The sequence below is a fragment of the Pholcus phalangioides genome, unplaced genomic scaffold (assembly GCF_987345545.1).
Source record: "Pholcus phalangioides strain wild (caught in Gottingen) unplaced genomic scaffold, Ppha-v1.0 ptg000016l_1, whole genome shotgun sequence".
Taxonomy (NCBI): Eukaryota; Metazoa; Arthropoda; class Arachnida; order Araneae; family Pholcidae; genus Pholcus; species Pholcus phalangioides.
Genome location: NW_028301609.1, coordinates 12644553 through 12907911, shown reverse-complemented (window position 1 = coordinate 12907911; position 263359 = coordinate 12644553). Strand labels below are relative to the sequence as shown.

Below are 263359 nucleotides of genomic sequence, written 5' to 3'. Positions count from 1 at the left end.
GAAAGTGGTAACTCCAGAATTAATGAAAGATAATTCAAAAATTAATGAAAGTGATAGTTCAAAAATTAATGAAAGTGATAATTCTAAAATTAATGAAAGTGATAATTCCATAATTAATGCAAGTGATATTTCCAGAATTAATGAAAGTGATGATTCCATAATTAATCAAAGATAATTCCAAAATTAGTGAAAGTGATAATTTCAGTTCCAAAATTAATGAAAGATAATTCCAAAATTAATGAAAGATAATTCCAAAATTAATGAAAGAGGTAATTTCAGTTCCATAATAAATGAAAGTGATAATTCCGTAATTAATGCAAGCGATAATTCCGTAATTAATGCAAGTAATAATTCCGTAATTAATGCAAGTGATAATTCCAGAATTAATGAAAGTGATGGTTCCAAAAATTAATGAAAGCGATAATTCCAGCATTAATGAAAGTGATAATTCCATAATTAATGAAAGTGATAATTCCATAATTAATGAAAGTGATAATTCCATAATTAATGAAAGTGATAATTCCATAATTAATGAAAGATGATTCCAAAATTAGTGAAAGTGATAATTTCAGTTCCAAAATTAATGAAAGAGGTAATTTCAGCTCCAAATTAAATGAAAGTGATAATTCCAGCATTAATGAAAGATAATTCCAAAATTAATGAACGGTAATTCAAAAATTAATGAAAGTGATAATTCCAAAATTAATGAAAGTGATAATTCCAGAATTAATGAAAGATAATTCCAAAATTAGTGAAAGTGATTATTCCAGAATTAATGAAAGATAATTCCAAAATTAGTGAAAGTGATAGTTCCAGAATTAATGAAAGATAATTCAAAAATTAATAAAAGGGATAATTCCAAAATTAATGAAAGAAAAAATTATAGAATTAATGGAAGAGATAATTCCAAAATCGATGAAAGAAGTAATTTCAGTATTAATGAAGTGATGATTCCAAAATTAATGAAAGCGGTAATTCCAGAATTAAAGTGAAAGAATTCCAAAATTAATAAAAGAAAAATTCTAAAATTAATGAAAGAAAGAAATAACTCCAGCATTAATGAAAATGTGATAATTCCAAAATTAATGAAATATAATTCCAAAATTAATGAAAGAGATAATGCCAGAATTAATGAGATTTTATTTCAGAATCAATGAAAGAAATAATTTCAGCATCAATGAAAGAAACAAATCCAGAATTGATTATAGCAATTACTCCAGAAGTAATGAAAAAAATAATAATTAATGAAGAAATAATTCCAGAATTAATTTCAAAGCATCCTAAACTATATGGATTGATGCAATTGGATAATATAAGACAATACGGAGACATTCTCATTTTCGTGCTTAAGATGTAAATAAAAAGCTGAAATTAATGTTATTGCATGGATATCAGTAAAGTTCCCCTCTTCTTCTTATTGGTCGTAGGTCCTCGGCTGTACCTCCACTACGATTCCAGGGCGAAATAACTGGATTCTAGACTCCCAAAAGGAAGAAAACAACACTTTATTTAATTTATTATCCAACACCTCCAACGAAACCGTCCAGTCTCTTCGGTACAAACTTTCACACTATCCCTCTTGTTCAAATGTCTCAAATCGTTCCCGTTTCTCTCTCTCGCGACTCCTGTTTCTCCTCGGCCTTTTTCCAACCTCTTTTCTCCTGAACCTTACACGTCCCATCATCGAAAAGCACATCCATCATTTTTAAATGATGATGATGCTTCAAGAGCGTAACTCGGTTTCTCACTGCTACTGTGACAGGGCGTCGGCATTATCTTGCGTATCACCCTTTCGGGTCCCTCAGGCCAACGCATGACGCTATCTGGTAGGCGAGTGTTGTACCGTGCAGTAGCAGCTACTTTGGCGGCGGCCATACCACCCTTGAATGGCAAATAACGGTTGTTCATCTCCTTGAGCTGCGAGGCCTTGCCCTCGGATGCGGACGCGTCCCGATTGGTCTTGCACTTGACGAGGGCAAGCGTCTTCTTCACCATGTTCCCGTTGACGTAGGGACAGCGCCTCGTACAGACATATGGTATCTTGGATCCTCGATTGACGACTGCCACGTCGACGACTTCTCCGTGTTCTGATATAAACTGCGACACTGACTCGGGTGTCATTCCCTCGGACGGCATGTTGCAGACCGGGGTCATTTTAGCGCATCTGGTCTCGCAAGCCGGTACGGGCACAATACAGCGCACTTTAGTGCCTCCTCCGTTGACTTGGAATTTGTTCGAGTTCCTGAGACAGTACCGGACGACCCTCCAGTCCTTGGTCAGGGTCTTGACCAGGGTCTTGAAGATGAGACCAACCTCAGGCTGATGTAGCCCTCCTTGTTTCTCTGGATTTGTTTCAGCAGAAAGTTGTTCTTCATGATGTTGAAGTTGGTGAAGTAGCTCTCGACTTGGGATATGATCCTCTCTTCAAGTTCTTCGTTAGGTATGCAAAAATCGTTGTTATTGCCGTTGTTGGCCTTCTGTTTGCCATCGGCAGATGAAGTACACACACCGTCCCTACGGCTCGGCTCATTGATCGGACTTGGAACTGGTACATTTTCCAAGAGTGCGTCGTATGCCGTCGGACATATTAGCATTTCATTTATCAAGCGACTCGACACTGCGCAAGTAATTGGCACGTATCCGTGTTTGCCGTCGCTGATCTTCATCATACATATTTTGAGAGGGGCTATCTCACTTTCGCCAAATGCGGACTTGATCCTTATTCTCCCCTCGCCTTCACTGTCGTCGATCTCAACCAAATCAGATCTAACGACTGAGATCTGGGTTCCAGAATCAACTACGCCTCTTATTGTCTTCTGACCACATTTCAAACTCACGGTCTGCGGTGTGTCAATGTCCGCACCAACACCAGCTGCCGGCACCGTGATATGTGCTGTTAGAACTGTGGTTTCTTCAATCGTGTCCCCCTCTTCTGTCTGGACAGAGTTCACCTGGGCCCGACTCAATGGCTCCTGCTGGCCTCTTGCAGGACAAAACCTTGCTATATGGCCTTCTGCTCCACACGCGTAACAAGTGACTGCAGCTCTCTCTCTGGAATTCGAACCCATCGTCGCCTTAGGTGGGCAGGACTCACCCTGAAGCCTCTGGTTTCCGTTGGCTTTCCATCTCGGATTTTGATGAACCGGTCTTGGGGTTCTCGTCCTGTCACTAGGAAAGGGTGTCTTCAGAGTCCTCTTCACATCATCGAATCTATCTAGTTTCTCCGATAGCTTACTTGGTGACACCATATCACTCCATTCGTCCAGATAGTGTTCCTTAAAATCTGCTGGAACGCGTTTTTTCATTTGATCGCTGATGATTAAATCTCTTAGTTGCTCAAACGTCGTGACCCCCAAAGCCTCCGTCCATCCATCAAAATAGGTACACAGTTCGTGGTAGAAATCTCTCCAGGTGTCCTCTTGATTCTTGTGGCGCGAAGAAAACATCTGTCGGAACTTCTCTGGGGTGAGTTTGAATCTCCGCAATAACAATTCCTTAACTTGATTATAGTCCTGTACTTGCTCTTCCGGCTCGCGGGCAATTAACTGGTTCATCTCGTAGGGAAGAAGTCCCAAGAGCTCAGCTAACCATTCTTCCCGTGCCAAGGCCGCGCGACGAGCTTGCCGCTCGAACAGCACCAGGTACAGACTTATGTCTTCTTCCATTCTGAACTTTTGCATCATGTTCTGGAAATCCCGGCTGGGGGTTCTGCCGCGCCCAGCTTGATTATTCTCCTCTCTTCTGACTCCTGTCTCGATCCTCAGTCTTTCGAGTTCATGTTCCATCTCCTTTTCTCCACGCCGCTCCTCCATCTCCATCTCTTTCTCTCTACGCCTCTCCTCCATCTCCATCTCTTTCTCTCTACGCCTCTTCTCCATCTCCATCTCTTCTCTTTCTTTCCTATTGCCTATGATCGTTTTCAGCATCTCTCTGCATGTCGCTTCGTTGTACAGTTCACTTTCCTGTATGGTACTCACTAGTTGCATTAAGTTGAACTCCAATCGGACTTCTACCCCCAAGTTGGCGGCCATGGTCTCCAGATCCTCCTTGTTCCCCTTTGCCAAATACGCCATCTTTATTTATCGTCTCGATACCGCCGTACAACACTTGCTCCTTTTTGCCTGGGCAGGATTGCCCCTCTCAGCACCGGTTGTCGGGTTGACTTCACGAAAAAAAAAAAACAGCGTGGGTGCTCGACGCTGCTACTATCCTTCTATACGAACCGGGTGGTTCCACCGTCGCTAGGACACTCTTCTTCGAATTCAGCTCGCAATCTTGAGTCGTTGAAGCTACGACCTCATCCTGTCGACTGCGCCAGTAAAGTTCCCCTCTTCTTCTTATTGGTCGTAGGTCCTCGGCTGTACCTCCACTACGATTCCAGGGCGAAATAACTGGATTCTAGACTCCCAAAAGGAAGAAAACAACACTTTATTTAATTTATTATCCAACACCTCCACGAAACCGTCCTGTCTCTTCGGTCCAAACTTTTACACTCCTCTCTTTTTCGAATGTCTCCACTCGTTCTCGTTTCTCTCTCTCGCGACTCCTGTTTCTCCTCGGCCTTTTTCCAACCTCTTTTCTCCTGAACCTTACAATATCCAACTCAAAAAAGTGGGGGGTCTGGCTCATTATTTTATATTCAATTTTCTGGGCTTCGTATCTCTAAGCGAACTCAATATTTCGAAAATCAAAAATTCAATTCAATTTTTAAAATTATTGATGTGGCGGAAAACCCCACTAAATTTCCGCATTTCTATGCTAAAATCGGCAATTTTAACATTGATCTACCTATGGGGGATCGTGTATGTTTTCACCGAGTCACGTGATCTTCCGACGGAGATGTTGTGGGACACCCTTCTTAGCACTGCCAAGGCGGAGACCGTTGACGTCATACTCCCTCCAGTAATATATGTATAAGCTCCATGATTCTTTTCCATCAGCATCACGTTCTCGGTTGCGATTGGCTCCGAAATTTTTTCTTTTTTTCTGTCAGGAGGTGACGCGACCAGCGCGTCCGTTGAGAAAGCATGGTGAATCAAGGTTGCCAGATGAAGCCAGTGATCGCTGTATTAAAGGGACCAAGTAAGCTCAAACATACCGTGGCTTCCCATGCTTTCCTAGGAGAAACCCCCGTTTTTAAAAATCATTTAAAAATTTACAATTCACTTTAGGAACTCGATTTTTTTCCCTGAAATTCTGTGGATATATTTATACAATTGAACGAGAGCTTTTACAATTTTAGTCGTTATTTGTTTTCGAATATTAACTTCAACAACATGGAACCTTTTGCAAAAATAACCAAAATTTACCCATATCTTGTGCACCAAAATTCCTTCTCGACATTTCAATTTAAAAAAAATTATGCCAAAGCATGTAACACCTCAGTGCTGAGAGAAAGACAATGTTTAAAGACACTTGAACAAGTGGTGTTTGAAAAAATCTGACTTTTTGCGAAAAACATCATATATGCAAAACAACAGGCGGCATATATAATGCCTTTCAGCTGTTTATATTAAAATATTGTAGAAATACTTCCAGTCCAGGAAGAACAACAAAAACTCGAGCACAGACAATTTTAGATTTCAAATTCAATTCGAAACTGTTTTTTTTTTTCAAATTTTCGTACACATACCACTTTAAAAGCAAAGTAATTGGTACAAAATGAAGAGGGGAAAAAAACAGCCCAAGTGAAAATTTTCCTAAATACTATAGGCCAGAGAGATGACTTATCACGGCTCCTAAAAAAAGTTTTTTATTTTTAATATTTTTTTTTCTCAATACTACATCTACATAGCGGGAGGTTCGGATGGGCGGCATATATTTCAGTAATACGTATTCAGGAATATGAGAGTGGAACGGAAGAAGGGTGGCGAAATTTGTACAGCCTACAGGCAGCAAAACCATAAATACACAGTGGTGGAAGACGCTCGAGCACTTCCATTACTTTGAGGCACGGGGCCGGCAAAATGCTGTTTGCCCCGGGTGGCAAAAATCCTAGCTAGGGCCCTGTCAGAAGGTGCTGGAGCACCTCAGGATTGATTCAGAAATCAAAATTCTTCATGTAAAGCTTAAGACGAGCGCCCACGGGCCTCAAACACTTCCGAAATGTCCCGGATCTGTGATAATGATGAACAAAATAAACAGTTAAAAGAAAAAATTATGAAAATTGCATTTTATTGGAGCTTCATATTTTTTTAATTAATCATATTTCCATAGACATTAATGTGATGCATCCAATTTTTAAAATAAATTGAAGGCACTGAACTAAAAACCTATGACGAGTTGAGAGTTAAAAATGATCTTCCCCTTTCAAAAATAAATTTAAAATATAAAAACCCCTTATACAAGGATAAACTTTTACCTTTCTCCATTATTAGATCATGTAGATTACCTGAAGACGCATTAAACAGTCATGGTGCTTAAATTTATTTAGATATTAATATTTTAAGAGAATTCGACCCGGCAAAACACATGTTAAGTATAGGGAAAAGAGCGGTTTGTTGTCAGCCCATAGGGTTGCCACAACGGCTTCAATTTTCGTGCCTGATGTCACCTCCTGTTATTCTTTCGTCCTTGTATTCCTATACTCCATAGTTTCCCAACCTTTTTTGTCCCAACGCCCCCTTCTTCAAAAATTTTTTTTTTCCCATCGCCCCCCAACGCAAACTAACCCATAGGATCCTATGTTATATCCGTAGCTTCTGCCGTCCCCTAGAACATTCCATCGCCCCCCAGGGGGCCTTAACGCCCACGTTGGGAATCACTGCTCTACTCTTTTGTTGCCGGTTCATTTTTGAATTCGACTCTCGTCTACAAAGCGAGTAACTCCCACTGTAAGGAATTTTTCTTCTTTGTTTCTGCTACTGATGAAGGAACTTCATATAGTTCCGAAACGCGTATAGCCGTGTTCGTTTTGGAGTTATGGGTAAATCTCAGGGGCATAGCCAGAAATTTCGTTCGGGGGGGGGAAACCAAAGTGACAGAACAATGGATTTGGCCACCTTTTTCCCTTTTTTCGGTCATTTTCTTACATTTCGGGGGGGGGGACCAGACCCTCAAGTCTCCCCCCCCCCTCGCTACGCCTTTGATAAATCTAACGCGCGTTGATTATTCAATTGTGTTGTCAAACACAAAAGGTAATTCATTTCTAAAGAGTTTGACGTTCACATTTCCACCAATAGATGGCGATACGTGTCAGGAAAAACAATCGTATTGTTAATTTTATCTTGTGTTCACGTTTGGTTTCAGTTGGACTTTCACGCGTGCGTTTGTTTACTATTATCTAATCTTGAAATGTCATTTTGGCGATTTCCACTTCACGGATCACACACATCAATTGGCCTCGAATAACAATCATCACGAGTCGGATCACTAGGATACAAAACAGTGAGTGTTATTTTTATTATAATAAAATTTTTCATATATTTACAAGTTTGAAGAAAACTAAGCCGATGTTACAATTTACGTGTTTGCAAAAAGAAAAAGTTTAAATTTTATTTTTTCTCGGAAATTTTTGAATCTTATATTTCCAGGAATAATTTGTTTCTCTCCCAACAGCTCTAGCATGATTTTTCCCGTTTGTGGGGAATTTTCCCCTTGGCGACTTTTTTTTTTTTTTTTTTTTTTTGGGCGCTTTTCGATTTTGGCTAATTTTTATAACTACGTTCAGTCGCGGTTATAGTATATAAAAATTTTATAAAAATTCTCTCACAAACCTTTAAGAAAAACAGCCAATAAACGAACCGGTTACAATATAGGCTTATTGGTTGTTTTTTTTTATCCACTTTTGTAAAAATCTTTTATCAAACTTTTATAGTGTACTCAGAGGTGCATTTATGCGGTTTTGCCACCTGCGGGCTACACGAATTTCGCCGCCCTTCTCCCATTCTAGTCTAATTTTCTTGACTACGTCTTTTCTCGAAAATTTGCCCCTCACCACTCCTGCAAGTACACTATCTCTAAGATCGGTATTACACTATAAAAGTTTGATAAAATCTCTTATAAAACTTAAAAAATCCAACCAATAAAGCTCATAGGTTATATTCCAGCAAATGCAACCAATAACATAGCGTAATTTATTTGTCCCGACAATACCATACAAATTAGAGTTTACCATTAAATTACATATTTTACAATATTTGAAAAGAAAATGCAAAGAGAAATAAAAAAATGTTTGAATGGACACCGTAGAAAACAGTTAATTCATAATGTGATGAAGAAAGCTGGGGGACAGGAAAGAGAGCAGTAGCTAAAAGCTACTAAATAGGGTGACCATACGTCCCGTATTTGCCGGGACAGTCCCGGTTTTTTTTGCTTTTTTTGGATGTCCCGATTTTTCACGTATTTTCGACGAAGCCAGCTTGACTTTCATTCTTGAAATCAACAATTAAAATTATCTTCCCAACTCAGAAATTACATTGTAATATAAAATTATAAAACATGTAAAAAAAAATACAGCCATTGTGTCAGTTGAATGAAACCGGGCCACGGGCTTGAAAAAGTTGAGAGCCACTGTTCTAGCCAATAAACTTTTTGTTGGGTTTTAGTGAATTGCGTACGTTTATTTACGCGTTCATATACAGTGAAATCTCGCTACAATGATAAATCCCTCTACGACGATATTTTTTCGTCTTATTCAGCAATGCCTATAGCCTAATATTAAACTGCTGCCTCTCGATATAGCGATAATCCCTCTACAACGATATTTTCCGTGGCCCCCGGAATATCGTTATATCGAGATTTCACTGAATTTAAAATAAGAACAACATTTTCACAGAAGACTTTTGACGTACAGCTTCGCATGTTGTGAATATAAGTGGGGGGAAAAAGCAGAAAAATAAATAGTTTTTCTCTCTCTCTCTCTCTAGCCCCGTTCACATGTGGAATAAAACATCCCGGGAAGTTCCCGGTAACGAGGATTTTCGCTACAAGCCATTCACATGACGTTTAGTTTATGCGGGTAATCCCCCCTCTTTTTTCCGGAAGTCGTCACTGGTTACGTGGGTTGAACGGAAGTGATTGATTCAAAATGGCTGACACAGGAGCTTACAGTAGTTTTCGCGGTGCAAAGGATTATGGGAGAGAAGGTCGGTGTGAACCACCAATCCACCCCAAGAAAGATGGGTTTTTTTTTGTGATGAGCTTCTCACCCACCTTTTTTTTCCCTACGAGAGGAAAAAAGTTGCCATGCCGGGATTTATCACGAAAGCAACCCCCAATCTTGCACATGTGAACGGCGCTTCTCTGTACTACCCCTCCCAAATTCCATTCTATAACAATCTTGCATTTTCACTTCCAAGATACCAGTAAAAAAAAACCACACCTTGTTCTATACAGACGGTATTTATTGTAATGGTCTGGAACCAATTCATTGCAACTGTTCATCCAAGCGCTTCATTCATTTGAACGAGGAGGATTAAGGAGGCATGAGGATTAAGAAGATTAGGAGGCGTTGAAGGTGTCAGTCAAGGTAGAATATGTAAAGGGGGAAGGAACAGGTCTTCCATGACCCATATATTCGTCACCACCACTCAAGGATTGGAAAGAGTCAAAGCCCTTGACTCTTAATGCAGCTTTGGGAAAGAGTAGGACCCATATACAAGATTCATCGAAAGACTGGTTATTTGTGGAGATGAAGATTACAAGGAAGTAAATTCATAACTCCCCCCCACGGGGACTCGAACCCCGGTCTCTCGCTTGCCGCAAATCTTCATCTCCACAAATAACCAGTCTTTCGATGAATCTTGTATTGACAAGTGGAGAGGACGTTGCTATATGCATATGGCCATCTGGTTGGCCTTTGTCATTCACGAGCTGTTGGTAGATTGTTGACGCCGTCCATGTACGGTGCCTTTCAACATATATATACGCTCCAAGGTTGAAATATTCTATCGGCTTCCATAGCTTAGATGGTAGAGCACTCGTCCGGCAAGCAAGAGACCGGGGTTCGAGTCCCTGTGGGGGGCAGTGATGAATTTTCTTCCTTGTAATCTTCATCTCCACAAATAACCAGTCGATGAAATGAATTTTGTATTAACAAGTGGAGGACGTTTCTATATGCATAGGATCCATATATTCGTCATTACCAGTTAACAAGGGGCGCCGTTTTCATCATGTTTTAAAAATTTGTGTATTCATTACGATTTATTATTATTATTATTTGAAGGGGTATTATGTAAATAACTATTATATGAAGCTATTTTGTGCGTTCTTTTGACAATGAGAAATTATGTTTACTATGAAATAAGCAAATCCAATAACAATATTTAGTAATATTTTTTGGGCATGTAAAATATTGGTTCAGGCATGTGTTATTCTAAGTCACCTGCCCGACCAGCCCTGGTTGAGCATATGTGTGATAAATGAAAAAGAGCTTATGAAAATGTTTTTATTTTGTGTTCTCTTTATTTACAGATCAATCGCTTAACTGGGCTCTTATACAGCGATGGGAGTCAAGGGTCTCAACTACTACATGACGCAAGTATACGACGACGTTTGTCATCGGGTCAAAATAAAAGACATGGCCGACGAACATCGGAAGAAGATGGACACGGCCAACGGTAAACCCATCATAGCCGTGGACGGGATGACCATAATAGACACTCTCTACAAGGGTAATTTCGACTGGGTGTGTGGCGGCCAGTGGCTAGAGTATATTTGTTGCCTCAAGAACTTCGTGGAGCTGTTCGACGTGGCCGGCATCGAATTAGTTTTCTTCTTCGACGGCCCGGTTTGGCCGGAAAAACGAGAAGAATGGGTCGAAAGGAGGAAAAGGAAATCCGAAGAAATAGCGAAGGCATTTCACTTCATGAAAAATATGGGCATCAAACCGGGCATCGACGTACAGTTATTGGCGATCGTCGCTTCCAAAACCCGATATGCGTTGAAATTCAACTGCGACGTCGAGGTTCGCACCACCGTCAAAGAAGCCGATATCGAGATAGCCGAATACGCTAAAAGCAATGATAGGGTGTTCGCCATCTTCGCTGAGGATACCGACTTCATGATATTTGACACGAAACCAGTCCTATCGTTCAAACACTTGAAAATGAAAGATTTGACGACTTTACTATACGATAGGCAGAGACTCGTCTCTCAGCTGGGACTGTCCGCAACACAGATGCCTCTTTTCTCTTGTCTCACGGGTAATGATTTCGTTTCGAACGAATTGCTCAGACCATTCCACAAGAGGTTATGCGAGAAGAACGGCAAGAAAAGAGTCGTGAAAGAGGTTGTCATACCTCTGATCGGAAAACTTATCGTCGAAAGAAAATGGGAAGGCAGTTGCAAAAATGAACGAGAACTTGCTCAAATCAGTAACGAAGTGTTCGGCGAGAACGAAAAAATCGGTCTGTTGCAAAGTGGCATCGGCTTCTATTCGATAAAGTCCACGGCCACAAGAAATCGATACGCAGCTCAGTGTACAGTAGATTCTGTGGCGTACCAGAGGCACATCAACTGCGAGAACACGCCGGCAATCTATAGCGTACTCTACAACTTTGAGTATCATCTGTGTGAGGTAACATAACCTTTTCTGATCTGTCTGTGCACGATAACGTTCGATTTTTCAGCTGGGAAAACTTTCGGATGAAACTGACAGGATATTTTGGCATGAAGTGGGTATTTTTTGCATTCTTGTTCTTTCAAGATAAAGGGTGGTCCAGAAGTCCTGACATGATTTGAAAAAAAATCATTAGAAATAAAACGCTATTAAAGATAGAGATAAACAATTTAAAGCATTTGAAAGAGAAAGCACCAAAGTTTTTTTTACTATTTACTGCAAAATTTCGACATGCGCACCTTTAGTGACGCGGAGGACGTCAAGCCTATACATCGTTTCTTGCCATGTCATTTGTAACATGAAGATTACAAATAATGGAAGTAAAGATTAAAGTAAAATTAATGAAAATAAAAAAATACTCTCAAACCTCTTCCTCTTAAAGGATTTGAGCCATTTGTTTCCAGCATTAATAGCTTTTGTTTAATATTGTTTTTCAAAACAGGTCAGAACTTCTATACCATCCAGACCAACACCAAACATGCCCCCCCCCCACTGTCTCTTGCGAGACGTAAGCAGTCCACCTTTCGGCTGGGCCATTGTGGAATCTAGACCATCCAGAATTTTATGCAAATAAAAATATGAAAAAATAAATAAATAAATAAAATCCATAAATTCAATTCGAAAGTTTAGTGGCAACAGCCCAGCGAGATAAAATAAATAGATTATAAAAAAAACGTTAATTTATTCGTACTCTCTACTCATTTGTGTGCTTCTACTAATACTACTGAACCACACATGCACCTCGTCCACATTCCACTGCGGAACTTATAGCGCAGTGGTTCGCAAACCGTGGGTCGCGTCAATGAGCTGGGAGGGGGGGGGGTCCAGCTCTGCCCCTCTGAATCCTAACGCATATTGGTGGGATCAGAGACGTACACAGGGGGGGGGGCATAGGGGGGGCTCGTGACCCCTAAGAACTCAAAATTGATCTTTAATAAATTCATTGCGACCCATACTCTAAGCCATATAATGATGAATCGCATAAAAGCACTCGGCCCGCGGACCAAATATGGCCCTGGGGGTTATCTGATGCAGCCTGCCCTCCTCGAACCTAATTTTGTAAAAATGAACTAAGCGGCACATTTCCAGATCGCTTAAGTGTCCCGTGGTACAATTCCAGAGCATTTAAGGGACCCGTGGCACATTTTCAGATCACTTAAATCACCCGGGACACAGTTCCAGAACACTTGAGCAATCCGTGACACATTTAGAGATCCCTTGACCCCATGAAAAATTTAGTGACATCTGACGTAGTTTTCGAGGACTTAAGTGCCCCCCCCCCAGTGCTGTTCTACATCACTCAAGTTACCCGCGGTACATTCTCAGATTATTTGTGATCCGCGGCATATAATTATCACTTGAGTGATGCGTGGCCCATTTCCAGAGCACTTAAGCGGCCCGGACACATTTCCAGATCACTTGGATGCGCGAAACATAGATATCACTAAAGTGGTTCTGTAGGCCACTCACATCAATAGCGCGGGGAATGTTACTTCAAGTGTCCACAAACTATCGAAAGGTTTTCTCGTTTTTGGCGCACCGAGTAAGATGACATTAAAAATATTTCATATTTTTATAAAGGGTGGTAATAAAAGGTGGTTACGTAAGCATTATCCAAACACCCCCCTTCCCCTCCTTGCCATCGAAAGTCAGCAAATCGGGAACCCCCTCACCCTTCCCATCGATGCTGACGTAATACTTGAATGGCCCCTATCATACAATGAAGTTTTATCAATCCTACTTGTACGATGTCAATCTAACGGCTCTGTCATGTCAGAATCACGAATGTGCAATGTCCTTGCAAAAAAAAAAAAAAAGAACGTGGGAAATGACTGTTGCATGTTCACTCTACCCATGTTACTCTATGGAAGTTATTTTCCTAAAATGTTTTGTAACGTGTGTTTCAATAGCGATACAGACTCGCGTTTCAGGCACAAGTTAGATGGCAACACAAGATACCAAAACAACTAATGAAAGTAAAATTCGTGCATTCGGGTGCTTTTGGCATGCGGATGGAGTATAAAGTTAGTACTTTTACGGGGTGACTTGGAGAGAATCACCCGATTTATGAACAATTTTTTTTTTAAGGTCGATTCCGAGTGTAGAATCATTTTGAAATCGGGTAATTCTTTCTTAATCACCCTGTATACGAAAATCAAGGACCATACACCTCGCTACACTTCCATCCGGGACATATGGTCAGCCTATTTGGGGGGGGGGATGTCGTGGGACATATGGTTAGCCTGTGAAGGAGTCGCCGATAAAGTTTTTTTGTCAAAAGGGGTCTCGCTCAGCACCTCCTAGAGATAGAAGGCCTCTGCACCGTTTGCCATAAACGTCATTCAGACTACCTAGCAAGTTTACCACATTTTGAAAAGCAGCATCCTATTTCGTTTGTTCTAATTTTGGCGTGGAATCTTCCTGATTGGCTCACAAATACCGCATAGTGATTGGATGTGGGACATAGAAATCGCCAATTTTGAGCCCGATTATTTCTTTTCCTCACAACGATGATACTGGCACGAGCAGGGAATTTTTTCCCCTGAGTTTATTAATATTCTGAGGGAAATATGGACTACTGATGTCACAAGCAGACTGCGAAGGCCTTCTATCTCTAGGACGTGCTGTCCCGATTCAAAAAGTTTGCGTACCACTGTTCTAACGAATTGGTAGATGTTAGGATGTGCTTGTCCGTGTTGTGAACCTGACGGGTAGTTAGTTTCTGCGTAATGCTTGTTATAGTGCTGCCATCTGCTATATATTCTTTCGAACTGTGAGTGAAGTGTAATTTATTGAAGATTTTACCGTTGTAGGCCTGTTGCTCTCTGTGGTGAGACTTTTTAACGGGGAGATGGACTCGCATTCGCACCTCGCGGTTGGTAACCACAGAAAACATACTCCAGCCTACTGCCACTGTGGCAACAATAGGGTTCGAACCCGGGTCACAAGAAAACGTATGTGTTGCAATTTTATTCGGGGAAAAAAAAGGCACAAATGGGGTAAGCAAGGTTCAATAACATTATTCTCTAATTTATTAGGGAATTATTCCGGACTGCCAATTACTGACCTTATAGCCGAGGTGTCCGATTCTGACTATAGTTCGCAAACCGTCACAGAGCTGTCGAAAACTTTCAACAGCGAATGAGTTTGAAATTGGATTTGAATTTATTTTTAAATTTATTCATGATTCGTTATTTTGGCAATAAAATTGGTCGGTTTCCGTTCAAATTTGTAGGTTCTCGAAGATTACAACGACCCGAGCGTACCGTCGGTGAACCTTTCGTTCCGACCCATCAGGCGGAGAGCCTACAACATTCTCTTCCAAGAAGACAGCCGTGTTCGCGTGAAGGAATGGTGTGTGGCACCCAGGCATGATATCACCGAACCCGAACTTGTATCGCAAATGCCCATCAGCATACAAGGTAAACAACAAGCACGAGCTGTTAAAATGCGTAGATGACAACAGTGAGAATTAGAAAGTAGTGATTCTAATAATTATGAGTGAATGAAAAAATTTACGACGTAAATTGTGCAATAATTTCTAGAGCAGGGTCCTTCCAACTTTTTTTGCAGCTGCGGACACTGTTGTTTAAAAGTAGTTGAACAACAGTGGACTAGTGAAAAATGTTAGAAATTACTTGCGGAGACCGGCAAAATATTTGTAAATATCAAGAGGGATTGTGGGGGACAAAAAATAAATAAATGAGGGTAATAATTAGAGCACCGGCAAAAAATGAATAAATGAGGTGAATATTTTGCGGACGGTAAAAACAAATACTGTGAGGGCGACAGCGTTGGCAACAAAAAAAAAATTAAAGGAGAATGAATAATTTGTGGGCCGTTTATAATAATATGTGTATAAAATAAATGGAAGAAGTTTGCGAACCTGTAAAATATAAATAAATGAGAAAATTAATGTGTGGGCCCGCAAAAAAAATAAATAAATGCAAGAAATAATTTGTTGGCCGGCAAAAAATAAATAAATGAAAAAATTAATTTGTGGGCCCGCAAAAAAATAAATAAATGCAGGAAGTAATTTGTGGCAAAGTAAATAAATTTGTGGGCCTGCCAAAAAAATAAATAAATTCCGGAAATAATTTGCGGCAAATAAATAAATTTGCGGGCCGACAAAAAATAAATGGAAGAAGTTTGCGAACCTGCAAAATATAAATAAATGCAAGAAATAATTTGTTGGCCGGCAAAAAATAAATAAATGAAAAAATTAATTTGTGGGCCCGCAACAAAATAAATAAATGCAAGAAATAATTTGTGCCAAATAAATAAATTTGTGGGTCTGCCAAAAAAATAAATAAATTTCGGAAATAATTTGCGGCAAATAAATAAGTTTGCGGGCCGACAAAAAATAAATAAATGAGATGAATAATTTGCGGGCGGTAAAACTAAATACAGTAAGAGAATTTGTGGGGACAAAGATAAATAAATGAGGGAAATTATTAGAGGGGGCGGCAAAAAAGAAATAAATAAAAGAATTTGCGGGCCGACAAAAAATAAATGGAAGAAGTTTGCGAACCTGCAAAATATGAATAAATGAGAAAAATAATATGTTGGCCGCACAAAATGAGAGAAATAATTTTCGTATCTGCAAAAAATAAATTAATAAGAGAAATAATTTGCGCGCCGGCAAGAAGTAAATAAATGCATGAAATAATTTGTGGGCCGGCAAAAAATAAATAAATGAGGTGAATAATTTGTGGGCGGTAAAAATAAATACAGTAAGAGAATTTGTGGGCGACAGAAATAAATAAATGAGGGGAAATTATTGGAGGGGCGGCAACTCATGTAATTAGTGACATCTTGTGGAGGGGCCAACGTTGTCCCAGCGACAAAAATAATTGGAGACTTTTATTTATTCTGAAATTATTTCTTTTCTTTTTGATAATTATCAATTTTGATTATTTCTGAAATTATTTCTTACACTAATTCTGAAAAAGTTTTTGCTTAAATACTGATTAAATTAATTAATTCTTAGATTAGTTTTAATCTGAAATCACTCTATATGATTTCTTAACTATTTTGGTAATTATGAAAAATCATTTTCCCTTCTCAATATATCTTGAAATCATTTCTTTTAATAATTATACAATTATTCTTTTATTGATTGTGAAATAATTTCTACCAGAAATTACGAAATTCTTTTTCTAGTTGATTTATTTCAAGTTATTTTTTTTGTTTCATTGACTATGAAATTTATTCGTTCCAAAAATTCTAAAATGATTATTTTTACAGTAATTCTGATTTTCCTGCAATACTTGTTCTAGAACTATTTCAAGAACAATTCATCAAAACGATTATTCTAGAATTAATCGTTTTTTCAATGTTTTCAACAATTTTTTTGAAAATGATCAGGCCACAACAAAAAGCTCCAAAGGCCGAATGTGGCCCGCGGGCCATGCGTTGAAGACTCCTGTCTCAAAGGATCTTTTGATCTTTTTATTTTACTTTTCCGGCAATGTCGAAATTGCTTTAGAGACATGAACAAAATTCTATAAACCATCAGATAAAGCTGTCCAAATCTATCCGTCCCCACCTACAGGCTGTCAAAAATTGTTTGCACAACTGATATCTCAGCAACTGTTGGCTGTGGAAACTACAAAAAGTGTTCCCAAATGCTGTATGTTTACTCAAAATGCCTTAAATTTTCTAAGGGGTCGCATGCAGAAAAATTAAAAAACTGAAAATTTACTTCTTATGTACACTAACTTCCAATTAATGAAATGTAAATGCGGATCTGAGAAGTCATTTACAAAAAAAAAAAAAAAAAATGCGCTTTTCTCTAAATGCAATGTTAACGGAAATATTCAACTTTGAAATTTTCAGCATTTATCACCAATGCTTGCGGTGGTAAGGGCTCACAAAGTGCGAAACGCGTAAATTAAATTCAAAGTTGTAAAAATTCTGTAATTGTCAAAATGTGCAATTGTTATTTATTGTGAATAAAAAAATATAACGGTTGAATTGCTACCGTGCACAGTCCCTAAAAATGGCAACTTCTGAGTCCCAATGAAAACTTGCCAACATAGTGATAAGTTGCCAAAACATAATGGTTTTACACATTCAATGTCTCGACAAATATTGCATTGAAAAATACGGAATTTTTGGCAAATGAGGCTTTTTTGGCAGAAATAGCTTCCCAGAGCGGGACCAACATTCCAGTTATTGGAAGGGTTAGCACACGGAGACTGTATATGAAGTTAATTTCTTTATTTTTCTGTGTGCACCTCAAACAAATTTTGAGATTTCCAGCAGCTGCACGTCATTTGAAAATTTTTTCTGTAACTGAAAGCATGTTTCTAAAGTCAACGATTGCCTGCTGTGCACACAGTTTGGGACAGCAATTTAGTTATAATTAGAGCCCGGATTGTATGCAAGTGAATATGTACATATATAATTGCATATTTTTGCACTTTTTATAGTTAATGCATATATAAATGCATAAAATCACTGAAATTTTATAATAAGTGCATATTTTTAGCCTTTTTTTTTATTGACCGCATTGCACTAACGTTTGCAAAATTACTTTTACTTTTTCATTCTTCAAATTCAATCAAATTTCTTTAATTTTTTCAAGAAAATATTTCGCCGTTTTCATTTTAGGACTTATTTTTAAGCATTTTCAAATGCATATTTTTGCACTCCTAAATGCATGTGTTCATTTTTTGCGAGTATTTTTTACTTCTGGTGCATATTTTTATGTTTATTTTTGTGCATATCTTTGTTTTTATACAAATTTTTCTTATGCATTTTGTTTTTCATTTTTCGTTCATATTTTTCCCTGTTTAGGGAAATTTCTCCGCATTTTTAAATATACATTTTTTTTCATTTCACATGTATTTTTCAATATACCTATAGTGTATATGCCCTTCAGGGCATGTTGAAGAATTTTTTAAATGCTTTAAAATTAATTTTAAAATTTGTTTAATACCATCAATATTTTGGTTTTTTCAAACACATATTTCGACATTTTTAAGGGGTGTCACGACCCCTGAAGTCGAATTTTCAAAAAAATGACTTCAAAAAATATTTCATTCAATTGCATTTTTGAATGACATTCATTCAAGTCATTTTTGAAAATTTGACTTCACGGGTCGTGACACCCCTTAAATGTAAAGCTTTCACAATTTTCGTGAAATTTTTTTCTCAGCACTTCCAATCCTTTTTTTTTCAATTTTTGTGTATTTATATTCACTATTTCATTTTTGTGTATTATGTATACTGTATATATTTTTTAGTGCCATTTCGGCATTATTAGTTGGACTTGGTTGCATCTTTTGCACGTATTTTTGATTTTATTACAAATCTCGGCATATTTAAAAACAGATTTATCTTTATTTTTAATGCATATTTTTCAGTGTTTTTAGTGCATATTTTAACACTTTTTACAGCATATTTCAGAGTTTTTTATTGCGTGCATATTTTGGCAATTTTTTTGCCGCGTGTAATCCGGGCTCTAGTCGTAATGCATGCCTCTGAATACAACGGACACATGATCGATTTTTCATCTCTTATTTTATCTTGATTTAGGTCCTTTGCCAACGTTGGAAGCTCTGTGGTGCGATTCCTCTCCCGAGATTCAAGAAACCAAAATGAAGTGTTTTCTATCATGCCTGGGGGGAAAACTAACATGTCCGCAAATAGCGAAATTACGGAATGAACACAAAATCCTGTGCTGCACATTGCACTACCTGTTCAACTTCAAATACAACGGCAAGGAAGTGATAAAACCCTGGGAAGTTGCGGCTTTCATAGCTCAAGCGATTTGTCCCAGAGCCAGCGATGTCGCCTGGTTGAAATCAGTGAAGGTAAATTGCAGCATTGTGTCACACTGCATATCTATTCATCAATTTGCCAAATGAATGTTTTACTTGCATTTAACTTGTTGAATTATTACACGGGTTATCAAACTTTTTTTTTTTTTTAGCCGCGCCCCAAAATTAACAACATGATCAATTTTGCGACCTATGGGTCTGTTAAGGTAAATGTGATGAAATGGGTTATTATGCATACTTAACAATCGTCTCTTGGGAAGCTTGATAAATTTATCACTTTTACCGGCGAAATATGCATAATATCCGAGCACAGTAGGTAAATTTCATAAATACTACCAATAATTGTCGCCTGGTAGTCTAGTGGGCAGGGAGCTAGCTTCTGACTGTGCAGGTCTGGGTTCGAATCCCGGTTCGGGCATGGATGTCTGCTACCAGATTTCCTGGACAGATTTCTTGGAATATGTGATGATCAAGTTATTAAAAAAGTTATCACTTTTACCGGAGATTATGCAAATTCTGAAATTAATTCTTTCAAAAACTCAGAATTTTTATTAATTCTGTAGTTTTTCTAATTATTTCTTATTAATTTTCAAATATGTTTTTCATTAATTTTCAATTTTTTCTTTCATTAATTTTCAATTTTTTTCTTTCATTAATTTTCAATTTTTTCTTTCATTAATTTTCAATTTTTTCTTTAATTAATTTTCAATTATTTCTTTCATTAATTCTGAACCTTTTTCTTTCATTAATTCTCAATTTTTCTTTCATTAATTCTCAAATTTTTCTTTCATTAATTCTGAAATGTTTTCTTTCGTTAATTCTCAATTTTTCTTTCATTAATTCTGAACCATTTTCTTTCATTAATTCTGAACCTTTTTCTTTCATTAATTCTCAATTTTTCTTTCATTAATTCTCAAATTTTTCTTTCATTAATTCTGAAATGTTTTCTTTCGTTAATTCTCAATTTCTCTTTCATTAATTCTGAACCATTTTCTTTCATTAATTCTGAACCTTTTTCTTTCATTAATTCTCAATTTTTCTTTCATTAATTCTCAAATTTTCTTTCATTAATTCTCAATTTTTCTTTCATTAATTTTCAATTTTTTCTTTCATTAATTTTCAATTTTTTCTTTCATTAATTTTCAATTTTTTCTTTCATTAATTTTCAATTTTTTCTTTAATTAATTTTCAATTATTTCTTTCATTAATTCTGAACCTTTTTCTTTCGTTAATTCTCAATTTTTCTTTCATTAATTCTGAACCATTTTCTTTCATTAATTCTGAACCTTTTTCTTTCATTAATTCTCAATTTTTCTTTCATTAATTCTCAATTTTTCTTTCATTAATTCTCAAATTTTTCTTTCATCAATTCTGAAATGTTTTCTTTCGTTAATTCTCAATTTTTCTTTCATTAATTCTGAACCATTTTCTTTCATTAATTCTCAATTTTTCTTTCATTAATTCTGAAACTTTTTCTTTCATTAATTCTCAATTTTTTTCTTTCATTAATTCTCAATTTTTTTCTTTCATTGATTCTCAATTTTTTTCTTTCATTAATTCTGAAACTTTTTCTTTCATTAATTCTCAATTTTTTCTTTCATTAATTCTCAAATTTTTCTTTCATTAATTCTCAATTTATCTTTCATTAATTCTGAACCTTTTTCTTTCATTAATTCTGAACCTTTTTCTTTCATTAATTCTGAAACTTTTTCTTTCATTAATTCTCAATTTTTTTCTTCCATTAATTCTAAAATTTTTCTCTCATTAATTTTCAAGTTTATCTTTAATTAGTTCTGGAAGTATTTGTTTGATTAATATTTAATTGTTTCTTTCAATAAAGGGTCATTCGAGTATTACGTCAGCATCGGGGGGGGGGGGGAGGGGATTTCGGATTTGCTGACTTTTGATGACAAGGAGGGGGAGGGAGGTTTGAAGGTTGCTTACGTCATCAACCACCCTTTTTGAAAATATGAAATATTCTAAGCCGCTGACGAAATTTAGCTGACAGGGAAGGAGTGGGGGGGAGGGTGACAAGGGGGGGGGAAGGGGTCAAAAATGGCTAAAAATCTGCTTACGTAATACTTGAATGGCCCTAATATTTAATTGTTTCTTTCATTAATATTCAATCACGTCTTTCATTATTTCTGAAATTTTTTCCTCTCATTAATTTTCAGTTAATTATTTAAACATTTGTTTAATAAATATTCAGTTGCGCTTTGGTTAATTCTGAATTTTTTTTTTTATTTCTTTCATAAGTTCTGGCATATACATAGTATATTAATAGCTATATCATTACATAGATATGGATTTGTAACCCCCCCCCCGTGACCCTAGTTTGGGTCGCGACCCCCCCCCCCCCCCCCCCGAATTATTATTTTCATGCATTTCTCTCTCTATTCGAAGGTGACGGAAATCGACGCCCGTGCCGTCTATCTGGCGAGCTTGTTCATGAGAGGCACCTCGTGCTTGGAAATGGTGCTTGGCATCTGCGGTTATCCTATCCCGTTGGAGGATAGTATGCCGTGGAAATTCTTCAATGGGAAATTATTCCACGTGATGTACCTGAGAGCTAAACGAGGCGCCAAACCGGGAGATCTTTGTGAACAAAACGTTGGTATATTCGGTATTCCTTTTTTTTTTTACCTGCAGTTCTTGTAGTATTAAATATAACCGTTGTGCTGGTCGAGTGGTCATAGCGATGGACTCGCATCGTGAAGACTCGAAACCGACCATGACCCCCCCCCCCCCACCGCTCCGTCCCCCATAGGTATATAAGCTGGTTACCCAGAGGGTTTGGGCCATCGCGATGCGACGCCCGGAGCACTAAGCACCGAAACAACGCCAGCTGCCAAGAAGGAACAAAATTGAGGTTAGATTGGGCAGGTGCTTACAGAGATAAGCACGTCGCCAGCGGGCCTCGAAGGGGGGAGAGGGGGGGGGTTCGAGCCCCACCGTCGCTACAGTAGTGGTAGTCTGAAGTTGGTTTTCTGTGGTTACGAACTTCGAGGCGCTAATGCGAGTCGATCTCTCCGTTAAAAAGTATCTCGCCACCGGAGCAACTGGCATGCACAGTACAAATATTCAATCATCACTTTTCACTTCTGAAATGTAGGTGCCGGCATGGAGATAGAAGGCCTCTGCAGTGTGTGCCATAAACGTCATTCAGACTACCTAGCAAGTTTGCCTCATTTTGAAACAGAGAATCCTATTTCGTTTCTTGTTATTTTGGCATAGAATCTTCCTGATTGGCTCACAAATACCGCATAGTGATTGGATGTGGGGCATAGAAATCGCCAATTCTGAACCTGAGATCATTTCTTATCCTCACAACGATGATACTGGCACGATCAGGGAATTTTTTCCCCTGAATATTCTAAGGAAAAATGTACTACTTACTGACGTCACAAGCAGATTGTGGAGGCCTATCTCTAGGAGGTGCTGATTGTACTCGATTTGAAGGAAAACAAAAGGCTTCGAAGGGGGCCCACGAAAAACTATAGGCATATGTATATAAACTGAAGAGCCAAAAAAAAATGGTAGAGGCATGCGTATACAAATAAAGAGATATGGAACCAATCAGAGTACGGCACTGCGGTCAGCAACGCCTATATAACACATACATGGTATAGTTGTTAGATCGGTTACTGCTGCTACAATGGCAGGTTATCGAGATTTAAGTGAGTTTCAACGTGGTGTTATAGTCGGCGCACGAGAGATGGGACATAGCATCTCCGAGGTAGCGATGAAATTTGGATTTTCACGTACGACCGTTTCACGAGTGTACCGTGAATATCGGGAATCCGGTAAAAAATTAAATCTACGACATCGCTGCGGCCGGAAAAAGATCATGCAAGAATGGGACTGACGAGAATCATTAAACGTGACAGACGTGCAACCCTTCCGCAAATCGCTGCAGATTTCAATGCTGGGCCATCAACAAGTGTCAGCGTGCGAACCATTCAACGAAACATCATCGATATGGGCTTTCAGAGCCGAAGGCCCACTCGTGTACCCTTGATGACTGCACGACACAAAGCTTTCCGTCTCGCCTGGGCCCGACAACACCGACATTGGACTGTTAAGGACTGGAAACACGTTGCCTGGTCTGACGAGTCTCGGTTCCAATTGCTTCGAGCTGATGGCCGTGTACGGGTATGGAGACAACCTCATGAATCCATGGACCCTACATGTCAACAGGGGACTGTTCAAGCTGGTGGAGGCTCTGTGATGGTATGGGGCGTGTGCAGTTGGCGTGATATGGGACCCCTGATACGTCTAGATACGACTCTGACAGGTGACAGGTACGTAAGCATCCTGTCTGATCACCTGCACCCATTCATGTCGATTGTGCATTCCGACGGACTTGGACAATTTCAGCAGGACAATGCGACACCCCACACGTCCAGAATTGCTACAAAGTGGCTCCAGGAACACTCTCCTGACTTTAGACACTTCCGCTGGCCACCTAAATCCCCAAACATGAACATTATTGAACATATCTGGGATGCCTTGCAACGTGCTGTTCAGAAGAGATCTCCACCCCCTCTTACTCCTACGGATTTATGGACAGCCCTGCAGGATTCATGGTGGCAATTACCTCCAGCACTACTTCAGTCATTAGTCGAGTCCATGCCACGTCGTGTTTCGGCACTTCTGCGGGATCGCGGGGACCCTACACGATATTAGGCAGGTGAACCAGTTTTTTTGGCTCTTCAGTGTATATACAATACTATATGCAACAATTACAAAACAGACATAAAAGCAGAACAATAACTCTATGCCAATATTCGGGACACAAAACACCGTCGCAAAGACCGGGTTCGAGCCCCACCGTCGCCACAGTGGTGCTCAGCTGAAGTTGGTTTTCTTTGGTTCCCAACCACAAGGTGCGAATGCGAGCCGATCTCTCCATTAAAAAGTCTCTCGCCACAGAGAGCACCAGGCCTACAAAGAAACATGCCCAGACTGTTAGGTACACACACACACACTCACAATTCCGGCACAACTCATTCGGCAGTAAATTGCACGTGGGGATAGACCGGAGTTGTGCTCGGTTTGAAAGAAAGAAAGAAAGAATATCAGTTATAATTGTTATTCTCTTAGTTAATACGTGGTACTTTCTGCAGATAGAGGGGGAAAAAACAATCGGTGGAGATATTGCCAAAATTATACGCGCTCAACCCATGGCCCGCTGGCCAAATTTGGCCCTAGGTAGTCATATGATGTGGCCCACGCCTTCAAATCTAACTTTGTAAAAATTAGCAAAGTTATTCACCTTATTTATTATTGTTTGGTTGAACAGTGATTATCTGACATTACGCTTCTTATCACTGTGTATGAGAACGGGCTTGTGGCTGAAATGATATTAACCACTTCACGTACAAGATTTTGGCAAGAAATTCGGATTATCTCTATTTGTCGAATCGGTGATAAATCTGATAACCTTGTGCTAACCTAACCGCACGTTAGAAAAAGAAAGAAGGGGGGGGGGGAAAGAAAAAACCATAGAAGGATATAGGGGGAAAGTATAAGGCCCTCCTCACACGGGGAAACTAAAATCGAGCTCGAGTTGCTTCAACTTGAGTTGACTAGAACGAGTCGAGTTGCCCGTTCTCCCTCACACGGCGCTACTAAACAAATATTCAAAGCCCAGGAAACTGAGTAAAAACAGCACAGTCTATTAGTTTTCCTTCTTATCTTCCGGTACTATCTTGTTAACCGGGTTAGGAAAAATCGAAACAAATAAATAAGAAAAATAATTTATATTATACGTGAAATTGCTAAAGAGAATTTCAGCTCACAGGTAAATACAAAACTTCATTATTCAAATTGATATCATTTTGAAATGACAATAAAATGGTAAAAATTAGATAATTTTTTAGTATAATTTCATGTTTCATTCGGAAAAATAATCGTCTGTTTTTCCCTCTATAAATGTGCCTTTCAGTACCTAATAAAAACCTTTCAGCAAAAAATAAACTATAGGCAAGACTAGAGACAAACAACACATGAATTGTTGTTTATGTTTCAGGGAATGATTTTCCCCGAATACTCGCACACACAGATGTGCGTGTACGTGACCTAGATTACAGACATTCCAAGCAAGGGGGAAAATCAGGGACCATCCCTATGGAACACGTGCTTGTTTAGGTACATGTAAAAGTAGACAGTATTTTGAAATTTTCTGCAGGTTCTTATCCAGGGCCGTCTTAAGAGCAACATGGGGGCTCGGGCTCCCAGCCATGTATTTGTTTTTTCTGAGATCCTACTTGGCAAACTAATTTGGTTATTCCTGAAATTTTTTACCAGATATAATTTTTGTGACGCTCCATCTTCTTTTGAAATCGCCCCCGCGGGGGAGTGCCCGGGTGGGCCCATGTGTTTACCACAGACCCGTCATCTAGGGGGATCAGGGGCCTATTGCCCCCCGGGCTTTCAAAAATACACTAGAAATAGTATATATATGTACATACAGTGAGTATATGTTCTTTGCCCCCCCCCCCCCCGAAAAAAGTTGAAATGACAGTCCTGGTTTACCATTTCATTCAGTGGCGTCAGAGCCAGGCACCCACGGTAATTTGTGGCATGGATCCGAGCACCCCAGAATTGATTAAGAAATTAAACTTTCCGGTATAAAACTAAAGACGAGCACCCACAGTTTTGAAACAATTCCGACGCCCCTGATTTCATTATAATTTCAAAATAATATCACTTTAAGTAAAGAAATCGTGTATTTACCTGTGAACTGAAATTCTGAAGAAATTTCATTATATCCTTTCAACTGATAATTTATTATATATATACTCTGGATTGTTTTTCAATATGAGTCCAAACTCGCATGACGAAAATATGAAGGAATGCTAAAGGCAGTTTCTCTAGTTTCTTCAACAAAAGTTGGCGGCGACTAGCATGCCAGTCGCCAAGTGACTGAGTCGCGTTCGATATTTCGTCGCCAAGACGCTAATTTCTTCGTGTGAGGGCGTCTAGAGCGATATACGTACTGGTCTTCGGGAGACGGTTTCTCTTATCAGTTGCCGAACTTTAGTTTCCCCGTGTGAGGAGGGCCTAATAGATAAGGTAGATAAGAGAGTTTTTCACCCCTCTTTTCTCACCTTCACCCTACGTGTTCTCTTCCGCTCTTACATGTATAGTAGAAAGATACATGGTATGTGCGGAAAAGAAATCATTAAGGGGAGTATAGAGAAAAAAAGGAAGGGGGAAAAAGCAACTTTCGTAGATATAGGATTACTATAAAGCAGGCACATCTTCAACCAGTTGCTCGCGAGCACCACGGTGCACACTGAAGCACCCAGAGTGCTCGATTCTCGTGCCCGATTTCGTGTTCGCGAGCACTTTATCAACGTTTCAATTATACACCTTGTACAAATCGTATTCAAGGATTGAAGTCATCCTGATTTCACGCGTTCGCATGTCAAACTTGCCGGGAAGGTGCTCTTGTTTTGATGACGGGTACAGTCAGTGCTCGTGACTATAGGAAAAAGGTTGAAGACCTCTGCCATAAAGCTTCGCGATTGTGAAGAGAGGGGGGGAGGGAAACACAGAGAAATACTTGTTTGAATTTATTCCTTTGGTGTTTGAACGTAATATTACGTCTGTGATGGTATAGTGTAAGGATTCACTATATTTTTGCACATGTTGACTTAAAATACTTTATTATATATATTTAATCACTATTAATAAGTATACACTCGCAGCATTCACAGCGGCAATCATGGATGACTAACGCCATCTACCGGATTATTAGTTGCTATACAATAGTATCGCTACAATGGTAAAGAGGTTAAAGAGAGTGTTATACCACCTTGTGGCCGAAACCATGGAGCAAATTCTGTATTTGAGCCAAAAATACGCAGGGATTTGTTTTCACAACCAAATTCTTGGTCAAAATTGAAGATTCTATTCACAAGAACTCAACTCAGAGATAATTTGCAAACTTGTCAAAATGCAAATTTTCAAAGTTCAAAATTTTGCAATATTTGTCGAGCTTTTTTTTCTTTTCTTGCATTTTAAGCAGATAAATGACAATAAATATCAAATTTTATTCGCAGGTGGTTGTTGTGGAGCAGTTCCGGACATTATGGAATATAATAAAGACTCAAGTATCATAAGTGCCAAATGCGTGTAAATAATTTAGAGCAGTGGTTCTCAACCTGGGGCCATGTGGCCTCCCTTTTCGTCCTGGAATATTCTGGGGGGCATGAGAAGTGGTGAAGGGGCCCACAGACAGAGAGAGAGCAGTGAAGAAATAAAGCTTCGAAGTGAAATATATATAATTTATAACTACACACACATTCACAATGCAGTAGGACTGTCCATAAAACCCGGGCCAGCTTAACCCATGGGACTATGTAAGCATGATTCGGGGCCTCATATTGGGGAACTTACACGATAAGGTATCTGGTACCATGATTTTTGAACGCAAGTATGTAGATATGTAAGCTGTTACTTCCAGTTAAGTATGGGGCCCCCAGAACATCAGTTTGTCAGAGGACCCAGCCCGTGTGAGATAGCCATGCATAAAATCCCCCCCCCCCCCAAGAAGTAAGATCACTGAACTCTCTCTATCTTTAGCCCATTGTGCGTGCGGGCCCATAGTAATTTGCGGAAGGGCGATTTATATATTGTGTCGTTCGTTGGATTGTCCCATATTATTGTATCTTAAGAGAACATTATATAGGACGCTCGTTATAACGACCCCCATCGTCCCGTCGAAAATGGACGTTATATTGGAAGGTCGTCATATCGAAAGGAAAAACAGATAGGTTATTCGTTACATGAAAACGTTTGGGACTTATTCTACCGGTCGTTGTAATGGAATGGTCGCTACAACGTGGGGTCGTTATAACGAGCGTCGATTGTAACCGTGACTGGACCCCAGGGTTCTAGAGATCGATAAAATTTATGAAAATTTTTTTTTCATTGTTAATTCAGTGTTTTGACTAAATTCAATTCAATACATAGAGAGAATCTTGCTCAGGGTGAGGGGAGGGGGTCCCTGGGTCTGACGAAGATAAAAATATGGTCCAAAGGGGGGGGGGGCCACGGGCTAAAAAAAGGTTGAGGAACCACTGATTTAGATTACTTTTAACGGGTATCAGAATCGATCAGTGACTTTGACTGAAGAATTTTTTATGTGTTGATTTTTATATAAATCACTATAAAAACAAACAATTTTGTGTTAAAATACTGCCATGTTTGAAATTTATATTGAATATATTCTATATTCACATATTCTATAATCCATTGTATATAGAATAAAAGACTTTTTTCAACGTGAATTCAACGATTCTTCAATATCTGAATTGTTAAGTTCCAGAAACTGCTTGTCATTTGATAATTTCATTATTAGAGACACACTGATGACTTTTTTATGCGATACTGTGTATCGATTCGACTCTATTCACAGTAAAAGATCCGTGGGGACTCGGTCAAAGCCGACCACAGAGTCAAGGTCGACAACAATGTGCAATGTATTATAACGGAGGTTCTTGACGTATGGCTCGGGTCACGAGCGTGTAACAGAGTGAGTGACGTAGTCCGGGAGTAAAAGAGTGAACGGACCATGGTGGGTGAGTGATGGAATGAGCGAAAAGGTGATTGAGTGTATAACCTAGTGAGTTGGTGATAGAATGAGTGACCTAGCGAGTGCATGACAAAGTGAGCTACCTAGGGAGTAAATGAGCGACCTAGTGATCAAGTGAGTGACCGGCCTACTGAGAAGAGTGATCGAGTACTCTTTACGGATTTATAGTCTGACTAGCTATTCTGGACACATACACATCTGGAGGAAGAGAGCGGGGAACATGCGCAATGTGTGTGGTGCCCGCTATTGTACCTAAGTTCTCCTTCCTCACGTGCATCTTTATAGAGGTGCTATGGGTCCTCAGCATGGCCGTCTAAGATCATCATGGGCCCCCCCCCCGGGCCAAGTGATTTTTCCGAGACCCTACCTGGTAAATTCTCGAAAAATTCAACTACTTATTTTTCTGAGGTCCCCGCTGTGCCCGCCCGGGTGGGCCTATGCGTTAAGACGGCACTGGTCCTCAGTTTCTCTTCATGGACGACAACCCTACACCTCATCGCACAGTGACTGTTGGAGAGTGAAGATATTCAATGCATCGATTGGCCGACAATGTCCTCGGATCTAAATCAAATCGAACACGTGTAGGACACTCTAGCAGTGCCGTCTTAATGCATGGGCCCACTCGGGCACGGCCCGTGGGGGCCTCTCAAAAATGAGATCTGATAAAAATTTTCTAGAATCTACCAGATAGGACCTCAGAAAAACCACTTGGCCCAGGCGCCCATGATGTTCTTAAGACGGCCCTGCACTCTAGGGCAGGCATCTTCAACCCGTTGCTCGCGAGGCCCACGATGCTCACTGAAGCACCCAGAGTGCTCGATGCTTGTGTTATATTTCGTGCTACCCTGATGGAACAGTCTGGGGAATCAGATGCTTGGAGGGGTGTTGCCCATGCAGGTGTCGGAGGCTCCGGATTGTGTTGGAAGCCTTTTTAACGCTTAAATCCACCCCCCCCCCTCGGGGGTAGCAGGAAGTAAGTCATCCTTTGACAGGCCTGGGTTGATGTCGGATGTAACTGTTATATTTCGTGCTCACGAGCAGTTGGTCAATGTTGCAACTAAACATCATGTACAAATTGCATTCTAGAAAGTCGAAAATGGTGCTCTTCTTTTGATGACGGATACAGGCAGTGCTCGCGACTTGAAGACCCCTGCTCTAGGGAGACGCTTGGCAGCACGTCACCAGCAACGATTGGATTCCGGAGCTGCGATTGGCGCTAAAAACAGGAATGGGCAGCAATGCCTCAACAGTTCGTTGGCAACCTTGTACTCAACATGGGCAGACGATGTAAATCCTGAATAGCAGTAGGGATTCAAATTTCCGGGAGCGAAATGTACTGGGGGGGGGGGGGAAGGGACGCAACGTCGTAGACGAAATTTCCGTATAACCTCCTTGGTCAAAGCCACGGAGCAAATTTTGCACTTGAACCAATACGCAGGGTATTTTTTCGGCGCTGCGATGACCAGAGTGGTCACAATCGCATCGCGAGATTCCTGGTTCAAATCCTAGCGTCACCACAGTGGTGGTCGGCTGAAGTTGGTTTCCTGTGGTTCGTCCCAACTGCAAGGCGCGAATGCGAGCCGTTCTCCCACTTTGAAAAGTCTCGCCACAGAGAGCAATAGACCTACAAACGGTAAAAAATGTAACTCAATCTCACTACACTTCACTTCTGAAGTGGGACATAGATGGCAGTACTAAAAAATCAAACATACAAAAAATCAAAGTCAGGAGTGATCATATTCCTTACTAAAGGTTGGATTTTCTTTGTTACCCACTTAAAGCTGCCCGAATGGCGTGGTGGTAAGATGCTCGTCTACCACCGTGAATGGTTGCTGTCAACGTCCCAGGTTCAGACCTGAGGGAGGATATAGATAAGATCATATTTTCCCTAAACGAGCTTGAGGTGACCATCGATAGACAACCGATAGTCTTATTGGCTGCATTTTTAAAGTTTTATAAAAGAACTTTTGTTAAACTTTCATAGTGTAATAACGACCTAATACGTGTTCAAGAATATGAGAGTGGAACGGACGAAATTTGTACAGCTTTTAGGGGCTGTTCAAGTATTACGTCAGCAAATTTTTAGCCATTTTTGCCCCCCCCCCCATCAGCAAAATTCTGTCAGCGCTGCCCCCCTACCTCCTAAGGTATACTGGTGGGATCAGAAACGTAAGTGCGAGGGGGGGGGCATAGGGGGCTCGTGCGCCTCCCCCAGATAAAAAAAACTATTTTATTGAATGTAAAAAATATTTAAAAAAATTAAAATTTCGAAAGAAAATAACTTTATGTGTTATTATAATCGATTTCTGTTAATTTCAAGGCTATTTGAAGGGTAAGAACTCGAAATTTATCTTCAAGAAATTCATTGCAACTTACCCTTTAAGCCATATATGGTGAACCCTTGGCCCCACGGACCAAATGTGGCCCTGAAGGTTATCTGATTTGGCTTGCCCCCTCCTCAAACCCAATTTTGTAAAAATGAACTAAGCGGCGCACATACAGAGCGCTTAAATAACCCGTGGCACAATTCCAAAACATTTAAGTGGCCCGTGCAACATTTTTAGAACACTGAAGTAGGCCCGTGGCACATTCAAAGATCACTTAAGAGCGCTTAAATAACCCGTGGCACAATTCCAAAACATTTAAGTGGCCCGTGCAACATTTTTAGAACACTGAAGTAGGCCCGTGGCACATTCAAAGATCACTTAAGAGCGCTTAAATAACCCGTGGCACAATTCCAAAACATTTAAGTGGCCCATGCAACATTTTTAGAACACCGAAGTAGGCCCGTGGCACATTCAAAGATCACTTAAGTAACCCGCGACACGGTTCCAGAACACTTAAACGATCTGCGGCTAATTTAGAGATCCCTGAGTGGCATGTGGCACAATTTTAGAGCATTTAAGCCGCCCCGCAGTGCGGTTCTACATCACTCAAGTTACCCGCGGGACATTCCCAGGTTACTTAAGTGATCCGTGGTATAATAACGGATTACTTGAGTGATGCGTTGTACAGTGCCACAGCACTTAAGCAGCCCGGACACAATTCCTGGGCACTTGAAAGATCCCTGAAACATTTGGAGATCGCTGAAGTGGTTCTGCGTAAGGGATTTATTATAAGGGAGAATGGTAGCCCACAAACTAGCGAAAGATTTTTGTCGTTTTTGGCGCACTGAGTAAGATGCCATTAAGTATATTTCATATTTTCATGAAGTGGCACCCGTTCTCCTGGTTGATGAAGTAAGCATCATCCAATCCCCTCCCCACCCCATCATCAAAAGTCTCGGAAACTCCCTCCTCCCCCATCGATGCTGACGTAATAGTTCAATGACCCCCCCCCCCTTACAGTCAGCAAAACCATAAATACGCGGTGGCGGAGGACGCTCGAGCACTTCCAGTACTTTGAGGCACGGGGGCAGAGCACCCCGTTTCTAAGCTTAGAATTGATTCTGAAATGGAAATATTCTCCTACGTGTGTAAGGGGGGAAACGAAAGTGTTTTAGACTTATGGGTGCTCTGTTGAACTTTGTGTACGAAATTTTCATTGCTGAATTTATACTGCCGGGTTGCTCGGCCCAGGGTAGCTTTTTTCCTTTTTTTCATGCCACGAATTCATTATAGAGACTCTCGTGAAAAGTCTGACTTGGGCGCCCTACCAAATATCTCAGCCTAGAGATCCTGCTACAGAATGGGGTGGAGGCATGTGTCGAGTGCACCAGGCCTAGTCAGGGACGCAACTAGATAATTTGTCACCTCGGGCAAACCGGCATTTTGATGTCCATTGCCATGTAAACAAGCAGTTAAAAGGGAATTCGGTGCCACTTCTGATCCAGCGCCCAGGGCACCAGACCCACTTGCCCCCCCCCCCTCCCCCAGCTGCGACCCTGGGCCGAGCAACAAGGCAGGATGAAATGAAAATTTCGTACACAAAGTTCAACAGAGCACCCATAAGTCTAAAGCACTTTCGTTTCCCCTTAAGGGCCATTCAAGTATTACGTAAGCAGATTTTTAACCATTTTTGACCCCCTCCTCCCCCCTTGTCAGCAAAAGTCAGCAAAACACTGACCCCCCCCCCCCCCCCCGTCAGCTAAATTTCGTCAGCAGCTTAGAATATTTCATATCTTCAAAAAAGGTGGTTGATGACGTAAGCAACCTTCAACCCCCCCCCCCCGTCAGCAAAAGTCAGCAAATCCGAAACCCCCCTCGATGCTGACGTAATACTTGAATGACCCCTTACGTATGAGAATATTTCGATTTCAGAATCAATTCTAAGCTTAGACACGGGGGCCGAGCACCCCCGTGCCTCAAAGTAGAATCAGAAGTGGCACCGAATTCCCTCTTAAGTGCTTGTTCTACATGGCAATGGCCATCAAAATGCCGGTTTGCCCGAGTGACAAATTATCTAATAACGGCCCTGGCTCGGCCTGGTGCATTCGACATGCCTCCACCCCATTCTGTAGCAGGATCTCTAGCCCCCAAGTCAGGCTTTTCATGAAGACCTCTATAATGAATTCATGATCATGAAAAAAGGGAAAAAAGTTAATCGTGTTCCAAGGCTGGAGTCCTGTCAGCTCCACGACTCCCCCCCTCCCCTCCGTCAAGAGTGGGGCTGACATGGCCTAAACCAACACCCCCGAAAGAGGGTGTTGTTGAGCTCTTTAGGGGGGTGTTGCCCTAGCCCTGTGCCCAGGACGATTCTCATCATTTTATGGGCAGTTATTTATATGTGCATATTACTTCAGTAATAAGTGTTTGTTTTTTCACGCAATAAATCAACTAAATTGGGGGCCTGTTACCTATCTAACCTGGGGTTCCACCAAAAGTCCCAGCCTTGGAGTCCTGCTCCAGGACGGGAGGCCATGGTGCTTGACACCCAACAGCTCTAACGCCCCACAAGCACCTACCCACTCCCCTCTCCCATCGAGCACTCACTCACACGTTTGAAATACTACCGAGTAATATTATGCAGTCCATCAGGATGGTATCAGAAAGCAGGACCGTAACTAGAAGGGGGGGGGGTCACTCTAAATTTAGCGGGGGCGGCAGTTTTAAGTGGAAAGAATACCATTACAAAATTAATCAAATTTCAAAATTGGGGGGGGGGGCAAATGCTGGGAGATTTTTGCCCCCGGGCGGCAAAAATCCTACTTACGGCCCGGTCAGAAGGTGCTCGAGTACCTCAGAATTGAGTCAGAAATCAAAAAATTCCTCATGAAAATATAACTCTTATATAAGGATAAGTTTTTGTCTTTCCCCATTATATTGGATCATGTGGATCAGTGGTTCTCAACTTTTGGAATCCCGCGGCCCGGTTGAGTATCTTTTTTCGAGTGGAAGGCCGGTCACATAAACACGACTATGGGAAATAAATGGGGAAGAATTAAAAGATGAATCACTCACACACACGGCCAGGTTTGACTGATGCCAGGGCCCGGTACCGGGCCGCGGCCAGGTGGTTGAGAAACACTAGTGTAGATTACCTGAAGACGCATTAAACGATCATTGGTGATTAAATTTATTTAGTTATGAATACTTTAAAAGTATTCGATCCGGAAAAACACATGTTAAGTATAGGGGAAAAAGAGCGGTTTGGTTGGGCTTAACTTGTCAGCCCATAGGGTTGCCACAATTGCTTCAATTTTCGTGCCTGATGTCACCTCCGTAGTATTCCAGTCGAATCCCGTTTTAACGAATACCGTTATAGCGAAAATCTCGTTTTAATGAACAGTTTTCTAATACCCCCCAAATAAGTTTACATAGAAACAATGCAAAAACCTGGAATTCCTTTATAACGAAATTTCGGTATAACGAAGTGATTTGTCCGGTCTCTTGGAGTTCGTTATAACGAGATTCGACTGTATAACCCTCCTTGGATCCCTCCGCAGAAATCGTTGATTGAGCGCAAATCGGCTGTTCCTCTTCTTTGCCCTCGCTGCTCGGGTATGGGGGGGGGGGTGGTGCAGAAAAAAAACAATTCAATTGCTTTCGCTGTGCTAGTCTCTATTATACACTCCCGTACTCTCTTGGTCGCCTCACTCTGGGCGCGGTCTAAATCTGTGTATACCACTGTGGAATACTTTCCAGATTTAATAGCAATGCTATGATTTAATACATCAAAAGGGCCGTCGTAACAAAGTCGGGGGACCCTGAGCCAAAACAGCTTTTGTGTCCTATGATTTCATATAGGCTAAAAGTGTCGAGACGCCGAATTCGGCAACAAAAACCGTATACTTTTTGGCTGGCTAGTTTGGATACTTTATTACCGAATTGAAAGAAATGCCCACTACGTCACTCACTTGCTCCCTAAGTTACTCACTTGCTCACCAGGTCGCTCACTTACTTCACAGATCACTCATTTAATTACCGGATCGCTCACTCACAATGTCTCTCGAACATTCTCTTAGTACGCCGTTACACCCTACGTCCCTCACTCACTTCCTAGTTCACTCACTTTGTAATTCACTCACTAGATCACTCATTCTCTCATCAACTCACTAGGTCACTCACTCTATTATACATTTAATCAATGGGTCGCTCACTCTGTCACTTCACTCTGTCTCTCTCACTGACTAGTTCGCTCGCTCCCACCCGCTTACTCACTAACTAGGTCGCTCACTATGTTACATTAAAAGGACATTTCAATGAAAGAAGTTTAGAGTTATCGAAAAAAAATAATTTCATAATTGATGAAAATTTATAATTAATGAAAAAAATAGTTACAGAATTTCTGAAAGAAATAATTGCGGAGCTACTGATAGAAGTAATTTCATAATTTTTTAGAATAATTTCAGAATTTTTCAGAATAATTTCATAATTTTTTAGAATAATTTCAGAATTGTCATGAGAGTAATTTCAGAATTTTTCAGAATAATTTCAGAATTGTCATGAGAGTAATTTCAGAATTGTAATGAGACTAATTTCAGAATTGTCATGAGAGTAATTTCAGAATTGTCATGAGAGTAATTTCAGAATTTTTCAGAATAATTTCAGAATTTTTCAGAATAATTTCAGAATAATTTCAGAATTTTTCAGAATAATTTCAGAATTTTTCAGAATAATTTCAGAATTGTCATGAGAGTAATTTCAGAATTTTTCAGAATAATTTCAGAATTTTTCAGAATAAATACAAATACAAATACAACGCCACAACAGGCAAATTGCCCAACGAGGTGGCTGACTTAAGAACATCATGGATCCCCCGAGCCATTTTTTGGAGGCCCTACCTACTACTGCTACACCACACATGCACCCCCCCCCCCCGCGGAACCCCCCAACGAACCCCCAACGAATCGGTACATGCGGGAATGTGCGTGTACGTGTAGTGCAACCTGAAGTAAAGTTTGTTTCTGTGTAATGCTTGTTATGTGTAGTGCTGTCATCTGCCCCCAGTTTTTCTAACTATGAGTGAAGTGTTATGGTTGAATGATTTACCGTTGTAGGACTGTTGCTCTCTGTGGCGAGGCGAGACTTTTTAACGGGGAGATCGGCTCGCATTTGCGCCTTGAAGTTGGGAACCACAGAAAACCAACTTCAGCCGACCACCACTGTGGGGTTCGAACCCGGATCCTCGCATCACGAGTCCGGCACTATAACCACTCGACCACCACAGCGGCAAAAACTTTTTCAATGTCCTATCGGGATTCGAACCCATAATTTCAGAATTTTTCAGAATAATTTCAGAATAATTTTAGAATTTTTCAGAATAATTTCAGAATTTTTCAGAATTTTTCAGAATAATTTCAGAATAATTTCAGAATTTTTCAGAATAATTTCAGAATTGTCATGAGAGTAATTTCAGAATTTTTCTGAATAATTTCAGAATTGTCATGAGAGTAATTTCAGAATTGTCATGAGAGTAATTTCAGAATTGTCATGAGAGTAATTTCAGAATTGTCATGAGAGTAATTTCAGAATTGTCATGAGAGTAATTTCAGAATTTTTCAGAATAATTTCAGAATTTTTCAGAATAATTTCACAATAATTTCACAATAATTTCAGAATTTTTCAGAATAATTTCAGAATTTTTCAGAATAATTTCAGAATTTTTCAGAATAATTTCACAATAATTTCAGAATTTTTCAGAATAATTTCAGAATTGTCATGAGAGTAATTTCAGAATTGTCATGAGTGTAATTTCAGAATTGTCATGAGAGTAGTTTCAGAATTGTCATGAGTGTAATTTCAGAATTTTTCAGAATAATTTCAGAATTTTTCAGAATAATTTCAGAATTTTTCAGAATGATTTCAGAATTTTTCAGAATGATTTCAGAATAATTTCAGAATTTTTCAGAATAATTTCAGAATAATTTCGGAATTTTTCATGATTGTCATGAGAGTAATTTCAGAATTTTTCAGAATAATTTCAGAATTGTCATGAGTAATTTCGGAATTGTTAAAAGCAATAATTCAAGGAAAAAATTGTCAATTTTTGAAAGAAATGATTGCATGATTAATGTAAATTTTCAATTAATGAAAAAATAATTCCAAAATTATTCAAAATTTCAGGTTTCAATAACGGAAATAACTGATTTAAAAAAACCTGATTAATTAATGAAAGGAAGTTATTTTATCGAAATGAATAAAATTTCAAATTTAATGAAAAAATAATAATTTCAGAGCAAATAAGAAAGTGTTCATTAAAATTTGGCGAGATCTGTCCAATAACCGAGAATACCGTGGTATGACTTGGTGGCCCGCGGGATTCGTGGAAAGTTCGAACTTGGCTCGAAATGTCTGAAAGTTTGAAGACCCCCTTGGGCCTCAGACTCATCAAAGCTTACGCTATACTAGAGAGGCAAAAAACTGAGCTCGAACGAAAACTGTGGCTTGCGCATATCGTCCCCATGCGCGTGTTTATTTATTATGTGAGCTGGTTACAACCGTTGAAAAGTAAGCACGTGAGGCTTATGCGCTTACATTAATAACTTCAAATTGGAATTCGCATTCTCGAAGTTGTGTTGGCTAGAAATCTTCCAGCGAAATCGCCAAATCATCGAAGCCATCACTGACCAATTCCGTGGCAAGAGATGATTGTGAGGAAAAAAGTAATTATAATATTCCTTTTGGAACTTCTCATTCGCGACAGCGCGCACTATGCGATACTGGATGTCAACTTCCGTCCCCCGGGGACCGCAGAGGACGTCGTCTTCGGCGGTGATGGTGGGGCCAACGAACAGGACAAACCTAACGATTTGATGCAGCTGTTAACTTGATGAGTTAATTAAAGATAGTTAATCTTAACGAGATGAGTTAATTGATGGTAGTTAGGGAAAATCGAAATAGTTTATAGATATTATATAATAGTAGTAGTGATTCATGGAAAAACGAGCAGAAAAAGAAAGAAAAGTAAGAAGTTACAGTGAAGGTAAAAGAAACCTACTATAGTATAAGAATGTAGGTCAGGAGGCAAAATTTTGGGTAATAGTGAATCGCATGAGATGGGAAAGTTTAATCCCAGGAGACAGACTGTTGAATTTATGGGAAAAGCTATATTTTGGAATGCAGTTGTATGTAGTCGGAGATAATGAAGGAAATGTAATAAAACGGGACCCTAGTTGAGAATGTTAGGTGGGTAAAATAATATTCGTGTCAAGCTGAAGACCGTGGCACTGGAAATCTTATGAAAAATAAGATAAGGCTAATCTTTGTCGCTGGTCAAATGCATTGATTTACGAAGGAATGTGCGTCTAGACGGTTTCTATGGACGTGGAGCGGATCTAAATTAAATGGTAGGGTCAAAGGTTATGGGAATGTGAGATTTTCCCAGAGAAGGAGATGGGCCAATGAAATTATGTTTAATACTAAAAAGTGGTTCAGACGGGAAAAGAGAATTTCAAGATGAGCGAATGGAAAGTCTTGAAATAGCGCAAAAAGGTGGAGTTGAAATTATCAATCAAAATATAAAGAGATTTTAACAGAGAGAAAAGGAAAAATTCCGCAGACTAAGAGGGTTTTGGAGTGTTAGATCAGAGGGAGAGGGAGTCAGAAACTTAGGACAGAAGGATGACGTCGAAGAAATTGTGGTCTAGGATCTTTAAAGGGGTAAGTGATGCTCAATATGTATTGTCATGTTTTTAGAATAAGTGCCTCCACATCACTGAAAAAGTTAATTGTTAATGTGCATGTACCTGTGTAATCTGTAATGAATCATCATAATAATGTAAATAAATTCAATGTAAATTTAAATGGGAGTATACGTAATTATTTTCAAGTCTCTCAATAACTTCTAATTAGATTAGAATATGTTTAACCCTGGGTTACTACGGGGATTTGGGGTTGCTCTTCACTATAGAAGGAGACCTCAATCTCAGTAGGAAGTTACACAACGCGATGGGAATAATAGTACTGGCTTAAATGTAAAATGGGAACTGGCTACTAAGCATAAGGGGAGAGTCAACAATGGTGCCGTGACAGTAACGTTACATATAAATGATTTTGGAGACTGAAAATAATTTTTAAATGTTTATAATTTTGTTTTCAAATAAGTTAATTAATTGAATCTGGTACTTGCACTCAATTAACCACTAAACAAAATGAGCCACAGTAATGAAGTAGAATCATCCGGTGACAGAGCAGCTGTCAAAATAAATACAATTGCGGGTTATTTAGGCCTCCTTAATAGTTTCTCCGGTTCAGAGCCGTCTTATCCGGCGGAATATTTCCTCCAATCTATAGAGGAAATTGGTAGAATTGCGGAATGGGCAGATACAGAAAAATTGATTGTGCTTAAAGCAAAATTGAAGGGAAGAGCCGCTGAATTTCTGGCAAACAGTCCGGAACTAAGAGAGGAAAGAAATTATGAGCGATTCAAGACAGAATTTTTGAGACATTTCAAGAATGAATTTCCTTTAACTTACCATCTCCAGAACTTTACGGGATGTAGACAAAAACCGAATGAATCGGTCAAGGATTTTGCCTCGCGTGTAAAAAATGCTGCTTTCGGTTTCCTGCAAGGAGCAAATTTCAATAGTCCAGATGTTGAACGATTGGCAGATCGTACTAAATTGTCACAATTTTTAGCGGGGCTGAACCCTAAAATACAAAAACATGTATTAAACCATGACCCCCAAGATTTGGCCACCGCAATCAAATTTGCTGCCCTTGTAGAGGGAAATGAGGGAATTAGTCGTAACTATGGTACAGTAAATGCCATAGAGAGGCAAGCAACGGGCAATTCTTTTGAATTGAACACATTGCAGTCTATGTTAGCGGAAGTAGCGAAAGAAAGTATGCTCCAGCGTACATCAATGGAAAAATTGGCTCAAGAATTACGAGAAGTAAAAGAAGGAAATGTCCTTGCTCGTAGGGGAAGAGGGGTCCCATCACAAATGTCAACTACCCCACTTCCAGCTCAACGTAATATGCAGAGGTTTGAGGTGCCTCCGCGATTTTCGGGTCGAGGTTTCCAGCCGAGAGGGAATCTCGCGTGTTTTGGATGTGGGTCAACCACCCACCTATTGCGAAATTGTTTTCGCAGAGGGAATCCCCGTCAGCAGCAGGATTTTCGTAGGGGACAGGTTTCTTCCAATAACTGGGGCACTAGGAGAGAGACAGGGTTTTGTAAACAGCAGGTTTTCCGACCTCGGAAGTGACGGTCATGGGGTAGGGGAAGACATGTAAATAGAAAAGAAAACATTGTATATAGGATTCAACAAAATCAGGTTAGGGGTTTTCCTCTACCGATTGTGACAGTGAAAGTCGGAGATATAGAATTTTGTGCTCTTATTGATTCTGGTGCTTGTATTAGTGTAATTGATTCTAGTATTATGAATAATATAATGTGTACTGTGAAGTGTCGTCAATTAAGAAATCAAAATATTGAAATTCGTGGTGTAACTGGCCAGACGTTACCACACGAAGCGTGTTATAGCATACCTATAAATTTGGGAGAATTCAAAGTGAATCATAAAGTATATGTCTCCGAGTATGAGCTGAGTAGGGATTATAAGATGATTTTAGGTTATGATTTTCTCCAAAAGGGAGATTTTGTTTTTGATGTCAAAAGGGGCATGTTAAAGAATAAGTTTACAGAAATAAAACTATTGAATTCAGGGTGTGCTACAGTGTCGCAGACAGAAAATGTATGTGTAAATTTAGTAATGCCTAATAAAATTTGGGTGCCCGCGCGTACTCAGAAAGTGATTACAGTTAATGTGCCAGGATTTGAATATGGAAGTGAAATAGAGGTTACGCCAAGAAACAATAAGCTGAGTGATTTGTGGGTAGCAAACTCAGTGGGAAAAATTGACGAGACTGGGAAAATTCAGATATTAATTTCCAATATGTCTGAACAGCCCAGGCATGTGAATAAGGGTACAAAATTGGGAACTGGAACGATTTCGGAACAAGATGATGTTAGAGAGGCTCCAATTCCATTAAGGAAAAAGACATTGCCTAGACTGTCGGAACAGGATTTTGACCTAAATAATTTATCACCGGCAATAAAAAGAAAATTATTACCATTGCTCTTGAAATATACACATGTATTTGCCAGAGATGTTACGGAAATCGGGCGAACTACTTTGGCAAAGCATAAAATACCGTGGAATGGAACGCCGATACAGAAATCCCCACGATATAGAACTCCGTATCATTTAAGAGCGGAATTAAGGGAGCAAATAAACGATATGTTAGAGAGTGAAATTATTTCACCATGTGTCAGTAGTCATCCAGCTCCCACTCTTATGGTACGAAAGAAAAATGGCGGGTATCGATTGTGTGTTGACCTTCGTAAGACAAATGAAGCAATTCAATCGGATGAATATGCTCTTCCGTTAATTCAGGATATTTTGGCACAATTAAATGGCGCTAAATACTTTAGTAGTCTTGATCTTTGTAGTGCATATTATCAGGTTGAAATTGATGAGAATGATAGAAAACATCTGTCTTTCAGCAATGAAGAAGGGTGTTATCAATACAATGTTGTACCAATGGGGTTAAAAACAGCACCGGCAGCATTTCAGCGTCTAGCTGACAGTTTATTGTCGGAATTACATGATGAACATATTCATTGTTTCATCGATGATCTTTTGATAGCTAGTCCTGATATAGAAACCCATATCCAGAAATTAGAACGAGTTTTTCAATTGCTTGAAAAGTATAACTTAAAATTAGCACCGAAAAAGTGTGATTTCTTGAAGAAAGAAATTAAATATCTAGGACATGTCATTTCAGAAAACGGTGTGCGTCCACATACCGATAATGTAAAAGCAATCGATGAATTTCCACAACCACGCACAGTCAAGGACTGTAGACGTTTCCTCGGAATGTGTAATTTCTTTAAGAAATTTATACCATTTTATTCGGATTATGCAAAACCTATTACGGATATGACTAAGAAAAATATCACATTTACATGGGGTCGGAGTCAAGAAGAAGCTTTTCAGTATTTAAAGAAAGCATTACGAAATCCACCGGTATTAGCATATCCTAACTTTAATATGGACTTTATAATGTCGGCGGATGCCAGTAAGATAGGAATCGGATGCTGTCTATATCAACGGTATGAACAGGGAAATCATCCTATTGCATACATGTCCCGAAAATTTAAACCGGCTGAGCAGAAATATCCAGCAATTGAACAAGAATTACTTGCCATTATGGAGGGTATCAATTATTTCAGACCTTATTTATTAGGTAGACGGTTTACTGTGGAAAGTGACCACAAACCATTGAAATACTTGCTTAACCTTAAAACACATAATCCACGATTGACGAGATGGTGTTTGAATTTGTCAGAATACGATTTTGAAATTGTTCATAAACCGGGTCGTGACAATGTCGTCGCCGATTGTCTAAGTCGACAGATAAATACTGTCGAAACTCACTCGACTTCGTTAGAAAATCGAATACGCGAAGCGCAAAAACTGGACCCACATTTAAAACCAATTATAGACATGTTAACTTCGGCTAATGCAGAGCCAGTCAAAAAGATGGTTGAGGCATATTTTATGAAGAATGGTTTGTTATGCCATTATGCTTCAAAAGACATTAGGCCTGTCAGAGAAGAGTATATTGAACAAATTGTAATACCGACTTTAATGCGAAAAGAAATATTGGAAGAAATTCATGATAATTTGAGTAGTCACATGGGTTTCGACAAAACATTTGAAAGACTGCGTAGTCATTATTTTTGGCCGGGATACTATAGAGATTGTCAAATTCACGTTAACACTTGTCGCATTTGTTTAGAAAGACGAAGCCATAATCCAAATAAGAAAGCACCATTGCAACGGAACTTTATTCCAACCGAACCGTTTGAGCTAGTTTCGGTAGATATTATGGGACCATTCAACGTAACTATGTCGGGGAATAAATATGTTTTGGTCATGATGGACAATTTTTCTAAGTTTATTGAAGCCATAGCATTGCCAGATACGAAATCTGAAACGTTGGCGAAGACATTTTATTCCGAAATTATTGCACGATATGGACGGCCTCAATTTTGTCTTACAGACAGAGGTGCAAACTTGCATAAGTCAGTTTTTCGTGCCATGCTTGAGAAGTTGAAGATCAAACCTTTAGCTACCTCAGCATTGCACCCCCAGACAAATAGCAGTAATGAAAGGAGTCATGCGACAATTACGCATACCTTAGCGTGCATGATAACGGAAACCGAAGAATGGGATGATATGTTACCCCATGTTTTAATGTCGTATAGAAGTGCTGTTCACGCGGTGTTAAAGGAAACACCACATTTTGTTCTCTTTGGAAGAGATATGGTAACGGCAGGGGAATTGTTGAAAGAACCACCTGTTTTTAATTATTATGCGCATGAACAATATGTATTGCAGCTGCTGCCAAAGTTACAGAAAGCACATGATTTTGTACGTTCTAGCATGCTGCAAGCAGCAGAACGTCAAGAGCAGTATCGCGACAGAACGGCTGTTGACAAGAAGTTAAAATTAGGTGACTCCGTATATTTATTTACCCCGGGGAAACCCAAAAGAGGGGTGTCTCATAAATTATGTAGGCTATCCACGGGACCATATAGAATCATTGAACAAAAATCTCCAGTGTTATTTAGAATAAAAAACGTACATAAACCAAAAGATATTCAACTGGTCCATTCGGATAGACTCACGAAAGTATCATTACATAGGCCATATGACCCATTTCCTGAAATGAGGGAAAATGAGTCGCAAGTGGAGGACAGGTCAGAAGTAGAAATCGTAAGTGCAGGGGGAAATTCAGACGACGAAGAGGAAAAAGAAAATGAAGCCAATGGTGGGGAGTTACAACTGCCTGAGTTATGGCATTCGTACATAATCCCCAGAAGACAGACGCAGTTGCCTCCGAATGCAGAGGGGGGAAACCGAAACCAGCTGGGAAACCATGTCTCTCCAGAAAGTTTTCACGTAGACCTCCAACAGTTATCTTTTATTGATGACGCGTGTAGTGTAAATGAAACCGAAAACGAAGGCAGCTTAACTGCCGCGAATGTGGCTGATACTCAGTCAAATTCAGAGGCAACACGTTACAATTTACGTGCGCGCAATGTGTATGGTAGAGTGCAAAAATTGAATTCTATTGACAGGATGGCAGAAAGTACCAATCCTGCTGGAGATGGAGAGTTGGAAGGTGGAACTAGTAATGATGCGAGTAGCAATAATATGAATATTGCTGATAAATTATTTGCTTGGATGGCACAACCTAGTGCATCTCAAGAGTCGGAAAAAACGGTGCTGGACCGATTAGCTGATAAATTGGCGAGTAAACTCTTAAATGTCATTGAGGTGAGGAATTGAGAAAAAAAAAAAAAAAATCCAAAGAAAATTTAAAGTAAATCATATTTATTTAATGAATAGTAATATTAAATTGACTTAATGCAGTGATGTGGAGGGACTAAGGAAGCATGGCAGGATTTGTTGAGTATGACTTCTCCATTAAAAAAAAAAAAAAAAAAAAAAAAAAAAAAAAAATCAAAACATAAGAATTATACCTTAAACGCATTCAATTAATTTCAGATTTTGGTGCTGGCGCTATTACCAGTGGTGGCGCTCAAACACAACGCAGAATATTGTTTGTTTAATGAAGGAACTAAGAAGTGTTCCCATGCGGTCCCCAAAGAATACCTCGAGTATTTCCCACGAAATAGTTGTGCTATCTCAAAGCTATGTAGCCAGTGTGACCAGAAAAAGTGGATTAGTTACATTTGGTCACCACTAACGGAGGAGAAATTCATTACACCTCGCCTGTTCACAATATCACAAAATGCATCATTAACTGGAACGTCACGAATCTTCGAATGTGATAAGGATGGATTTCCTTGTGCGTGCACTACTCAGTTGCCTTGTAATGGAACTGCCGAGTATTGCCAAGAAGTAAATTGCAGTAGGGAATCAGCATGCTTTTGCCACATTAAGGTTGGTCGGTCCAATATTTTTCATTATGACGGTGTTAAAAGAATTGATGAACCCCGCGTAATATCTTTGACGTTTTGTGAGCACCCATTAGAATACTCACAAACACATCAACGTCATAGAAGGTCGCTACTTGATGAAGAGGAGGCAATATTCACCTTGAATGGTGAAACTTTGGAATTTCATGATCCTATTGTGGCAGTGTCATCTCCAGGACTTTTGATCGTGCGTAAAGAGGGCCTGGAAACAATAATTCACTTTAATCTCACATCTACTCAAGCCGTAGTTCCAGAAAACTTTCTTCGTTTTCCAGGGACATTGCGATTTATTTTCGTAGCTGAGAAAGGCGGTCACACGATACGAGAGGAGCTGCACGTCAATGGTCGTACGATATGCAGAAAGTTACCGTGCTTCTTTTGTATAGCAGCATTTCAGCATTTGAAATGTCTTCCAGCAACGGCAGCATATTTCGTCTACACCCTGTGTATATTGTTAGCTTCAATAACAATAATTTACTTAAAATCCGCATTGGTGGCGATTTTCCAAGTGGTAAAAACAACAGTGGTGGTTGTTTACCAGATATTTCGATTGATTAAAGGAACGGCTCGAATTACGATGATAGGAGGTGCTCATGTGGGAAATCGTTTGCGAAATTCAGTACAACAAACGCAAGAGTATTTTAATCGTGTAGGGATGCCAGAGCATGCAGTGAACATGCTGGTACTAATAGCATTATTTGCTATGGTGCAACCCTCATCAACCCTATGCAATAATCATTTAATCGTGCAATCGACTACGGCAGAGTGTGAAGATGTTCACGATGCGCAATCATGTAAAATGACCACTCAAGCGACGGTGACACTAGAAAATTTACATTACACTCACTGTTTATGGTTTCAGGACGAAAATAAAAATAATTTATTTTCATTGAGTATCAAACTGAATAAAGTTAGATGCTCATGGAATACTCAGAGGATGTACTTTACATTTCCCACGGAATTGAAGGCGGTAGCACAGGTAGCGTGTCCTCAAAATGTTATGTGCGGTTGGGGAGAACACTGTGTTTCTGGTAAAAGGTTCTCAGCCGAAACAACGGAATCTAAACAGTTTCCGGGAATTAACAGATGTATTGCGATTGATGGAGGTTCATCGTCGTGTCATATAATAGACTCGCAGCCTTGTTTATTTTACAGAGCTTTTCTAGTTCCAGACTATCTCCGTACCTACGAAATCAGGGCGATTACAGGGTATACTTGCTCATACGATCTCGAAATGGAGGAAAGTATGAACGGAACATCACAAGCCACTGTGATGAATTACGCGATGTCTACAACGAACGGCATAAAAATAAAAGTTCTAGGAGCTTATGATCAACCGACTCAACTTATACAGAAGTCGCTCATTAGGCGTGTCGGGAAACAACGTGAAGCATATATGGAATATGTTTCGCCAGCAGGGGTGCCTCAAGATAACGCAATCGGGCAGGTTCAAGCAAATGCATCACTAACAAAAACTTTCATTTTCGCGGAAAGTAGCATCGTGTGTAGTGCATATGAGGAGTTGCTTCGGTGTGACATGAAGAATTCCGCGCTCAACCGTATGATTGATAGCAAAGTCGCTGCGCTTCCTCGCACCATAGGCTATCATTATTATTTCATTGATGAAAATGAGCAGTTGAAATCGGAGCTGCTTTTCACCAAACCTGTGAATGTGCAACTCATCTTTGACAACTATAACATTGTAGTTGAAAGAAGAACAGTGTGTCCTAAATTTCAAAGTGAGGAAATCACGACAACTGGCTGTTATGCCTGTGCGCCACTCGCCAGAATGACGTTCATGGCATATTCGACGTGTGCTGAGGGCATGGTGACTGTCAAGTTTGAACGAATCGAGGTCGCTACTAGTACTCTGAGACTACAATCTACACCCACTAAACAGTTGGTAGAATTTAAGGCGGAAACCAGGTGCATTTCCGACAAGCTATGTCTCTATGGCCGTACCGTACATACCTGCCAGCCGCTGTCGTTTTGCTTAGAAGCTGCAGACATTGAACTGTTGCATCCGAATTTAACTACATTGCAGTTTTACGCAGGACAAGTATCTCCTGATCGTTGGTTTTCCGGTTGGAATGGACTTCCCAGTACATTCCTGTCACACTTTTCAAGAATTATCTTAATGACATTTCTAACGATATTTATTTTTATTTTCAGTTGTTCTACTCTTGTTTCTCTATGTAGACGATAAGAAGAAATGGAGAAGGTCATTGTATATATGATTTATTTAGGTACAAGCAGACTCACCTTATGATTCTCCCATTGGAAGATGATGCTAGCGAGATCTGTTGTCCTATCACATATTCTATTTTTCAAATGGATTTTCTGTTTATCATTTATGTTTAATTACAAGCTTTAGTTGAGGGATATTTATTCATGTGCTAGTAAATTTAATATTTTAATGTTTTGAAAGAATATATGTTATTACTTATGTAACCCTTAAGTATTTGTGGACCTTGAAGTCAAATAATTTTAGTACTTGCTGAACATAATCGATATGTGGTGAAGGTAGAAAGTAATAATCATTCTAGCTGCAGTATTTGAAATGTTATAGAAAGAATTGCATTATATGGTGTTGTAAAATGAATGATATAAGTATGATTGTGTTTATCATGAAACAGTTATATGTTTTTGAGTATGACTTGCCCCAACCCAGCCTAGTATAGTATACAGTATTGTTGTTTCAATTCAAATCAACAATATGATGAAAGGGTAAATGGAAGAGGAGGAATGATTCAGTAGTTAACTAGTCCCAGGCTGAGAGGATTGAAAATTTGCTGTGAGCAAATTTTTCCGGCAAGGGGAGGAATGTTAACTTGATGAGTTAATTAAAGATAGTTAATCTTAACGAGATGAGTTAATTGATGGTAGTTAGGGAAAATCGAAATAGTTTATAGATATTATATAATAGTAGTAGTGATTCATGGAAAAACGAGCAGAAAAAGAAAGAAAAGTAAGAAGTTACAGTGAAGGTAAAAGAAACCTACTATAGTATAAGAATGTAGGTCAGGAGGCAAAATTTTGGGTAATAGTGAATCGCATGAGATGGGAAAGTTTAATCCCAGGAGACAGACTGTTGAATTTATGGGAAAAGCTATATTTTGGAATGCAGTTGTATGTAGTCGGAGATAATGAAGGAAATGTAATAAAACGGGACCCTAGTTGAGAATGTTAGGTGGGTAAAATAATATTCGTGTCAAGCTGAAGACCGTGGCACTGGAAATCTTATGAAAAATAAGATAAGGCTAATCTTTGTCGCTGGTCAAATGCATTGATTTACGAAGGAATGTGCGTCTAGACGGTTTCTATGGACGTGGAGCGGATCTAAATTAAATGGTAGGGTCAAAGGTTATGGGAATGTGAGATTTTCCCAGAGAAGGAGATGGGCCAATGAAATTATGTTTAATACTAAAAAGTGGTTCAGACGGGAAAAGAGAATTTCAAGATGAGCGAATGGAAAGTCTTGAAATAGCGCAAAAAGGTGGAGTTGAAATTATCAATCAAAATATAAAGAGATTTTAACAGAGAGAAAAGGAAAAATTCCGCAGACTAAGAGGGTTTTGGAGTGTTAGATCAGAGGGAGAGGGAGTCAGAAACTTAGGACAGAAGGATGACGTCGAAGAAATTGTGGTCTAGGATCTTTAAAGGGGTAAGTGATGCTCAATATGTATTGTCATGTTTTTAGAATAAGTGCCTCCACATCACTGAAAAAGTTAATTGTTAATGTGCATGTACCTGTGTAATCTGTAATGAATCATCATAATAATGTAAATAAATTCAATGTAAATTTAAATGGGAGTATACGTAATTATTTTCAAGTCTCTCAATAACTTCTAATTAGATTAGAATATGTTTAACCCTGGGTTACTACGGGGATTTGGGGTTGCTCTTCACTATAGAAGGAGACCTCAATCTCAGTAGGAAGTTACACAACGCGATGGGAATAATAGTACTGGCTTAAATGTAAAATGGGAACTGGCTACTAAGCATAAGGGGAGAGTCAACACAGCTCAGTTTCAGCGCTTACGGCGACGACATCGACATCCTGCTCCACAGATCTGTATCTCCGGAACTGCATCAGACTGAAGTACAGATACACGGAAGTGACGACTCGGACATTCGGGACATCCGCTCGGTGTATTACGAGTTCGAAAATTATACGACGTGCGTCCAAGGTTTCAAGAACAGACACGGCCAGTTCGAGGGTTTCGTTTTGGTGGGAAACGGCCGCACGTCCTATTTCGTGGAACCAGCCAGCGTGCATTTTCCACACAATCACACCGTCGCTTCTAAATCCATCGTCTACAAGGAGTATGAGATCATCGGCGATTCGAACGAACATAACCATAGTGAACACGACGATAATGTGCCGGATTATGTCGAAGATTACGTAAATGTCTACGACCATAATAACATAACGGATTATGTCGAAGATTACGTAAATGTCTACGACGATAATAACATAACGGATTATGCCGAAAATAACACCGATACCGAAGCCATCGGGAAATCACCAGTAAACTTAATTTTTAGGATGGAATTATTGGCACTCGCGTCATTCTACGCGGCGAAAGGAAAAGATACAGCAGCATCCATGTACTTGCACTGCAAAGCGGCGGACGTGATAATTCGTCGAACGGACTTCGGTTCGATGAAAGTAAGACTAATCCCTCAGAAGATAACAATTTTCAAAAACACTAGCGAACCCAACTACCCGTTCAAACACGAGTCCGCCAACGAGCCCAATGCAAGCCGTCCTATGAAAGTGGCACTTAATGAACTTATAAAAAATTATAAACACAGTTACGATGCTGTTATGGCATTCACAAATCGGTACTATAAAGGAGATCTTGGGTACGCCTGCAATCCGGGCATGTGTTTCATTGGTGGAAATTACGGATTATTTACAACATTCACTTATTCCCGGGGTAAAACTCATAATAGATCATTAGATGGCACTATTCGGACATTTACCCACGAGACAGGACATCTTCTTGGGACTAGCCACGACAAAAAACAGATGGGCAAAGAATGCTATCCAGATGACAGTGTCGGTACATATATAATGGGAACATATTCTTTTGTAAAAGGGGGAAATCTCGGTCGATTTTCTCCGTGTTCCGTCACAAATATAACGAGAAATCTAAAAAAAATACTCGCAGCAATAAAAAAACCATCCAAGAATAGAAAAAGAAAATGTACCTCAATATCGACACAGAGCTATTGCGGCAACAGCATCAGAGAGACAGGAGAAGAATGCGACTGCGGGACACCAGACATCTGCGACATCGTCGACAAGTGCTGCACACCAAAAGGAGGTATCGGTACGGATCCCGAATGTACCTACAGAAGACAACAAGAGCGGTTCTGCAGCACCAGGGATGATGCTTGTTGTACAGAGGACTGCAAAATCCAGAAAGCAGGGAAGGAGTGCGACTTCGGTCCCGACGGTTGCGTCGTGCAGGAATGTGACGGCACTTCGCAGAAATGCACGGCATTGAAGAAAACCGCGCCTCCCGGAAAAAAGTGTTTCGCGAGAAAGGGAGTCTGTAACTTCGGTTATTGCGGCAAGTCGTTCTGCACGAAGAACAACAAGAAGCCCTGCGTTTGCAGCGGTGACGACGCCTGTCGCGTTTGTTGCTTGCGAGACGATGCGTCTTGCGTGCCGGCCAAAGACCTTGGAGCTTTCGACGGCGAGGATGTGTTCTTACATTACGGCACCAAATGCGGAGCGAAAAATAGTACCTGCAATATTTCTGGAGTTTGCGTGAGTAAAGTAGCAAAAGAGGAGACTCCGCAAGTATTCCGGAAAAAGAGGAACACCCTGGCTTACGCACTCGGTATCCCATCAGTGCTGATGGTGCTTCCGCTTGTCGCCTTCGTCGTCTGGAAAATTGGAAAATGGAGACAGAGAAGGTTGTCTTCAGCACCATTTGTTCGCAAAGCATGACTGATTCGCCCTTCAATTTAAAAGGGAGGGTGCGGAGAATAGTCGGCGTTAGAAGAAAAGGTACGACGACACCACCGATGGTGGACTTGTTGTGCAAATGTTCAAAATGTTCTAGTGTGTTATTAAGCGTTATATAAACGTTGTATGTATAAGAAAGCAACGTAACTAATAAAGGAAAATATCTGTAACGAATAATGAACTCGAACTGATTTCCTAATTCTCTTCCTTTTACTACACACACAAGCCCTGTTTACATGCGAAAGATTGGGGGATGACTTTGCTTATTCTTACCTGCATGGCAACTTGTTTTCCTCATTGGGGGGGGGGGGACAGAGATCCATCAAAAGCCCCGTTTACATGTGCAATATTACGATAGCATTGCGAGTTGCAATGGAAACGAATTTTTTCCCCCTCCGTAGGGAAAGAAATGGGGAGCAGGAATTGTTCCTTCTTTGTTGAGGGATACTTGGGAAGTGTAACCTCCTCTCCTATAATCCTTTGCGCGGCGAACTGAACCGGCCGACCCATGTGACCTCTGACGACATCTGTAAAGCGGGGTTAAAGAGCCGGTCCATGTAAACGGGCTTTTGTGAAAATTCTTGAAGCAGGGTTTAAGCCCGCTTTTTTCAATCTCCCATGTAAACAGGGCTGAGGGGGTTTTTTTTGCGGAGGAATGGTGGTTGACTCCGACCTCCCTCCCATAATCCTTTGTGCCGCAGAAACTATTGTTAGATCCTTTGTCAGCCATCTTGAGCCAACCATTTCCGTTCAACCGTCGTGACCAGTGACGACTTCCATAAAGAGGTGTAGGGAATACTAAGACGCCTTCATATTAAGGAGTTCTAGGGAATACCGGTTAATATCAAGCGCCGTTTGAACGGGTTGTAGCGAAAATCGGTGTCGTGCCCTGTGCGGCTAAGATGGACATCGTCGTGCCCTGAGCGGCCAAATCCTTCTCCATTCTTTACTTGGGCAAATCCTTTCTTTTGTGATATCTTTGTGAATAGAGTAATCTTTCGATTAGATTTCCTTTGTTCGTTTGTATTGAAACTTCCCTCATATCACCAATATAGGTGGAACTATAGGAATACGGTAGATACCGTTTATACGCCCTTCTTGAATATCTCCTTTATGGGATTTTCACATTTATACGACGCATAGTGGGGTATTTTACCCGAAAACCTGGCTAAAATTATTTTTACATTTTCAGTGCACTATTTTGAGCTGATATGTCGACTAAATTTATCGTTAAAATACTGAAAGAAATAATTTTGCGGGATAAATGATAAAATATGAACATATGGCAATGTATTTTGGCATAAATTATATAATTTCCCCCAATGATGAGGGAAATTCCTCAATAAAGAAAAAAAATCCAATTGATGTAAATAATTGGTGTAAAATTGTTATAAAATGCTAATAATAAATTGGGGGAAGGTGTGGTCATATCTAATTTATTTTTTTATTTTAATAAAAAAATAAACCATTCCTCACTACACAAAATTATCCCTTAAAATTTTGGAGAGGAGTGAAGTTACTCTTGAAAACCATTTTTTTCTGATAAAACTGATCACAATTCCTTCCTGTAGATTTTGATGTTAAAATTTTTCATTGTTACGACGAAATAACTTATGTGAACGCCAACATGGCTGGAGATACGGGGGGGCTACGTTAATAATTTAGCGTAGTTTGATTCCTCAACTTCATGAGGCAAAGTAAAAAATTATAGGAAATTCGGGTAAGGGCTTTCGTGGCGCATCCGCAAATTTACATGTAAAAGAACCTATTTTAAGTCTTGATTATGTGCAAAAATTACTCCTCATTGTTTGAATCCATCTCTATTAGCCAAGAAATTGCTTAACCAGTTCTCTGCTGAGTTATATATAGATTCCATTTGAAATCATATTTTATTATTGTCATAGATTTTAAGACAGTGCATTTATCAGTAAAAGACGGTGGATTGAAATCAATTCTTCAAGAAAAACCACGGGCACAAATAGGCCCGTGATACACACGTTAATAAATAGCACGAAAGAATGCCACTTTCGTGCTAATTAGTAGCATCTGTATCACGGGCCATATGCGAGATGAATATCCTTATTTATAGTCGTAATTATGGTATTATAGTTTATGAGTTAGGAAGATAGTTTTAATACTTGATTTCAATGAAGAAATAAAAATTCAAGTTGGCTTGATTGAAAATCCATAGAAAAAAACGGGACATTTTTCCAAAAAGTCGGGATGGTAAAAATTGCTTGAAAATACGGGAATGTTCCGAGAAATATAGGACGTATAGTCATCACACACACATATATCAGCATAATTGAAAAATAGTTTTATTATAATAAGTGTGTAGAAGGCTACATGGTAACCATGGAAATATTATTAAAAGTATAAATCGCGTTTTTCAACTTTGCGCTAATTTATGGCATATTACCAGAAGGGTAACCACGTGTCCCTTATTTTACGGGTCATTCTCGTACTTTCACGTACATTTTGGCGTTCCGACTTTCTTTATACAATTTTCCTATTTATTTCGACAATGCTAATTTGAATTTAAAATTTTTACTGAAATTGTGAATGAAGGTAAGTATTAAGTATTAGAGACATGCAAAGTTTTATGCAAGTATAGGACGGTATATTTAATCGAAAATGTGCGAAAAAAATTTCAAATAAATCAACGGTTAAATAGTATTTTTAATGATATTTCAAATTTCATTCCCTTTGTTAAAGGGTATGTGACCCCCTTAAATTATGGTAAGTGTGCATAATAACTGGTTATTATGTATAACAACCGATTTATCACATTCACCGCGTGACATGTATTCCAGATATATATTTTTTTTCTTTTAAAAAGAAGTTTTAGAAGAAAATTATTTTTTCATCTTACTTTCTAAAAGTGCTGAGGGGAGGGGGAAATGATAGGAGAAGTGTCTAGTCATGTCTTTTTGTCTTAAGTACAGGTTCATAATTGAAAGGCCCTATTTAAAAGTAGCCTACAGGCGAAACCAGTCATCGAAAAATTGTGAAATTTTGTGGAGGACTTCACGAAGTGATGGGAATTTGTTTCATGGGGGGAAAAAAATTAGTTGCACATGTCGCCACCAGAGGGTGTTTTATTAAGAAATGACACATTTAGGCAAACGTTTCTAATTTTAACAATCGTTAAACACTATTAAAATTGTTACTGCAACAAAACATGTTCCACATGATGGCCATCATTTTTAGATGCCATGTGAAATCGCAAGATGGCATGTTCCACAACTGAGGGGAATGTTCAGCACGTGGCGTGAAATTCTGCCTTTTAAGGTCAAGTAAAGCCGGGTTTTCCTAGGAGCAGGTTTTCTGTGCCGCGCGCAACGTGAATCGCCCAGCGCGACACGCCTTCCATTCACCAATAAGAAAATTAGAATACTGTTTTCCTACAGAGCGCAATACGGCTCACAACAGCGCTTTAAGTCAGGCGTGATTGGTTGACTGCTTCTGGAGGAGTCAAATGCGTCGTGCGCCGCGGTTTTGCCAATATTCTCTTCACTCTTGTGTGTTTTCGTTCCCTTCCCCTTCAAATCGGATCATGCAGACAGCAGAGTAGCTGATGCCACTAGGTCATATATTATTATATATATGACGTGAATGTCGCTCTTCACTTCTTAATACAAGATATACGGAAGACTGGATGTTGTGAAGATATTTATTATTTGAGATGTTAAATTTTACATCTCAAATAATAAATATCTTCACAACATCCAGTCTTCCGTATATCTTATTATGATATAGCCGCCCTGATCTGATGCGCCACCCCAGGAAAACACAAACGCGTAGCGTAATTATGTAACACGTTTCTGCCGGCGCGAAATGGTCTAATTCGGTTCACGCGGCGCAGGAAACCTATTCCTAAGAAAACCCGGCTTAAAGTTCTTGGATTGTCACGACTTACCAGACGTTTCAAATGTCCCCAAAACCAAAAATGGATTAGGGTCCGGGGAGGCCATAGATTAGTGAAGTGCCGGCTGACGACACGCTCTTCTGTAAAATGTGTTTTAAGAACATTCTTCTTAACACGCACTGCAATGTGTGTGCAGGAGCTCCGTCTTGCATAAACATTGTGCCTGCAAGACGTGCTTGTAGAGCCGGAACAATTTCGTTCTGTAACAGCAATGCATATCGCTTCCCCATGATCGAACATATTACTGGACGTGTAGAACATGACCAGGGCCGTATTTACGCTTTTGCCGCCTGTGGGCTATACAAATTTTGCCACCCCTCCCATTTCAGTCTAACTTTTTAACCCCCAGGAATAGTTTGAGGAATCAAACTACGCTAAATTATTAACGTAGCCCAAGGAATACAAACATTTCCACCCTCCCCCGCCCCACCCCGTTTCTCCAGCCATGTTGGCGTTCGAGTCAGAGGTCGACATAACTGAAGTTATTTGTCGTAACAATGAAAAACTTTAACATTAAAATCTGCAGGGAGGAATTGTGATCAGTTTTATCAGAAAAAATGATTTTCAAGAGTAACTTCACTCCTCTCCAAAATTTTAAGCGATAATTTTGTGTAGTGAGGAATGTTTATTTTTTTATTAAAATAAAAAAATAAATTACATATGACCACACCTTCCCCCAATTTATTATTAGCATTTTATAACAATTTGACATCAATTAACCAGTGCCGCCTTAAGGCATGGGCCTACCCGGGCACGGCCCGGGAGAGAAAAGGGGCCTCACAAAAATGAGATCTGGTTGAAATTTTCAGGAATTTGCATGGTAGGACTTCAGAAGGATCACTTGGCCCGGGCAATGATAATGCTCTTAAGACGGCCCTGCCGATAACTGGTGATGCCCCACCTTATTTCCCATATTATTATGAAGGAAATGTAGCCTTTCATTACTAAAGGTACTTACTTAACCAAACATGCACCTCGTACATATTCCTCTGATGAATTTTTAACGAATTGGTACACGCTACCAAGCATTCCGTTTTCTGTCGGAACGTGTTCGGTGAGTGTATTTACATGAATGGGCAGTGCCGTAACTAGCCATTCCTGTGCAAGAATTTGCATTTATAGGCCCTTTCTGGCCCATTCTTGGCTTCCCACCCCCCATTTCCAAATGAGCCCTGTGCGGGTGTACCTGTTGCATCTGTCTAGTTACGGCACTGTGCATGGCCCTAACGTATTTATGTTGAAGAGTTACGCCCGTTTCGTGTTTTTTGTTGGTGCTGCCCTCTGTCTTACATACTTTGAAGTGGAGATGGTATATGCTTGAATTTGCATGTTACGTGAGTATCGTGTCGAAGGTCTGCCTGCTCTCTGCGGAGCTTAAGCTGCTACTGAAATACAATTAAAAAAAAAAACAACCCTTAACGGACACCCCTCAGATGCGGCCACCCCCGTTTTACGGACAAATAATAATTTCGCCTTGCATATTGTAAAAGTATGCATTTTAAACCCCCTGATCAGAGGCCATCCCTCTTTAACGAAGTTTTTTTGTTCAGCCGGTGTCCGCAAAAGAGAGGTTTTACTGTACTTTTCTATCGAAACGCTTTTCGCGGGGTGGATGGAACCTGTCGGCGGGCTGTACGTTTGAACACCCCTGGTGTTTATGTTACTCTTTTTTTTTTTTTTTTTTTTTATGTTACTTTGACCTTTGAAGACCGGATACACCCCGCTTCCCATCTCAGAGAGATATCGAAGCGTTCCCGAAGGATGGGTGTATCCGGAAAGTTTTATTAAAAACAACGTAACATGTCCACCTCAGACGAAGGCAGCAAAATAAAATAATTTACATAAAAATTGATCGTCAACTTCTGAAGTCATATAACAAATAAATAAAATCTAAACAATCAACGCCAATGGGCAATCAAAATTATAAACGGGATTATAAGATGCTGGTGTATAGCCGTCCATCGCATAAGAATCCAGTAATCGTCAATTGATCGAATGATTGCCGATAATCTTGGTATATAAAATTTCGAATCACTCTGAATTAGTCGCAGATCATCATCGTCTAAGCCGCCAGTCGTTACCGGAATCGTCACCGGGTGAACTGAGATCATCACAATTCACTATATAGCCGAGTAAATAACACTTAATTCGTCCTTGCCATCGATGACTTGATTCATTTCCTTGCAGGTGAACTTGCTTCTGTTTTCCATTTATCGGTTACTTTTGTTTTGACGCCGACGTGGTTGAAGATCATATTTCCTCCTAAGATCAATCGCTGGGGCTCTTGCCGGTTTGAACTCGTCATCGCTCCCACCGCTCAGACGCGCACTTCCAGTCTTCTTAGTATGTATGCGATGTAAGTTGCTATCGAGGAACAATATAATCCACCGCACCCGAGCAAGGCCCATAGGGCTCTTCAAAACTCTTTTTTTGAAACACAGTCGACCGTTTTCGGGAATAGCACCAAAATGAAATTTTTTTGTATATGGGCAAGATGTCAGGTAATGCCATAAAGATCCAATCTCACCACAAGCACACATGGCGTTGTCCCACTTCTTGAAACGTTCTAGATACGTCGGTAATGGGCCGTGCTCAGTTATCATGATCACTTTCTCTCTAGACCAAATGGAACTGTTCCAACGGACGCGTTTCTGTATCTTATAGGCATCTTTATGTGCATTCTTGTCCCATAGCTGTTGCCACTTTTGTAACAGGTCACTTTTTAGCACGTGTTTGATGTGACTGCGAGGTAGCAAGAGTTGTTCTCCCGTTGGGAGATTAAGAGCATCTTTGGCCAATCTGTCCGCAATTTCATTCCCCGCTATTCCTGCGTGGCCTTTGACCCATTTGATACTGATAGACGGATGGTCGTATAAATGCTTGCGTATTCGCCGAGTATTTTCATGTGGAGTGCGCTGATCACGAATCGCATTAATACTAGACGCGCTGTCAGTATATATCGTCGCCTGCTGATTTTGCTTAATCGCCCATTCTACTGCAGCTAGTATGGCCAGAACCTCCGCCTGAAAGATACTGTTCCCTTGACGCAACCGTCGACTCCAAGCCTCTTCAACAGATCCTTCTGCATTCATAACTACGTATGCACAGGCCGTGGATGTCTCTGTTTTTGAGCCGTCCGTGAATATACTAATAGCTTCATCCGATGAGCATTGTTCCGTACCAGGCAGCGGAACTTGATTCTGGAACAAGTCCACACTGGGATGATGAAGCCAACTCTTATCATTCCCTTCGTAGGCATCAGGTGTTATAAGAATTCCGTCCATCCAAACCTCCTTACCGAAATGCAGGATTGTAGATCGACGAGCGTCATATTCAACATATAGGCTGAGCGGAGGGTTTCCCGTAGCAGTATACAGAACATCATTGGCTGTAGTTCTGTATGAACCAGTTACATACAATAAGAACGGACGTTGGGCAACATCGAGTAATTTACGGAGTCTCTGTGTCGGGTTTTTATACCAGATGGCGCTTGCATATGAAATCTGCCGTTGTACAACCGATCTGTACAAAATGTTCCTAAATTTTTGGCGTATACCCCACTTTGGGCCTGCTATGCGTCTCAATTTTTGCATGGTATCTTGAACCTTATCAATTTGTTTCGCCACATGCGTCGTGAATTTGAACTGATGGTCAATATGCACTCCAAGATATTTCATGCATTTAGATATTTGCAGTCGAACACCATTGATTCTTATGCAGGGACGTTTTTTCTTGGGGTGTGGCCATAGTAATTTAGTTTTAGTCACCTCCATGCTGAGACGATTATCTTCTAGCCATTTTGACAGTTCGTCAAACGCGGCATCCGCAGTGCTGCCAATGTCGTTGGGAGTTCTCGCCGAGATCACAAACACCAGATCATCGGCGAAAGCTTGGACATAGACATCCGGTCCCCAATTCTTTTTCAGCAGTGAGTCAAGCACGATGGACCATAGTAGCGGACCGCTGCATGAGCCTTGAGGACAGCCCATGGCCTGATGCTTTTCCGCGTCTCCTCCATCAGTTGGCATCACAACCGTTCGATCTTTTAGCATGTTCTCCACTATACAAATGAGATTGTACGGAATTGGTAATTTTCGTACAGTATTGATTATTATCTCATGGCGGACCGAATCAAAAGCACCGCGAATGTCTATGGAAACTATGGCCGTTACTTGACCTCGTCGATGTCTAGTCGTGATCTCTTCCATCAGTGATTCTATTGCTTTTTCTGCCGAGCCACCTGTACGAAATCCGAACTGTCTTGGGCTAAGCCAGTCTGCCTTCTCTAGATAGTAGGTGATCCGTTGCACCACCAATTTTTCTAGGACTTTACCCATTGTAGAGAGTAAACAGATGGGACGATACGACTGCAGCACCCCTGGATCCCTATCTTTCTTCAGGAAAAGCAAGACCTTACCACGTTTGAAACACTTTGGGAACACCGACAACTTGACTAAACTATTGAAGATATCTGTGATAACATGACCATGGGCTGCGACTAGGGTTTTCAAAAGAGGAATATTTATGTTATCAATACCCGGAGCTCGTTTATTGTTCAGTCTTCTGACTATTTGATTGATCTCCGTATGAGTGAATGGTGGGTCCGTCATAATCATAGATGGCGTGTATGGAGTCAAATTTATAGTATCCGGGAGGTTCGGAAAAATCTCCTCCAATTGTGCTTGGGCCGCTTCCAGCATCGTGGCACCAGTATGTGGACCGTTGGACATCATTACCTGTGGTGGTAGACGCTTCGTTTTGAACATAGATTTGTATGCTTGTCCAAATGGGCGGCTTTCCTCTGTGCAAAAGGCAATCCAACTAATCGTTTTTGCCTTGTTTACGGCCTTAATATGCCCTGCTCTGAATTTTCTAAACTCCATCCTCGCCTGTACTCTATCATCACCCTTGGCCTTAATGAAACGACGCTCTAGTTTACGAAGTTGCCTGCGTGAAGCTGCTAACTCATCAGTCCACCATTTCAAAGAAGCGGTAAGACGCGGTTGTGCATAGCCCAACACCTGGATACATCGTTCTTTCAGCCGCTGCATTGAGGCGTCAAAGCATGCATTAACCTGATCCTCGTCCAAAACCATATGAAGTTGTTCTTGGAGGTCCATGAAGATCTGCTCTGTAGCAGGCCTGATCTTTGCTAATCGTCTTGTGGTAGTTCTATACTTCGTAGGTTTTTGATATCTAGGCGTAATATTGAGTTGTAGATGGATATATTTGTGCGCACTATACGAATCTTCCGTACCTACTGACCAATCGGAACGCCTGTAAATATTTTCTGACGTTGTAAAAGTAAGATCTGGCCATCCTTTTGCGTCATAAAATTCGTAGGTAGGTCTTGTCCGTCTAGAATTAAACAGAAACAAGTTCCTGCTGGTGAGAAATTCCTGCATCGCGCGCCCTCTTGGATCCGTCTCTCGATAGCCCCACCACGAAGAATGACAATTTGCGTCCGCACAGAAGATAATGTCGATACCTGGTGCTGACTCGCAAAGATCATCCATCTCCTCTATGGCTTCGTCTACTTCTTCGTACGGAGAAATGTATACACTAGCAATTATAAGTTCACGTCCCTGCAGACTTATCTGAACAGCTACCAGGTGGCGGCCAATCTTGTACGTGGCCGGTCTAATATGAGTCGATGGGACTAATATAGCACTTTTGCATAGTTGCGCCGTCCACGACTGCCATGATTGTGGAATACCACGTAAAAGACCTCTATTTTGCCATGGTTCTTGAAGTAGAACCACATCTACTGACTGTGCTCTTACGAAAGCCTCCATATGTTCGATACAGATCTTAGCTTTGTCTGCATTTAATTGGAGGAAACGAAGTCCGTGTCTTACTTGGTTGTTTTTTGCCGAATGTGACGTCATCAGTTTCGTGTTAATTCACTGCCTAGATTCAGGCCCATAGTTAGTAACTTACTGTTACACCTTTCTCTTCGACCATCACGCCTTACCAATCTCTGCGTCGCTGATTAAATAACTGGCGAGTCGACTGCAGACCTATTGTGAGGAGAAAACTGGGACATTCTCTGCTCCTCGACCTGTGGTCCGTGTTAAAGCGGAGGTCTTGCGCCATGTTCATGAGCACACAGTCAACACATCTGCCCGTTCTGTCCATATGAGTGTTGATCGGTTGAGTATACCCGGTCATCTGCATCGTATATTTTGCCAGTTCCGATGGCGATGGCGTCCGAGTTCACGTGTGTCAACATATACCCGCCTCTCCTCACGTACTACTCCTTGTGAGAGATGGTATTTTCTTCGTCGTTGGTCTTGTCGAAAGTGTTCTCTCGCTGTACCCAGTGTACTGTCCCTATAGTCGGAAGTATAATGGTCAGACGTAATGTGTTTCCGTCGGTGTGGTGGATAACAGTCACGCCCATGAGGATCATAATCAGACCTCCTGACATTTCTTTCAGCATCAAAATTGGGAGGGTTTGTGGCCTTCCTACTTGACGGCTGAGCCAACTGCTCTTCTGCGTGTTGTACCTGACTACGTCTATATACCTTGAAAGAGTCTAATTTCGTCGCACCGCTGCTAGTGTTGGTTAGGTAGCTCATTCGCTGGTGACGAGCCTGGTGGGTTTCTGTTGCGTAAGTGTTTTTGCCATGCCGACTATTTTTACTGCCCTGAAGTTCTTCTCTCAGTTGCTTACGGCTATGTGTTGTTGTTACGGTATCAGTCCCTTTCATAGTTCGGTCATAGTCTTCACATCGTTCAGCCCAGGAGAGTGGGTTGGATTGTCTCTTTTCGTTCACGTCATTCGATGAAATTACCTCGGCTTGAACATCTGATTCCACTGGGTTTGACAAGTGTAGCGAGGAGATGTCCACGCCCTTAGTCCTTTCAGGTGCAAGCCGCCTGCCCGATAATATTTGATATTTGGACCACTTTTGGCCACTGTCTTCCATTTTTACAACTTCTGCCCACGTTCTCTTTAATCCGAGGGAGGAAGGTGACAACACTTTTCCAGCTGGAAGCGCAGTGCTATTCTTCAGTTGCTTATTCGAATGCAGTTGTGGCCAGGCGTCCACCTTTTCAATTTCTATCGAAGGACTGTTCGTTTGCCTAGACCTGTCAATTTTGACTTTACGTTGTCTCTGAGGTTTGGGAGGTTCCCAAGGTAAAGTGGTTTCGTTGTTCCAGCTATCCTCAACGTAAAATATCGAGGTTGGCAGTTGAGAGGATACTGTCGTCGTTGGGCTTACACAGGCGTTCCTCTCTCGTGGGGCGTCTGGTCCCGTACCATTATATTCTGTATCACTTTGGGAAGCTACTACAAATTGAAAGTTCTGTTGCCGCTCGTCGGTGAGACAATCTTCCCGATCTGGTGAGTCCACGTCCGGAGCATGATCCAAGATCGTCTGAGTTTCTTTGTCAATAAGTGGACCAGTTTCACTCCGACACACTGACAGATGATCAGTTTGAGTGTCTCTACTAATAAATATGTTATGTTCTCGCTGATTCACTCTCTTGACTACTGACTGCTTACTTTCGTAACACGAAGCGACCGTTAGAACACCATCCGACCGAAGTTCATTCGTACATGATACCATTGGAGAACGTTGTATGCTAGTTTGGCCCATTACACGATCGCTGACTTTTTGGGTCATTTTGCTCCGTAATCCAGGGAAGGTCACTTTGCTTGATTTACTTTTGACGTTAGAATTCTTCGTAGGCGAGGGTTGAGTTTCTGACTGCCCAACTATCTCCATGACCAGGTCGACTAATAGACGACGAACACTGTGTTGATCATTTAATGACACCTTGCGCCGCACCTTTCCCGAGGAGAGTTTTCGGGTGTCTCGAACGAGATTCCAAGTCGATTTAATTGCATCTATGGTGCCTTTTAGCAGGCACTGTAGACTTTCATGATCACTGACAGGTAGGCGGTGATGGGATCTGCCCAACGAATCTCTTCGGGGATCAGTTAAAAGTGTCCAGATGTTCCACGCAGCATCATACGTATAGAAGTCATCAGCATCGAGAGTTTCATTCGTTTCGTGGTCACCTAAGATCGCTTTTACCACAGAAGTTGGCACAATGTTCTTTTGGATCTGGGGATGCAAAGCCGGAGTCACGACATCTGAAGCACGAACTGTTGATTTCAGGAAGTTCCTCTTGGGAACTAATCCGTAGAGGGGAGTAGCAGTCTTCATTGAACATTGGCAGCTTCGTGTTGCGTAGGAAGGTGTCCCAGGTCCACCGGATAAGTCCAAAGCATTCAAAAGTTGCGAGCTGCGGATACTGGTGACATCGATATGGTCGTCCGATGACGTGATGTTATTCATGGCCAAGTGGTGTCGCAATTGTTCAAATTTCATGTTGATCAAAGATTTTGTTCAGTAATGTGACTTTGTATTATCCTTGCTGTTGTTTGTGTTAATTTTATTTATTATACCTTATTCTAGGCAACTTTACTTATAATAATTATGCTCGGCCTTTGAAAGAACAGTAGTGCATCTTAAAGTAATCTGCTCTCGAGGCCAGCCGAAAATAGAATTCAAGAATAAGAACTCCTTTATATTACAAATAATAAGATTGGCCTTGTTACACATGTTACGGAGCCATAGAAGAATAATACAGCCTCTACAATAATGATAAATCTATAGGCTTGTATTAAGATGGCGGGTTTCATAGAATTTACTTTGAAATCGATCAAATTTTAATTAAAAACGATTTTCGATGATAAATTTGAACCGAACATTTATGTCACACATAAAGTACACAAAAATTATTCAATCAGCCGACATTTGATGAATTTGAAGTCCAATGGGAGGGCTAACGCTGTAGACAATGGCCGACCGATCCGCAATTCACTCGGCGCGATGTAAGTGAAGATAACTTTTCATCTTGACGCCGTAGACGCTTGCTTCGAAGTTCTAAAGAGTCCTTTCGATGTCCCCCAACTCACGGCACACCAGGATCCGTCAGCTTACAAATGGTTACGCCGGGATATGATGTAATTCCGGAGCTCCGTCAAAAGACGTCTTAACACTGTAGAAGCCATTGTCGTTCTTCTTTTTTTTTTTTTTTTTATGTTACTGCCAAAACACCCGAAGTGCGGCCGATTCGTAAATTGGCCGATAGTTTTGGTCAAAGTCCGATTAGCAGAAATGATTTCGGCTTTGGCAGGCCCACTCGCGAAGTGCGCCGGAGATCCCTGGCCAAAGTTCGATCTGTTGATGTAAGACGGTCCTGTAAGCGCCAAATTCATTTTTTTCCCATCGCCAACGTGTGATACATGGCTATATGTACATATTAATATAATAATAATGGCCATAGTTATTTTGTCGAATTTTGAAGAAAAAAAAGATGACCGCATCGTGACTGCGGTTTGATGGGTTGCCATAAATAACGTGGACAAGATTATCAATATTAAAAAAAAAACGCCGTATGGCGATGGCCCCAATCACGCCTTTTCGTTCCGGACTTTATCAGAGGATCTCCAGCCACTTCGTGAACTGGCTAGTCAAAGCTCGAAATTCTGGCATTGACCGGGTCAATTTACAATAAAATTGGCAATTTGCGATCTGCCGACTTTGGGCTTTGGCAGTAACATAGACATACCTTAAGGTGGCTCCACACTAGGAACCATTGGGATTTACCCTCGAGTGATTTGCTGAGTTCCCGCGTAACGTGGATGCTATAGGTGCGCGTACATAGGCGTACTTCGGCGAGACAGAGGTACGGAGTGTTAGACTAGCGACGAAAACAGCTGCATTGTTTTGTTTTACACCGCGCATACTCTCGAGAAGTGAGGCGAAACAGAGAAAGAGGCCAATCAACGAGGTGCGGGAGTTGAACAAACATGTTTGTTTTCACCTCAATCTACTGATTTTCGCTATCTGCTGATTGTGGTCCGTTTCCTCCCTTTTTTGCAATTTCCCCCTCTCCTGTGAAGGGATCGTCATCATCATCATCATCGCCCCCTTACATTTCAGAACCCCTCCGGTCATTTTCTCTATCCTCCTCTTCCGTCCTACTGTGTGCGGACACCTCTTCGCCATGTCTATGCATTTTTTTTCTTCCTGGTCGCACTTTTCGTAACTCGTACTTCTTCGATCCAATATGAGCGCAGCCACAGGCGCCGGAGGGCTTGAGTCCCATGCATAAGGAACGAATGGAGACTTCTTTCAACCCCTTCAATGCTTTCTTTATGTCGGCGCCTCTGGTGGACGCGATGACAAGCTAGGCAAGCAACTAGTCGGTGGGGATCCTCCTAGTACGCTGGTACGTCACAGAGGATTAGGGGGGCTGTTCAAGTATTACGTAAGCAAATTTTTATCCATTTTTGACCCCCTCCCCTGTCAGCAAAATTTCGTCATCAGCTCTGCCCCTCTGAATCCTTACGCATATTGGTGGGATCAGAGACGTACACAGGGGAAGAGGCATAGGAGGGCTCGTGCCCCCCCCCCCCCACAATCAAAAATTTATTTTCTCAATGCGAAAAATATTTTTTTAATTGAAATTTCGAAAGAAAATGCCTTTATATGTTATTATAATCAATTTCTGTTCATTTCAATGCTATTAGAAGGGTAAGAAAAATCCCACAAAATTTATCTTTAATAAATTCATTGCGACCCACCCTTTAAGTCATATAATGATAAATCGCATAAAGGCCCTTGGTCCGCGGACCAAATATGACCCTGGGGTTATCTGATGTGGCCTGCTCTCTTCAAACCTATTTTTGTAAAAATGAACTAAGCGACACATTTACAGATCGCTTAAGTGTCCCGTGGAACAATTCCAGAACATTTAAGCAGCCCGTGGCACCGTGGCATATTTTCAGATCACTTAAATGATCCGGAACACAGTTCCAGAACACTTAAGCGATCCGTGACACATTTAGAGATCCCTTGAGTGGCACGTGACGTACTTGTAGTTTTAGAGCACTTAAGTGCCCCCCCCCCCCCCAGTGTGGTTCTGCATCACTCAAGTTACCCGCGGCACATTCTCAGATTATTTGAATGATGCGTGACACATTTCCAGAGCACTTAAGCGGCCCGGACACATTTCCAGGTCACTTGGATCCGCGAAACATTTATAGATCACTAATGTGGGTCTGTAGGGCATTTATCAATAGAGGGGCATGTTATTTCAAGTGCCACCGAGTTTTTCTTGTTTTTGGCGCACCAAGTAAGATGCCATTGAAAATATTTCATATTTTCATAAAGGGTGTTTGATGACGTAAGTATTATCCAAACACCCCCCCCCCCTTGTCATCAGAAGTCAGCAAATCGGAACCCCCCCCCCCCCATCCCATCGATGATGACGTAATACTTGAACGGCCCCGGCCGATATCCCTCTGCACCATCTTTATATCCACAATAACAAAGTCTATGAATCATTACGCGAGAGACAAAGGCAGAGTATATCCGAGATCACATGCTAAGCTAGCATTGTTTTCATTTTTGGTTTCAGTTACATCGTGTTTGTTCTCTGAAAAGATTAGAACTTTTCAGATCATTTCAACAAGATTTCGTCGCGAATAAATCCCACAGAGCTTGACTGGGGTATGATAATATAAAGCGTGAGTTTTTTTTTTATTATAGCTGATTATATCACCCAGCTTGTAGAAAATAGAAAAATTATTTTGTAAAAAATCGCGTAAAACCTCCAAAATAAGGAGTTATAAAATGTACAGGATTTTATTTGATTTTAAATTTAAAATGTTTTATCTCGCGATATCATTTGTCTTCTTTTAGTTATTGGATGCAATACTTTCATTAAACTTTTACAGTGTAATCCCAGCCTAAGGCCGGTATTATAGTATAAAAGTTTGATAAAAGTCCTTTTATAAAACTTGAAAAATGCAGCCAATAAGGTCAACGGTTGCATTTTCTAGAATGTAACTAATAACCTTATAGGTTAGATTTTTCAAGTTTTATGAAAGGACTTTTATCAAACTTTTATAGTGTAATACCGGCCGTAGTAAAAAATAATATTAGTTTTAAAATCAAGAGAGAAAGAATTTTTGTTTTTTGAATTATAAGATTTTTTTGAAAGGGGGATAGCGCTTTAAAAGGAAAAAAATTTGAGTAAGTATAGTCTGTTTCAGGTTAACTTTGCAGCGAAGAGAAAGGTAGAGAGTGTATTCCTTCGCCGCAAAATATAGTTCTCATATATCGGAGGTTTAAGATGAACCTTTATACAGAATATTTCAATTTTTTCTATGATTTTGAAAAAAATACTGAAAAAACATCGTTTTCAACCGATGTTTACTTGTTTAAAATTTTTAAATTATAAAAAATATTGGTTACCATTATCAAAAATCCATAGCAACGGCAACGAGATTCTGGCGCGATATCCTAGAAATTTTCCCTGCCAATATCACTGTCGTGTTTTTTCCGTTACACAATTGTATACTGTATATATATACACTGAAGAGCCAAAAAAACTGGTTCACCTGCCTAATATCGTGTAGGGCCCCCGCGAGCACGCAGAAGTGTCGCAACACGACGTGGTATTGACTCGACTAATGTCTGAAGTAGTGCTGGAGGTAATTGACACCATGAATCCTTCAGGGCTGTCCATAAATCCGTAGGAGTAAGAGGGGGTGGAGATCTCTTCTGAACAGCACGTTGCAAGGCATCCCAGATATGTTCAATAATATTCATGTCTGGGGATTTAGGTGGCCAGCGGAAGTGTCTAAAGTCAGAAGAGTGTTCCTGGAGCCACTTTGTAGCAATTCTGGACGTGTGGGGTGTCGCATTGTCCTGCTGAAATTGTCCAAGTCCGTCGGAATGCACAATGGACATGAATGGGTGCAGGTGATCAGACAGGATGCTTACGTACCTGTCAGAGTCGTATCTAGATGTATCAGGGGTCCCATATCCCGCCAACTGCACACGCCCCATACCATCACAGAGCCTCCACCAGCTTGAACAGTCCCCTGTTGACATGTAGGGTCCATGGATTCATGAGGTTGTCTCCATACCCGTACATGGCCATCAGCTCGAAGCAATTGGAACCGAGACTCGTCAGACCAGGCAACCTGTTTCCAGTCCTCAACAGTCTAATGTCGGTGTTGTCGGGCCCAGGCGAGGCGTAAAGCTTTGTGTCGTGCAGTCATCAAGGGTACACGAGTGGGCCTTCGGCTCCGAAAGCCCATATCGATGATGTTTCGTTGAATGGTTCGCACGCTGACACTTGTTGATGGCCCAGCATTGAAATCTGCAGCAATTTGCGGAAGGGTTGCACGTCTGTCACGTTTAATGATTCTCGTCAGTCCCGTTCTTGCATGAACTTTTTCCGGCCGCAGCGATGTCTTAGATTTAATTTTTTACCGGATTCCCGATATTCACGGTACACTCGTGAAATGGTCGTACGTGAAAATCCAAGTTTCATCGCTACCTCGGAGATGCTATGTCCCATCTCTCGTGCGCCGACTATAACACCACGTTGAAACTCACTTAAATTTCGATAACCTGCCATTGTAGCAGCAGTAACCGATCTAACAACTATACCAGACACTTGCTGTGTTATATAGGCGTTGCCGACCGCAGCGCCATACTCTGATTGGTTCCATATCTCTTTATTTGCATACGCATGCCTGTACCAGTTTTTTTGGCTCTTCAGTTTATATTTTTTTCGTTATTTGGTTGAATTTTCCATAACGATACAATTTTTCATTCAGTTTTACATGCAGTTATAGGCTTACATGAAAACAAATATTCAATCAGTTTTATTTTTCCCAAAAATAGGCTTCAGTGAGTTCAGATATTCACTCATAGATTACAAGAAGTGTTTCTCTTCCACGAGAGTGCCGATACTATTGTGGGAGAGGTCCTATATGGGTGCAGAAGTTTTGGTTTCAGGCCCTCCTTTTTTTTTTATCATTTATTTTTTGCCATGTTTATGGGATAGTTTTAGTTTCCGATCACGGAGAGTGTTGACAGGAGTCGCGTCTTCCACAAACGGACGCCATCTTCCACCCACCTGTTTCTCTCGATGGCCCTTGCCTTAATAGTGTCTCTTCAGATAAAAAAAAAGGAGGGGGGGGGGGTCCACAGTGGTTTGGGCTTTCATCTTTTATGTGACAGTTGTGTCTTTATTTTCACCAGAGATAGCCACGCTAAAGTTCTCTGCTCTTCCATTCCTGAATACTATATTCTTGGTTTTTGAATACTCGCTGTAAACAAAACTCGATAAGAATCATCGGTAATAACTATGAGCACCACATCAAGACTAAAACTGTCGTGAAAACAAGTGTCATCGACGTATACCGTTCGGGGAAGTGGGGGGGGGGGGGTTGGAGCGACGGAAATTTCGGCAAGAAAAGTGAGTAAAAAAATTCTAAACTTTTCCGTATCATTGTTATTATTTGGTTGTTATTATTCCTGCATTTACACGTGGCGACAGAGTTAATCTGCTTCCTAATTATTATTTTTTTTGATTGGCTTCAAAAATTTTATTTAACATTAATTTTTTCCGTATAAATTGAAGAAATCCCCAAGTTTTTGAGAGCCATGGTTGATATACAGTATTTTAAAATCATATGTTGCTTTCATATTATTGTTTGGGGGGGGGATTTTTTTTTAAAATAAATTTCAGCTGAGGGAAGGGAAATACTGCAGAAAAATATGACTGTTTTTTGAAATTGTTAGTGTTACTTACGGCACATCAATGAAGAGTTTAAGTGACACGCTCTGATAGAAGATAATTATTTTTTCTAAATTTAAAACACTTTCTAATCAAAAAACAAAACAAATGATTTCACAAAAACCTCACTTTAATTTCTGAAAGTATCGGCAATGGTTTTCTTTTAATTCATAATTATTACTAATTTAACTGTGCAATTACGTTGCACGTAAAAAAGATTTTTCTCAGTGAGATTGGCGAGAATCGGCCATACCTTACCGAGGCCGCGCATCGATACATTGGTTAAGAGGCTTTCGTTCCTATAGCAACGAGTGATGCGGTTCCCTCGGAGCTTCCCCTTCACTACAAAGTTAACCTGAAACGGTCTGGAATGTGTGTGAAAATATGGTTAGATGTAGGCTTAGGCCTAGAGTCCGTCTTCAAGTTTCGTTGCGCTATTATGGAATTGCTGGTGGAGGTTTAGAGTTTTACTCTATCCACATGATATTATCAGCTGCAATGATGCTGATGATGGAGTGCAGGTCTCTGACCGCTTCATCCAGCGTCGACGAGCTATTTCTGGCACGAGTACAAGTCCCCGAGTGGGAGATCCCTTGCTCCGGCTGTGATGGAGACCTGTCGTCCGGCTTGTCCGCAGGCGTTGTGGCCGGGGGATGCGACAGGCTAGCGTCGTTGTGTTTGGCGTCCAGAAACTTTTTGAATTTGAGTAATGCCGATATTACACTATAAAAATTTTGATAAAATCACTTTTATAAAACTTGAAAAATCCGGCCAATAAAGCCCATAAGTTACATTCGAGCAAATGCAACCGATAATCTTATTGGTTGAATTTTTCAAGTTTTATAAAAGGACTTTTAGAAAACTTTTATAGTGTAATAACGGCCTAATACAGGTCTCGGCAGAAAAGATGTTGTTGATGCCGGTTTGGTAGATTTGGTGAAGACTAGTGATTCTGCTAGAAGTGTGTTTTGACGGCTTTTTTTCAGAGGAAATGTTTGATTTTTTTACGTTTCAAAATTTTGAGAAATTCCGAGCATTTCTTGAAGTGGCTGGGTGGTTTCCCAAGCAAAAGACACGTCGGTGTGTCAATTCCTCTCATTTTATCGCATTTACCCGGCTCGTCAGTTGCCGTACACTTGATGCATCTATAAGCACTGACGCTGTCCTCGGCGAAGTGCGAGAAACCAAGACACTGACGGCACTGGAAAGCGTGAAAATTTTTTATGAATTTTTCCACAGAAATGTCCAGGTGGTGTAGTGATTTTATCTCCAGAATTTTGAAGTTTTCCTCTGATTTTGAGAGGGTCATTTTCCAGACCAGCTGTGATTGCGATTCGGTTTTTTGAAGACCTTAATTTTGTGAAGTGAAAAGCTAAGCTTTTAAAGGGCGAATTTGATGCCTGTAGCCGAAGTATCCCGCTCCAAGCCTTTCAGAAGCACGGCGAAAGATCTCGTACCTTTGATTTTAGGCACTTGTAAGAACCTTTCTTTTTCTAGCCATGCTCTAGCTAGTCGTGGATCGTCAGCTGATCGGAAAGAAATTTCGATTTGGCGGCCTGAGTTTCGCCCAATACCGACCAGCACATATTTCGGAAAGCTTGGCATCCGTGGTAAACCTCCTTTCCCTGTGCTGATGATTTTGAGTGAGAGGTACTTCGTCCGATTGGCTGGCTCGATCGTCTGAGATAATGAGAATCACCGTTCTATTTCCCGATGGCGTTGGAATTATGTCTGTATCCATCGATGCTGCGTCTACAGGCAGACTCGAATCTTTGTTGAGATTCTGTGTTTCCATTGACTAATAAAATAAGGGCAAAAGCTGTTTCTTGTAGGCAACGGTCGCGAGGCAGCTCCCTTAAAACCATGTCGGTTAGGCGGCTGCTCGAGTTGCGGCTGGACTAGACGGTGGCTGGTGAGGTGTCAGGCAGCTGAATGTATTTTGTGTAATGTACACTTATTATACAGTCGCTTTCGTATCCCGGGGGATTTGGGGGCGGGGACACTCATACTTCCGTCACAACTCAATCGGTAGTAAATTGTCTATGGCGATAGACCGGAGTTGCGCTCGGTTTGAATGAATGAATGTGTTTCCATTGGCTGGAACTGAGAAGAGCTTTCTTCTTCCCGGATCATGATATCCGGATTAATGGAATCTGCGATTTCCTCGGAATTAAATTCCGGACCGTCTGATCTAGAAAGGGGGAGGTTCTGGAAGCAGTGTGCATCAGGATTCTCTCAAATGTCGCAGGATCCAGGCTTTACGGTGAGCGGCTTTCCGATCTGCATTGAACTCTTTCAGGATTATGAGAAAAGATGATAGATGATTGAATGATAGCTTCTTCATGCGAGATAAAGTTTACTTGTATGCTTTCATCCAAGGCTTCCAGAGTTGTTGATAAGATATCCCAGTCAAAAGAGTTGACGACTATGGATTCGTGATGTAAATAGCAGAAGCTCTTCTGTCTTGTAGGTTTGACTGCTGACGAAGGATTTCCTTTTTTGGGCGCCTTCTTTGTTCTCGCCATGGGGGAGAGATCGCATAGCTGCCAACTTTTGAAAATGAAAATTCGGGAGATTTTCGCGCGAACCCGTATTTTATGCTAAAACCACTCCCTAATAGATACAAAAGGGATTTTTCCAAATAAAATAGGGATTTTCCACACATAAAAGTTAAACCCTTGGCAATAAAATCGCTACGCAAACAACAAATGAAATTGGAGTCCAAAACTTCAAAATGGTGATCTAAAAAAAGAAATAAATATTGTGTTCACAATCAGAAACGATGTCGACAAACATTCTGCGCGAATGACCCCGAAATCATCGGAAGATGAAGGGAAAAAAAGTGTCGATTTTTGAAGAACACTGACTTTTTGTGACACTTGCTTGCTGTTTTTTTTTCATTTCACATGGGTTATGATGGCAGTCTTTCCGTGACCGACGTGTTTATGTCCTTAACACAACTTGTACAAAAAGGAAAAGTCGGCCCTTTTCTGGAACGTTTGATGAAAAGAAATTCATCGGGGAATAAGTATCTTTAAAATTGATTAAATATGTTTTTGCTTATCAGTATTCATGTTTTGCTATATCGCACGTACGTAACTTCAACAAAAGAAATTTTGACCATGCGCGTCACTATAATCTTCAATTATTATCCAGCTGCTAAGCTATTTCCCTGCACGATAAAACAAACAACCTTCTTGTTACCATCAGAGGGTTTGTAAAACTTCCTTAAAAAGGGAATTTCTTCATTTATGACGTGTGATGATTTCAACAAAAGAAATTTTGACAGGGGCGTAGCCAGAAATTTCGTTCGGGGGGGGGCCACTTTCATTTTGGGGGGGGGGGACCAAAGTGACAGAACAATGGATTTGGCCATCTTTTTCCCTTTTTTCGGTCATTTTCTCACATTTCGGGGCGGGGGGGACCAGACCCCAAGTCCCCCCCCCCCTCGCTACGCCCTTGAATTTTGACCACATGCGCGTCACTATAATCTTCAATTATTATCCAGGAGTATACTCTATCGGTGCCTTCGTGATTTTTCCCTTAAGAAGGGAAAAAAGGTAAAAGGTAATGGTAAAGGTAAAGAAAGGGAAAAAGGTAAGAAGGGAAATCAGGAAGGCCCCGACTCTATTGGCTGCTAAGTGAGGCGGACAATATATATTCTAGAAACCGTGAGGCGGACGCTGTTTACTGCAAAACGAAGAAAATCTTTGGTTTTGGTTTGACTTTGAGACTGGAACTAAAACTAAACTTTCCTCCCCTCCCCCCCCCCCCCACAACTCCTCCTTCCTTCTCAAAGCGCTTACTGTATCACTCGCTGACTCACACACAGAAGCTTGTTCAGTCAGTTTGTCTGATTCTTAGTTGTCTTATATTTGTATCTTGGTAATTTGTGCTAAAATGTTTAATAAATTTGTGTTATGTATACGCCAAGGCTTCAGTGGTGACTCTCAAATGAACAGAACCTTCTGAATAAACTTTTTGGTTGTATCTCCAAGCTCTGGATTATTTTCTCTCTGCTTCCATTTGACTGATGGGATCTTCTCACGGTGAGCTACTGTTTTCGCTAATCTCTCTTCCGGCCTTTATATATATATATATATTTTTTTTTTTTTTTTTCTTCTAAAATTCTAATTGTTCGCATAAAATAATTTTGGTTGGAATTTTATCCTCGTTTTCCCCCATCTATTTCATTATTTGACATGAATGTCGCTCTCCACTTGTTAATACAAGATATACAGAAGACTGGATGTTGTGAAGATATTTATTATTTGAGATGTTAATTTTTTAAGGAAGGAAAAAACTCATCTCTGCCTCTACCGGGAGTCGAACCCAGGTCCCTCGATTGCCGGACGAGTGCTCTGACCACTAAGCTACAGAGGAGATAGAGATTTTCCTTCGCTAGAGCGTATATATGCCGAACGGAACCGTGCAATGGACGGTGAAACCGATCAGCTAATAGCTCATGGACGACGAGCCACCAGAGGGCTATATATATGACATGAATGTCGCTCTCGACTTGTTAACACAAGATATACAGAAGACTGGATGTTGTGAAGATATTTATTGAGATGTTAATTTTTTTTTTTTTTTTTAATACGCTCTAGCGAAAGAAAATCTCCTCTGTAGCTTAGTGGTCAGAGCACTCGTCCGCCAATCGAGGGACCCGGGTTCGACTCCCGGTAGAGGCAGAGATGAGTTTTTTCCTTCCTTAAAAAATTAACATCTCAAATAATAAATATCTTCACAACATCCAGTCTTCTGTATATCTTGTATTTCATTATTGTTATTACGAGATGGATGACGGCACGGATCCCACGGTGGTCGCAAGGATATCTTGTAAATTATACCTCCAATGTGGATAAATAATATTGCTTTATGGTTCGTGCAAGTGGAAGCTAATTTCGCAGTAGCACAAATAACTTCCGATATTACGAAATATAATACCGTTTTAGCAGCTGTAAATGCCGACTCGCTTCATTCGGTTTCAGACTTGGTGCTTCATCCACCAGCCGAAAACAAATACGAAGCACTTAAACAAAGGCTTATCGCTGAATTTACAGATTCTTCTATACAAATCCGCAAACTGTTGTCTGAATTGACTCTTGGGGATAAGAAACCATCCTCTCTACTGAGACAAATGAAAGAGCTGGCAGGAAATTCAGTAACTGAAGATTTTCTAAAAACTATTTGGATGGAAAGGTTACCTTTGAACTCTCAGGCCATTTTATCAGTGTCAACTGCGGATCTAACTGAGTTGGCCACACTAGCCGATAAAATTTCCGAGATACGACCAATACTGAGTATTTCTGCGATTTCTTCACAGTCAGGCCCTTCATCAGATTCTGTGAAATCTGACATTGCACAATTACGTAATGAAATATCGCAATTAAATATTCAAATTGCAGATTAGAATAAGACAACCATAAGTATTCTTTATGGGCATTGTATAATATTTTATCATGTGTATATATTGTTTATAATTTTTGTTAATTGCATTTTTAATTGGTTAATTGGGTTTCTGTATTTTTGAAATAAATGACATCCATATTTTTATGGGCATCTTTTTCTCAGCCACCTCGTTGGGCATTTTGCCTGTTGTGTCGTTGTATTTGTATTTGTCAACGAAAATTAAAAATGAAAATTATTCAAGAGGGCGTACTCATTTTCTCGCTACCGAAGCAACAGCCGTAATTTTAGAAATCGTAACTTCAATACTACACAAGCACTATGTTTCTATCATGATAAATTTGGTGAGAAAGCAACAAAGTGTTACCAGCCGTGCACATACAAACCAAAAAACTAAAGCACGCTGCTGCATCGCTACAGCATACTTTTTTCGGTGCAGCAGCAGGTCCTACTAAATGTAGACTTTACGTGTATGATAAAGTGACAAATTGTAATTTTTTAATGGATTCGGGTAGTGACATCTCTTGCATTCCTGTGTCACCCAATGTGAAGGACAATTCTTCACATTTTCTCTATGCAGCCAACAACACGAAAATTCCAACATACGGAAAAAAACATTTAGAGCTAAATTTAGGGCTTCGTCGAAATTTTCGTTGGACTTCCCTCATTGCAAAAGTCAATACTGCTATTATTGGTGCTGATTTTTTAACACATTTTGGACTCGTGTTGGATTTGAAAAATGGAGCATTAATTGACTCTATCACTAACATGCAAACAAAAGGTGTACTGTCCAATGCTGCAGTACCCACAGTGAAATTGATTGTTGGTGAATCACCATATCATAAAATTTTTGAACAATTTCCAATTTTGGCAAATCCAATACCGCAGTTTTCCCGTCCTCCAAAACATAACACTCAGCATTTTCTGGAAACAAACGGAAGTCCAATTTTCTGTAACCCTAGAAGGCTGCATCCAAAAATATTACAAGCAGTTAAACACGAATTTGAATATTTGATTGATAATAGAATTTGTCGCCCATCAAAATCACCTTGGGCTTCCCCAATTCATGCAGTTCCGAAATCAAATGGAACGTACCGAATTTGTGGTGATTATCGTCGCTTGAACGCTATAACTGTCCCAGATAGGTACCCCTTACCTCATATACATGACATTACCAATGTGCTGCACACGGAAAGAAAATATTTTCCAAAATTGATATAGTAAGGGCATACTATCATATTCCGATAAATGAATCCGATGTACCAAAAAGTGCCGTTACTACTCCCATTGGTAGTTTTGAATTTTTGTACCTCCCATTTGGTCTGAAATGTGCACCAATGACATTTCAAAGATTTATGAATGAGGTACTGAAAGGTTTCGATTTTACTGTCAGTTATTTAGACGTCTTAATTTTTTCTGAAAACGAAAATGATTACATTAAGCACGTGGAACTTGTTTTTTAAAGGTTTAGTAGGTACGGACTAAACATCAATGCTTCCAAATGTATTTTTGGCCAACAACAAATTTCCTTTCTGGGTCACGAAATATCAGCAGGGGGTGTTCGACCTTTGGACGACAAGGTAAAAGCCATAATGAACTATCCATGTCCAGAAAATCTGATGCAACTCAGAAAATACTTGGGGTTACTAAATTTCTATAGGAAATTCATTTCACATGCTGCTGAAGTATTAGCACCATTAACTGACCTATTAAAAGGGGTCTAAAAAAAAATGATCAAGAAGCTTTTGATTTCAAATCAAAAGTAGCTTTGCTAAACGCTACTTCGCTAGTGTTTCCAGAAAATGAAGATAAGTTAATACTTCATTGTGATGCTAGCGAAATTTCAATTGGAGCTACTTTAAGTGTAATGCAGAATTTAGAATATAAACCCCTGGGATTCTTTTCAAGTCTTACACCTACACAAATGAAATATTCAAGTTTCGACTGTGAACTTGAATAGCTATATGAGTCTGTTAAATTTTTTAAACACATGCTAGAGGCTAGAAACTGTAAAATTGTTACAGATCATCGTCCATTAACATACGTTTTTCGTAAGGCAACGGACACTTACTCGAATAAGCAAACACGGCGGATTTCTTACATATCAGAATTCACTACTATATCGAGTACCTAAAAGGTAAGAGAAACGAAGCTGCCGATGCACTATCGCGCATAAATGAGGTTATTGTCCCCCAGCCTCTCAATTATGATGAACTCAGTAATGATCAAAAATCAAACGAACAACTGAAACAACTCATTTCAGACACTAATACTGGGTTGCAATTGAAATTAATTCAATTGCCCAATTTCAATTCAAATTCTCAAATATATTGCGATCTTTCAACTGGAAAAGCAAGACCTTATGTCACTGCTAAATTTCGCAAACAAGTTTTCCTAAAATTATATTGACTTTCTCATCCAGGTATTAGAAGTACTGTTGACCTTATACGAAACCGTTTCGTGTGGCAGTCTATGAATAAAGTTGTTCGTGAGTGGGCACGCCAATGCATTGATTGCCAACATTCTAAAATTCACAAACACACGAAATCAGAATTAGGAAAATTTTCACTGCCAACAACTTGCACGATTCCAACATATTCATTGCGATGTTGTGGGACCCTTGCCGGAATCAAACGGGAAAACAATTGACGAGCCCGTCAATTGTTTCACTTTAATTGACCGCGTAACACGTTTTCCGGAAGTATGTGCGATTTCAGATATCACCACTGAAACAGTCGCAAAGACAATCTACTCTGAGTCGATTTCCCGATTTGGCACGCCAGACCGCATAACAACTGAGCAAGGCAGACAGTTCGAGTCGAGACTAATGTCTCAGCTCGCTACTGAAAGAAGATAAAGGTGCAACACCAGCTGAGCTTGTCTACGGTGCTTCCTTGCGTCTTCCAGGCGATTTTTACGATTCGAGTGACAAAATTCAAGATCCGTCCATGTTGGCACGCCAGACCGCATAACAACTGAGCAAGGCAGACAGTTCGAGTCGAGACTAATGTCTCAGCTCGCTACTCTTCTAGGTGTGGAAAAGTGGCGAACATCACCGTACAACCCAAAAGCAAATGGCCTGATCGAAAATTTTCACCGTCCATTAAAAGCTGCAATCATGGTTCACAACACCACCAAGTGGACAGAAGTCCTTCCAACCATTCTTCTCGGTTTCCGTTCAGCACTGAAAGAAGATAAAGGTGCAACACCAGCTGAGCTTGTCTACGGTGCTTCCTTGCGTCTTCCAGGCGATTTTTACGATTCGAGTGACAAAATTCAAGATCCGTCCATGTTCATTGAAAACTTCAGGGAACACATGAGAGCATTAAAACCGAAGCCAACAAGTTCTCATAACAAAAATAATGTGTTCGTACATAAAGCATTAAACACCTGTTCTCATGTATTTATCCGACATGACAGGTTGAGAACATCGCTTCAAGCACCCTACTCTGGACCGTTTCCGGTGATCAGCAGAAAAGAAAAGAACTTGAAAGTTCTGATAGATGGAAAACCAACAAATGTATGTATCGATCGAATCAAACCTGCATTCACAGTGAATGAGGATGCTACAACTACAATTTCCAATACAGTGTGTCCCAAAATTAATGTGCTTCCGAAACCACTAGACCGCTTCACGCGTTCCGGAAGACAGGTACGCTATCCTGTCAGATTCAACAATGTTGTCAGACTGTGTCGTTAGTCACTGGAAGGGGGGTACTGAGGCGGACACTGTTTACCGCAAAACGAAGAATATTGGTTTTGGTTTGACTTTGAGACTGGAACTAAAACTAAACTCTCCTCCCCACAACTCCTGACGAAGATCTTTCTTATACTGTATCACTCGCTGACTCACACACAGAAGCTTGTTCAGTTTGTCTGATTCTTAGTTGTCTTATATTTGTGTCTTGGTAATTTGTGCTAAAATGTTTAATAAATTTGTGTTATGTGTACGCCAAGGCTTCAGTGGTGACCCTTCACTAAGCTAGTCCTCAGATCAGGAGAAGAGTTATCGGAACCCCCCCCCCCCCTCTCTGGAGAGGGTTCATTTTGGCGCGGGGAAAAGATAAAAATTATCCCGGGTTGCTAGTACGCCGTCTTGGCGCTCACAAATCGATTTTCGTCGCCAAGTCTTTTCCGCTGTTCCGTGAGTGAGGTTTTGTTTTCAAAACGTGCTCTTTGAACCTCGAGTTCGCTGTTTAAAATATTAATTGTACTTTTTGAAATTCGTTGTTTTCAAAACATTTCAAGATGTCTTCAAAAGGACGAACTCTTCAGAAAGAAAGATCATAGACAATATCATGAAGTTTTGTGAAACAGAAGCGGAAGTAGGTGAGCTTTCGATACCTCTTTCGCAAGTACAGAAACGTGCTGCTGCTATTGCTGGTGTTTCTTTAACAACCATCAGGCGGATCAAGAAAGAAAGTTCCGTCGCTGGTGAGGGCAAGTTATCAACGCCGGGTAAACACAGAAAGCGACCTGAGGAAAGAAACGCCGTGTTGGACAATTTTGACTTGTTTGTCATCCGTAACACTGTGAGTGAATTTTATACCAAGAAGAAAGTGCCATCGGTTGGATCGCTGCTTCCCGTAGTGAGGGAGAAGATCAACTTTCCATGGAAAGCAGATACTCTTTGAAAATTTTTACATAAGGCAGGATTTGAATTCAAACGCAGCAAAAGTCATCGCAATATTTTGATGGAACGCCCACAGATAAGGATGTTGAGGCATCGATTTTTGAAAAGAATGAAACTTTTTCGAGAAAGCAGAAGAAACAGTGTTTATTTGGATGGATCGACAGCAATCTTGCATACGATAAATGTTGGCAAAATGATGAAATTGGCGCTATAGTTAAAGAAAGAGCAAGCAATCGCCTCATAGTAGTGCATGCCGGATCGGAATCTGGATTTGTCCCCCATGCAGAATTGGTATTCAAAGCTGGTTGTGCATCTGGAGATTACCACGGGCAAATGAACCACAGCAACTTTCTAAAATGGATTAAAGGAAAGTTACTTCCTAATATCACTCCGAATTCTGTTGTTTGCGTGGACAATGCCGCATACCACTCCAAAATTCTAGACCATGTACCCGTTAAGTCCCCAAAAAAACGAGACACGTGTTCGTGGTTGCAAAAGGGAAAAATTGTCCATGATGAAAAGATGCGGAAAACGGATTTGTTCGACATCATTAAAGCGAATGCCTCACGCGAGAGAAAATATTGTATAGACGAACTTTTAAAAGGCAATGGACATGACGTCATTCGGCTTCCTCTTATCATTGCGACATGAATCCAATAGAACTTGTGTGGGCATCGATCAAAAGATATGTGAGAGAACGCAATGCTAGTGCTGATCTGAGCTTGCAACATTTGCAATCGTTAACAATGGAGGCTATCAGAAACACAGGGTGTGAAGAGTGGAAAAAGTACTGCACAATCATGTGAAAAACATTGAAAATACATACTGGAGACTGATGGAATTGTAGAAGAAATGATCGACAGCATTTCAGTGTGTATAAACCTATCAAATGACAATGATTCTGAAACAGACAGAGATACTTCAAGTGATCATCACTCGGATTCCAGTTTGAGTGGATTTAGTGATTTTGTTGACGAAAGTGAATTAAATCCATGTAAATAGTCTTGAAATTCGTCGAAAACGTTGTTGTCTCTACGTAATGTAGGAATGGGGAGGCCAACACATCAAGGAGAAACTTTTGACCTCAAGGAAGAACACAGAGGAAACGAATCTGGAGATCTCACAAAAAGTTCTGCGAAAGCCCCATTATTCACGTAAGAATAGATGCCACATCATCAAGACCACGACGCCTCAAAAAGTTGAACACAGCAAACACAAAGGTTAGTCAAAATATAAGATATTTTTACTCTATTACGGGGCCTCTATCGCGACCCAACCAGCAAGGGTAAAAGGCTTATATCCCTGGAGGGACAGAGCCTGGGTCGTGACTGGTTTGTCGGGCCTCTATCGCTTGCACCCTAAATTAAATATTTTAATTTAATTAAAAAAATAAATATTTTAATTTAAAAAACTAAAATTTTTGAATTCCATTTAATTCAATATTTTGAACTAAAATATTTGATACAGAAAAAAAGATAATGGAGCGAAATACGGAAAAAAATGTAAAGGAAGCAGTGATAATTTAATAATAAAGGGAGTAAAATTACTTTTAATTAATAATGAAATTACTAAAATAATTAAATGAAATAAATTAATAGTTACGTTACTTAAAATTAATAATTAATTTTATATTAAATTAATATTAAATATTTAAATTAAATTAATATTAAATATTTAAATTAAATTAATATTAAATATTTAAATTAAATTAATATAAAGAAAACATTAATAATTATCATTTATTACTATTGTAAATTATGTGAAATTTCTTTCGGTTTTCCGCAACAAGAGAAGGCCACGAAGGATTTAACAACTGGCTGTTGCGAAGATATATTTTGGAAAGAGAGAAAATTCAACTGCCCATGCGGGGAATCGAACTCACGTCCTTTCACTTTCCGGGTGAACGCCCTAGACCACTGGACTACAGAGACACCGAATCGCTCAATCTTTCCTTGTACACTGAAAGGGAACCTCCCCGCAGGGGCAGTTGAATTTTCTCTCTTTCCAAAATATATTTTCGCAACAGCCAGTTGTTAAATCCTTCGTATGGAAGCGGAGAGTGACGTCATCCTTGTATAAGTCGCCATCTGGTGGCAGCGTCAGCAGTTGTGAGCTTGGCCTGATTCTGGTCCGGCCGTCCACGTACGGTCCCTTTCAGTGTACAAGGAAAGATTGAGAGATTCGGTGCCTCTGTAGTCCAGTGGTCTAGGGCGTTCACCCGGGAAGTGAAAGGACGTGAGTTCGATTCCCCGCAGGGGCAGTTGAATTTTCTCTTTCCAAAATATATCTTCGCAACAGCCGGTTGTTAAATCCTTCGTACGGTAGCGGAGAGTGACGTCATCCTTATATAAGAGAAGGCCACCTGTGACAGCAACTTAAAAAAAAAAAAGCTTGTCGCGAATCAGTGTGGGAAGATGTTTTGTTTTTTTTTCACATATTTTGTGGTGTCAGATTTGACCCAGACGATTGTGAATCATTGGCGAAACACCTCTCCCTCTGTGGTTTGGTTTTTCTCTCCTCTCTGTCTGTACAGGGCTAGTTGAAGCGATGCTTTCGGCTGGAAAGGAAGCAGTTTTTTTTAATGTGCGAAAGAGAAGGTTTTTATATCATGTATTCGTATCAATAGACAACTGCGTTTGATTCTCTGGTGGAGATGCACAGTTGGCAGAATTTCGAGTGAACCATTCATAACATAGCCCTTCTTTCTCTGTTTACCATCTCTTGTCGCCACGTCATCCTCTTTTTTTTTTTTTACTTTCTCCACGGATGCTTTCTTATGGGCTTTTCAAAGAGGTGACAAATAAAAACATTGAACATGCATGCTTGTCAACGTGAATAGTTACAGTTACGTGAATAGCCACCATAAGGGCATCGGAAGCATGGTCCTCTCATGCTGCAATTGAAATCTCTCACCGGCCTCTCATATCGTGAATATCTCTCATATAGTGAATTTACAGTGTGGGGGGGGGGAATATATATATATATATATATACAGTCAAACCTCGTTAATGAGTCACTCGTGGGAGAGCAAAAATATGACTTAGTAAGCGGAGTGACTCGTTAAACGACGTAAGCCATAGCTGCGCCAATTCCTGCCTGAGGACAATTGGGACTTCCAAAAAGTGACCCGGTAAGCGGAGTGACGTGTTAACCGGGTGACGCACTAACGAGGTCTGACTGTATATATATATATATATATATATATATACACACACATATATATATATATATATATATGTGTGTGTGTGAATTCTCCAGGGTTGGAGCCTTGTCAGCTCCATCGTTCTGGGGGCTATAGTCGGAATTGTTTTATACGTGTAGGCGTTCTGTTTCATCTTTATGGATGAAACTAATTACTGAAAAAAAGAGGAGTTTTCGATCCCTTTCTGCAGAATAAGAAAGTATATTTTTGTATTGAAATAATATGCTGTAAATGTTCTAACAGCAGGGCCATCATGGGCCCGGGCCAAGTGATTTTTATGAGCCCGTACCTCGTAAATGCTGGAAAATATCAGCCAGATCTTAGTTTTGTGAGGCCCTCTCCTTTTGGGGATCGGTTGAGCCCACCAAGCCTTAAGACAGCACTATCGAACAGGCGGTGATTACGTCACACAGACACTGCTATGAACTAGAACTCCTTAATACACACATAATACATACGTATATGAAGGCGTCTTACTATGAACGACACTATCGAGTGCGCTTTTAGGGAAATTTCTTGGAGGTGAACATAGCGCTAAAGACGCCAAGCGAGAAAGCGCCGATATTCTCGATGCGCAGTCGCTTTACCTAAAAGGGAATAATAGACTCGTCCGACGTGACGTAACGCGCCGTAGCCAGTGTTCTTCTCGTGATCGGTGGACTATATTTCCCTGCACGATAAGAGAAACAACTTTCAGAGGGTTTGTAAAACTTCCTTAAAAAGGGAATTTCCCCATTTACGACGTGTGACGTCATTTCGGAAGGGGGAAAAAAAAAAACATGTTTAGAGAAGCGGGCATTTTTTTTTTAATGAAGAAGGAAATTTTTGGGGACAATTAGGGATTTTTTGTGATTTTCGTAAAAATTCGAGAGATTTAAGAATTGATTAAGAGGTCGAGGGATGAAGCTAAAATTCGGGAGAATCCCGGAAAATTCGAGAGACTTGGCAGCTATGAGATCAGCTGGTTCAGGAGCAGTGAGACCTGAAAGGAAAATAGTGATCTCCGACTGAGTACGGAGCGAGCAGAAAATCGACCGTCCCCTACCGTAACTGGGAGTGGAACAGGATAAGGCGAAGTCCAGGGACTCCCTTTGCCAATAAGATGAAAGCTACGGACCCCTTTACAGAATATTCAGTAGTATATTAAATGTAAAAGAAATAAGTGTTGACTGTTTTCTCACCCAAACTCACAGACCCCCCCCCCCCCCCCTGAAATCTGTCCAAGAATTCCCGGGGGTGTCTGTGAACTCCTGGTCTTTGCCCCCTAGCGGCCGCAAAAATAAACTATTGCTAATGAAATTCGATACATAGCCTAAGTGTTTTAGAGTATGCGCACGAAAATGAGACGAAAAAAAAAACCTATCTATCGCGCTGTTACGGTTACAACATCAAAATTAAGAGAAATTCAAATAGCAACATTCACTTTTATGTATTGAAAAATGATCGGCGCATTAAAAAAAACCATAAATGTCGTTGAAGCGGTGCCGGTAGAGCAACAAACTCAGACGCAGGATACAGATAAAGAAAGCAGATTTCACAATGGTTGGTGCGCTAACCACTCGCTCGATGGACTTCCCGCAGATCTGACCGAGCGGTTAGCGCACCAATCCCATGGTGGAATCTTTCTTTGTCTGCGTGCGTCCTGCATTGACGTTTATGGTCCTACCGGTGCCGTTTCAAGGCCATTCATGAGTTTTTTTACTGCGCCGATCATATTTCAATACATAAAAGTGAATGCTGCTATTTGAATTTTTCCTAATTTTCTTGCTGTAACCGTAGCCACGAATAATAAATTTTTGTTTCTCGTCACATTGTCGAGCCCATACTCTGAAACACGTATATCTCGAATTTCAGAAGTATTCGTTGCTTTCTGCGGCCACCAGGGGCTCTTATATCAGAAAAATTATTTTATGACCGCCCTGTATAAATAAAGCAGTGGAAATCATAAATATGAAAGGTGTGGAGGGAAGGGTGCGCTGAGAGAGGAAAATAATCCCCCCCCCACCCCGAGAGAGAGCGAAAAAGACCCCTCTGAGTTGCAGGCCACGCCCACTGGCGCATGCGCATAGGTCTACTTAACCGGAAAAAATAGATCCGTCATTATTTCACTAATTATTAAATTGCTAAATCACTTATGCACTTGCCACTTACCAACTAAACTCGTGTAAACGGCCCTTATCGTCTGCATACATTGTAACGTACTTGGCAACTTAAAATTTTGTTACCAACTTAATCACTTACCGTGTGTAAACGGGACTTTAAGGACGAAAACGAAAATAAGAAAGTAACAGAAATCCCTTTTCCAACACTTACAGAAACTACAGAATACTTAGAAAAAATTAGGCTGTTCAAGTTCAAAATTCGCATCTTTCATTCCCTAAACCAACTTTCTGATTATGCAAACCCTCCTACAATGATATTTTATACAATGTTTAAGAACACCAAAAAGAAAACAAATACTAGACCACGCATGCACCTCGTTCGTATTCCTCTGCGGAACTTTCTAACGAATTGGTACCTGTTGGAATGCGCGTGTACGTGTGGTGAACCTGACATGAAGCTTGTTTCTGTGTAATGCTTGTTATATCTAGTGCCGCCATCTGCCATCAGTTTTCCTAACTATGAGTGAAGTGTAATGATTGAATAATTGTATCGTTGTGTATGTCTGTTGCTCTCTGTGGCGAAAGAAAAGAAAAGTATACAATTTTACAAATGAAATAATTTTGGTGATCCTTTACGTTTCGTAACCATAGTAGACCAAGTCCATTTATTTTTATTATGAATAATAAGTTTTTGTAAAAGAAGGGCACTAAAAATGGTGTTTTTAACTGAATTTTGACGTATTTAATTCCTTTGCATCACTTGAACTGAATTGATTATCTATCAAAGACTTGAAGGTGTTATTATCCATAATAAAGGTAAATGGACTTCGTCTACTATGGTTGTGAACCCCTCAGTTGCAACAACTAGGAAACTTGCTAGGAAAAAAAATTGTATTCAATAAATTTTTATACTTGTCTACAGTTTTTCGTGAAAGTGTATAGTCATCCTACATTGATGAATTGGGTAATTCGAAGTTTATTGCTGTCCCCTTGAGCTTCAAATTATCCAAGTTCGACTATAAATAGTACTAGAACAGGTGGCGCACTCACACACTCTCTCTCTCTCTCACGTGTGTGTGTGTGTGATAATAATTGAAATAAAAAACGAATGATAATAAATATTTTCTATTTTACAGATCGACTTCGAACCTAGGTGCTTATCACGATGGGAGTCAAATTTCTTCAATATTATATGAGCAAAGTATGTAAGGACGTTTGTCGTCGAGTCGGCATAGAAGACATGGCGAGAAAACATCAGGCAGAGACTAATCAAGAAGACAAACCCATCGCTGTAGTAGACGCGTTGGGTTTCATGAATGTGGCCTACCCAGGGGGATACGACTGGGCTTACGGTGGCCAATGGGTGGAATTCATATCGGCCCTAAAAAAATGCGTCGAGAGGTTCGACACGGCCGGCATCAAACTAGTCTTCTTCTTCGATGGCCCGATCTCTCCAGAAAAACGTAAGCATTGGGCCGCAAGAAGGATGAACAGCGCCAGAAATTTGAGTAACCAATTCCGTGCCATGAAAGAGACTTGTCAGCTTCCAAACGAAGGTTCTCCGCCACTGGCGAATACTGGTTCGCTGACAAGATTCGCGTTGAAATTGAGCTGCGGCGCAGAGGTGCACACCACTCTGATAGAAGCAGATATTGAGATTGCCGAATACGCTAGAAACAACGACCGAGTGTTCGCCATCTTCACTGATGATACCGACTTCATGATATTCGACACGAAACCCGTCTTATCACTGGTCCAATTGAAAATAGAAGATTTTACATCCATATTATACGATAGGCGGAAACTTGTCTCCCAGCTGGGACTATCCATTACACAGATGCCTCTTTTTTCGTGTTTTCTGGGTAATGATTTCGTTCCGGTAGAATTGCTCAGGCCATTCCACGATAGGTTATGCATGGAGAACAGACAAAGAAACATCCCGAAAAATGCCATACCTCTAGTCAGCAAATTGATCGCCAACAAAAGATGGGAAGGCTGTCCCGACAACGAACGAGAGCTTGCTCAAATCAGTAACGAAGTATTTGGCGAGAATAAAGTTGGACTGCTGAAAACTGGCATCAGCTTCTATTCAATGAGGGGGTCCGCTACCGAAAGGAATAGTTACGCACCTCGTTCCACGAGCGATGCTGTAGCGTGCCAGAGGCACGTCGATTGTGAGAACATACAAACCATCTATGGTATACTTCATCACCTCGAATATCATAACTGCGAGGTAGGCATGATCATTTCCACGATCTATTTCCAATGATTATAATGTTCGATTTTTGGTTTGGTAAACTTAGGGGTCATTCAAGTATTACGTCAGCATCGACGGGGGGGGGGGGTTGAAGGTTGCTTACGTCATCAACCACCCCTTTTTGAAGATATGAAATATTCTAAACTGCTGACGAAATTTTGCTGACAAGGGGGGGGGGGGGTCAAAAATGGTTGAAAATCTGCTTACGTAATACTTGAATGGCCCCTTATGGTAGTTTGGTAAACTTTTAGTTTTTCTTCTGACTTATTGCTATTGGGTTGGTGTATTTAGGGTATGGCAACGACATTTTTATGGGCTTTTTTTCCGGTATTATTTATTTTATTGATTAATGTTTTACCTTTTTTCCATTTTTTTCCCTCTAGCCACCTTGTTAGGTAATTTGTCGGTTGTGGACTCTGACTTTGTATTTGTATGAATGTATAGGTTCTCGAAGATTACGACGACACCAGCGCACCATCGGTGAACCTTTCGTTCCGGCCTATCAGGCAAAGAGCGTACTACATTCTCTTCCAAGGAGACAACAGTGTACGTGTGAAAGAATGGTGTGTAGTCCCTAGACGTAGTCTCAAAGAACCTGAACTTGTACCGCTCGTGCCTATCAACATACAAGGTCAGTAGTTGCAATGCATTCTCGAATTACTCGAATTGGTCTAATCCCCTTAACGATGAGGGACGAGATATCTCGTCCAAACACAAATGTAAGAAATACCGTTTTTTAACGTGTATAAAGAACCCTCGCGCCCTCGTGTACAAGGAGCCCCCCCCCCCCTGATTTTTTGGGCTTAAAATTTGGGGGAAAAAAAAGTTGGAAAAGATAAATATCTTTAATACTGCCATGTATAAGGAAACCCTTCCTATTTTTGGGACCCAATTTTTGGCAAAGGGGGTTCCTTATACACGTTAAAATACGGTATATTCCAGCTCTCCCTGTTTTCTTTACCCTCTGCTCTGATCATCGCAAAGCGTCATTGTAACCCTATGAACGGAAGTTGTTTTATTCTCTCTCCGCTCATATCAGCATTCCTCCACCCTCACATATAATGCATCTTTTATGAAACAGAACATGTCGGGGGAGGGTAACGATATGTTTGATCACGAAAGAAATAGATATAGATATATATATATATACTGTACGCATCTCTCTTTTCCCTTTCTATCTCCTACAACATACGAACAACGAAATCAATTTCTGAGATGTAATATTATTGCCGATACTTCAAATACAGACCGCCTAAATTTCTCCAAAAACCTTTACTTTAGGGGGGGGGGGGTGTTTATGTTACCTATCGCAGTGGTTCTCAACCTTTTTCGAGTCCGCGGCCCGATTTCATTAATTTTTGTGAGTCGAAGCATCACCACCTAGAGATAGAAGGCCTCTGCACTGTTTGCCATAAACGTCATTCAGACTACCTAGCAAGTTTAACACATTTTGAAACGCAGCATCCTATTTCGTTTGTTCGAATTGGCGTGGAATATACCCGATTGGCTCACAAATACCGCATAGTGATTGGATGTGGGGCAAAGAAATCGCCAATTCTGAGCCCGAATATTTCTTTTCCAAGCAACGATGATACTGGCACGAGCAGGGAATTTTTTTTCCCCCTGAATATTCTGAGGGAAAATGGACTACTTACTTGACGTCACAAGCAGAGTGCGAAGGCTTTCTATCTCTAGGTGGTGATGGTCGAAGGCCCGGTCAAATACATGACTAACGGAAAATGAATGAGGAAAAATGAAACGCTAATCACTCGCGGCCTGGTATGAATGAAATCAGGGCCCGGCGGTTGAGAAACACTGACCTATCGGGTGCAGCGTGCAGGTTGGCGGTTTTGGTGACTTTTTTTTATATGAAATATCCTACAATTCTCTATTAGGCAAAGAAACAAGGATCAGAACCCCTTGAAATTCCTAGGCATCCTGTGTATGCAGGGCGCCTTATATTAAGGTAAAAGTTACTGTACTTATCAAGTGCAAGTTAACAATTTTATCAGCTCTTTTAATCCCACAATTCCATCCATCCGGGTCACCAACAAGCCAAAGGATCGCAAAAATTTATATATATATATATATATAAATGCTGCCAGAAAATGTTGATTAATGTTGTTCTACTGCTCGGCTGAAAATCAATATTACTGTATTCCTAATTATAAAACATGAACTCAATCAGAACATTGAAAAATGAAAAAAAGAAAGAGAAAGAAACTTGTCACATGAACATGATTATCATGTTGGATATGATAGATTTCTTTTATTTTTTCTTGATTTAGGTACTTTGCCTACTTTGGAAACTCTGTGGTGCGGTTCCTCGCCCGAGATCCAGGAAGCCAAAATGAAGTGTTTCCTCGCTTGTATCGGGGAGAAGCTGAGTTACTCCCAAATCACGGAATTACAAGATGAGCACAAGATATTTTGCTGTGTGTTGCACTACCTGATGGAACTGAAGTACCAGAACAAGAAGGTGATAGAACCCTGGGAAGTTGTGACTTTCATAGCTCAGGCGATTTGCCCTGGAGCAAGTGATGTTGCCTGGTTGGAATCAGTGAAGGTTTGAATCAGTCAATATTTCAAATTGCTTTTCAAGTCTCAGCACTCCCTTATTTGAACTTTACCAACGTTTAACGCTTAAAAATAAATCACGAATTTCTTCACTGATTGGTTCAAAATTTTGTTACTATTGCTTTAAGCGATTCTCTTCTTCTCGAGGTTACAGATAGACATTTGAACCCATGCCGTTTGGACGCCGGAACGCCGTCTAGTGACCGCGTCCTATCACATTTGATTGCATTGATTCACTAAAACACGCTAAGATTTTTTTTTCTGACTCGGTCAAAATGTGGTTCATGTACGATGCGGTATCTGATCTACATGATGGTCTTCCTGGATTGGCTTGTATGCTGATCCACTCAAACTTTCTTTCTCACACAGCTCTGGTTCTATCGCCATGGGCAATTTACAGCCGAGCGAGTTGTACCGGAAGCGTGAGTGTGTGTGCACCTAACATTCTGAGAGTGTATCTGGTGTTGTGTAGGGTTCACCAGGTTCGATAGGAGCACAATTGTACGCGCACCCTCAGAACGTCACTTTTCCCAATTTCTCAACAGATGATGCCACTTATACTAACAAAAGAAAAACCTACCAACACAATAATTTTCCCAACCAGAACCACTGAAAAAAAAGAAAAAAAAAATACTTATCCGTATTCCTCGCCTTTAGTAAATTTTTCCCACGGTCTACTACTTCACCGCACACCAACTCCGGCCATATATTGCCGTACGGCAACTTCCAACCAGCAGAGTTGGGTGGGAAATGAAGGCACAACCTATCGGTGATCGCCCCCAGGTTCGTTTGGTAAAGAACTTGTTTCTAACGTTCCGTGCCTGGATTCTAACCCGTGGCCCTAGACGGTAACGTTCATAGCGGAAGACGTGCCTTCACACAGTCTGGTCAGTTTTATTACTTTGCTTAGAGCAGGGCGAAATGTTTTCTTTCTCTACTCCCCTCAGAAGGCGTTTTTTTCTTTCGGAAGCGTTTTTTTCTTTCGGAAGCGTTTTTTTTTACCAGAGGCGATTTCACGTTAGTAATCAGCATTGAGTATTGTTTGCATTCTATTTTCTTCATTTCTTTATGGAAGCGGTAACCCCCATCCCCCACTTCAGCACACGGCATTAGCTGTTGCTGAGCAAACAACGTTAATCTCAAAATCGATGTTGCGGCTTTGTTATTCCAGAGCTGTTTTTTTTTTTTCACACACAGACCGTTTTTCCATATTGTCTTAGAGCAGGCTGGGCCATGTTTGAAGTAGTATCAACTTGGGTGGTTGCATTCTGGGAATTCCGACGGCGATTGGTCAAAGCGTGTAAAAATGTGTGGGGGGGGGGGGAACAATAGATATATATTTAGAAGAGAAAAAAAAAGTTCACCCTGGAGAAGGAAACAAAAATAATTCCGGAAACCTCAAAAGGAGGACAAAAGAGTGAATATTCTAAAACTTAGGAGGACGCTTGAAATGACATCAAAATGGAGGACATGTCCGTTCAAATGAGGGCGTCTGGTAATTTCAATGCTGCCATCGATATTTCAAACTGTGGGTGTAGAGTAATGATTGAGCATTTGTGTCGTTGTTGGCCTGTTGGAAACCAACTTCAAACTACTATCAGACTGCTCACGTCCAAACGGCACGGGTCCAAATGTCCCGCGTTCAAACGTAATGTGCCGCTTAAAACGAGCAAAACAATGTCTAACATCTTTGCAGAGATTTGGAATAGTTATTTTCATAATAATCGCACAAAATGGCCTCAAATGAACCTTTTATTTAACCCTACTTATCAATGTGTTTACATGACTTCTCTCTTCTCTTCCCGCGAAGGTACCAGAAATTGACACTCGTGCCATCTATCTGGCGAGCTTATTCATGAGAGGGGTGACAACGTTGGAAATGGTTCTTGGCATCTGTGGCTATCCGATCTCATTGGAGGAAAGCATGCCTTGGAAATTCTTCAATGGAAAACTTTTCCACTCTATGTACCTCAAAGTTAAACGAGGGGCCCGACCGAGTGAACTGTGCAGACACAAAGTTTGTACATCATATACATACAGTACATACACGTGTGTGTGTGTGTGTGTGTGTGTGTGTGTGTGTGTGTGTGTGTGTGTGTGTGTGTGTGTGTGTGTGTGTGTGTGTGTGTGTGCGTGCGTGCGTGCGTATGTGTCGGGAGGGGGCGATTGCAGGTCGTTTTATACAGCGGTGGTTCTGAACCTGGGGACCAAAGGGCTCTTTTGCGGTCTCGGGATATTCGAAGGAGGCCACGGGTGAAAATCAGATGAAAGGGGGAGCCAAGTGTTGAAGCGGGCCCCAGAGAAGAGAGAGAGAGAGAAAGCTTTCAAGTGAAATATGTGATGTAAAAAGTGGGGCTAATTTCAGAATCCAGCAGAGCTATCCATATAACCAGGACCGTTTTAAGCTATGCGCCCATCGGTACATGGTCCGGGCCTCGTGTCTATATGGCACCTACATGGGGGAGACCTGGTACCGTGATTTTTGAATGTAAGTATGTAGTTATATATGTAAGTGTAATTATGGGAGAAGAGAACATTACACTTTGCTCGAGGACCCATGATGTTGAAAGAGTTATGCATAGAACCCAAACAAGAAGGAAGCTCACGGAACTCTAGGTAAAAGAAACAGGGCCGTCTCAAAAGCATCATTACATGGGCCCCCTGAGCGAAGCGATTTTTCGGAACCCTCCTTCCTACCAGTTTGCATGTTTACTCTCAGAATTTTTAATGACATCTCATTTACATGAGGCTCCCTCTGAACTTGAGGCCCTCGGGGCCTTATTCATGAGTTAAGACGGCGCTGAAGACACACAGAACTCTAGAACAGGAAAGGCACTGACCCAGGGTCATGTGTCAGGAGAGACCATTCATCCTTCCTCCCGAGGTCCCGTATTTTGCCCATATAATCCTTTGAAGGGATGAATACACCCCCCCCCCTTTGGGGTCCGTGCCTGGCCCAGGGTTCGAGAGATCGATCTTATTTATAAATTTTTGTTCATTGCAAATTTAGTTTTTGACTAAATTCAATTAAATAAGCAGAAAGGGTCGCGCTCCAGGATGAGGGGGGGGGAGGGGGGAGGGGAGTGGCGATAAGACCGAGATCAACGAGAAACGATGATATACAGTAAGTGTCCTCAAACGCTTTATCAACGTGAAAAGTTCATCTGTGAGGTTATACGCATCCATTGCAGTACACACAATGCACAAGGGGGATTCAAATTCCACTTTCATTGCTATGAAAGCGGTGCCATTTCGAATCTACCGTCAAGTGATTTGCCCCCCCCCCCCCCCTGTTTGCAAAGGGAATTTTCACACACTTTCTAAAGGACATTGCATGGAGACTACTACTACTAAACCACACATGCTCCTCATCCATATTCCTCTGCGAAATTTCTAACGAATTGGTACATGTTAGAATACAAATACAAATTTGCCACAACAGGCAAAATGCCCAACGAGGTGGGTGAAGTTTGTTATTGTGTAATACTTGTTATGTGGAGTGCTGTCATCAATTTTTCTAACTATTTGTGAATTGCAATGAGGAATAATTGTACCGTTGTGTGCAGGCCTGTTGCTTTCTGTGGCGAATTGCATAGAGACTGTGCCACCATCTGTCAGCCAAAGTTATAACTAATATTACGAATCGTTGTATTTAAGATTCCAAGCCCGTGCCCATTAAACTTTTATCACATGTTTCATCTCTCTCCATCTGTTACAGTTTCAAAGTTAGGGAGTCCTTCTCGGAAACACTCTGAATGTACTACACAAAGCGTATTAAAGAGCTTCTTAATACAGCTCTGGTACTACATGAAATAACTTTGCCGATATACATGCTCCCTATCTGCCGCAAAAATCAACGAATTTGGATGAATTTCGAGATGCAGGTGCTTCTCAGAGTATGCGCTCGAGGACGTGGGAAAAACAAAACCCTAGCTCTTGCGGTTACGGATACAGCGAAAAAAATTCGAATGGCGACACTCATTTTCATGCATTGCAAAATGATCACCGTATCAAGGAAACTTGAATGGCGTTCAAACGGTGTCTATATTACCATAAATACGGGCGCAGAACGCAGACAGAGATCTCACCAAGGGATTGGTGCGTTAGACGCTCGGTCGGGGAATTTCTTCAAAATATACGGGAGTCCCTGGCGGAGCGTCTAGCACATCAACCCCCTTGGTGAGATCTCTGTCTGCGTTCTGCGCCCGTATTTATGGTAATATAGACACCGTTTGAACGCCATTTAAGTTTCTTTGATACGATGATCATTCTGCAATGCATGGAAAATGGGTGTTGCCATTCGAATTTTTTTCGTTGTATCAGTAAGAAGTCAATCAAGTATCACGTGTCAGCATCGATGGGGTTTCCGATTTTCTTATTTTTGGTGACGGAAAGGGGGTGGATGATGCTTACGTCATCAACCACCTTTCATAAAAACATGAAATATTCTTAATGACATCTTATTAAGTGTGCCAAAAAAAGAGGAAAACCTTACTCTAGCTGGGCCGGGTAGCCCAGGTCGATAAGATACTCGCCTAAAGTGCCAAAGAATGTTTAGAGGTGTCACGAGTTCGATACCCGGTTCGTCCTTGTCAGAAAACTTTCCTGACACAGGGGTACAACAGAAACGGTGACATAACCGCAGAAAAAAGTTAGCTACCGCAGGGTGTTCCCCCATCGAGGGGTTAGCGCACCAACCTCTCGATGAGTATAAAAAAACAAGCTTGCCGTTCGACAATAAATTGTAGGTCCCGGTCTAAAATTAGCCCTCGTATGCAGAAAATGACCGTGGTGCGACAAAAATGATCAAATGATCTAGTTATTGAGCACATGAACTAACATTCTCCCTATTGATAAGTCCCCTACAGAGCCACTTTAGTGATTTCTAAATGTTTCGCGGATCCCCTTCAAGTGCTTTGGAAATGTGTCCGGGCCACTTAAGAGCTATGGAACTGTGCCGCGCCTCACTCAAGTGATCCGTAATTTTGCCGAAGATCACATTTAAGTAATCTGGGATTGTGCCGTGGGTAACGTGAGTGATGTAGAACCGCACTGGGGGCCGCTTAAGTGCTATAAAACTGTGCCGTATGTCACTCAAGGGATGAATGATGTGCCACGAATCGCTTAAGTGTTCTGGAACTGTATCGCGGGTCACTTAAGTCATCTGCGAATGCGCCACGGGCCTACTTGAGTGATCTGAAAATGTGCCACAGAGGCCTACTTGGAAATGTGCCACGGGCCACTTAAATGCTCTGAAATTGGGCCACGGGTCATTTAAGTGATCAGTAAATGTGCTGCTTAGTTCATTTTTACAAAATTAGGTTTTAGGGAGTAGGGCCAAGGGTCCCGCGTATGTCTCTGATCTCACCAATGTGTGTTAGGAGAGGGGGGGGGGCAGAGCTAACGAAATTTTACTGACGGGGGTGGGGGGGGGGGTCAAAAATGGCTAAGAATTCGCTGACGTAATACTTGAACGGGCCCCCTACTCGCACACAAGAGCTAGGGTTTTGTTTTTCCCACATCCTCTAGCGCATACTCTGAGAACCACTTGCATCTCGAATTTCATTCGCATTCGCTGACTTTTGCGGCCGCTAGAGGCTCGTACATCAATCAATCAGCAAAGTTATTTTACCACCGTGTGTATATAATATTATTTCTTAATTTTTCACTTTATATTGATATATATTTTTATCATGTATATTTTCAAAATTTAATAACCATATATTAAATGACAGAGGAGTTTTAGCCTTTCGCCTTGAGTAACCCGCGACATATTCCCAGACCATGTGAGAGGCCTACGGCACATTTACAAACCACTCGAATGGCCCGCGGTTCTGTTCCAGATTGCGTAAGTGAACCGCGGTACAGATACACATAACTTTAGCAGTTCGCGGCACATGGTGCACGCAAATTTTCCAAAAACACATTTTCTAATTTTTAAACATTATGGAATTCTCTGCGTCTGTGTTAATGGTTTTGTTCTACCTGTACTAAAAATATTTTTAAAAAATATAATATAATACTGGCAGCATTACACATACTAATATTTTTCCTCTCACTAAAATGCTCTTTTCCCAAAACTAAGTTTTTTGTTAGATAAGGAACATTTTTTCGAACAGCAACTCATTAAAATGTCTTGAAACTTTGTGTGTCTCTCAACACCATGGTGTTACATACTCTAAAACGAGCTTTTAGTATGTATTTTAATTGTTGGTTATTTTTTCTTGAATTTTTTAACTTTAACAACATGCAGCTATTTTCAAAAATCACCAAAAATTACCCATATTTTGTGCCATAAAAATTTCTTGTCAGTTTAATAAAAAAAATCATCGTGTTAAAGTGTGTAAGGGGCCCTTCAAGTATTACGTCAGCATCGAGGGAGGGGTTTCGGATTTGCTGACTTTTGATGAGGAGGGGGGGTTTGAAGGTTGCTTACGTCATCAACCACCCCTTTTTTGAAGATATGAAATATTCTAAGCTGCTGTCGAAATTTTGCTGGTGGGAGGGGGTGTCAGTGTTTTGCTGACGGGGGGGAGGGGTCTAAAATTGCTTAAAATCTGCTTACTTAATACTTGAATGGCCCCTAAGACCATATTCTTGAGAGACACACAAAATTTCAAGATAATTTGAATGAGTGGTTTTGTTCGAAAGAATGTTCCTTATCTAACAAAAAACTTAGTTTTGAGAAAAACTAAGCATTTTAGTGAGAGAAAAACATTAGTATGTGTAATGTCTGCCAGCAGTTTATGTTAAAATATTTGAAAAATATTTTTAGCGCAGGTAGAACAAAAACTCGAACACAGTTGGAAGGAGAAAATTTCATAGAGAGCTTAAAAATTGAAAAACTGGAAAATGTGTTTTTTGGAAAATTTGCATGCACCAACCCCCTGCGACCAGCGACGTATGTACAGATAACTCCAGCAAAGTTCCAGAGCAATCAAGCTGCCCGCGGCACGTTTAGAGATCACTTAAGTAATTCGTGACACACTTACAGATCACTTGGACGACACGCAGCATATTTACATATCACCGTGGCATAGTTCCAGAGCACTTAAGTGACCCCCTAAGTATAACAAGGCCTCCGCACGAAGCTTATGACGTCAATGAAGAAGGCCATTTCTCGCATTGCCATTGGATATACTGCAAAAAAAAATGTAAAGATATCGTATGCGTCAGCCTGCTATATCCAATGGCAATACGTGAAATGGCCTTCTTCAGATAGGCCATTGTTCTACAGGTGGTGTTGGACACATTCCTAGATAGCTTGAATGAATTTTGGCACAGTTCCAGAGCACTTAAGAGACCCCGCGGCACATTTACGTATCATTTAAGTTACCCGTGGCACAGTTCCAGAGCACTTAATCAAGTGACTCACGGCACGTTTTCAAATCAATGTCCGTAGATGTTGAACACCCTTGATCTAAAGGGCGAAATGGCGCTTACATTTAAATGCGCATTCACCGACAGAGTTTACACTACAATCGCAGGTTTAAGGATTAGAGATCGACATGGATTGGTTAAAATCCTTATAGATCTCCAATCCTTTCACCTGCAATTGTAACTGTGTTAAACTGTGTAGGTGAATACGGCCGTTAAGTAACGCAAATGATCGTAAAGCATGCAAGTGTTTCATACAGCAAGTTGAATATTCTGTGAAAGTAACGAATTATTTGCAGCTTTTTATGCTACGGAGACAGGGGGGTTGATTGAATTTTTTTTTTTTTTTGTCGTTCCTCTGAAATCATCCTTGATCGAATCTGCACTGAAAAGTGTAAGTTCAAGCATCATGCTTACATACCCGAAATTACTGAACAGCCCTAGCCTATTTGCTCAAAACTGTCAGATGGTCATAATAAAGTGGCCACTCGGTGTGCAATTTTCTTTTTGGAAGTACGTATAATGATGGAGAAGAAATAAGGGCTATATAAGCTCGGCACTTTTCATTCGACGAATAACGGTGACGGTATCTTGTAAAAATAGAAATTCTTATACGAATATGTAAATGGAAATTCTCAGAGTTGATAATATTTACGATTTTGGTTGTTTTTCCTCACACTTCAAAAAAGTGAATGTTTCTTTTTTTAATTTAAAAATTGTATTCACAGGCAAATGTCATTGAACAGTTCTGGAAACTCTGGAGGGTAATAAACGTTGGAATATCATAAAGTGTGTCAACTGCTTGCACATGATCGACGAGTTTGGTACCAAACAGTATGACAAGACATCTTCACAAGGGCATTGATTCTACGAAATAATTTTACAATATTTTGTAAAAAATACTGTTCAATTTCAAAATTTTAGTACTATACAATGTAAAAAAATTCATGTATAAAATAAACATTATTTCAACGTGAGTTCGCTACAAAACAGCTGAATTTCATTTTTGCATATGAATCATTAGACCTTTCAAAATTGGAGATGACAGGAACTCAAGTAGCCTCCATGAAAGACAGATGCTATTATATAGGCAAGGTCCGGTGTCCTCCTTTATCGTACTAGTATGAAGGAGACAGTCCTAAAACAGCTCCAGAACAGTTCTTAAACATTTGGATTACATTTGGCACGCAACGATAAGATAAAAGGCCACGGACTCTCTATATGCCAATAAAATTAGCAATGGCTCAATACAGTCAACGCTCGTTATAACGACCTCCATCGTTCCGTCGGCGGCCGGTTAGTTAACCGAAGTTAGGATGGTCGTTACATCGAAAAGAAAAACATAGAATAGTCATTATATAAAAAAGACGGATGTTATAATGAGTATCGAGCAACCAATTTTATGTTCGGTTGCTGTATTTTGGCTATATTTGACATCCATATTTCTTATGGGCATCTTTTTTTAGCCACCTCGTTGGACATTTTGCTTGTTGCGGCCTTTATGTTTGTGTTTGACTGTAGTAACACCTTGACTGAATAATATTCAGTATATAACAATGGAAAACGATGAACTGTTTTCTCATTCCGGCTCACGGACCTCCCTGAAATGAAAAAAAGTGACTCCCCAAGAGGTTCGTGGATCCCTCGGGTATAAACCCCTGCTCTAGAAGAAGAAGAAAACCACTAGATATATCTTGAAGATACCGTTTTGTTCACTTTGTAACATCTAATACCGTGCATTAGGAGGGAATTATCAAAGTTCTGTCTTGACGCATGGTCCTGGCAGGGCACGGCCCGGGGGAGGGGGGCCACAGAAAATTAGATACAGTTGAAATATTAGAGAGTAAGCATGTAAATTTGTCTGGCAGGGCATCAGAAAAATCGCTTGGCCCAGGAACTCAGGATGTTTTAACTTATCCAGGGCCATCTCGAGAGTATCGGAGACCCCCCCCCCCGAACAAAGTAATATTCAGACAACGCCCCCCCCCCCCTCATTTTTTTAGTGGGAGAAATTAAGATAACTACAAAAATCGGAAAAGGTAGCTCATACAGGGTGTTTCAAAATTCAGTATATAACATCATAGTTTAAGAAAGTTTTTTTTAAAAATGAATATGAACCATTTAATAGAAAATAACAGATTAGCCGAGTAATTTATCGACCTGGGCTATCGCGCCCTCTGGTAAAATGAATGTTCCGCGAGAAAGGCCAACATTTTCAACATTTTTAGTAAATTCAAAGTTGTTTTAATCTTTTATTAAAAGTAATGTTCCAATTCAGAAGTTTAGAAGTACCAATCCAATTCAGAAGTACCAAAGGATGTTTAGAGGTGTCGTGAGTTCGATACCCGGTTCGTCCTTGTCAGAAAAATTCCTGACACAGGGGTAGAACAGAAACGGCGACATGACCACAGAAAAATTTGCTAGCGCAGGGAGTCCCCCATCGAGGGGTTAGCGCAACAACTCTCGATGAGTATGAAAAACAAGCCTGCCGTTCGGAATCGACAATAAATTGTAGGTCCCGGTCTAATTAGCCCTCGTATGAAGAAAATGACCGTGGTGCGACAAAAATGATCAAATGATGATCATTTTACCAGATTGCTCGAGGCTTTACAAAGTCTGCGAGAATTAATGTCAGATATTGCATCAATAATGGTAGTATTGAGTTCAATCAATCGTACGGGGGATTATTGCAGTATGCGGCATTTTTAAGGTAGCTCTAAAAAAAAAAAGATATACTTGAGCCATATACATTCGCGCGTAATAACACGATCGCAAAAAATGCAGTTAATACATGAAAACTTTCTTTTTTTTATGTGATTATGCATTATCCTGTTAAAACCGAGAGTTCCATTAATCGCTGTTCATCAATGAAATGAATCGAGTAATAATGTCTGTGTAAACTTTGGCATCAACAGCGGAATCGAAAAAAAAAATAAGCCCCTCACAGTTCGCCGGTTTTATATAGCGCACCAAACACTTTTTTAATCATGTAAAGCAGTGTTTCTCAAAGTGGGCGTTGCGGCTCTTAGGGGCGTCACTAACCCTTGTCAGGGATTACATCACTAACCCTCCCCCCCCCCCCCCCCGCTTACAATCGATTGGCAAGAAATTCGGATGCTCTATACTTGACGAATCGGCGATAAATATGGTAAGCTTGTTCTAATCTAACGCACGTTAGAAAAAGGAAAAAAAAAAAGAGAAAAGGAAGAAAAATAAAACAAATGAAAGAATAAAACAGTATAATAGATAAGTTGTGATAAGAATGTAGATACAAAGTAGATTTCTTTTTTCACCCTCACCCCACCTCCCCTCTCTTTCACCCTTATAAAAAAGATGCATCATACGTGGGAAAAAAACATCACTAACAGAGTGTACAAAAAAACCAAGAGGAAAAAAATTATAGGGTTGCAACAAAGCTTCGCGATGATGAGAAGAGAGGAAAGAAGACTAAGCGAACTTGTTTAAATTTATTCCACTGGCGTTTGGACGCAATATTACGGCCTCGATCGTCAAGTAGTTAATGCAATATCAGACATTAATTATCGCGGACTTTGTTAAGTCTTCATCAATAATGTAGTAAAACCAATGTGCAGTGTGTTATCCGGAAACAGTGTTATCCGAAAATATAGTTTTGAGCAGTAATTTCTCCGCTTCAAAGTTTTAAGGGTATTTTAGTATAAATAAAGGGTATTTTCTTTTTTCAATCAGTGAGAAATAACTCAAAAAAATTTACCTTAAATTTGAAAGGGTATTTTCAATCCTCAACGAAATTCGAAGGAGTAAAATAGAATTTTGATGAGCGAATCACGCATCTGGATGCGTATTGGCGAACATTGGTGTCTGTGTGTTCGTGAAAAAAGCCAGTATTTTCAACATTTATAGTAAAGTGTTTTTAAACTTTTATTTAAGGTAATTTTCCAATTCATATAAGTTTAATCTGTTTTTTTCTGTTAAATATTTCATATTCAAAAAATAATAATGAAACTATGATGTGTGTAAATTTTGAAACATCCTGTACATTGAAAATATAAATTTATTTGATCGTAATTCATTATCTTAGGCCGGGATTACACTATAAAAGTTTTCTGAAAGTTCTTTTATAAAATTTGAAAAATTCAAAGATTATGTGTTGAATTTGCTCGAATGTGTGTAACCTATGAGCTTTATTGGTCAGATTTTTCAAGTTTTATAAAAGGACTTTTATCAAACTTTTATAGTGTAATCCCGGCCTTTAGTCTGTGCCCCATCACTTATTGATCCCTTGGAAATATAGATGTAGGTAACGATGAAGCGACAAAATAGATTGTCAAGCTAAACACCCGCGATTTGGGGGGGGGGGGGGAATTGCTTACCGTCGTTTTCCGACTCACGAGCCTGACGATGGTCACTACCACTATAGAGCGGCATGATTTCCAGCCGCTCTGAATCGGCCGGACTAAACATCTGTTTATATGCCGAACGATAGCGTTTCTTTTCCAAGTTTTGGCACCAAAATGGGCTGGATGTTTTCCAGCGCATTTTGGTGGACCGTGATCTTGTATTAGTTAGGGGATACGTAAATTTCGTATTTACGAAATAACCGCGATAAATGCGAAATTTGCCAATTTTGACGAATAAATATGTAAAAATTTAAATTTTTACTACTTTTCTGCGAAATCTCGATAATTTAAATTTTATCGTTAATTCTTCCGTGTGTTTCCGACCTATAATTGACACCTTAAAAGAATACGAAACTAAATACGGAAATAAAGGATCTACATAGTATCAGACTCAAATTATTAAGAACACTTCTTGGTGACAACATTTTGCACTACCAATGCTGGGCGCATCAAGTGAAAAATGAATCTTGTTTGTGACGCATTCATTACAGAATTCAGACTTTAATTCCGTTGTGGGCAAGACGAAGATGACTTTTTTGCACTCAAGATAAATGAGCAAGCAGTGCGTATTTAAGCTACCAAAAAAGAAAAAAAAAGTTCTTCAGGAAAATTCTTCCTGACGCCGATAGTAACGAGGCAGAATTCGTGGTTCAAAGGTGTCGTTCATCTGAGCGAATATCATATATATTGTTGCTTTTCTCAATAAATAATACGAAGACGATTACTCCAGCATAAGTTTCTTAAAAATAAGTTTTGACAATGAAATTCTAGCTCCTAAAATACGGGTTCAGTTGACTTTCGTTCCCGAGTTCTGTATGAAAATTATGCTAATCGACAATTTGTGAAAAGATCAAACTTTCCATTCGCACACGTTTTGTGGAGTAAGTTAATAGATTTGAAATCTTTTGGGCTCAAATTTCAAGGCCATTTTTACGAGAGAAAAAAAATTGGCAACTGAGTACTGTAGAGTCTCGCTTATCCGATATGAAACGGGCCGGCAGAACGTCGGATAATTTGGAGGTATTAAGGAAAGGCATATTAAACGTCAAACTATGTTATAATTTTGCACATTACGAACCTAATAATCATGGTTACAGCAAAACAACAGAAAAAATTAAGTGAGAAAATGAACTTAAAGTTGCAGAATATTTTGAAGTTAAATACAGTACTTAAAAAAAGTTCAGTCCTGTAAGGATTTTAAAAAAATTTGATCTTAGTCTGCTTTTTTCCTCTCCTGACGAGTGCCGTTTCTTCACTGCCAAATCTCGCCATCTTTGCAGCATCAATTTAGCGATTCCTGTATAGCTTCCTGTTGCTCAATGTATTTAATTCCAGTTTCTAGAGTCTTAACTCCGTCGTTATGTGAAATTCTGAAAGCTCAACAGCTCAAGCACCAACTGTTCTTTTTCTCTTCTTTTTTTTTGCACTGGGACGTTGGATAATACGGAAGGTCGCATAAACGAGGCTCTACTGTATGTTGGAATTGATGAGCGGCATAGTATTCTGCTGAAGACACAGCAGCAGAAAAGAGTTAAAATAAATTGACTTTACACAAGACCTCGAACCAGTGTCGTCTTAATGCATGGGTCCGACCAAGCACGGCCCAGAAATCTCAAGTGCAGAGGGGCCTCATGAAAATGAGATCTGGTTCAAATTATCGAGAGTAAGCATTTCTAGCACGGTAGGGGGCCTCAGAAAAATCATTTTAGCCGAGGGAGGGCCTATGATATGCTATTTTTTTTAATATACAGTACTTTATTTATTTTTTGCGAATAAATGCGAAATTTATGGTTTAAATTTTTTTTTTTTTTTTTTGCGAAATATACTTATCTCTAATTGTAATCTAAAAGAAGGAAAAAAAATCCGCCAACCATTTTATCACCTTCCCACCCGCTACGCCGCTGTCGGCATAACGGGTGAAAACGAAAAGTAAAACTAGGCTCCCGTACGCTTATCAGAAGCCAATGGAGGTGGCGTGATATGTCTGTCACCAGCGTAAACAAGATCTGACAGGACTCGCGTGCGGAAAGACGTACCGGTAGATCGATCGTAGATGAAAAAATTGATCATAAGTAATACTTTTTACTTGGAATTTTTATCGAGCATTTAACTCGACTCAATGTTTTATACGCTCGAATAATTTCCGATTAACAAATAACTTTTTCGTACCAAAAAAGCTGTATCTGTTATTCGTTATTCACGGCCGCTGCTGTCAATAACATTGCATCATTCACGAAGACTTGTAAGTTAAGTAATTAATATGCGGCTGTAAAGTCTTATCCTTATATAGACCCGTTATCTTTTGAATCTTTGATGATACAACATATATGTGGAGATGTCCTCTCCCTTCTTAACACAAGATATACGGAAAACGGGCTATATGTAGAGATGCTGTTTTTTTTTGTTTTCATTTCTGCCTCCTTCGAGCCCCGCCCTCTCGTTTGCCGTACGTTTGCATGAATTTAGAAAAGTTTCAATAAACTACAAAAGAATATTTAGAATTTTTTTCTCGAGTTTAATTAACCCTTTATCAATCGACGGTACTTAAACGTACCAGGGTAGATAATTTGTGATGTACTAATTGTTAAATTGTATTTTTCGAAGTGAATACGTCTTTTAAATCATCTGGCAATACTGTGTACATTCGCAGAAAGTTGCGTAACGATATGATTAGAAAACGCTCTTATTTCGGGAAGGCTGGGATTACACAATAAAAGTGTCATACACATATAAAAGTCCTTTATATAAAACATAACCAATAAGCCATTATATTACATCGGTTGCATTTGCTCGAATGTGACCTATGAGTTTCATTGGTTGGATTTTTTTAGTTTTATAAGAGGAATTTTATCAAACTTTTTATAGTGTAATACCGGCCTAAGAAAAATCCAATAATACAACTCTGGTCTTAATACCTTTTCTGGTCTGGGCACCATACTCGTCGCCCGCTTTCGTAACGAAATTGTTTTACGCTATAACTTGAGAAGTTGGCAACGCAAATAGACAACATTGGTATCGTCTATTTATGTTTATTTATTGATTTATTTATTGTTCACATCTCAACAGGCAAGGATTGCCCAATTACAGAGATGGACAAGGGAAGAGAAATACAAAACACAAATACAAAAAGTGAATACAACAAAGTACAAAAAAACACAAAAAAAAATGAGTGGAACAATGATTAAAATTACGATACTGAGAAATACATACGAAAAAGCATATTAACATGAACATTCAAAACTCACATATAACTGTTAAGAAATTCTCTTATAGTCGAATTGAACATATCGGGGTTTTTTTTCCCATCCCACTGATTATATATATATTGCACATCTCGTAAAATATTTGTTCGGCGTTTAGGCAGGCGAAAGGTCCTATTAGCCAATTCCAAGGACAAATCCGATTATACCGATTTCATTATGTCAGTACCTACCACGCAAAGGTAGGCCCAAAGCACGTACTCACGTCAAAACTTGCGGCAATGTCTATGGCACAAGCTACCCTCATTTTTGTTATCTTTAATTAGAACTAAAATGATTACATTAGGGGAAGGGGATAAAAATATTTATTGTTACCACATTTTATTTATAATAAATTTCTTCTACTTTTCATAATGTGGTATTCAAAGGGTATAAAGTATAAGCTGTTCCTTCCCTCATTTTCAACGATGTTTCAACTCAAATTCTTCGGCTAATATTGTGCTTAGGAAACATTATTTGTTGGGTTCAGGAGAGAGACAGCAACAAGTTTCTAACTTGAACCATATAAAAAAAAATTAAATTTTGTGTCTCAGTACATGTACGGTCCTACATAAAAGAAATGACGTATATGACATGGGTATGTTATTTGTATACTTTGATAATCAAATATATTTGCGCATATCATGTCATAACTAATTAACGATTAGTATTAACAACAATTAACTGTCGCAAAAACTCCATTGGATTCAATATAATCATTAATTATCCTTAATTAATTTATTGTTAAATAAAGATTTCGCTTTTATTGTCATAATTTATCGACCAATAGTCATCATTTGCTACAAAAACTCCGTTAGATTTACTATTTCACTATAAGACGAATACTAAAATTGAGAAGGAAAGTATCCGTTTTAAAAAAAGTGCAAACTATCAGTTTTAAAAAGTAAAGATCATCCAAATTAAAGTGCAGTTAATTCCATCCCTATGGGGGCCAACTCTGTCACCACCAGAAAATTCTTCCTGTAGAACGGAAGATAAATAGCAAACACGCCGAGCTTTCTAAACGGTGAGCACTTCAAGCGAGGAAAAAGAAATAATTCATTCCGGTTAAAGCGGATAAAAGCATGTAGCTGGGCAACACTATCTATAGCAGAAAGCCTCAGCGCGGAGCTTGTGACGTCACCGAAGAAGTCCATTTCACCTGCAGTCACTGGATATACAGTCGAATCCCGTTACAACGGACTCCAAGAGACCGGAGAAATCCCTTCGTTATAAAGGAATTCCAGATTTTTGCATTGTTCCTATGAAAACGTATCTGGGGATTAGAAAAGTGTTTGTTAGAACGAGATTTTTTCGCTATAACGGTATTCGTTAAAACGGGAGCGGTTCACTATGGGCTCACGATAGCGTTTCTCTTTTCCGAGTTTTGGCGCTAAAATACGCTAGATGTTTAACTCTTTTTAATGGCGTCTCTAAGCGGCCTTGACCGTGATTTCAGAAAGAAAAAGAAAGAGGGATTCCCCCCCCCCCTCTCCGCGTATCACGCCACTGCCTTCCCACCCCAGTACGCTACTGCCGGCTATAAGAGTTGAAACCGAAAGCAGAACTACTTCTTGTACGTGATTGCTTCCGTACGCTTATAAGTAGCCACTACGGATAAACGTAAAACACTGGTTAAAAAAAAAAACGCAGGCAAACGATATCCGTCAGGACTCGCAGAAACTCGTGCCGTTGGATCGCTCATGGATGAGCGAAAGATTATCGTAAGCAAATACTTTTCATATGCGTCCATATTTATTCAACTCTTTCAGACCCCAGAAGCCTTTTTTTTAAGAGAGTTAGTTGGTTCACCATCTTCCCATGCTTTCCTAAAAAGAGAGAGAGAGAGAATTGATTGAAAGTTAATAAGACATCTCTCAGAATTTAGAAAATTTTCAAGTTATCTTATACAGTCAAACCTCGTTAATGAGTCACTCTTGGGAGAGCAAAAATATGACTTAGTAAACGGAGTAAGCCATAGCTGTGCCGATTCCTGCCTGAAGACGTGACTGATTGTTTGTGTTTGTATAAGACAATTGGGACTTCCAAAAAGTGGCCCGGTAAGCGGAGTGACTTGTTAACCGGGTGGCGTACTAACGAGGTTTGGCTGTTACTCCGTTTAACGAGTCACTCCGCTTACTAAGTCATATTTTTGCTCTCCCAAGAGTGACTCATTAACGAGGTTTGACCGGTCAAACCTCGTTAGTGCGTCACCCGGTTAACGCGTCACTCCGCTTAACGGGTCACTTTTTGGAAGTCCCAATTGTCCTCAGGCAGGAATTGGCACAGCTATGGCTTATTCCGTTTGACGAGTCACTCCGCTTACTAAGCCATATTTTTGGTCTCCCAAGAGTGACTCATTAACGAGATTTGACTGTACATACTGTTCATAAAGTATAGGTGTTTCCTTTCGTGGATACCATCAGTGAATGATAATCTCGGGTATACGAACTCTTGAAACTTTATATTTAGCTTTATACAGCTTAAAGTTTTATATTTTCTTTCTGAAGATGTTTAATCGGAAGAAACGATTTAAAAAACTTCAAAATACAAAGATGCCGACGTAAAAACGTGTTTCCCGCACGGCTGTTAATGGAATACAATAATGATTATACAGGAATTTCGGCAACCAAGGTCATGCCTCTGATAAATGATTGCCGATAAATGCTACGAAAACGAAGTCTTTGCCAGTTGCTTAAATGCGGTCACAGAGACTTTTTTTACGGCTGCTCGATGGAAATGACTACGGCTGTCCTCTATGGGTGTTTTCCCTAACGACGACGGTAATCATTGACGCCACGACAACGTGAAAGCTCGCGTAAAATCTAATTTTTTGCCAAAAAAATTTTAACAAATCGGCAAAGCTGGAGGAAAGATGAAAAATCCGGAGTCTCCCGTTTAAATCGGAAGAGTTGGCAGGTCTACATATGAAATTGAGCGCGCACACAAACAATAAAGACATCTGTGTGGCCCCAAGGGACAACTGTCCTTCCATGAAGCCTATAGGATTTATATCTTCTCTGTTTACATAAGCAAAATAAGAGATTAAAAAAAAATAATAATTAAATAAGTAAAAGTAATACAATGAGTGGTACATATACACTGAAGAGTCAAAAAAACTGGTACACCTGCCTAATATCGTGTAGGGTCACCGCGAGCCCGCAGAAGTGCCGCAACACGACGTGGCATGGACTCGACTAATGTCTGAAGTAGTGCTGGAGGTAATTGACACCATGAATCCTGCAGGGCTGTCCATAAATCCGTAGGAGTAAGAGGGGGTGGTGATCTCTTCTGAACAGCACGTTGCAAGGCATCCCAGATATGTTCATGTCTGGGGATTTAGGTGGCCAGCGAAAGTGTCTAAAGTCAGAAGAGTGTTCCTGGAGCCACTTTGCAGCAATTCTGGACGTGTGGGGTGTCGCATTGTCCTGCTGAAATTGTCCAAGTCCGTCGGAATGTACAATGGACATGAATGGGTGCAGGTGATCAGACAGGATGCTTACGTACCTGTCACCTGTCAGAGTCGTATCTAGACGTATCAGGGGTCCCATATCACGCCAACTGCACACGCCCCATACCATCACAGAGCCTCCACCAGCTTGAACAGTCCCCCTGTTGACATGTAGGGTCCATGGATACATGAGGTTGTCTCCATACCCGTACACGTCCATCAGCTCGAAGCAATTGGAGCCGAGACTCGTCAGAACAGGCAACGTGTTTCGAGTCCTCAACAGTCCAATGTCGGTGTTGTCGGGCCCAGGCGAGGCGTAAAGCTTTGATTCGTCCAGTTATCAAGGGTACAGGAGTGGGCCTTCGGCTCCGAAAGCCCATATCGATGATGTTTCGTTGAATGGTTCGCACGCTGACACTCGTTGATGGCCCAGCATTGAAATCTGCAGCAATTTGCTGAAGGGTTGCACGTCTGTCACGTTTAATGATTCTCGTCAGTCCCGTTCTTGCATGATCTTTTTCCGGCCGCAGCGATGTCGTAGATTTAATTTTTTACCGGATTCCCGATATTCACGGTACACTCGTGAAATGGTCGTACGGGAAAACTCGACCTTCGCTGCAGGGAGTCCTTGGCACGTTGACCGTCACTAAATTGAACTAAGCAAAAATGAACTAAGCGGCACATTTGCTGTCGCTTAAATGACCCGAGGCACAATTTCAGAGCATTGAAGCAACCCATGGCACATTCACAGATCACTTAAGCGACCAGAGACACAGTTGCAGAACACTTACGCGGTCCGTGGCACATTTAGAGATCCCTTATGCGATATCTGGCGCAGTTTTAGAGCACTTAAATAGCGCGCGACACAATCCTAGAGTATTTGAGTGGCCCGGACACATTTCCAGATCACTTGAATGATCTACGTAACAATTAGAGATCCCTAAATTTGCTATATAGAGGACTCATCAATAGGAAGAATGTTTGTTCAAGTGCAAACCAGGGAAGTTTTTCTTGTTTCTGGTGTACTCAGTAAAGATGCCATTAAGAATAGTTCATATTTTTATAAAGAGTGGTTGACATAGGCACCGGAACCTAGGGGCCTGAGGCCATTTGAGGCCCTTCCCCCAATCAATTTTAAGGGGGGGGGGGGCTGAGAATTCCCGATAATTTCTGAAAAAGACAATGTAAAGCACCTTCCTCCATCCTACGTACACACTTGAGTCTTGTAAATACGGGACAACCAGCACCTCTTTCAGCCCCTCCACCCACTGTTAATTTTAATACTATTTGAAGGCTAAGGAATTAAAGTTTCTTTTTAAGAAATTCATTGCGACCCACGCTCTAAGTCGTGTATGGTAAACCCTTGATCCGCGGGCCCTGAAGGTTATCTGATGTGGCCTGACTCCTCAAACCTAATTTTGTAAAAATGAACTAAGAGGCACATTTACACATCGCTTAAATAACCCGTGGCACAGTTCCAGAACACTTTAGCGATCCGTGGCACATCTAAGGATCCCTTGAGTGACATGCGGCACAATTTAAGGGCACTTAAGCGGCCCCCAATGAGGTTCTACATCACTCGTTACGCGCGGCACAGTCCCAGATTACTTAAGCGATCCACGGCATAATTATAGGTTACTTGAGTGATGCGTGGAACATTTCCAGAGCACTTGAAGGATCCGCGAAACATTTCGAGATCACTAAAGTGGCTCTGTAGGGGACTTATCAACAGGAGAATTGTCAGTTCAGGTGCCGAGGAATTAGCGGAGGGGTTTTCTCGTTTTTGGCGCACCGAGTAAGATGCCATTGAGAATTTTTCCCTTTTTTTATAAAGGGTCGTTGATGGCGTAAACATCATTCAAACCCCCCCCCCCCCGTCATCAAAAGTCAGCAAATCGGAAGCAACATCATCGGTGCTGACGTAATACTTGAATGGCCCTTAAACGTAAAACGTAGCCTCCTAAGTTCCTTCAAAAATTATATATTCAAACTTATTTTATAGTTCATTGATTAATGATTACACAAATGTTAAAAGGTAATATTGCAATTTAATTAATGCATTATTTTAAAACTAGGCCGTACGGGCGGGAGTCTACTGCACTTAGAAACATAAAATATTTTCTGTTGGAGTCGGGAGACACAGGGCAACAACTTTTTTAATTGGATCCTAAAAAAAATTGTACCTCAACACATATACGACCCCTATATATAGTAGAAGCAATATCATATTTAAAATATGCACGTTATTTGGATGATCTTTCCAATTGAAAGTGTGTTTGTATCGCCAACCGTTGGGTTGTTAAGAATGCGTCCAGGCCAAACGTGTTTAAAAAAAAAAACATTAATAACCAAATAAAATGTCATATTTTCCGATACTATATAATCTCTTTTTTTCTTCTTCTTCTTCGTTGATAATGGCCGCTTCAGACATAATGGCCTTCGTTAGGAATTCGTCTTTTGCACCGAATCTTGTTCCTCGTCGTGCACGTGTTTCTCTCGCGCGAACGTTTGTGATGATCTTCAATCTCTTTTACGGCAACCACACGAAAAAAAAACGAAAAAAACGCGGCGTCGATCGAATGAGGCAGAAAAAAAAAAAGAAGAGAAAGGCACAACATAGACGGTAAATGAAAAAAGAGCGCATAAAATACATAAAAAAAAAAGGTGTCCTCGGCTGTGGGGGGAGGATGTGCGACAAGTGCAACCGCACGCACCATATACGTTGTGCATGTGTACAGGCGTCCCTCGTTTTACGTCAAAAGTCTTCAACGAATGGACCACATTTGGCCCTCGCAGCTTTTTGTTGTGGCCCACCGAACATTTTCAGAAAGTGGTTGTAAACATTGAGAAACGAATAATTCTAAAATTAATGAAAGAAATAATTTCGGAATTAATGAATCAAACAATTCCAGAACTGATGAAAGTTCAGCATTTTTTCGAAAGAAATAGTTTCAGAATTACTGAAAGAAATGACACCCCGACACACCTGCGTTCCTTCAATGTAAACATATTCAAGAAATCGTCTTTCTTCATAGCTGGAGCCTTGTGTGACAACAAGAGCATTTGCATGGGTGGAGATACGGGGGGGGGGGGCCTTGGAGGGCAATGCCCCCCCCCCCGCAGCGTCAAAGAGGAAGTGGGCAATAATGTATATGTTGTGTATGAATTGATATCATCATCATCGTGCCCCCCCCCCAAACTTCCAAGTCTATGTCCGCCTATGAGCATGTTTATTTATTTATTTACACACCTCAACAGGCTGAGCCCAATTACAGAGATGGGAAAAGTAATGGAAATCAATAGAAAAGCAAATAATAATAATTTACACGTTAAAGAAAAAATCAACAATTGTATAATACAAAAATATATATGCGCAACGGAAGCAAACATTGTGAATTCAATATGAGGAAGACAAACTTGAGCCATACTCAAGTGAGGGCAAGACATACGCGAAATACAGCCGTACCATCGCTGGAACTGAGGTGAATGGCCCAGACGACCTTACGAGAAAGCCAAGTGACTTGTTGGATTGTAGCTCTTTTCTGCACCCCTTCAACCAATTCTATGTCCCACTGTAGGTATGGTCTCCAAAAACTTACAGCATACTTCAGTCCAGGATGAACTAAGCCTCGGAAACGCGGAAGAATGACTTTAGGAGAAGGCGAAGAGAACTTTTTAAGAATTAGACCGAGCATTCTATTCGTTTTTTTTGTTGTTGTTTTTTCTTTGGACCATCGCTGAACAATTCAGAATACCTAAGCCACTCGTCAATGTAATCTCCCAAATCGGTGACCCTAGTTACATACGGGATATTGACACCATTCAACACGTAAGAGAAACGTTGATTGTTCGAACCGAAATAAGCGACCACGCTCTTCTCGACGCTAAAGGTCATGCTCCATTCATTAGCACATGTTGCAATCATATTCAAGTTCGCCTGGAGCATCTGCCTATCGCTTGGTTTCCTGACTACTCCCATTAGCTTCACGTCATCTGAAAATTTACTTACAATCCCATCGATTCCCCTGATCGAGTTTATCGATAAAAAAGTAAAGCATGGGGCCCGAGGACACTTCCTTGAGGGACTCCACTTTTGACACTTGTCCAATCAGAAAATTCCCCGTTCATTCACCCGTTATGACTGATCTCGCAACCACGATTCTATCCAATTCAACAAGTTGCCTCTAATCATAATCTCATGTAGAGTTTACAATGTTTGATCCGTTTGATTGCCTTCTGGAAATCAAGATAACCTACGACAACTTTTTTTGCGATTTCCCTAAAAAAGCTAAACCTCCCAAAGTTTGAACTTAATATACCTTGGAGCTTGATACCCCAAATACACCTTGCACGGGTATATATAATTTTATACCTCTTCTAAGATCTACACCCTTTATCTTCTGAACGTTGGTAATAGAACATCCTTTCAATTAGAAAAAGTATTCAAATAACGTGCGAATTTTAGATTTTTTCATTCATTTTACTAGAGGCCGTATATGTGCCAAGATACAAAATTATGCCCTCAAACTTCCAGGTAAAAAGTTTCTGCCCTGTCTGAGCAAAAAGTTCATGTTTCTTGACACAATACTTGCTGATTGTAAAGTTAAAGGGACATCTCAGAACCTATAAAAAAAAGTTTCCACAATTTGTAAAAGAATGTCTCGAATTTTTTTCTCGAGTTTGTCCTTAAATCCTTCAGCGATGCTTGAACTAAATTAACCGTGACTAATATTTCACTTGGAAACATAGAATATTTTTTGTTGGACTCAGAAGAAACCGGGAAACAACTTTTTTGATTTAGACAGCACAAAAAAATTAAATTTTGCACCTCAGTTAGTTTATAAACAACTGCTAGTGAAAGAAATGGCGTATCTAAAAAATGGGCACGTTGTATGGATACTTTTTCTAATTGAAAGTATGTTTCCATCGCCACAACGGTTGAGACAGGCCCGTAGCCAGAAATCTCATTCGGGGACTAAAGTGATAGAACAATAGATTTGTCCATCTTTTTCCCTTTTTTCGGTCATTTTCTCACATTTCGGGGGGCAGGGCAGACCCCCTAGTCCCCCTACCTCTCTACAGCCTTGGGTTGAGATGTAACTAGTTCTAGGATAAATGTGTTTAAAAAGAAAAAACATTAAACAAAAAACTAGATATAAATATCGTTTCACGATCAATCTCCCCCACTGCCCTCCTCCCTTCTTCTTCGTTCAAGCGGCCATTATGACATTATAATGGAAGATTCATCGGGAATTATTCTTTGCACAGAGTCTTCTTCCTTGTCGGATGCACGTATTTCTCTCCTCTCAAGAGCGAGCAAGAAAAAAATAACAAAAACGGCGATGTCGATCGAGTGAGTCAGAAAAGAGAAATGGACAGACACACGTGAAAAAAAAAACCGCGTAAAATAATACGTGTTGCATAAAAACAGAGCCGTCCTCGAAAGTGTGCCACAAGTGCAACCTCATCGGAGTATTAAGGTATCGGACTACGAAAATGTCATTTTGAAAGTAAATGTCGTTTTGTTTTTTTTTTAATGAAAAAGCCCTATTCTTTGATTCCACAACAGGCCTTGAATTGTTTGTATGACGCTCAGAATTGAAGTTACGTTCAATTTTAGGGTTGCGTTTTTACATATAAGTAAGTCGTGAATAAAAACTTTAAATGCGTTTAACGGAGAATGCTATTTTTGACATTTGACTTGAGTTTGAAACATGATTTCCAAAAATCTATTCATTGTATCATTACAAAATATTAATATAATATTTTTGTATATATTGTTCAGGTCATGAACTATCGCACATATTTGTCGAATTACTGTGTTTCATAGACGTAAAGATGAGCGTTGGTCACTGGTTATCATAATCAACTATTTATTAACATTAAAAAGAATTACACATAATTATATAAGATTATTATTGTCCACAATTATAGATTGTTATTTAATTATTATTAAATTAAAAGTGAAAGCTTAAGAAAATTTATATGGGGTTCGTACGGAGATAATCCTTCGCCATTGCGATGCACGTGAAGACTCCCGCGTAAAGCCGGGTTTTCCTAGGAGTGGAATTTCTGCGCCGTGTGCAGCGTGAAAATGCCGATTGGTTAAAAACTTGAAATTCAGGGTTTTTTACCAATCAGCGTTTTCACGCTGCAAATGCTGTAGGAACCTGCTCGTACGAAAACCCGGCTTAAAACAGTGTATTTTTTATCGCCTGTCGCACTTCTTTTTTTTTCTCTGCGCCCATGCATTTTTGCACACGGCACGTCTTCAGTCATCAATCAGTGGGCCACCGCAGACGAAATGTCGAATGAAATTTCAAAAAAAATCACAGATTTGAGTGCATATCATACAATCCATTACTTCATAACCTGCGTCATTACTCTAGCTAAATGTACTGTGAAAATAACAAAATATTCCATTCATAGAATATTTTGCAATCGTCTTTGGAATATCACTTTAATTTTGCTTAAAATATTATATGTGGGGGAAAAATCACTATCAGGGTGTACAAAAAACCAAGAGGAAAAAAAATTATAGGGTTGCAACAAAGCTTCGCGATGATGAGAAGAGAGGAAAGAAGACTAAGAGAACTTGTTTAAATTTATTCCACTGGCGTTTGGACGCAATACTACGACCTCGATCGTCAAGTAGTTAATGCAGTATCAGACATGTGGATTCTCGCGGATTTTGGGTCTCGATCAATCTGGTAAAACAAATGTGCCTATCAGTGTTATCCGAAAATATAATTTTGAATAGTAATTTCACTCCTCTCCAAAGTTTTAAAGGGCATTTCTTTTCACTCAGTGAGAAATTGTGGCGGTGCTGTCGGCAAGAGTGTGCGTAGGTGTTGGCATTCCAATTTTATAAATCTGCCAACACATCGTTTTCGTGAGCGCGCCTTTTCTTTACCTCTCTTACGCTGTTCGAGAGAGAAGGCTTTTGTTTCTTGCAGAGTCAAGATGTCATTTTTCTGTGTCCATGTATATACAGCCGAATCCCGTTATAACGAATTCCAAGAGACCGGAGAAATCACTTCGTTATAACAAAATTTCGTTATAAAGGAATTTCAGGTTGTTTGCATTGTTCCTATGTAAACTTATTTGAGGGATTAGAAAAATGTTCGTTAAAACGAGATTTTCGCTGTAACTATATTCGTTAAAACGGGATTCGACTGTATTCTCGTTTCTTTTCATATGTTCGTTCCGTGTGTTTCTTCAAATTAATAAACTTTATATTTAGCCGTTATCTGGAATCAAACAATTTTGTGGAGTCAAGTTTGATCTATCTATGGATAAATCACCACTTCAATTCAAGTGTCAGCACATCACTTTCTACGCCAGTGATACATCCACATTGGATACTCTATAATGGTGACCCGGACATGATATGAACACGCAACCTTCTGAAAAAAATTGACCTTTAATTTGAAAGAGTACTTTCACTCCTCAACGAAATTCGGAGGAGTAAAATTGAATTTTGATGCGCGGAATCACGCATCTGGATGCGTATTGACGAATACTGGTGTCTGTGTATCCGTGAAAAAAGCCAGCATTTTCAACATTTATAGTAAATTGTTTTAAACTTTGTAGTAAGTTGTTTTTTAAAGGTAATGTTTCAATTCATAAGTTTAATCTGTTAATTTTCTGTTAAATATTTCATACTCAAAAAAAAAAAAATCGTAAACTATGACGTGCGTGAGTTTTGAAACATCCTGTACATTGAAAATAAAAATTTATTTGATCGTAATTCATTATCTTAGTCTAAGCCTCATGACTTATTGTTGACCCCTTGGAAATATAGGTGTACGTAACGATGAAGCGACAAAATAGATTATCAAGCTAAACATACGCAATTTGGGGAAGGTCGTTCTCCGACTCACGAGGCCGCCACTACCATAGGGCGTCCAGCCGCCACTCTGAATCGACCGGACTGAACATCTGTTTATATGCCGAACGATAGCGTTTTTTCCAATTTTTGGCGCCTAAATGCGCTGGATGTTCGTTTTCTTGGCTCCCCACAAAATCCCACGACCTGATCTTGTATTGTAGTCTAAAAGAAGGGAAAAAAAAATCCGCCAACCATTTTATCACCTTCCCACCCACTACGCCGCTGTCGGCCTAACGGGTGAAAACGAAAATCAATTAAAATTAGTACGCTTGTCAAAGGCGATGGGGATGACGTGAGTCAACAGCGCAAACAAGGTCAACTCGCGTGCGGAAACACGTTCCGACAGATCGACCGTAGACGAAGAAATTGACCGTAAGTAGATAATACTTTTTATTTTGAATTTTTATCGAGTATTCAATTTAATTTTTATACGTTCTTAAGCCATTCCCCCCCCCCCTTGTCAGCAAAAAATTTCGTCAGTAGCTTAGAATATTTCATATCTTCAAAAAGGGTGGTTGATGACGTAAGCAACCTTCAAACCCCCCTCCCCCGTCATCAAAAGTCAGCACATCCGAAACCCTCTCCCCTCGATGGTGACGTAATACTTGAATGACCCCTTTCCGATTAAGAAATTATTTTTTCGTTCCAAAAAAGCTGTGGCTGTTATTCGTTATTCACGGCCGCTGCTGTCAATAACATTGCATCATTCACGAAGACTTGTAAGTTAAGTAATTAATATGCGGCTGTAAAGTCTTATCCTTACATAGACCCGTTATCTTATGAATCTTTGATGATAAAATATATGTGGAGATGTCCTCTCCCTTCTTAACACAAGATATACGGAAAACGGGTTATATGTGTAGAGATGCTGCTTTTTTTTTTGCTTTTTTTTCATTTCTGCCTCCTTCGAGCCCCCGTCTCTCGTTTCCCGTATTATTGCATGAATTTAGAAAAGTTTCAATAAACTGCAAAAGAATATTTAGAATTTCTTTTGCCGAGTTTGGTCCTTAGGGGTCATTCATTCTTTACTCTTTTTTGCAGTAAAGTCGAATCCCGTTTTAACGAATACCGTTATAGCGAAAAATAAGTCTCGTTTTAAAGAACACTTTTCTAATCCCCGGGGGGGGGGGGGGGGGTTCGGATTTGCTGACTTTTGATGACAAGGGGGGGGGGTTGAAGGTTTCTTACGTCATCAACCACCCTTTTTGAAGATATGAAATATTCTAAGCTGCTGACGAAATTTTGCTGACAAGGAAAGGGGGAGGGGGGGGGGGTCAAAAATGGCTAAAAATCTGCTTACGTAATACTTGAATGGTCCCCTAACCCTTTATCAATCGACGGTACTTCAACGTACCAGGGCAGATAATTTGTGATGTACTAATTGTTAAATGCATTCTTTCCTCCATGCAAACTCACCGAGCTTGCTAAACGGTGAGCAGTTCACAAGCGAGAAAAAGAAATAATTCATTCCGGTTAAAGCGGATAAAAGCATGGAGATGCTACACTATCTATAGCAGAAAGCCTCAGCGCGGAGCTTGTGACGTCACTGAAGAAGTCCATTTCACCTGCAGTCATTGAATATACAGTCGAATCCCGTTCCAACGGACTCCAAGAGACCGGAGAAATCATTTCGTTATAACAAAATTTCGTCATAATGGAGAATTCCAGGTTTTTGCATTGTTCCTATGGAAACATATCTACGGATTAGAAAAGTGTTCTTTAAAACGAGACTTATTTTTCGCTATAACGGTATTCGTTAAAACGGGATTCGACTTTACTGCAAAAAAAAGTAAAGATATCGCACGCATCGCGATAGCCTGGCTATATCCAATGGCTACAGGTGAAATGGACTTCTTCAGTGACGTCAAAAGCTTCGCATGGTGCCGCGATAAAGCCAGAAGCGGTTCATTATGGGCGCACGATAGCGTTTCCCTCTTCCGAGTTTTGGCGCTAAAATACGCTAGATGTTTAACTCTTTTTAATGGCGTCTCGAAATGGCCTTGACCGTGATTTCAGAAAGAAAAAGGGGAATCCCTCTCCGCCTATCATGCTCTACTGCCTCCCCACCCCACTACGCTACTGCCGGCCATAACGAGTTGAAACCGAAAGCAGAACTACTTCTTGTACGTGATTGCTTCCGTACGCTTATAAGTAGCCACTACGGATAACGTAAAACACTGGTGTAAAATAAAACAAAACGGCAGGCAAACAATATCCGTCAGGACTCGCAGAAACTCGTGCCGTTGGATCGCTCATGGATGAAATAAAGATTATCGTAAGCAAATACTTTTTATATGCGTCCATATTTATTTCACTCTTTCAGACCCCAGAAGCCTTTTTTTAAGAGAGTTGGTTCAAGATCTTCCCATGCTTTCCTAAAAAAAGGAGAGAGAGTACTGATTGAAAGTTGATAAGACATCTCTCAGAATTTAGAAAATTTTCAAGTAAAACTGCAACTGCGAAAGAATGTTTCGAATTTTTTCTCGAGTTTGCCAAACACCCGCTATGAATAAGATCTATATATCTATTTATAAAATTGTGTGTGTGTGTGTGTGTGTGTGTGTGTGTGTGTGTGTGTGTGTGTGTGTGTGTGTGTGTGTGTGTTTTCTATACAAATCTACAATTTTAGATCGATCTTCGCCAAATTTTGCATATATACCAAATGGGACCCGACTTACACGATAGGCTACTTTAAAATTTCGTCAGAGCAGAGCAAATGGGCAAAAAACCGTAGGGCAACAATGGTTTTTAGGCCTCAATAATCACTTTCGGAACGTTTACTTTGGTTACCGTGGTTCCCTAGCAATGCGTTTAAGACGTGTATATGCCTTTACAATGGTTTGTCACTTCTTCAACGCTGTCAGTATATGTATAATAGTTTATACCTTTATAATGGTTTTGAAAAACCGTTGGGATCAAAGCTGCATTAAGACTGCATTAAGAATCTTTCAAGCAGCTTTGGTTGGGATAGTTCTTCATATTTTCTCTTCATTCCGTATATATGATGTAGTGCGTGTGTCGGATTAATTGGAATTATTTTGGATATCTTTTCCCTCAGGTTGCACCTTTAATATTTTCCAATATTTATTCTTTTCTACATGCAGGATGCCCCTGCATCGTTATTATTTTATTTATTTATTCTACCGTTGTTTATTTATAAGAACCCGGATTCCCGAAAAGAGAGTCCGGGTTTTAATTTATAATACATAGAATACATTTATTTATACAACATACAGGACCGTTATTTATTTATAAGAACCCGGATTCCCGAAAAGAGAGTCCGGGTTTCAATTTATAATACATAGAATATATTTATTTATACAACATGCAGGACCGTTGTTTATTTATAAGAACCCGGATTCCCGAAAAGAGAGTCCGGGTTTCAATTTATAATACATAGAATATATTTATTTATACAACATGCAGGACCGTTGTTTATTTATAAGAACCCGGATTCCCGAAAAGAGAGTCCGGGTTTCAATTTATAATACATAGAATATATTTATTTATACAACATGCAGGACCGTTGTTTATTTATAAGAACCCGGATTCCCTAAAAGAAAGCCCGGGTTTCAATTTATAATACATAGAATATATTTATTTATACAACATGCAGGACCGTTGTTTATTTATAAGAACCCGGATTCCCGAAAAGAAAGCCCGGGTTTCAATTTATAATATATAGAATATATTTATTTATACAACATGCAGGACCGTTGTTTATTTATAAGAACCCGGATTCCCGAAAAGAAAGCCCGGGTTTCAATTTATAATATATAGAATATATTTATTTATACAACATGCAGGACCGTTGTTTATTTATAAGAACCCGGATTCCCGAAAAGAAAGCCCGGGTTTCAATTTATAATATATAGAATATATTTATTTATACAACATGCAGGACCGTTGTTTATTTATAAGAACCCGGATTCCCGAAAAGAGAGTCCGGGTTTCAATTTATAATACATAGAATATATTTATTTATACAACATACAGGACCGTTGTCTATTTATAAGAACCCGGATTCCCGAAAAGAGAGTCCCGAAAAATACAGTACTCACATCTTACCACCCCCAGCAAAAACATCTTCTTCTTTATCAAAACCCACTGTTATTCAAATTTTCTGGCCTCGAAGTACAGGCGAGTACTTAATAAATGTCCGTTATATTTTTCTGTGTGAACTGTTCTGTTTTAGAACAAATATTTACTACAGAAAAACGAAGAGCTAGAACAAAAATATTGCACTCATTTCAAGATAAACTCTATAATGTCTAACTTACTTGTAGAAACATAAAATCATATACACTGTGCAACAGTGTTTTTAACCACCCCCGTGGGTCCGTGGGATAATTTTTATTTTCGCTATTATTGCATGAAGGTCACATTTAGTGTTGTGAAAAACTGTAATTTACTACTTCAATTTTTTAAGATATGCAACTTATAAAAAACAACACATTTTGGATTTCATGGGGGAAGGCAAACTCGACCTTCGCTTGGTACCTTGACCTTCACTAAATTGAACTAAGCAAAAATGAACTAAGCGGGACATTTCCTGTCGTTTAAATGAACCGTGGCACAATTTCAGAGCATTGAAGCAGCCCGTGGCACATTCACGGATCACTTAAGCGACCAGCGACACAGTTGCAAAGCACTTAAGCGACCAGCGGCACAGTTGCAAAACACTTAAGCGACCAGCGACACAGTTGCAAAACACGGGTTTCAAAGAACAGCATAAATGAGGAGAAAGGAGCGTCGTCCTTTTCTCTGTATTTGAATTCGCATATCTCAACGAATTTTGCGCTTAAAAACATAGGATTTATTTTGTCGGGCTCAGGCGGGACTGGGCTACAACTCTCTAATTGAAGTTATAGGACAGGAGGGGGAACCGTATAAAAATTCAGATTTTTTATTTTATTTTGTGACACACTTTCTTTCAAACTGAACACGGCCCAGGCTCTATCGGTTTTAGCCAATTTTAGACATTGCCCCTGCAAAGGGGCGGGACTGTGTCAGAGAAAACATTATTATACATTATCAAACGTACATATACAGAATCTCATACACACAACATATTACAGCACAAAAATGAGAAAATTAAAAAAAAAACCACTCAATGAATAAAAACAAAAAGACAAAACAGTGCAAAAAATATAAAAGCAATGCAAAGGTACAATATATATATAGATATAGATTAAATGCTCAAAACATCTAGCATAAATTGAGGAAACACAAAAGATGGAAACGTACAAAAAAGTAATATATATATATATATATACATACATAGAAATAGAATTTGCCATCGAGAGGGAAGCAAATTTGACAAGGGTTGAGACAGCGCTGCATTCGACCAATTCCTAAATTGAAGCATCATTCACTCAAGAGCTCTTCGTCCTCAGACACCTCAGCATATGAAAGAAACGGTGGTCTGATTCTTGAGGATCTTCGGGGACATATCGTGATAGTGATTGGTTTGACTGTTATGGTCGATGGGTCTCTTCGTACCAGATTCGGATTTGCTTCCATAAATTTAACCAAGTTTGTGATTTTCATTATTAGAGTTTGCCTTTCTGTGGTATCTGTCTCTCAGGGTCGTCTTAAGGGCAGCATGGGCCCCCGGGCCGTGATTTTTCTGAGGCCCTACCAGTCAAATTCTTGAGAATTTCAACCAAATCTCATTTTTGTGAGGACCCCTTTTCTCTCGAGGCGCCCGGGTGGGCCCATGCCTTAAGACGGCACTGCTGTCACCTCCAATTGTCAGTATATCTAATTGCTGGAGCATGGTGGTGGTTTGGTGCAGTTACTGGACATATGGTGGCGTAATGCAACTCGTTTCTGATTTCTCTGCATCTACGGTCGGGGCTTTTGAGGATTTCGAAGCGGTGGAGATGCTCTGGAAAAAAACCATGTCCTGTTAGGAACACAGTATGACATATCTTTTCCAGTTCTGGCTTTTTGCCTTCACCGTTTTAACTATGGTAGGGCCTCAGAAAAATCACGGCCCGTGTTTCCATGATGCTCTTAAAACGATCCTGGGAGACAGATACCAGAAAGGCAAACTCTAATAATGAAAATCACAAACTTGGTAACATTTATGGAAGCAAATCCGAATCTGGTACGAAGAGACCCATCGACCATAACAGTCAAACCAATCACTATCACGATATGTCTCCGAAGATCCTCAAGAATCAGACCACCGTTTCTTTCATATGCTGAGGTGTCTGAGGACGGGGAGCTCTTGAGTGAATGATGCTTCAATTTAGGAATTGGCCGATGCAGCGCTGTCTCGACCCTTGTCAAATTTGCTTCCCTCTCGATGGCAAATTCTATATATATATATATATATATATATATATATATATATATATATATATATATATATATATATATATATATATATATATATATATATAAGCATTTAATCTATATATATTGTGCTATATATATTGCGTTGCTGGCATCGCGACTCGTCATCTCGTCCATTCTACTCACGAACTCAACAAGTCACGCAAGTGGGATCCCGAGCACGATTGATGCGGACGCAACTTTCAAGTTTTGTGAGATTTGTATCTTGCGGAATTTATTATTGATACTTTTCTCTCTCGTGAATGAAAAGTTTGCAAAAAAGGAAATTGAAACATTTTTTTTTCTTTTTTCTCTCACACACACAGATCGCAGCCCGATTCTCATCATCATGGGTGTAAAAGGTCTTTCCACATACATGAACCGCAAGAAATTTTATCGCAAAATAAACATCGAAGATATGGCTAGAGACCATAACTGCTCTGCCGCAACGGATCAAAACAAACCAATTTTAGTTGCAGATGGGATAAGTTTTGTGAGTGCGTTGTGCCCAGGAAGTTTCGACTGGGTATATGGAGGTCAATGGTTACAATTTATTTCCGCCCTGAAAAGGTCCGTTGAGTGGTTCCGAAGTGCCGGCATTGAGTTAGTTCTCTTCTTCGATGGCCCTGTCTCTCCAGAAAGCGAGAAAAACGCTTGGAAAGGGGAAAAGAAAATTCCGAAAAATTGAAAGAACTATTTCGTTATATCAAACGCAAACGACAGTTACCAAGCTACAGGGATCCAAAATATTCCCCGCCATTGACAAATACTGGTTTGCTGGCAAGATTCGCGTTGAAATTCTATTGTAACGTAGAGGTGCACACCGCTCTTGAAGAAGCAGATTCAAGAGCGCAGAAGAAGCAGAACCAAATAGCGGAATATGCTAGAAAAAACGACCGAGTGTTCGCCATCATTTCTGACGACACCGACTTTCTCATATTCGACTCAAAACCCGTCTTATCTTTGAAGCACTTGAAAAAGATGAATTTGACAACTAGATTATACGACAGGCAGATGCTTCTAAATCAGCTTAATATATCTTCATCCCAGCTACCTCTTTTTTCATGCCTCTCGAGCAACGACTTTGTCCCATGGAAGTTGGTCCGGCCTTTCCACGAGAAGTTGCGCAAAGATTATCCCGATTCCAATCTTTGCAAGGAAGAAGAGCTCCCTTATGCACTGAGCAAACTGATACGGGAGAAGAACTGGGAAGGAAATTGTGAAAACGAACAAGAACTTCGTCAAATTAGTGAGCAGGTATTTGGAAACGTCGACAGCATCACTCTCCTGAAAAGGGGAATTGGCTTCTATTCCCAGCATTCATCCACTTCTGCCCAATCTGCAGAAAATTTTGTGCATGCGGAAGCACGTAGAAGACATATCGAGTGTGAAAATTTTCCAGCGATCTATGGTCTTCTTCATAATTTTGAATACGACCTGTCTGAGGTAACATGATCTTTCCATAATCTGCTAAACTCTGTGTATGTTTATTTTTTGTTGGAAAATGTTTTCCTTTTTCAGATGGATATCGGATCAATTTCCCAGGAAGAAAACTTTAAACCAGAATTATTTTATTACGATTTTTTAAAAGGACTAAAAAGATACAAAAATAACACATTACTTCCCTACGTAATCTATAGATTTTGAAACAATTTGCCCACTAAAGAGAATTGATAGATTTCTAATCCCTTCTTTTCCAAGGGAGAAGAAGGGGATGTTGTGTGTATGTTCAGGCAGTTGCACAAGAGGTGAATCCATCCTGCAACCATTGTCGAATCGCTGTCTTCCCGATGCTTCTTTAACACTAGAACAGCCGGATTTTGGACTAACCTAAAACCGTCGTTAGGGGTAAATTTGACCCCCCCCCCCATAAGAAATTCAAGTCCTATTAAAAGTAACTGTTGTTTGAGTGATGTTGAAATGACCATATACAGTATGACCTCATTATAACGTTGACCTCTTTTAATGTCACCCGCCTATAACGCCAGTTTTTCGACAGTTCCGCTAGCATAAATGGCAAAAAGATTTAATCTTTACTAAATCACCCCGCTTATGAATTCATTCATTGGAGAGCATTTGTTGGGCAAAGCACCAGCACAAGAAAAAATCCTCGGCGTGAAACTGTGGAGCTTCAGGATTCCTATTAAGGAGGAAAATTATGCAAACATTGAGTGTGACAATGAAAAGGGCGTCATACATGAACAATGGAAATTCCATAGCATTCCGGATATTGTCCGGGTCATCTGGCCGGACAGTTCACGAACTGGCCGATTTTAGACTTCGACCGTAACCATACATAAAATTTGAAAACAATGATTCACCCAAAACTTACACCAGGGGTCTTCAACGTTGACAATCCGCGAATCACATTTGAAGTTTGGGTGAAGCCCATGCCCCACTATACCACACCCATGCTGTCAAAGAGCTCAGCATTGAAGACCCCTGACTTGAATGATGAAATTTTACTTTAAAATGATTTCGATCTCATTTTCCCCTTCAAATATATATATAGGTGCTAGAAGATTGGAGGGATGAGAGTTTACCTGAGGTAAATCTTGCTTTCCGTCCAATCAGGCAAAGGGCATACAACATTCTTTATGAGAGAAATCGGAATGTGCTAGTCAAAGAATGGTGCGCTTCGCTGGATAAGAAGCTTCAAGTCGTTGAAGTAGGGCAAACCGCGGCGATCATTGAAGGTAAGTCAAATATATATGACTAGTCAAATTCGATTATAACGATTCCCCAAAATTTTTTCGTTAAAACCGAAGTGTTGTTACAGCCGAGGTTGACGTTTCAAGCTCTGTATTTGACAAAATATAATCAGATGCAAACAAATACTGTGTGTGTGTGTGTGTGTGTGTGTGTGCATGCCGTTCATACAGTCGGACCCGTGTATAAGGAAGTCGAAAAAAAAACCGCGAAACTTTTTTGATGGGCGCTAGGTATTTCGATTCCCTCCCCCTGAACTTCAAGTTATCCATCTGCCTGTTCCAGCTTCCAAAAATGCTTAATTATAAAGCAGTGAAATTTCTTCGATGTACTTTTTACGGGCCCATAATTAATTTTGAAAACATCCTAACCCACATGAATTTATGCAGTTGAATATTAAAAGACGTTACGGAGACATTAATTTTCATGCTTGAGAAGATGTAAATAAAAAGTTAAAATCAATGTTATTGCATGAATGTCCAACTCAAAAGTAGGTCCGGCTAATTACTTCATATTTAATCTTCTGGGCTTCGTATATCTCTAAGCGAACTCAATATTTCCAAAATCGAGAATTCTATACAATTTTTAAAATTATTGATGAGACAGAAAACCCCACCAAATTTCCGCATGTCTACAGTAGAATTGGCAATTTTAACACTGATTTCTATGAGGATCACCCTTTTCCTGACCCTCAAAGCGATGCTGATGATGATTATGACGTCTATTCAAAAAGCCTCGTTACTGGCAGGATTGAAAATGTATCAAACCATTATAAAGGCATAAACTATTATACATATGCATATACTAACAGAATTAAAGAAGTGACAAACCGTTGTAAAGGCATACACACGTCTGAAACGCATTGCTAGGGAACCACGGTAACCAAAGTAAACGTTCGGAAAGTGATTGTTGAGGCCCAAAAACCATTGTTGCCCGACAGTTTTTTTGCCCATTTGTGGCATTTGCTCTGCTCTGACGAAATTTTAAAGTAGCCTATCGTTCAAATCCGGTGCCATTTAGTATATATGTAAAATTTGGCGACGATCGATCTAAAATTGTAGATTTGTATAGAGAACATACACACACACAGACAGACAGACAGAAAATGAATTTTATATATACGTAGTACTAGCTATAATACCCGGCGCTGCCCGGGTTTTCTTCAATGAGGCACACGTGATATCTCCCTCTTTCTTTGAGGGACATGCAAACCGTGTCTAAGTTAACCAATATGGCGACTTCCTGTGCGACTTCATGAAATAAACAAATCTAGATTTAAAGAAACATAGAAATGAATATATACTTTTCTTTACATTTTTAAGGGGCACTATGTATTTCTATTCCCCACCCCCCCAAACTTCAAGTTAATTATCTGCCTATTTCAGCTTTAAAAATGCTTAATTAAAGCTGTGGAATTTTTTTGATGTACTTTTTATGGGCCCATAATTAATTTTAAAACAACCTAAACTGTATGAATTAATGCAGTTGAATATCAAAAGATAATACGGAGACATTAATTTTTCATGCTTGAGAAGATATAAATAAAAAGTTGAAATCAATGTTATTACATGAATTTTCAACTCAAAAGTAGGTCCGGCTAATTACTTCATATTCAATCTCCTGGGCTTCGTATATCTCTTAGCAAACACAATATTTCAGAAATCAGGAATTCTTCACAATTTTTAAAATTATTGATGTGGCGGAAAACCCCACCAAATTTCAGCATTTCTACAGTAAAATCGGCAATTTTAACAGCAATTTCTATGGGGATCATCCTATTCCTGACCCTCAAAGCGATGCTGATGATGATTATGACGTCTATTCAAAAAGCCTCATTACTGAGAGTATTGAAATGTAATTGTATTGAATAGTAGTATTGTGTAGTATTGAAAGTATTGGCAAACCATTATAAAGGCATAAACCATTATACATATACTAACCGGATTAAAGAAGTGACAAACCGTTGTAAAGGCATATACACGACTGAAACGCATTGCTAGGGAACCACGGTAACCAAAGTAAACGTTCGGAAAGTGATTGTTGAGGCCCAAAAACCATTGTTGCCAGACAGTTTTTTGCCCATTTGGGGCATTTGCCCTGGTCTGACGAAATTTATAGTAGCCTATCGTTCAAGCCGGGTTCCATTTGGTATATATGCAAAATTTGGCGACGATCGATCTAAAATTGTAGGTTTGTATAGAGAACACACACACACAGACAGAAAATCAATTTTATATATATAGACTACAAGATATATAGAAGACTGGATGTTGTGAAGATATTTATTATTTGAGATGTTACTTTTTTAAGGAAGGAAAAAACTCATCTCTGCCTCTACCGGGAGTCGAACCCGGGTCCCTCGATTGCCGGACGAGTGCTCTGACCACTAAGCTACAGAGGAGATAGAGATTTTCCTTCGCTAGAGCGTATATATGCCGAACGGAACCGTGCAATGGACGGTGAAACCAATTAGCTAATAGCTCATGGACGACGAGCCACCAGAGGGCTATATATATGACATGAATGTCGCTCTCCACTTGTTAATACAAGATATATAGAAGACTGGATGTTGTGAAGATATTTATTATTTGAGATGTTACTTTTTTAAGGAAGGAAAAAACTCATCTCTGCCTCTACCGGGAGTCGAACCCGGGTCCCTCGATTGCCGGACGAGTGCTCTGACCACTAAGCTACAGAGGAGATAGAGATTTTCCTTCGCTAGAGCGTATATATGCCGAACGGAACCGTGCAATGGACGGTGAAACCAATCAGCTAATAGCTCATGGACGATGAGCCACCAGAGGGCTATATATATGACATGAATGTCGCTCTCCACTTGTTAATACAAGATATATAGAAGACTGGATGTTGTGAAGATATTTATTATTTAATAAATTATAATATATATATAATTATTTTATTAATTATAAATAATAAATATCTTCACAACATCCAGTCTTCTATATATCTTGTATTAACAAGTGGAGAGCGACATTCATGTCATATATATAGACTAGCTGATACCCGGCGACGTTGCCCGCCCTGTAAAAAGTTTACATATATATACCTGATTAATTATTTCTTAATCAAAAAAATTTCTGCATGAAGTAAGAAAAAAACTACTTTAATTTTTAAATATTTTAATTAAAACTTCAGGCAATTGCTTGTTGATACACAATGTTTTTGTTTGTCCATCTGGTGTGAAGATGTACAAATTTTTGAGATTACCAACACGCGAACAGGCGACAAAAAGGTGCAAAACAGGGCTCAAGTAAGTTGATACCTGCCACTGCTAACGACTGGACTTGCGCTTTGTTGATTGTCATGGCAAGAGCTAACTGTAATCGCTTGAAAGTGAATGGCATTTCTTCGGTGATAATTGGGATACGTGGAATGAACACTTCTTTTTCTTTGTCACATCCAGTTAGAATCGTTGCTTCGATGATGCAATTATGCAATTTCTTCACGCAGAGTCCGTTGTCATTGCAGAGTATCGGTGTTGACAAATTTCTTAAAAGCATTATAGGTGCTCCAACTTTGAGAATCAAATTGTGTGGTGGCACACCCGGAATATCCAAAGAGTTCAGAAATTCTGCAGGATACAGAACTGTCTGCGCTGTGTCTGTGACAGTGTCAACCGGTTTGTAAAATGTGGAGTCTCCCGGAATAATTTTTAGGATTTTTCCGTTGATCCTGTTCACACTGTCATTTTTCGATGCCAGAATCGCTTTCTCACAAAGCCACTCATGGTTTCAGTGATTTTGTTGAATGTTTGGGAAGACTTTGTCTGCAAGTTCTTGAACTGAGTTTATATATATCAGAACTGGCAAAATCCATTTGGGAACGTTATAAGTCCAGTGCTTGGGTCTACGGAAATTCTTCCACTACCAAGTTTGATCAACTGATGTGAAAATGATAGCAGTGCTGAGTCATTTTGCAGTTGAACTCGCATGTTGGTGGATAATGATAATTTTTTAGCTTCGTGCCAGGGTGTTGATAATTTGAGGCAAGCATTGAGTTCATCAGTTGACGTTGAACATTTTTATTCCCCGTTTTGTCGTCGTAGTTGTTGTTCTCTGTTGTTAGCGACGTCATACGTCCAGCTTGTGCAACGAATATTATTCAAACGCCTTTTAAGCATTTTTTAAATTGAATACCTATACAATGGCCGGTTGATAAGATAAGGGCCGCATTATCACTTACAGGAGACCCTGTATATAGGCTAGCAGAAATACCCGGCGCTTCCCGGGCTTTCTTCAATTACTGGGAGGATTGGAAAAGTGACAAACCGTTATAAAGGAATAAACTGTTATAATAACAGAATTAAAGGTGTGACAAACCATTGTAAAGGCATATATTCACGTCTGAAACGCATTGTTGGAAACCACGGTAACCAAAGTAAACGTTCCGAAAGTAATTGTTGAGGCCCCAAAACTATTGTTGCCCGACAGTTTTCCGCCCATTTCGGGCATTTGCCCAGCTCTGACGAACTTTTAAAGTAGCCTACGGTTCAATCCCGGACCTGTCTGGTATATATGCAAAATCTGGCGACGATCGGTCTAAAACTGTAAATTTGTATAAAGAACATACATATATACATACATACATACTTTCACATTTATATATAAGACTAGCTATAATACCCGGCGTTGCCCGGGGTTTTCTTCAATGAAGCTTTTTGAATCACGTGCTATCTCTCTATTTCTTTGAGGGACACGCAAACCGTGTCTAAGTTAACCAATATGGCGACTTCCTGCGCGACTCATGAAATAAACAAATCTAGATGAAAGGAAACGTAGAAATTAATACATATTTTTTTTCCTGTTTTAAGGGCGCTAGGTATTTCGATTCCCCCTCCCCCTGACCTTCAAGTTATCTATTTCTGCCTGTTTCAGCTTCCAAAAATGCTTAGTTAAAGCTGTGGAATTTTTAAAATGTACTCTACGGGCCCATAATTAATTTTAAAATACCCTAACCCACATGAATTTATGCAGTTGAATATTAAAAGACAATTCGCGGAGACATTAATTTTCATGCTTGAGAAGACATAAATAAAAAGTTGAAATCAATGTTATTGCATGGATATTCAACTCGAAAGTAGGTCCGGCTGATTACTTCATAGTATTTAATCTCCTGGGCTTCGTATATCTTTAAGCGAACTCAATATTTCAAAAATCGAGTATTTAATACAATTTTTAAAATTATTGATGTGACAGAAAAGCCCCCACCAAATTTTCGTATTTCTACATTAAAATCGGCAATTTCAACACTGATTTCTATGAGGATCACAATTTCCCTGACCCTCAAAGCGATGCTGATGATGATAACGACGTCGTTCAAAAAACCTCATTACTGGGAGTATTGAAAATGTGGCCAACCATTATAAAGGCATAAATATTATACATGTACTGACAGCGTTGAAGAAATGACAAACCATTGAAAAGGCATATACATGTCTGAAACGCATTGCTAAGGAACCATGGTAACCAAAGTAAACGTTCGGAAAGTGATTGTTGAGGCCGAGAAACCATTGTTGCCCGACAGTTTTTTGCCCATTTGGGGCATTTGCCCTGCTCTGACAAACTTTTAAAGTAGCCTATCGTTTAAGTCGAGTCCCATTTGGTATATATGCAAAATTTGGCGACGATCGATCTAAAATTGTAGATTTGTATAGAGAACATACACACAGACAGACAGAAAATCAATTTTATATCTATCTATATCTATATATACGTATATATAAAATTGATTTTCTGTCTGTCTGTCTGTGTGTATGTATGTTCTCTATACAAATCTACAATTTTAGATCGATCGTCGCCAAGTTTTGCATATGTACCAAATGGGACCCGACTTGAACGATAGGCTACTTTAAAATTTCGTCAGCCCAGGGCAAATGCCCCAAATGGGCAAAAAACTGTCCGGCAACAATGGTTTTTGGGCCTCAACAATCACTTTCTGAACGTTTACTTTGGTTCCCTAGACATGCATATGCCTTTACAATGGTTTGTCACTTCTTTAATGCTGCCAGTACATGTATAATAGTTTATGCCTTTATAATGGTTTGCCACATTTTCAATACTCTCAGTAATGAGGCTTTTGGAATAGACGTCATAATCATCATCAGCATCGCTTTGAGGGTAAGGAAAAGGGTGATCCTCCTAGAAATCAGTGTTATAATTGCCAATTCTATTGTATAAATGCGGAAATTTAGTGGGGTTTTCTGTCACATCAATAATTTTAAAAATTGTATTGAAATCTCGATTTTTGAAATATTGAGGTCGCTTAGAGATAGATATACGAAGCCCAGGAGATTAAATACGAAGTAATTAGCCGGACCTACTTTGAGTTGGATATTCATGCAATAACATTGATTTCAACTTTTTATTTATATCTTCTCAAACATAAAAATTAATGTCTCCGTATTGTCTTTTGATATTTATTTGCATAAATTCATATAGTTTAGGATGTTTTTAAAATTAGTTATGGGCCTCGTAAAGTGCATCGAAAAAATTCCACAGCTTTAATTAAGCATTTTTGGAAGCTGAAACAGGCAGAGATGGTTAACTTGAAGTTCAGGGGGAGGGAATCGAAATACCTTACACCCATAAAAAAAAGGGGGGGGGAACTATTAATTTCTACGTTTCTTTAAATTTAGATTTGTTTATTTCATGAGTCGCGCAGGACGTCGCCATATTGGTTAACTTAGACACGGTTGGCATGTCCCTCAAAGAAAGAGGGAGATATCGCATGATCCAAAAAGCCTCATTGAAGAAAACCCGGGCAGCGCCGGGTATTGTAGCTAGTATATAGATAAGATGTAATCGGTATGAAAAAAAATCTTGATTTTTTTTTTTAAATCTAAAAATCAGATATTTTATTTTAATTAACTGACAACTTATTGAAACAAATCTTGTTAATCATTAAGAATGCATATTTTCACATCGCCTAACTGATTTTTTCTCCTAATCTCTCAAATTTAATTCAGCACTAATGAATAAACTACAAACGAACTACAAGCAGAAAATACAAACACCAATAATCTGTGTTTATGTAATATGAAAGGTAGTTGAGCCCAAATTATATAACTTCATGGATTAACATTTTTCTTGTAAAGGAAAGTGCTTTTTATACATTCGCGAGTGCTCCCCACCTCCCATTAAAGTGAATGCGTCGTGGCAACTCAAGTATCACACATATAGTGCAGGTATCTAAATTCACCCGATATACAATCAAAGGTCCATTCAACATCAACTAAATAAACAAACTGTTATTGACAAGATTGTTTCTTGCACAACTGGTGGATATGTTTCCGACTTGCATTATGTTGCTTAAATGTTTGCGCATTTTTATTCATTCACAGATCTGGTGAGTTTTGGTAGAAAAAAACGAGCAAACTCGAAATTTTAATACGAAAAGTAAAGTCGAAAGCCGAACTATATTTACGTTGGTGTATAACATCTATTATTATTTTGAATCGGCATATCACGGCATAGAATTCAAGGCTTTAATGCAAAAAAAATTTCTCTGTTTTTTAATCATGGGAACTCTAGTGCCACACTGCAATGCACTGAAAATATTTGGTGCAGTGTTTAGCTAAGTGCTAAGTTCACCTCCGTATATTTTTCTGCAATTTTTTCCATGCACAAAATCTAGAAGTAGAGCAGCTTTCTATCTGCACTGTATTTAGGCATCTAGGGGTTAAGTTCAAGTCTATATTTACCCCATCTTCTATAATCTTTTAATCACGAACTCTACCACATATCAATAACATGCATACCATACCAGGTTACTTTCACTTCAATATCACTTATAATTTACGAAATAGATGCAAAATTTTTGAATTTTGACAAACAAATGTGAAAAAATTTCAGTACTTTTCCGTGAAGTATCGATAACTTTCACTTTCAAAAGCGAAGATGGTTATAATTTTGCTCAATACTTGGACCTTGAGTTCTCATGTTCTTAAAAGCCACTATTCTCTTGCAAAAACTACATCACTTTTTTGCATATGATTGTGTCGCTAAATATGTGATGAATGGTTCATCTAATCTTCCTTCAGTTTTGAAAATGATTTTCTAACTCGTATAATAACGTGTTCGGCTGGCTTTTGTTCCTGAGTTCTGTAAGGTCAGGTACAAACTAACCTAAGAAAGTTATGGAACTAATCGACAATTTGGAACAACTAAACTACCCCATTCGCTAAAGTATTGGGAAGTAAATTAATGGTTTTGAAATCTTTTGAGCGCCAAAGTATGGCCATTTTGAAAAAAGACAGAAAAATTCTAGAAAATGAAAATAGTGAATTGAAGGAGGGAACAAAATATGCTGAAGACAGCAGCAGATAACTAAATTGACTCTACGTACATGACATTTAACGCTACAAATGAAGCCTATCAGCACATGGATATTCTGGACATATGAAGTCGCAATAACACCCACGTCATCTCGTATTTATTACTGGAAGCTTTTTCCGAAAAATATATATTTTTAAAAAATGACAAGGAATGGAGGAAACTATCATGTTAACAGACAGCTACTTCTAATGGTAAACCAACAGACTTTTGGTTATGTCATGCGGACTTCAAATGTCCCCCCCCCCTCCCAGTATAACCCAAAATATAAATAACTTCGGCAACACAAATATGTTCCTGCATGCGCCAATTCGTAAAAATTTCCCAAAGGAATGTTTGCAAGTTGCACATATGTGGGTAAGCAATAGTAGTTATACTTCAAATACAAAAAAATGCAAAAAGAAAAAATGTTGATAGGCTACTTCAACTTTTCAAGAGCAGCTACTAATTTGATTAAAAGCATGACATAATTAAAAAAAGCCATAATTATACTTGAGGGGAAAAAAAATTGAGTCTTTTTTTTTTCCGAACAAATGCAAAAGTTTTGATTTTTTTTATTTGAATTTTTTTTGTGGGAATAAAATGCAAAATTTCCGATTTCAAAACTTTTTTGCAAAAATTCAATTTTTTCATTTGCGAAATGTACGTATCCCTATGTACAGTATATCATATAGTACGATTTATCATGTTTACCAACGACGCTACGCTTGGGTGCTATGCATAATCGCCGGTATGAGTGATTGATTTTTTTTTTTAGAGAAATTCATCAAACTTATCAAAATGCTCGGCGATCATGAATAATAATCACATTTATCGTAACAAATATGCACAGTGATTTCGATATTTCATCATGAGAAAATCGAAACTCAAATAAACTTTCCTCTACTTCACTTTCTCCTTGATTTAAGGTTTTCCCACGATGGAAACTTTGTGGCACGATTCACCCGAAGCACAGGACATCAAAATGCGGAGTTTTCTTGCATGTGTATCAGGAAAACTTTCTTCATCGCAAATGCAGGAAATCCCAAGTCAACACCAGATCGCTTGCTGCGTATTGCACTATTTGCTGAACTTCAAGCACAAAGGTAAAGAACTGATGAAACCCTTTGAAATTAAGGCTTTCATTATACAGATGGTTCATCCGAGTGCCAACAACGTTAATTGCCTAAATATGGTGGAGGTAAACACAACTAAAATAATTAATATTTTATTTTTAAACTATTTTTTACTCTAGCAATCAATCTTCAAAGCCTTGATAAATGCGTGTTCTACTTCTAGGTAACCGGGCAAATCTGCTGATTATATTTTGGGGCACATGCCTCACTTGCCCATGCGGAAATTGGGCCCTGTACGTGTCTATGCGCCAGATTCCATTGACGCGCTATAACGCGTCAAATACCCGGAATTTCGGAAAAGGACGCATAAAAATTTTGTTCATGCGTCCTCCGGGACGCGTTCTTTCCTAGTTCTAAAAAGAAAGTATAGAGAGAGAAACCTCTCCAACGTTTTTTTCCTTTTTATCGTCTCTCATGATCGCGCGACTTCGAAAAAGTGGTTTTTACTACTTTGTACACGATACTGTATTAATATACTCGCGGGTTGTTGAAGAATAAGATGAGGGATATCTAGTTGCTTCCCTGAATGAGGGGCCGTTTAATTGTCAAATTTTGGAGTTTTTATTCCCCCTGCGGATTTTCTCCCTTCTGGTCACATACCGGAGGTTTCGCGGCTATCTGCCGGCATTCAACGACAGCGTCTATACGGCGTAAATTCGCCTTGTTCCTACAATATTGCGAATGCGCATTTTTTTTTAATCGTTAAGGATCGGAACGCCCGTTCAAATTGTAAAACTTACCCGATATCGTGAAAACAAAACCGAATCTCTTAAAAACTCTACCTTGAATATCCACAGGTTTGCCATTTAGCTGCTATGTGGTAGTAGTCACCGTTTCGCATCGCGAAAATCACGGGTGTGTACGCAGTATCGGCTTTTGGAGGGGCACAAGGATCTAATTCTTCACAGAAAGTTTGGGTCACTAACACTCGAAAAAATTTTTAAATTAACAGATAGTATATATATAAAAGAAATTTTATTTTATTCCAATATTTTAATTTTCTGCAAAAATATTTTCAATTTTCGATCTTTAGGGGGGGGGGGAATAGGCTCCTTATGACCCCCTGAATTTTGCTTTTGGTGAAAAGAAAATCCGGGTTTGGATCGCATGATTGCGCAATGGTAATCGGCTAAAAATGTGATTTTCTAAGGTGTCCAAATTTTGAGTTAGCTATTCCTTTGAAAAAAAAAACTTCTGGTTGCCCATGGCGATCACACAGACCTACAACACAAATATGCATACATTAAGCTTCAAATGCACGCATTATCAGTTTGGAAGATAGATGCAGAACTGCAATTAGAAAGGGGAGGGACAGGCAGATCTAGTGTCCCGGGCTCTGGACTAGGGGGGTGGCACAAAATTCACCCTTTATAACTGCTTCTACATTACTACTAGGAAGTATCTAGTTACGGCGCTAGATAGATGGCACCACCTACTGAACACAAAACACGCCAAATGCTGGGCACACACACATAAGCACACTGTTAAGTTTCTCCAACACAAATCCGACACAGCTCCCATATTCAGGTGTGAAAATATGTGGCAGTTAAATGGCGACAGATCAGAGTGGTGGACCATCAGGGAGGGAAAATAAAATCATTTTACCAGGAAAACCAGTGTTAATAGGGAATCAGAAGTGTCTGAGAGAGGAGAGAGAGAATCTAATTTGCTTTTAAATTTTATCAGAAGATATTGAAAAGGTGTTGACTGTTTTATTCATAATATTCGAAAAGGTGGCTATATATGTAACTGCAAGCTTGTCAAGCACGCATGCTCAATCTTTTTGCACAAGGCATTCACAACTTCCCGTTCGCCACCACACTCTATAAGCATGCTTACACAAGCACCAGTTTGTATACTGAAGTAATAATTATGGGAAATTCACAGAGACAAACAATTAGGCATAAGTGAGTGAGCGAGTGACCGAGTCAATGAACAAGTCAGTGAGTGAGTGATGCACTCATTCGCTCACGTCGGTGACCGAGTGAGTAAACGAGTGAATGAATAACACTCATTTACTGACTCTCACTTGCTCACTAACTTGCTCATTCACAAGCAGAGTTCAGTGAAGCATGAAGACTGATATACAGGTATCCGCATGCTTATGCTTGAGAACAAGCGTGATTACCAAAATTCATTCAAGCCGCCTATACAATCGCGATGCTGGCGCTAAATTCTCATACAGACGCTCAAGCGCGCTTTCAGTTACGTGCGTAGTCACCTTAATGTTCAAAAATTGGAATCGTGTATTTCTCAATTACCCTTTACGAATGCTTTATGTGGTTCCTTTCCTTTTCCCCAAGGTACCAGAAGTCAACACTCGTGCAATCCATCTAGCGAGCTTGTTTATGAGGGGCATTATAACGCTTGGAATGGTACTTGGAATAACTGGCTATCCAATCCGATTGGAGAACAGTTTACCGTGGAGATTTTTCAATGGTAAACTGTTCCATTCGTTATACCTCCAAGCTGCTCAAAAAGAAGAACCTAGAGACTTGTGTGAAGGAAACGTTAGTATACAATTTTTTTTTTCATCATTGTTTTCACACACACACACACAACTAATATTTTGATAAAATTTTTCTAGTAAAATATTCCAGTTGTTGCGGTTATTAAAAACTAATGAAACATGACCATGAACAAAGTAAAAAAAATTCTTTGCTATTTAAAAAATAAAATATAGTGGAACTTCGGTTAACGAGCAGCAATTCACATAATGAACAAAAATTTGAAACAAATCTTGACTCGGTTAACGAGCAATGATTCGCATTATGAGTAAAAAATTTGCGCTTTGTTTATTTATTTTGACGTTATCACAGCTCAAGTCAAAGAAGGTAAAAACCTCTTCCAGCAAAATTTCCCTTCGACTAAATTTTTCCCACGCATTCCGAAAAATGTGCTGCCATTTATACGTAATAAAGTATTTTACAATAGAAAAGTATTGCAACTGCATTAATTTCTTTATTTTCTTCAAAAAATTCTTTTGTTTGATGAACTCTCAAAATTCCCCATTTAGACAAATTTTGGCCAATTTTTCCCCCAAATATGGGAAATTTCCCACGAAAGACCATCACTGACTGAAGTGGTGGTTTTTCTACCCACACACACGTGTTGTGGAATTGTGGGTAAATTTTTCCTGCAGTCTCTGGTAAGCGCGCTTCACTCGGAAAAGTAGCACACGTAAGAATGTGAATATTTACAATGCAAAACTAGGTGTAGCATTGCAGTCATGCGTATGTGAGCTTGATGTTTTCATTAATTTATTTTTTGAAGTCTGGAGAAAACTGTGGATTGATTGCATTATTGAACGTGACTTTGAGGGGCTAGCTTACGAACAGGAGCCACTACTAGTAGAAGAGATTACGTGCTTGGGGAAGACCAGAGGCGGATTTAACGGCGAGAAACCCGACTTCTAAAGAGCCTCGAAAAACCCAAACTTCACACTTTTTTCTAATCTAAGGGGCCAAATATTTTCTGCGCCCGGGGCCTCGATCAACTTTAATCCGCTATTGGGGAAGACCATGGACTTGAGGTGCATGAGGATGATATTCAAGAACAAGTCATGAAAAATGTCTGGAAATTGACGGTAGATGAAGTTATGGATCTCTTGTACGCACCAGCAAGAGTTTATGGGTGGTATCTCATCTGAGGAAGAGAGAAGTGAGAGAAGTCCCTCTCACATAAAATGAGATTAGAGAGATGTGTAGACTGCAGGAATCTGTACAAAACTATGTAGAAAAGAACCACCCAAATAAAGCGGTAGCAGTGTGCGAGCAATGAATCTGTCCAACGAACACTGCAATTTCCCAGAAATCCTAAAAAGGAGGCAAAAGCAAGTGCCATTGGATAAAGTTCTTTTTGAAATTCACGCGAAAAGAATAAGTTTGCAAACAACGAGTCTATAAATCGTCCTAAACGACAGTTCTCCTCTCACTTGTGCCCGAGTGGCGCCGTGGTAAGATGCTCGTCTTCCACTATGAAGGTTACCATTAAGGTCCATGGGTTTGAATCCAGGCATAGAACGTTAGAAGCAAGTTCCTTACCTACCGAACCTGGGGCGACCACCGATGGATGGAGCCTTCATTTCCCACCCAACTCCTCTGGTTGGAAATTGCCGTATGGCGATATATGACCGGGGTTGGTGTGCGGTAAAGCAGCAGTCCTCCTCTCTCGTCGTTTAGAGCAATGGTTCTCAACCTGGGGCTATGTGTGCCCCCCCCCCCTAGCATTCCTGAGATATTCTAAGAGGCCGCGGGTAAAATTGAGATAGAAGAGCCACGACAAGTGGTGGAGGGGGCCACAGAGAGATGTAAAGAAATAAAGTATTAAGTGAAATAATAAAATGTGATTATACTTCCAGAATCCAGCTGTTCATGGAGAAGGGAGCCATCTAAACAGAGACGCAACTAGATGCTTGGTCACCCAGGACAAGCGCACATTTTGACGCCCCCCCCCGTAATGTTGGAAGTTTAAAAATGAAATTTGCGCCCCCCGGCTCTAGCGCCCAGGGCAGGAGACCCGCCTGCTTCCCCCAGTTGCGGCCCTGCATCTAAACCTGTAGGCATGGCTTTGGGTCACCTCTTGTCCATAGAGCAATTCATAATCGCATTTGGTATTATAATTTTTGAGTGTAAGCTGTTGCGGTTATTTCCAGCAAAATAAGAGAGGCCCATGATGGTGAGACGGCCATGCAAAGAACCCCAGAAGGAGGAAGCACAGTGAACTCTGGCCCAGTTAAGGTGCGGATTTATAGTAATGTGTCAGGAGAGGCGATTTACTATGTAGGTTCGTTGAATCGTCTAGTGTTTCACAGACATATTATTCTCATACAATTCATCTCTTGAGAGGGATGGCAATCTTTCCTTCCTTCCCCCAATTTTTGATGAGTGCCCTGGCCAGGGTAACAGAGATCGATATTATTTATAAAATTTTTGTTTATTATAAGTTCAGTTTTGACGAAACTGAATTCAATAATGGAAAGGGTTTCGTTCCTTCATGAAGGTAGGGCAAAAAGGACCCTAGGTTAGGCGAGGAGGCCACGAGAAGAAAATATAGTTAAAAGGGGGGCATGGGCTAAAAAATGTTGAGAACCACTGGTTTAGAGTAAGTTAATTTGTAAACATTATCGTATTTTTGTATATTTAATTTTATGGCTATTATTTTTATTAATTTTTACATTATGGTTATTTTATTGTATATTATTTTGTTTAATTATTGATTGAATGTCGTTTTTATTAATAATTATTATGTGAATGTGGAACGAATCATTCGAGTTTCCATTATTTGCTATAGGGAAGTTTGATTCGAATAATGAGCACGATGGCGGAACGAATTAAGCTCGTTAACCGAAGAGAGAAAGAGAGCGAGTTTCACTGTACTTAAATACAAGATGAACTGGGGTCTTTAACGCATGGCCCTCGCTTTCTGTAGTGGCTCTATTGCGGCTTTGGCTTACGTAGTTTCAGACTTTATATATATGCTACTTTCAGCAAGTAACCTGAATTAAAGCTCACAATCATCGAGCTATATTACTGGAGGGAGCATCCAACCGCCGCGACGGCGTAGACCGTACACATCAAATGCGAGGAAACTACGTGACTCGATGAAAACAAAGTTCATTTGCCATAGAAATGTACAGTTTGGTCTCTAAATATTGCGTTTTAAGGATAGAGATGATTGATGAAAGCAATTACTTCAGAAGTAATGAAAGAAATAATAATAAAAAATAATTCCAGAATTAATGAAGGAAAATCCAAGAATTGATATAATATATTTGGAATTCTCTCATTAATTCTAGAATTTTTCTTTCATTAATGCTAAAATTACCGCTTTCATTTATTTTGGAACTGAAATTCTGTTTCATTAAAACTAGAATTTTTCTTTCATTTATTCTGGAATTATCACTTTCATTAATTTTGAAATTATAAATTTCGTCGATGCTGAAAGTATCTCTCATTAATTCTGGAGCTATCTTTAATTACTCTCATGAAAGAAATGCGACACATGAGAGGAAAAAATCTAAATGAAAGAAACATAGAAATGAATCGATCTGCCTGTTTTTGCTTCAAAAAATGCTTGATTAAAGCTGCGGAATTTCTGCAATGTAATTTATATATGCGCCCATATCAAAATATCCTAAACTATATGGATTGATGCAATTGGATAATATAAGACAATACGGAGACATTCTCATTTTCGTGCTTGAGAAGATGTAAATAAAAAGCTGAAATTAATGTTATTGCATGGATATCCAACTCAAAAAAGTGGGGGTCTGGCTCATTATTTTATATTTCATTTTCTGGGCTTCGTATTTCTAAGCGAACTCAATATTTCGAAAATCAAAAATTCAATTTAATTTTTAAAATTATTGATGTGGCGGAAAACCCCACTAAATTTCCGCATTTCTATGCTAAAATCGGCCATTTTAACATTGATCTCTATAAGGGATCTATATAAGATCTATATGAGGGATATAATGATCTATATAAGGGATCGTGTTTGTTTGCACCGAGTCACGTGATCTTCCGATGGAAATGGGGAGACATCGTTCTCAGCACTGCCAAGGAGGAGACCACTGACGTCATACTCCCTCCAGTAATGTAAGCTCGATGCTCGCAATATCTTTCCCAACCTTCATGATATTCATCTGCAATTTTCACAAAAGTTGCTCTATATTTGTCGGCTATCAAATTATGAAACATAAATGGTATCTTTCGCACAGACGTGTGCGTAAAAATTATTTCCTTCAATTGCTCATGTCATGATTATCGATATTTCGCAAAAAAAAAAAAATTAAAAATCATAAATTTCGCATTTATTCGCAAAAAAAAAAAAAGAATTCAGGTCAAATTTTCTCACAAAAAATAAAAATTAAAAAAAATAAAATATATTTTAAAAAAATATCATATATCACAGGCCCTCGTCTAAAATGATTTTTCTGAGGCCCCCCTACCTTGCTGGAAATGCTTACTCTCGATAATTTGAACCAGATCTCATTTTCATGTGAAGCCCTCTGCACTAGAGGTTTCTGGGCCGTGGCAACACCTTCTAGAGTAAGCTTTAGAAGGTACTGGCCGTGGTCGGTCGGACCTATGCATTAAGACGACACTGGTTGGATGCCACGTGTAAAGTCAATTTATTTTAACTCTATTCTGCTGCTGTGTCTTCAGTAGAATACCATGCTGTTCATCCATTCCAATATACAGTAGAGTCTCGTTTATCCGACCTTCCGTATTATCCGACGTCCCACCGCAACAAAAAAATGATCAAACACCAACTGTTGAGCTTTCAGAATTTCACATAACGACGGAGTATTAAGGCTCTAGAAACTGTAGTTAAATACATTGAGCAACAAGAAACTGCTACAGGAATCGGCGTAATGATGCTGCATAAATGGCGAGATTTGACAGCGAAGAAACGGCACTAGTCAGGAAAACAGACTACAATCAAAAATCTTTCTAAATCATCACAGGATTGAACTTTTTTAAGTGTTGTAATTAACTTCAAAATATTCTGTAACTAAGTCCATTTTCTCAATTTTTTGATGTTTAGCTGTAAACATGATTATTAGGTCCGCCGTGTGCAAAATTATAACATAGTTTGACGTTTAATAGGCTTTTCCTTAACACCTCCGTATCATCCGACGTTCTGCCGGCCCGTTCATGTCGGATAAGCGAGACTACTATACGCATTTGTCAATTTTTTCGTAAAAATGCCCTTAAATTTGAGCCCAAAAGATTTCAAATCTTCTAACTTACTCCACAAAACATGTGCGAATGGAAAGTTTGATCCTTTCAAATTGTAGATTAGCATAATTTTTCTACAGAACTCGGAAACGAAAGTCAACTGAACCCCGTATTTTAGGAGCTAGAATTTCATTGTCAAAACTTATTTTAAAGAAATCGTCTTCGTATTTATGGAGAAAAGCAGCAATATGATATTCGCTCAGATGAATGACACCTTTGAACCACGACTTATGTCGTGATACTTTTTTCTTTCTGGTAGGTTAAATACGCACTGCTCATTTTTGTTGAGTGCAAAAAAAGTTACCTTCGTCTTGTGGGCACAACAGAGTTAAATTCTTTGAATTCTTTAATGAATGCGCGTCACCCACAAGATTCACTTTATGCGCCCAGCATTAGTAGTGCAAAATGTTGTCACCAAGAAGAGTTTTTAATAATTTGAAGCACATAGTCATGTAACGCGAGAAGTCTGATACTAGATCAGCGATTCCCAACGTGGGCGCTAACACCCCCTAGGGAGCGATAGAATGTTCCAGGGAGGGCGGTAGAAGCGGGTATAACTTGTGATGCTAAGGGCTAGATCGCGTTGGGGGGGCGATGGGACAAAAAGATTGGGAAACTATGTACTAGATCCTTCATTTTCGTATTTAGTTTCATATTCTTTTAAAATATCAATTATAGCTTGGAAACACATGGAAGAATCTATATATATAAAATTGATTTTCTGTCTGTGTATGTTCTCTATACAAATCTACAGTTTTAGATCGATCGTCGCCAAATTTTGCGTATATACCAAATGGGACCCGACTTGAACGATAGGCTACTTTAAAATTTCGTCAGAGTAGGGCGAATGCCTCAAATGGGCAAAAAAACTGTCGGGCAGCAATGGTTTTTGGGCCTCAACAATCACTTTCCGAACGTTTACTTTGGTTACCGTGATTACCTAGCAATGCGTTTCAGACATGTATATGCCTTTATAATGGTTTGCCACTTTTTCAATAGTCGTCAGAATAATCATCAGCATCACTTTGAGGGTCAGGCAAAGGATGATCCCCATAGAAATCAGTGTTAAAATTGCCGACTTTACTGTAGAAATGCGGGAATTTAGTGACGGGTTTCCTGCCACATCAATAATTTTAAAAATTGTATAGAATTCTCGATTTTTGAAATATTGAGTTTGCTTAGAGATACGAAGCAAAGAAAATTAAATATGAAGTAATTAGCCAGACCTACTTTTGATGTAGGTCCACTTACATGGATGTCAACTTTTTATTACCATCTTCTCAAGCATCAAAATTAATGTCTCCTTATTGTCTTTTAATATTCAACTGCATAGTTTACGATGTTTTAAAATTAATTATCGGCCCGTAAAAAGTACATCGAAAAATTCCACAGCTTTAATTGAGCAATTTTTGAAGCAGAAATCGGCAGAGATGGATAACTTGAAGTTCGGGGGGGGGGGGGGGGTCGAAATACCTAACGCCCTTAAAAAAAGGAAAAAATATAATCATTTCTACGTTTCTTTAAATCTAGATTTGCTTTTCTCCTGAGTCACGCATGAAGTCGCCATATATTGGTTAACGTGGACACGGTTTGTATGTCAGTAACGATCCTCCCCTTCGTGGTCGAGTAACTGAATACGTACTCATTGATGAGTCGTCTTTCAAAACAATAATCATATTTATTTTGATTAGGGAAGATAGAGAAAAGTGCTACACAACGAGCACATCCCACCTTACAACACCACACTCATAATAATCATAAAAAAAGAGAAGAATCCCCAGGCGGGAGGCGTAATTCCATACCGTACATAGGATTTTTAACAAGGGATGCGCCTCATTGGCTAAGATCACTTGTTAGCCCGTTCGGGTTTGAGGCCGTTCTCGTAAGTACGTAAGCGAATACCGTTCCCTGATTTCAATTGCGTTGTGTATTGTTTATAAAGTATATAACCCAGGCAAAGTTTACACAAAGTAGTCATACACGAGATGCTGGAAGTTAATTAGTTTATTTACACTGTAGTTAATTGAATTAATGCAAATGGTATTTGTCATAGTACCATCATTATTAAAAATATTAATACATATTCCATTCAAAGATACTTAACAATATCTTCGGTTGGCCCCCAAAACAACTAAGCTCTTGGCCCTGAACATTATATGATCCGTGATTTTCCATTACATCTCAGTTCGCCCCCAAAACAATTAATTACTAGTACCTACACTATATGTCACATATGGGAGAGAGAATATAATCCATGCATCACTCACCAAGTTGCAGCGAGAGACCCTTCTCCAGTCTTTAGCCCCTTAGACACTCATCGCAGCCAAGAAACCGATTCCTCTGATCACAACTCTCGTCTTCACAAATCATCTCCTTTTCAGTCTAGTTTGTTACTCCATTGCTCTCTAACTCCAAACTCCAATTCCCCGTATCCAGATTTTCTCCTCCCTTTTAGATTTCATTTCGGACGTCCCCGGTCCCTTGGAAAACTCCACCCATTTAATTTGATTTGATATTTTACCCATCATCTCTAAGTTTCTATTCGTTTCTTGAAGGTTTATTCATAAGATTGGCCACTGCCGATCCATCCCTAATTTCTTTGTCCAAGCGACTCTCCCTTCAGGACCCCGAGAACCCCAACGGCCATGGCCTAACCTACATTGAAGCTTCCTATGACTAACACTCGGCATTTTAGATCCTCTGTTATACTTTAATTGCACCCCCTAAATAAAGGGATTCTATTTCTACTTAAATGGCCGTCATCTATTCTCAATCTTGAGATTTGTCTATTCATTCGTTGGTCCCCTTTATTTTCTTCGATTCCCCGCTTTTTCTCCAAGAAAACACTCCTCGGACGATCCCTTTTGCCTAGGGCACCCCTGAAGTACAACCGACCAGATGCTTTGTGACGGTAACTAAAAGATTCCCTAATGAATGGCGATTGCCCCATCTACTTACATCGGCCTGTGATTGTATTTCTTTTAATTGGGACTATGTTCCCACCGCTTGGACAAAGCTTCTTCCATCGACATGACGCCACTTACTTTAAACCCTCAAGAAACATGTCTACCATCCATAAGCAACCATTCTTATTTACGTTCCTATTATTCAATTATTTGTTTGCTGTACATATAGTAGATCGGTTACTGTCGCCTGCTATCGGCGCCTGACCTACAGTTCTAAATAGTTAAATCCAAAAATCAAATTTAAAATACTCCAAACTATCAATTTAAATATATCTGAAAATAATAATTTTAAATATTCCCTCTATTCTTTATTCCTATTTAACTAGCACGAGCTAGTTATCACGTCACTAAATCGTCACACCTAAGACGCCTTCATATACGGTATATTAAGGAGTTCTAGTCACACCCGATCTTGACTTCGGAACTCGATGTAATGCGCATGCGTGACATATTTATTGGCGCGCGTTTTTCCGGCACTGTTGGTTGGCGCCAGTATACTGCCTGGCAACGTTTAATAATACATATATCTAATTTTAGCTGCAATCGGCGTGTGCCACTCGGTGTAATGGTTAGAGTACGGGGTTTGTGTGTTGAAGGTTGTGGGTTCGAATATCAATGTAATCCCACTCGAATTCTTTGTTTAATAGTGTTACCCGCGGTCAGTTTTTGGAATATCTTGTTTCAACTTAAAAGTTTTGCCATATTTCCGGTTGTGGTAACAACATAGTTGATATTTTCAGTCCGGGGGCAGGGGCCCCCTGTAACGGCCGGAGGAGCGAAGCAACGTCCGAGGCAGTTACAGGGGGCAGTTATTAATAAAGTAGTCGGAAGCATGTTTTTTTGAGTTGTGATATTATATTGTATTTCATTATTATGATAATTATATTATGTTGCTATAAAATTTTATATCTTTGTAATATTATATCGTGATCTTTAATGAATCCTGGTGTTTGGCGATAAGTTGCCAAACGTAACAGCCATGGCTCCAAATCGGTTATGTTCGGCTCTTCGGCTAGTACGTCACGAGAAAGGTTCGGAGTTAGAATTTCCTCCGATCTTAAATGACGTCATTGTGATCTTCGCCAATGAGCGTATCCCAGGTTAAAGCCTGTGTACATAATGGAATTGTACAGGCGGGAGTGTTTTTCTTTTCTTCTTTCTGTGGCTCCCGCGCTATCTTTTTCAGGGTAGTTTTTCCCTCTTTTGCTTCTTCGTTTAGCAGCTTCCCTGACGATTCGTCCCGGAACCTTACTATGTCCCTCAAAGAAAGAGGGAAATATCACGTGATCTAAAGAGCCTCATTGAAGGAAACCCGGGTAGCTCCGGGTATTATAGCTAGTTAACGATAAAATTTAAATTATCGAGATTTCGCAAAAAAGTAGTAAAAATTCAAATTTTTCCATTTATTCGTTGAAATTGGCAAATTTCGCATTTATTGAAGTTGTTTCGTAAATACGAAATACTCATGATACATTATACAGGGTGTTGCCTTAAAATGGCGACAAACTCAGGAGAAGGTAATATTAGGCATGAGATGTACAAAAAATTGCCATAGAACATGGCATTTGCAAACCATGTTTAATCGGTGAAAATTGCAGAAACATTTATGAAGGGTGACACGTCGAGGAGGACAAAAAGCCTATAATAAATAGATCTATAATAAAAAAAATCGACAGCCTGAATAGCGCAGTTCGATGTCAAAGTAGTCGAACTGAAATGATATTAGGACTTATTATTGGGCTTTTTGTCCCATTCGATATCACACCCTTTAAAAGTATTTTTGTGATTTTCACCGACTAAGCGTGGTTTGTGATATCATGTATTATGGCAATTTTTGTTCCTCTTGATGTCATCACCTCACTGAGTTTGTTGTCACTTCAAGGAAACAACCTGTATATTGGGCTGGAACGGAAATTTTTTTTTTCGAAATTGCCATTGTAATAGAATTTAAAATATGCCTTTATGTGAGCAAATGCCATTCCTAATTTTTTCCCCCAAAATTCAAACTTCTGGAGGTTCCTCATCGCCCCTGAAGTTTTACGCACGTGTAGAATTCTGTAACATGACACCGCAAAGACGGCTTTTCTATTCCCCCTGAACAAGTGATTCATTCAGTGACCTCGATGTTTTTCTCTTGTTTTCAGTATTCATTTGCAATCTTACCCCTTAACTGAGAGGGTGTTTAGCAGTCAAAATAATGATCAGAAGCTTTTATTGTTGTGGAATCAATATAAAATCAATCTTTTATTAGGAAATCCTAAAGAGTGGGATTCTCGGGTCTCGCCTACCTATGGCGATGTTATGCTCTGTTATTTGCTAACTCAACGCAATATGAAGGCACGACAATCAAGAAAAGATTCAGCTATTGCAGACATTCTTGAAATTATCGTGCCAAAGATAGAAAATATTTGGAAAACTGTTTCAATTCCTACGGTTTCTCACCAACGGATATGCAAAATTTTCAAAGATTTTACTGTAAATACAAGAATCTTCAGAAAAATATGAGAGCAGGGAAAGGTTCTCAAACTTTCAACTTGAACTTGAAATCTTTTCAGTGCGAAGCACGGAAATTGTTTGACATTGCAGCATGCAAATGTGATTTTGAAAGACTAAGTGTGTCTTAGAGAAAGGGGGATCCCAAATTTAGAGCGAGATTTCTGGCAAGATCAAAGAAGTACACGCAAGATGGCCATTGATCGAGTAATGTCCTAACAACGAAGAAATTTGAAAACAAAGGAAAATGAAAATAGTATCCCATTTGAAGTCATCTCAAGAAGAAACGGCGGAAACTAGTTCATAAACCAAGAAAACTCATCTATATCCAACGATTCTGAGGAAAGTGATCTATATGAGCCAAAACACAGTTTACCGTTGAAGTTAGCATTTCCATCTACTAGTACTGAAGCTGGTCCATCAATCGGTGCCGAAGCAAGTACTTCATTTGCTTTTGAACAAAAACTCCAAGAAGCAGTAGAGCAAGGGATACAAAGTCATCAATCCTAGATATTTTGAAGCAAGATTTTGATACGAAGGAATTGATGGCGATCGGATGCGACGGGACTGTTACCAATACATACTGGTTATAAAAATGGTGTTATCAAATTAATAGAGAAAAAAATAGGCCGTCCCTTGCAATGGCTTATTTGTCTTTTTCACTTTAATGAGTTACCTCTAAGGTAGGGTGACCATACGTCCCGTATTTCCCGGGACAGTCCCGATATTTTCTGTTTTTTTGGCCGTCCCGACTTTTTGGCAAAAGTGTCCCGGTTTTTCCCGTATTTTACACGAAGCCTACTTGAATTTTTATTCTCTATTGAAGTCAAAGATTAACATTATTTTTCAACTCAGAAATTATTTTATGATAATTACTATTATATATGAGAATATTAATCTCCCACATTTGCCATGGTGAACGTTTTTTTTTCGTGGAGTACATTTTAATCCACTGCTACTTGTAGTAATGCATCATTTCCCGCCATTGTGATTTTCCGTAATCTCAACAATATTTGGCAACTTTGTTTGGTTTTGGAGTCGTTTTTGGCGATAATTGGCGATGTCCCGTATTTCTCTCGAAGAAATATGGTCAGCCTACTCTAAGGCATCTTGTGAAGCATCTTGATCAGTGATTCTCAACGTGGGAGTAAACGCCCTCTGGGGTCGATGGAATGTTCCAGGGGGGCGGTAGAAGCTACGGGTATAACATGGGATCCTATGGGCAGGGTTGCCGTGATTTAAATCAATTTTTTTCAAATATGAAAAATTATCTGTTGTAATTGAATAAAATTGTTTATGCAGCTCTAAACTGATTTAAATTTTTATTAAATTATTTTAAATATCAATTAATTTAAATATATTTTCAAATATTTTTATAATATTATATATATATATTAATATGCATATATCAAACATACCATAGTCGTACCAATTTAGCTGATAAATGGTTACCAAAGATTTACAATGATGAAGTTAGAGAATGTAAAATTGACTTAGAAAATCAAATTACATGGCGATGGATGGATATACATAATAAATAAATTCTATGTATTATCAAACGGTGTAGTAAAGCCATCCATGTTGATATTATTCACACATCCGGCTTATCACATGCTGGAAATTATTTAGCAAATGTGGTTTTTAGTTCAGTGAAGTCAACAGAAGAGAAAACTTCTAATGTAACATATCAAGTTTTGTGCCCACATTTCAAACTTGTTAGCCGACGATTTGGTTAAAACTAATGTAACAAAGTATGTTACAAGTATATTTAGATACTTCCACAATCATTTCTAAAAGCATATCATATGTAAGGAGGAAGTGCATTGGTCTTCCTGAAGAGGTATGATGGAATACTTGTTGTGATTCTCTTGAATCTTATGTTAAAAATTCGTCAGTTGTTACCAAAGTTTGTGAAGACCACAGATCTCAGATAACATCTCTAGTGAAATCTTAAATATCGATTCAAAAAGAAATGTCAAGGACATAATTGCAATTCTGAAGCCAATAGGTAAAATTAAGGATTTTGTACAAAGGAACACACACACACAACTGCTCCATAGCTGAATGTGTATTGGCATGGAAAAAGCTGCAATTGAAGATAAAAGAAGCATCAACATCAAACAATGCAAAGGTTTTGTCATCAGAATATAAAAATATATATGAAAAATAATTAACAGATGCACACTTTGATGCATTTATTCTAAGCTCATCAGTGTTAACTTCTAATAGGGAATTAATGTCACAAAAGAAGAGAGAAATAAGGGTCTTGAATTAATCAAACAAAAATGTGACTCTGGTTTTTGGAAAAGTTGGAACCATTTTCATGCTAAAAAAATTTTTTTTTCCACCCTAAGGTTGTTGATACAATGCCTGATTTTGAGTGGTGGAATAGTTTTTAAATTGTTTTTGGTAAAGATACAATTACAGAGAGTCATATGTAATTTGTAAACACACTAACTACAGCCAAATCATTGATGCCTGTGTTGAAAGGATTTTTTCAAGGTGCAGTTCATTCCAAATAGCGAAACAGATTAAGAGTAGACAAAGCATTCAAACTAGTGTTTCTAATGAAACAAATGGACAATTATTCACAAAGGGTAAAATTATTTAATACGTGATGTAAATCTATATATTCAAGAAGTGTTTTCCTCCGTTTTTTCTTAATAAAATGTTCTGAAATATATTTCACAAGTATGATTCTTTATCTTTAGTTATAAAATACTAAATAGTCATTTTTAAATTTTTCACTATTTCAATTTTTAAATAGTCATTATTTTTGTAAGTTAAAATTTCTTTAATTTTATATTCTTTAAAGAAAGCATAGATTAATGACTAGTGTGTAAGTAATATATATATTATATATTTTACAAGATATACAGAAGACTGGATGTTGTGAAGATATTTATTATTTGAGATGTTAATTTTTTTTAATCAAGGGACCCGGGTTCGACTCCCGGTAGAGGCAGAGACGAGTTTTTTTCCTTCCTTAAAAAATTAACATCTCAAATAATAAATATCTTCACAACATCCAGAGTCTTCTGTATATCTTGTATTAACAAGTGGAGAGCGACATTCATGTCCTATTATATATTTTGTTTAATAAAATCAAAAAAATCATGATTTAAATACATAAATACAAATACAACGCCACAACAGGCAAAATGCCCAACGAGGTGGCTGATAAAAAGATGCCCATAAAAATATGGATGTCATATCAAATAAATTGATTTTTTTTTTTTTTTAAATCAACAACCCTGCCTATGGGTTAGATTGTGTTGGGGCCGATGGGAGAAAAAAAACTTCTACGTCCACCCAGAGAATTTATTGCTCTCATTACTCTCAGATGAGAATCTCATTTACAAAAAACTGGGAATCAAGAGAATTCTGAAAATTAGAAATGAGGGATTATCAGAAGCAGAAAATCCGTACATTCCATGTTCGGAAAATAAACTTTTCTGCTAAGCATTATTCGGAACTATTTGCATGGGATCAAGTGCGAGTTACTGAACCACCTATTATAAAAAATCAATAACTGGACCCACAAAAATTATCTGAACCTACTTTTCCATCTATACCGAATTTTCTGTGTCACACACAAGCAGTTGAACGGCGCGTACGACTCGTAACTGAAGCATCTCTTGCTGTTTCAACAACCGAGAGTCGTGAAGGCTTCATTCAAGCCAGAATAAAATAAAGGAGTACTCTTCCATCGTTTGAAAAAAAGTTGACTATTTTGCAAAAGTGAAATGTAAGAACAGTGGAAGCAATAGAGCCATTCTCCTGTCACCTATATCGTCAAACTAAGTTTTTTTTTATAATTTGGAACATGGTTATAGTTGTCCCCACCCCACCAAAAAAAGGGGGTTTATTTTCATCTCTCTCTATCAATCACTATATTCGGAGTGCTTGAAAAATTCTCCTTTCAACTGCCATGACAGCTGCAAATAAGCAAATATGCTTGTCAGTTATAACATATATGGAACTCTTAACTTTTGTGAGTTAATATTTGGGTTTATATATATATTTCAGTTTTGCCCCATGTACTGAATAACTTTTAAATTAGGTGTTTTTCTTTTTTTGGCGAACGCTTTTTAAAAGTCATCAACTTCGTTTATGTTTAAAAAGATTTTTATAATGTGCACTTAGAAAAGTCCTTTTTCTCGACCTTTAGGGTCCGTGAGGAACCTCAAGATATTAAAATATTTTCCTACATTGAAAGGCATCTTTTGAATACTAAGGCAACATCAATTTCTAAAAAAAGTGAAAAAACACCCTTTTTCGTTCCACCCTACTGTATATAGATACATATTTATCTATATAAATATATAAACTGAAGAGCCAAAAAAACTGGTACAGGCATGCGTACGCAAATAAAGAGAAATGGAACCAGAATACGGCGCTGCAGTCGGCAACGCCTATATAACACAACAAGTGTCTGGCATAGTTGTTAGATCGGATACTGCTGCTACAATGGCAGGTTATCGAGATTTAAGCGAGTTTGCACGTGGTGTTATAGTCGGCGCACGAGAGATGGCACATAGCATCTCCGAGGTAGCGATGAAATTTGGATTTTCACGTACGACCATTTCACGAGTGTACCGTGAATATCGGGAATCCGCTAAAAAATTAAACGACATCTCTGTGGCCGGAAACAGATCATGAAAGAACGGGACGACAGACGTGCAACCCTTCCGCAAATTGCTTCAGATTTCAATGCTGGGCAATCAACAAGTGTCAGCGTGCGAACCATTCAACGAAACATCATCGATATGGGCTTTCGGAGCCGAAGGTCCACTCGTGTACCCTTGATGACTGCACGACACAAAGCTTTACGCGTCGCCTGGGCCCGACAACACCGACATTGGACTGTTGAGGACTGAAAACACGTTGCCTGGTCTGACGAGTCTCGGTTCCACTTGCTTCGAGCTGATGGACGTGTATGGAGACAACCTCATGAATCCATGGACCCTACATGTCAACAGGGGACTGTTCAAGCTGGTGGAGGCCCTGTGATGATATGGGACCCCTGATACGTCTAGATACGACTCTGACAAGTGACAGGTACGTAAGCATCCTGTCTGATCACCTGCACCCATTCATGTCCATAGTGCATTCCGACGGACTTGGACAATTTCAGCAGGACAATGCAACACCACACGTCCAGAATTGCTACAAAGTGGCTCCAGGAACACTCTTCTGACTTTAGACACTTCCGCAGGCCACCTAAATCCCCAGACATGAACATATCTGGGATGCCTTGCAACCAGTGCCGTCTTAACGCATGGGCCCACACGGGCACGGCCCGGGGGCCTCAAGAGAAGAGGGGCCTCACAAAAATGAAATCCAGTTGAAATTTTCTAGGATTTACCAGATAGGGTCCGAAAAACCACTTGGCCCGGGGGCCCATGATACTCTTAAGACGGCCCTGCTTGCAACGTGCTGTTCAGAAGAGATCTCCACCCCCCTCTTACTCCTACGGATTTATGGACAGCCCTGCAGGATTCATGGTGTAAATTACCTCCAGCACTACTTCAGACATTAGTCGAGTCCATGCCACGTCGTGTTGCGGCACTTCTGCGGGCTCCCTACACGATATTAGGCAGGTGACCAGTGTTTTTGGCTCTTCGGTGTATATAGATGGTTTCATTTTTAATGTCAAATTTTCTCCAAGTTTCATAAAATTTGGTTGAAGACTCCACGTGTTATAAGCAAAAAAATGTGCGATGGAGATTTGAATTTATAGAAGAAATATTCATATAAAATTACACGCATTTGTGAAAATATGTGCAATTCTCATGGAAATACATTCAAACATTTAGAATAACAGGTATAATATTCTGTGGAAGTTACAAATCATTTGCAGCTTTTTTCTGATTCATGGTGGATCAAAAACACTTTTTTCTTATTTAATTTTCTGTAGATTCCCTAAACGCACTCGTGACATAATTTTAACTGGAAATTGTGAGTACAAACAGATGGTTTACATGACCAATATTTCAGAATGATTCATGTAAACTCCAAAGTGAACAACTCAGACACATGCTATATAGTGTATATTTCTCAATTCATGGAAATTCATAATTTCCAGAATCACCATATTTTATTGGAAAAAATGTTTTCAGAATTATTCAATCTTTTGAGAATTGATAGATTCTTATTTAATAAAAAAATAATTTTTGATTAAAAACTCATATTCAATAAAAAATAATAAATCACAATAAATAAAATTGTCCAACAAAATAGGATCACATGTTTGGCTCTGAGTTCCAGGATCCGTTAACATACCACTGTGTGAATCGAGATACCACAGCATGACTTGGCCATCGGGGCTTCATGTGATTTTTTTTTTGGCTCGCAATGTCAGAAAAGTTGAAGGCCGTTGCGGTAAGGGGAGGGCAAAACTCTGTAATCTAGACTCTTCGGGATCTCTGGGTGGAAAATTCAAGCATTTACCATTCTCACTTTAAAATATGAAAGAAAGATGACGGCACCAGCAAGAACACAAAACAAACACAACTCTGCAGCTTAAATGCAGTAGGGGCCACTCATACACTCAGAACACTTGTTCCGGCAGAAATTAGAATGGAATATTAAATTAATAGCAGAGGAATGTGTAGAAAGGGTATGTACGACTGAGTAGTGGTGGTAGGACAGCAAAACCATGTGTGCCTCCTCACACAAAAATCCTATTTTCCTATTTAATATCAAGTATTTTTGAGACAATAACATCAGTGTATTATCATATCTAGATCTACCACCAGACACCAAAAACGCTTATAGATTTTGTGTAATTTTTGAGATATGAGCATTTAAAGCATCTAATGTTACACAATTTTTCAGGGATGTGTGTGTGCACTTGGTACTGTCAGATGATTGTATCACATGCTGTAATATTATTTCAATATCTTTAATTCTGTTATCTTTTACAGGGAGATGCCTACGATGCTTTATGGAAATTTATAATGACCGGCAGTTCATTGCAATGCAAAGATTCTGAATTTCTTCCCTCTCATGGCTCTTGTGCATTAATTTCGAAGTCGTCTTCAGAGAAAGCATCAGCTTCATCCGACCCTGCCCCCAAGAAAGCTTGGAACCTCTAATCCCCACAACCACAGCAATAGCCCAAGCAAATACCATAATTAAAGACTACTTTGTACCAATCCTGAAAAAAGATCCAATGCTACTCAGCAACTCTTCTAATGAAAATTTCCAAACGTGTTTGATTTTGCCCAACAGACATTATTGGATAACTAAAGTGTTTGAGTCAGTGATGCATCTATCATTTTGGATATTGCTTGCTAAACATATCTGTACCGAATTCCATTCATATTCGTTGCTTTCTTTACATGTTATATGAGATTAGTCATATTTTTGAGAAAATTTACATTATTTTTCCTTCAAGAACACAAAAACCCCTTTCTTGTCAGTTTCCCATAGTACTATTTAGTAACACAATAAATTTCAATTAGGAATAAATTTCAACCTTAAAAATGATACAATTTCTGCTTTGGCAGAATCATTAATTGCATTCTCCAACATTAGTAATATTTGGCAATATATTAATGATTTCCTGCTGAATTAAAATCAATTACACAAATTTTGTCGATAGGATTTGGTAAAAAAGTAGGAAAAGTAGGACAAAAATGAGAAAGTAGGACGAAAGTAGGAAATTTTACCAAAAAGTAGGATGAGTGGGAGCCCTGGTTCTATCAATGTAAGTATTTCAAACTGAGACTTTAAAGAAAATGACTTCTTCCGCTCCCCACCACACAGGCTTGAAAAAAATTATAAAATTCAATGTGTTTAATTGCAACTCCAACTCTATAAAAAAATATATTTCAATATAACACACTTGAGGGAAAAATAATTAAATCGTGCATTACAAATCACTTAAAAAAATAAAATTTAGTGGAATATTATCTTTGCAGTGACATTGGATAAAAAATTGCAACAAAATCTTTGACTTGGGAACATTTCCCATCTTGGACTTCTTTTTTGGCAGTAGACAATTTGAAACCAGCAGCTTTTGGTTTTAAATTTTGTTTCTCTGCTTTATAAGCGTTTTCAAAGTTGCCACAGGGATATTTAACTGTTTTGCAAAATCGACTGCTATCATGAATTTAAAATTCTCGTTGGATTCTTCTAAAATTTCCAGTTACATTTTTTAAAGAAAGCACTTTTCGTTTTGACGATATTACGAACGGCAGACATTTTGACACACGCCCAGCAAACAAAGTACCATAACGAAAGAATTCCACAGGAAACTATGAAAACTTATTGTGTATGTGTATTGTATGTCTCTCTTATCGGCAGAGCTGTACCCTCCAAATGCTTACAATGTATAGACTTTCTTACCCTTCAAGGATAACGCTGAAAACATAGGAAGAAAAATCCTAAAAGAACATATGCCCGTCAAAACAATTGAAACCTATTTCTTTTGGGCTTACTGCGTCTGCATATTCTCAGAAACAAGCAAAAAACAAATCACTTCAGAATCCACTCTAAATGACCATCAGCTGGCTATTTTCGAATATGTCAGCAATCATTCTAAAATTATGGATGTTGCAGTGACAATATGTAAGAACTATAGCAGCAACACGGTTTCACTGCATACAAAAATTGTGCGCATTTGATGAACGTTTTTTCAAAAGATCTGGTGTCAAAGTGGAAAATGTCGAGTAACTGAGGTTTCGCTGTGAATAAATGAATTATTTTAAAATTAAAATGTATAGGAACATGTTGCGACGGAAGCTCATCATAAAACGTGAAAATCACATAACTGTATACCAAACAACGTATAAATGAGGTTCTACTATATTTCTCTTTTTTTTCCCCCCCTTCACTCTCTGTGTTGTAATTAACCATATGTTGTTAGAATGATGTCACTCTTTGACTCTAGGGTTGTGGGATTTTGGGAATTTCTAATTTCATTCTTAGCCTGTATTGTCGTTCAAAATATTAATACAGTAGACTCTTGGTAACTCGACATCTATTATTCCCTTGGTTGGCACAATAATAATTTCAATGTAGGGAAACCTCTCTAACTCAACTCATGTTTGGCTTAACTCTGCTTAAGTCGACTATGATTTTTGTCCCTTCACTATGGCTGGTTTTTACAATTGGCCTTCTGTTACCAGTTCTAAGAATTTTTTGACATTGTTCATGGGTACTTTAACAATCCTTTGTTCTCTATGATGGGTCCCCTTTTCTGCATCGGGGGCGTGTATGTGAAGAATGAATGTTTGAAACCTGTTGGCCGGCTTATCATTTTAGTGGAGTTTCCAAAAAAAAAGGTCTTTCATTCTTTTCATGGTCAAAAAAAAAATGTGGATATTGTCAACATCCAATAGGGATAAAAATCTTATCTATTGTGAGTTTTGATATCGTCTATTGTAAAGAATGTTTTTGGTGGAACTCAGTTTCACGATTTCTTGGAAAAGGAGTAAAAGAAAAAGAGCTTGAAATTTTGAAAAAACTAGAATCAGGTAAAACTCGCCAAAAAATATGGAGTTGCACGGAACACTGTTTCAACATTTGCCAAAAATAAGGAAAAAATTTTGTCAGCATTTGAATCTTCTTATGAACCAAGCAGAAAACGCATAAGAAAATCAGACCTCGGTGACGTAGAGGAAGCAACTCTTTTGTGGTTTAAATTCGCTCGATCTCACTCAATCCCATTATCAGGACCAATAATTCAAGAGAAAGCAAAGGATTTCGCAAAAAGTCTCAATCAAGGTGATATTACTGCGAGCAGTGGATGGTTGACCCGATTCAAACAGCGCCATGGCATTGTTTTTAGGAAAGTTTGTGGAGAGAGCATATCTGCATCTCAAGAAACTGTTAAAAATTAGAAGAATGATATTCTGAAACCAATGATAGAAGGGTATAAAGATGTAGTGTTTAATTGTGATGAGACTGGTTAGGTAAAAGGCGAAAAAAATAAACCTAACACTTGCCTTCAGAGGCGAAAAATGTGAAGCAGGTAAAAAAACACAAAAATCGTTTGACAGTTCTTTTGGCTGCTAACTCAGACGGTTCTGAAAAATTGAAACCGTCAGTTATCGGAAAGTCAAAAAAACCGCAGTGCTTTAACAATTTAAAACTCTTCCTGTGGACTATGATGGCAACAAAAAGGCATGGATAACATCAGAGATTTTAGAACAATGGTTGAGGAAGTTAGATAGAAAATTTTCAAGTGAGTAAAGAAAAGTTTTATTTATTTTTGATAATTGCACTGCTCATCCAAATAAATAAAACTTAATTTCAAAATAAATAAAACCAAAATAATAAATAAAAAATTATGCTTTATACCACCTAATTCAACAGCAATTTCACAACCACTGGATCAAGGAATTATCCTAAGTATGAAAACTTTTTACAGAAAATTACAGACCAAAAAAATTTGTGGATGTTGGAATAGATGCAAAAATTTCTGTTTTAGATGCTATTGAAATGATTGATTCTGCATGGAAGTCAGTCACGAGTGCCACGATTCGGAACTGCTTTCGTCATGTTGGTTTTTGTTCCGAGTCTTTGGAAAACGATAATTTAACCAAATATTCCTCTCAAATTATGTGTGGAGAAAGCATAAATAATGCTACAGGTGATTTTATAGAGGATGAATTTGTGAACGTTGACTTTGATCTTGTAACTTCAGGACTTTTAGAAGACAATATTCTAGAATCAATCAAAGAGGAAGTGCTTCATGTTTCGAAGAAATAGAATCAGAAAGTTCAGATGAAGAAGTATCTGCACCATCTCGCCATGATGCATTAAAAGCTGTAGATGTGATACATCGATTCCTACGCACTCAGGAAAAAGCCAAACAATTGGATAAATTGGGATAAACTGAACACTATAGAAGAATTTTTGTTTTCTCTGCGGAAAGAAAAACAAATGTACTTGATTATTTTTCATGAGGTAAATTTTTTTACGTTTTGATTCTATTATGAAACAACCCTGAATTAAAATTTATAAGAGAATTAGCATTTTATTTAATCAAATTGTTTGAATGCATATAATTACATACACAAACGATCGGACAAAAATTTAGAACGAAATCCTGCTAACTCGACATGTTTGTCAATACTTTTAGGGTGTCGAGTTACCGAGTCTACTGTACTTACAATTTTTTGAGTGACACATGACCAGATATTTTATATTTTTGTGCATATTCAAATAAGTAGAATTAGTGGTAATTTTTTTTAAGCTTTTTGAAAATTACACCTTCCCCCAAAGCAGAATGTGCCAAAATCGGCAACGTACGTCGCAGAACAATTTGGAAGAACTTTGGAAGAAAAAGGGCAAAACCACACTATTACATGTATGAGGATTTTTACTGCAGAACATTTCCAGTCAGCTGAGGGCTCATCGCAGAACAATGCGAAACATTCTGCTTTGTGGACACCTTCCAACCCTTTCCTTGTTAGAAATAGTCATTATATTAAGTACAAGTCAGTTAAGTATAAATCAGTCATTATATTAAGTACAATAGTCTGAATTGAAAAAAAATTATGATGGCTTGATATGGTTATAAAATTGTACCCACAATTGTCTTAGAATGTATTTACATCATTTTCACAAGCGATTTTACAAATTTGCTATACCTTGCACGAGTTCTTCCCAACAAGCTCTTACAAAAGGGGGAACAAAGTAGCCCCAGACTACATAACTTTTTTTTTACATGTGAGATTAATGGACTATTAAAGAAGGAAACTGCTGTTAGAAATGATATTTTTGATAATATTGAAAAGTAATGTTTTGCATTACCGTTTCCCCTCATAATTTATATTTTTGTCAAGGACTGTTTAAGAGTCTGTTGTTTTTCAATTGTGATATTTTACATCTGACATTAAAAAAAAACTTGGAAAAGTTCTTTTTCCTCACGATAGCATTCATCTTTCTGGCGTCAGTGATTTTTTCGAGTGAATTCAATAGAATGAACATCATTGTCGGCACAAATATTTATAAGTACAATGAAATCTTGATACAACCAGATTCAGCAGGCTAAGAAAAAAATATTGTCCTAGAGGGACTATTATTACATCAAGAGGCAACAGCATCGATACAAGCCATCAAATTAATGTTACTGTGATCTCTTTTAAATTATTGTTGATATTATTACCACAAAATACACATTGAGCATTTACTGACCATAAAAAATTAATCAAGTTAGGCGTTGCATACAATTTTACCCTTACAGCAGCAATCCAGAGATCTCTCATCAAACTTATTCTGCTTTATTTTAGTGACACTGAAATATCTCTGGTTCTTAACACGCTTTTATTTCCGATGCAACTTATAACGCACAGATCAGGGAAATTTTAAAAACTGCTTAAAGCGATTACTTGTCACTGAAATTTTCCGTAGTAAACAAACTAAGTTTTACAAAGTGATGAGGCTAGAGAAGAAAGAAACAATGAAACCCAATGAAAATTGTTCATAACTTCATGAAGGTGCTGCTTTAATAGCTAAAAATAATAATTCTTTCCCTATACTTGGATTACACAGCTGACACTCGATTTTATGAACCACATGTTTTTATGAACTAGTCTTCTGGTCCACAGTAATAAACCATTCCTACAAATGTCTTTCCCATTAACTTTTGATTCTACAAACTAATTATTCAAGTCCGTATGGGTCCGTAAAATTAAGCGCCGACTTTATTGCTAAAATGAGCATTGCTGTTTTATACACTCCAGTGTATCCACATCAACAAGTCCGAATTTTAACATGTGCGCTGCAAGATTAAAAATATGTAGTATACATATATATACTCTGTTTGAGGAGCATTTCTTATTTAAGGGACAAAAAGACTGGTTCCACTATGTATGTAACTTTTGACCCCTGAGCATACAAACATACATGTTGCTTTTTCTCGCTTTAGATATACTTTTTTTACCCTCTGGGAGGTTATTTCCACAGAAGTGTAATTTGGGGACCAACCCCTTCTTTTAATTTTAATTTTACTACCCCTAATTTCTTTTATTCCCCTTCCTTAAGTGGATAGGGGCTGTATTCCCATCACATTTTCAAAGTTCAACTATTTTTTCAAGGATGGAATTAACCGCACTTTTGTTTGGATCATATCCACTATGAAATGGATACCTTCCACTTTGAGAGAACCAAAATCAATGGAGCGAGTCCGTTTGCAATGATTAATTATCATTAATTAATGCATGTAATAAACAATTTTTTTTCTCTCAAATTTTGAAGAAAAAATTACCACATCCTGACTGCGATATTTGTTTCTCGTGTGAATCAATATATCACTATAGTGTGCGAGAGCTGTGGTACCCTATCTGTAGAAGTCTGGTAATACACATTTTAAACATAAAAGAATTAGCACAATTCTATCAATTTCAGTGTCACAATTTCATGTGGATACAACCCCCCTTATAACTTCAGACCATTCATTGTAGAAAAACAGAAAAAAGGCCTATATTTTGTCGACCCCTAGTTTCCCATGTGTGGAAATGCACTGTGTGCACCCATACACTTGAAGTTAACACTGAACTCCCGAGGTTAAAAAAAAAAAAAGATTGACAATGAGAAAAAAAAAATATTTGTTAGTACTGGGTCTGAAAGGGATAGTGGTAGTATGTTATTATATATGAATAGTGTTTCATTAGTTGCAGTATGAAGAAAGAACATATATATAAAACATTAAACAACCTTTATTTTCCACAATGATACACATGACAAGTGGACTAACAAAAAGTGAGAAACAAGTACTGTGTGTGACTGAATTGAATAACCAAGTTCTTTCAACTTCAGCGTCACTTTTTAGCTACATTTGAGCTCCCAATTGGTGATCCTGTCAGAAACACAAATATGACGTTTTTATGGTAAAGAGATGTAGAATAAGTGAAGAGAATTATGTGAAATATTCTAAATTTATTATGGGGATTACCATTAAGGTTAAACTGGTAATAAAGCAATTTATAAATCACCATATTAATACCTTAATTATATATTAATACTGTTAATTTTATAAAGACACTGGCTTGAAATAATTAAACGATAAAATCAATGCATACTTACATCATACAAAAAACATTGAGTAGAGATATGCTGCAACACATATATACGTTAAAATTTGTGGTTGAAATGTACTTTTAGGAGGTACTTGATGTTGACTTGACTGACATCATATACAATGTATCTGTCATGATGGTTAAAGAAAATATCTGTAATTCAATCAAAAATAAAATAAAAAATGAAGCTTCAATTTTTTTTTATGTTCAAGACAACAAAGTTTTGAAAAAAAAAAAAAATTGGCCTGATAAATACATTCTTACTCATTAACAAGATTCAGGGCTCCTGGCAAAATCTGCTTGATCATTTTCCTGACCAAAACTACTATAGCAAAAAGTTTTCAAAATCAAAACCTTCCAAATATTTATCAGAATTTTTCCCATTCATCAAATATTTTATGTTTCCCCTGACTTTCTAGGTTGCATGGAACTCGGAGTAAAAAAAAAAAACACCAGTGCAATTTCACACAAAAAAATAAAAGGATACTCGTTGTACAGCAATGATGAATTTTTGACAGATGCCTTGACAGGTTTACCACATGGAATCTCAACTCCATTCCTAACAATAGTTTGTTTAGGATTTGGTTGTGTTGCCCCCATACCTAAATAACAAGAGCGTGTAAGAAAACATAACATTTGCATGCAAACTAACTGTACTTTCACAGACAACCTCTCGAAATAATAAATGTTACCTTTTGTACTATGTTTATCTTTCGGTAGTTTGATAGAAGGATCAGCTTGCATTTTTTCAACTCTGAAAAATTAGTGAAAAAAATTGAACAAAAGACACATTGTAAAATATTTTTGTCATACAGTTAATATTGCAATGGGTGCATTGTACATGCTGTGTATAGTCCATCACCGGTTGGTAAAGCATTAAAATTTATATTTAATAGGATTTGCTAATAATAGGCACTTTAGAAATAATACGATCTGAATTAGGGAAAATATTTTTCGGTTTTCCAAAGTTTTACCAAATAAAATTGGGTAAAATATATATTATAAATTTGGGGCTCACCCACCTTAAAACAAATGCCCATATTGCTCATGTAAAAATAGAGCCTGAACCAAAGGATATTATCACAATTGCAATAAAAACCATAATTTAGGCATATTCTGATTTTATCTCAGATATAATGCGCCTGATCATTTCTTAAATTTGGAAGTTCAAAAGATGTGTCAATTATACATAGGCAATTCATTAGACTAAGTGTTTCTCAAAGTTGGAAATACCACCCCTTGAGGTTGATATACATGGTAGAAGCTGCGGGTATAACATATGACCTTATGAGTTGGGGGAATGAGAAAAAAAATTCTGAAGAGGGGGCGCCATGCAGCAAATAGTTTGGGAACTCTGCACTAGACAGACAAAAATCTGATCATCCCATTCACTTTTTGAAATAGAAACATATGTTTATACAAGGATCCAACTTTTGACTGTTTTCTTTCAACAGCACTCTTGCTGTTGAAATATAGCTATACTAACTATAATATCCGGTGTTGCTTGGGTTTTCTTCAAACTTTACTGGGTGGGGGCCTCGAAAAAGTGACAACCCGTTACAAAGGAATGGACTATTATACATAATACTGGCAGCATTAAAGTGACAAATGACTGTAAAGGCATATGCATGTCTGACACGCATTGTTAGGGAACCAAAGTAAACATACCGAAAGTGATTTCTAAATAAAGTGTGAAGTTTAATTTTTCAATCAAATTTTTGGTAAAATATGACCAAAATGTTTAAAAAAAATTGTTTAAAAATTAGTTTAAAGTCTGGTGTCCTGATTTTTTATTTTTTTTTATTTTTTTTTAATCAAAGAAAGTAAGCAAGTGTAGATGAAAAACCAGCTATAGAAATATAGCAGTAAGGATAGAAGGAGAAAAAGAAAGTGATGGATATATCACTCAGTAGAACAGGATTTTATATTGTAAATATGTAAAAGTACTAAACTAAATAAATGAAAGTCAGTGTGAGGATGTGTGTGCAAGAAAAATATATCCCCTTTTATTTTCAACTACAGTTTCTACAATATCTTGAAGAAATATTCCAGAATTTAGAAATTTTCCTGACTTTCAATGATTGTGACAGATCCCAGACCACAATTTCCTCCCCCCAACCGAATTTTCAGGTTGTAGGAAGCCTGTTATAAGGGATATAGGGCTTTAGCAATGTTATGATTATTGACAGTGTCTTCTTCACTGTCAATTACCATAACATTCCTAAAGCTCCTATTCAGCTAATACGCTCAATGATTTGTTTTCTCTAAGTATTGCTGATGAGCATACGTTTACACATTTCCAGTGTTGCTTTACTTACACCATTCATTTGTTATTCATTTTATAATTTGTGTTAATTGCATTTTTAATTGGGTTGTGTATTTTTGAAATATATGACATCCATATTTTTATGGGCATCTTTTTATCAGCCACCTCGTTGGGCATTTTGCCTGTTGTGACGTTGCATTTGTATTTGTAATTTATCCAAATTTGAGGTGTTACCCGATTGGTTAATACCATTTGATAGCTGAATAGAGGGGAAATTAACTTTAACAGTGAAATCTGGTTTAATTGTTCATTTCAACAATTAAGGTGAGAAGGTGAGTGGTGGTTGAGTGGTCATAGTGGCCTGACTTGCATCAATAAGTCTCGGGTTAGAACCCCACTGGTGCCATCATGGTGGTCAGCTGAAGTTGGTTTTCTGTGGTTCCCAATTTTAAGCCAATCTCCCCGTGAAAAAATCTCGACAAAGAGAGCAACAGGCCTACAAATGGCACAAATATTCAATCATTACTTTTTATTCACTTCACTTCTGAAACAGATTGGCAGCACTGAAAAATCTGACATGACACTAGATATGCACTTACACTTCCGGCGCAACTCACTCGGTAGTAAATTGACCATGGCGCTAGACCTGAGTCGTGCTTGGTTTGAAATAAAGCAAAAAAATTGTGGTGTATATATTTTAATAATTTTCCTCAAGTTCCTAGGAAAATAATAACCGTCATTCTGGATAGGACTCAACACTACATTACTCAATTTTGCGTCTGTATCGACAAACAAATTACTGTTTTGTCAGTTATATGAAATACTTTTCTTTGATGTTTCTTCTCTTTACTTCGTCTTAATAAGGTTAGACAGTACTATTTAGAACAGAAAATTCAGAGAAAAATTATGAAGTATTTAGAGAGATTTTTTTAATTGAGTTATATGAAATATGATATAGGCTTACATGTTTCCAAGGGCCACTTCACACAGTAACAGCAAGCCAGTAGGATTTTGCTTGTTAGTGTAGCAATAGTTTGCACTTTTTGACACCATATCTGCAAAGTAGATACCTTTCCCAAACATGTAGCCAGTCTGGAAATAAGAATTGTTGGTGTTGAATAGTCAAATTATTTATCATAAGAAAATTGTCAACTGCCATTCTTTAATCTCTTACCAGGTTGTTTGTTACATAAAAGAATTTAAGGCAAATCAGTTATTCCGCAAAAATTATTTCAGTTAAATCTACAAATATTATTTTTATGAAAAAAAATATGACAGAATTTCTGTTGATGCATTCAATTATTGCAGCATTCATATAGTAAAATAAACAAATGTCAAACTGAGGTGAAAACTTAATACTTTATGCTTTAAATTTAACATTATTGTCTCAACTATGTTTTACTTTTTTGAAGCATTTCACATATCTGCACCTCACAACCATACTGTTGCATGGTTCATACTTGACATGATAGTTAGGTTTTGAGGTACAGATATGATTCATTGATTTTTCTTTTCATTGCATGAAATCCAAAACGATCAGGCAGATAGATACTTGGAATACACTTTACAGAAAGTCATTATAACCCAACAATACTAACTAAAATAAAAACTGAATGTTAACCACCTATACGTCAGCCTTTGAGACACAGTATTCTAAGATTAATATCGATAATATAGACAGTGTTCAACCTTTTTTTATCCCAAGGCACACTTGAACATATGTTTGAATTTCTGCAGCACCCTTCCATTGAGAATTCAAAAATTAAACTTTTGATTTTTTTAATAATCAATCATGAATTAATTATCATTAATTATTAAATCACAAATTAATTTATTGCTATTTATAATAAAAAAATAATTGAAATTAATGAAACAAAACTGAATTAGGTTTCTGAACTGAGAGTTGTAGAATATTTTCTGTTTTGGACAGGAACACTCATAAAGCTTCTTCCAATTATTTCAACTATGATCGGTTTTTATTTCTAATGAAGTCAAATCTCAATAAGTTGAATGTGCAGCGGCTGACAAAAAACTTCGAGTTATCATTAGTTTGAGTTATCGGAAGTTCAGATTTCAAAGTGGGGAGAGAAGAGAAATTTGTTAAAATAACAGTGCTATTCACGGATACTGCAGAGATGGCACTAACACACTATGCCAAAAATTTCAGAAAAGGATGCATAACAATTTGGTTCTCTAGTACTAGACCATAGTTTCCCAAACTTTGTTCCATATCGCCCTCTTCTTCAGAAATTTTTTCTCTCATCCCCCCCACTCAAGCGACCCCCATAGGATCCTAAGTTAAACCAGTAGCTTCTATAGCCCTGGGGCCATTCCATCGCCCACCAGGATGATAATGCTCACTTTGGGAAACACTGTACTAGACAATGAATGTAAAAGAACCTAGTTATAAGCTGCTAAATTAATCATTTTTTTAATGAACCTTTGGATTAAACATGTTTTTAGAAATGAATTATTTGATTCACAGAGATATTGGTGAATGATGATGGAGTGGAGGGCATTTTTATCGAGAGGGACCCACTTTCACTCAAAAAATGACCCAGATTTAGCCAATAACCTGGAGCCTGGGACCCAGATAAATTAGAGGACAGCTGCATCTTTTTATCATGTAAAACATGTGAAACTACTGGAAATAAAAGAAATTCAAAAAGATAATAAATTGTGATTAAATTATAACTTAAGTTCTAATTTAATCACATTTAATTATTGAATGAGAAAATTTATAAATAAACTAGTTGTACAAAAAGTATTATGGAAAAGGAGGCATACGTGTATAAAGGACATAATACATGTATAAATAGAACGACATAATACGTGTATAAATAGAACGACTTATAAATAAAAAAATTCATGCATGTTTATTTTCCGTCAAAAAAATGCTGTGATTTTTTACTACCTCTCTCCCTTTTTCATCCTTCTTGAGAAAGTCATTCACTTTTTACAAACAGACAAATGAATCTGCTAAATTCCGTCGCTAAATGCTGAACTCTATTTTTTGAATTTCTCCCATTCCCAAAAAATTTGACTTAATGGAAAAAAACTAAGTTAAGGAAAAGTTTTAACAGTAAAAAGTTCTGGAACTGAGTGAAAACTTCAACAGACATTCTAGGTATTGGATTTCAACTTATCGCGAATTGACTGTATTGTTTATCACAGAAATTTTGTTTTGGTAAAATTCAAAATGTGTCGATTCCCAAATTAAAATCTATTACTTACAAAATGAAATTAAAATTTATACTATTTCTTAATTGCTAGTTGAGATCCTCTGGCATTTCTCTCACAATTTTATTTTTATACTGTGACCTTTTCAGTAACATTTTGATTCTAACATTTGCACACTTCAAACCAGTGATTCCCAAACTTTTTGACTTAAGGAGGGATTAAAAAAAGCTATGTAAGATCCTCCCCTGCATCTTTTTTTTTTTTAGTCAACTAAATTTACAGATTAATTTCATTTTACTGGAGTGGCCACAAAGCCCCAAGGGTGTGAACCACTGCCTTAATCAATGGAATTTCTTAATCTGGAGAAAATACTCAAGAACATCAGGCTGTAGATGCATAAAAATAGTTTTCCTAAACTTTTATGTAATAAATCAAACTTTATGACAAAAAATTTCAGCAAGGACCTCATAAGACTTTAAACCTCTGTAGTTCAAACGTTTCTACTGTATTTTAAATTTTAACCCTTTCTTTCTAAAAATTTTAATAGTCTTGTCTGGGCCTTAGTTTGGTAAAAACATTCAGATGTTTTCATTATCATGATATACATCATATGATATGGTACTCATATAGTGTCTCAATTTTTGTTTAGACATTCGACTTTGGGGTTTCGAAAAAAGGTTTAATTTTGCCTGAATTTTTTTGCGCCACATTTACGATCATCTCATGACAAAACCTGTTGAAAAACCCTGATATAAGAGGAAAGAGATTTGACAAAGTCCTTGTGGATTTTCCTGTTCTCAGTTAAGAACCAATGCACTAAACAAGCACTTTGTAAAACAAGTCTTTCACGAAACACAAACGACGCTCAACTGAACAACGGTGGCGGCAGATGGTCAACACCTGCCGCTACGCATGTGCAGCGTTTTGCTTCACCAGTGTTGCAGATCGGCTGTTCTGACTTCATTCAATGAACTTTATTGTCAGAGGTTGTATTAGTCTACAGTAAAACTGTTAGATTAAAACTGATTGTTGAGCAATGCAAATTGGCTGTTCAGAGCTGCTGGTCACATACCCCCTGGACGATTTTAGTTTCCTTGCAACATGCCATGTACAGCAGTTGATACACTAGCACTACTAAAACCACCACAGCAATAACTTCAGTGACAATATCAAACAAAACAATAACTGTAACATGAACTTTAGATTTACCACAGGGGCTTCTGCTGGCGCAATTCTTAGACCTTGAGAAAGAATGCCAGCAAAGTTTGTAAGACGTGACCCATGCCAAAGCAACTTCTTGTTATCCATATCTTCACTTTTTTTCTTGTACCTGTCTATTTCACCATGTCTATTGATTTTGAATACCTGCAAAAATCAACATTTAAAGGAAAAAAATTGAAAGCTATTTTATGTTATGTAAAGAATACGCTGTCGTACAAGTTTTATTGCAAATAATTCTAAAGTAAATATTTTTATCCTAAGAGATTGAAAAAAAAATTGTTTAAAATTGTGTCATAACTAGAGTCCAGATTATATGCACTAAAAATGACAAAATATGCTCGAAAAATATGTAAATATGCACTTAAAAATTCAAAAATACGCACTTAAAATACAAATTGTGCATTAAACACCCAGAATATGCATTAGAAATCTTGAAGTCAAAATTCCAAACTATGTACAAAAATGAAAAATATGGATTTAAAAAAAATCACCATGCAAAAAAAAAGCAGATGTGTTTTTAAAATGCATTGTTTCTATTTCTTAGTGCATATGAATTCATTTACAGAGAAACATAACCCCTCATATATATGTATATACCGCATATGCAAGTGGTAAGAAAGAAAATATTTTCTGAAATTAAAAGACAAAACTAAAAGGAGGAGTATTTGTAGGTCCTCAAATAAGAAAACCATCAAGTTATTTTGTTTTTATATAGAACTCACTGCACCGCAATCTTTATCTGCAACAAAGGGTTTTTTACTAGGGGAACCACAAACCTCAAAATTACCAACAGCTTATTCAAGACTTACTCTGTTAGTACAAAAATCTTGGTCATCAAATATTTCCAAAAATACATTTTGAATTTTTTCCCTGATGATCTGAAAGCAGAAAGTGATGAATAATGCGAAAAGGTTCAACCCAGACATTCAAACTAAGGAGGAAGGCAGGTCAGATTTTTCAATGGTGAGTGATTACTGGTGATTTTGCAGAAAAAAGACAGCACGATACAAGAAAAATAAAATAAAATACTGGAAAAATGTGTATAAATTTTGTTTTTTCTATATACATGTGAGCACTATGAATATTATGTTTGTGTGAAGAATGTGGGGTTTTTTTTTTTGCTATTCCATATATAATGAAGTATTTAGAAGACACCAACGAATAAGGCAAATACACAAAAAATAATAAAAGTCCTAATGCATTTCAATACCAATGGGTGCCGTCTTCAGAGGAAAAATTTAACCACTAGTTTCGCTGACAGTGTTTCCCATTTGGGTTGCATAACAAATCTTCACGCTCGGTTGCTCAGCAAAAGAAGTACGTCTGTTCACTTCAAACGTCGTGGTCAGAATGAAGCTGTGAGCCTGCGTGAGATACTGATGCAGCGTCCTGATTGGACCTTTGCGGAATAGTGCTATCTGATTGATCCATTCGAATTTTTCTTGTAATTCAAGCTCAAAATGAATTTAAGCCATGGTGTTGCGATCGGGGGTATAGATTTATTATCATTCACTATTATATTTTTGAAGGCCCGAATATATGTGCTTTCGTAGAAATCTAGATCAACTGTGGACTTGACTTTGTGAAAAACTCTCGCTTCTTGAAATTTTAATTTGTGGCCTTCTTGCCAACAGTGAGCGGCGATGGTCGATTTTTCACATTCCTGATTCTTAACACAGCGAGCGTGTTCATTTAATCTTGCTTTTATGGGTCTCCTTGTCTGTCCTATATAACCAAGAGAGCAATCACCACATGGAATGTAATAAATGCCCCATTGTTTATTCTGCTGTTCGAACATTCCCATAGGTGGTAGTATCAGTTGTCTAGAAAGACGACTTAAAACCCACAATTTTTCACAACCTGAAGTAGAAGAAATTTGCAATCTCACCTTCACATGTATCTCACAAACAGCCTTCAGTTTCGATGACAGATGGTCTAGCAATGGGCAATCCCATCTCGCCGATTTTGTGTGATATATATATGGACGACTTTGAGAGTAAGCTATTGAACGTTGTGCCCTTCTCATTTTATCGAAGATACGTGGACGATACTTTTGTGCTTTGGGACGGCTCTAAAGATGACTTGGAACAATTGTTACTCGTTATGAATGACATAGACCCTCATGTTCAGTTCACAGCCGAATTCGAAACTAACAATGAACTCTCTTTCTTGGACGTATTAGTAAGAAAACAGAAATCACAGTTCCAAACCTCGGTCTATCGTAAACCTTTCGCAGTCTCATTACCACCTCATTTCAGATCTTGCCATCCTATGCAACAGAAACTTTCGTCTTTTCACACCTATGTAGCGAGAGCATTTAACATCTGTTCAGATCGGAACACTTTAGACCATGAACTTGAAACCATCAGAGCAATTGCGATAGACAGGGGGTTCAACACCAAGATTGTTGACGAATTAAGTAGAAAATTCTTGAAACCGGCACGAGAAACCACTCTAGAAAATATTACAGAGAGATCACTCAGAGAAAGTGTAGTCATACCCTACGATCCAATACTCTCACTGAAGATCAAACCGCTTCTTAAAAAGTTTAATCTAACAACCATAGATGTGCCCACTAAAAACTTTGGTTTCATGCTCCCTAAAGATGCTATACCGCAGAATAAACAATGGGGCATTTATTACATTCCATGTGGTGATTGCTCTCTTGGTTATATAGGACAGACAAGGAGACCCATAAAAGCAAGATTAAATGAACACGCTCGCTGTGTTAAGAATCAGGAATGTGAAAAATCGACCATCGCCGTCAAAAATATACTAGTGAACGATAATAAATCTACATCCCCGATCGCAACACCATGGCTTAAATTCATTTTGAGCAGGAATTACAAGAAAATTCAAATGGACCAATCGGATAGCACTATTCCGCAAAGGTCCAATCAGGACGCTGCATTAGTATCTCACGCAGGCTGTGGTGGTCGAGTGGTTATAGTGCCGGACTCGTGATGCGAACCCCACAGTGGTGGTCGGCTGAAGTTGGTTTTCTGTGGTTCCCAACTTCAAGGCGCAAATGCGAGCCGATCTCCCCTTTAAAAAGTCTCGCCACAGAGAGCAACAGTCCTACAACGTTACAAATATTCAATCATTACACTTTACTCATAGTTAGTAAAACTGGGGGCAGATGACAGCACTACACATAACAAGCATTACACAGAAACAAACTTTACGTCAGGTTGCACTACACGTACACGCACATTCCCGCATGTACCGATTTGTTGGGGGGGTTCCGCGGGGGGGGGGGGGGTGCATGTGTGGTGTAGCAGTAGTAGGTAGGGGCTCGGGGATCCATGATGTTCTTAAGTCAGCCACCTCGTTGGGCAATTTGCCTGTTGTGGTGTTGTATTTGTATTTGTATTATTTGTATTATAAAATAATTATCTCAATAAATGTATTATAATTTGTTATTAGAATATGACAATTATAGAATAACTATTACTATTAGAATAATAGCAATTATCTCCATTTTCAAGACGTGTAAGTTTTTCATAGTGTGTATTTTAAAAAATGACCATCATGCATACTGAAAAACTGCATGTGATTAAGATTTTACATTCATATTTGAATTTGGCACCGCAAAATTGGTCGATAAAAACTTATTTCACTCGTTATAAAAAAAATGTTAAACATTATTGATCAGCGTTATTCACCCTTTCTATTGTCAAACCATTGATATAATGGCTTTTTGTGAGACACAAATCCCCCAAAAATAAAAATCAATGCCCAATAGCCATTTTCCTCACAGTGTTACAGACCCTTACAAATCGGTAAAAAGTGTAGGTGGCATTCAGATTTCCTCAGAGCCAAGAAATTTTTCTCACAAAAATAAAAATAAAAAGAATAAAATCAATTCTTCCACACTCCACCTCTCCCCACTTTTCAATTTTCAAGGTTTTGGTGTTTAGTGACCTTTTCCCCAGTTAGTAGACAGACATGAATCCTGAAAATTTTGTGTTGCCCTGAAGTTCCAATTCAATCCCACACAAAATATTTTAGGTGACAATTCCCTTTTTTTCAGTCACTATGGCAACCTGGGATTTGTAAAGCCCTGTGTTATACAGTGCTAAACATCAACGAAAATTGGGCACGTTTTAGTTTAATATTGAATTAAAGAAAGAAATGGCTGGAATCTACACAGCAGAATATGCTGAAAACTGAAGTACATCGTAGAACAATTAGTGTTGCGGCAGAAAAATCTGGAAGAATTTCAAGAAAAGTATGGGAATTTTTATCAAAGAACATTACCAGTTAACAAAGGGCTCATTGCAGAACAAGGCAAAACATTCTGGTTTGTGGGTTGAAATGAGCAAATAATAAATTATTTAATTACTGTATATACTTGTGTATAAGCCAATTTTTTTATGGAAAAATTTGTTCAAGTTGAGGGGGAGGGGTCGGGTTATACTTGAGTCAGTTTTTGATCAGAAAATATCGATCCCACAATCAGTAGTCATTTTTGTAGTAGTGTTCGAGAAACCGGCATTATTGGTACGAGATATGTTCAAACCCCACCGAACTGATAGTGTCAAAGCCGAGGCAAAGAAATCAAAAACATCATTGACTTTGATACCCAGTGGGCTAACAAGCGTCGATTGTACAGCCTTTAGATGTGAGCATCAACAAGTCTTTGAAAGACTATGTGAGGGATTTATGGATCGAATGGATGAGTTCCGATGATAAAGACACCACAAAAAAAGTGGTACCTTGAAGAAACCTAACATTGACCTAGTGTGCCAATGGGTACATGAGGTGTGGAATTGTGTTTCCACTGAAATTATCACCCGATCTTTGAAAAAATGTTGCATCAGCAATATGATGGATGGAACTGAAGATGATATCCTCTTTGAAAGTGACAATGGTGTTAAGACAGCCCAGATGAAGATAAAAACGAAGATGCCGCACTCTATGATGATCTGATGAATTATGATGAGCTTGGAGACTCAGAAGAAACGGATTAAAAACTTTGAATCATTTTCTATTGTAAATTTCCGCAAGCCATTCATTTTGCATGAAAATATAAGAATTTTTTTTCTCTGAAATACATGGATTTTTTTGGGTCGGCTTATACATGGGTTTTTAATTTATTGCGGTTTTGGTGGTCCTGAAGTGGGGGGGGGGGGGTGTCTGCTTACACAAGAGTATATACAGTAATTTCAAGTTTAGACTAGCGGTCCTCAACCCTTTTTTTTGACTCGCAGAGCCCTTTTCAGTATATAATCTATATGGTGGGGCCCGTAGACCTCTGTTATTTAACAAATTTACAGATTTAATTCATTTTCTCTGAGCAGCTGCGGTTGAGAACCACTGGTTTAGGAAATTTCATTGTTAAATCATAGAAATGTTTCCATAGGAAATCATTAGGAAGAAGTTTCACTTGCACTGAAGCAGTTTTTATTCAATACCAGAAGGTGGTAGATACGACTACAACAATTAAAAGAAACTATAAAACAGCAAAATAACAACTCAAACACAGTCATTGAAATAGAAATGAGCACTACACATATAAAATTTTTAACATTACTCACATCTTCCAGTACAAGGTCATAGTGGCAATGAGTAGGTGCATGAGTATTCTTCAAGTAGGTCTCTATATCCTTGAATTCATCATCTTGTTTCGAAAGCACCTCAATATCAGTCTTCAGCTGCTGATAGTGATGATCAACAGGATCTTTCTGCGAATCGCCACTGCTTGCGTCACTTAGCAACTTATAGGCACACTCAATGTCTAATAGTGAGTCCAGCATTGCGGTTTTAGATTTTATGATGGCTTCACTATCCAGCAGAGGTGGTTTTTCCAAACCGAAATCATGAGGAATAAGAGTATAGAAACGATTTGATGCATCCAATATCTTTACTTGCTGTTGCTTATTATTAGCAGAGTCTGATGAAACCTCAAGTATCTGCAAAATATAAATTTACTAATGTTCTTCAAAAGTTCAGTAAATTCAATTTAAAAACCTAAAGACAATCCTTCTCTGAATCAGCAATCTAATTGTGAATAACTATGCATTCTGAAAGGTCATTGAGACCAAATTAACTTCAGATTAACATTTTTTACAGAGTGCTTTTATTCATGAGGGCTCTCTCTTCCTTAAAGTAAGTACCTGGTCGCGACTCAAATACGGTGCAGGTCTTCCGTCCTTCGACGTACAACAAGGTGTCATTCTACATCAACTGAATGGAAAGCATTCTATTGACAAGATTGTTTCTTTTGTAATGGATGAATGATTTTATTATGATGTGCTTAGGACTTGCATGAAGTTGCTTACTAATTTCTATAATTAATAAATTTCAAGTCAAATGGTGTTTATGTTGGTAAAACATCTATCATTCTACATCAGCAATTAGGGGGCATAGAATTCAAGGCATTATACAGAAACTAATTGTTGTTTTTTAATCAAGAAGCCTAGCGTTCTATTTTAATGCATTGCAAATAGGGGAGAGTATGGAAGTACAGCACACATCACAAAAATATAGTGAAACTTCAATTAACAAGCTTAGTTCATTTCGCCAACATGCTCATTATTCGAATCAAACTTCCCCAAAGGAAATAATAGAAACCTGGAGAATTTACCACACTACAATCCACAATTATTTATTCACATAAAAATGACTAATAAAAATGGCATTCAATCAATAATTAAATCACAATAATCATACATAATACAATAAAATGTACATTATATAAATAACACCATAAATAAACATACAATATGATATAATCTTTACAAATTAACTTACTCTAAACAATGAGAGAGAGAACAACTATCATCTAAGACAATTTACAGATGCACTGTTGTTTGCAAATTTATTTTTTTACATGACTTTAAAAGGAACCTTATCTAATGACACTTGCTTTTGCCTTTTTTTTTTCCAGTTTTTTCGTAAATAGGAAATTGTACTATCGTTGGACAGATTTATTGCTCCCGCAATGCTACAGCTTTATTTGGGTGGTTCTTTTCTACAGAGTTTTGCACAGATTCCCAAATTCTACATATCTCTCTAATCTAATTTTATGTGAGGGACTTTTTACTTCTCTCTTCTTCAGATGAAATACCATCCATAAACCACTCTTGTCCACTCTTGCTGTTGCGTGCAAAAACGATCCATCACTTCATCCACTGCCAACTGCTTGACATTTTTCAACACTAGTTCTTGAATGTCATCCTCATGCACCTCCAGTCCATGGTCTTCAAGCACACAATCTCTTCGACAAGTATTGGCGCCAGTTCATGAGCTAGCCCCCTCAAAATCATGTTCAACAATGAAATCAGCCCCCAGTTTTCAGAATTTAAAAGAAAAATTCAAGAGCACATACGCATGACTGCAATGCTACAACGGGGAGATTACTTACAATTCCATAACATGTGTGTTATGGAATTGTGGGAGCAAGGAAATGCTGTCTATATTTGGTTTTATTTTGTCACAGCCATCAGCGGGTCTCTGAATTATTTTTTTATGCCAATTTGCAAAATTGTTCTACTTATTTTAACTGGACTACAAATGTAAAAAGTTGGGAAATGAAGAACACAGATCTAATTTACTCAAAAAAAAGTTTAAAAAAATAGAAGAACTCACATTTTGAAGTTCAGTTAGAATCTCGTATGCTTTCATTATCTGTTTCTTGGATAACTTACCCAAGGGCATCTTTTCTAAATCAATCTACAAAAAGATGAATTCCATGAATTTCATGAGAGAAAAATATCAATTCAAAATTTTACATAATTAAAATGTATAATTTTATGATTCCGGTATCATGAAATGGGTTCTACAAACATAACCTGTTTGCCTACTAAAGATGTACTAGAAAAATAGAATTTAGAATGAAGACATTAATAAAACAATGATTCAGAGAATTTTGCTATTTTTAAAGTAGTATCTCTGAACAAGTGATTTAAAGAAAAACTGGTCAAAAAAACTTCATGGATCTCCTAGCAATAGTTTTCTCAGAGCAAGAAACAATTTAAATCAATATTTTATATATTATTTTAATTGTTTTGTGCCAGAATAACTCCTCACTGTAGGTACATGGTGAAGGCATCCTTTGATTTCTCATCAGTATCCAAAAGTTCCTTGAACAAACAGAAATTTGAAATTAAATCACTTTGGACCAATGATTCCCTATCTGTGGTTTCAGTATCCTTTATGTATACGATAGACCATTCAAGAGAAACATGGGAAATCAGCAACTAAAGAATCTTAGTTTTGTAGTTTTCTGACGAGTTTTTTCTTTTGGATATTTCTATTTCCATGTTCAATATAATAGTAAAATTATGATTTTTTCTTTAACTTTGGGCTATCCAAAAAATTCTTTAAAAAAATTGAATAGTTTCAATGGGTGATTGAAATCGGAAACTACGGGAATTCATGAAAATTTAAATCCACAGAGTTTGGCAGTTTAAACGATTACAAGTAGTGTGGCAAACTCAGGGTTCCCACTCAAAAAATTAGAAAAAGGGTAAAAAAAAAACCTGTAAAATTTGTTTTCATAGCACTATTTCCGTATCCCGTAAGAATAACTCGAGTCAAATCAAAATGACAGAAATGACTTAGTTACAAAAACAATTTTTTTCCAAAATAGGGTATTAACTACTTTTTTTGGAGTCTTCCACAGTCCAGTCTGTCAACCCTCTTCGACAATGCACACAACAAATCATGAAGACGAAGTTTTTAAGAATGACACTCTTTCGGAACCACTTTAAAAAGCACAGTGCAAAATCAGGGTTCATACAAAATTTTCAAAATGAAAAGTAAGGAGTTTTTAAGGACTTTTTAAGGAGTTTCAAGCAGTTTTTAAGGAGTTTCAAGCAGTTTTTAAGGACTTTTTAAGGAGTTTCAAGCAGTTTTTAAGGAGTCATGGCAAACTTCATAACTTACAAGTTTTACAGCAAAAAAAGGGGCGGGGCACATATGCAAATTTATTTTTAATTTGCAAACATATTTTCCCTCTTCTCAAAAATATGGATGTAGAAGTGGTTCAAAAATTACAAGTTTTGATTTGTTACCCCGCATCGTAAGAATTCATAAAATAATCAATCCACATACATGCTTTCTGTTGTCACCAAAGTGTTCTAAAACCTTCAAGTATTAGTCAAAAATATAACTCATAACAGCATTACATAAATTCTAAAAATTCTAAAAATGATATTCATTCCCCCTCCAATTATTCAAAATAAAAACCACAGCCAACAAATATTTTTCTTACAAAATTATTTATATTTGCAGCAACTCTTCAGGGTTCATACAAAATTTTCAAAATGAAAAGTAAGGAGTTTTTAAGGTGCAATGGGGCCACGCCCCCTCCGAAAAAAAAATTGCACCACTAGACAATAAAAGAAGCCCACAGAAAAACAAAGGAAGCCCACATGTGAATTGATTTTCATTTAAATGTCTTTTTTCTTTAATTTCTATTTCAATGTTTCCAAGATTTCAACTTTCAGAATAAAGGGTATGATGGGTAGGAATTTCAGCTGAAAAGGAAGAGATATGCAGTGACTGTATGCGCGAGTAACAAGCGACAAGAGAACACAAATTCGAACAGTAACAGAGCATGATGATCAAGATTAGGTATTGAGAAGTGTAGTAAGAAAGAAGAGAGAGTATATAGTATTAAAATGATTTAAAGAAATCGGAAGTGATGTACTGAGTTTGCAATAAATTTTGTTTTTATCTTGCTTGAGCTGTGGTCACTTCTGCCAGAGAAAGATACAAATACAACGCCACAACAGGCAAAAGCCCCAACAAGGTGGCTGAGAAAAAGATGCCCATAAAAATTCCCCTCTCTCCCCCCGGAAATCACTCACTCAAAAAATCTGGGAATGTGCCGCGGGCCGCTCAATTGAAGTAAGAATTTGCCACGAGCCACTTAATTCATCTGTAAGTGTACCGGCGCCACTTGAGACAGGCCACACTTAGGCCATGTGTTGAGCACATGTATGCTTTAAAATAAGGGGCTGTTCAAGTATTACGTCAGCAAATTTTCAGCAATTTTTGACTCGCCCCTCTTGTCAGAAAAAGTCAGCAAAACTCTCACCCTCCCCCTGTCAGTCAGCACTCTGCCCCCTTCCTCCTAACACTTATTGGTGGAATCTGAATTGGGGGCTTCCCCCCAGATGATCAAAAATTTTTTTTTATTAACCCACAAAATATTTTTTAAAAGAATTGTAAAGATATTTGGTACAATTTCGAAACAAAATATCTTTATATGTTATTATAATCAATTTTTGTTAATTTCAATGCTATTTGAAGGCTAAGAACTCAAAATTGCTCAAGAAATTCATTGCAACCCTACCTCTCTAAGCCCTTGACCCATGGTAAACATTCGGCCTGTGCAAACCAAATGTGGCCCTGGCGTTATGATGTGGCCTGTCCCTAAATCTATTTTTGTAACAATGAACCAAGTGACACATTTACAGATCGGTTAAGTGACTCGTGGCACAATTCCAGACCATTTAAGCGATCTGTGGCACATTAAGCGATCCCTTGAGTGACATGTGACAAAGTTTTAGAGCATTGGTCCTGCCACCAGAGCGGTTCTACATCACTCAAGTTATCCGCGGCACATTCCCAGATTACTTAAGTGATCTGCTGCATAATCACGGATCACTTCTATGACGTGTGGCACAGCTCCAGAGCATTTGGATCCGCTAAGTATTTGAAGATCACTAGAGTGGCTATGTAGGGGACTCAATAGGGAGAATGTTAGTTCAGGTGCCCACAAACTAGTGAAAAGTTTTACTCGTTGTTCGCACACCGAGTAAGACGCCATTAAGAACATTTCATATTTTTTATAAAGGGTGGTTGATGACGTAAGAATCATCCAAACCCCCCCCCCCATCATCAAGTCAGCAAATCGAAAATTCCCCATCCATGCTGACGTAACACTTGAATGACCCCTAACATAAAGATACCCGAAAGTTATTTTCTGAAGGTTAAAAAAAGTGGGTTCAGTTATAGCGGCTGATCGGCTCGTCCCCCCCCCCCCTCCTGTAAAACCAGACGTGGCTCGGGCTGTCACTTTTAAAAGCCAGTTTTACTAGCAGGTTTTCTATGCTGCGCGCAATGTGAATCCCCCAGCGAGACACAGCGTCTATTCATCAATATGAAAAGCAGTACGACTGTTTTCCTACAGAGCGCAATACGGCTCACGACAGCGCTTTACGGCAGCGCTTTGATTGGCAGACTGTGTAACGTGCCGATGATCCCCGGCGTAAAAGTCCGTAGTCGCCGTCACGTGATCTGTTGTCATAAATGTTACTAGTCTGCAGCTGTTGTCGTATGGCGACGATCAAGGCCGATCGTGATGTCCGCCTGCGATCGCATGCAAATAAGGTGACCTTGAAGCCGATTGGCTTGATCAGACACGTGCGGTCGGGTGTTTTTCCTTTAAATACCGCCGTACGTTGTAACAGGTCTGATTCTGCGTTCATCTAATCTTGTTCTATTCAACTGAAGCCCTCTAGTAGGACGGTTCACCGTCTTGCTACCGTATCCATTGGCCTTAAGCTGATTTGTTAAAATGCAATAATTTACATTGTTTGAATCCGTTTTCCGGCAGGTCCGGAATCAAAAATATTAAATAATCTTCACAGTCAAAGTTCTTCATTGCTGATCAAGGTGGTCTGGCCCTCAACCAAGAGGCCCCCCGGAGCTGAGCAAGGTGGTTCGGCCCTCAACAGAGAGGCCCCCTGAAGCTGATCAAGGTGGTCCGGCCCTCAACCGAGAGGCCCCCCCCCCGGAGCTGAGCAAGGTGGTCCGGCCCTCAACCGAGAGGCCCCCAGGAACTGATCAAGGTGTTCCGGCTCTCAACCGAGAAAACTTCTCTGATATTTACGGGAAAAGCTAACAACATCGGATGTCCAATCACTATACAAGTTGACTGTTGATGATCAATTGGTGAGCCAGTATCTTTACTGTTAACGTCAAATAGAGGGCTCCACGTTATACTAATCCATTGTTAAAATTGACTAACCCTATAATTAATTTCAATAAATAATATTTCATGCGAAAGTTTATTTGCAATCATTTTCCACTTGTCGTTTGCCACTTTATTACTGGATATTTCGAACCGGGCAAGCAACTCCCATAAGGGACGTTACAACTGCTTCTGGAGGAGTTAAGCGTCGAGTGCCGCGCGTTTCAATGATCTGCCCTTCATTTTCATGTTGTGTCTCTTCCCTTTAAACCGGAGCATGCAGCCGATAGAGTAGATGACGCCAGGGTCATATACTATATAGCTGTCCTGAGCCGATGCGTCACGCTTGGAAAACGCAAATGCGTAACGTCATTATGTAACTCATTTCTGCCGACACGAAATGATCCAGTTAGGTTCACGCGGCGCAAAAAGCCTACTCCTAGGAAAACCTGGCTTCAGGGATGAACGCTCGTTACAGGATCCCAGGAGAGATAAACACATTGTCTCTCTCATGGAATCTCTTGTGTGTGGATAGAGCCTGTTCCTTTTTTTTTTTGCCTTTTTATTTACGGCAACCAATCTGCGAAACAGATTCGCTTTCCCCACTGGACTTCAGTTTTTAGCACTTTAAGGCGCGGCGGCGAAAAGATACGCTTGTAGTCGTCCCTCACTCCAGTGGAACTGAAATTTTTTTTTTCCTTCCTTCTTTTTCGGTAGCGAGTTGTCATGTGAATAAAACATGTCAAAAAAACTGCGGAAAGCAGTGACATTTTGCGGTTTCTCAGAATTTTCGTAGTGAGATATTGGCTGTAAGCAAATGGGAAGGAGGGATAAAATAGGAATAGTAGGAGAGAATTGCGGTAAAAAAAAAAAGGCAATTGCGGTGAAAGTAGGAAAATAGTAGGAAAAATAGGAAAGCTGCGAGGTCTGCACTCAGTATACTGCGTAATATAGGAGGTTCGAGACATTGTTTCGCCGCATAAGTAAAAACTTTCTCACCACTGGGCATGGGGGAATTTTCAGCTACTGGTTCAGCGGAGTGATGTCGTTCTACGGACCATCGATTTCCAATGCTGACCAGTTTGTGACATAGGCAGGAAAACACGTCATAACTAGCGATTTGGTAAAAAATCATATTTTTAGAAGCAAAAGCGTATAATCGTATTAATTTACTAAACACGACAAAATCGTAACGGTTGGCAGGTATGTACAACCATTGGATGTTCCAATCCCATCCCCTGCTTTGACATTTCCTATTACAAAGGGAGAGGGCTTTTTTTTTCTCTTTTCTTCCTCTTTATATTTGGGGGAAAGCCTCCTCTTATTTTTCTAGGCAATGCTATTCATCACCATGGGGAATACCTATTCTAAGAAAGATCATCCCTTCAGAGGAAAAAAAAAAGGACTTTTTCAGGTGCGGCTGCAAAAAGTAAGAAGTTATAAGGGCCCTTCCAGAGGGAAATGAAAAGTTAGGAGTTTTTAAGGAGTGTGTAAGGATGTGGGAACCCTGAAAATGTGTAAATTATAAGGTCTGATATAAATAGGTCAAGGTGGACTGGATGGTTTTACTGCGCTGTCCATCCCCTTTTTTAAAAGGATTTGTTTAAATTTTAGTGTTCAATGCCAGTGCAATAGTTTTTGAAAAACAAAACACTTTCATTTCTAGCTCTTTGCTGAGCATTGTATATATCATTTATGCCTCTGTATGCCCTAAAAATACAGAAGACAACTAATGTTATTGGGTATCATAAGAGTCACAAAACCTAGAATAGGCCTATGTACTGCTTTGTTATGCAAACTGTTGTTTCACCTATACACAAAATGTGTGCCATAATTTTGAATGATGAATGTTAGTTGCTGTATAATTAATAGTCTAAACCAGGCAGAAGTTTTAATCACTATTCTACGTGTTGAAACCTCAAACTAAGCAAATGAAAAATTAATAAACTACAAATGGTCCACATACACCTCCCTCCAAATAACTTTAAAATGATACAATTTCTGATTTGGCTGAATCATTAATAGCAATCTACCACATTTGTATTATTTGGCATTATATAAATGATTCCCTCCTCAATTAAAATAAATTATACAAATTTTGTTGATAGGTTTTGATGGAAAAGTAGGACAAAACCAAGAAAGCAGGACATTTTACCAAAAAGTAAGATAAGTATGACAAGTGGGAGCCCTGCAAACTGAAATTCAAGGCCATTTAGAGAAGAAAATAATCAAGACAACCATAGAGTCATCATATAGAATTTAGAAAAAGCAGAAGCCTTACCTAAGTTTTATGAAATGTATCAATTTTAACCAAAATAGCATTATACAGGGTGCACAGAAAAGTCCTTTAAAATCTGAAATAACTTTCTAACAAAAAGAGCTACAGTATACAACTTGGATAATGGCATCGTGAAGTACCGCTGCTCAATCAGATGCAACAAACTTGCACCACACAAAAAATAATACATGGAGGTATAAAAATTGAAATCTGAGCCTAAGAAATGTCCATTAATAGAATTTTGAGTCCTTTTACTGTACAGAAAGAAATTAACCTTGTGGAACTTTGAAATCTGCTAAGATATCAATGATTAAAATTTTTGATTTTTGCCACTTTAAACAATCATTTCCTTTCAAGCTTCCCATTCAAGCAAACAAAAACAAAGAATTCACAATTAGATACATCAAAGAATTTCCATCAAAATATTATGGGGGTAAATTTCTTTTGGTACAATAGTAACAAATTTTATTAATTTACTAATTAACATTTCGTAAGCCGTATAAAAATTTCAATTTTCAAACAAAATTCATGAAAATTCACATTTTTATATCCTATCCCCTATAATGCTTTACGTGCTACTGTCTACTGCATCTGATTGGGCATACCCACTTTACTATACCATTCACCAGTTTTACAGTAGTATTTTTCTATTGGTTATCAAGTTATTTCAGAGTTGACGATATTTAATTATGAAGATTTAATTATGAAGTTACGACTAAATTTTGCATTACCTCGAACTCTGTGAGTGCTTGCTTCATTGCATTGACATCAAAGATCAAACAAATTAGTTCTTGAACTTTCTTATTAAGATTTGATGACTTTCCTGGTTTCAACTTGTTGATTATGTCTACGTTATCCTGAGCAACAGAACAAAAATGGTTAAAAAATTACAAAGAAAATTAGAGTATACCAGTGCAGTACAGAACATCTGGCAACAAATATCAGCTGATGATTCATAAACTATAAATTCTCACTACCGAGTGCAACAGACCTCACACAATTCTACTCGGGAGAAAAAATTATTGAAATGCCAGTTTCTCACAATTTGGAACCTGAAGATACACAGCATGCATAGTTAGGTTCCACAATAATTCAGATACAACCATCTATTTGGAAGTAAATAAGTCTAAATTACAGCTGATGCTGTTATAGCAACACCTCACACTATAGCGACAATTCCATTATAACAACCGGTAGGCTAAATACAAATATAAGGCCACAGTACAGGCAAAATGCCCAACGAGGTTGCTGATAAAAAGATGCTGTTGACAAATATGGATGTCATATATTTCTAAAATACAGCAACCCGATTAAAAATACAATCTCAAAAACTAAAGACTATAAACACATAAAATATAATACAATGCCCATAAAAAATATTTCCGGTTGTCTTATTTAAGTATGGATAGCTTCTCGATTTACCCCAACATGCTGATCATATTTCTTATTTAAACATGTCCATTGTGTTAGAATTTACTACCTTCAGGGGCAAGCTATTCCGTTTATAAAAAATCCTATAAGAGAAATTCCTTGTGACACAGTGACCTAGAATTGTCCCTTACCAATTGATACTGATTTCCCCTTTTCAAAGCAGTCAATTGACTGTAGTAATAATTCATGGTCCATCCTGTTTATCCCATTTGAAAATTAAAAACACTTAGATCATATTTCCTCCCCCTTCCGACACCCGCGTTCCTCCAATGTAAACATATTCAAGAAATCAAGTCTTTCTTCATAGCTCAGTAAGAGTTCCACTTGTGGCACTTGTCCAATCAGAAAATTCCATGTTCACCATAACCTGTTGTAACCTATCTCTCAACCACGATTCTATCCAATTCGACAAGTTGCCCCCAATACCATGTTGGACCCAAGTGAATGACTTCTGAAATCGAGATAAACATCAACATTTTGGCACTCACCTAAAGCCTTAGTTACATGATCATAGAAACAAATGAGGTTGGTTACACATGACTTGGCCTTTCTGAGCCCATGCTGATTATCCGACAATACATTATTCTTGTCCACCAATTGCCTTTTGATAATAATTTCCAAAATTTGAGAGGGATTTCGTCAAACTCACTGGACGATAACTGAACACTGCTTCTCTACCCTTCTTAAATATTGGAATTGAAACCATAATACCAAGCTACAATCTCTTGAGATGACACCCTCAGCAACAATACTCCTGTAAATCTGTGTGACTGGCCGCTAAACTTCATTAGCACATATATTATTTTGAAGATTTAGGACCTCCACATCTTCCACTTGAATATCATTGAGGAATTTTTATTACCCCATGCAACACCTTTACACTGACTATCACTTTGTCTATTTAAAACTGACGTGCCTACATTGCTCCCTACCCTAGACCCTCCTATCGAGAGGGGGCCAACTATTTCCTCATACCCATTATTTGAGTACTTGAAAAATGATTTTAGATCAGAGCAAATATTACCTGCCAACCTAGATTCAACTTCCTTTTTGCTATTCTTATCACTTTCTTCAATGTCCTCCTTTTATCAGTAAACAAAGACAAGTCACTTTGTCCACTTTTACGCTCTCTGAATGCTCTTTTCTTTTCACGATAAAGATTACACAGGCTATCTGTGAACCAGAGAGGGTGAGATGAATACTCTTTTCACAGACAAAGGACATGACATCATGCAAAACAGAGGACAGCTTTGTACAATTTCAACTTCCCTTTTGACTTACCACCCTGACTGATTCCAACCAGTCCTCCAGAAATTCCAGTTATCCCCTCTCTCAAAAGATCAAAGTAGGTTCTATGTTGTTGTTAGGAACCATCGAGTCGATTTCGACTCTTGGTGACTATAGATCATGGCTCTCCAAGCTGGTCTGTCACTCACAGCATGTCTCAGTTGTGCTAGCTTCATTCCAGTGCTTTGCAACACCTCTTCTATCCATCTGGTGCTTGGTCTGCCTCTCCCTCTCGTTCCCTCCATTCTTCCAAACATTACCATTTTTTCAAGTGAGCCTTCTGTGCTCATTACATGGCCAAAGTAAGAGAGTTTCTGTTTAATGACTGTTGCTTCTAGAGAATAGTCAACCTTGACTTCTTCGATAACCAATTTGTTAGTCCTTTTAGCTGTCTATGGAATTCTCAGCATCCTCCTCCTCCAGCACCAAAGTTTGAAGGAAACTCTTATGGATAAAAAAGGTTCTATAAGAAAATAGTATATCCATAAAACCTAATTTTTCATATAACTACTCTCATACATGTTTTCCTATTGATATAATGATTCCTACTGATATAACTTCAGTTTTCAACAAAGCGATGGGTGGAATCGTTATAACAAGCATTAAATTCATAAGCATAAAAAATGGGGGACACATCTAGGAAACAAATTTTTCATCAAACCATTTAAAACATGAATTTTTTAAATGCTTTGATAACGAAAATATTCTGAGAACTAGTTTAAATGAAACACTTTTACTTTTTTTTTCTTCTTTCTACTGCAAGATTAAAAGGATTTCATTTTGTCACATTTTTGAGCAAACAATATTTACCTGTCCATAGTCAATGTCTAGAGGATAAAATAAGTTTGGCATTTTAACAAATTTGTCTTTGCATATCCATTCATTCCCTGTCTTTTCATCATACAGTCTTTCGAATTCAGCAACTGCATCATCTTTTGAATTGAAACTCTCACATTTATTGCCACCAATAGTCGTTCCAACTCTACCCCAAGCTCGAAATACATAGTATCTGAAATAAAAACACAAATTTAAAATAATGCAAGTGATTAACACAAAGGCAAGGCAAAATTCCATCCAACTACAGTTTTTTATATAGGCCAAAATCAGTATTTAAAAATATTTATGGCAACTATATCTAGCAACAGAATAACAATAAGTGCAACATCAAATATTTCTGGGGCTCACTCACTTCTTAGTAGTCCTGTGTTTTAGAAGTTGCAGTTTATAATAAGAATTGGTTCCTTTTGTGACATTGACCATTCCCAAAACAGCATTATAGGCCCCATTATGTCCAACCATAACATCAGCCACGTCAGCGAGACCTAGTAATTAAGAAAGTTAATCATCGTGATATTTTTTGTATCGTTTGTAAACAGTGAATAGAAAATTACATAAATTCTTTAAAATAAATGAGGTAATGAAACATGACTATCTAACCATTTTTAACTTCAGTTTGAAAGTCAGATTTTTCTATGTTTTTCAATGTGACGATTCAAGCATAACATTTTTTTTATAACTAACTATATTGATAGCTCGAGCTTCCTGTACTTTCAAGAGAGACCATAATTTCAAGTAAATAAGTGCTGGAATGTTTAAGTTAAGTACTTTGCATGTAGTTTCTAATCAAGAACTAAAACATTCTGTTCAAATATTAGAAATTATTCTGGGTTAAAAATTTAACTTTGTAACTACACTGCTGGCCACCGTAAATGCAACGCCCTGAAGGAAGCATGCAAATAATATGAAATTTACAACATGCATTAGCGGAGGTGAGATAGGGGTCATTCCATGTCAAATCACCCACCCATGACACCCATAGTCTCAGATTTCAATGATTTTTTTTTTATTTGTTGCATTTACCATTCTTATTAACCGTGTGAAATATTATTTGCATATCTCTAAAATTTTTTGAGAAAAAAAATGTTGAAATTTATCAAAAACTGATGCAGATGACTTTTCCGAGGCTCAATTTTTAAGGGGCATTGTTTGAGAAAATAAATCATAACTTTTTCAATTTTCAATATATTCAAGTGAAATTTTCACTAAAGTGTTCACAAAAACATACAGAATATGAATAAAAATAATTCATACACTTACATTTGAAATTTACATGCAAAACAATTATGTAAACTTTGTTTTTGTGGAATTTTTTGTTAGAAAAAATACAATTTTTCAAACGTATTTTTAGACCAGAGGCACAGCAGTTACCAAAACAACTTTTATTTTAAATTTCTCCTAAATATATAAAGTAAAATACTGGAGAAAAAAAATAATGGTTTTTTGACTGTTAATATGTTTATTCTGGCTTGCAACACAAAATTCATCGAAATAAGACTGGATCGTTCCGATTTCAAATCATTCAACTAGATACTGAAATGCAACCCATCATCCCAGATTCCAATTATTAATTTTTATTTATTGCTTCTACCATGCTTGTTGACCATGCAAAGTTTCATGTAAATATCTCAAAAACTTTTTGAGAAAAAAAATGTTTTCTAACCTCACGAATGACGTCTCTTAGGCTAACCCCATTCAAGCAATATTATTTGTGAAAATATATCATAACTTTGCAGATTTTCAATATATTCAAATGAAATTTCCACTAAAATGCTCACAAAAAAATGCAGATTATGAATAGAAAAAATGTAAACCTTAGAGGGAAAAAGTCATTTAAATTTTATTTATTTATTTTTTTATTTTATTTTTGACACAATTTTTTAAACACTTTTTTTTGGATGCACAGCATGAATCTTCAATTTTATTTAAATTTAATCCTGTTAATATATTAAGAAGACTAGAAAAGTAAACATTATTTTGACAGTTAATACATTTGAGTAACAAAACAATTGTACTTATATGACTACATTAATTATATTTGTACATTTTGACTTAATATAATGATTCATGCTTAGTAAAAAGAAATTTATATTTTATTTTTCATGTACGCTTATACATTTATTACAGTATTAATTAAATTAAGTTTCATGAGTAGTTAATGCAATAATTCAAAACAATTAATAAATTTTAAAATTCTAGGATTAAATGAATTCATGAAATAATTAGAAATGTTAATGTAATGTGTCAAATGGGAGTTGGTGAAAAAAAAAGGTTTTGGGTGAATAAAATAATTTTTCAAATTAAACCTTCATGTTCAGATTCTTAGAAGTGTTCAAATTCCAAATAATTAATTTCACTTTTAATTGATCTATAAATATTTCTTATGATGCAACAAAGACAAACTTTTGCAATCTGATATATTTTTGCATAAAGAATTATTTTTTATTTGATAAATCCAGATAATGTTAATCATATATATAGATTAATTTTTGAAGTTTTTTAACATGCTTAATTATAAAGTTATTTTACCACAACAGTGTTAAATTTTTTTTTAATTACTTCGAATTTTACAGTATATATTTTAATAAACATATATTTAATGTATATGATAAATATGAAATGGTTATACTTGTGTGAAAAAAAATCTACATTATAATATTTAACACAAGCCTCTATATATTTTTCCCAAGAAATGATTTAAAATTGCTGATAAAAAGCCAGAATATGAGGCATTAAATCACAAAGAATGAAATTATCAGATACAACCTAATTGTTGTAGCTGAGGCAGATGGAAGAGAGTAGAATGGAAAACCTAATGTATATAATGCCTGGTGGTGATATATAAGATGTGATGTTTCTTGTTGTGATGATGATTGTAAAAAATAATATCTTCTGTGAAGATATGAACTATGGCACACCAGTCTTTGTCCTTCAGAGGGCAGCTGGTGTCTTATTTAATTATAAGACTTTATCATCCCAGCAGGTGATGATAAAGTCACTGCTGCTGCTTCATTGCGAAAAATAAAACAAAAGTGTTAGAACTAAACTGCCCCCCCCCCACCCCGCTATCCAATGATGCAAGTCTCAATTATGATCTTGCTGAAGACAGAGAACATGCTCCATAAAGTAGCCTACTCCAGGGTTAGCAAATTTTTCTTATGATAACACAATTTCCATTTGAGCTAAATATTTTATATCATCATTTTGGAAATAAAGGAAAATGTCAGAAAAGACACTTGAAATTAATAGTGTTGGAAAAAAAACTGGATCTGACTGTCATAAAAAGTGTTATGCAAAAGTGTAAAATCTGTTACCCATTACATCATTGGACCCATCAGACATCAATATTGAGGAGTGGAGCAAGTTCTGAACATTTATCTACTGTGTGTTTTAGCATCATAGAGCTTTTTTCTCAAAGTATGAAATATATCCGGAAGCATGCTTTAATCCTTTAAAATGTCATAAGAAAAAAATAACAGAAGGTTTAAGGATAGTAAACTTGTATTTTTCATGTATAAATGAAATAAACGGTTGTACAAAATCAATTCCAGGGCAAAAAATATGCCATGCCTGTAGAGACAGCGAATATAAACAACAATAAATTAAATGAAGAAACTGAATACTGTGAAGAGATGAACAGTGACAGTAATGTAGAGAAGTAACTTGGAAAAATGTCAATTATTAAACAAGAAGCACTTGAAGAAATAAATTCATCTCTACAGAACATAGAAGAGTCACCAATTAAACTTCATACGGTAGCTCCACAGTGCAAGTCAAACAATGCCAAAAGAAAAGTTGAATCTGCTTGCAACACTTTAAAATCAAATGTTTGTAAAGTTTTTGAAGAATCACCAGGAAATGAATCTCAATGTACACTTATAATAATGAAGATATTAAACCGAAAGCAAATATGAATATTTTGATAAAGTTAATTAGAAATAAGACTCAATTTACCCATCACAACAAGGGCAAATTTTAACTCTGGCCCCTGCTTTAAGAAATGGGAACAAGGAAAAAAAAGAGTTCAATGTCACTGAATATGCCATGAGAGAAACAGGAGAGCTTTTGTAAATGAAAAAGCAAAGGTGAGCCATTGTGTTTTTATTATAAAAAGAATCAAAAATTAAATTTCAACGATTTTTTTGCAATCTAATTTTTTAATGCAAAGGTTTAAATTTTCTTTCCTAGTCATAATCCACATTTTTTTGTGAGCATTTTAGTGGAAATTTCATTTGAATATATTGAAAATCTGCAAAGTTATGATATATTTTCACAAATAATATTGCTTGAATGGGGTTAGCCTAAGAGACGTCATTCGTGAGGTTAGAAAACATTTTTTTTCTCAAAAAGTTTTTGAGATATTTACATGAAACTTTGCATGGTCAACAAGCATGGTAGAAGCAATAAATAAAAATTAATAATTGGAATCTGGGATGATGGGTTGCATTTCAGTATCTAGTTGAATGATTTGAAATCGGAACGATCCAGTCTTATTTCGATGAATTTTGTGTTGCAAGCCAGAATAAACATATTAACAGTCAAAAAACCATTATTTTTTTTCTCCAGTATTTTACTTTATATATTTAGGAGAAATTTAAAATAAAAGTTGTTTTGGTAACTGCTGTGCCTCTGGTCTAAAAATACGTTTGAAAAATTGTATTTTTTCTAACAAAAAATTCCACAAAAACAAAGTTTACATAATTGTTTTGCATGTAAATTTCAAATGTAAGTGTATGAATTATTTTTATTCATATTCTGTATGTTTTTGTGAACACTTTAGTGAAAATTTCACTTGAATATATTGAAAATTGAAAAAGTTATGATTTATTTTCTCAAACAATGCCCCTTAAAAATTGAGCCTCGGAAAAGTCATCTGCATCAGTTTTTGATAAATTTCAACATTTTTTTTCTCAAAAAGTTTTAGAGATATGCAAATAATATTTCACACGGTTAATAAGGATGGTAAATGCAACAAATAAAAAAAAAATCATTGAAATCTAAGACTATGGGTGTCATTTTGGCATTTTGCCGGGTGATTTGAAATGGAATGACCCATATGCAAATGATTAGAATTTCAGCGCAGACGCACATCACGCGCGCCTGTGGCGCCACTTCAAAGCGCTATTTAAGGCTTGGAGATTTCGACGATTTAAAGTATGCCAATTGTGTTTTTCTTGTGGTTTTTTCAAAAAAACGATCAATTATGCCTCGTAGGAAACAGCAATCATCATTTGATCAAGTACCCGAGTTCGACAGAGGAAGGATAGTGGCCTACCGAGATTGTGGATTATCTTTCAGGGAAATCGGTAGTCGTGTTGGACGAAACCAAACAACTGTAATGCGGATATGTGATCGTTGGATGCAGGAGGGTACGACGGACCGACGTGTTCTATCGCATCCACCTCAGTGCACCACTTCACGTGATGACAGGCATATTGTGCGTATGGCAGTGACGGATCGCTCAGCCACATCACGAACCATAGCACAGCACATTCAGTCTGTACCGCATCATCCAGTGCCTGCGCGTGTACCATTCGACGCCATTTACAGCAGAGTGGTCTGTCCGCAAGACGTCCATTGCTTCGTCTACCCTTGACGCAGAACCACAGCCGTCTCCGCCGCCAATGGTGCGATGAAAGAAGGATGTGGACGGCACAATGGAATGAAATTGTCTTTACTGACGAGTCACGCTTCTGCCTGCAACACCACGATGGTCGGATTCGAGTCTGGAGACACCGTGGAGAGAGGATGCTGAACAGCTGCGTTATGCACCGCCACACTGGTCCTGCACCGGGTATTATGGTATGGGGCGGTATTGGATATCACTCTCGCACTCCTCTAGTACGCATTGCTGGTACTTTAAAAAGCCAGCGCTACATCTCCGAGGTGTTGGAGCCAGTTGTCCTTCCTTACCTTCAGGGCTTGCCCACAGCCATATTTCAACAGGATAATGCGCGACCACACGTGGCACGCATTGTCCAAATGTTCTTCGTCAATCGCCAGATTGAATTGCTTCCCTGGCCAGCTTGCTCTCCGGATCTTTCGCCGATAGAAAACATGTGGTCCATGGTTGCTCAACGATTGACCCAGATTACATAGCCAGCTGCCACACCAGATCAACTTTGGTAACGCGTGGAAGCTGCTTGGTCTGCTGTACCCCAAGAACACATCCAAAGTCTCTTTGAATCAATGCCGAGGCGTGTGGCAGCGGTGATCTCCAGCACACGCGCACGCACGCACACACACACACACACACACACACACACACTGATCAGCGAATAAGCGATTATTTCAAAATTAAATATCTCTACAACAAAGATCAATATAATATGCGGTAAACGGTACGTTTATTAGCAAAACTGTAAGAATGTTGTACAGAAATTTCAAAAATTTGGTTTTTTTAAAATTTTTTTAAATTAAAAAAAAACAAAACTGGAGATTTTGGGGTTCTGAAAATCCTCATTTGTGTGAAGAGAAACCACTGCATTCGCCTAAAGTTACTGCATGGGCTGTGGTATGCAAGAATCCAAAATTGTAACGTAACGTTCAGTAGTAATCGTATAATAAGAAGGGGCAGATAATGCCTCTGGCGCATACCGCAGCCCATGCAGTAAGTTTAGGCGAATGCAGTGGCTTCTCTTCACACAAATGAGGATTTTCGGAACCCCAAAATCTCCAGTTTCGTTTGTTTTTTTTTAAATTTTAAAAAAACTAAATTTTCTAAATTTCTGTACAGTTTTGCTAATAAGCGTACCGTTTACTGCATAATTCTATTGATCTTTGTTGTAGAGATATTTAATTTTGAAATAAGGGCTTATTCGCTGATCACCCTGTATATATAGCATACATTTTTTGAGAATTTTCTGGAATTAAGTGGTGATATTTATCCTACGGACTTGACGCTCAAGAGAACAAATCATGACTCCCCCCTCCTTTTCAGTGGATTTTCTTAAAATTTGTTTGTCTAATAGCATTGCTTTTATTGGAATTTTTGATAAAAGAAAAGAATTCAAATTTAAAGTCAATTTTTCATCTAATTTCAATTCTAATATTATTAGAATTATGAAAAATATATTTTTTGGACAACTATCAAGAATTAAACAAAACATGAAATAATGTAAATGATTTTTTAAAGCATTTTCTGACTTCTTAAATGTCTTGAGTAGCAATGGTTATCTGTCTTCCTTTATGGGTTTTAAACTTCATCCACGTTTTCGACTTGCTAGTTGACACCATGTGGCTCACAATTTATGACATTACTATTAAAGAGTTGAATTAATATATTTTTCATGGTGTGTGTGTCTTTCTGGTTTTTTTTAATTTTTGTATTTTCTAATATTTGTCTTTTTCAACTTGTAAAGCTTGTTTTTGCAAAAATGTCGGAGGCACTGATGGGAATTCTATGCCTTTCTTTGGCTTACCATCATCAGAAACATTTTTGTTTCTTGGGACAATGTGGGGAGGGGGATCCCCCTTGAGAACGACCTCCTCATTGTTCCATTTATTGTATTTTTCATTTCTTTCACACTCTTTGAATTATACATAGTTAAAATATCAATTTTTTATATGAAAACAGAAAACAAATTAACTATTTGAACTAGAAAGCAAAAAATATGAACTTTTATGAACTCAAAAAATACAAAACTTTCAAAAAGAAATCAAAGAATTAAAAAATTAAAAAGTCATAGCTAATGTCTAGGGCTCTCATCAGGGGGAACACCCTGACATTGGCTTGACACAGAATGTTTCTGAGAGCATTTCCTAGCAAAAAAAAAGCCAAACATATGCTTTTTGTCAAGTTGGAGTTGCAGTCAATACAAAAATATATAAAATATATTAAATAGATGCAGAAGGTGCAAGTACAATGCTCAAAACAATTAGGGGAGCAAGCAAAAAAAGTGAAGAAAACCGTGCGAGACAGCCACGTATTGGCATACAATGGATAGTACACGCGTATCAATGCGCAATACAGAAAAAAGACGTAAAAAAATTTGGAATTAAGCTTTAATTCTTTGAAAACATGGAAAAAACATGAAAAGATGATTTAGGGCAACAATTTGGTTACATGTAAATGATAAAAAGTACTGTTTAGACATGATGCATGAGTTTTAATAGGGTGTGTGGTCTCCTCGAACAGCTAAGACTGCTGCACACCTGTTTGCCATGGATGCGATGAGGTTATCGATCAGACTTTGGGGAATACTGTTCCACTCCTCAAGAAGTGCAATCTGCAAGTCTCGGACAGTAACAGGCGGCCTTGGTCGCGCAGCAATGCATCATCCGAGCATGTAAAAAGAAATGCATGTAAAAACAAATACGCTGTATTGTTTCAGCTTCAAGCATATTCTCCACCGGACGAGCTCTATGCGGTCGGGCATTATCATCCTAGAAAACAAAGGAATCTCCAATGGCTCCAGCGTAAGGGATGACATGAGGTCGCAGTATCTCGTCTGCATACCTTCGGGCCGTCAAAGTGCCATTCCGAATGATATGCAGGTCTGTACGTCCGCCTATGCTGATTCCACCCCATACCATCCAACCAGTTCATCTGTATTGTGACCTTTCACGAACGAATGCGGGGTTATTTCGAGTGCCCCTGTCCCTCCATACCAGAACACGTCGGGTGTCACACTCCAGACTGAATCGGGACTCGTCTGTAAACAGCACTTGGCTCCAATCATGTTGCTCCCAATCTCGATGTTCAGCAGCCCATCTTCTTCGGGCCGCAGGGTGGCGTGGGGTCAACGGAATGCAGACCATTGGTCTACGTGCATAAAGCCCTCCCTCATGAAGCCGATTACGTACTGTTTGGCTGGACACCCTCCGTCCTGTTGCCAAGAGCAACCGTCTTTGCAGCTGCATAGCATTCCCTGTTCTGTTTTGACGGGCTGTTAACCGTACATACAGGTCATCAGTTGCTGTAGTGGCGCGTGGCCGACCTTGCCCTGGTCGACGTCTAACATTTCCTGTTTCTTGGAATCGATTCCACAGCCTTGCAACAACACTTCTTGCGACTCCAACAGCGTCCGCGACACTACGTTGTGTTTGCCCGGATTCCAGTCTGCCTATAACACGCCATGCCATGGATTCCGGTAAATCACGTTGTTGAGACATCCTCAAGTCACCTTGTCTCAAAAAAAAAATACTGCGCAATCGAATTTCACAGTTACGGCAGTAAAACAGACGTTTCTGCAACATCCCGATTTCTGCCCTTATCTTCTTTTTCTGGTTTTTGACGTCATGAACTTTGATTTGCATATGAAGTTTTCTTCTTCCGTTTCCTGCTAGGCTTTAAATTATGGATGATTCATTTTATGTTACTTATCTGTATACATCTTTGCGTAATTTTGTTAAAACCATGTGCTCCCCTAATTGTTTTGAGCAGTGTACATACGATATGCTAGTCCTACTTGTGGGGGACTAGCATATGGTATGTACTTGCACATATCTCTTTAAAATCTTTTATCTCTATAAAATGGTTTTTTTTTGTTATTTAACATATCAGATGAAAAAAACTATTTAACAACACTGACAATAAGTTTTTGTCAGTTTTAATACCGAGTTAGTTTCTGAAGTCAAAAAGCTAACATTGATCCAATATCACATATATTTTCAATAAACAGCTCTATTTTGCTTGCGAAATTGAACAGGTAATCAGTAGTTGATAAAATGAACCATAAAATTATATATATATTATGTGATAAAAAAGATAGTGTTTAAAAAAAAACATTGTAATATGCAAAAAAATTTCTTATCTTGTTATACACCTATTGTTTTTACATTATCCCAAAGCATTCTTGTAGGTTTTATAACAGTTTTTGATAGCTCAAAACATTTTTTGACATATGTTATGTCAAAAACCCAACCCTGTTTGTATTGGCTTATCAACAAGAGGATCACTAATACAGTACTATGAAAGTTTATTCAACAAGTTTCACTCTGGGCCGTCTTAAAAGCATCATGAGTCCCAGAGCCAAGTGATTTTTCTGAGGCCCTACCAGGCAAATTTTCGAAAATTTCAACCAGATTACATTTAAGTGAGCCCCCCCCCCCCCTATCTTGAGGTGCCTGGATGGGCCCATGCCTTAAGACAGCATTGGTTTCACTACACGTTAAATTGGAAGACATACATAACTTATGAATAACCAATTCAATTTTGCAGAAAGCAAATTCTTAATGTTTCACAATACATTCAAAAGTTGAACTTCAAATAATTGCAAAATAAATTTATTTTATCCAATCGAAAATTCACCTGAATCAGGATCAGGTTCAGCCACACCCTGGACAACAATTTTCTTTGTTTTTTGGCCACTTTTTGAACTTCCTGACTCTAAACAGATTAAAAAAAAAACCACTAAAAATTGAGGGAAAACAAACTCACATTAGACGTATCTTCATATAATAACCACTGGTCTGAAACTATATATTACTTGTAGAAACATGTTTAATATATTAACAAACTTACTAGATGTTCCTGAAGTACTTGCATCATCCTGCAAAATCTAGAAAAAAAGTAATTACGAATGTGACCCAAAAAATAAAATGTATCCAGAAATCATCCATACAGATCTGCATGCAACTTTAATTATTAAGACAATATCAAAAAACTCATAATAAAGCATTTTCTGCAAATAAATTGTGTTGAAGTTTAGTCTTGAAACAATAATTCAAATATACAAACTATTTTTCAGAAGCCAGGAGACTGAACTACAAATTCATGACTACAATCATATACCATATTTTAACGTGAATAAGGAACTACTTTTTGCCAAAAATTGGGTCCGAAAAAATATATATGGGGGTTTCTTATACATGAATAGTGAAATTTAGACACATTTTCAACTTTTCCAAATTTTAAGCCCAAAAAATTTGTGGGTTCAAATACAAAAGGGTTCCCCTCATACATGTTAAAATACAGTATGTATAAAATTTCAAACTATACCATAGCTGCCAACTTTGAAAAATGAGAATTTGGGAGGTTTTCATGCAGATCTAAATTCTAAGCAAAAATCAATATAAAAAAGTAATTTTTATAAAACAATAGTGATTTTTCCTCTATGTAAAAACTGGCACCGTGCAAGACATCATGATTCGTGCCAAGACAACAATCATTACCAACCAGTAGATTGAATTACCTGGAGACCAGACAAGACCCTGACCCTCAGATTGAATTACTTGTCATCAATACTCTGAAATCACATCTGTTGAGGCCACTAGATGACAGCAGCATACCAATGGAGAGCAGCCATCACCGGAAGTGACGGCTGCTCACACACAACTCAGTATCATAACGACCAAATTGACAACAACGCAGCTCGCGAGTCGTATATTCAATAAATTCATAGTTTGTTAATTGTATCTTGAATTATTTACATATTGATGGTTCGCTCAGCAGAATATGCAATTTTAGTTACCTTGGACCTATCCTGAAAATCACGCCACAAGATCGTGAACATCTGACCAACAAAAAAAATCGCCACCAGGCCCAAAACAGGACACATGTTCAAAGTAGATAGAAGGCATCTCTTCTCAATTTCTGATGTAGAGAGGCAGAAACAGGCGATGGCTGTTTAGTGAATTTCCCCTCCCCCCCCCCAAAAATGACATTTGAAAAAAACAAAACGTAGTTTGTTTTTTGATACAGTCATGACAATTTATATTATGCTTATGAAGTCATTTTCAGAATAAAATGTCATTTCAAGCAGCTGCTTTGAGAATAATTTTTCCCCAAAAGTAGGAATTTTTTTTTACAATCATGGTTGAAATTCAAGAGATAAAAAGAACTTTGGAGCAGTAGGAAATTCGGAAGCCTCCTCGGAAATCCAGGTGACTTGGCAGCTATGTGATACCACAGATTGCAATTTCACACCAATATCATGATTATTGAGCACATTCATAAAAGCAGTACACACAATATAATTATATGCAGGGTGTCCCAGAACTTGACTGCCGAAATGTGAAAGGTACACCATGAAGACAAAAAAAATTTGCAATGGAACCTATAGTCACAAATGACTTATACAACCCGACAATAAAGTTCGGTGAATAGTCCTGTAACATTAACGTAGATGAAATGTTAATGAAAGTTACTTTACTGTCAAAATAGTCACCTCCCATTACTATGCACCGCTGAGATCTCCTATACATGTCCTGGAAACTTTGCAAGAAGTCTTCTTTTGGGATGGAGTTCAAAAGCCTCGTCACGTTTTGTTGGATGTCAGGAATATCGTCAAATCTCTTTGCTTTCAAAGCGAGTTTGAGTCGTGGGAATAGGAAGAAGTCTGGAGGATTGAAATCTGGCGAGTATGACGGATGTTCAATTTGCACCACCCCCTTTTTTGCCAGGAACTGTTTGATGACATTGGCTGTGTGAGGGCGAGCATTGTCGTGAACAAGAAACCATGAACCTTGTTGTGCATACTGAGGTCGTACCCTGCGTAGACGTTTCATGAAACGGGTCAAAATTTCAATGTACCTTCATCACTTTCTCAATGTTTTTGTCACTGACGGAGGTCTCTGGTCTTCCGCTACAGGGGTTATCAGAAACACTTTCCCGGCCTTCTCTAAAATGGGCGACCCACTCGTACACACACTTCATGGACAGTGCTTGATCTTCATAAACATGTACAAGCATCGCATGAGTTTCTTTCGGTGTCTTGCCAAGCTTAAAACAAAACTTTGAATTGATCTTTTGTTTGTTCATTTTCCTGTTCTCAGTTAAGAACCAACGTACTAGACAAGCACTTTGTAAAACAAGTCTTTCACGGAACACAAACGACGCTCAACTGAACAACGGTGGCGGCAGATGGTCAACACCTGCCGCTACGCATGTGCAGCGTTTTGCTTCGCCAGTGTTCCCAGATCGGCCGTTCTGACTTCATTCACCGAACTTTGTCAGAGGTTGTATTTAGCGAATGTTAATATGCAATTCAAACTACTAGTACCAAAACAAGGGAGAAGAAAATAAAGAACATGAAGTAAGGAGTTTGGGGGGGGGGAATATTTTCCCCACACACAATACCCCTAAAGAGAAAAAAAGACAATTTTCTCAACAATTGCCTGTGACTTAAAGGAAAAAATTCCTGTCACTCCTCATTATGCATGCAAGATAACCATATTTTGGCAACTTCTGAAATAGGGGTAAAACATGTATCCCCCAATAAAGAGTACGACTCTGGATTCTATTGCAAAAAATTATTAGTCTTGACATCTACTACCATATCTCTCATTTTGGCGATAAAGTTTTAAAACAACCTGTATCTATATATTGATGTCATTTGTGATAGAATTAGATGAAAAATATTTTTATCTCTTTGATCATTTTGTGAAAGTGTTAATTAGACAAGCTGAACATTTTAAAACTAATTCTAAATGTCTTCGCAAATATCACTGCTATGCCATGCTTAGACTTCCTGCCCTAGTTGGGATTTAAACAGATTGGCAAAATAGAAAAAAAAAATTGATTCACTAAACTGAGACGACAGCCAGCCTATACAATCTTGACTTTTTTGCACCATGGGTTTATTTAAGTTTTCCATTTGTCTGCCTGTAAGCTCACTAAACTAACATCTCTACAGCTAAAAGTTGTTTCAAAACAAATAATTATTTATGTTCGAACTAGGATCTGAAACTAATATTCATTTGAAACTACAATGCTGACCACTTGTGTGTGGTCATTCTTTCATTATACTATTATAGAGGCTGAAATTATCATAGTTTTTCTCCCTTTTCAAAAATTGATTTCATCAAAAGAAAAGTATACCATGAGCAGACAAGGATCAGTTGCACTCCCTACAAAGCATGTCCATCAAAATGTCAATTGCAAAGAACAAAATGTTGAGTTTAAAGTTGGAGAAAGTTTTGGAACATATGTGCAATTTGACTGTCATGCTTACTTTCTGGAACAATCGACCCATTCCTAAAATGTTCAATAAAATATATTTTTCCCAAAGTCCTTAATATATGACTTGCGCTATTCTCAGAAGCACAAAAGGAGTGTAATACAACATAAATCTTTCAATAACCAGTACCTGAATCCTCTTTCATAGGAAGGCTCAAGAACTTAAAGCAGTTGAGTAGATAACTCTTTACATAATGAACTTCAATATAATTAAAGTTTTACTAAAATGTTCACATTTTTGTTAATCAACTATACACTGAATTTTTTGTGTAACAAATCTTTAAATGGAACAAAGCAGCTGCATTATACAGAGACTTCACTGTAATGAAATATCAGAATATCAAATCACAATTCAAATTGACTCACCTTTTAACCTGGCCATCTAGATATAAAAATCTATGTAGCATTGAACTTGCTTAACAATATATAATAAGTTCCTTACTTTCTTTCAGGTCTCAAAACCCCTTTTGTAAATTAAACAAGCAACTGGATATCCATTACATGCATTTCAAGTGTTAATTCAATTACCATAGACAACTATCTGCATAGGTGCACAACTTTCTTGCCTGTGAGCCATATTTTAATCAGGATTACTCTTGTGGGGTGAAATCAATTTAAATATTTAGAATCTGTGCAGAAGTCTTTATCTATAGTATCAGTAATCGATATTAATATTTTTACAATGACTTTCATATTTTTATTACTACATTCGACTTAATATTTTATATCATATTTTGATTTACAGCCCTTAAACGTTAATTAACTAGAAATTAGAAAGGCCCGAATTGGCTTGCAAGCTAGAGTATGTACATCAATGATTTAGAGCATAGGTCTTCAAACTTTGTTGGGTCACGAGCACTACCTGTGTCAATCATCAAAAAGAGCACCCTTTCAGCAACTTTGACCTGAGTATGCTTGAAACCTGCATAATTGCAATCCTTGGATGAAGTTTTCACACTGTGTTTAATTGATCAAGTGCTCGCGAGCATGAAATCAGACACAAGTATTGAGCACTCTTGATGCTTTCAAAAGCATCATGGTGTTCATGAGCAATAGGCTGAAGATGACTGATTTAGAGGAATGAAGAATACAGTATATGCACTTGATAACTTATAAAAGTTATAGCTTATCATTCATTGTGCTTTTATTGATATTTAATTATAATATAGAGCAGAAGATTTCACCCCATGCTCTGTGTGCACTCCCCAGGAATGCAGAAAAATGATAAAAATTCAGTAAATTTAAAAAAAGAGGCCAAAAAAAAAAAAGCTTCATCATAGAAATTAATCCCAAAAAAGAGCTCTGCAAGTTGCAGAAGTTGAAAGCGAATGCTGTAGATAACGTTTTTTTTTTACTTTTTTACAAAACAGTTTTACACTCGTAGAACAGCAATATTATAATCAATTTCTTCCATTCCATTCACTACATATGGGAACAGCAATTTCAAATTAAAAAGTGGTAAAATTTGGACATACACGAATTTCAATTGAAATTCTTGAATAAATTATTAAAAACAACATAGTAATCAGAGAAATTACAAAATTACAACAGAAGACTCATATCACATGGGAAAAATTTATACCCAAAATAAAATTGCTAATTTATGATAGGAAATTAACACTTTTGGATACTTCCCAACAAATCAGCATTCACTTCATTATAACGCATGTCGATAAAGGACTATGATTCATATCAAACGTATATCAATTACACACACATATTTCAAGTGGAAACAAATAAACAAGGAAATTATCAAATTGTTTAATCTGTTAGCCCCGTATCTGTCTGTGAAATGGACCTCAAATATTCACAGTCATCAGAAGGCTTTTTGATGTCTGGGTATGATGTGCTAAAAATACATCCAAAAGCTACCTACAGCTGATGAATATATGCAATACCCCGAGATGTTTTACAAGAAATTTTTTGATCAAACAATCTGATAGATTTAACATGATTACTATAATATATACAAATATTTTGAATAGGAAAACTCACTTCTATTTAAAAAGATGGGAATACTAATTATTTTTAACTGCGGAAGTATAACATGTACTAATTTATATCAATTGCAGTGGGTCATTAACAGTGGTGGGTCTTGTCAAAGGGTTGTGCAACCATTAATTTTCAAAAATAACCCTTAAACGTTGCGCGCGTACACATACACATAAATATAGTAGATACTTATTCAAACATCAAAGATGCGAGATCAAGAGATGCATTAAAAATTATCTTTAAAGTTATGGTTACCTTCTAAAGGGCCGAAACTAGATGGGGGAGGACAACTGCCCAGGAAAAATAAATTTGGGGGGGGGTGCAGTTTTAGCTGGGAACAAAGAAACAGTTACAAAATTATCAAATTTTAATGTTTTTGGGGGGGGGGGGAGCTGAATCATGTTTGCCCCGGGCTGTGAAAATTCTAGTTACAGCCCTCCCAGTTCAGCAACAACAGGGGCAACAAATAAATTCAATACAATGCGTCCCAAACCAGAATATACCAAAATCTGAAGTATGTCACAAAACAATCAATGCTTTCACACAACAAAGGAAACTCATGAGCAAAACAATCATTTTATCATTTTTGTCCACTGAGTTAAAAGGAAACTGGAGTGATGACTCCCTATACAATAACAAAGATGTGAGCAAGCTGATGCAGAGGAATACAAAAGTGGGCAAGACGGGCAAAACATTGCCAGTTTCAGCATCTAAAATATGGGAAAACTTCCATCTTGAGTATTCTTTTCAGTTGTTTTCATATTATTTCATTAGTATAGTTGTCCATCTGCCCTTACACAAATGGTGATACCATGTTCTGCCTATAACTGCACCAACCAATGGGGGAAAATTAAAGGAAGATGGAAACTTCAGTTTCATAATTAAGTGCACATGGTTTTATATTAAAAGATGCATTGATTTTTAATATACAACTGTAAAATTAAACTCATGTAGTTTTCATTTCACATTCAATTTTTGTTTAATGCAGATAATTCAAAATAACCAATTAATTTCACATGAATTTTACACTTCATAAATATTTTTTGAAATCGTGTATAAATTGCTCATTACTATTTGGGTAAGAATTTTCATGATAGGAAAATTGACAAAATATGCTTCATTAAAAATTACATGTATTAAAAAAACTGATAAAGAACTAAAATTATCCCGTGTAAATCAATGAAACAAAGGTCCTAAACTTTTCTATTTCTGGTGTGCCTTTGTAAGACTTTTTATTGTCCTGTAAGATTTGATTTTTGTGACTTGCACGTTCTTCCACGTCAACTCCACAACGATTCCAATACACAATTCCATGTTATCTTCATGTTGGCACCTCTGATCTCCCTTGAGCTCTGACTGCATAATTGTGAAAATGCCAGTTTAATGCAAAGTTTTTTTGGATAGTTCCTTTAAATTCTAATGTATTGCCTGTGAAATAAAAATATCTTTTATTGAAGTTTTGGGCTACCACTTGGGCATCTTCCTTAATGTGTTGATTACTGCTGAGTTATATATATAATATTACGAAGTCTTAATTAGAGGAAGAGGTGTTAGTTTCTGGCACCCTTGCAATGTGAGAAAACATGACATTTGTAGAGTCATGATGAAAATATAGCTAATGAAAATGTTAAAGAATTTCTTATATGCTGTGAACATTGCATATGTTTGAGGGGGAAAAAAATCACTTCAAATTTAGAGTTTGTATAAAATACTGGACAAGGTTTGCATTGTAACCAAGTAATTATTTGATAGAGAACATATAAGTGCTCTTGTGAATTGTGAGTTTAATATTTCGAATCATGCTCTGTGGACCTGTTTGTAAATTGTTTATTAGAAAAAACTTTGTTGTAAAAAATGTGTACATTGTTGTATATATAATGTTGGAAAAAAATATTAAAAACCTTTTTTTCTCTAATGTTTATTTCATTTCTTGCATTGAAAGTTCTTTGTGAGCAGTTAATTCACGCAAATATTCACTGCTACGAATTTTCAAAGTGAAAGCCTTTACCAAAATGCAAAACATAATATTAGAAATGTATGTTGTCCATTTAAAAAAATAGTTCTTCTTTAGCTTATAAAACAAGGTATTTTTCTTGTACGAAATTATTCATTTTTATTAAAAAATTTCCAATCAATAATGCATAATTATTGGTCGAAAAGTGAAAAAAATGGAATGTATAGGTCTCTTATTTGGAATTGCCCCACTGTATTAACACACGTTCAGGAAATGTTTTGCCCGCTTCGCTCCAAAAGAGTGTGATGTGGTCGCATAGGGACGACTCACGAAGTCCTTACTCCACTTTCCTTATAACTGAATGTTTTTGTCCCACTATGTCCATTTTCTGCACACAAGGGGTAATTAATAGGGCAGTATGTATATTTATATTTTATAATAATTGTTGGTTTTCTGTTGCTCTTATAGGGTTGCTGTACGTTTGATATAGTTTAGATCAATGATTCCCAACGTGGGCATTAACGCCCCCCGGGGAGCAATGGAATGTTTCAGGGTGGCAGTAGAAGCTACGGGTATAACATAGGATTCTATAGGTTAGATTGCGTTGGGGGTGATGGGAGAAAAATTCTAAAGGGGGCGATGGGACAAAAAAGGTTGGGTAACAATGGTTTAGATCGACACACACATTCAACATCCATATTTTTTATGGGAATCTTTTTTCATCCACCTCATAGGATATTTTTTTTTCTGTTATGGCCTTCGTATAAGACTGGACTTGAAATTTATTGCAGGTTCCGAACAATAGCGTTCAAAATTTTTCCTTGTTATACTCAGAGGGGTTGGTGTGCTAACCCCTTGATATGGGACTCCCTGTGGTAGCAATCTTCTTCTGCGGCCTCGTTGCCCCCATATCTGTTGTACTTCTGTGTCAGGAAAGTTTCAGATAAGAACAAATCGGGTATCAAACTTGAAACACTCTAAACATGCTTCAGGTGAGTATCTTATAAATCTGGGCTATAACACCCCAGAAAACACTATCACAGGGGAATTTCATAGAATTATAATCTGCTCAAAGATTAATTTCTTTTAAATAATGTGACATGAAAAGCTTTCAAATTTTGTTCAAACCAAGCCTGAATTGAAAAAGAACAATTTTGGAGAAGATTTATTTATTATAATAAATTAATATATACAATATTGTTGGCCTATACAGAGAATAGAGGTTGAATGTGACACAAATATTATACAAAACTGTAGTGATCGAAGGAAAGTTGATAATAGAGCTGGGGAGTTTGTTCCAGTCACCAATGGTATGAGGAAAGAAACTGTATTTAAAGCGGTCAATACAAGGAAAAATAGGTTGTATTTTATGGGGATGGTAATCTATTTGAGATGTAGAATGTACCAGAAGAATTTTGTACCAGAAGTACAAAAGTTCAGATGACCATGGAGAATCTTATATAACAGGGTTAATCAAGAAGTCAAAGGAGAAGATTAAGTTGTTTTTTAAGTTTGATCATGGAAACAAATAGTGACCAACAGTGGTGGATTTATTTTGGACGGATTTGAGTTGTCTATATTACTGGAGCTGTTGGGGTCCCAGACTTCAGCTGTGTAGAAAAGTATGGGATATATATATATATATATAAGTTCGGTAGCAGAGTAGTCTGACATGCCAACTGGAGTGTTTAAGATTGCGGCAAAGAAAAGTTTGTTGAGCCATTTTTGGAAGACTTAACATGTTTGTTCCATGTAGGTAAGCTAAGGTATTAATTTCAGAAACTTGGGATATAGTTTAATCAATCATTGAGTATGAGAATTCAAGAGGAATTATTCATGGAAAACTCTCACGATAAGTGTTTATGAAATGTTGATAGGCATCTGCCATAATGTACACCAGTCAGATGTAAGCGCCTGAGCAGTGCAGTGGCAAGATGCTTGTCTTCCACCATGAAAGCTGCAATCAAGATCCATGGGTTCGATTCCAGGGAAAGAACATCAAAAATAAGTTCTTTACCCACCAAGCCTGGGGCGAACACAGATATATGGTGGTTTCATTTCCCGTGTAACTCCACTGTTTGGAAACTGCCATATGGCGATATATTACCAGAGTTGGTGTGCAGTAAAGTAGTCAGATGAAAGCCAGATTATGTTGAAGTTCTTGATGGGACTCGTGGTTATTGATGCAATAAATTATGCAGTCACATGCAAAGAATCTGGTGGTGCAATTGAGGCTTTTAGGAAAGGTCATTCATTTAAATTAGAAATAATAAAGGGGAGAGGACCGATCCCTGAGGACTAACAGACTTTACAGAGGCAGATAAGGAGTTATGTTTAAAATGGCCAAACTGTTTAAAAATTTTTAGGACAGCTCCCCAACACATTTAAACAATCATATATTAAGGCCAAGATTAAAAAGTTTGAAAAGTTCATCATGGGGGAACTTTATCGTAAGCTTTAGAGAAATCCAGGAATATGATATCAGTTTGTAAGTTTTAATTGATGGCTCCTGGAAGGTTGTGGATGAAGAGAGATAGTGGAGAGAGATTATCTAAAGCTGTATTGGCGAAAAAAGGTTGATGGAATGCAAGTGAATATTTCTTTTTGCTGCAAATATGTTGGAAGATTTTACAAACGGTGATTGCTATTTGCCTGAAGTGAAGGATCAGAAAGCACACCTGATTTGTAGATTGGAATAATTTTATCAATTTTCCAGTCGATAGGAGGGGGGGAGGGGAATGGCAGTTTTCGGAGGAACATTGAACAAAATTAAAAGTCGGAGACTTCATCAGCACAGAATTTAAGAATGGAATTTTAGATCATTCCTTCATTCAGGAGCATTTAATAAATTTTAGTTCATTCCTTCTGGGTCTATAAAATAGGGTTTTACTTCTTCAATAATTTTAAAATTTTCCTTTTGGAGAAAAATATTGGGAAGATATAGATTTCATAAATGAGTATTGCGGATGGGATGATGACGACACAAAGTGGGGCACATAAGCCAAGGGGATGTAAATAGAGGAATTACTGTATCTTATATCACTATTTTAAGACAGATCGCCAAATTTTGCACATATACCAACAGGACCAGGATTGAACTATAGGCTACTTTAAAAGTCTGTCAGAGCTGGGCAAATGCCCGAAATGGGCAAAAAACCATCAGGCAACAATGGTTCTTGGGCCCCAACAATCACTTTTGGAATGTTTACTTCAGTTTTACCATGGTTCCCTTACAATGTGTTTCAGACATGCATGTGTCTTTACAATGGTTTGTCACTTCTTTAATGTTGCCAGTATTATAGTTCATTCCTTTATAATGGTTTGTCACTTTTTCATCCTCCCAGTAATTGAAGAAAACCTGGGAGGCACCGGGTATTTTTGCTAGTATTAAATATATACCAAAGCCATTTAACAATTATATACACAATCTATCATTACTTTAATACTTACACCAACACCCCAAGGCTTTATTGAATGGTTCTTGAGAATATAAGCTGCCTTCCCTGTTTTAGCTGCAGTCAAAAACGTTTCAGCAACAACAGTAACATTATTCTTTTTGGCCATCTGCATACCCTTTTCATACTTTTCTTTATTGTCTAATGAAAAAAAATGGGGTAAAAAACAAAAGACTAACTATCATCTATGTCTTTTCAGAAAAATTGAATTTTGCTTTTTTTCCAATATTCAAAATATTTAAAAGAAAAATCAATTGAACAAAATACAATTCTTTATTTTTATTCTAAATCAGAAGCAGCAAAATTTATCTCAAGTAAAAATACCATGAGCATAAATTTCAAAACTTCGAATCTTGACTAAATCAAAACCTAAAAAAAATTTGAATAATGCAGTGAAATGTTTTACATAGAAGCATAAATAAGCAATTCTGGAAAATGTAAATATAAAAAAAAAAGACACCCCGCTTGGCAGTCCAGTGATTAGGGAGCTAGCTTCTAACTATGCAGGTCTGGATTCAAATCCCAGTTCAGGCATGGACTAATGAATTCCCTGGACAGATCGTAAAGATTTCTTGGTAATACGCGATGATCCTGTTATATTTAATATATACCTCTGTATGGCGAATGACATTCGCCGGGCCGGGGCAAGTAACTCATATTTTATATGAGTTACATATATAAACATATACATATAATACAGTATGTAATAACCTGATCAACCAAATCCTGTAAAACTGAAGAACATGCATGATAAATTCTTAAATTACAAATTTAATTTTGTCTGTCATCAATCAATGAAAATGTTGCAGATTTTTTCTTCTTATCGCAGTTATCTTACTTTGCCATTGATTGTTTTTCCATTTTTAGGTTGGTGGAGGTGTGAATTTTCTAAATAGCATAAAATTTTTATAATGAATACAGTTGAACCGCAATACCTCAAGTCACCTTATCTCAAGGACCTCTATATAGAATATACTTGAATAAAAATATTTTCCTTCACTTCATGCATTGAACCGATGTGCACTTTTCTATACATAAATATCTCCAAGCATTTTTTTTAGAAACTCTTGTCATCTCTAATTGTATATTTCTTGTATAAAAATGCAAAGCATGTTATGGTATTTTTCATGCTTATTTTTTTGAAAATGTAATGAAAGTGCTTTGTTAAATTAAAAAGGTTTTTTTTAATAAGCTGAACCACAGAGAAAAAACTTTCATTGCAATCAAGATCTTCCTCCTCTCAACGGTAGGACTAAAGGTGATTAGTTTTAATCAAAATCCATGATTTTTTTTTCATGGTTTTAGTGAAAAAAACTTTTCAAGTAACAGAGCAGTTTTCAAGTGTTGCTTTTGACAAGTGTTGCTTTTGACAAGTGTCCTTTTCTTTTAAAAAATAATTTCAGTTTGCAAAGCTACAGGTAAAAATTAAAAAAGTTACAGGTTTAAAATTGTGAAATCCTAAATCGATGATATGAAAATGCGAAAAATACACACAAATTTAATGGGCTTAGAAATAAGAAGAGCAGAATGTTGTTTTTTTTTTAAAAAAGATTCGTAAATCCATTACTGGAGAAAAAGGTGAAATTCAATTTTTTTTATAAATGATATTGTATTCCATCAATTCATGTGTCCTATTTATTCTTTTTATAATTCAAGTAATCTGTAACAATCTATATTCAAACAAATCTATAAAATTAAAATCATAAGAAATCCTCAAAATTTAATTTTGAAACCTCTCTTATCATAGAAAATATCTTTCTTCTATGCCTACAAGATTAAAGATATTGAGTTTACACTGTATTTGATAATGTTCTATGATATTACCCTTTTGCTAGATTATACACATTACAATTTTACGAAACAATAAAACGTTAGTATATACCCTCATGGTGCGGTCATATTGAAACTAAGACTAAAATGAAAATTTGGAACCATGCAACTTATAACAAAATCATAAATTATTATTTAAGAGGTCAATTTTTTTTAATTTCTGTGTCTCAATTAGAAACCATAACACAGCAATCTCTCACGTGTATGTTCCTCTCAATTATAAAACAATTTTCTTCACAGTAAGTTAAAGATTTACATGTATATACAGACGTGCCAACTTTTGAAATCCAGAAATCCGGAGATTCTCTCGAGGGGTGTGCCCCCCACCCCGACAATGCCAGTCTTTCCATGCAGAATAGCAGAATAGAGAAATCACATCTACATACTGTTTATAAAGTATGTGTTTCCTTTCGTAGATGCTATCAGTGATTGATAATCTTCGGTATATGAATTCTTAAAAGCTTTATATTTAGCTGTATATAGCTCACAGTTTTATATTTTTTTTCTGAAGATGTTTAAACGGAAGAAACGAGTTTAAAAAAATCAAATTACAAAGCGGCGGACGAAAAAACATGTTTACCGCGCGGCTGTTAATGGAATACAATAACAATTACACAGGAATTTCAGCAACCAAGATTAATGGGGGGCCCCTGATTAATGATTGCCGATAAATGCTACGAAAGCAAAGTCGTGTCTTTGCCAGTTGCTTAAATGCGGTCACAGAGACTTTTTTTAATGGCTGCTCGATGGAAATGACTACGACCGTCCTCTATGGGTATTTTCCCTAATGACGACGATAATTATTGACGCCACGACAACGTGAAAGCTCGCGTAAAATCTAATTTTCTGCCAAAATCCAGAGAAATTTTAAACAAATCCGAAGAGCGGGAGGAACGATGAAAAATCCGGAGTCTCCCGCCTAAATCGGGAGAGTTGGCAGGGTTTTTTTTTTTTTTTACACCGAGCACAACTCAGGTCTATCGCCATAGGTACCTAGCGAGTTGTGCCAGAATTGTAAGTGTGTGTACCTAACAGTCTGAGTGAGTATCTAGTGTTGTGTATGATTTTTCAGTGTTGCCATCTATGTCTCAGAAGTGAAGTGAGTGATGTGTAGTGACTGTATATTTGTACTGTTTGTAGGCCTGTTGCTCTCTGTGGCGAGACTTTTTAACGGGGAGATCGACTCGCATTTGCGCCTCGAAGTTGGGAACCACAGAAAACCAACTTCAGCCGACCACCACTGTGGTGACGGTGGGGCTCGAACCCGGGTCCCCGCGATGCGAGTCCGTCACAATGACCACTGGACCACCACAGTGGCAGTTGGCAGGTCTGTATATATATTTATTTATTTGTATAAAATAATGTTATTTTGTATAAATAAATAAATATATCCAGCAGAGTCTCGATAATTTGAGGTGGCCTTGGCCCCATCCACCTGAGATTATCGAAAAACGTGAATTACCTCAAAAAAACCCTTTAAATTTTGGTTTAACTTGTATTTTTTGAAGTCATTTCACATCATCTCACAGATTATAAACAGTAAAGAGTACAGATGTTAGCCATCCGACATGTTTAAAAAAAGAAGAATGTGAAAAGGGTATAAAGATGAAAAAGTGTTTGAGAAGAGTTGGGGATGGGATCTATAGTAAACGATGCTGAGACTAATAGCTTTCAACTGCCTTTCCAATGATTTTACTGAGGCAATTAGGGGAGACAATGCCATTGTCTTACCATTAAGAAGAAAACGGTCAAACTTGCTCCTCTTTCTCAAAACACCCCCTGAAAGTTAAAATGATCTACGCCCATTCCAGGGAATCGTCCCTTGCACAGGTACATAAGTGAGATATCACTGTAATAACAACCACTAATATATGACAACCACTAAATATATGACATCCATATTTTTATGGGCATCTTTTTCACAGCCACCTCGTTGGGCATTTTGCCTGTTGTGGAGTTGTATTTGTATATATAAAATTTCAAGGGGAAAAAATTACCTTCAGATGCTACCACACAAGTGATTGATTTTGTAATTTTTTTGGTCACTTCGCCACCAAGAGAAATTATGCACTTCTCAAGTTCTTTTTGCTTGTCGTCTTTGAAGCCAACCAGCGCAATTTTGAATTTATGGAGTTGCTTTGAGCTAATTCGAAAAAAATAAGATGAATTAAATTGCAATTATGAACAACATTAGCATAATTGAGAGGAATCTATTTAGCAAATTTACATTTACCTGGTACTAGAAGAACCATTTGATGAAGGATCTGCTTTAGATGGAAACAGTCTGGTTCTTTTCACATATTTATAATTTTTCCTGAAATTTTCAAAATGTAAAGTATTTTCAAAATAATAACACATCAAAGAAATGGTTAATTGAAAGAAAGTGATTAAACACAACAATCGTTGTGGAAAAAATGTAGTACATTTAAGTTGTTGAAAAGTGTGCTGCTACCACTCATCAAATACAGTCTAACTCACTTAAAAGATCACAGCAACAGTGTTAGAATTTATTTCTATTATTTTATTACTATTGTAGTGTGAACAAATCTTAAACCTTCAATAAATGGTCAAATAAGAAGTTTGGTTAATATAAGCAATTTTTTTTCAGACTTCATGTTAATATATTTCTTTTGCAAAATTTAAAACCGGCCAAAAAAATAAATCAAAACCAATTAAAAAATTCTTTGATTATAATCAGGGTTGTTTGGTTTAAACCACGTTGGTTTAAACCTTGGTTTTAACCAAGTGGTTTTTTTAAAAAAACCAGTTTGGTTCAAAAATCAAATAAAAGTGGCCTAAATATTTTTTTTCCTTCAAAAATATCATATTGGTTCATCATTAACCAAAATGTTTCATTTTTACTACATTTTATATCCTTGGGGTACATTCTGATGGTATTTCTTTAAATGACATAAGATTTTATAAGTGGTTTTTTCAAAAAGTCCCAGAATATATATATTTTTTTCATGTGAAATGTCTTAGTTATTTAAACCTATATACAGAAGCCAAAATTTCTCATTCTTGCCACATTTTAAATACAAATACAAATACAACGCCACAACAGGCAAAATGCCCAACGAGGTGGCTGATAAAAAGATGCCCATAAAAATATGGTTGTCATATGTTTCAAAAATACAGCAACCCAATTAAAAATGCAATTAACACAAATTACAAACAATATATACACATGATAAAATATTATACGATGCCCATAAAGATTACTTATGGTTGTCTTATTCTAAGAATGGATAGCTTCTCGATTTACCCCAACATGTTTATCGTATTTCTTTTTAAACGTGTCAATTGTGTTACAATTTACTACCTCCGGGGGTAAGCTATTCCATTTATTAACAACCCTATTGGAGAAAAATTCCCTGCGACACCATAACCTTGCATTGTCCCTCACCAATCGATACTGGTGTCCCCTTGTAAAAGCAGTCGATTGGCGGTGTACTAAAAGTTCATGGTCCATCCTATCCATCCCATTGAAAATTTTGAACACTTCGATCATATCTCCTCGACACCTGCGTTCATCCAATGTAAACATATTCAAAAAATGAAGTCTTTCTTCATAACTCAAGCCCTGTGTGCCAATAAGGACACGCGTAGCTCTTCTCTGCACCCCTTCAACCAAGTCTATGTCCCTCTGTAGGTATGGTCTCCAAAACCTTACAGCATACTCCAGTCCAGGACGAACTAAGCCTCGAAAAAGAGGAAGAATGACTTTAGGAGAACGCGAAGAGACCTTTTTGAAAATGAGACCAAGCATTCTATTCGATTTTTTGACAACCGCTGAACAATGTTCAGAAAACTTAAGTCGCTCGTCAATGAGAATTCCCAAATCGGTGACTCTAGTTGCATCCGGGATAGTTGCATCCATTTTCTAACCTTTGGTTACATTCTGATGCTCTATCTTCAGCAAATTCATGAATAAAGATTGCATCACACATCTAAATGTAGTGGTTATTTCTCACAGGTTTCTTTTTCCCTTCACAAAGAAGCAGCAACAGTAGTGACACCATCATGCTAAGGGCAGGTGGTCTTATAATCCAATAAAGACACCAACTGTCCTTAAAGGACAAAGACTGGTGTACTAGTAGTTACATTACCTTCACATACATTTTCATTTTCTTTCCCATAAGAAGTAGCACATTTACTGTATATCTCCCATTCTTAATATTCAATAGTTGTTTTTTTTTATACTTTCATGGTTAAGCCCAGTTAATCAAAGGTTCTACTGGATAGTAGTAACAGATTTATGAAAAATAATCAGCTATATACAGGGTGATTATAATTTCCAAAACTATACAATAAGTACTGGTCAGAATGACTTGAAAATTTGCATGGATACTCATGGATTTCAGCACTTCCACAGCATCGGTGTGTGGATAGAACAACTTCTTGCACATTGCAATACCAGCAAAGCAGCTGCTGAAGACCCATTTTGACAACAACAGGATGCAACTTAACCCTTGCAACTTCTGGCGTGGGGGGTGCCACAAAATGTTATGAGCAGTGGTCAGATTGCAAACTTTGGTGAATTGCAATCTCCAGCGCATCCCCTATATGTTAGTTCATCTGGAATATTAATTGGGGGGGGGGGGGAGAAAGGAGAGGTCGGTTCAATAAAGGTGAATTGCAAGTGCATCCACATCATGACCATGAATTTTTGTGCTTTCACCTCACATCCAGAACACGGTGGACAACATATTTAACATTTCTTGAGTAAGTTGTAGTTGTTGATTACTTCGCTTTTTTGTGATGTTTCCATTAATTATGAAATCGTGAAATGCTATAATTATCATTTTGCCATGACTGGCTATCGTTTCCGTTCTGCAAGCAAATTTCCCACGTGTTGGGTGTCATTAATTTTACATTTTTACGGTTTTTTTTTTCCTTTACCAAATAAAATTCCATTTCTTCAGGAATATTCATGTCAATCTTCAAGTCATTCTGACAATCGTTCTTTTTTTACAGTGTTTTGAAATCAGAACCTTAGTTATAATCACCCTGTATACCGTAAATCATTGCTAATTAATCTGCATTATTTATGCTTCATTAAATACATTATATTCACCTAATTTTTATTAGTTTTTGCAAAATAGCTTCCTAATTAAGTATACTGAAAGTAACTGGAGGAAAAAACCTTTATATATTATATGATTAATAACAACATTAAAAGAATTTTCATAAGCACAGTGATCCATTGAGTTGCAAAAAATAATTAAATTCCAAAGTTGGTTTTTGTTATAATGTAAAAAATATTTAATGATTAATTAATATGGGAATAGTGTTAATTGCATTAATAAATATTTTATTTTAATCAATTATTAGAAGTTTGAATGATTTTTCAGAAATTTTATTGTTTTTAATGTCAATACTATTTAAAACAAACAAACCTGGTTTAAACCAAAAAAAACCGGTTTTTTTAACAACCCTGATTTATAATTATATGCTCTGATTTTTTTTAAAGTCAATCTGTGGAATATCTAAGAAGCTCCCAGTGTTCAATTAAAAACTTCATAACAAGCAAGAGGTTTGAATCAATGAATGTAGCATGAAAATTTGTGACTGCCGAAACATTTTTTGCAATAAATCAGTTTTTTTAGATTTGGAATGTTTTTATTCACGAAGGAATTGTATTTCATGAACATGAAGAAGCAGTATCACATAGTACAATGGTGTCAATTCACACTGCGTGTATTTGATAGACTCTTTAAAGCATGCATGCACTTATTGAAATGCACTATATAATAGTTCAATACAATTTTATATACTGTTTTATTATGCGTTTCCAGTAGATGATGTGACCTACTTTCTAATTTTTATTTTGTTGTGAATATATTGAGTAAAGGTGAATACGAGCAAAAATACTAGATATTATTTGGCTACTCGTATTCCCTATTTCAATTGAATATTGCTTCTTGCATAGAATAAAAAGGTTAACTGGACAATGATTAATTTGGACAAATAAAATAGCATTCATTTCGAAAAATGTTTATTATACGAAAAGATTTACTTTGCTTTTGCTACTTTGCATTCGTATGACTTGATGTAAATACGAGCCACAAATACATCCTTTAAAGCCATATTAACAACTTGCAAAACAATTGAAAACAAACAAAATATGATTAAATAAAATACTTATAATATCACTCACAGAAAATTATGATTTTCTGAAAACTCCTTAGGAATAACAACCTTTCCTCGCTTAGGAACATCTGTTTCATGAAGACAATTTGTCCATTCAGTAACTTGACCTTGACATTTATAGGATCTATCCCTGAAGAAAAAAAAAGAATTTAACAGTAAGTTGATAGAAAATTCCCAGCTTAAAAATGATTAGAAGTGAATAAAATATATGAATATAAAAAGATATAGTCAAACCCTCTTATAACGAAAAGCTGGTTTTTAGTGAAAATGCTTGTTAAATTCAGAGAATTGCTAAATCCCTTTTCATGTCAAAAAATGAAATTTCAAAAATTCTTAGTGACTATACATAGATATTTGACAAATAAAATATTTTCTCCTCTTTTTGTAGTAGTTTGTTAGAAACAACTTTGTCTGTGAAAACTTCACTTTTAGCACTTTTTTCCAAAAAATTAACACAAAACACATAGGCAAGGAAAAATTGTTGTAGATCTGCATACACAAGACATGGAACCATGGACATTGAGCAGGGGCTGAATTAGCAATTTTTTTAAATTCTGATTGGTCAGTTTATTATCTTAATTTTCAATACTAATTTACTACCTTCTAGACAAAGCTGCATTAAGAATCTTTCAACTAGCTTTGCTTCTAGAGACGAAGTGCTGTTGTTCATGCTGCAACATTAATAAACTTATGTAGGTGTGATAAACCTGTTATCGAACCATTTTATTGACAGTCATCCCTCATAATTATCTTCATATTATAAGAGCGGTGAAAAAGGTCAAATATTTTTTCTGCTTTTTTTGCATTAATTTCTTCAAGGTTTCCCTTTTAAATCCTTCATTAAATCTGAGCTACCGTGAAAAACGGGGTTGCTAAAAGCAACAGAATTGATATACAACTAGCATTGTCCAAAATCAAATGTATTAATTTGCTTGTTAAATCCACTCTGGCTAAAAAAAGTAGACTAGTTATAAGTCGATCCAACTGTTTCTTCTATTATAACTATTTTTTGTTTCTAACATTTAATCTTGCACATGATGGATATAACTACAGTACATGAGTGATTCATTCTTTCTCTTCACTCTAAGTCAAATCACAATATACACCCTTTAATTTCATGTGTATCAAAAACATTAGTGAGTTCTCATATGACAATTTAAAACTAAAAAGAAAAGAGGAAAAAAATTATATAATCTATAAATATATGAATTTTATTTTCATGTTTAGATTAGCTGCAATAAAAAATTTGCTGAAATTGAATTCTAATGGATATTTTGGTAACAAACTATGTATGTATATATGTTCAAAAGGCTAACTGCAACACATGAAATTCAAAATTAATAGAAATAATGATAAATACTTGAGCCTAAGCTTGCCATTGCATTCTGGACATCTTCGTAAAGCACCAAACACAAAGCAGTCTGCAAGAGCATCTAATAACTGAAACAATACAGAAAAAACTTAAATAACAGATAGACCTTTTAATATAACTAATGATTTATAGAACAAGTAACAAAAGTCAAGCATTTAATATCCTGCCAAGTTAGGATTTTGACATCACAAACTAGTTTAAACCAACATTTCTCGCCCTGTGGTCCGTGACAATGACACAGGCAGTCCACACAGTCAGACTTGATTTATCATTGTACTTAGTTTTATAGTAATATCAATATGGGTTCAAATAAAATTACACCTTCATACTTCGGTTCATCCTACATCAGAGGAGAAAGAATGTAGGAAATTGCAATCCTAAATACGGGATACCACAAAATTTTGCTAAACGCTGCCATCTATTGCTTTAAATGCTATTTGCTAATAACTACTAAAATTGCTGAAGAAAAATAAAGGGCTCTTACAAATCACACAGTAAACAAAATTTTGTTTCTCATGAAAAAATATTCAAATGATCTGATGACCATATTTCATTAAGAATAAAATTCAGTAAGCTGGGATCTTAAAAAATAATCCATAAAATATATGGGACATCTCCAGTTGCCATAAAAAACCTTGTCAGAAGTATCCACAATCCCCAATGTAAAATTCCAAAAAAGGAATTCAGGACAAAACGTTAAAAACAAATGTGTGTGTGAGAGATGAATATTTATAATTTTTTTACCATAATCACCATAATAAAATTTATATTATAAAAACACTGTGTGTATTCAAGACTTTAATAAGTGTTCAGAATTCAAATAAGTCGTTGGAAAAAACTGGGCAAACATACAAAAATATCAAATGAAAATTACAGGAATGTCCTGTAATATGAGACACAAGTGGTCCATGAAATTGCTTCACATTTTACCAGTCCTTGTTTACAGAAAGGTCAAGAAACACTGGTTTAAACCATGAAAAACTTATCAATGTCAGGACTTCCACTCAAAAAATTAGAAAAAGGAAAATGCAGGACTTAAAAGTAGGACGGAGAGGGTAACCCCCTCAGACAACATAATCATAGCATAATGAAAAAAAATCCCTAAAAAAAATTGTTTTTTTAAATTTTAAATTAAATTTTTTTTCTTTTCTCTTTTCATAGCATTATTTCGGTATTCAATAATATTGATTCAAGCCAAAGCAAAATGACTCAGTTACTAAACCAATTCTTGGCCAAGACAGTGTACAAAAGTGTAGAGTTTGTCAACTCTCTTCGACAATGCACCGTAAATTTTGAAGACATGTTTTTTAAGAAGAACGATGCTCCTTCGAGACCACTTTCAAAAGTACAGTGCAAAATGTGTAAATTACAAGATCCAATGCAAATAAAGCAAGGAGACCCAGATAGTTTTACTGCATTGTCCATCCTTTTTTAAAGGGATTTGTTTACATTTTACTGTTCAATGCCAGTGTAATCGCTTTTGACAAATGAAGCACTTTCATTTCTAGCTTTTTACTGAGCATTGTATATATTCTTTATGCATCTTTTTGCCTTAAAAATACAGAAGAAAACTGAATGCTATTGGGTAGCATCAGAATCACCAAACCTAGAATAGGCCTATGTATCCAACTGCTTTGAAATGCAAACTGTTGTTTCACCTATTTGCACCATAATTTTGAATGATGAAAGTTACTGTCCAAGACCACGAAGTAATAAATACAAAATTATTTTTTCCATCCAGACAGAAGTTTTCAATGACTACTATACTTGTTGAACCCTCAAACAAAGCAAATGAAAAATTAATAAACCAAATGGTCCGCATACACCCCCCCCCCCCAAAATAACCTTAAAAACGATATAATTTCTGCTTTTGCAGAAATCATTAATTGTAATCTCCAACATTTGTAATATTTGGAAATACATCAATGATTTCCTGCTCAATTAAAATAAATTACACAAATTTTGTTGATAGGATTTTGTAAAAAAAGTAGGAAAAGTATGACAAAAACTAGAAAGTGGGACAAAAAGTAGGAAATTTCACCAAAAAGTAAGAAAAGTAGGATGAGTGGCAGCCCTACAATATATAAATATTTCATGTATAAATATTAATGTGTTATATTTATTTAAATATATAATTACTGAGTGCGAAAAATATCAATTTTGAAATTTCTGTGGCCTGCACGTAATTTTATTCTCACTCAGCAGCTGATGGTATAACTTCACTCATATCTCACAAATTAAATATTTCTTAACTTTGGATTATACAAATCCAAAGTTTGAAAATGGTCTTTTGATTGAAGCTAAGCTGGTGGAACTCAATAGATAAGGCACTGTTAAGTTTAGGCATAGCCTCTTTGCAGAGGCCGCTGTGGTGGTAGAGTGGTCATAGTGGCGGACTCGCATCACGAGACCTGGGTTCGACCCCCACCGGCACCACAGTGGTGATCGGCTGAAGTTGGTTTTCTGTGGTTCCCAACTTCAAAGCACGAATGCGAGTCGATCTCTCCGTTAAAAAGTCTCGCCACAGAGCCACAGACAGCACAGGCCTACAACGTTACAAATATTCAATCATTACACTTCACTCACTATTTGAAGTATAGATAGCAGCACTGAAATATTAGACACAACACTAGCTACACACTCAAGACTGTTAGGTGCACTAACTTTGTTCCAGACTTTGCCACGAAGCTGGGCTGGACGAGATCTCGGCAACGGGATAAGTTCGGTAGCAGAGCCCCTGGCATTCATTCATTCAGCCTCTTTTGAGAAAACAAAGGATTCAAAACCAAATCACGGTAATGAATCTTTTTGTTGTGATACGTATAAAAAAGTGAGAAAGAAAAGTTTTTTAAGCTTCGTATGCAACAAGCATGTGTTGAGTTTTACTGTTTCTCAATTTCACATAAGCCAGATCATTTTTTCCCCCCATGTCAGTCTATCCTTACCTTTTGCAATTTGGTTGCAAAATATATTGATATTTTGCCTAGTAAGGATGTTGTTTTAATTATATGGAATTTCCTAAGGATCTGCACACACAAATTTTGTTACTATGAGCATATTTCTGCATTTTAGATGAAATAAAAATGAAATCTACAATCACAGAAGTAGTATTAACCCTTCAAACTGGTTCAGAAATTTAAATGCCAAGGTCATATTCACAGTATTTAAATTATTTAAAAGCTTTATGCGGCTCTGCTGAAAATAATTTAGACATTTTAAATTTTAATTCTAAAATTATAAAAAAAGTTGTTATACTAAACAGTCTACTCTATATGATGCTTGCAATTCACTGCTTGCGATGTACAACATGCTGAGATCTGTACTGAGGGGTTGAAAATTGCAATTAAATTTTATGAAATGTCATAACCATGAATTTGGCACATTTCTATTATTTTCGTAACTTATCACACTTTATACATCAATTTAATCAAATCTCACATTATTCATTCCAGAAGGAGTGTATTGATCATTTTCTTCCAGCAGAGCAATTATTTCCTCTTTACTAAGTTCAGCCTCAGCCTTATCACGAAAATCAAACAGCAAATCACTTTGAGCCTGGAAAAAATAATTGAAACAAAATTTGTAGACACTATTTTTTCAAAGAGGTAAAATAGACAAAATTTTAAATTGAGAGTACAGCATAAATTGTGAATATAGTAAATTGTTAACACTTTACTTAATCTTATTTCGAAACTAGTTTTTGCTAAGTAACAGCACTAAGCTACACAACTGAATGTATCAGGTAGTTCATGAATGGCCTTCCAGGCAGCAGCTGTAGCAGTTTTTGTCTACTGTATAATAACATGTGGTTATTTCATTTCTCAAACTTTTGAGGACCACAATTATCAAAAACCAACTTAAAAATGTATTTTCAAGCAAACAAGGTCATCTCAAAGTTTTTAGTGCTAAAGACAAACCAGCATTAGCTAGTCATGTTGACAAAATGTTTATTATGGATTCCCAATAATTAGACCTCTAAAGCCTTAGAAAAAAAATTTTTATTGGTCAATTTGTATGGCATAAAATATTTAATTGAAAATTTCAAAAAAAAAAACCACGTAAATATTGCTATTTTTAAAATAACCTTTGGGGAAATTTTATTTCCATCATTTTATAAGTTATCTTGAATCTAAAATCTAATAAGGTCTGTAATTTTCAACCCAAGTAAGTCTTGGCCTATGTTAACTTAAATAATTAGGGTCCTATTATACTCATAATTGAAATATAATTTATGGTACATTCTGAAATGTTATGGAAGTGGATTTTATTCCCCAATTTTTTATTAGCACATACTTGTCACCCTTCTAATGCACATTACAAGACAACTGCTACAATATCAAATTCGAGCTAACCTTCATGGCTTTATCTGCTTCATTCTCCTCTTTTTTGACTTTTTTGTTAGGCACAGGCTTGTCATCTATTGTAACAACAGCTGCTCTTTTCCTGAAAAATGTGAATCATGAGTGGCCAATTGAAAAATGAGACAAACATGAATAAAATTAAAATTAGTAACAAAAAAACGATCTAAATCATTTGCATCATCTTTAACTTTAGAGAAAATATGATTGATTGAAACTAAAAAAAATTCACCTCAAAATTAACATGACACTTGAAATTTTAAAAGGAAAAGAAAACTATCAAAACTCTATTTTGAATAACTAGATTAAGCATGTCATACAAATAAAAACTTGTAAATAACGTATCAATTGATTACTTCACAAATCACTACTTACATTTTACTATCTTTCAGTTTTTTCTTCAACATATCTTGATCTTCTTCTTTCAAGGTCTCAAAACCTGGCAACCTATAAAGAGTAATAAGCCATCATATTTAAGTGCACTCCTGCCCACTTTAATCATTTATTTATTTTTATTGCACCAAACTGGTGCAGTGGGCACTACATTGCCCACTGCACCATTCTGCCAGAAACAACAAGTCGCTATATATCAATGGTAACAACTATGCTACAGTTAATGAAGCAGAAGCATTTTGTAATGAAATTTGGACATTGCACAGCCACCATCCTCACAAAAAATTACACATATATTTTTAGGTATATATATATAAATTAGGAACTCTCTTATAGTATATACAGATTAGGGGAAAATTTCATTTATTTCTTCAGCACTGCAGTCATTTTATGCCCACCATGTCCCACTAAACCAGGGGTTCTTAACCTATGGGTTGCAACTCAAACTTAGGTCGCTGAGACTCGTTATCTAAATCCACTAACAACCACAGAATCTAAACTATGGGGTACTGACTCAAATGTGATTCGCAGGGGCTTTCGAGAAGGGTTGAACAAATCCACTTACAGGCAGGGATTCTTGAAGTATGGGTCACGACCCAACCTGCGTTCATTGGGCTTACGAATTGGGTCGTAAACATCTGCTAAGCCAGAGACTCAGGCTATGGGCAGCACCCAGACTTAATTGGCAGGGGCTTCCGAGATGGGTCATGAAAATCCAATAACAGCCAGGGGATCTTGAGCTATGGTAGGTCACTAACCAAATTTTCTTGACAGAGGTTTCAGAGATTTGTCATGCAAACTCACTTACAGCCAGGGATTCTTGAGCTATGAGTCATGTCCCAAAGTTGTTGTGCAGGGGCTTCCAAGATGTGTCGTACGAATCCACTTACAACCGGGGCTCTTGAGATTATGGATCACCACCCAAACTTGATTTGCAGGGGCTTCAGAGGAAAGTCATACAAGTCCTGTTACAAATGCACTTATGTGTTGTTTTCACTAATTTCAAAACATGTCACAAGGGTTGTGAAGCTGATCTTGAGTTGCAGCTGAAATGTTAAGAACCCCTGCACTAAACAACGATCAACTGCTGATCAACTTAATGTTCTTTAGTACAGTGGGTCTTAAAGAAGAATACGCCAAAGTAATATGTGAAGTACATTCCAGAACAATCTGGAAGAATTTTAAGAAAAGTGTAGAAAACACTACAGTGGAGACTTACTGCAGAACATTTCCAGTCAGCTAAGGGCTTGTTGCAAAACATTCTGCTTTGGGGTCAGCGAGTACTTTAAGAATGTTATCCATTCAAGAGTTGCTGTGATTTATGTTCCAAATCAAAAATGAGAAACAATGATGGACGAATATTTATGATTAATCTCCTCCCTTCTTTTGTGAGTATGATTCTTGGTGGATTCTAACAATTTGGCTACTCAAAAAGAAATAATTACACAATGGGATTGGATTGGAAAAAATTTAGAAAATTGGTGCAATGTATGGCACTTTGGCAATTGTTATTTAATGACATTGGTAAACTAATCTTAGCCGCCCAACACTGCACAATCAAGTGACTATCTGCTTTAGCAATGGGAAGTGTGATAAAAGCCCATGATTTACAGGGAATAAAATAGACATCGTGAGAACTTGTCAGGAAAATATTGATGCGACATTTCCATGCTGGTAGGCACCCTGTTTCATACAATAAGGACAAATTACCTCAACACCTGCAGTCTATAGCTGACCCACAGAAAGCAGCAGGTCTACAGTGCTACAGTGGTACAAATATTCACTCATAACACTTCATTCCCAATTTGAAATATACATGGCAGCAATGAAAAATATTAGACAAAATACTTCATGGGTATTCAGACTGTAGTGTGTAGGGTTACCAACTGTCCTCCTTTTTGGTGACATTTGGAGCATCCTTCTATGTTTCGGAAAATTCATTCTTTTTCCTCCTTTTTAGGTTTCCAGAAGCATTTTCTTTTTTTCCCTGGGAATTTTTTATTTTTTTTTTTTTGTTGTCTGTAACATGTATCTCTTCATTTTAAGTGTTTGAGTGACTTTTTTCCCACACATTTTTGCACGCTTTGACCAACGCCCTCAAAAGTCCCAGAGGAATCCAAACTGTCTCCATGTGGAGCAGATGCTATTGTAACTATGGCCCAGCTTGCCCAAGGATAAAATAAAAAAGACAGTCCCCTTTCCCAGTCAGAAAAACAGTTCTGAAAGAAAAAGCGCAATAGCAATTTCGAAAATACCATTGTTTGCAACACAAGATCAACTTTGGCAACGCGTGGAAGCTGCTTGGTCAGCTGTACCCCAAGAACACATCCAAAGTCTCTTTGAATCAATGCAGAGGCATGTGGCAGCGGTGATCTCCAACAACGGCGGCTACTCTGGCTACTGATTTTGGCAGGAACCACACTTCACAGAAGTCTATAAATTTAATCATTTGATGCTTGGTCAACATGTTATCTACAAAATAAATATTGTTGCGATATCTCTTGTCTTTCTTGGTGTTGCAATTTGGGTGGCCAGCAGTGTATTAAAATGAATGAACATAAAAATTTACAATTTTATTGGTAAAATATTTGAAGGTTAAAAACAAGTTTTATTTTGTTTTCATTTAAGATGAATTCCCATTACCCCGAAAAAAGGAAATGTATATTCACAGTTAAACTCTGTGAAGGATATCCATGTCTTCGGCCAGGCAGAGTGCAGGATCGTGTGTTTCAATAAGGTTGTTAATTTTAATGTTAGCTTTCATCACATTTATCAACATTTTTAAAGATAAGCAAAATCACTGATCAAATTCATCATTTTCAGACTGAAATTTGAGAAAAATTTAGATTTATTGACGATTTACCAATACGAGCCAGTGATTATGCCTAATAACCGGATTTATTAAATTTCCATAACATATATAATGGTTCTGTTTTAGCTGGGAAAAAGTATGTAGAGTTGGGTTTATTTTTTTTTTGGCAGAAAATGGTGCCGTCTATTGTGTAAATTGGGGAAATGACATCATCAAGGGTGCGCACACAGGCATCCATCTTTCTGTTTTCGAATATGGTAACCCTAGTTAGGTACACACACTTTGTTCCAGACTGCCACGAAGTTGGGCTGGCAGGGGTATTTGGAGATTTTTCTATAAAGAGATGAAAAATTGAAATAATCTGGTTTAAGACAATTTTAATAAATCTAAACAACCGAAAGGCTCTTGGTTTAATCAGCAGCATTAGCACCTATGTGAATGGTTTCTAAAAACAACTCTATAAATTCTATATAACGCAAAGATTAGAATAAACGTAAATGTAATACACATATATGAATGGCTCAAATATTTCAAGTAAACCAAAAAGAAGAATATATTATATTCTTCTTTTATAGAAGCGTATATATTCCGTTCGGCATATATACGCTCTAGCGAAGGAAAATCTCTATCTCCTCTGTAGCTTAGTGGTCAGAGCACTCGTCCGGCAATCGAGGGACCCGGGTTCGACTCCCGGTAGAGGCAGAGATGAGTTTTTTCCTTCCTTAAAAAAAAAAAAATTAACATCTAAAATAATAAATATCTTCACAACATCCAGTCTTCAGTATATCTTGTATTAGAATATATTATATTCAAGTAGAATATAATATATTCTTATATTCTACTTCATCATATAAATTTAAATTTTTTACACGAAATCATATATGGCTATAATGAATACTTACTCTTTCAGAGGCATGTTGAACTCTAATGAATCTTTGACTTTCACGAAACAGTCAACATGATGCCAACCTGGTGCAGGTCCATAACGCTTGGCAGCATCGCTTTCACAATCCAGCTTCGAAATTCTGATTTCCCCTTTCAAGATCTTCTCTTGACACACCCTACAACCTGCTCTGCCAGCTTTTGCAACTTCCACGCTGAACTGACTTAGAGCTGCAACAGATTTTCCTTTTCCTTTAGAAGTTGAACCTTTACCGACATGTGTAGGAGCGCAACCTTTTGAGAATGGGGGAAGTTCACATCAATGATTATAATCAATCTAACAAAAACTCAAACTACAATAATTTCCTGAAAAATTATTGGCAGAATAAATTTTGATGCTTAAAGATCTAATATCATTGTATTCCACATACAGGGAAACCTTTATATAGTGATATTCTGCAGACCAAGGAAAACACTCTGATATGGAGAAATTACCATATCAACAGGCAACATTATCATCAGCACCAAATTTATGCCACTGTTGTAATTCTTTTTAAATCTGCATTGTTAGCACTACCAAAAAGTTAACTTTCGAGCATGGCCACAACTGGGGGGGGGGGGCAGACAGGTCTGGTGCCCTGGGAATGGGGGGTCTCCCAAAATGTGTGCTTCTACGACCAACGAAGCATCTGGTTGTGGACCTGCTTTTGAGTATAACAGATGCAAGAAATTTTAATTTATTAGTTGATAAAAAAATTCAGTTAGATGTATTGCCCCTTTAAAGAGGTTCATCAGAATGCATTTTGGTATATCGGGTGGTATCAAATACCAACATCACTAGACGTCCTCTGAAGAACTAAAATACGTGCAGAATTTTAAAATGTATTGAAGGATATACCGAACCAAATGAAAAAAAAATATCACTGAAGCGATTGCAAAATCTCTGAAAATATTATCAGAGGTTTATGGTAATGAAGGATATCGTCACATCGAGAAGTTTAACATTAGGGTATAGGAGATTCTAAACAAGAGCTTAAAAAATATGGTTGTAGAGGTATTTATCGTTTTATTCACGTAGTAGTAGTACAGTTGTAGCAAGGCAAAAGGTTCAACTGTATATACAAACTTCATCTGTCAAAAATGAAATCTTAGGGGAAAATGCTATTTTTCTACTCATCTTATATGTTTAAAAAATTGAAAATATCTCAATATTTCTTACCCACTTTATCTTTGAGTCGTTGCTGGTCTTCAAAACGGAGTGAAGCAAAATTGCCTAAATCATCTGTTGATGAGATTTGTTTCTTTTCAAAGAAACAGTCAAAATGATGCCATAGTGGGATTTTACCATCAAAAGAAGGTGACTGCAATATTAAAATAAAATGAGTAAACACCAATTCAAAAAAAAAAAAAAAAAAACAAGAAAGGAAAGCTTCGTTTGGAACACCTGTTGTAAAACCACGAGGTGTTTTTTCTTACAGCAGGGCTTTACAAATTGAAATATTTGGATATGATTACATAAGCGGAGCTGCGCCAAATTTGGAGATTTCCAATTTCACCAAAGTTTTTCCTTCTAGCAGACTTGGGTTTTTTTACTTGCAAAACATCTGCATAACTTGGGCGACATGAAAATAAAAAAAACACCGTGTCAAAGAGTCTTTTGATAAGCCTTCTTCCAGTGTTTTTCGTATTGAATGATAGAATTGCAATTGTATAAATTGTACAATTGTATGAATTGTACAATTGTATTGTATTGATAGTATTGAATGATATAATTGTAAATATAGCTTGAATTTATTCGGTAAAATATTAGCTCCTAGCCTCATAACCGCAGCAATTTAAATTTAACAAAAACTTTGGGTCTTGAAGTCTTTTATCATCATATAGGCGTAATCAGTGTTTGTGAAATTGTGTTTTGTTAGTCATGAGTAGGTGCTACATAGTGGCCTCATTTTCTTCAGATATTTTCCTTTATTTATAATTAGTTTTTAAAAACTGAGAATGTAAAATAGAAAGATCTATTTAAAATTAAAAAAAAAATGTTTGAAAAGTCAAAACAGAACAATTTGTATCAAATAAACACTACACCATTGATATATATTCACATCATTATAATAATAAATTATATTATATCTAATAAAAAATATTATTTATGTTGAGTTTCACAATAATTCAATGATTATAACTGTGACTATGCGTATTCGGTACCTTCAGTATAATATATTTTTTAAAGAAAAGTGTTTGGAGAGATTCGGCAGGGTTTTGGACAATCACTGTACTAAATACAGTACCTGCTTCATAATCATACATGAAAAATAAGATGTGGAATAGAAATAACATTTATGACAAACTAAAAAACTGAAAACAGTGTTTATATTTAAACAGTTATATACGTGATATTAATTTACTATCAGATTTCCAACTTAAAACCATCAATTTGGTGAAAGTTTACTTAGGAAAAAAAACAAATGACACCTTTTTGAAATATTTGAAATATTGACAGTTTTAGACAGTTTTGGACAGTTTATCCCGCGTGTCCTGTCCAAAACCCCAACCCTGATTCCCAAGCAGGTTTAAGCTAGACAAATTCCTTCAGCAAAAAAGCAAAAATAGGGAAAAAAACTAACAAAATTCTACAATGGTAATGATTGATAAATGTCTACTCGTTTCATACAGCCTATATGCATTTTTGCGAAAGTGGCTACAACTACGTTTGCATTCTACAATTTTCTTTCATATTTTGTAAAAAATGGGACCATAACTTCAACCATTCCCAAGCACGATACGTAATGACGAATTGGGCTTCAGCTCAATAAAAATTTCAATGATTACAAACACAATATAATGAGACTTAAGACGCTGTTCACAATAAGAAATGAAAATGACGTAAAAGTAGATAAGAGTAGCACGTTAAATTAAAAAACATTACTGTCCAAATGAAAAATTTTGAAAGAGCCACAGTGCCAAGGTAATCAGTTGACGATATACAGTATTATACATATGAGTAATAATTACCACATTTGCCATAACCCTGCTTATGGAATCTTGGCTTAATATTTAGACTATTAATATTAGACTTAAGACCGTCACCACACTGGTGGTCGGCTGAAGTTGATTTTCTGTGGTTCTCAACTTCAAGGCGAAAATGTAAGCTGATCTCCCCGTTAAAAAGTCTCACCACAGAGAGCAACAGTCCTACAAACAGTACAAATATTCCGGCATTACACTTCACTCATTTCACTTCTGAGATATAGATGGCAGCACTGAAAAATCATACACAACACGAGATACGCACTCAGACTGCTAGGTACACATACTTACACTTCCGGCACAACTCACTAGGTAGCAAATTGCCCTTGGCGATAGATCTGAGTTGTGCTCGGCTTAAAAAAAAAAAGACTATTAAGAAGACACCAACGAATAAGGCAAATACACGAAAATGAAAAGTCCTAATGCATTTCAACACTGATGGGTGCCGTCTTCAGAGGAAAATTTAACCACTAGTCACACGGACCGAGTTTCCCACTTGGGTTGAATACCAAATCTTAACGCTTGGTTGCTCAGCAGAAGAAGTACGTCTGTTCACTTCAAACATCGTGGTCAGAATGAAGCTGTGAGCCTACGCGAGATACTAATGCAGCGTCATGATTGGACACTTGCGGAATATTGCTATCTGATTGGTCTATTCAAATTTTCTTATAATTCCCACTCAAAATGAATTTAAGCCATGGTGTTGAGATCGGGGGTGTAGATTTATTATCGTTAACTAGTGTATTTTTGAAGGCCCGAATATATGTACCTTCGCAGACACCTAAATCACAACTGTGGACTTGACTTTGTGAAAAATTCTTGATTCTTGAAATTTGAATCTATGGCCTTTTTGCCAACAGTGAGCGGCAATGGTAGATTTTTCACATTCCTGATTCTTAACATAGTGAGCGTGTTCATTTAATCTTGCTTTTATAGGTCTCCTTGTCTGTCCTATATAACCAAGAGAGCAATCACCACATGGAACGTAATAAATAGGGGGCACAATGGGGCATTTATTACACTCCATGTGGTGATTGCTCCCTTGGTGCATGGGCTTCCTCACCCATGGGTCGAGATACGGGGGGGGGGGGGCGTTGCCCCCCAGCGTCAAAAGTGGAGTTGACTGATACTGATCTAATGTATATATGAATTATCATCATCATCATCTTGCCCCTCCCCAGACTTCCAAGTCTATCTCCGCCTATGATCTCACGCAGGCTCACAGCTTCATTCTGACCACGACTTTTGAAGTGAACAGACGTACTTCTTCCGCTGAGCAACCGAGCATTAAGATTTGGTATTCAACACAAGTGGGAAACTCGGTCAGCTTGACCTAGTGGTTAAATTTTCCTCTGAAGACAGCACCCATCGGTGTTGAAATGCATTAGGACTTTTTATTTTCGTGTATTTGCCTTATTCGTTGGTGTCTTCTTAATATTCTTGGGCAAAGTTGATCAACTCTTCTAATATTTAGACGCTAATCAAGTTTATTGAATATTAACAAGAGAAACTTAATTACTTAAACAAAGTATTTCAATACAGGAGATATTTGATATGCATAACCGAAAAATATGTAAAATGAACTTGGTTGGAACATACCAGCCCCTAAGCTGCGATATTCATCACTTGAATACACTGCATGCAAATGAAAATAATTTAAATTTGCATGCCTAACTCACCTGAATCATCACACCAATACGTAAGGTGTCTTTCTCTATCGTCTTTTTGCACCCTTTACAGGAAGCCCTACTGCTCTTTGCATACTCAGCTTGAAACGGATAATCGTCTGCCATTTCTCTGAATAATACAACTTAAAACAAATATATATATATAATAGCTTTCAATAGTTTGTCACATATAGTTTCCGTAGCACATAGCACAAAAAACATCTACTTTCCCGGCTTTGTTTTATTACGAAACACGTGACTTTGCGGTCACGGATATCGGGTAAAAGTTGAAGACAAAGCCGCTTGTAAGCACTCTTAATGCAGCTTTGGTTGAAGAAGAACACAGTTAAAAATTGAATTTTGAAAATCATAAAAAATACTTTTATTATATCAATCTTGAAAAACATTTTTAAAATTTGTTTATTTCCTATAAAAGAATAGTTTTGAGGAAGTTGATAAATTATCAACTTCCTCAAAACTATTGTAATGAATGTTGAAACCCTTTAATGTTGAGTGTCTTGCCTTGTTCGGTTCAGGCCGTCCGTATTTACAAATTTTTTAAATTGTGTGGTTTATTTTTTTTCAATCCTCGGTGATTAAATATGAAAGTTGCAGCCTTAGTAAGGTAGGGTTCATTTCCAATTTATTATAATACTTTTTATTTACTCGATGCAAAGTTTATTGTTTAATCAAATGCGTTATTCAAATCTATTATCTTCAAGTGTCAATGTCCAGCAAATGTCACTTCACACTGCCATGTGGTTTGGATGCTACTTCCCCACTACTTCGCCACACACCAACTCGGGTCACATTGCTATATTTCAATTTACTGCCATTAATGAGATGGGTTAAAAATGAAGTTGCTGTCTATCAGTGGTCATCTCAAGCTTGTTTGGGAAAATATCTTTTTTATATCCACCCTTGGGTCAATGCCGTCTCAACGCATGAGCACACGGCCCAGGGGCCTCAATAAAAGAAAGACCTCGGAAAAATGAGATATACAGTCAAACCTCGTTAGTGCGTCACCCGGTTAACACGTCACTCTGCTTACCGGATCACTGTTTGGAAGTCCCAATTGTCCTCAGACAGGAATTGGCACAGCTATGACTTACTCCGTTTAACGAGTCACTCCGCTTATCAAGTCATATTTTTGCTCTCCCAAGAGTGGCTCATTAACAAGGTTTGACTGTAGTTGAAACTCTCGATGAGTATGCTCATAAATTTGCCTGGTGGGGCCTCAGAAAAATGACTTGGTCCAGAGGTTCATGGTGCTCTTAAGATGACCCAGCCTTGGGTTCGAACCTGGGACCATGACAGGAACCTTTACTGTGGTTGGCGAGCATCTTACCACCATGCCAATCCAGCCCCTGGTTTGGATGCTGGCTTCACAAGCTGGAGAGTGGGTGGAAACGAATAATTCATAATAACTTTAATTACCTTTATGGGCAAGATGGTCTTAAGAACATCACAGGCTCCCAAGCTGAGTAATTTCGCTGAGGTCCTATCTGCCAAATTCTCGAAAAATTCAACTGCTTCTAATTTTTTTGCGGCCCTTCTCCTCTTGAGGCCCCCAGGCCATGTCATGCATTATGACGGCACTGCTTATAGGCACCAAGACCTCAGGGTGTAACCGGATGCATAATTTTTTTTACCGCTTGCCTGTTCTCCTTTTTTTTTTTTCTCATTTCTCCATGTGACAGTAATAATCCATGTTATAAATCTGAATAATCCAAAGGGCACCTATACATGCTTTAATCCACACGTATGATAATCCCACTTATAAATTGAAATAATCCAAAGGACATGCTCAGAATTGAACGGAGGATACACTGGTACTATAAAATAAAAAAAAATCAGACAAATACAAAATCAAAGTCACTGGAAAAATGAAGTCTGCTGGATTTGAAGTTGCAAGGCCTCGGTTCAACAAAAGCAGTTTGTTGTTGTTAAAGCAATCCACTGTGAACAATGGAGAAAGAAAAAACTACAGAAACTAGACAGATCAGAATATGTAGCAGCAATACCACAGTGTGATTAAAGCGAAATGGCACAGTTAAACAATGCAATAGTGCAGAAAGCGTTTTGTCCAATCGCTAACTGCATGCGGATATGCAAATGAGACATAAGAAGAAATGTAGTAAAATTTCTTCAATTATAAAAATAGATGTGATTTTGTTTTACTTTGTCATGATCCTCGCACTCCTGAATATAAATGCTATATGAATACGAAATGCAGCATCTTACTGCAACACAAATGTATTTGAATATTTGTGAACAATAATGATTGTCTCGCCTAGCTCCGCTGGGCACTTGTGTCGTAAGCCATTGTTATTGCCATCTTAATACATGCTGAACCGCATTTGAATTAAATCAGAAAAACCATTATCATTGTTTTCATCATTGTTATTACTAATTAGTATAATGATGCTATTAATAATATTATTTCAATAAGCAGGTTTAAAGTCCTAGTAGACAAATGAGATACCAATAACCAGTCTGAGCACGCAAGCACAGAGAAAATAAGCTCAAATGTATACAGGGTACCACATTTGGCGACTCTCTGAGGGGTATCTAAACTTCATGCCACCCAACAGCTGCTGTATAATCCCTATTTTTTGGTTAATCCTTTTTTGGCAATGTGCGGTTGATTTTTTTCCTTTGCAAGAAAAGGTCCAAAAGCATGAAGAAAAGTCACCAAGAGTGCTCTGAGAGAAGCGGGTTTACTTTCTGGATCATGGTCAAACTATCAACACTGCTTAGTTTTGCTATACCCCTCCACCATTTACTTGCAGCAATCAAGCCCAAACAACCTGATGTGTTGTCTTCTGGAGTAATTTTGCTGCATGGCATTGTGCGGCCGCATACAGCTGCTCCTATACAGAAAATGTTTGAGACGTTTTGGGGGATTGTGTTAGAATGTCCACCATATAGATCAAATCTATAGCCATATTATTGCCACAGATTTCCACATTTTTGTCCTGCGGAAAAAGGTATTGAAGGGTTTCCATTTTTTTCTTTTGACAGCAAAGCCACGGACAATGTCCGACATTGGTTTTGATCTCATCCAAAGAACTTCAATGAGCTAGATATTAACCACTGTAAGACAAGTGCTTGTGCAGCTTTGCAGATTACACTTGAAATAAAGTACTCATTTCATTTTGTGGCTTCTATTCCATTTTCTTCTGATCTACCCTTATATGTATTGTAATTTATACAAATACAAGGCCACTTCAGGCAGAATGCCCTCGCTGAGAAAAATATGCCCATAACAAATATGGATGTCATACATTTCTAAGTTGATTCTAAGTTTTTTGTCGTACTATAGTGATAAATCGGCAGTATTAGCAATCACCTGAAAGAAATGTTGCAATGTCCTGCTTGCTTCTTTTTGAAATCTGATCACCATGTCACTGTTCGGAATAAGTGTCTGCTAATAAAAATATCCTTCTGAGTTTATGGAAGAAGCTTATCTCAAATTTTCTGACCAATTTGGTGCTTACAAATGGGAATCAAAAACATTTGTTGAATGTTTTTATTGCAGATAAGCCTGTCATGGGCATTGTAGATAAACAGCAATTTTCAGGCAACGAGATAGGTTACAGAATGGTTTGCTATTATCTTTAGACGTGGCTTACTTGATAGTTCCAACTGATGTTGATCCCAGAAAAAATTCTCTCGTCTCAAAGCTTTTATTCATTTCACTTTTAACTTTTTACAGTATTGTTTTAATTTGACATTGTTTTTATTATCTCTCAAGTTTTATAATTTTTTATGTATTTGTATTTATTGATTATTTCATTCTCCATTATCATCCAGTGGCGGCAAAGACAGCTGCTATAACATGATCCAATGTGTTGCTGATGGACATGAAATAGTTGCTCTTGCGAATCTTCATCCTGTTGGAAAAGGTATTACTTTACATGAAATTTTATGAATAAGATTTATCTCTTTGAAGCAGATTTATTATTTGTTCAACTAAATTTAAAATAGTTTAAATGTCTAGTTTAAAATGTTTTTCGATTGCGGGTCTCACAAATTTTTGTTGAATTTTTTTACTTTTCTGCCAATTTTGATGTTCGATGTTTTAACAAATTTTCTAATGAATATTTTTCAGGTGAATTGTGTTACTTTCATTTACAATCTATTATTTGTCTGTCATAAATTGTCCATTTTGTTCTCTTGTTGGCTTGTGCAAGTTTTCTTATTTTTCTGAATTTCCCACTTTTGACATAAAATAAATTTTGCACTGAATCATTACACTTAACTTTGCACTGAAGCCTATTTGGTTCAGTGGTTAGCACACTATCCTGGAGAACGAAGTAGTTTATCGGTTGTCATGGGTTCGAATCCCGATAGGGCATTGAAAAAGTTTTGCCGCTGTGGTGGTCGAGTGGTTATAGTGCCGGACTCGTGATGCGAGGATCCGGGTTCGAACCCCACAGTGGTGGTCGGCTGAAGTTGGTTTTCTGTGGTTCCCAACTTCAAGGCGCAAATGCGAGCTGATCTCCCCGTTAAAAAGTCTCGCCACAGAGAGCAACAGTCCTACAACGGTAAATCATTCAACCATAACACTTCACTCATAGTTTGTATAACTGGGGGCAGATGACAGCACTACACATAACAAGCATTACACAGAAACAAACTTTACGTCAGGTTGCACTACACGTACACGCACATTCCCGCATGTACCGATTCGTTGGGGGGTTCAGTGGGGGGGGTGCATGTGTGGTGTAGCAGTAGTAGGTAGGGGCTCGGGGGGGATCCATGATGTTCTTAAGTCAGCCACCTCGTTGGGCAATTTGCCTGTTGTGGCGTTGTATTTGTATTTGTATTAATAATCGGAAGGGCTTGCGTCGTTGTAAGTCAGCACAAATAAAATTAATTGTATTGTTTGTGCTATGATATACTGTACTAACAAGATTTATTTTCGTCACTGGATAAGAACTTTATATTTTTTTAATATCAGGAATTTTCAGTTGATTCTTAATTAATTATGTATATGTTCTAATAAGGATGTTGTGTGGATGCTGGTGAAGCGCTTGACTTATATTTTGACTTTTAGAGGTACTAATAGTTTTTAAGTACTTGTTACCCAAAAAAATGATGCAAAGTCAGTCTGTTAAATTCATTAAATAATAATAGATTTATTTCATGTTTTTAATTGAATGCGTGTAATTGATCAACTTTAATGAATTAGCACACAACCAGTATTAGTTGTCTATTAATTACACAGGCCTACGAAACTTAACTTTTTGTCTGGGGTTTACATAAATTTAGGTAATTTAGATGAAATATGATATGACCATTTTGATACATCAAATATGATATATATTTTGATATATATATGATATAATTTTGATATATATATGATATAATTTTGATATATATATGATATAATTTTGATATATATATGATATAATTTTGATATATATATGATATAATTTTGATATATATATGATATAATTTTGATATATATATGATATAATTTTGATATATATATGATATAATTTTGATATATATATGATATAATTTTGATATATCCAATACGATATATAATATTGATTTTTCTGTATCATGTAAGGATTTTTTACAATTGTGAAACTAAAAAATTCGAACTTGAGACATTTTTATAAATATTCCCATATAAAAATTACAAAACATGGATTTTTTACTTAAAAAATCACTTGGAAAAAAAGTCAAATGAATAATAATGAAATCAGATTCATATCTCAAAAGAAATTAGGTTGAATATTTTACACAATAAATATTCTTCTTTTCCTTCAAAGGAACGCTTGTGTCCTTTTTTTTGGAACTGATTCAATATCTCTTTGTAACACCCAACAGTAATTTGCCATCATGTTGACATTCCTAGTGCCCTTGATATGTGTATATGATATTGTTTTTCCCATGCATTTTATATCCTGGTGAAATCTCTCACGTTGTTCCTTGCTCAATGCACCAAGATTTTCAGGAAAATGTTCAAGATGGGAGTGAAAAAAGTTTATTTTCAGAGACTCATGTTACAACCCAGTGCTTTAGTATTGTAGCAAGTTTTGTAGCATTTTTCCACTATCATTGTATAGTTAGGATCATTATTATTTCCTAAAAATCTCTCAGTGACATCTTTGAAACTAACCCACACTTTTTTCTTGGTGGGTTTCTTTTTTTTTTCCTGAAATTTTCGGTCCTTCATTAACTGTCTGGGCCAACAAACACACCTTCTTGGATATTTCCCTACGATAAATGTGGAAAAACATCACATAAATAGCAAAAGCAATTGCCATTTTTGTCCAAAGCTTTCACGAATTGTTTCATAACCCTAATTTTTGTGCAATGGTTATAAGAGACTTATTTTGGATCCACTAAGTTCTGCCAAATGACATTCTTTGTTCCTGAATTTTTCCCTTGGAGGCCATTCTTTCCCTATCCAGTGTTGTTTTTAGTTCTACTATCCCATTCACATAGGAAACATGACATTTTTGTATAACAACGTTGCTGGCCTAATAACATCATTATAATTTTTAAATTGCCCCAAATTTGCCATTTAAATTCTTGATATTTTATTTTAATGCAGAGGAAATCAAGGTTTTCTTATAATTCTTTTAATATTGCTAAATGAGCTAAAGGAATTGAAACAAGATCTTTACCATTATGCAGTAAGACACCTTTTAAGCTTCTCTTATCGGAATCAATAAATAGTCTCCACGAAGATCGATCATGATCAGTGGTGGAAGACAAATGAGTTATAAGTCCAGGAATATTTATGCAGTATACAAGTGATTCATGTTTTGCAAAATACTTGGTAAATTCTTTTTCTCAATTTCTGTACCAAGAAAATGTTGTTCCTGAATAAAGTAAATTTTTATTTTGAAGTCGTGATTCTAAAACTTGAGAACTTTCTTTTGAAAAATTTAAATCCCATACTAAATCATTTAATTCACTTTGTGTAAATTTTTATGCTTCCATGTTTGTTTCTTGGCGTGTGTATAAGATTTTGTTTTCATTACTGCTCAATTCTTCAGAATCAGGTGATAAATGAAAGGATAAAATGTAGGATAAAGGATAAATGTAGGATAAAGGATAAATGTAGGAGGTACAAACACAGGTAAATCAGGACCATGTGGTACAGGTCTAATAACTGAAATGATTTCTGAGTAGACAACATTCCTTTTTTTTTCTATTGTAGCCTTTTATGTTGGTTAAACAGAAATAGTAATCATCATGACTTGCTGGCTCTCGCTATAACATTTGGAATAGCAAATGGAAGAGAATTTATTTCACCTAAAATCCATTTCTCTGTAAATTTTCATAGTGTGACACTTTATGCGGGCCCATTTCTTGTCCTGATCGCCAAGTTGCATACTGAAATAAGCATGATTGCTTTTTTAACAACACTGGTTATGCTATGCTGTTTTTTCTTCACAACGTGTTTACTACAAATGTAACAAAAGCAGTCTGGGTCATTTATACAACCTCTTGATGCCATATTGCTGTAAAATAAACTAACAAAATAAGCATGTAATCACTGCACATGCGCAGGTGAAATTGAGTGCTGTGAAATAGAACATAGAGTGGTACCATCTATAGCATTGTATTTTATATTTATTATCATTTTACTCAAAAATTAATTTAAATTAATTATTTTTTATCATCATTTTACTCAGCAATTAATTTTAAATTCTAATAATGATATATTTTATACGATCATACACTGCTCAAAACAATTAGGGGAGCACATGGTTTTAACAAAATTACGCAAAGATGTATACCGATAAGTAACATAAAATGAATCATCCATAATTTAAAGCCTAGCAGGAAACGGAAGAAGAAAACTTTGTATGCAAATCAAAGTTCATGACGTCAAAAACCAGAAAAAGGAGATAAGGGCAGAAATCGGTATGTTGCAGAAACGTCTGTTTTACTGCCGTAACTGTAAAATTCGATTGCGCAGTATTTTTTTTTGAGACAAGGTGACTTGAGGATGTCTCAACAACGTGATTTACTGGAATCCATGGCATGGCGTGTTATAGGCAGACTGGAATCCAGGCAAACACAACGTAGTGTCGCGGACGCTGTTGGAGTCACCAGAAGTGTTGTTGCAAGGCTGTGGAATCGATTCCAAGAAACAGGAAATGTTAGACGTCGACCAGGACAAGGTCGGCCACGCGGCACTACAGCAACTGATGACCGGTATGTACGGTTAACAGCCCGTCGAAACAGAACAGAGAATGCTACGCAGCTGCAAAGACGGTTGCTCTTGGCAACAGGACGAAGGGTGTCCAGCCAAACAGTATGTAATCGGCTTCATGAGGTACGGCTCTATGCACATAGGCCAATGGTCTACATTCCGTTGACCCCACGCCACCCTGCAGCCCGAAGAAGATGGGCTGCTGAACATCGAGATTGGGAGCAACATGATTGGAGCCAAGTGCTGTTTACAGACGAGTCCCGATTCAGTCTGGAGTGTGACACCCGACGTGTTCTGGTATGGAGGGACAGGGGCACTCGAAATAACCCCGCATTCGTTCGTGAAAGGTCACAATACAGATGAGCTGGTTGGATGGTATGGGGTGGAATCAGCATAGGCGGACGTACGGACCTGCATATCATTCGGAATGGCACTTTGACGGCCCGAAGGTATGCAGACGAGATACTGCGACCTCATGTCATCCCTTACGCTGGAACCATTGGAGATTCCTTTGTTTTCCAGGATGATAATGCCCGACTGCATAGAGCTCGTCTGGTGGAGAATATGCTTGAAGCTGAAACAATACATAGTATGGAATGGCCAGTGTGCTCTCCTGACCTGAATCCAATCGAGCATGTTTGGGACATGCTCGGACAACGCATTACTGCGCTACCAAGGCCGCCTGTTACTGTCCGAGACTTGCAGATTGCACTTCTTGAGGAGTGGAACAGTATTCCCCAAAGTCTGATCGATAACCTCATCGCATCCATGGCAAACAGGTGTGCAGCAGTCTTAGCTGTTCGAGGAGACCACACGCCCTATTAAAACTCATGCATCATGTCTAAACAGTACTTTTTATCGTTTACATGTAACCAAATTGTTGCCCTAAATCATCTTTTCATGTTTTTTCCATGTTTTCAAAGAATTAAAGCTTAATTCCAAATTTTTTTACGTCTTTTTTCTGTATTGCGCATTGATACGCGTGTACTATCCATTGTATGCCAATACGTGGCTGTCTCGCATGGTTTTCTTCACTTTTTTGCTTGCTCCCCTAATTGCAGTGTATTTCACAATAATGTTATTAAATATTCTCCCTGCGTTTCTTGATTTGTGAAAAATCTGTGGGTGATGGGTAAAAACAAATGTCATTTTTGTGATCAGCATGTCTGATTTACTAAAAAACAAATGTCATTCTGCAACCCCCAGATTCATGTTGGGTTGTGTTATTTATTGCCTTGTGGACAAATAAAATGGTCTAGACTGGGCCATAGACTCATAGAAACTTGATTTACCGAGCCGCAGTCACAAAAGGTTGAGAATCAATGATGTAAGGAATTGTCACCTTACATTAAACTCTGTACATCAGTACTTAGTCTTTTGGCTCTTGGATCCCATTTCTAATTATATTTGCACATCATAAGTGAAGGACTGATTTCAGTCTGACTGGAATTTAAAACTCATTTTTCAGCTGTAGAAAGTTACAGAGTGTGGAGTCCTTTGTGTCTCATATTCAAAATGGGGAGAAAGAAATGGTGCTCAGATTAGATGTATTTTTCTTCCCCTTGTCTAATTGGGGGGGGGGGGCGAAGGAATATATGTGTAATAGGTAAAGATTTGCTTATGAAAAAGGGGTGGGAGGGAAATCAAGAATGAGTTGAGGGTGTGTGTATGGGATATTCCTGTCCTGAGCAGGGTTGCAATATTGCATTAGTGTTGTGCCAAGAAGAAACAGTGAAAGACTTTTGTCATTACAGCTGAAATTTGCCTGCACATAAGGCGTGATAGATTTTAGTTACTTTTGTATAGAAGAAAATATAACAAGTATCTATTCAAGTGATCAAAAGAAAATTAGCTGAAACTCGCCACCATTTCAGTTGGAAACAAGTAAAAAAGTTGTCAAAAATTTTTGTTTCATAATCAATAAGAACATTTTTTTTGTCTCCGTTTTTTTTTCCTTCATTGATTCATTCATAGCCTCCTTAGATTCATTTAAAAAAACCTATGCATTAAATATGATGTTTCAAATCTGATTAGAGCCTCCATTTATTGGGCTCTCTGGCCAATATTTTTTGTGACTCCTACTTCCCCCTCCCCCCCATTGGGTAAAATTATTTTATAGTAAACACCTGTGATGCACAAGGAAGTTTTATAGAAAAGTTTTTTTTTTTAAGAATGTCTCTGTCAGCCCCTGCCATGTCGCCACGAGGGTAAGAGCTAACAGGACTTTGGCCAGGGGTCTGGGACCTCATTATTTTTGTTTATTTTTTACACTATAAATTTACTGTAGAGGGGGGGTCGTCAAAGATCTCAGCGTAGGGGTCTGGATCTAAGATGTAGCCGGCTATGGCCCCTGCCTCATACGAACCACAATGTACAAATTGAATTTTCAAACTCCTTATGAAACATGCTTTTTAAGGACACCCATCTCCCTTGACGAGCCAGAGAGACTGTCTAAAACATGACTACATCATGAAGAGATGTTATTTTTTCGGCCGGAAATATTCTGAAAAATTGAATTTTCTGGATTTTATGCCAAAACTGATATTTGGGAAAAAAAAGTGATTAATCTCCTCCGGGAATCAGATCTGGGTTCCCTTGCATACCGGGAAAGTGCGCTAACCAATACACCAGAGACACACTTTTCAACTCCTTATAACACATATTAGTAGTGTGAAGCATTGAGTGGAGTCATAGCAACCTCCCTTAACTACAGCAATTTCCACCCCAGTTGGCATTTTTGTATGAAGAGATGGTATTTTTCTGCCGGAAATATACTGAGAAATTGAATTTTCTGGATACTACATCATGTTTTATGTTTAAAAAAAATAAACCAGAAGGGAGAAAAATTATAATTCAAATGGGTGTGAAAGTATGTGAAGGAATATTGAATTCTGTCCTGTGGTTAAATGTTATTAGCTTTTGTGGTAAATGAGTTGTTTTCAACTGAAACATTTAAGCAGAATCAATCAATTTTAATAAATTTTCATTCATTATTTCAACATATTTTTGATATATGATTTCTTAAATCGTTACTGCAAATATCTTATTTCCCTTGTTTATATCCTTATTCTCCATATTTGCAGATGAACTTGATAGTTACATGTATCAAACTGTTGGACACGATGTGATCCACTTTTATGCTGAGGCTATGAATCTTCCATTGTTCCGTCAAGACATATCTGGGGAACCTGTGAATAAGGAATTTGACTATGAATGTACTGAAGGTGATGAGGTTGAGGATCTTTACAGGCTGCTACTTAGAATCAAGGTATATAGACTTCCATAAAAAAATACACTCATTTTATCAATTGTACAAAAATTCAATATGAACTGTTTTTATTATCTCACACATGCCCTACTACACTGGTGTGAAAAATGAATAAATAATCAGCAAAGCCTTGTGTATATCTGAAAAAGTAGTCCAAAGAAAATGTAATAAATTACATATTTTTCGCTTAAATTTCTGTTATTTTTACTTATGAAATATTTTACTTATTTTAGTGTAGTTATTTGCAGTCAAACTCTGTTACAAGAACTTCAAGGGACCAAAAATTTTGTTTGCAAAATCTGATATAGATTGGAGCTTTTTGGTTTACAAGCATAATTTGTCCATGAGCATGCTTATAACCCGTGAATCACTTGTATATTGTTACGAACTATACACGATAGATGGCGCAATTTTTTATCACAATCTTCTGTTGGCAATGGGAGTTGATGCCGGTTTCGGTTTATCGGAGAGGGATGCTATTGGTGAGAACATTCCAGAAAGTCCCGCCCCTCCAGACAGTCCATACGGTGGCGGCGCCAACTTGGAAACTGTAAAATAGAATTTTGTAGAACATTCTTTTTCTCAAATTTTCTGCCGGGGTTATAAATAGTCTGGCGCTCAAGATGGCTGGCAAAAAAAGACTAGAATAGAGACAGACTCGATGAAAAGTCAGTTATGATTGAACGTTGCAAGAAAGTTGTCAGCTCTCTGATTAGCTTGTAAATACATGTAAATTGCTGTTCTGTAAATAAATCTGTGTTTGTCCATCAAACCGCTTCTTGTTTTACAATCTCGAGTCTTGTGGAAAATTATCCGGAACAATATATTGAATCAAACTTCCCCATAGGAAATAATGTAAATATGTCAGCAAAAATTAATGGACAACTCTTCCTCCCCCTCCCCAATTTATGTTGTTCTCTTCTAACTTTTCTCAGAATTTGAAATCAAATATCTCAGTGAATATTGAGCTTAAAAAAATAGAAAATTTCTTTATTTGCCTCAGAAGAGGTAGCACAATAATCATTTTGAAACCTCAAAAGTTTAAATGCACAAATATTTACAGTGAAACCTATTTTATTTAAAACTACAATAATACTCAATGTAATGATAAATTTCTCCACATCAATATTTTTTCAAGGCTTGTCTATAAATGGCTGTAGTCTAATGTCAAACTACCACCTCTCAATATAGTGATAATCCCTCTGCAGCAATATTTCTTCTTAGTTCTGCAAAGTATTGTTATATCAAGTCTTCATTGCATATTACAAGATCATCAGATATAAAGATTATTTAATTTTTTTTTTACATTTTTATTTAGGAGGCCTCTAACATTGAAGGCATTTCAGTTGGAGCGATATTCTCAGACTATCAGCGTTTAAGAGTTCAAAATGTGTAGGTATTTTTACTTTAAAAAAACGAAAATATTCAATGTGTAGGTATTTTTACTTTAAAAAAACGAAAATATTCAATGTGTAGGTATTTATTATATAATTGATGATTATATTGGAATCTCTCTGTGATCATGAACCTGTTGATAATTTTTTTATATACTTAATGCAGGTGTAATCGTTTGAATTTGAAAATGTTAGCTTATCTCTGGCACAGAGATCAGAAGGAGCTTCTGTCTGAGATGATTGATTGCAAAATCAATGCTATTTTAATAAAAGTAGCAGCACTAGGTTTGTAAAAAATGGTCTTTGAAAATATCTGATGTTCATATAAATATGAATAAGCCTGTCATCGCTCATTACATAAACATATTTCATGTTGATTTGATGTTATATTCAGATTTACATTACCCACATAGCATACTTAAAACACGCTATATGTTTATCATTGTCGGATAATGTGGTAAATATTATGAAATGAATATGCACTTTTTAAATAGGGTTAGTTCCGGAAGTGCATCTAGGCATGACCTTGAAAGAGATTTACCCTCATATGCTAAAAATGGTAAGTATATTTATTCAAAATCTCTTGAGAGATTTAATGAGTTTAAGTGCAGTCAAGTATAAACTATATGAATTGCCAATTACTTACCATTATTTCCTCATAATGTAGTTTGTTTCTTGATGTTTAAAAGTATATCTATTGGATATATGATTCTGAAATTAGATTTTATAAACAAGCTTTTATTAGTAAAAGCTTTTATATTGAATTTTTATTTTGAGTTCATTGTACAGACTATATATTCCATTGCTTAATTGGAAAAAAAAGCTTCAAATAAATCTGGTGTTAATGCGTCTTGTGATTTTTGATTGGAAAAAAAATTGTGATTTCGGGTAAATGAAATAAAAAATATTCTTTTCAAAGGAATATTAATATTGATGAATAAATCCATATTATTCATGTCTATGTGTATAATCCAGTGATTCTCAAACTCAACTTCCATCCATGGCTTTCCAGAACAGTCTAACAAAGACCTACTTCAAAGCACCAAACAACAGGCGCATATAAATATCGCCAAGTTATTGCAAAGCCCTTAGGAGCCATGACACACTTTTAAGAACCACTTCTTTTTTGTCTTTTTTCTTTCAAACCGTACATGATCCACACTCCATTATTTGTGTGGTTATTAGCAAAAGTATTGACATATACATCAGGGCTGGAAAAATGTCAAATGATTTACATGCCTGACACAGGGCATGAATTTAGAAAAATACATGCTGAAATCAATATATATATTTTGCATACCCGAAAAATATTGCTTAGTTTCCCTTTTGAGCAAATTTTTTTCCCATACATTCAAAAAAAGTGTGTTGCTTTCTATTGATGAAAATATGCAGATAATATATAAAATTAAGGTCCCATTCCACTAAATTAAAAGAAATTTTTCAAAATATTCCATTGTTTGATGAAATATCAAATTTTCTTCAACACTAAGGAATTTCTTAAATGGAATGATTTTTTTGACAATTTTGCCCTGAATTTTGATCAATGATCTCCACCTTGTCTAAGGCTGGTGTTACACTAACTTTGACAAATGCAAGCAATGAGAGCATATCGGTTATTTGAGTAAATACAACCAATAAGCTCATTGGTTGCATCTGTCAAATTTTGTTAAAGAACTTTCATAAAACTTATAGTGTGTCCTAATGAAATTTCCCTTTTCATAATATTTTCCCCACACATTCGAAACAAATATGTTGTCATCTATTGATGAAAATACCTTCTGAAGAGTTTTAAGTAATGAGAAATTATATCTATATATATATATTTTTGTATTTCTCATTTGTTTGAACTCGAAATTTCCCATAAATCCTGAAATTTGTTTCCCCTATTTTTAGAATTTTTTATATTCCTTCATCATATGTGGTCAGAAAAAATACATGCCAAGCTGAATTTTTACATGCCTCACACTCATGGCAGGCAATAGATTCGTTCAGCCCTTCTATCATATTGTAATAAAATTTTACATTTAAAAGATTGGCCAGATTTTTTATGATTGCATAAAAGAAAATGGAACAATCAAAAAATAGATTATATATATATTTTTCTAAATAATATGCTTTCTTTTGTATAGTTATCAATTCTTACATTTTCAAGTATGCATTTGTTTATTCATTTGCTAAAATATAATCATGGAAAAAAGTTATCTAGCAAATTCAAAGAACATGATGAAGAGCTGCAATTTTCTGAGTTGTTTGGTTATAGTCTTCATATTTTTCATTAATTTTCCACCCTCTTCTGTGATATGTGCATTAGATAGCATCACTCCACTTGTAACTCTGATGTTATTTCCAAAGCTGTATGTCATAGCAGTGGGTGGAACATTAGCAGATATATGGCTAAATGGCCTAGAGAATGCCAAAAATTTCAATTAGGGGTCATTCAAGTATTACGTCAGCATTAATGGGGGGTTTCCGATTTGCTGACTTTTGATGACAAGGGGGAAGGGGGTTCGGATGATGCTTATGTCATCAACCAACCTTTATGAAGATATGAAATATTCTTAATGACATCTTATTCGGTGTGCCAAAAACGGAAAAAACCTTTCGATAGTTATTGGGCCTCTGAACTAACATTCTACCTATTGATAAGTCCCCTACAGAGCTACTTTAATGATCTCTAAATGTTTCATGTATCCTTCAAGTGTTTTGGAACTGTGCCACGCATCACTCATGATCCGTAATTATACCGCGAATCACTTAAGTAATCTGGGAATGTTTCGCGGGTAATTTTTGAGCAATGTCGAACTATACTGGTATCCTCTTAAGTGCTCTAAAACTGTGCCACATGTCACTCAAGGGATCTCTAAATGTGCCACGGATCGTTTAAGTGTTCTGTAATTGTGTCGCGAGTTACTTAGGTGATCTTTGAATGTGAAAGTGATCGTTGGGGCATTCTTTAGTGATCTCAAAATGTGCCACGGGCCAATTAAATGCTCTGGAATTGTGCCTCAGGTCATTTAAGTGATTTGTAAATGTGCCGCTTATAGTTTATTTTTACAAAATTAGGTTTGTGGGGGGGGGGGCAAGCCACATCAGATAACCTTCAGGGCCACATTTGGTCTGCGGGTCAAGGGTTTACCATATATGGCTAGAAGGGTGGGTTGCAATGAATTTTTTAAAGAGAAATTTTGAGTTCTTACCCTTCAAATAGCATTGAAATTAACAGAAATTGATTATAATAACATATAAAGATATTTTCTTTCAAATTTTTTTTGAATTAAAAAAAAATTTTCGTGTGGGGGGCCCCCTTCCTCGTACATTTCTGATCCCAACATGCGTTAGGAGGTAGGGGGCAGTGATGATGAAATTTTGCTGACAAGGGGGGGCGTGCAAAAATGGCTGAAAATTTGCTTGTGTAATACTTGAATTGCCCTTTACTCATCAGGCATTGGTCACAAAAACCTGTGCCAGTACAGAAAGTAAATGGTTTTTCATTGAATTTTGAGTAATTTAATATTATTGTTTGTAATTAATTTAATATTTAATTTAGAATTACAGTAATTCAAAATCCCCCCCCCCCCCTTACTTTATTGATGGTTATAAAAAGAAGTTATAAAATATAATATTTTACATTATCTGTTATTTGTTCCCCTTTCTTCCCACTTATAAAAATTTGTCATTTCAGAATGAAAAATATGGCTTGAACATATGTGGCGAAGGAGGGGAATTCGAGACTTTCACTCTAGATTGTCCACTTTTTGTCAAGAAATTGTTTGTGTATGGTTTTTTAAATCATATTTTCGTAATATACAGAGCATGTTCAAAAAATATTACGCAAACTTTGTATTGCATGTTTCTTAATATTTTTTTTGTTTCTATCAACAAATTGTCTATGTGAAAAAATGTTTGTCATCCAAACTAATGAGCTCGCCCATGAATTCATTCTTAAATTTTTTTTAAAAATTGCATGATCTCTGTAGAATGTATAAAAATTTTGATAAGAAAAAGATGTTATTGTGTGATACATTCAAAAATCATAAAAGAAAATTGTTTAATCTATTTTATTTGCTAAGAGGAAAACAATTTTTTTTCTTATTTACAGATACTAGATCAGTTTTTTTAAGTATCATAATAAGGATGATCTAGATGTATAAATGAGGGGGGCTTAAATGGAAAATTTGATTCTGATTTCAATTAATGTTGAATTTCTACAACTTTCCTCCATTTTAATATAGAACGATCACATTGAAACACCAAAAGTACAGTCGAACCCCTATTGTAATGCCACCATCCATCCCAAAGAATTTCAGCACTATAATGAGTTTGCCATTATATCGTATTATCATCGAAATAGCGTTTCAGGGAAGCTTCATTACACATACTTACCTTTCAAATTATTTTAATTCTACATAAATTTAGCAACACATTTTATAAGTACAAAAACAAAATAAACAAAGGGAAATAATGGTGGCATTGGTTTTAGTTCGCATTGGACTAAAAGACACAAATATCATAATAAAGATACAAATAGCAGGAAAACATATGGAACAAACCTGATCTGCCCAAGAAAAGGAATGAACTTACATTCATATGTTTTTATTCAAAAGTATTTACTTTGAGATATTTCTATATAATTATGTATGGATTGAGATGTAATTTATCAAAAATATCTTTAAAAACATGTTTTCACTAAGAACTAGGCTCTTGCATTCATGTTCCTTTTTTCTCATTGTTATTTTTGCATTGATCTTATTGTATTTTATCAGTTTATTCACATAGATTTTAAAAGAACTCTTGAAAAAATTTTGAAAGATTTAAAATATCTAAAAACTACTTTTTTAAAAAAAGAATAAATTTATGCAGTTTTATATTTTCCATCTTTAGCAAATCACAAGAAGTTTGTATCCACTCAGATGATGCTTTTGCTCCAGTTGGGTATTTGAAACTAAAGGAAATCGAGCTTGAGGATAAAAACATTGTGAGAATCTATTTCTTCTTTTTCTCTTGTTAGTGTTTGTTCATCCAATAAACTTTAGCCCTTCTTGAAAAATGAATGATGGGCGTAGAGATGCAAAATTCTTGGTAATAATCATTTGGAGAATATTCTTATTGAAGAGATTAAGCTCTAGAGAGTTTAAAATAATAAGTAACTTCATCTTAAGGATTTAACTTGTGAATGAATGTCCAAAAACTACTAATAAAATGCTACCTGTTTAGGAATGTGTTTTAGAAAACAGTAAACTGATTACAATTACTAAAAAGAAGTCTTATTTTTTTCCTACAAGTTAAAAGTATATAACTGTAGAAAAAATTTAAGTCGAACTCCACCATTGTCACAGAACACAGAACTGCTTTCAATGGGTACTCTGATTATAATTATTCACAATAATAGGAATAGAGATGTAAATTTCTCAGTAATAATCTTTTGGAGAATATTCTCATTGAGGAGAACATCGGTGAATATTCATTCTCTGGAAAGGCTACAAGAATAAATATTTTCATCTTAAGAATTTTTGAATATCTAAAAAATATGTTTGGAAATAAATTAAAAAAAACCAATTAATAGTAACCTGATTTCATTAGTATAAAACTATATTTCGTTTGATTTTTCTTCAAGGGAAAAAAACTGTACAACACATTTAAGTTAGACATCACTATTCTCAAAAGAGGGATAATTATTCTCAATAGGCATTCTAACTACTCACAACATTAATTAATTCTTTCATTCATAATTTGCTGTCTAGTTGTGAAATGCATTAGAATCTACCAAACTGACAATCAGTATAGGTGTCAAAGCTTTTTTTTTTTAAGAATCAACAAAAACTTGAAAAGCTTCCATTAACTTTACTCTTGAAAACTGAAGAGAAAATCATTCTTGAAGATATGTGAAAAAGAATGTAAGAAAACGAAACCAACATAGCAACCAACAATTGAACAACTTGCGAAGAAATGTGAGTGATACAGAATTTTAGTGTATGTTCAATGAAGGAAATAACAGTTTTGTGGCTTCTTAGAATGAAGGTGATTATACGAATAGCTTCATAGCTTCCTTTGTCAATCAACTTTAATTTAATTTTTTGCTGTGAACTTATTTCTGAAAATTTTAAAATAATTTGAGGTTTTAATCTTTGAAAGTTTTTAAAATCTTCATAACGAAAATTTTTGAAACCACTCCCCATGATCAAGAGAATATTCTTGAACTAAAAGTTGTAATTATGAGGTGATTATGCCAAAAATTGTTTTGTTTTAAATTTTAAGGCAATGAAAACTGAATTACACTCATATCCATAAATTAAGGATAATGCCAGCTCCGGCAAATAAAGGTTCAGAAACAAAACAAACGTTACTTATTCATAAAGCCCATTTATTAAACAAAAGATAAAGAACAAAAACGATGGTGTATGTATGTACCATTCATAAAAACTACGATTTTTGCTCCCTGGAGCAATTTTAAAAAATATCTCCTTTACAAAAAATTACTATTACATGGTTGGTATGATGGTTAATACATTGTATGTCTCCCATGTGATGAAATACAGTCCGGCAATGCCTAGGCATGCTGAGTATCAAATTATCGATCTGATCTTGAGGAAGATCACTCCATTCAGCAAGCAATGCTCTCCGAAGTTCTGGTACACATGTAGGAGGTGGTTGATGGGCTGTAACTCGTCGGCCAAGCATGTCCCACACATGCTTTATCGGATTCAAGTCAGGTGAGAACAGGTGAGAATGCTGGCCATTCCATACGGGTTATATCCTCAGATTCAAGGCATTCGTTTACGATGTTTGCTAGGTGAGGTCATCCATAAACACAAATTCTGCGCCCACAGCACCCCTAAACAAACGTACATGTTGTTCCACAATGATGTCCCGATGAATTTGGGCTTTCATGGTTCCGGTTTGAACATGCAGATCTGTTCTGGAACCCAGTATAATTCCACCCCAAACGAGCAATGCAGCACCACCGTAACGGTGTCGTTCAATGATGTTGTCTTGGTGGTAACGGGTACCTGGCGTTCTGCATATGAAAGTCCGACGTGAATCAGACTGCAAGCTAAACCTGGACTCGTCGGAAAACATCACACAAGCCCACTGTGACGATGTCCACATTGCATGTTCTGTACTCCAGGCTAATCGCTGCCGACAGTGAGTTGCCGTGAGCGGAGCACATCTGACAGGCCTGCGAGCACATAGACCAATATCTCCCAAACGTCTGTACACGGTTTGCCTTGAAACTGTGGTACCCGTGGTTGCAGATAGCTGACGAGACAGGTCGGATGCTGTGCTCCGTCTGCTTCTTTTGGCAGTTACTGCCAAATACCGGTCTTCATTCGGCGTTGTAACTCGGGGGCGACCTGTACTGTAGCGTCTACTGACATTTCCGTTACCTTGGAATTGTTGCCAAAGCCTAGAGATGACACTTTGGACAATTCCAAGTTTCTCGGATATTTCCATCTGAGTACGCCCACATTCCAATTCTATCACGTAAAAAATCATCCACATGCATCCTCTGTGTCATAACTATTTGCTTATGACTCTGAGCGCCTTACAGAACTCTTGTGAACAATTTTACTTCTTTGCCACCATTTCTTATATACCCCCCCCCCCCCTTGCACTCTCGTCATTGTGACGTACTATCGGCATCATCTGGTGGCTTCCTGAAATTTGCATATCATTCTTGCAGATGTGTGTGATAGTTCTACAGGTGAAATTTTTACTTTAGATTTCGATTTCCGTGTGATTCTGAATTATCCTTAATTTATGGACATGAGTGTATATTCCATAATATAAACAAAATTAGTATTTTTTTCATCATTCAAAAGGAAAAAAAATGTTCTGAATTCTTTAATTTTTACATCCAGGAGAATATTCTCGCCTCACATCTCTAAATAGACCGTAAAGTAAAGATGATGTCGAACGTAAATATCAAAATGGAACGTCCTGCATTTATAAATAGAATTCTTGATGCTATTAACCCTTCAAGCCAGTATTTGGATGTACTATCATATAAATGGTAATATAAATATCCGAACTGTTGCTAATTCACCATGGTAGAGAGGATTATGCAAAGTACGGTAGTGAAACTTGGTGTTCTCTTCTCATATTGTTCACACATGGACATCACACACATCTTATAGACGTGTAGAGTTAATGTCATTTATGGAAATTGTTATGAGCTACCTTTTTTTTTCATGGTTAAGCACCAGTTTTGATCACTGCTCAACTCTGCTCAAATTGCATTGCAGTGTAAACTTTGAACTCTGGAATTAATTCGTGAACCTCAAAATCTTTATGACCAGTTGTTACACAGAGCGCTCAAATTAAATTTTCTATGCCTCATATATTAACAAATATGATACTTTTAAGCCTAAAAAAATGTTCCATCTTTTTTATTTCTGCACTAGCAAAAATACCCGGCGCTTCCTGGGTTTTCTTCAACTACTGGGAGGATTTAAAAAGTGACAAACCATTATAATAAACTATTATATTTATACAAAAATTGCCACGTTTTTAAGACAAATAAATTTAAATGGTCGACGCGTTTTGGCTCTTCAATGGAGAGCCGTCATCAGGACTTCGTGGTGAGAATTCACACGAATGAGTCGTGGAAGAGTGATGTTTACGTCTGGTCGTCCGAAGAGTTCACCTTTGTATTTGCTGCGTCCGAGTGGTCTTTGGATGCGAATTGGGGAGCCATCTGTTGTAAAGTGTTGAAAGTTTTTTCACGACTGAGGTATTAACCTCAGTCGTGAAAAAACTTTCAACACTTTCAAACTTTCAAAATGAGAGGAAAACTGTCGAACAACAATGGTTCCTGGGCTGTTGAAAGTTTGAAAGTTTGAAAGTGTTGAAAGTTTTTTCACGACTGAGGTTAATACCTCAGTCGTGAAAAAACTTTCAACACTTTACAACAGATGGCTCCCCAATTCGCATCCAAAGACCACTCGGACGCAGCAAATACAAAGGCGAACTCTTCGGACGACCAGACGTAAACATCACTCTTCCACGACTCATTCGTGTGAATTCTCACCACGAAGTCCTGATGACGGCTCTCCATTGAAGAGCCGAAACGCGTTAACCATTCGACCAATTAAATTTATTTGTCTTAAAAACGTGGCAATTTTTGTATAAATTAAAACTAGGTTAAGTTACTCATTTTTTGTGATAATAAACTATTATACATAATACTGGTAGCATCAAAGTGACAAACCATTGTAAAGGCATGTGCATGTCTGAAACACATTGTTAGGGGACCACGGTAACTAAAGTAAACATTGCAAAAGTGACTATTGGAGCCCAGGAACCATTGTTGTTCGACAGTTTTCCTCTCATTTCCAGCTCTGATAAACTTTTAAAGTAGCCTGTGGTTCAATCTCAGTCCTGTTTAGTATATATGCAAAATTTGGCAACGATCGTCTAAAATTGTAGATTTGTATAAAGAACAAACATACATACTTTCACATTTATATATAAGGTAAAAGAAATACGCACAGTAGACTCTAATCCAACATATATCAGCCCAGGATTGCAGGATTACCATTGTGCCGATATTGCTTGAATGCAGTAGAAAAAATGATGCAAACTTCTGCATGGACAAGCATAGGGCCTGATTATATTGCATGTTAGTAGGGCCTCTCTGTTTTGGCGCTTCCAAATTTTAAATATTAGGTATTCATTGAATAATGAAACAGTTTTGACCTTAGTCACAGGGACCCCTGAATTTCTGCTTTAGCTAAGGCCCCTCTTATACCAAAGTCGGGCCCTAGAACATCCAGTAACATGTTATCCTTTTCCACACTTTTAGGAAGCCCACCTGAAAACCCCAAAATATTGGATGGGCCAGACTAGCACATGGCTGGATTATAGATAGAGAGTCTACTATATTCTTGATGTGTGTGATGCATTAAGTTTTTAAATGATGTTTTTTTTTTTTTGTTTAATGCATTTTCTTTTTTGCTTTAGGACCCCAATCTCAGTCAATTTGAACGCATCAAGGGCTTGCCTGTGAAACTTCCTGAAAACAAGAATTGATCTCTTACTCATAGTCTCACTTTGATATTTTACTAGTTATAGCAAAGCAAATGGTTTGGGTGGCTGTTATTATAACCAGTATTTATTTGACATCCTATTTGAATTACATGTCTGTCTGAAAAAAAATGTTTAAGTAAAGAGTTAAAACTTGTTTTTACATGCAATAAGTAATTTAGTAGTCGAATGATTTAGTTGTTTAGTCATGAAATACTAAAATCTGTCACATCATAATGATCAATGTCCCAATCAAGTGGAGAATGAATGCCACACTTGGGATAATATGAGGTCATGCTGATTGGTGCATGCACATAGAGCCTATTAAACCAGAAAAAAAGAAAAACCTGATCCTATCTGACTTGTCTACTTGACAACTAAATGTCGCGTGTAAACATCTCTCAAGATCTGCATACATTTTAAAAGTACTTGAGGACCAGTATCTACTAAATTACTTGATGCGTGTAAATTGGCCTCTGCATTTGAAAGCCACTTATAATTTTCATCATATTACAGTGTATGTTTAGACATTTTAAATTTGTCTCGGAACTAAATGCATTTTTTCTAGAAATTTTTAAACTTACAACTGCTGGTATGAATAGTTGAATACAAGAAGAAAAAGTACATATTCACTAATATTATTTACTATGGGGGCAAATAGTGGTACTGAAAGATTATAAAAAAGAAATATCCATTCATAACAAGGTCACAGTAATAAGTATCCAAACCATTTAAATCCTCATCTCAGCCATGATTTGAATACTCATTAAGGAATAAATTGTAGTACAATAGACCTTTGGTCTCAGTGCTAGGTTCTGCAGAACCACCCATACATACTAGGTATAAATTTCAATTGCTCCGTGAATGTCTATGGAATCATATGCTCTTCATTACAGAGGTACACATAGGTTTACCTCATTTTTAACAGTTTTAAATGGTTTTAATGATTTTTTTATTTTTAATTTAAGACTAAAAGTACACTTATGTGTACCTAACTCATGTGGACACAAGTCAATCAAAAAAAAAGTGTCTCCTTGCAAATACACGGGGACACCAGTATCGATTGGTAAAGGACAAGTCTAGGTTGTGTTGTTGCAGGAAGTTTTTTAACCACCTCGTTGGGCATTCTGTCTGTTGTGGCATTTATATTTGTAAAAAAAAATTTAATTGTCAGTTTTGGCTCAGGTGTGAAAAGGGTATAGAATTTTCAAGATAGTTAGGCAAAATTGTTTCATTCATCTTTTTTTAGCCGTGGTGTGTCAAAGGTGGTGTATTTCTTTGGTTTCCTTCAGAAAGTCCAGCATCGATTTATTTATCTATCTAATCCGTGTACAGTGTCCCATAAATTTTTTAACAGTTAAAGAATTCATAAAAATTGAAGGAATTGATATAGTTGTTCAATGTGGTTTGCAAAAAAAACTTTTCTCACAAAGCGGAGCTTTTTTGGTATGGGGAAAAAATTGTTTGAATTTTTGTCAATAGAGTGGGCGCTGGACAAAAGCAAACCCAACCTTTCCTGACCTGAAGTTTTCTTCAATCTCTTTTGTGTATGCAGTGTTCGTAAGCTTCAGCCGGCAATTCCTGACTGAGCTAAAGCAACCTCACCAATAGTGCTTTATACACTTATGTCAACTTCACAATGAAAACTTTATGTAAACACCAGTAACAGGAAAATTCAGGAATGAGCTGTTAATCGTACACTCTGCATTTTATAGCACTCTGGTTGGCATATTTAAGGTGATTTGCTTCTCTGCAGTGCCCTCTATCAACAAAAGTTTGACCCAACTTTTTTTCTGTGCCAAAAAAAGTTCCTCTTGGTGAGAATAACTCTTTCACAAACTGCACTCAAAATTTCCAATTCCTGCAATTTATATTAATTTTTTAACTATTTACAAATTCATTTGACACCCTGCATAATAAATACTGTCTGTGATACATTATTTTCTCAGAATAGAGTATGGTGCAATTTTTGTACAACTTAGTGTGTATGTATATGTGTGTGTAAGTTCGTAGTAAATATATTTCTTTTTCATGACTATGACACTGCTATCTGGCAACTTAGTTGTTGATCCTCTTTATTCTGTCTTTCTTGATCTGGGTTTTTATTTGGAGATTGCTTGTGCCCAATTTGAAATCAGCTTCACATTTGTGTAGTGAAAGGGAAAAGGCTGAATCAAAGCAAATAAATTATTTTGATTAAGTATTTTTTTTTTCAATCAAATTCAAGACTTGCGACTGCTGAAATTATAAATCCTTAGTCCGCATTAATTACAGTAATTAATTTTATAGACATGATTTAATTAATATAATTTACTTTTTAATGTACTGCAATGACATTCTAAATCAGGGGTTTTCAACACATGGCCCACAGGTCAGAATTAGCCCTCTCAGCTTTTTTTCATGTCACACCAATAATTTTCAGAAAATGGTTGAAAAAATTGGAAAATTATTAATTCTAGAATTAATGAAAGAAATTATTCTAGAATTAATAAAAAAAAACTAGAATAAAGGAAAGAAAAAACAAAATGAATAGAATTAATAAAAGATATTTGAAAACCCAGAATTGATGAAATAGAAATTTCAGAACAAATTGATGAAATTTCAGAATTAATATAAGAAATAATTCCAGAATTGATGAAAATTCAGAATTAATATAAGAAATAATTCCAGAATTGATGAAAATTCAGAATTACTGCAAGAAATAATTTTAGAATTTTTGGAACAAATAATTTCAGAATTAGTGAAAAAAATAACTTAAGAGAAATAATTTCAAAATTTCTGATATAGAAATTATTTCATGATCAATAAAAGAATAACTGCATAGTTATTGAAAGAAATTATTTCACTATATATTGAGAAGGAAAATAATTTCAGAATTACCAAAATTATTAAAAAATCATTTACAGTGATTTCAGATTAAAATTAATCTTAGAATTAATTAATTTGATGAGTAATTAGTCAAAGACTTTTTCAGTATTGGTGAAAAAAATTATTTCAAAACTGATCAAAATTGATAATTAGTAAAAGAAATAATTTTAGAAAAAATAAGTCTTCCATTGTTTTTGTTTCAACTTGAACCCCCTTTGGCCCTTGCATTAAGATGTCAATAAATACATGAATAATTGTTTCAATTTGGCCTGCAGTGTCTGAAAGGTTGAAGACCCTTTGTTCTAAATGGTACAGTATATTTAAAAATTTATATTAATGTTTTTTCTGTGTAATGAAAATTATTGACAATGCTTCTGTGTGACAAGTATGTATGATATAGAATTCTGTAGGCTCAGGTGAAACACATTCCTTCCTGAACATTTTTTTAATGTCTTGAATAAGTTTTATTTATAGTTATTTTTCCATTACATTAATGCAATGGATGTCCATCCATTGCGTTACTGATACAACGTTTATTAAAGGATTTGATGATGATTTTGGTGGAAACTGATTCCACTGAATTCCATGCCTCGTGAACCCACTGGCCCACATCCAGATTCCTTAAGGCACTTCTTTTTGTTACTTTTTTATTTTTGAAACTCATCCCTTTAATTCATAAAGTCTTTAAATAACCTTTAAAAGGCTTGTTGATGCTCACATCTAAAGGCTGTAAAATCAACGTTAGTTATAGGTATCAAAGCTGGTAACATTTGAATTTTTTTTTTGCTTTGTATGTTCTTTGTCTTTAACATCATCAGTTCTGTGGGGTTTGAACATAGCTACAAAAATCACTCTACTGATTAGTAGCACATCTACGTCTGCAAAATTACTCTACCGATTAGTGATATCATCAAGTAGTCCAATGACGTCGTGGATCTTCAAACTAGTTTTGCAGAGTTCATGTAGCTATATGATATAAGAGTGAGGAGGTCAGTATCTTCTCTTCAAAAACTGACCCATGTTTAAGCTGACTCCCAAAATTAAGCAGGGTTCGTACCGTACGGTGCTTAAAAACATTAATTTTCATTTCTTTTTTTAAGGACCCTTAAAAACTCCTTAAAATCCTTCCAGCTGTTTCTAAAAAAAAGTAGACCACCCCCCCCCCCCCACCCTGAAATATATCCTGCTAAAGTTGATGAATGTTTGATGATGAGTAGTACCACGACCTCCTATATAACCTAGGTGGTCGTGGTAGTACTTGATGCTGAAAGAAAGTCCCTGCAAAAAAGAAGGAAAAAGAAAACAAGGCGTGTCGGGGGTGGGGGGGGGTGAGATTTCTTTATAGGGATTTCAAGGCTGTAGCGGGTGGGAACAGCTCTGCCGACGACCAGCGCAGCTAAGAGATTAACGACACCTGGTCAGACTACAGTGGCCACACCCGCTTCTGATATGCTGCGGGAAAAGAAGATTGTTGCGCTGTCAAAAAAATTGACAATGAAATTGAAATAAAGAAGTTAAACTATCTCTAACTACTAATCTAAGTTCTAACTATCATTCCTCCCAGAAGATGATGCTACTACCAGTGGTGGGAACTCTGCTCCAAAATTAACATCTTGTTCCTATATGCAGGGCCGTCTTAAGGACATCATGGGCCCCCGGGCTAAGTGATTTCTGAGGCCCTGGCTGGCCAATTTTCGAAAATTTTAACCGTTTCTCGTTTTTGTGAGGCCCTCGGGCCGTACCCGGGTGGGCCCATGCGTTAAGACGGCACTGCCCATAGGGTATTTTTCTTTTTTATATTATTTCTTTTTTATCATATTTTATTTTTCTGCTTCGAATAGCGCTTGTTTTCTTTTTTTTTGGAAACTCCTCGAAATACTTTTATACCTGTCTTGTATGCACCTTAGGCCGGGATTACACTATAAAAGTTTGATAAAATCCCTTTTGTAAAACTTGAAAAATCCAACCAATAAAGCTTATAGATTACATTTGTGCAAATGCAACCGATAATCTTATTGGTTGAATTTTTGAAATTTTAAAAAAAGCTCTTTTAAAAAACTTGAAGTGTAATCCCGGCTTAGAGCAGTGTTTCTCAACCGCCGGGCCCTGATATCATTCATACCAGGCCGCGAGTGATTAACCGTTCCATTTTTCCTCATTCATCTTCCGTTGGTCGTGTTTGACCGGGCCTTTGACTCACAAAAATGAATGAAATCGGGCCGCGGGCTTGAAAAGGTTGAGAACCACTGCCTTAGAGGAGAAAGAAATACTTATATTTCTCCTTTCTCGTGTGTACAATGACGCGCTCAGCGCATTAAATGCCCAGATTTTCGGAAAAGGGTAACAAAAAAAAGTTGTTTTCGCGTGCCACGAAACGATTCTTTCCCAGGGAGCGTTTTATTCCTTTGTACTTCAACACCACCTCTTTCTCCCATCTTCCATAGTCGCACTAAGAAAATCATTATCCGGGAAAATAATTTTGAAGAGTAATTGTACTCCTCTCCAAGATTTTCAGGGGAGGTATTTAAAAAAAAAAATTTATTAATATTAAAAAATATATTTTTTTAGGCGGTATTTATCTCATGAAAAAAAAAAATTACGCAAAATTTGAAAGAGTACTTTCAGTCCTCTATAAAATTTGGAGGATTGAAATTGAATTTAGATGCTTATTGGATTTTCCCGGCAAGTTCCCGCTCTCGATTTTGCCCCCAAGAATGGGATTGAAGTAACTGCAGCTCCTTATTCAAATTATCGGCCCCTCATCGTGAAACTCCGATCATATCCTTAATCCTACAGTGAAGATGGTTTACTCTAGTTCAGTGTTTCTCAACATCCGACCGCGGTTTCCGTTTTCAAAGAAAGAAAAAAAAAGTCGCCACTGCAAAAAAAAAAAGTAGCAGAAATTACTATGGTCGATCGTCATTGCGTCAAATCCCGATGTTTCGTGAAGAAAAAAAAACCATTCATTTCACACATGAATAAGGCTGAGATCCCGCCAAGGTTTTTCGCCGCTCGTCGATTTACCGCGAGATAATAAATTTCGAAGAGCTACTCCGCCGAATTACGAGTTAATTTGAAATTTCGCTAAATAACGAGTGTTAAATCGCTAATGTCGCTAAATAACGAGTGTTAAATCGCTAATGTCGCTAAATAACGAGTGTTAAATCGCTAATGTCGCTAAATAACGAGTGTTAAATCGCTAATGTCGCTAAATAACGAGTGTTAAATCGCCAAACATCGTGTTGTATGTCCTGAAATTTGCTCCCACTTTGCAACAATTTCTTTTTGAGTATAACTGAAAAACAAGAAGGAAAATTGAAAAACTTAATTTTAAAGAATTTGTGTATGTGTTGATCCACTTTGAGTGAGGTGAATAAAGAGCTACTGCCAATATAAATAATTTTGTAAGAAAAATCTTTGTCAGCTGTGGTTTTTATTTTGAATAATTGGAGGGAAAATGAATATCACTGTTAGAATTTTTATAATTTATGTGATGCTGTTATGAGTTATATTTTTGACTGAAACTTGAAGGTTTTAGAACACTTTGGTGACAACAGAAAGCATGTATGTGGATTGATTATTTTATGAATTCTCTTATGATGCTGGGTCACAAATCAAAAGTTCCAAATTTCTGAACCACTTCCACGTCTATATTTTTGAGAAGAGGGAATATTTGTTTGGCAAATTAAAAATAAATTTGCATATGTGCCCTCCCCCTTTTTTTTTGCTGTAAAACTTATGAAGTTCTTGCCATGACTCCTTAAAAACTGCTTGAAACTCCTTAAAAAGTCCTTAAAAACTCCTTAATTTTTATTTAGGAAATTTTGTATGAACCCTGTTAAGAAACAAATTTTTTGACCAAAAAACTCAGCTTGTACATGAGTATATACAGTATGTCTTATACTCATCTTATATAATTGCTGTACTGATTTGTTCAAGATCAGAGTAACGCCATGCAACAAAAGAAATTTATCTCTGTTATATGGCTGTGTTGTTGCCGTGTAACAATAGAACAACCTAAGCGAAACCAGTTTTGTTCAAAGTGATGTCTAATTGTTTAAAGAAATTGCATAGGGGAACAACTATTGGTAACAGCAATAATACTAATGTCACACTTCCCAAAAATATGGCAGATGAACCAGCCTGGGGTTTCCAGGAGCTCTTGACCAGTGTTTCTCAACCCTTTTCATCTTATGGGCCTGCTTTGGACTATTCTTTCTTCTTGTGCCTCTCCCCATTTTATATATCTGCCTCTCCTACCCTCGTCCAAGAGTGGGATTCTTTCTACTTATCTGATGTAATGTAATTTAAATTGAATATCAGAACTTAAGTTTTGTTCATTATAATTATAATGAACAAAAACTTTATAAATAAGATCGATCTCTGGAACCCTGGGCTAAGCAGTGAGATCCAGAAAGAATGATCATCCCTCCTCGAAGGCATATTACATGGAAAAATAGGTCAGTGCAAATTACGGAACGATCCAATGAACCTACACAATAAATCTACCCTCCCAGCACATTACCCTAGGTCTACACCCATCCTGGGCCAAGGCCGCAACTAGAGGTTTGCTCAGCCAAGGCAAGCATGCATTTTTTCGTACCCTTGTAATGCTAAAGGAGAGCATAAAGGAATTTGTGCCCCCTGGTCCAGTGCTCGGGACACCAAACCTGTCGGCTCCCCCCCCCCCATAGTTTCAGTCCTGCCCTGGGCTAGAACTCAGTAAGCTTCCTTCTTGGGTGGGGGGAGGGAGTGCACGTCCATCATGGGGAAGGGTCTTCTGATAAAGGGATGTTCTGGAGTCCCATATTTAGCCAGAAGTAACAGCTACATATTTACAAACTTACATTCAAAAATTACAGTATCAGGTCTCATTTTGTAGGCTACCCCCCCCCCCCCCACATAGATACTATGGATATGAGGCACAGGGTCATACCCACATTTGCCCATGGAATATAAAATGATCATGGTTCTATGGACAGCTCAGCTTGATTCTGAAAGTAGTCACATTTTTTTTCACCATGTTTCACTTGAAAGGAAAGTTTTATTTCATCAGAGTTCTCTGTGGTCCACTTCATCATTTGTCATTGCTCCCCTTTCATCAAGTTTTCATCCATGGCCCCAGGTTGAGAACCACTGCTCTAGACCATTCTAACATAGATAGCCATTAAATGCAATCTTTGGCATCATTAAACCAGGAATTCATCTCAGGAGCACATATAGTTTTGAAATTTATAGCTAAATTAAGAAACTTATATAGTGTCATCGTACCCATGTATAAAATCTACAATTTAGATTATTAGCAATTGAGAAAACTGATTTTTCAATGCAATGATAAATGAAAAAAGAAGTGGATGTTTTATACTAGAATTTATTGATGAACTTCTATTATGACTTGCTTAAATCGAAAGATGTGTGTTTGGCTGATGAAGAGTCCTAAGCTGTTGTTGAAATGAATGTTGCTGGTGAAATAGAATTCTGAGCTTCTGTTCTAATGAATGTTGCTGGTAGTGAACTGACGTTGCGCTGGTCTTCTCATTCTCGAAATGACACCCGGAACGAAGCATCTACTTCTCGTACCTCTTCAGAGGCTTCAGCTCTTTGTCATCTCTGATGGCTACCTGGATGTCTTCGACGGTGATCTTGGCGTCTGTAGCCTTTGTCCTGTTTCTCGCCGACTTTGCGGCGTTCTTCAGTATCCCCGCTGAAATTTCCTCCATCATGGTCGAAATACAGGTGGAAGCGTCTTCCTTGACGGCACCTCCGGGATTGAGGAGTCCGATGAGCTGTTGCACTTTTTCGGGTGGGAACTGAGGCTTCAACTTCTTGTCCGAATTCATTGCTCAGTCAGCTCTCTTTCTCTCTCACTTTGTTATTTCTCGACTTTCTTGGAAGTGTGGAGGTGGAGTACACCGGGCGGTCGCTGATTGGAATAAATGTTGAATTAGCGTCATGGAATAGAATTTTCGAATTTCAAATTACATATATTCAGCTGCATTTCTGAGAACATGTACCAAACATATAATATCCTTTAAATGTACTTTAGTATTCATTTTGATGCTTTTTGCTGAAACCGGCAGCCAGGACCGCAACTTGTACAAGGTTCCAGCCTGGAGATGTATCTTACCCTTAGTTGCCGAAACTTAGGGGCCGAGTCCATTTGAGCCCCCCCCCCCCCCTCCAATAGTTTCTAAAAGAACAATGTAATGCGCCTTCTCCTTCTTGCGTATGCTCTTGAGTGCCGTATACATGGGACGACCAGCAACTTCTTCAGCCCCCACCCCCCCCCCCAAAAAAAAAATTTCTTCATGTCAGCTCTTCTGATCTTGCCCGAGAGATGTATATTTTTGCTTTATAAATTTATTTTAAAAAACAGCTTATAAAAACCTGGCTTTTGGTGAGGGGGCAACATCTGATGAAACTAATTTATTCATGAGTTGTCACTACGCGTATCTCAATCTTGTTATACACCAACCAGCGAATTTTAAGGTCAGTTTTATTATTTGATCTCATATTTTGAGCTCGTATAATGTACAAAATCTGTCTGAACACCACCATGTTGAAGTGGCCATGGCCGCCTGAAGAGCATCATAAGCCCGGGCAAAGTAATTTTTCGAGACTCCTACCTGGCTAAAAATATCTGCCTACCAATTCACATAATTACTCTCGAAAAATATGCAGATCTGATTGTCATGAGACCCTTCCGGGCTGTGATCAGTTGAGCACATGCATTAAGACGACATTGGAAAAGACCATGATTCAAGCAATTGAAGATAAGTTACTGCCGAAGCCACAACTAGATACACGGTCAGCTGGGACAAACATGCATTTTGCGGCCCCTAGTTAATGTTGGAGTGGTTACAAAGTGAATTCGGCACCCCCTTGTGGTCCGTCGCCCGGATTGTCATTAGGATTGCAACAGCAACTAAAACTAGTTTTTCTTAGCAGAAATTCCCCGTATAGTTGTGCGAGAAATTAAAATTTGAGTTCAAATTTAAGGAGTGGAAATCTAACGATCGGATTATTTATTGTTATTCAACATCTTGAGCTCGAAAAAAAAAACAAACTCGTAAATAGAATAGCTTTTCTACCTGTAAATTTTAGTTGAAAATCCTGAAGAGAATACGACTTGTTTTTCGCTGAACAAACTGGAATATGAATTCCAAGAATTTCGAGACTGGTCTTTATCGGTCACGTGACTCACGCTATGACCAACGTGAAACTCGAGAACTTCA

General features: G+C 37.6%; 5 protein-coding genes, 1 non-coding gene and 1 pseudogene across 8 annotated transcripts; 6 read left to right on the top strand and 1 right to left on the bottom strand.

The window, feature by feature from the left end:
* Positions 1–7252: 7252 nt before the first annotated feature.
* Positions 7253–28645, top strand: LOC149075081 (constitutive coactivator of peroxisome proliferator-activated receptor gamma-like). The gene is made up of 6 exons (XM_089245638.1): positions 7253–7386; positions 10414–11518; positions 14796–14982; positions 19103–19380; positions 21751–21957; positions 27417–28645. Exons 2-6 carry the CDS (start codon positions 10445–10447, stop codon positions 27474–27476), a joined length of 1806 nt encoding a protein of 601 aa, XP_089101764.1. The 5' UTR covers positions 7253–7386; positions 10414–10444; the 3' UTR covers positions 27477–28645.
* A 45044-nt stretch (positions 28646–73689) lies between these two features.
* LOC149075078 (constitutive coactivator of peroxisome proliferator-activated receptor gamma-like) lies at positions 73690–98428 on the top strand. Of its 3 annotated transcripts, XM_089245635.1 has the most exons (6): positions 73690–73934; positions 86368–87464; positions 87933–88119; positions 89777–90054; positions 91876–92082; positions 98171–98428. In XM_089245635.1, exons 2-6 carry the CDS (start codon positions 86397–86399, stop codon positions 98228–98230), a joined length of 1800 nt encoding a protein of 599 aa, XP_089101761.1. In that variant the 5' UTR covers positions 73690–73934; positions 86368–86396; the 3' UTR covers positions 98231–98428. The 3 variants fall into 3 exon arrangements, with proteins under 3 accessions (XP_089101761.1, XP_089101763.1, XP_089101762.1); XM_089245637.1 differs by lacking the exon at positions 91876–92082; XM_089245636.1 differs by lacking the exon at positions 73690–73934 and having other exon boundaries at positions 86352–87464.
* Positions 74505–74576, top strand: TRNAG-GCC (transfer RNA glycine (anticodon GCC)). The gene has a single exon. It is a non-coding gene; the product is annotated as a tRNA-Gly (tRNA).
* LOC149075079 (uncharacterized) lies at positions 78302–78994 on the top strand. The gene has a single exon (XM_089246012.1). The coding sequence runs from the start codon at positions 78302–78304 to the stop codon at positions 78992–78994; it is 693 nt and encodes a 230-aa protein (XP_089102138.1).
* Positions 98429–123093: 24665 nt separating the features above from the next.
* LOC149075077 (constitutive coactivator of peroxisome proliferator-activated receptor gamma-like) lies at positions 123094–155223 on the top strand (annotated as a pseudogene).
* A 6558-nt stretch (positions 155224–161781) lies between these two features.
* Positions 161782–230652, bottom strand: Parp1 (Poly-(ADP-ribose) polymerase). The gene is made up of 24 exons (XM_089245632.1): positions 230396–230652; positions 226909–227050; positions 225710–225983; positions 221978–222049; positions 221597–221687; positions 220683–220799; positions 217233–217312; positions 215880–216002; positions 211953–212033; positions 211717–211862; positions 207885–208030; positions 197054–197090; positions 196841–196918; positions 186941–187073; positions 186562–186760; positions 183765–183890; positions 176420–176503; positions 174367–174741; positions 168815–168970; positions 165390–165517; positions 162852–162913; positions 162647–162761; positions 162167–162287; positions 161782–161939 (listed from the first exon to the last, which is right to left on the bottom strand). Exons 1-23 carry the CDS (start codon positions 230507–230509, stop codon positions 162215–162217), a joined length of 2952 nt encoding a protein of 983 aa, XP_089101758.1. The 5' UTR covers positions 230510–230652; the 3' UTR covers positions 161782–161939; positions 162167–162214.
* A 24-nt stretch (positions 230653–230676) lies between these two features.
* LOC149075075 (diphthine--ammonia ligase) lies at positions 230677–255313 on the top strand. Its single transcript, XM_089245634.1, has 9 exons — positions 230677–231008; positions 234200–234291; positions 241655–241839; positions 243158–243231; positions 243400–243518; positions 243728–243792; positions 246916–247007; positions 248115–248208; positions 253194–255313. Exons 1-9 carry the CDS (start codon positions 230986–230988, stop codon positions 253260–253262), a joined length of 813 nt encoding a protein of 270 aa, XP_089101760.1. The 5' UTR covers positions 230677–230985; the 3' UTR covers positions 253263–255313.
* The last annotated feature ends 8046 nt before the right edge of the window (positions 255314–263359 follow it).

What these genes read in the sequence shown, in the direction of transcription:
- LOC149075078 (XM_089245635.1), top strand. Translation starts at nt 86,397, where the DNA reads ATGGGAGTCAAATTTCTTCAATATTATATGAGCAAAGTATGTAAGGAC. An exon ending in TCGAATATCATAACTGCGAG is followed by an intron (nt 87,465 to 87,932) that starts GTAGGCATGATC and finishes ATGAATGTATAG; the next exon opens with GTTCTCGAAGATTACGACGA. An exon ending in GTGAACTGTGCAGACACAAA is followed by an intron (nt 92,083 to 98,170) that starts GTTTGTACATCA and finishes TTGTATTCACAG; the next exon opens with GCAAATGTCATTGAACAGTT.
- Parp1 (XM_089245632.1), bottom strand. Translation starts at nt 230,509, where the DNA reads ATGGCAGACGATTATCCGTTTCAAGCTGAGTATGCAAAGAGCAGTAGG. An exon ending in ACGACTCAAAGATAAAGTGG is followed by an intron (nt 225,984 to 226,908) that starts GTAAGAAATATT and finishes CATTCTCAAAAG; the next exon opens with GTTGCGCTCCTACACATGTC. An exon ending in TTCAACATGCCTCTGAAAGA is followed by an intron (nt 222,050 to 225,709) that starts GTAAGTATTCAT and finishes TACTCTTTATAG; the next exon opens with GTTGCCAGGTTTTGAGACCT.
- LOC149075079 (XM_089246012.1), top strand. Translation starts at nt 78,302, where the DNA reads ATGTCTCAGCTCGCTACTCTTCTAGGTGTGGAAAAGTGGCGAACATCA.
- LOC149075081 (XM_089245638.1), top strand. Translation starts at nt 10,445, where the DNA reads ATGGGAGTCAAGGGTCTCAACTACTACATGACGCAAGTATACGACGAC. An exon ending in CCTGGTTGAAATCAGTGAAG is followed by an intron (nt 19,381 to 21,750) that starts GTAAATTGCAGC and finishes CTCTATTCGAAG; the next exon opens with GTGACGGAAATCGACGCCCG. An exon ending in GAGATCTTTGTGAACAAAAC is followed by an intron (nt 21,958 to 27,416) that starts GTTGGTATATTC and finishes TTTTATTCGCAG; the next exon opens with GTGGTTGTTGTGGAGCAGTT.
- LOC149075075 (XM_089245634.1), top strand. Translation starts at nt 230,986, where the DNA reads ATGAAAGTTGCAGCCTTAGTAAG. An exon ending in AATAAAAGTAGCAGCACTAG is followed by an intron (nt 243,519 to 243,727) that starts GTTTGTAAAAAA and finishes CTTTTTAAATAG; the next exon opens with GGTTAGTTCCGGAAGTGCAT. An exon ending in AGCTTGAGGATAAAAACATT is followed by an intron (nt 248,209 to 253,193) that starts GTGAGAATCTAT and finishes TTTTTGCTTTAG; the next exon opens with GACCCCAATCTCAGTCAATT.